We start from the raw sequence: 288,358 nt of genomic DNA, 5'->3' as shown, positions 1-288,358 counted from the left end.
CACCCCCAAAATTTCCCACCGGTGTCAAAGAGGGACCTGGAAATCCTACCCCCGTTGGTTGCCAGGGGTTATCTGGCAACTCTACTTCAAGCACAAAACCATAATTATAGATATCAGATAGGGAACTGATTCTTATGTTATTATTACAGTGAGTTTGTGTGATGTAGTAATTGGAGTGTTAGATTAAGATCTAGGAGATGCCAGTTCAAATCTATACTCTGCCATGACTTGCCTGACCAGGCCTTGGCCCAGCCATACCTTGTCTAAGTTACTCTCTCAGCCAAAGCAACCTCCCAGGGTTCTTGCAAGGATAAAATAGACAAGGGGAACACCATGTACATGGGATAAAAATGTACTAAATACATAAACAAACACTGTATATTCAACGCACATGGTTCCTTTTGGACACAAGTGCTACTAGTACAGCAGGGAACCTCATCATGTGTAAAACAGAACACAATGGTAATGTGACAACCGGGCCATAAATTAGATTCTGAATAAAAGGCAAATACTGTTTACTGAGTCTCCAGTGCTCCAAGGAGGGGAAACTTGATCTAATCTTAAGAAGAGGTATAAATAACAAGTTTCCAGGCTACAGTAGACTACAATTGCAGGACCAGAATAGCAGGCAACCTTAAGCAGAGTCACGCCCTGCTGAGTCCATCGATGTCAGTGGGCTTAGAAAGGGTAACTCTGGTAAAGGTTGCTCTGTAAATGAAGAAGGTCTGCATGCTAAAATTATCTTCTTGCTTTCAATGTGACTTCGAAGGCTGTTCCAGAACCATAAAATAGTAACAGAAAGCCTTCATCTGATTTCCATTCATTTTATTAATGATGATGATACCGCTAGGGGTGTGCATATTGGTATATTTATTAATTTTTTAATAAATTTAAAAAAACAAAAAAGCCTTTTTTTAAAAAACGGTATAAAAATAGGCAGCAATAAAGGGAGCCAAAAAAGCAGATCCTAAATAATGCCATTTTTTTCAGTATTATTAGGACTGTTTGGCCCTACAACTATTTCCCCCCTCCCTCACATCTTGCCTCTCCCCATACTTACCTGCCTCTGACAGAAATCCAGCCTGCGTTGATTCTCCAGACTTCAGAGAAGTGGTGTGAGCTGGATTGCTTTCAGATCCGGACCCCGGAGAAGACTGGTGGGGCGGATCTGAAAGATCCATTTTTTCTGTATTTTTCAGGTTTGGATTGATCAAACTCAATTTAAAAAATACACCAAGTTTTTCAAATTTTTCAAAAATTTCCGAATTTGATAAACCCAAATTTGAAAAATACCGAAAAAATGGTGTACCACTTTACAAAGCACTTCCTATGCATTTTCTTAGTAATATACATATAAAGTATGTAGTAATATATATATATGTAGTAATATATACACATATATATATGTAGTAATACACATATATAGTATACACACACATATATATGTAGTAATATATATACATACACACACACACACACATTCTCTTTGTAATCCATACCATAATTATATGAGAGAAGATAGAGTAGCTTGCTTAAAGCCACCTACTGAGTTCATTGAAAAGTTCTGAAGCCAGAACTGCCTGGTATATAACTCATACTAAACCTTCTCATTCATGATAGCACATATAAGAAGTTATCAATTTTCACATAATGATTATGCACATGTGCACAAAACCTCTTGCAGATCATTAGCATTGATATTCATGAAAGGCTGGGGGGAGAGTAGGGGCCCTGTGTGTCTTATCAGTTGTTAAAGACACCTTCTTTCTAGGAGAGTAAGAAACATCCTGTTTGGGCCATCAGGAGAAATTAGACAGGGTAACTGGCCCAAATGGCTCAAAAGGATGAGACCTTATAGGCAATTCCCAAAATTAGAGGCAGAGTTCAGCATCAGCTGTAAAACTTCCTTGAAATCCATGAACAGTTAAAATTGCATCGATAGAAACTTGACAATGTGCACAGCTTCCTTTGTACAATGACGTTTCAGCCAGTTCTGAAGTGCATTTCTTTCATTTTGTGCTGTGGCCCTGGAAAGGATCTATATTTTTGCCAGAGGCTCCACGATTCTCTTGTTTTATTTATTTATTTTTTACTTCTTCAGAGCTGTATGGTGCCATCTAGTATTCGGGGAGGAGATGAGAGACTAAAAGAATGAATTGATTTGACCCTGGGTTGCAGTTACAATGTGCATTTTCCTCTTTAATAGCCGTGCTTAGTCTCCTTTGGAAAATAAAAGTGCCATCTCTTTCCTCTGCCCTCTTTCCTTCTCTCCTTCACTGAGTCTATAAATGTCCACTGCGGTGACCCTGTTCACCCCTCTACTTCCAGATGCTGTTCAGCTGAATTCAATGGAAGCTGCTTTATGGCTAACCATGGTTTGCTGCCTGTAACTGGAGTAGGGTTGCCAACCTCCAGGTACAAGCTGGCGATCTCCTGCTATTACAACTGATCTCCAGCTGATAGAGATCAGTTCACCTGGAGAAAATGGCTGCTTTGGCAATTGGATTCTATGGCATTGAAGTCCCTCCCCTCCCCAAACCCCACCCTCCTCAGGCTCCGCCCCAAGAACCTCCTGCCGGTGGCGAAGAGGGACCTGGCAACCCTAAACTGGAGTGATGAGATTAACTATTTAGAGACATTTCCTTATATTTTAAAGGTTAGAGGAATTGGTAATTTATGGACTTGCCCTAAGATCACATGACTTTAGGTTGTTCTAGAACTAGGGTCTATTATGCATGACTGTTTCACTCGATGCCACCCCTCCAAAATTTCAGGTCTTTGTGTTGATTATGCATGCTGTTTCTGACTGTCAGAGGTTGTCTCGCTCTCCCCATGATTTTCCCCATGTTTTGCCTGCGTTTTCAGAGACCTGTTTTATCTTGAACTTGAAAATGCAGGCAAAATGCAGGGAAACACAGGGGGAGAGTATGGTCAGAAATGGCATGCATAATCCAAACAAAGACTCAAAATCATCAGAGGGGTGACAGCGAGTGAAACAGCCATGCATAAAAGACCTAGGTTTACAGACTGCTGAACAAGATGTTTGAGTTGCTCTTTCTATAGATTAAAGCTCTTTAAGACCATTCCTCATCATGATTATCAGTCTGTTAACCCAGAGATGTTACAGTAGCCTTCATACAAGAGCTGTTTGATATTAATCACAAACACTTATTTAGATATTTCTTTTGGGACAGGAGAGCTGTAGCTCATTTAAAGTTATGGTTCTGTACTGCCAATGACAAGAAGTCCCTTTTCCTGCCTAAAAAAATGTAAAGGTAGTCCCCTGTGCAAGCACCGGGTCATTATTGACTCATGGGGTGACCTCACATCACAACGTTTACTAGACAGGCTATGTTTACGGGGTGGTTTGCCATTGCCTTCCCCAGTCTTCTACACTTTACCCCCAACAAGCTGGGTACTCATTTTACTGACTTTGGAAGGATGGAAGGCTGAGTCAACCTTGAGCAGGCTACCTGAAACCGACTTCCACTGGATTGAACTCAGGTCTGTGGGCAGAGCTTTTGACTGCAGAACTGCAGCTTACCACTCTGTGCCATGGGGCTCCTCTCTTCCTGCCTACTGGTTGCAAAAGGCGCTTCCTATAACCCTGTAGGGAGGGCAAGCAGCAATGCTCTATGTTGAATTAAACGGATCCCCCAGTGGGCAAACTCTCATGTTGATTGGAAGGGTGTATAAGCCATGGCAGGTTGTATGTCCCAATAACCACTAGTTGAATGTCCACCATTTGACATGGCTTATGCTGGCTGCTTCCAGTGGGCAGGGGCGAGCGGGTCCAGTGGGAATATGTTTTGCCTCTACAGGTGTTACTGTGTACCCACTGCTCCAGATTCCAATAAAAGATTAGGGTTTCTTTTTTCCTCCAGCCAATTCCATTCCACCCTGCCTTCCTCAGTAAGTTCTTTATGTGAGTGGAGGGCATTGGTGTTAGTTGTTTGTCATGGGCACTATTGGTGTAATGGTTAAGAGTAGTGGTTAAGAGAGCCAGCATGGTGTAGTGGTTAAGAGTGGCTGGCACTCATCTGAAGAACTGGGTTTGATTCCCCACTCCTCCACATGAGCGGCAGACTCTATTATGGAGAACTGGATTCGATTCTCCACTCCTCCACAAGAAGCCTGCTAGGTGACCTTAGGCTAGTTGCAGTTCTCTGAACTCTCTCTGTCCCACCAACCTCACAAGGTATCTATTGTGGGGAGAGGAAGAGAAGGAGATTGTAAGATTGGTTTGATTCTCCTTAAAAGGTGGAGAAAGTCGGAATATAAAAACCAACTCTTCTTTTTCTTAAAGCTAGGGTTACTAACTCTGGGTTGGAAAATTCCTAGAGATTTAGGTGGGATAGTGTTTGGGGGATGGGATGGAGCTCAGCCATAGTGATGCTATGTGATGTCTTGGATCCTTCCCTCCAAAGCTTCCATTTCCTCCAGGGTAAATGATCTGTGTAATCTGGAGATCAGTTGAAATTCTGGGAGAATAACAAGCCCCCACCTGGAAGTTGGTAACTCTAGTTGCAATAGTCAACTGGTAGAAGAACAGCAGGTCAAATTAAATGGCTGTATTACAGCTTCAGGATCAGAGCTTTCTTTGTAAGGACAACACGAGAGCAGTGGACTCTCATAAACCATGGGACTTAAGGAACACTTACCCTGGCTGTTGTCTGTGGTGGAGGGGTTGAGTTCTTGCATTCTCACCTTGTCACCAGGCCAGTGGGAACCATAATGGGGAGAGAGCTCCTCATAGAAGAGATTTCATAGTGACTACCTCCAAAGTTGTCATTTCCTCCAGGGGAACTGATCTCTGTAGACTAGAGATTAGTTCTATTTCTAGGAGAACTCCAGGCCCCACCTGGAAGATGGCAGCCATAGTATATACTGCAAAATATCCACAGTATTTACTGTCAGCATAGGATAAGATGGTGGGGGGGATGAAAGTGTAGTAGTGTGCTGGTGCTTCAAATCAGGATGGAAATATTTAAATTTATTTATGCTAAGCGATAGCCCAGGGCTAGCCCAAACTTGTCTGATCTCAGAAGCTAAGCAAGGTCAGCCCTGGATAGTATTTGAATGGGAGACCACCAAGGAAATCTAGGGTCACAACATAGAGGCAGACAATGGCAAACCACCTCTGAACATCTCTTGCTTTGAAAACCCTACAGGGTTACCATAAGTTGGCTGCAACTTGACGGCACTTTCCTCCACCACCAGTGTCAAGTTATATCCACACCCACATTCCAAAATCTAGTTTTTAAGCATAAAGGTGACTTCACTCGTTTAAAGGCACATTCCAAGAGCAACAGGTTCAGAAAAATATGCCGTATAACACAAAGTCTGTTCAATGTTTTAGAGCAGTAGTCCCCAACATGGCATCCCTGGGTAGCATGGTGTCCGCTGATGTGTCTCCTATTACCCTAAACTCTTCTTCCTCAATTAAAGAGCCGATCTTGGCTTTCTTCCCTCTCATTGTAGTAAGAGGTTCTTCAGAAGTCCCCAGAAAGCATGACTTTTGGTTCTGTAAGGAACACTCATTTGGAAATAGCTGCTCTCATCAGAGGAGGACTTGGAACTGGCCAAAATTTTGTAATTGTCCCCCATGGAAGCTCTACTGTGGTGGTGGCAGCTCTGCTTTCTTAAAATTCCAGAAGTGCCAACAGGTTCAACCAACCTTGAGACCCTTGTTTTAGAAACAGGTGGGTATGCAATCACCTCTGCATTATCACCACCACCACCATCATCATTGCAATCTTCACAATCAGGTACAACCATGGCAGCTTGGGGGTACCCAGGTACACCAAGAGAGACATGCGTATGCATTGCAGGTGGGCAAGGTGAACAAGAAGGAAAGGGAACCATTATTATCATTTTACAGTGATATAAAGCATTATAAAGCCAGAGTCCCTGCTGTTGCTTGGCTTGGTTGCCAATGGCATCCCAATCTATCCCTGCACACATTTCAGATATGTATGTTTGGCCTATCAGTGCCAGTCACCTCTGGCCATTCATATTGACATTGCAACAAATGGAAAAAAGCTAGTGATTCGTCATGTCTCCAAAAAGGGAGTTCAAAATAAGTTCACATGTAGCTCTGCCCATAAACATCTGGGAGGTTTATGTCCATATAACTACTAAACCAGGACCTCTGGGGTTTCTCGTACATTTTTTACCTTCTTGAATTGCAAATGAAATTGCTGGGTGTGAATTGATTCTAGTTTCCGTAACCATATACTGATAGTTGGAGAATGTATGACTTATCGTCAACTTGACGTTTTCTTCAAATGGCGCATTACGCTAATAGTTCCAAAGGATAAAAATGGAAGCACTCAATCTGCACGACTGGGCGGAAATGTGTTGCCTCCTGGGTCTACTCAGAAAAGAAGATTCATAAACATTCTTGCTGAGATCTAAAACTCTGTTTCAGTTTTTAATAGACTTTCTAAGAGGGTAAGAAAGAATAGGCAATAAGAGGATATCCCTGGCTATCTATCCAAATGTGTCACACTTGTGTTTCCTACCTCCTGGAAGTACTTCTCTATTCAACAAGTAACTAATTTATGGAATGCACTGCTAGATGAAGTAGTGACAGCCACCAGAAAGGATGGCTTTAAAGAAGCATTAGATGGATTTATGGAAGAGCAGTCCATCAATGGCTACTACCGGTGGTGACTGTGGGGAACTGCCATATTTGGAGACAGTAAGCCTCTGAGTACTGGTAGTAAGTGGTAACATCAGGAAAGGTTATAAGAACATAAGAAAGGCCATGCTGGATCAGACCAAGGTCCATCAAGGCCAGCAGTCTGTTCACACAGTGGCCAGGTGCCTCTACAAAGCCCACAAACAAGACGATTGTGGCACCATTATCCTGCCTGTGTTCCACAGCACCTCATATAATAGGCATGCTCCTCTGATCCTGGAGAGAATAGGTATACATCATGACTAGTATCCATTTTGATTAGTAGCCATGGATAGCCCTGTCCTCCATGAACACGTCCACTCCCCTCTTCAAGCCTTCCAAGTTGGCAGCCATCATCACCACATCCTGTGGAAGAGAGTTCCACAATTTAACTAATTTTTTAAAACTTCTGTGCCCTGTTTACCAAACCTCCAGGGCCTGCGGCCGGATGCCGGTGGGAGGCTGTGGCAGCATCCGGGCCCAGCGCTGCTGTGGCGGTGGCCGGAGACCGGCAGCCGGGCCTGCACGCCGGCACTGGGGCCACTAACGCCAGCGTGCGCTTTCCGGGCGCCGGCGGTGTGGGCCCTTGTGCCGGCGGAGGCCTTTGTCGGCCTCCTAAGGCCTTTGGGTTGGGCTGCCGGCATATTTGAGGAATGGGCTGTAACACTGCTAGTCCAGGTGCCCCAATTTGGATGTCTTTCCTAACTGGAGATAGTTGAAGAGTTCTGCCTTCAGTCTTGTGCATTGTGTTAAGTCTTCCCATCGTCTCTGAATATGACCGTAATCTTAGAACTAAGAACAGATGCTGGTAACGCTGAACTAAGTTTGAGTGACCACAAAAATAAACTTTGCATAAGCAAAATTCATAGTGAATTTCAAAGTTCCTCCTGAGGAGAAATATGTGAGTTCAAAAGAAAGAAAGAAAGAAAGAAAGAAAGAAAGAAAGAAAGAAAGAAAGAAAGAAAGAAAGAAAGAAAGAAAGAAAGAAAGAAAGAAAGAGTAAGACCAGTAATTATTGGAAGAGGAAGAAGCGGGGATTGTCATGGTTTATGCATTCCTTGATGAAAATGTCCCAATGTTCCTTCTTACAGAAGAGAAGTTGAATCTACTTTGGGCTGAGGTAAAGTTCTTGATGGTGCGCTTAAGTTGGAAACATTTTTTTGTAAGGGAATTTATGCTTTAGATTGTACAAATATTTTTGTTTGTTCTTTGGAACTCTCCCTCGAGACTCCAACACTTGTGAATAATGAAGTGATACCTTGCAACTGTTTTTTTTTTTGTAAATGAAAGGAAAATGAGGGATGTTAATTGAATTCATTGTGTGACGTTCCCTGAGAGACCTGTTGTAGATCTTGAATAGATAACAAGGGGGCGGATTGCTCCCTAGTCCAGCCAACCTGTCACCATTCACAAGTAATTAACTTCTAGCCAATTTTTCTTTAAAAGAAATCATCTCCTCTGGGGAAACTGATGTAAAAGAAAGTGGCATTTTTCTTTTCCTTGACAGGATTCTCATTAATTGCTGAAGAAGCATATAAAAAGATTGAGGGGTGGGGGGAGAGAGAGAGAGAGAGAACTGTCCAGCACCAGTATTTTATGGTGAAGAACTGGTGTAGTATAGGCTGACAATGAGCTCTGAAATTTTGACTTGCTAATGGCAGGATCTTATTGCAGGTACTCCAAACTCTGTTCACCGGTGTATTCATGTACAATAAGTACAGTGTATACTTGATTTCTTTGTATATGTGCTGGGTAATTTTCATGTTATGTTGGATACACATACAGCTGACACACAAGCCATTGCTTGAAATTACACTTCTTTTGTGATACGCAGGCACTTCTAAATTAGACCTTGTGTCAAGTGGCAGCTGACTTATGGTGACCCCAGCAAAGGGCTTGCAAGGCAAATGAGAAGCAGAGGTAGTTTGCCATTACCTTCTGCAGAGTTTTCCTTTGCGGTCTGACTTCCGTGTACTGACCCTGCTAAACTTCTGAGATCTGACGACATCAAGCTATACCATGCTGCCTTCCCTCCCAAACCAGATCGTAGGTGGTTTTATAAAAAGGATTAAGCAATGGCATTAATCAAAGAACAGCTATTAGTTCTGATAGTTAAATAAGCCTCCAGGTTCATTCAGATGCTCAAGGGATGTCAGTTGTCTTCACACACTGTTTTTGTGCTTTCCCAGAAGCATCTGGTTGGGAGATGCTAGAAAAAGATTCCTGGACTATGTGAATATTTGGTTAGATCCAGCAGGGCTGACCCAATGTTCTCTTTTCTGCAATGAAGACTGGCCACATTCAAATTCCTGAAACAGCATGTGGACAGGACTTCAAAGAAACAGCTTGCCATGTGTCATGGTATGAAAGAAAGTTTGCATGGCTGGATTGTAGAAGCATCTCATGCAAGGCATGATGGGTAGAGTACCAGGGTTAAAAGTGTACACATGAACACACATGAACACATGAAGCTGCCATATACTGAATCAGACCGTTGGTCCATCAAAGTCAGTATTGTCTACTCAGACCGGCAGCAGCTCTCCAGGGTCTGAGGCTGAGGTCTTTCACATCACCTACTTGCCTGGTCCCTTTTTAACTGGAGATGCCGGGGATTGAACCTGGGACCTTCTGCATGCCAAGCAGATGCTCTACCATGGAGCCACAGCCAAAGGGGCCAGCTAAAGGCTCATTGGTGTCACCTCAAAGGTGACCTTATCAGCTGCCTGAACAGAACTTTCTCTTACCAAATCTGCATCCCTATGGTGGTGAACCTTCAAAGACTTCTATGATGCACCCCCTTTCACCCTCTTTAGGACCCACTCTCTCAGCCTGTCTGCGTATGCTGAGGGGAAGTGTTAGCCTGAGTGTACTTGTGAGGAGATTATTTTTCTCCTCCTCCAGTCCCACACCAGTATTTACCTCAGAGAGAAATTTGACAAAGAGGCTTCTTAACGTTAACAAACAGAACAGGGAACTTTATTGAACAGGATGGAATTTTAAGAAAAAGGCAGAATTGGAGGGAAAACTCAAAATCACACACACACACACACAAATATACACAAGATTCCTTTAGAGAGATAGCATAGCTTAGGTGTTACTCAAGTTGTCTTTAGCTTAGATGTTCCACAAATTGTGGTCCTTCAGTTCTTAGTTACAAGCTTAGTTCTGTCCCTCTGAACGCTCACAGACTCAGTTCCACAGACTCTGTTCCCAGCCTAGCTCACAGGAGTGAAGGGACTTTGAATCCCTTTCTCCTCAGAGAACTTCCAGCAGTATGGGGAAATATCCAAAATCCCTCTTCCAGTTCTCACTGACTACCCCACTCCAGTGGCTGTAATCCTCCACACTACCCTGCATCCGGAATAGCTCTGCCCCAGAGACTAATTCCCCTTTGTGACCCGAGAAAGGCCCCTCTTTCACCCAGTTCTCAATCCTGTCACTCCACAGGTTGTGTGTTCTACTATTTTAGGCTTTACAGAAACCCTTCGGTTCACAGAGTACAGTCATGCTTCTTCTCAGTCTCCCTCTCAGAGTGCAGAGTGTCAGCTTTCTGGCTCTGTCCACTCTTGGTTTCTGTGAGCCATTCCTGCAGATTAACCCCTTGTCCATCACAACTTCCTCCCCCCCTTTTTTTAAATGATTTTATTCATTTTTGAAGGGTTCCCTTTTGATCCAAAGATCCGGAAAAGCAAGCAGTCACTTCCTTTGATCTCTCTGAGATCTCCCCCCTGCCATAACATCTCATGTCACCTCCGTGATCCTCTTAGGGTATAAGAACAGGCCCCTTGGCCCTGTGCATGTGTGGGTGTGGGTGTGCGCGAGCATCCTGGATCCACTCACTCACCCCCACATGCTCGTGGGTTAGCTTTTGTTGTCCAAAATGCTGGTCGTTTCCCTCTTCCTTTCCTTTCCTTTCCTTTTATCCCTTAGAAGCTCCTTGATCCATTGATCTTGAGCAGCATATATCTAGTGTTTGAGGGATATAAGGACTGAAATAAATCTTGCCACTGACAATGTAGCCTTGGGGTCCCTGTCGCTTAGTAAAAAAGGCATTATGTCAGGCACAGAGGCGTTGGATTTCGTTTCCCTCTTCAGCACTGCTCCCGTTTATGTCCCCCTTCAAGACTGGTAATTATCATCCATCCCTACACTCTACCCCATCTCCCACTTTTGTCTAGTTAGCAATTGCATGCTGAGAGTGTGTATTTCACTAGATTTCAAATACTATTTCCCCGTTATTTTCCTTTTTATTTTTATCCCTTTATTTTAATTTTTATCCTTTTCCAATAAAATTTGATTCAATTTCCAACAAAGGCCTGCTTATTTGAGAGTGCCCACTTGGGACAATCCTGCCAGCATGGGGTAGTGGTTAAGTGCGGTGTTTTGGAGTGGTGTGCTCTAATCTGGAGAACTGGGTTTGATTCCCCACTCCTCCACATGAGTGGCGGAGGCTAATCTGGTGAACCAGGTTGGTTTCCTCACTCCTATATATGAAGCCAAGGTGACCTTGGGCTACTCACACACTCTCAGCCCCACCTACCTCACAGGGTGTCTGTTGTGGGGAGGGGAAGGTGATTGTAAGCTGTTTTGATTCTCCCTTAAGTGGTAGAGAAAGTCGGCATATAAAACCCTCCTCCTCCTCCTCCTCTTCCTCTTCCTCTTCCGGTATATACTGTTTATTTGATCCCAGTTTCTCCCCTCCCTTGCCCTGCCTGTCTACAGTTAATTCCCCCAAGTGGAGACTGCCTACTCAGGGTAACAGATTAATGGTGGATCACATGGGCAGAACCCTGTATGTCCAAATACTGTGAGTCAGTGCACATCTTTTCAGAGTAAGGAGACTTCCTCTCTAGGTTTGTATATGTGTGTGTGCACACGATTCTATGTGTTTGACGGCTATTGGGGTTGGGAATCTTTACTCCCCTTTTCACCTCTTGTTTAGGTCCACAGTTAGGGGTTAAGCCAGCAAGATGTAGTGGTTAAGAGCGGCGGACTCTAATCTACCGAACCAGGTTTGATTCTCCACTCCTCCACATGAGCGGCAGACTCTAATCTGGTAAACTCTTACACATGAAGCCTTCTGGGTGACCTTGAGCCAGCCATAGTTCTCTCTCAGCCCCACCTACCTCACAAGGTGTCTGTTGTGGGAGACAAAGAACATGAGAATATAAGAAATGCCATGCTGGATCTGACCCAGGTCCATCAAGTCCAGCAGTCTGTTCACACAATGGCCAACCAGGTGCCTCTAGGAATCATGTGTAGGACTGGGGAAACCAACCTGGTTAATCAGATTAATGTCCACCACTCATGTGGAGGAAAGAGGAATCAAAGCCGGTTCTCCAGATTAGAGTCCACCGCTCCAAGCCACCACTCTTAACCACTACACCATAGAATCAAGCATGGTGACCCATGCTGTCAACACACTGGATAGGCTCCTATGAATGAGGGAATTTTTATTGTTACTATGTCCTGGCCAAGCAGTAGACATGCTATATGTTATGGAGCACCAGGCGGCAGGAGAAAATCCTGAAACATACATTGCCTGCAAAAATCTCCTCACCATCCTAGCTGATAAGCTTCAATGCAATCAAGGCATTTATTATTTTGAAGAGGTAGAGTTCAAACGCCTGCTCTATGCTGCCCTTAATTATCAAATGAAGTTGGCTTTAGGACCCTTCGATCCTGCCCAACTCATATGAGTTGAAATAATAATAATAAGAGTTGGTTTTTATATGCCGACTTTCTCTCCCACTTAAGGGAGAATCAAACCAGCTTACAATCACCTTCCCTTCCCCTCCCCACAACAGACACCCTGTGAGGTAGGTGGGACTGAGAGAGTGTGACTAGCCCAAGGTCACCCAGCTGGCTTCATGTGTAGGAGTGGGGAAACAAAACCAGTTCACAAGGTTACCATCTGCCACTCATGTGGAGGAATGGGGAATCAAACCCGATTCTCCAGATCAGAGTCCACTGCTCCAAAACACTGCTCTTAACCACTACATCATCCTGGCTCTCAAGGGAGCACATTTGACAGGTAGCAGGCCTCTTCCGGGAATCAGGCACCCTTAAGGCACCCGTGAAAAACTCCCCTAAGAACCTAGAGCCCATCCGAACTGTCACCTATGTCAACAACGAGCCCCATTCCCAATGCAGGAATGGAAGGGCAATCACTCATATCAGCCCCATGCAGGTTGGGGAGGGTACAGGGATAGAGATTGTGTTGGTGGCAGCAGCAACTGAAATTGGAAATACCAGCACATTTGTATACCCATCCCTACTGTTTGCAAGGATATTTCTTTTCCTAATTCCTTGCAGGAGCCCCAAAGACCTTACATTCACTGTTTTGGAACAAAGCAGCATGCTACCACGTCCCCACAACAGCTAATCCCAGACAGCTAACAATAGCAGACTGAAATCAAATGATAATGTGGTGTGTCTGCAGCATGGAGGGCAGTCTTTTAACTTTCTTTGTTCTAACTGAGAGAAATTGAGAGAATTTGTACATCTGCTTTCACCCTTTTAAATTTAATGTCTTAATGTTCCGCACAAAGATCGAACCTACAGTATCAGGGGCAGTGGTCAGTGGAATAATACTGTCTAATGAAAAGCTAAAAACAGGCTCCCTGTGCTTAGCTGCACTTGAGAAAAAACACATTTTCCCAAGGCAAATCTATCCAGCTTCAGACATCAAAGTGGAAGTTTAAGTCACCAGATGAGTCAGTCATGCATAACAATAGCTTTGGTACTGTAAGGTGTGAAAGGCAATTGCTGTGTAGCTTCCTTCACAAGGAATGTTCTCACTTAGCCCCATCTTATAAAAACCATGGAAAAGGCAAAGGAAATTTTTTTTTTGTATTAGTTTGTTCAGTCAGGCAGGATGAAGAAAACAAGTCTGTTCAAAAACATATGTAGCTCATGGTAAAAAGTTAGAAGTAGCCATGTGTCACAAAAAATTACAGTAAAGAGCCTCCCCAGCCAGAAGCAGTATATCTGGAAAAACCTTTTTCATCCATAAAATTATATGGAATTAGAGGTGTGACTGTTTTTATGTTTTATACAGGGTTCAACAAAGATGAGATTCAGACAGCCTGAGCCATCCAGGTTATGGCAAATTCTAGCTTACTCTTCAGATATTTGAAGAAGGTAGACATGTCTCCCCTTAGTCTTCTCTTCCTCAGGTAAAATATACCTAGTTCCTTCAACCTTTCCTCAAGGAACGTGTCTTGCGGTGGATGGAATGAAGCTTCCTCACCAAAACAGTGCTTTGTGCTTGCTAAACCGATGTTCACTGATGTGAAGTTCTCTTAGAAATAGTCCAGGAAGGAACGGTCTTGTCCTTTTTCTTTGACAAAAGAGAGGCTGTATGCTCACTCCTACTCTGCTGATTGAAAGACCTGGGCCTGTTCTTCCTTCTACCAAAACATAGGTCTTCATAGGGGTATGATGATGATGATAAAGTTTATTGTTTGTGGCCAAAGGCCATCACAATCTATCATACAAATAATTAAAATAACATTAAATAACATTGAAATAACTGTAAAACAGTCTGACCCCCAAGAAACTAGTAATTAAATATGTTAAATTCCTTGATTAAAAACAGCTTTAGCTCGGATTTTCTTGGGTGCTAAAGCAAAGAATGAAACTTTGTACAAAACATCAGGACTGGCGTCTGATAGGAGAAAGAGCAGCTTCTCTGGATCTGGAAAATGATTTAGGCCCTTTAGGAATGCTCCGAGAAATGTAGATCTGGGCTCTGTGTAATAGGGCGTAATGAATTAGGTCCTCTGGAGCGGCTCCACAAATACATAGGCGAGAGGCCCATGGTGTTCGGGAGTAACTTCCAACTATCCAAGCCGTTGGCATGGTTTGAAACCGGAGGGAGGTAAAAGCTATTCTGAGGTTATGGAAGGGGACACTGACCAGGTCTGAAGCTCTGACATGATCCCTTTTAAACTGCTTAAACCATGGTGAGAATTTGGACTGGGAGATTGATTGCCTGTCTGATGCAGCATCACATTTGAACACCCAATCCCGAATGTTGGTACCTGCTATGGGGCAGCCTGGGTGTCATATGATATGGAGTAGCAATGCAGGATGTTGTTATAGCAGGCTAGCTTGTCGGCATCATATTGCACCATCAGTTTAAAACACTGCCTGCAATGTAAGTTGGTGGTATGCATATAGGTATCCCGAATTTAAAAAAAAACACACACCTGGAAAATACCTTTTCAATATTTTCCAGGGTTTTTTAAAAATGATTTGAAAGGGCAGCAATATAAAGAGCTGGAAAAAAATAACAGATCTTGAATAATGCCAAATTTGGGGGACATTATTTGGGCCACTTTGGCCCTACCACCATTTACCCTTTCCCTCCCCTCATCTTCCCTCCTCCCTTAATTACCCGCCTCTGACAATAATCCAGCCCACCACGCTTCTCCAGAGTCCAGAGAAGTGGTGCATGCTGGATTGGTGTTAGATCCGCCCCACTCCTGGCTTCTCCATACCCCGGATAAGCCTGGAGGAATGGATCTGACTGAAATACAGCTCGTTCTGCTTCTCCAGACTCCAGAGGAGTGACCGATTGCTTTCAGATCCCCCCCCCCCCTCGCCGGGCTTCTCCAGATCCCACAGAAGGCCGGCAGAGCAGATCTGAAAGATGCAGGTTTTTTTTTTTTTTTTGGTATTTCAAGTTTATTAACCTAAAAATTTTCTGGATTTTATAAGCTCGAAGCCGAAAAATACTGGGGGCGGGGGGAAGGAGGGTGCACACCCCAAGTTCTTTAAAGTGATGGCATTTAGCTCACAGGATTTTACAGACCGCTAATTGTTGCCTCTAGATCTAGAAGGTCCATCTGGCCATTATAGTTGCCTGAAGGTTGGCAAATATTTGCAGGTGTACCACCCTATAGCATATTACACAGTCAGGAGGCCTATAGGTTAGTTGGCCCAAGGAGATGCCTCCTGTTTCTCTTCATTAATTGTCCTGCAGCAAATTGAAATGATGTACCCATCTGTAAGAATCTGGGATTCTTAGCTAAAGCCTGTGCCTAAAGCACTGCATTTTGTGCCTCCAGGGTAAGAGTCTGGTGTGTCTGTGTATCGGGGGGGGGGGATAATAAAACAAATTACTGTACAAAATGACCTGCCATACGGTAATTATAATGGAATGAGCTCGTGTTTGTGGATGGGAAATAATAAGTTGTCATGCAATCATCCAAATGTCAGCAGTAAAATAATAAGCTATGCTTCAGCACTAGAACATCAGATATTTGAACTAAGGGGACAACAACATTTTCAGCATGTTCATGTGTGTGTTTATTCTTTCATGGCTTTTTTGGCTAATGCTCTTAGAAATTTTTGCAGAAACTCTTTTCTAAAATTGAAAATAGTTATTATATAACATTTGTGTAATGGGAGACAAATACACGGTTTGAATCTTTATGGCTATACACCTTCATTCATAAGCCTTTTGCTTGGAACGCAGATTCCATGTTGAGCTGCTGCAGTGATCCAGCAGGACTGAAAGAGCACCATACAGTAATTCCAAACACACTTTCTTTCTGATTATAACCCATTTCATTTGAGGGCAAAACAGTCATCAGGGGCTTGATGTACTAGCTGGGATTCTAATAATGGGGATAAGCAAAAGATAGCACTAACAGTTGACTGCACATCCCAATAGAAGTACTTGACAATGTCCACAGTTGGATGTGCATCTATGTATACCTATAGTTCCTAAAAGCAAACTCACATGCACATGAAGCTGCCTTCTGCTGAATCAGACCCTTGGTCCATCAAAGTCAGTATTGTCTACTCAGACTGGCAGCGGCTCTCCAGGGTCTCAGGTAGAGGTCTTTCACATCCCCTACTTGCCTAGTCTCTTTAGCTGTAGGTGTCGGGGAGTGAACCTGGGACCTTCTGTATGTCAAGCAGAAGCTCTACCACTGAGCCACAGCCCCTCCCTAACTAATCCAAGGATCTCTTTGCAAATATCTAGGGTTGTCAGCTCTGGGTTGGGAGATACCTGGAGATTTTGGGGGTGGAGCCTGGGAAGGACATGGTTTGAGGAGGGGAGGGACCTCAGCAGGGTACAATGCCATAGAGCCCGCCATCTGAAGCAACCATTTTCTCCAAGGGAACTGATCTTGGTCATGTAGAGATCAATTGTAATAGCTGGGGATCTCCAGGTGCCACCTGGAGGTTGGTGACCCTACAACATCTGAGACCATGGGGTGGAGAAACAGGAAACTCCATATAAATAAAGTGGTATATGTTGGTCTGATCTCGTCAGATCTCAGAAGCTAAGCAGGGTCAGCCCTGGTTAGTATTTGGATGGGAGACCACCAAGGAATACCAGGGTTGCTGTGCAGAGGAAGGTGCTGGCAAACCACCTCTGTTAGTCTCTTGCCATGAAAACCTCAAAAGGGGTGGCCATAAGTCGGCTGCGACTTGACGGCACTTTACACACACACACACACATGTTGGTCAGTCTCAAGTTCAAGTGATATGTAAGAGATTTTTTGCTAGGCCACATGTGACCTTTGTGGTGGGCCAGGAGAGATCTCTGAATCGAGACTCCTAAGGGTGTGTAACCTATGCAAATCATGTCAGAGCACCACATTACCCAATCAAAGATCCATATTAATGGCATGTGGGACATAGCTCTAAATTGGTGTCAGTTCCTAGGAGCTACTGACTTCTGGGAAGCATGTACGGGTGTAATTTTCCAGGAGGTTTGCTCAGTCCTGATCCAACACTAACATCTAGTCCAGCAAATCTTCATGTTAAGAGCAGGGTGAAAAGGTGCAGATGGAAGGTCCTTTCCCTACACTGGTTCTCCAAAGCTATTCTGTGAATTTGGGCTCTATTCAAGGAGAAGGGCCAAGTTTTCATAGACACCTGTTTAAAGAACATTGGTGTCTGATCCCATAACACAAGAGACACATCCCATTATGATTAGGGTTGTGCAAAAAAACCAAAAAACAACCTGGTAAATTTCGGATTTGGGTTTATTGGGCCCAATTTCCCCCCCCCCCCCCAGAAAGCCTGGAAAAAGATGAATACCCTTACCAGTAGAGGGGTATTCAACTTTATTTCCAGGTTTACTGGGGGGGGGGGGGAAATCAGGTCCATTTTAGTCTATGGGGATTTTTTTCCCAAAGCTTTTTTGGGGGCATTTTGTGCAGGCTCATTGCAAGCATTCATGGGAAAATGAGTTTTCCCACAAGTCTTTGGTGAGGAAGTGGCCATTACAGACTATGCAAGTAAAATTCTTTTAAAATTCTCCCGGGGGTGGTCATTTTTCGAGGTAGAGTCACCAAATTCACAGTGTTGCTGCAAGGGACTCTCCTTGCATGAACTCCAAAGTTTGGTAAAGATTGGGTCAGGAGGTCCAATTTTATGGGGTCCCAAAGGGGTTGACCCCCTCCTCCTGATAAAAGCATTGTAAACTTTATCATGCTCTTCTATGGAGGAGGGGGTCGACCCCTTCGAGACCCCATAAAATTGGACCCACTGACCCAATCTTCACCAAACTTTGGGGTTCATGCAAGGAGAGTCCCTTGAAGCTATCCTGAAAATTTGGGAACTCTAAATTCAAAAATGTCTCTCCCAGAGCTCATTAAAAAAATTCCATAGGGAAAAGCCTGGGGAAAGCCAAAGCCCAAAAAAGCCAAATGCATATTTGGCTGATTCAGCGATCAGCTATCCGGCTTCAGCTTTATTCCCAGCTTTAATATTTGGGTTAAATTAAAGAAGCCAAAAAGGCCTTTTTTGGGTTTATTTTCTGTTTGGGTACAATAACACATATGATACTTATTCAGCGTACTATAAGTATCTTGATACAGCAAGGATATTTTATATTTGGGCTGGCAATTAGAGACAGGAGATAGCAAGAAGATTCAGAAAGAAAGATAATTTGTTTCTGTTCTTTCAGTTTATCACAGAGGGGTCAAATATAAGGCCCCTTGCGTGCTCTCATCTGGCTTGCGAGCCAACCGAGGCAGCCACCCCCACTCTCGATCTGGGCTGGTGAGGCATGGCCCAGCCCGACCAGGTGACATTTTTGCCATAACCAGCCCTCATAACAACTGAGATAGGCACCCCTAGTTTATCATCTGCATGTAGGCATTGCATTATGAAGAAGTAGTATGGGTAATTGTTCCTTTCCTTTAAATGAGAAAAGCTCACAAGTATATATTTCATAAAAGAAAACTGAATGGGGAAGCAAACAGAATAATGGAATTGATCGTATGCCGAGGGAGCTAATTTCTTCTAGCTACCCCACCCCATCCCCCGCCACCAAAAAAGAGCTAGGAAAGCTTTTTCTAATGTTCTTCATAATGCACCTTACCATAGATGAATAAAGTTTTAGTACAATATGGGCATTGTGTCAATCACATATGCTTAATGCTCTGATGTGGCGACAGTACTATATATTTTTATACTTCTGTTTCTGTCTGGCTCCTAAGTGGTCTTTTTATCATAGATGTAGAATGCTAATGAACATTTAACATTATTATACATTCCCCCCTCCTGTGCTTTTTAAACGATTTCACTCATAAAAGCAAAAGCCAATTGGACAAAAGTACTCCAGGCATTCCTGTCGTCCACTATTGCAGCATGTATTTGCTAAGCTATCGCAGAGGCCCCATTCTCACTTGTGTGACGCAGTGGTCACACTGGACAACCTAAAAGATCAACGTTTACCAGACTGTTCAAGAACTGGGGACTGTATTCATAGTTGTCACCAGCGTGATGTACATGAGCAGTGGACTCTTATCTGGTGGGGGGTGGGGTTGGTTCCGCACTCCTACACATGGAAGGTGCCTGTTGTGGGGAGAGGAAGGGAAAGCAATAATAAGCTGGTTTGAGACTCCATAAAGGTAGAGAAAATTGGGGTATAAAACCAATTCTTCTCCTCCTACTTCTGTCTTTTATGCATGGCTGTTTCACTCACCGTCAACCCTCCGACGACTTTGGGTCTTTGTTTGGATTATGCATGCCGTTTCCGACCATCATCTCCTCTTCCTCCTGCTCCTCCTCGTCCGGGAAGGTGATAGTTAAGCTTCTGAAAAGGTTAGGTGGGGCCCATCTTAATTTCTGTGTATGTGATTTGAGAATGCATTATAATGGGTGGCATTTGCTCCCGTGCTGTATAAAGGCGGTGTTGTGCTTTGGAGCAAGAGAGATGGCAGCTCTGTGGAGGTCAGGGTATGTATAGGCATGGGAAGAAGTTGCCTGGCATATAGGGTTGGCAACCTCCATGTGGTGGCTGGAGATCTCCCACTATTATCACTGATCTCCTGGCAACAGCAATCAGTTCCCTTGATAAAATGGCTGGTTTGGAAGGGAGCCTCTATGCCCTTGGCTGGAAAGGATGAGATAGAAATTTAAATAAATAAATAAATAAATAAATAAATAAATAATACCCATTGGTCCTCCGTCCCCAATCCCCACCCTCATCAGGCTCCACCTCTTAATTCTCCAGGTATTTCCCAACCCACAGCTGGCAACCCTACTTACATAGCAGTTCTTTCCCCCCACTCAAATATTAATGGTGTGTGGGGGGTCCATTTGGGATTGAACTCCATTCACCAGCTGTTTACATTCAAACCCCCCTACATCCTTTGATTAGCCTATGTGAGCCAATTCAGATTGGGCGAGGGTTGCCAGGTCCCCCCCCCCAGCCACTGGCATGGTATCAGGGGTAGGGTTGCCAGATCCAGGTTGGGAAACTCCTAGAGATCTGGGGTTGGAGCCTGGGGAGGACAGAGTACTAGCTGGTACTCCAGGTACTAGCTGGAGATCTCCTTCTATTACAACTGACCTCCAGCTGATAGAGATCAGTTCGCCTAGAGAAAATGGCCACTTTGGCAATTGGACTCTATGGCACTGAAGTCCCTCCCCTCCCCAAACCCACTACACAGTATCCACCCCAAAAACCTTCCACTGGTGGTGAACAGGGACCTGGCAACCCTAGCCATTTCCCACACTATGTATTTATTTATTTACTGTCAGCTTTTCTCCCTGAAACTCAAGACATATTACTAAATTAGAAATCAAGGGCATAAAACTACTACAAATCTATTGCAGTGAAGAAGGTAAGAATTCAAATGGAGAAAATAAGGATAAGAACCAGTTGGTCCTCAGATGATCTATGAGCAACAGGTATATTGTGTTCTCTTTTTCTGTTCTTCTACATCAAACTAGACCTTTGGACACCCCCTCCCTCTTTTTTCTTTTGCTACTCTAGGAATACTCCAGTTTCTCCTTGAACTGCATACATCTGCACAGAAATGGTACCTTTTCTTTTAGAATTGATTTCACCATCATGCAGCCAATCCTGACAATGATGTGAAGCATTTTCCCTCCCAATAAGCCAGAGATACTCTGCATTACAGAAAAAATCAGGGCTAAGTTTCATCACATGTAGGAAATTGTGAAAACATCTTTTGATGACCCTTATGAGATCATTACATATCCAGAAACAATGGATTTAGGCTTAAGTGACTGAACATCTTTACCATCATATGTCAAGAAGAAGAAGAAGAAGAGTTGGTTTTTATACCCCACTTTTTCTCCACCTTTAAGGAGTCTCAAACCGGCTTACAATTGCCTTCCTCTCCCCACAATATACACCTGGTGAGGCAGGTGCGGCTCAGAGAGTTCAGAGAGAACTGTGACTAGCCCAAGGTCACCCAGCTGGCTTCATGTGTAGGAGTGGGGAAACCAACCCAGTTCACCAGATTAGAGTCTCCCGTTCATGTGGAGGAGTGGGGAATCAAAACCCGGTTCTCCAGATTAGAGTCCACTGCTCTTAACCACTACACCATACTGGCTCTATATACAATTCTGCATGCAGATCAGGTCAACTAAGTTGTACTACTCATACTGTTCTGTCCTTGCTGAGTTTGAGCCACCTGGAATTTGTATTCAATACTCAGCCTGGAAGCACAGTATGCCAGTTCTTAAGGTACCACCACCATCTAGCATATCGGCAAGAACTACTGCATGACAATGAGAGAGTCAGAGTTTGGCAGAAGTTGAAAACACAGAAATAGAGAACTTGGTTAGGGACTCAACTGGCATTAATGAGCAAAACCCACAGAGAGTCTAGTGTGAAAAAAGACAAAGCCTCATAGGAGATATGCATGATGCCATCTCAGACTGTGTCAGGCCATTGGTCCATTCTGTCTATTGTGGAGGGCATCAGCTTGACCAAATCTTGAGAAGTGGACTTTAAAACTTTGCTGTCTGAGATCAAGATCACCAGTGAGTCACCAGGGATTATACTGGTGGTCCTACATACAAAACTCATGTACACTCCATAACAGAGTTATGGTCTATTTGGAGAGACATGTAAGAGATGTAGTGAAAGAAATACCAGCATTATGAAGTAATCTAATACAATCAGGATCTTGTATGCAAACTAGGATTGCCAACCTCCAGGTGGTTGCTGGAGAACTCTTAGGGGTATTCTTCACGGTGGATTTTGCTTCGGTTTCGAACCGGAGCAAATAATAAACTGATTTAAATAGCTTCTTCATGGGGTATTCTTCACGGTGGATTTTGCTTCGGTTTCGAACCGGAGCAAATAATAAACTGATTTAAATAGCTTCTTCATGGCAGTGCAGATTCTCCCCCCATCCCAATTTTTCACGGGAGAAACAGCGCACTTCTCTGCGCTGCTTACGTCTGCTGCCGCTCATGACTCACCGCTCCAAATCCGCCTAATCCCGCCCACTCTTCCCATGATCCTGTGTGTGTGTGTTGGGCGGGGGGGCATCCCAAGAGCAGCAAATCCAAGCCAAAACTCCCGTCACCCTTCTGAAGAGAGGCAGCCAGTCTGCTCTGGGTCTCCCTCCAGCCGGTGTGATCCTATGTGTGTGTGTGGGGGGGGACCATGAGAGCAGCAAATCCAAGCCAAAACTCCCGTCACCCTTCTGAAGAGAGGCAGCCAGTCTGCTCTGGGTCTCCCTCCAGCCGGTGTGATCCTATGTGTGTGTGTGTGGGGGGGGGGGACCATGAGAGCAGCAAATCCAAGCCAAAACTCCCATCACCCTTCTGAAGAGAGGCAGCCAGTCTGCTTTGGGTCTCCCTCCTGCCGGTGTGATCCTATGTGTGTGTGTGTGGGGGGGGGGACCATGAGAGCAGCAAATCCAAGCCAAAACTCCCATCACCCTTCTGAAGAGAGGCAGCCAGTCTGCTTTGGGTCTCCCTCCTGCCGGTGTGATCCTATGTGTGTGTGTGTGGGGGGGGGGGACCATGAGAGCAGCAAATCCAAGCCAAAACTCCCATCACCCTTCTGAAGAGAGGCAGCCAGTCTGCTTTGGGTCTCCCTCCTGCCGGTGTGATCCTATGTGTGTGTGTGTGGGGGGGGGGACCATGAGAGCAGCAAATCCAAGCCAAAACTCCCATCACCCTTCTGAAGAGAGGCAGCCAGTCTGCTTTGGGTCTCCCTCCTGCCGGTGTGATCCTATGTGTGTGTGTGTGGGGGGGGGGACCATGAGAGCAGCAAATCCAAGCCAAAACTCCCATCACCCTTCTGAAGAGAGGCAGCCAGTCTGCTTTGGGTCTCCCTCCTGCCGGTGTGATCCTATGTGTGTGTGTGTGTTTGGGGGGGGGGACCATGAGAGCGGCAAACCCAAGCCAAAACTCCCGTCACCCTTCTGAAGAGGGGCAGCCAGTCTGCTTTGGGTCTCCCTCCTGCCGGTGCGATCCTATGTGTGTGTGTGTTGGGGAGGGGAATCCTGAGAGCGGCAAAACCCCCATCACCCTTCTGAAGAGGGGCAGCCAGTCTGCTCTGGGTCTCCCTCCTGCCGGTGCGATGCTGTTAGAGTGGCAACTCCCCCAGCCAATCACCGTTCTTGGGGGAGGAGAAAGGAGACGTCCCGGGGAGCGAAGCAAACATTTCTTCATGGGCATCCGAGCAAAAAAACGCTCTTTTACTGGAAAGTACGGCTCAGAAGTGGTTTGGATTGCCTCTCTTTTAAACCGGCTTATTTTGCTCAGTGGGTGAAAACACGGCTCTGCAGTGAATAACCAAAATTTGCCTCCGACGCAAAACAGCGTCGAAGCAGCAGCAAATATCCATGAAGAATACCCCCCACTATTACAACTGATCTCCTGCTCAAGGAGATCAGTTCACGTGGAGAAAATGGCTGCTTTGAAAGGTAGACTCTATGGCATTATACCCCACTGAAGTTCTTCCACTCCCCAAACCCCACCGTCCTCAGGCTCCACCCCCAAAATCTCCAGGGATTTCCCAAACTTGAAGCTGGCAACCCTAGCACAAAGAGACTTTCTCAACGTTTCATTGCAAGTGATATTGACAATTTCCCATATTCTGTTCCTTTATTGTTTCAAAATATCTGCCTGCATTGCATTCATTCTTCCTCCGTTTCAAAATGTAAATATGAGGATTTCTAAATACTAATTCCCCGATTTGATCATGTACAATTTGGATCAACTTTCAGTCCCATCAGTGCCTTTGCATTGTTCTCCCCTTTGCATTACTGATGCAATGTGTATACAATCTTTTCGAGGTGGGTTGTGATTTGCTGATTTGCAACAATGTCCTCAGCATTAGTAAAAAAAAAAAAATCCCAACACAGATTTTAAAAAATCTTGATACAAATGGATGCACAGCCATGTTAAAAAATAACAACAGTGTTTTATCAAGTATGTGCAAATTGGTAAAACAGAGGGAAGAAAGATGCACATATCTTGAAAGCTGTTTTAAAACTGTAGGTGCACAATATTCTGTGTAAATGTTGGAAATTTTAAAAAGAACAGTGGAGGATTACTGATTCACTGGTTCCATTTGGGGGGAAAGACCAGGAAATTCTGAGCCTGTGATACTTTGTTCATGGATCTGTGACCAAGTCCCATCAACCAGGTGTGTGCTGGAAATTCTCAGGTGAAGTGCAATCAGGTGTGTGGGACCCCAATTTAGACTGAGACCACGGTGCGTGGGAAGAGGGAACTTATGGCTCCCACCTCTGCCATTTTCCTGACCTGACATTTATCCAGGGAGCCTTGCCCTGTTGTGGGTGACATGTGCAAAGGGCTGTGTATAAGTTTAACCAGCAGGGCATATAGCAGCTCTCCGGGGCCATTTCTGATCAGGAAAATGGTACAGGGGAAAGGCTTAATCCTCCCTGGCCCCTGGCACCATGGTCCTGATCTGAACTGGGCCTGGGTGAACATTGGAATCAAGTTTCACGTAGGAATATACAACACATGCCTGCTTGATAGGACATGGGGTGGGCATAAGGATGCACCTGGGAACTGGGTAGCTAAGCAAACCCAACTCCAGGAAGAATTTAGGGATGTAAAGTCCTGATTACTTATAGCAGTCAATCAAGTAATTCAAGACAGGTTAACAATTAAGCAGGTCTTTTATTGATCAATAAGAGAGCAGATATAGCACGTGGAAGAACTCTTTCTCAAAGTCAGAGCTCTTCCCCGAACAAAAGAAGACAACATGTTTTATAGGTCATTGACAGACAGCACTAATGATAATTACGTAGAAGACTTTAGCCACTGATTACCTGGAACGTATAAACAGATATTTACATATCCTATAGAAATCTTCGGAAGGTTTGACTATAGCTAATGATGAAGAAAAGAGAGTTAACATTCCATCATGACATTTCTTGCTCTTAAATCAAAGTTTTAGCCCCAATTAAGAAGCCTGCTTGTACCAAGCGAGAATGATCTCACATTCAGCTGACTGCAAACAGGTCATCCTGACCCAGGCTCCTCAGCATTAAAAGTTACTTGACCAAAGAATACAGGTTACCCATAATGCAAAGTGTTTCTAGACTTGTGTATGACAATATATATATATATGTGTGTGTCTTATGCTATCTGAATATACATATGTGTGTAGAATATATGTGTGTGATGCTTAGGCTCTTATATCTGAGCATGGCATCTTATATTAACTTGTGAATGTGCATATATATATGAGAGAGTATATGCTTTTCCCATAAATGAAGTTAATACGGCATTTCAGGGAGAGGAGAATTTTGGAAGCATTCCTAATGTGGATGGCCTGACTTGGATGGTTCCGATTAGTCTGATGTCATTAGAACTCAGAAGTTAAGCAGGGTTGGCCCAGGGTAGAATGTGGATGGGAGACCACCAAGGAAGTCCAAGGTTGCTACGCAGAGGCAGGGAATGGCAAACCACTTCTGAACAGCTCTTCTTCTTCCTCTTTTATTATTTTATTAAATTTATATCTCACCTTCCCCAGCAACGCCAAGCTCAGGGCAGCACGCAACATATTTAATATATTATTTTAAAATTAAAACATTCTTAAATAACAATTCTTAATTTTTTTAAAAAAAGACCATAAGAACTCATTTCGGCACACTTTGTGGCACAGACTACAGCAGATAATCAGTGAACACTCCCCACAACAATGATCTACAGAAAAAACGGAGGGGGTGGGTTTGGGGGGCCAGCGATTGATGGAAAACCGTAGCTGACCTCAACCATAGGCCTGGTGGAATAGCTCAGTCTTGCAGGCCCTGCGAAATTCCCTAAATTCCCACAGGGCCCTGGTCTCATTAGAAAGGCTATTCCACCAGGCAGGGGTCAAGGCCAGCTGGAGCCAGTGTGGTGTAGTGGTTAAGAGCGGTGGTTTGGAGTGGTGTCTGGGTGTATCTTCTTGGGAGGGATTCTACAGAGGCTGTTCAGGAGTGTGGTTTTAACAAAAGTACTTCAACTGAATGGCGTTGAATGATAAACCAAAAAAGCAGTTCAGCACAGACTGTTTACCATCATGAATTTTGCAACTTGAATCTTTATTTGCAGCAAATAATTTCTGTGACGCCACTCTGAATGCACCTGTGTGTTGTTCTGTTTGTGTCTGTTTCTCAGGAGGAAGGGAAAAAATTGCTTGGGCTAGAGAGATGTGTGTTTGAAAAGCCTTATTGTATGCAAAATGTACTTCATTGAAATGCTAGTTTGGAATGGGAGCAGCGACAGATTGCTTGGTGAATAATTAACAAGAGATACGTAGCAAGATAGCGAGTCTGTGTAGTCTCCAATTAAAAGCATTTTGCACAAACAAATTCCATTTCTTCTTGATGAACTTACGTGAGAAGCAAACGTATTGTAGCTACCTTTAATTCATCATCTTAATTCATCATTGCTGGAGTGCCACAAAAACACAAGCCTTTCATTCTAAGTAACTGTAAGATATACCCACATGCAAAACTTAGTTACCTTTCTGAAGTAAAACAGATAATGCACAACAAAATGCTGTATGCAAAAAAAAAAAAAGTCGCTGCTGTCCAGTAGCACAACTCCTCACTAATGCAACTGCCCGATCCAAATTCTAAATGCTAAGCGTTCATGTAGGAAGAAACCACATCACGGATCCTACCCATAGGGTTCCAGTAGGCACATGATACAAGAGTCCAATTGAAAAGATGAGGAAAATAATGAATAAAATAGCATAAAACCCTCCAGTGCTTCTAATGGGACATTAATGCATATTGTTTTTACTGGCCTTAACTTAGACCTCTAAAAACATATTTTCTTGTTTCTAGTTCACTGGAAAGGAAGAAGTAATTATTTAATCCAATATCCAGTTGTTCTCATATATCTCTGTCATTGTGTTCTAATTTAAGTCCCTTGAACTTTGCCTCTCTCTCTCTCTCTCTCCCCCCCCCATTCCAGAGCACAGGAAGATGTTCGGAATCTTGCCTTTGCAATATCTCTGTCTTGCAAATTAATAACTGGGAATTTAATCAATGCAAAATAAAATGTATTCTTTTAGATATTTCACTGAACAGAATATTTTATAAAGTTAAAGGGGTGAACCAATTTCCTCTACGCCATGATCCACAGATTTTTATTTCTGTTTTATAATAAATTTCTTGGGTTGCCAGGTCCCTCTTCGCCACTGGCAGGAGGATTTGGGGCGGAGCCTGAGGAGGGTGGGGTTTGGGGAGAGGAGGGACTTCAATGCCATAGAGGCTGATTGTCAAAGTTTTTTTCTCCCGGTGAACTGATCTCTATCAGCTGATCAGTTGTAATAGCAGGAGATATCCAGCTAGTACCTGGAAGTTGGCAACCCTATAAATTTCCCATCAGGAAAGTAGCTTGCGTGAAGCACCAGCTTCCATTAAAGGTCTATTTCTAAAAAGATAAGGAGAAAACTCTCACTATGAAAAAGATGAATAACTATGAGTAGTGAGTGTACAAAGGACAGACTTCCTCATTTGTGTAAGGATTTTGTAGTCAAATATGAGTTAGGGTCTCATATTTCACAATGCTTCTGAATACAGACCACTCATGAAAGATCTTAAATTCACAATAGTCCTTTCCAGATGATACAATAGTGTGCACCAGGAGCCTGTCAAACATGCACATCAAGAGTGCATGCTACCTGTGATCTTCCCAATATGTGTGGTGGTCACTATGTTGACTAAAAATGGCAACACAGAGATTTTATGTGTGAGTAAAGTCTCTGTCCCCCCCCCCCACCAGGGTTCTGGTTTGCATGTAATGAAGCTGAAAATCTGTGTGTTGTTTCATAGAATCATAGCGTTGGAAGGGACCACCAGGGCCATCAAGTCCAACTCCCTACATAATGCAGGAAATTCACAACTACCTCCCCCCTCCACACCCCTAGTGACCAGAAGATGGCCAAGATGCCCTCCCTCTCATCATCTGCCTAAAGTAACAAAATCAGCATTGCTGATAAATGGCCATCTAACCTCTTCTTAAATCTCAAGGGAAGGACAGCTTACAACCTCCCGAGAAAGACTGTTCCACTCAGGAACCGCTCTAACCGTTGGGAAATTCTTCCTAATGTCTAGACGGAAACTCTTTTGATATAATTTCAGCCCGTTGGTTCTGGTCCGACCTTCTTGAGCAACAGAAAACAACTCGGCACCCTCCTCTATATGACAGCCCTTCAAGTACTTGAACATGGTTATCATATCCCCTCTCAGTCTTCTCCTCTTCAGGCTAAACATACCCAGCTCCTTCAACCTTTCCTCATAGGACTTGGTCTCCAGACCCCTCACCATCTTTGTTGCCCTTTTCTGGACACGTTCCAGCTTGTCTACATCTTTCTTAAATTGTGGTGCCCAAAACTGAACACAGTACTCTAGTTGAGGCCTAACCAGAGCAGAGCAAAGCGATACCATCACTTTGCGTGATCTAGACACTATACTTCTGTTGATGCAGCCCAAGACTGCATTTGCCTGTTTAGTTACAGCACCACACTGCTGACTCATGTTCAGTGTTTGGTCTACTAAGACCCCAAGATCCTTTTCACACACACTACTGTGCAAACAAGTCTCCCCCATCCTATAATTATGCATTTGATTTTTCCTACCTAAATGCAGAACTTTACATTTGTCTTTGTTGAAGTGCATTTTATTAGTTCTAGCCCATTTCTCCAGCCTGTCAAGATCATCCTGCATCTTGGCTCTGTCTTCTACTGTATTTGCTACTCCTCTCAATTTAGTATCATCTGCAAATTTAATAAGTATCCCCTCTATTCCTTCATCCAAATCATTTATAAAGATGTTGAACAACACAGGGCCCAGCACAGATCCCTGAGGAACTCCACTAGTCACTTCTCTCCAAGTGGACGAGGAACCATTAACTAGCACTCTTTGGGTACGATCTGTCAACCAGTTGCAGATCCATCTAACAATAATAGGATCTAACCCACATTTTCCCAATTTGTCAACTAGAATACTATGTGGAACCTTATCAAAAGCCTTACTGAAATCTAGATAAACTATGTCTACAGCATTCCTGTGATCCAGCAAGGTAGTAACTTTCTCAAAAAAAGGAGATAAGATTAGTCTGACATGACTTATTCTTGAGAAACCCATGCTGGCTTAGGGCTGTTGAAAAAAAAAATTCGGTAAAGTTCGGCTTCGGCAAAATTCGGCCCTTTTTAATTCGGGACGTGCCGAAGTCCGAACTCCCCCGCTTTGGATCCACGAAATTTGGTGCGAGATCCGGAGTTCGGGGGGAAATTCGGCCAGGCGGCACCCACCACTTCAAACCGAGAGTCGGGAAGGGGGCGGGGGTCTTTAAAGAGCCCCCCCATGGGCCTTCACGGGGCTTCCCTGAAGGCACGCGGGGGGCTCTTTAAACAGATCTGTGCCTTCCAGCTGGAATCGCCCCCCGCACGCCTTCAGGGAAGCCCCGTGAAGGCGTGCGGGGGTGGGGAACAGATCTGTGCCTCCCAGCTGGAAGGCGCAGATCTGTTTAAAATGCCCCCCACGCGCCTTCAAGGAAGCCCTGTGAAGGCGCGTGGGGGGGGACAGATCTGCACCTCCCAGCTGCAAGGCGCAGATCTGTTTAAAGCGCCCCCGCACACCTTCAGGGAAGCCCCGTGAAGGCGCGCGCGGGGGGGGGGACAGATCTGCACCTCCCAGCTGGAAGGTGCAGATCTGTTTAAAGCGCCTTGCTGGAAGGCAAGAGTCCCTGGAGCCTAAGTGGGGAGTTTAAAGACCCCCCGCCTGGTTTCCCGGGAGTCCCGGGAAAGTGGGTGGTGGGTCTTTAAAAACGGGAAAAGGCAGGTTCGGGAATGCTTAACCTGCCGAATTTATTCGGCGATCTCCCAGAATTTGCTGAATTCGGGGCGTCGTTTTCCTGCCTTTTTTTAGTTCGGTTCCATCCAAACTGAAAACCCCCGAATTGTGGAAAATTCAGCTGTTTTTTCTGTTCAGACGAACCGAATCGACAGCCCTATGCTGGCTCTAAGTGATCAGATCCATCCTTTCTAAATACTCAAGGACAGACTGTTTGATGATTTGTTCAAACACTTTTCCTAGTATAGAAGTCAAGCTGATGGGTCGGTAGTTACCCGGATCCTCCTTTTTCCCCTTCTTGAAGATGGGGACAACATTTGCCCGCCTCCAATCTTCTGGCACCTCACCTGTTTGCCAAGACTTTTCAAAAATAACGGACAGAGATTTCGAAATTATATCTGCCAGTTCTTTGAGTACCCTAGGGTGCAATTCATCTGGCCCAGAGGATTTTGTTTCATTTAAAGAAACCAGGTGTTTGTGCACTACCCCAACGCCAATTCTAGGCTGCAAGTCCCTTCCCTCATCACATGTTCTGTTCATGCCATGTTGAGCACCACTTCCCTCACGAGAAAAAACTGAGGAAAAGTAGGAATTGAGGAGTTCTGCCCTCTCTTCATCTCCTGTTACAATTTCACTTTCCGGTCCATGCAATGGGCTTATCTTGTCCTTGTTCTTACTCTTACTCTGTACATAGGAAAAGAACCCTTTTTTGTTGCGTTTAGCATCTCTCACTAGCCTAAGTTCATACTGAGCTTTAGCTTTCCTAACACTCTCCCTACAAGCACTAGTTATTTGCTTATATTCCTCTTTGGTTATAAGGCCCTCCTTCCACTTCCTAAATGAGTCTTTTTTATTTCTCAACTCTTTAAAAAGCTGTTTATGGAGCCACCCTGGCCTCTTTAGGCTCCTCCCATTTTTCCTTCTCATAGGAATGCTTTGGGATTGCGCCTTCAGTATTTTATTTTTAAGAAATGCCCACCCTTCTTGAACTCCCTTCTCCTTAAGTATTTCTGACCATGGGATTCTACCTAGCATAAGTTATTTTCAAACAACAGGGAGGATCTATGCACAGTTGGCAGCTTCCTGGTACACATGGACTGTAAAGTCTGAAAAGGCTTATCTAACCACTGATTTGTGATTGTGGTACAGACCATGCATTGTTAATATCAAAATTAGTTTATAGTTTCTAGCTCAACCTTTGAAGCTCCCTGGGGACCCGCGTGGTGTGGTGGTGAACAGCGGTGGTTTGGAGTGGTGGACTCTGATCTGGAGAACTAGGTTTGATTCCCCACTCATCCACATGAGTGGCAGAGGCTAATCTGGATTTGTTTCCCAAAACAAATCTGAACTGGATTTGTTTCCCAACTCCTACACATGAAGGCAGCTGGGTGACCTTTGGCTAGTCACACTCTCTCAGCCTCACCTACCTCACAGGGTGTCTGTTGTGGGGAAGGGAAGGTGATTGTAAGCTGGTTTGATTCTTCCTTAAGTGGCAGTGAAAGTCGGCATATAAAAACCAAACATCAGAGGTCACCTAACCCTGCCTGCGCATTTCCTCACATTTTCTGGACGCTGCCTAACACTAATCCAGAAAACATGGGCAAAATGCATGGAAGTGAATGGAGAGAGCGAGGTGACCTCTGACGGTTGGGAAATGCAAGCATAATCAAAGCAAAGCCCCGAAGTAGTTGGTGGAGTGACTGCGAGGAAACAGCCATACATCAATGGCCTACACCGGGTGTGTGTGTGTGTGTGTGTGGATTCCACAGTACTTCAAATGGAGTACTTAATGAAAAGTTGTGCTGTACACAGTTCATTTGCTGGTCCACAGTATTTGAAACCACAGATTTAGTCTCAAACTCTTTTACACCACCATCAGTTAAAATGTAAACAATTCTATATACCACTTCATTTACTTTAAAAACAATAAACATGAGGAGGAAAAATACTGCCTTTTTGGTCCTCCCCTTGTGTCTACCAGTGCATGATCTACAAGCTTTCAAAATAACATTAGGGTCTCCCCACATCCATTTCAAGAAACAATTAAGAGCCTTTCTCCATTCCTTATTTCCCAGTGGTCTAGTTGAGTACAAGCAACACACTAAATAGCCATTCTTTGTTGCCACTCATTTAACACCGATGTGAAATATATTTTAAAGGTCTCTATCAGGCCTGCACAAGTTGTCTTTCAGGCAGCCAAATGCAGCTTGTCGGTCAAGGCTTGATCATTCCAGTCTTGCTACCAGCTTGGGACCACAAAAACAAGCAGTGGTAAGCCAATATGTGCAGCTATGTGCTATGCCAACATTACACAGTTTCTGTATCTGATATGCCTCTGCAATCAAGCAGAATATAGAAGAAGAAGAAGAAGAAGAAGAAGAAGAAGAAGAGGAAGAAGAAGAAGAAGAAGAAGAAGAAGAAGAAGAAGAAGAAGAAGAAGAAGAAGAAGAAGAAAGAAGAGTTGGCTTTTATATTCCAATTTTCTCTACCTTTTAAGGAGAATCAAGCCGGCTTACAATCTCCTTCCCTTTTTCTCCCCACAACAGATACCTTGTGAGGTAGGTGAGGCTGAGAAAGCTCTAAGAAAACTGTGACTAGCCCAAGGTCACCCCACTGGCTTCCCATGGAGGAGCTAACCCAGTTCACCAGGTTTGAGTCTGCTGCTCATGTGGAGGAATGGGGAATTAAACCCAGTTCTCCAGATCAGAGTTCACCGCTACACCATGCTGGCTCTCCCATATAAACTGGAGATTGTAAGGCAGAATGTTGATAGAATTCTTGAATTCGTTGGGGATGTTCATCACTGTTTTGACCCCATTACCAAGTTCTCAATATTTTCCACACCAGGTGTCTAAGGTGCTTTATCTATAAAGATAACTCAAATCCACTCTCACCACAGCAGTTGACATATCATGTTCCATAGCCCTGGTGTATCAATGTTTTTGGGTTTTTTTATGCTGTTGGTTGAATGCAGATCACATGACCAGCCTGATTCGGCTGAATTATCTGAACTTGTGAGTTAAGATTTGCCAGAAATGGGTAATTCTAATGATAATGTTTTGATAGAACAACAGCTGATGGCAGATCCTGCACTGAGCAAAGACTCCTTTTCTTTAATTGCAAGTATATCGAGATAAAATGAGACTGTAGGCATTGTGGCATTGTAAAATAAATACTGTAGATAGTCCTGATAAAAGTATCTACTGCATTTAACAAGGCAGAGAAAAGTGTAGTAAAAGGAATGAGGATAAACAGATGGGTTATGATCCATACTCTCTGGCATTTGTGTGTATTTGTGGGTGAAGCAGATTGGTTTACAGCTCATCTTCCTGACCGGGCTAGCCTTTACACATATGCATTTTTAAAATAACTATCACATTCATGGCTAAAAACACAAACAATATTACAAAAGAACTTTGCAAATGGCCAGCTGAGAGTTCAAAGACCAACTTCTGTTTATAACTACAAAGACCAAAAAGGCTATGTTTTTAATTAGGGCATAATAAATATAAAACCTACAAAAACAGGATTACTATTGTATAGCAAATACTGAAGTGGCTAGCTCATTTAGACCTAGGGATGCCAGCCTCTAGGTGGGACCTAGAGATCATCTGGAATTACAGCTCCTCTCCAGACTACAAAGACCAGTTTCCCTGGAGGAAAGTGATGCTTTGGAGGGTGGACTCTAAGGCATTATACCCCACTGAGGGTCCCCTTCCTCCTCAGGCTCAATCTGCAAAACTCCAGGAGTTTCCCAACCTGGATCTAGCTAACCTAATTTCCCATGCCCCGCCAGTGGCCAGAAGGGACCTGGCAACCCTGTTTGGACCACAGAAGCAACAAAACCAGGCTAACCCATGGCAGGGAGCGACATAATTAGGGGACTTAGCAAATTAACCAAAAGAAAATGAAAAAGAATCCCCAAATAGTTTGGTAAGGACTGTGCATGCTTCAGGAGGCACATAATGTCAAGAGACAGGAGGAGGGAGTAGTGTTGCGAATTGTCAGCTTGCACCCAGTGGGAGACTAGGGGGCAGGGACATGCAAAAGGTGTTGTCAGAGCAATGGTGTGACATCACTTTTGGAAAGAACCCAAAAGGGACATCTTTGCCATAGAGTTGGTTTTGCCATAGAGTTGGCCTTGCCATAGAATTTCCAATTGATCCTAGAGTGTTTCATTGATGCAATGATGTCACTTCCAATTTCAACCTGGAAGTGACATCATACCATTGCTCCAGTGGCAATTTTGGGCATATTGTTTCCCCTGCTGCCATATTGAGTGGTGACTGGGATGGAGGTTGTCAGAAGGTTTCCAGCTCTAGTGGGAGACCTGTCAGCCCTGGGAGGGACCTCTGGGATAATTGTTCTCTCTCTCAACATAACCTACCTCACAATGTTGCTGAGGCGATACAATGTTGGAGGGAAGAGCTATGTAGGCTACTGTGAGCTCCCTGAAGGAAAGATGGGATAAAAATATGATAGATAAACAGATTAAAACCTCACACTCTGCTCCATGACAGTAGCTTGTTTGCCTAGAGTCTAATGAGGACAGAGAAATGGAGTTAGCCCTGATTGTGGAGATTTCAGTTACCATGGCTAATAGTAACTGATGGGTCTGTGCTCTGAAAACAAGACCTTCAATGCTTGCCATTAGAGTTGTGCATATCGATATACCCGAACTGAAAATAAACCTGAAATTAGCCATTTTGGCAATATTCTGGTTTTGGTTTTACTGAATACCAAAACCTGGGAATCTGCCCAAAGCTGAATAGGCAAATTTGGTGACTCTACTTCCCAAAATACCCCTTCGAGCTTCGAAAAAATCCCCATAAACTATAATGGACCTGAATTTTTTTAGTAAACCCAGAAATAAAGTCAAAATGCCCCTTTACCCGTATGGGTATTCAGCTTATTCTGGGTTTACAGAAAAAGTTGGGCCCAATAAACCTAAACCTGAAATTGACTGATTTTTTTTGTACAACCCTACTTTCCATGGCTCAGTGGTAGAGCATCTGTTTCAATTACAGAAGATTCCAGATTCAATTCCCAACCTCTCCTGTTAGAAGAAGAAGAGTTGGTTTTTATAGCCCGCTTTTCTCCACCATAAGAAGACTCAAAGCAACTTGCAATCACCTTCCCTCTCTCCCTGCCCCACAACAGGCAACTTGTGAGGTAGCTGAGGCTGAGAGAGTTCAGAGAGTACCGTGACTAGCCCAAGGTCACCCAGCCGGCTTCCTGTGGAGGAGTGGGGAATCACACCCGATTCTCCAAATTAGAATCCACTGCTCTTAGCAACTACACCGTGCTGGCTTAGGTTGTAGATGATGGGGAAGACCTCTACCTGAGACCCTAGAGAGCCGCTGCTAGTCTGAATAGGCAATACTGACCTTGATAGACTCTGACTCTGTGTAAGACAGCTTGATGTGTTTAAAAGAAATGGTCTGGATACTGGGAAAGTGGTGATGCAGCATTTAACAGTAAAAGAATACAGACTTGGGAAGAGAATACTGAGGATGCTGTAGTGGGAAATTAATTGCTATTATGCCTCTGATACCTTTCAACAAGGTGCCCTTTTGCTGATTTCGTAAATCCGTGCTTCAACTTTATTATTGCATTTGGTACTTATCTGGAAGATAGTGTTTGCAATTAAGAACCTCCCTGTAGCTGTAAGATATATGGAGAATGAGGTAAAGCCAAGGATCCAGGCATTAACTTTTAGAAACACAGCCAGGGACCCACAAACAGGTGAAAAGGGGTGAGAAACAGCCTTCCTCTCCCTAATCTTCCCATTGGTCTCCTCTGGCTCCCCCGAAAAATAAGATCGAAATGTTCAGTGGTATCCCAGAGCACGTTCAAATGTGTTCTCGAGATGGGAGGCTATTTTTCAGGAGAACAATGCTATCCGGGAGGAATAACAATAAAAAAAAAATAGCCAACTCGGCAATAAACTCTTAGCAGTTACCTGTAAAGGATGTGCTCCTGACGATGGCAGGATGTCTGCAGGGGTTTCTTTTCCAGGAGCATTCATTCAAACTGAATGGAAATCTATATTATGAAGCTCGGCTTGTTTGCTGTTCTTACCTGTAATCATCTGTTTTGTGCAGAATATTACCTGGGCTTGAGAGCCTAGAGCTTATGCATTCTGCACCTGCCTCTCTCTGTACTCATAAATAACCATTTACCAGAGAAAGAAATTGTATTTCCTAATGTCCACGTGCAAGCATCGTTATATGTGCTTGGGAAGCAGTGGCAATAGAGATGTTGGAATCGGCTCATGCAAAAACCAGTTGTCGATATTCTGTCACACTGCAGTGGTGACCAAGAAATGGAACCCAGGATGAAGCTATGCAGATGACAAATTGGGTCCATGCAGATGAGAGCAGGCTCGGGGGCGGGGGGGGGGGTCAACAGGGTCGGGGGGCAGTTTAGCTGCCTAGCTTAATAACATTCTTGATTGGTCCTTTCTCCCTTTTTCTATGTAAGTGAATGGTCATTCTGGTGTGCCTGAGGATGCTGTTGAAAAGAAAGTACAAAATATGCCTGGCCCTCGCTAGCAGAAATCCAGCATAGTGGCAAAGGCTACAGAGTTTATATATGTATGCATTTGTGTATTTCTGCATCTAATTTTTATTGATTTCATTTACAGCCCACCATTCTCGCTGAAACTCAAAGTGGATTAAGGTGTTGTTGTTTTAAAAAAGGATTCAGTCAGACAGTAAGCACTTCCAATAAACAATGCAGTAGGACTCAAACCACCACCACCACCACCAAAACACAAATGAAATACTGTCTAAGGTATGACAATGTCTAATGCAAAAAGTGGATTGCAAAGGGAGAAGACGATGCACTAAAAGAAAGGTGATACATTCAATAAACATTGCAATAAACTACAATTATTTCATTTATACCCCACCTTTCTTCCCAGCGGGGACCCAAAGCATCTTATATTGTTCTCCTCTCTTCCATTTTATCCTCACAGCAAGCCTGCGAAGTTAGACTGAGAATGTGTGACTGGCCCAAGGTAACCCAGCAAGCTTCCACAGCAGAATGGAGATTCCAACCAGGGCCTCCCAGATCCTTGTCTGACCACTACAACGTACTGGTTAGAGTTGCCAGGTCCCCCCAGCCACTTGTTGGGGATGGGGGGTAGGGTTGCCAGATTCCGGTTGGGAAACTTCTGCAGATGTGGGGGTGGAGCCTGGGGAAGGCAGGGACCTCTGTGGGGTACAATGCCATGGAGTCCACTTTCCAAAGCATCCATTTTCTCTAGGGGAACTGATTGCTGTAGTCTGGAGATCTACTTTGGTCTTTTATGTATGGGAGTTATTCCTTGGGTTCAAGGCTCTCTTGACCCACACGTTTGTGTTCCAAATGTTAAAAATGCTATGCATGTTGTTGTTTTCCCTGGTGAAAGTCCTGGGGTTTCCAAAGTGCTGTAGAATCACCAGCAAAAATCTGAAAGCATCTGAGTCCCTGTCCCTTGAAAACACTGTGAGAAAAAATATCATACACCCCCCCCCCAGCTCCCCTCTCTAATGTTTTGGCTTATGCATGGAAATGGGGATGATTTGACTGCAGGGGAGATTGAAGAATTGCGTTACAACAGGAAGACCCAGACATTGCACAGGCTGGGTGCGAGGTAATCTCTAAGGGATGGAAAACTCATGCGTAACCATAACGAAAAACCAAACCATGCTGGAAGAGATAGTAAGTTAAAAGACTTTAAGACTTTGCATAAAAGACCAGTAATTCCAGGGGATCCCTAGGTCACACCTGGAGGCTGGCAACCCTAATACTGGCTGTCAGTGTTGCAGTATGTTCTTGTATGAAGGCTGGTCAGAGCAGCATGCCTTCTCACCCAATACTGTAATTTGCCATCTCTTTTTAAACATCAGGATTCTCCAAACTTGTTGAGCCTTCAGTCACTATAGGGATTTTGAGAAAGGGTAGTGGGTGCTGTTAAAAAACATGGCAGCTATATGGGCGGGTTCAGTCATGAAGAACCTACTGATTGCAAGCTGTTGAGGTAAAGGCAGTCCCCTGTGCAAGCATCAGGTCATTACTGACCCATGGGGTAACGTCACATCTCAATGTTTACTAGGCAGACTGTTTATGCGGTGGTTTGCCATTGCCTTCCCCAGTCATCTATACTTTACCCCAGCAAGCTGTGTACTCATTTTACCGACCTTGAAAGGATGGGAGGCTGAGTCAACATTGAGCCGGCTACCTGAAACCGCCAACCTCCAGGTAGTAGCTGGAGATCTCCTGCTATCACAACTGATCTCCAGCCGATAGAGATCAGTTCCCCTGGAGAAAATGGATGCTTTGGCAATTGGACTCTATGGCATTGAAGCCCCTCCCCTCCCCAAAACCCACTCTTTTCAGGCTCCACCCCAAAAACCTCCCACCGGTGGTGAAGAGAGACCTGGCATCCCTACACAGGGCTCTTCTAAGCTGTTGTGAGGTCCTATAAAAATGGGATGTTGTAACTGGTTTGTAAAGCATCTTGAGCCACAAAGAAAGGCAGGAGTCACATCAATGGAGAGATTAAGTAGGGAGAGTCCAATTCAAGAGTCCTATGATGGAGGCAGCTGCTTCTGAATGAGTGTTCTCTACAGATCCAAATGTGATGCCTCCTGGACGCTGCTGAAAGATTGACTGCACCATGGAGGTGAAGCAACTCTAAGAATGGGACTTTGCTTTATGGAAGAGATGTTGTGTGGGAGAGGCTTTGCTCCTTGAATGACTATAGGACAAGGTTTCCAAGTCTCAATATGTAAGAAAATCTGTATCTATGCTGCATGAACATGCCTGACTGCAATGCACACACCCAGGACGAGACCAGTTTTTTGCTAGCTAGGACCTAACTATATATTATGCTGTTTGTGGGTATGTTCTATGTCTGTCCATTCCTAGTCCTGTCAAGCAGAGGTGCACTGTTGAAATGTAGATTCTTAGGTGCACGTGAACCCAATTTAGATCAGAACCATGGCACATGGAGAGAGAAGGCTTAAACTTTCCTGTTATACCATTTTTTTCTAAACCGAAGTGATCCAAGGAGGTGCTATTTCCCTAGGGTTTCCAGCCTCCAGTTGGTGACTGGAGATCTCCAGGTGACAGAGATCAGTTCCCCTGGAGAAAACAGCCACTTCAGAGTCTATGGCATTATACTCCATTGAGGTCCCTCTCCTCCCCAAACCCCATCCTCCTCAGGCTCCACCCCCAAAATATTCATGTATTTCCGAATCCAGAGCTAGCAACCCTATATTTCCCCCATTGTGGAAACTGACTGGCTGTACTTCGTTACATTGTATAGTCCATCAGTACACTCAGGTTTCTCCAGGAGGGCAAGGAACTTCTCCCCAGAGCTGTTTCACGTCAGGAAACAGAATACTAATCATGATGCATACCTGTTCTCTCCAGGATCAGAGGAGCATGCCTATTATATTAGGTGCTATGGAACACAGGCAGGATAAATGCTGCTGCAGTCGTCTTTTGTGAGCTTCCTAGAGGTACCTGGTTGGCCACTGTGTGGACACACTGCTGGACTTGATGGGCTTGGTCTGATCCAGCATGGCTTATGTTCTTATGAAAGGGCAGACTTTTTTACTTTTAATTTGGGAGCTCTGTTTCTTTTTTCATAGCACTAGAGCTTACCTGCCCTCTTCAGTTGTTGGACTCCTTGGTACATATTATTTTGCATTGTCCTTACGCTTACCAACTTAGGCTAAAATGGATTAGACCATGTTTTAACAAATGGTCGGCGTTTTCTCAAGCAACTTTGGATCAAAAGGTTCAGTTCCTCTAAGAGGATTCTGACCCTCAGCCTACATATTTTGTTGCTCGTTTTTTGGAGGCTGCAGAGAAGAATCGAAGGGAGGTGTTTTTAGAGATGGGTCTTATTGAAGTTTTATGGTTTTATTGTTCAAGAGCTCGGTCTAAGAATAGGGGGAAAGAAAGAAAGAAGAAAAGCACTAGAGCTTTCAGTCTCCCTGTGACATTGATTGGCAGTAACTTCAGCAGTGTCAAAAAGAAGAACTTAAATAAGTAACGAAAATTATGATGTGAAATTCCCTGCCCAAAATGTAGCAAGGACCACTAGTTTAGATAGTTTTTTAAAAAGGATTAGGCAGATTCTGAGCAGATACATCTGTCAATGGGTATTAATCATGCTACTGAAATAGAAACAGGGGCAGCATACCACAGAATATCAGATAATGTAATGTGTCTTGTTGACTCATAAACGACTCATGGCAACTTTTTAAAGGTCTCCATCTTGGAGTTTTCAAGACAAGAGTTAAGCAGAGGTGGTTTGCCATTGCCTTCCTCTGCATAGCAGCCCCAGTCTTCCTTAGTGGCCTCCCATCCATGTACCACTCACGTACTGAATACCAGATGCTAGGGTTCAAACAATGAAGAGAGAGCTGCTGTTGGTGAGATTTTAAACAAACTGGGTTTTTAAGCAAGAGTTTAATACAGGTATAGAGCACCCATTTGTGAAGGGAAAATTAACTCTGGTTAACCCATACAATTTAATAGGTATGTCACCTTAGGCTTGCATTTTCTGTAGGGTTGCCAGGTTCCCCCTGGACACTGATGGGGGATGGGGGGTAGGGCTGCCAGATCCAGGTTGGGAAACTCCTGCAAATTTGGGGATGGAGCCTGGAGAGGACAGGGACCTCAGTGGGGTACAATGCCATAGTGTCTACCCTCCAAAGCATTCATTTTCTCGAGTCCAGGGAACAGATATCTATAGTTTGTAAATGAGCTGTAATTCTGGGAGATTCCCAGGTCTCATCTGGAGTCTGGCTTCCCTAGTTCCCTAGTTTCAAGGAATGCATGAAAGTTCAGCAACAAGATAGATTTGCCCACATGTCGAGTTTAATATGATCTCTGCGTGTTGCATATGTGTTTTTTTGTACCTCTGAAACAGAAGCTCTGCTCACACGTTACAGTGAACGTGCATACAATCCATGTACAAAGTATACTTTGTTCTTCTTTATGTGTGTATGGAGTCATTCTCATGTTATGGTCAATGCATGTATGGTTCAACGTAGGATTTAAATCCTACACTGACCAGGTACTGATCCCCAGTTTTATTTGTAAAGTGAATGTGCTTTGGCTCTTTCTTATAAACAGGGCATACACGATGTTGTGCAGTTTTTATGTGCATTCACTGTAAACACATGAACAGGGATCGAAATAAACCTGTGTGAAGAAGTGCTCCATGCTGTGTTCTTCTGAATTATCTGGCATGGTTAGGGTTGCCAGTTCCAGTTTGGGAAATACCTGGAGGTTTTGGGGTAGAGTCTGAGGAGGCAGGATTTGAAGAGAGGGGAGGGACTTCAATGCCAAAGTGGCCATTTTCTCCAGGTGAACTGATCTCTATTGGCTGGAGATCAGTTGTAATAGCAGGAGATCTCCAGCTAGAACCTGGAGATTGGCGACCCTAGCCCCGTGGTGCAGAATGGTAAGCTGCAGTACTGCAGTACAGCAGTCAAAAGGGATCTCTCTAGCCACCACCTGGAGGTTGGCAACCCCAGGCATGGACTCTCCGCCTGGCCAGGGCTAGTCACTTCTTGCTGTGCCTCAGAGTTCCTCGCCTGCAAATTGAACCAGATACTTTCTATAAAGTCCTGTGTAAGAGACAAAGAGATGTAATTTCTTATCAATAATGTGTGTGGAAAATGTCCTCACTGTATTAAGGCTTGTGGCACGTATATAATCTGGATTGTGTTGGTCCCCCTCCCCAGATGCTCCACAGGGGGCCAAAATTGACTCCTGGCTCCAGTCAGGTACTCAGCAACAGGAGCGTTTGTCTTCCTCTTTGAAATGTTGGAAGGGATGGTTCTTCCGCAGATGCAGTCAGAAGTCCTACCATCCCTAAGGAAATCAGGCACACAGCATGCACTGAAATTGCGAGATAAATTGCTTCCAGAGTCACATGGCTAGCTCTTGTGAAGCAGTCTGGAAGGCCTGCATAGGGCCTCCAGTGTTGTGTGTGTGTGTGTGTGTGTGTGTGAGAGAGAGAGAGAGAGAGAGAGAGAGAGAGAGAGAACTAAATAGGGACATGGTGATGGTCTCCATGCAGTCCAGCATGCCAAGAACCACACACGCAAAATCAGGTGTTCGTATCCCTGCAGAACCAGAGTGGGGTGAGCTCAAGACCCAATCAAGTTCTGCAGAGGATCATAACCAGGTGCTGTAAATTATGCTGAGTCAGTGGTCTAAACGCTGCCCCTTTGGTTGCGAAGAATGGCGGCTGTCCATCCATCTCACCCCCAATCTCCAAAGTGACAGGTGCAACTCCTTAATGGGCAGAGTTATTTCCCCAGCCACTCTCTGACCTTTGCAAGAGGAAGGTGGATGACTGGAGATTACCACAGCTGGATGTTATCTGTGAGGTGTGAAACCATTCCCAGGAACTTGCATACCACCCCTTGCATACCAAACAGCCCTGAATTGTAAAGCAGGCAGCCCAGGCCCAAGCCTGAGCCAAAGATTATCAGGTCAAGGAATTGTGGGGAATCTCAGTTCCTTGACAATTACAATTGATCTCCAGGCGACATAGATCTTTTCACCTGGAAAAAAAATTGCTGCTTTGGACGGTGGACTCTATGGCATTATACCCCATTGAAGTCCCTCCCCAAACCCCACCATCCTCAGGCTCCACCCCCAAAATCTCCAGGTATTTCCCAATCCTGAGTTGGTAACCCTAATGGGGGGAGATATGAACGCTTCACCTAGGGTTGTGCATATCAATATACCCAATCCGAAAATAAACACGAAATTAACCGTTTCATCAATATTCAGGTTTTAGGTCAACCAAATACCAAAACCTGGGAATCTGCCCAAAGCTGAATAGGCAATTCCCGAAAAAGCTGACTATGTATTCAGCTTTTTTGGGTTTCAGCTATTCGCCTTTGCTCAGATGCACAGCTCTTTGCTTTCTCCCATTTTTGTATCTTTGACTGGTTTTGTTAGGACCCATAGTTGGGGCCCTTTTGAGGTAGGAGTCATGTAATCACAGCCAACTGGGTCTGACCAAACTATCCATCACCATTCAGTGGGTTGATCTGGATCAGGATAGTCTGGTGGCAGAAGGGTCATTTAAAAGACAGGGCTCTCCCAGTCCTGTCTGGAGGGATATGCCTACCTGCATAGACCCCATTAGCAGCCTAATGTCAGACTCAGGTGTCCATCCCTAGCATCCCATAAACAGAAATGCTCAGGCAGGTGATCCTAAGAAATGCTAATTTATTAGGAGCAAAAAGACAGATTAAAGAAGCTGACTGCCTCACACGCAGGAGAGGCTGCTAGTGGGGTCTATGCAGGTAGGTTACACCATAAAAGCATTCTAGGCAAAAAAAGTAAAACAAAGTGAAACCACAGTGCAGTAACTACGAGATAATGTTTCCCAGAGAATCACAGACATAACTCGGGCGCATCTGTGATAAACAGGAGAATCGAAACAGTACACAGGATTTGCAGCATGAGAACAAAACCTTGACTAGCAGCCAGAACCTGGCCTTGACAGGAAGCCAGCCTCTGGCCAAACTCCTACTCCAAAGGTAGCAACGACCTGACACCCAGATACAAAGGGAGTCCCCAGACTTTGAGGCACCAGCCTGCCAATTGACTCATTCCTCCAGTCCTCAGCAACGCTGAACTTCAGAACGTGAAAACCAATGGACAGCTTGGTTTGCAAATGCCTAGAGGAAGGGGGTGACCCCTTTGCTGGCCCATAAAATTGGACCACCTTTCCCAACATTCACCAAACATCAGTGTCTGTCTAAGGAGAGTCCCTTGCAGCCATGCTGCAAAGTTGGTGATTCTACCTCCAAAAGTGCCCCCACAGGAGCTTCATAAAAAAACCCATAGACTATAATGGACCCAATTTTTTCCCAGTAAACACAAAAATAAAGCTGAAATACCACTTAACTGGTATGGGTATTTGGCCTAATAAACCCAAAATTTACTGATTTTTTTTTTTTTTTTTGCATGACCCTACCCTGTGGTCACTGGCAGTATCAGACCGTGGTGATTTTAAAAGTAAACAGACATGCGCTAAAATGATGCAGTGTCTCTACAGTGGAGATGCATTATCATCTAGTTTTAAAGTTGCCAGCCCAGAGTTGGGAAATACCTGGAGATTTTGGGGGTGGAGCCTGAGTAGGATGAGGTTTGGGGAAGGGAGGATCTTCAATAGCATGTAATGCCATAGAGTCCACCTTCCAAAGTGGCTGTTTTCTGCAGGGGAACTGATCTCTGTCACCTGGAGATAAGTTGCAATAGTGGGAGACCTCCAGCTACCACCTGGAGGTTGGCCACCTTATCTAGTTTGGCCTTACAACTATTGCTAACCCCTGTTGTTTTACTGCCAAAACTAAGCCAGTCTGTTGCAGCAACAAAAAGGTACAATAAGTAAGGTTTTTAATGTTTTTATTTACATTATTTAAAGCCCGCCTTTCTCACAGGGATCCAAGGCGAATTACACAGAGTGAGTCAGTACAATCAACAAAATGGGACATTTAATAACCACTGCATTAGGAGATTAGAAGCCTGGAATCACTGAAAAGAAACAGAATCTCCCAACACTGTGTCTTCTGAAACTTCTTTCTAATGTCTTCCCAGGTCTGCCCAGTATACCATAGATGCAACATTCTCCTATTTTCTGCCTGCTCTGGATCCAACTACCCATGATGCTTCATCGCCTCCATTAGATGGCCTAAATAGGTGGTGGGATCTTCTTCCCTCCCCTGCTTTATTCTGAATACTTTATTCAGATTAACCATCTGGGGAACTGCTACCTTCACCCCAGCCCAGGGGTCTGCAAACTGCGGCTCCCGAGCCGCATGCGGCTCTTTGGCCCGTTGAGTGCGGCTCTCCAAACTTGGTTCGGAGCCCCTGCTCTCGCGCCCGCTCACACCGGCAGCCGGGCTGCGGAGCCGGTGCGCCTGAGAGAGCGAGAGAGAGCGAGTGTGAGAGAGCAGGCGAGCGGGCGCGCTGTCTCTCCCTCCCCCCGCCGTGGAGAATGGCCGGGTCCCCCTTTCCCTTGCCCTCCATGGTTGGGAGGCTAAAGCCTTCCCTCCCCTCTAGCCACACGATTGCTGGGCGGGCGGCTCGGCGGTTCCTGCCCCCCCGCCTATCAGCTGTTGGGCGGGGTGGGCTTCCTTTGGTAGACCTGGCCTCCAGCTGAGTCCCATTGGGAGGCCATGTCTACCCACTGGCTTTCTTGGCGGTAGACCTCAACTCCAAGGAGGGGGAAAAGTCCCCCTTCAGAGGCCAGGTCTACCAATTGGCTTCTATGGGCCTCTGGAGGCCAGGTCTACTGCCAAGAAAGTCAATGGGTAGACCTGGCCTCCCAATGGGACTCAGCCGGAGGCCAGTCTACCAATAGGCTTTTATGGCGGTAGACCAGGCCTCCAGACGAGGACTCCGGACGGGGAAGGGGAAATGGCAGGGACTTACAATTTAATTTTTATCAATACATAAGATCACTATTAAGTATGATATCAAGTTTTATTCAGTGTACCTATAGTTTAATTAAGACTTAAAACTTTAATTAAAGTTTATAAAGTTAATAAACAGTGTACCTACCTATATAATTTAAGTTTAAGAAATTTGGCTCTCAAAAGAAATCTCAATCGTTGTACTGTTGATATTTGGCTCTTTTGACTAATGCGTTTGCCGACCCCTGCCCCAGCCATAAGACATGCTCTGCAGTCCGCACGTTGCTTATGCAGTGGCTCTGTGCCATGTCCCAGTTACGATCTGAAGTTGGGACCGCTGCATTAATGGTGGCCTCCATAGGCTCCATAGGCTGGGCTGCACCCTGCTGCCCATCCCTCCAAACCTGTCTAGCTTTGTCAACCACTAATTTTTTCTCCTCAGGCATAAAGACTGTATCCATGACAATCTGGCAATCTTGCCAAGTAGGTCTATATGTTTGAAAAATACAAGTGAACTCCCTTACCACCCCATCCAGGTTTTCTCGGAGGGGGGAGATGGTCCATTTCCAATTACAAAGGTCCGCTGTGGTAAAGGGGACATAGATGAATGTGACACCCACGCCCTAAGGGTTTGGAGCTCCCAGAGAGGGAATTCCAGAGCTTTTCCCTTGGGGGTTAGTGAACTCATCAGGGAACCCAGTGGGGAAAACTCACTACTGTGGGGTGGTGCTTTTATTTCTAGGACGTACAGAGGAGGTGCAGGAGTTCTGGCCGATGACATGGCCGACCCAGAGGGCAGAGGGAAACCTCCCGGTGGCACTGAGGCAAGTGCCGTGACAGTGGTCCCCACCCTGGCCACCGCCATTGCCTGCCATGCCTGCTCCTATACTTGTTCCATGAGCTCACAGACCCTTTCCCGAGCTCTTGTCCTGTTAACAACCCTGTCCAGAGACACTAGAGAGAACATATTCTCTTCCAGGGGATCTGGGCAAGGACATGCCTAACTTGTGGCCTTGGATGGGGGTTTCTGTGGCAGGCGGACCTGATCTCGGCCTACCATGATGCTGACTTGATAGGTTTGGGGCCACAATTGCTCTGCGTCCTGGCAGTGGTCATGGCGTACCACCAAAGGGCTAAATAATCATGTTTCTCTGCCTTTCCCTTGTCTCGCAAATATGAAAACAGATCCATAATGATGGGAATATCAAATGTTCCCTCCCTGGTCTGGCCATTTTTCACCATTGTAAAGGGGATATTCCAGCCAATCCAAAGTGCAATAATAGATCAATTTAGACACCGGGTAGTCCTCCAGTGCCCCTCCTGCCATTCTACCCCAGTTCTTTACAACACAGTAAAAAGTGGCATCCCACTGATGGTTTCCTTAGAGCTCTTTCCCCCCATCTCTGGTGTACATGCATGCAAGTTGCCACAAAAGTGGGCTTACCCCTTGACTCACAGCAGTCTGCCCCTTACCTCATCCCATAAATGTCTGGTCCCATGTCTGTTGACCTGTGCTGAGCCGATTTCCAAAGGCTTATCATGGCCAGCTGGCATGCCCTTCGGTTGGTTCTAGGCTAAGCCCACTCTGCTCATCCACCTTCCATGTACTGTGGCTTGCCAGGAGATCTCTTGTTTCTTCTGCATGGTTAAAACCGTGTGTGTGTGTGTGTGTGTGTGGTGGTGGTGGTGGCAGGAAGGCCTGGCAAATCAAAGTACATGAAATAACTGGGGTGGGGGGTGGGGGGGAGCTACGTGTTTGCCTCGAAGACCCACAAGTTTGGCAATTGGTTTTATAATCATGGGAATCAAGAGAAGGAGAAGGGGGTGGGTTAAGGTTGCCAACCTCCAGGTACTAGGAGAAAAAGACACCACTGTACTACTATCAGGAGATTAGGAAATCAGTACAGGGGCGACAAAATTGTACAATAACAATTACTGTTAAGTGCAACCAATATTTATCCTATGGTGTCTAAATACAACTATACATATAAACATACAGTGTTATGTACAAGCATACAAAAATAACAAGCACAACCAAACAAGTCCACATGGATGGTGACACAGACACTAACAAAATTCACAAAAATGCAAGGTCTTTGGCAAGGTGCTGCATTCTTCTATAAGTCCCATGCAGTTAAGTGTGCAATTCTAGCAGAAATACCAATTTTAGAGGAGTAACTTGATGGAGGATACGGCCGTTTCAAATTCTTATGGGTAGAATTCTTCATCAGTCCTTCATATAGATTCCTCTAATATTGCACATCTTAAAGATTAAATTTCAAAATACTGGATGCATGTTAGTTCCCACGAAGGGTAGTTATCCTTAAGGCAGCCAGAATTTCCCCTGATTCGGTGATTTTCTGTTCGGACGGATCCGAACTCAAAACTGGCGGGCAACCGGGGGGGCCGAATTCAGCGAGTTCGGGAGTTCGCGAATAAATCCGGCAAATTCGGCCCCCCTTCAGGGGAGCCCGCTGAAAGGCGCGGGCTGCCCTTTAAACTGATCTGAGCCTCCCAGCTGGGAGGCACAGGTCAGTATAAAGGGCAGCCCGCACCTTTCAGCGGGCTCCGCTGGAGAGGCGTGGGCTGCCCTTTAAACTGACCTGCGCCTCCCAGCTGGGAGGCGCAGATCAGTTTAAAGGACAGCCCGCCCCCCTTCAGCGGGCTCCGCTGGAGAGGCTCGGGCTGTCATTTTAAAGGGCAGCCCGCTGAAGGGGGGCGGGCTGCCCTTTAAACTGATCTGCGCCTCCCGGCCGGGAGGCACAGATCAGTTTAAATGACAGCCCGAGCCTCTCCAGCGGAGCCCGCTGAAGGGGGGCGGGCTGTCCTTTAAACTGATCTGTGCCTCCCAGCTGGGAGGCTCAGATCAGTTTAAAGGGCCCCCGCACGCCTTCAGGGAATCCCTCTGAAGGCGCGCTGGGGCCGAATTTTCCCCCGAACTCCGGATCTCCCCGAATTACCGGGGATCCGAAGCGGGGGAGTTCGGACTTCGGCACGTACCGAACCCACAAGGGTCAAATTCGTCCGAATCCGAACTGTACCGAATTTTTTTTTTTTGACAGCCCTACCTCCAGGTACTAGCTGGAGATCTCCTGCTATTACAACTGATCTCCAGCCGATAGAGATCAGTTCACCTGGAGAAAATGGCCGCTCTATGGCAATTGGACTCTATGGCATTGAAGTCTCCCTCAGAAAGAAAACCCAAAGAAACACGAATACTTTTTATTGGGCTGCTGACTAAGACCCCCCCCCCCCAAAAAAAGGTATAAAGTCTCTGGTGAAGACAGCTGACAACATTGAAAAGAGAGCAAGGATAGCCAGCAGCTTTCTAGAAAAAAAGTAAGGGGGGGGGGGACAGATTTTGCTGTGCTCAAATCTGAAATGTCACCCGGATCTGACACCGACCGGTCTACCGATCATTCCCTTGGCAAATCTTTGGCTGTTTTGATCCTCCAGCGTTTCCCCTTAAACGGAGGTTCAATAAGTCAGCCATGCAAAAGGATCAATAACAGCAAAGTCAGGACAGCATTTGATTAAGCAAATTCCTTCCCGGCTTATCATTAAAAAATGGCTGGATTCTCATTTCTAGAACTTAATTAATTCCTGTCTTTCTAATTTGATAACACTTGCAGATTGGGCTTGCATTTTAATTGCCAGCAGCCACTCTTTTCCCCACCTCCCACCTCAAGAGTTTTCGTTTTGTCAGGACGGGCTTCTTAACCCCCCTTGATGCTTTCCTTAATAAAGTTCTGTTAAACTTCCTATTTTTATAGTTAAATTGATTTTGTATGGCTGAAGGCCCATTCCCTTTTCCATTTTGTTTCTAGTAATCAGAGCCACCCCATGGAAAAAAACCCTGTAATTTTATGAGAGGGGCCTGAGGAGACATGCTTATTTTATTACTGGCAAAATGCCTATCGTTTTGGCAGGCTGGATTTGTATGGGCAGAGGGGCTGTATATTGTAGAGACCTTTAGAAGAGCAACCTTGAACATGCTCCCATCAGGTTATCTGTCAGTGGATACCAGCCTATCTACTGACGTGTACACTGAGCACATTTTGTCCTGGTATGTCATTTTGTGCCAGGCTGAGGAGGACCGGATTCACATCCTCACTTGACCAAGAAGGAGGATTGCCAGACAGTGTCTGGCAGCTGGAAGGAGGGCTGTGTGCAGGGATAAGGAGGGTGGGGTGGAAGTGACAGAGGTAGCTCTAGGAATTGTTGAAAACTCTTTGGAAAACCATAGAGTTTTGCCAATTTCTAGAGCTACCCTATGTCACATCTGGTTTTTTAAAAAAACCAGAAGTGATGTGTCACCATAGCTGGTGTTTAGCTGCTTTTCTTAATTTTTCTCTTGCCTGCCACCACTCAGAGCAGCAACAGGAATGGGGGACAGGGATTTTTTTCTTCGGCCAGTCACTGCTTCTTAACCTAATGTACTTCAGGAAGTTGTTGGTAGGAAAAGAGCTGTGTGCACTGTCCTGATGAAAGATAGGGAAAGAGAACCGTATACAATGTCCTGAGCTCCCTGGGGGAAATGTAGGCTAAAATGTAATAGAATAAATAGCATTTCCACCCAGTGAATGGCAACCCTTCACTTATAGGACTCGTATGAAGAGCAGAATTGCCAGCTCCAGGTTGGGAAATACCTGGGGATATTTGGGGGCGGGGGAGCCTGAGGAAGGTGGAGTTTGGAGAGGGGAGGGACTTCAATGCCATAGAGCAGGGATGGGGAACGTCCGGCCCCCAGGCCGTTTACGGCCCCCGAGGCCATTTTCGGTGGCCCTCGGGAGCTCCAGGGCCCTGCCAGAGAAACACAGCGCAGCACGGCCCTCCCTGAAGCCGCAGCGTGCAGGAACGCTGCAGCCCCTTTAAACCCCCTCTTGCCGACTGTCAGCTGCTAATCAGCGAGAGGAGGGGGAGGGAGGAAGACGATTCCCCCAAGCCGGGAAGGCAAAGCGTTCCTGCACACCGCGGCACAACAGTTGAAACCTCTCTCGCCGCTGAGGGAGGGGGGAAGAAGAGGAAAAAGCCAGCCGCATGTGGGAGCCGATCAGGTGGAGGACTTTTGTGGAGGGGGGGGAGGGGGGAAGGCCGAAGCCCGGTTGCATGGAGCCAGCTGTGTGTGTGTGTGTGTGTGTGTGTGTAGGCTTTTCTCTCTTTTCTTCCTTTTTCTGTCACTCTCTCTCCTATTCTTTCTCTCCTCTTTTTCTGTCTCTTTTTTTCTCCCCCTCTCTTTCTCTATTTTTTCTCTCCTTCCCTTTTTTCTTTCTTTTCTTCCTTCTTTCTTTCCTTCTTTCCCTGCTTCCTTCCTTCTTTCCTTCCTTCTTTCCTTTTCTTCTTTCTTTCCTTGCTTCTTTCCTTCCTTCCTTCCTTCCTTCTTTCCTTCCTTCTTCCCTTCCTTCCTACCTTCCTTCTTTCCTTTCCTTCCTTCCTTCTTTCCTTCCCTGCAGATCAACCACAGGCTGCAAGCTGCGCCCCCCTGGCACCTCGGTTGCCTGGGCCCACTGCTGACTGCCCTCCCACCTGGGAGGAGAGGGAAGACCTGGGGGAGCAGAGGCACCCTCCAAGCCTTCTCTGCATAGCCTCCCCTAGGGTTGCCAACCTCCAGGTGGTGGCTGGAGTTCTCCTGCTATTACAACTGATCTCCAGCCAATAGAGATCAGTTCCCCTGGAGAAAATGGCCACTTTGGCCATTGGGCTCTATGGTTATGCAGTCTTCCTCCCCAAACACCGCCCTCCTCAGGCTCCAGCCCCAAAACCTCCCGCCAGTGGTGAAGAGGACCTGGCAAACCTAGCTTCTGCCCCCCCAGGAGATCTACACCTGGTATGGCCCCCAAACGATGTTATAAATATGCAAATGGCCCTTGGCAGAAAAAGGGTTCCCCACCCCTGCCATAGAGTCCAAAGCTGCCATTTTCTCTAGGGGAACTGATCTTTGTCACCCAGAGATCAATTGTAATAGTGGGAGATCTCCAGCCACCACCTGGAGGTTAGCAACCCTAATCAAGAGTCAGCATCCTTAGGCAGCTATTGGGCCCTGTGCCCTTGGACACACTGCAAGTAGCCTTTATCACTTTCTTGCCCTAGAATTGGGTGGCATTGCTTGCCCTCTCCCATTGGACAATAGCAAGGACTGCGCCACTTTGGAAACATATTGCAACTATAGTCAGTGTTCTCTCCTCTTCCCCACCCACCACAGGCAGAGAGGGGAGGACTGAGCTACTGTTTCCCATCTTTGTCTGCCCTTTTGCTTACTCATAAGCAGCATCTCCTCCTAGTCCAGGATGGCTGTTGCCATGGACACCTGTTCCCTGCCATTACTCACTGCCTGAGCTGCAGTTCCTCTCTCCACTCAAGGTGGCCATCAGAGCTGACTTCTCTTCTCCACTGCCACTGACCATTGTGTGCGAAAGGGTTCATCCATTCCTCCTCACTGTTTCCTCATGTCATGCCCATAGAGGTTGGACGTGTATAAGTAGTGGTTAGTGTGGTATAGCAGTAGGACTAAGATAGGGTTGCCAACCTTCAGGTAGTAGTTGGAGATCTCCTGCTATTTCAACTGATCACCTGGAGAAAATGGCTGCTTTGTCAATTGGAATCTATGACATTGAAGTCCCTCCCCAAACCTTGCCCTCCTCAGGCTCCGCCCCAAAAACCTCTTGCTGGTGGTGAAGAGGGACATGGCAACCCTAGACTAGGATCTGGAAGGCTCAGCTTGCCTTGGGCCAGTCACTCTCTCTTGGCCTAGCTTATCTCACAGGTTAGGTTGCCAACATATTGGGAAATACCTGGAGATTTTGGGGGTTGAGCCTGAGGAGGGCAGGGTGTGGGGAAGGGAGGGACCTCATTGGGTATAATGCCATCGAGTCCACCTTCCAAAGCAGACATTTTCTGCAGGTGAGCTGATCTCCTTTTCCTGGAGATCAGTTGTAATAGCGGGAGATCTCCAGCCACCACCTGGACATTGGCAAACCTACTTACAGGGAGGTTGTATGGATAACATAGAGGAAAGGAGAATGATGTTGTAAACTGCTTTGGGTCCCCATTGAGGAGAAAAGTGGGGTCTAAATATCTAAATTAGTGACTAGTACTCAAATCTAAAGCAAATATACCCTATTATTGCTTAGCTAATTTAAATCGGAACATGAATAGCTTTTAGACATAAGGGACAATAGCATGTATGCTGGTGCTGTTCTACAACTTTTTCAGTTCAGTGAATGCTGTGGAGGCAGAGGCAGTGAGTCAGGAAGTGATGGGGAAAATGATACAATGAACAACCAGCATTGGTTTCCAACAAGCATTGAACTTGATGGGATGAGCATTTAGGATCCCATTTACTGAGCACAGATCTATCAAGTCATGTATCAAGTACTGTCTTACTGAGAGACTGAACTTTTTATGGTCTGTATTGCTTGCTTTTCATTGCCAAATCTCTCCATTAGAAAGTACAAAATGAACCACTAATACACACAAATAAAAGCTTGGTGTATATGATGCCATTTTTCTCATTTGGGTAAGGATGACAGCCTCCAGGTAGGACCTGGGGATCCCCCAGAATTACAGCTCATCTCCAGACTACAGAGATCAGTTCCCCTGGAGAAACTGTTGGTGTCTTCCTGGCTTAGAAGAAGAAGAAGAGTTGGTTTTTACATGCCAACTTTCTCTACCACTTAAGGAAGAACCAATCCGGCTTACAGTCACCTTCCCCTCCCCACAACAGACACCCTGTGAGGTAGGTGAGGCTGAGAGTGTGTGACTAGCCCAAGGTCACCCAGCTGGCTTCATGTGTAGGAGTGGGGAAACAAATCCAGTTCACCAAATTAGAGTCCACCACTCATGTGGAGGAGTGGAGAATCAAACACAGTTCTCCAGATCGGAGTCTACAGCTCCAAACCACTGCTCTTAACCACTTCACCATGCTGGCTTAGGCCGGTTGGGTCATGGAAGTGACTGGCCTTCTGACTGACTCCTTAGCCAACCTCCTTGGCAAGGACATATCAAAGGAGCTGGTCAGTGAGACAGGGCCCCATCTTTGTAAAATTGGGGTTTTATTTTTTATATGTTTTAAATTATGTCATATTTATGTGGATCATGCTTATTGCATTATCTGTTGGAAGCCGCCCTGAGCCCAGCCATGCCAGGAACTGGAAGGGCAGGGTATAAATTTAATTTAAAATATATAAAAATTGCTGCTTTGGAGGGTGGACTCTATGGCACTGTACCCCACTGATGGCCCTGTCCTCCCCAGGCTCCATCCCCAAATCTCCAGGAGATTCCCAACCTGTATCTGGCAAGCCTACTGCCAGTGGCTGGGAGGATCTAGCAACCCTGCATTTGGGTGGGGGGGAATAGCACCTTCAAAGGGCACCCAGAAAAGGGTACAAGGGAAATGGCATAACTAACTCTAACTTAACATCACAGTTCCAATCCAAATCCTGCCCTTCTTCCCATTGCTGTTATCCAATAAAGTTTAAAGAGACAAGATAACTGATCTTGAATCTCAAACATCTTATTCTGTTTTGTCCTTAATCTATGGACAGGGAAAGAACGAAAACATTGCACAATACAGGACACTTAAGAAAAATGCATGCTGAGCTGAAGAGCACTTTTTGGGATTCCTAATGTCAGGTAAACTATTCCCTGATATGTGTGCTGTTACGAGCGGTTAACATTAACAACTAGAGGAAGAGTTATGGCTGTGCTTGGCGTTGAAATCCTCCTATTGAGCCAAACACTGCCTGTGGCCGTTCCCACTGACTTCAATATCAATTGAGCTCATGTAAATAAAAACAAAGTTTGACTAATAATCAGTTTTTCTTTAAACATTGCTTTGAATGGATTGGAGCCCCCCACAATGCTTCTCCCTGGTTTTAAGGAAAATGACCATTCCATGACCACTCTACCATGACCATTCCATTGAGTTAGCTGGGGCTAACACAAGTGTGGTTGTTTCTCTGAAGGTGGAGTTATACATCATGGACTACTATTGTTGGAAGTTTGAAATGTACAAGGTGAAGATGTCAGGACAGGGGTTAGCATTGCTACATGTTATGAAGGAGGAGCTTTCCAGATGAGCATGCTGGTTTGGGTGGCCGATCAGTATAGTTAATACCATGTTGTTCCTAAAATACCATGTTGTTCTTAAAATGTAATCTTTGGAGTGGCCTGCCGTGGGAATTTTATGTATACAATTAGTGGCCAACTTGTGCCCTAGGGGCAACAAGTAGGGTTGCCAGCTCTGGGCTGGAAAATACCTGGAGATTTTGGGGGTGGAAGCCTGGGAAGGGCAGGGTTTGGGGAGTGGAGGAACCTCAGCAGGGTAGAATGCCATAGAGTCCACTCTCCAAAGCAGCTGTTTTCTCCAGGGGAACTGATCTTGGGAATCTGGAGATCAACTGTAATAGTGGGTGATAGCCAGGTGTCACCTGGAGATTGTCAACCCTAGCCATGAGTGACACAGGCATCAGGAGTTTGTGGTATGCCTAGGACACTTTGAGAAAGGCATTTGGGGTCAGTCTGTGGCATAAACAGGCATATGCCCGTTCAGTGCATCCATGTAGAAGCAAACTATCCTCATAGAGGGTTGGGGGAGGGGCATATGTTCTGTGCACTATTTCCTGCATATTTATTTGATCATTCCTTTGTTAAAAGATTTTTTATTCCCACCTTTCTAATGATACTCAAGGTAGCTGACACCATTGGGAAACCAAACAATAGCCCTCCCACAGGTTGTTAAAACATAATAAAACACATTATAGATTGAAGGAACCTGAGCAAAAAGAGAAGAACTGGGAATATATTACTTAGCAGAAGCTAGAGAAGTAAGTTTCCGAATGTCTTCTCAAACAAGCTGTTTCACCGCTTACTCAAAAGCTGCCTTGGTTGCCTTGATGAGGGTGGAAAGGTGAGGTATACATTTTGTAAATATATAAAATAAATAAAATAAAAACAAAGCCAAAAGTGATGGGGACAAAAAGAGTACCAAAGTCTGGGGGCAATTGCTGGAAAGGCCCTGCCCCTTATACTTCAGATGGTGGAGAAATACGAAGCAGGACCTCAGGTAATGATCTCAGTAACAAATGGGCGAAGTTCATTTTGGAGGTCCGGTAGAGATTCTGGTTCAAGCCTGGGTTGTCAGTTCCTTCCTTTTTGGAGCAAAGCTGAGGCAGGGATTACGTGCGTGTGGCCGTGCCGACGTGATCACGTCACTTCCAGTTTATACCCAGAAGTGCCACATCACAATGGGAATTTGAGTGGTAAAAAGCCCGTTGTGATGCGGCGCTTCCGGGTGTAAACTGGAAGTGATGTGATCACATCGGTGCGGCCATGCGCACAAGTGATCCCCGCTTCCAAGCTGGGCAATGGATTGGTGGGCCATTGCCCGGCAATTTGAGTGACTTGGCAAACCTATTCAAGCCATATTAGGACATTATTGATCAACTCTAGCACTCTGAGTTTAGTCTGGAAATTATAAAGGAGGCAATGAAGTTGGTAGAGTCTTGGATATGCGTGGTCCAAGCAAAGCGTCCTTTATAAAACTCTTGCATTTGTATTTTATATCCCCGAGGATTCACTTAGGATTCATTTACAGCACAAAGAGGCTGTTCTGGAAGACAGTTTTGGTTTATCCAGATGCTGGCATCAGGGGTTACCTTCTTTGGGCAGCTGCTGGTAAGAACCGAAAGCTGTCTCCCCGTAAACCTTCTGTACTACTTTCTAGTCCCATGAGGGTGGGGAGTGCTAAGGGCCTCTTGTTCTCTCATGTGGGTTGGGGCCCCTTGGATGCCTTGGGCCTGTCAAAGCCACATCCATCCATCCATCCATCCATTCGCCAACTTTCTTTCTTGCAGCTTACAGTATAAATGTGTGTGTAAAGTGTCATGGCAACCCCAGCAAGGAGCTTTCAAGGCAAGTGAAAAGCAGAGGTTATTTGCCATTCCCTGCTTCCTCTGCAGAGTTTTCCTCGGTGGTCTCCCTTCCAAGTACCAACCCTGGGCTATATCATGCTGCCTTCCTTCCAGCTTGGTGTAGTGGTTAAGAGTGGTGGACTCTAATCTGGAGAACCGGGTTTGATCCCCCACTCCTCCACATGAGCAGCAGACTCCAATCTGGTGAACCGGGTTGGTTTCCCCACTCCTGCACCTGAAGCCTGCTGGAGGATCTTGGGGTAGTCACAGTTCCCTCAGAACTCTCTCAGCCTCACCTATCTCACAAAGTTTCTGTTGTGGGGAGAGGAAGGGAAGTGTAAGCTGAGTGTAAGCTGGTTTGAGACTCCTTAAAGGTACAGAAAATCAGGGTATAAAAACCAACTCTTCTTCTTCTTCCCTAGAGTATAAATAAAACATTACAAATAACCACAATAAAAGCAAAAATGATAAAACCCATAAAGATTCACAGTCTAAAAATTCCAACTATGGGAGAAAGCACAGAGCCATGCATCTGAGCAAAAGTGTACCTGAACCTGAAAAAGCCGAATAATTATCTGGCTTTTTGGGGAATTGCCTATCAATCTTTGGGCAGATTCCCAGGTTTTGGTATTCTGTCAACCCAAAACCTGAATATTGCCGGAATAGCTAATTTCAGGTTTATTTTCGGTTCAGGTATATCCATATGCACAACTCAAGTCTTCATTTCCCTCCTGAAGATCAACATGCCCCAGACATGGTAGAAACTCCTCCTCTTCCTTATCCCTGCTGCCCAGATGGAGTGAGCAGGTATTAACTGCAGTTCCCTCCCACAACTATTTGCCATCAAACTAGCCGCTCTTTCTTCCAATCGGGAGCCAATGCCCACTCTCTACTGCCACTGGCTGCTGGATCACTCATCCTCCTGAGGAGGTGACAATAGCCAGGAGCAGCAGTGCCAGTTGCCTCTTCCTGCTTTCCCTGCCCTCTCCCCTTGGAATTGGCCATCGCTTCCTACACATTCATTAAAGAAAGAGGTCAACTGAGTGGAGAGGAGCAGTTAATGGTGCCATCACTTGCCCTGGACATTGGATGTAGGAAGGGCTTGGTGAGCAGCTGACAATTGGTGGTGGTGGGCAATGGAGCCAACTGTACTGCAGATGAATACGTTGAGGAGGCATAGTTAGGCCAAATTCAGACATCAAAAGTTCTCTCTTTGTGTGTGAAGAGCACAAATACAGCTTAATTTTATGTGCTTGTGTATCTTTCTTCTCCCCATTTCTGTTGAATAAATGAATGAATGATGTGCAGAGCATGAGGGAAGTCTTACTGTGTTGTGTGGGGGTTGGACTAGATGACCCTTGAGGGTACCCTTACAATGCTAAGTTTCTGTGTTTCTGAATAAATCCAATCACTCAAAGCATCAGCCTTCCCAGTCAGCATCGCCTTGGCCTTGTCTGCCAGGCAGATTGCAATATTCTATTAATTAATTTATTTAGATATTTATACCACACTTTTCACCTCAGTGGGGCCCCAAAACAGCCCATGAGGTCAGTGAGGCTGAAAGAAAGTGATTGACCAAAGGTCACCCAGCGAGCTTCCATGGCAGAGTGGAGGATTGAAACCTGATCCTCCCAGATCTTACTCCACCACTCTACCCACAACACCATGCAGGTCCTCTTCCTGCCCTTTCCCGCTCTAATTAATGATATAGTAGTTAAGAGCAGTGGTTAGGAGTGGTGGACTCTAATCTGATGAACGGGGTTGGTTTCCTCACTCCTCCACATGAAGCCTGCTGGGTGACCTTGGGCTTGTTACAGTTCTCTCTGAACTCTCTCAGCCCCACCTACCTTACAGGGTGTTTGTTGGTGGAGGGGAAGGTGATTGTAAATCAGTTTGATTCTTCTTTAAGTGGTAGAGAAAGTCGGCATATAAAAACCCACTCTTCTTCTTCTCCTTTCCCCCCCGATTTTTGCATTATGATCTGAGTGACTGACAGGAGAAGGGAGAAAGTTCATTAAGCAGAAGTGTATGTGGAGAGTGGGGGGATATCCCTAGGATTTGGCTGCTTGGAATCCCTTTCAGGGTTAGCTGCCTGGCACAATGTCCCATTTGTCAATGGGCAGGCAGGTTCTTAATCCAATCCATAGCTGGCTAAGTGGAAACAGTGTGATTTTAAATTGATGCAGTCGACTGTAATAGGACTGTCTGCTTAAATAGATGTTGTTTTGGTTTAACTGGATTTTTAAAGGTTTCGCAAGTGTCGACAGAGCTTCATATATCCCCGATATCCTCTCTCCATGGAAAATAAGCCACCTCATTTCCTAAATGAACTTGGATTTCAGTTTCTTTGGTCACTGGATCTTCTATTTTCAATGTGAACTAGTCAAGTAATCCCAGAGTACAAGGCTTTAGTCTGTGTGTTTTCAAACTGCCCTTTAGGCATAGAAGTATGGGTAATAGTATGTGACAAATGAGTTGTAAAAAGATTCACAAATCCAGCAGCAATCTAGCACATTTTATGGGTGCAAAAATAGTAAGTTCACCAATCAAGCATCAATATTACAATAATTATCAAAAACTAAGGTCAACATGACATTTTTTTAACTACCACGGTTTGAAAGGACAGCAGAGCATCTCATTGAATGCCAACTTTATTAAATGCAGAAAAAAATAAACCCATTGCTTGTATTTGTAATTTGTCAGGCCTGTAATGTTGATTCAGTAACAACAGGTTCCCTAAATAGCATTGGAAATCTGCTCATATATTGCAATATTGAAGTGTGGCCCAGTCTGTGGGTATATAAATCTGTAGATTGAGGCCACACTGATGGTAAACAAATTGCAAACTGGGGGACTTCACAGGTTTGCAGAAAAATCTGAAAAGGTTCTAAAATACATTGGGGGTTAAATCCCACCCCCAAAACAAAAGCGTTGTCTTACACATACACAGATAATAATCCTGCCTCCTCTGTCAGACAGCATTGGTGATGTCATTGACCCAGGCGGGGGCGGGGAGTAGAAACTTTGGTGGGCTGGGTGACTGGGAACTGCACAGGCATTGCTGCCACCATCCTTGTTGATGGGGGGAAAGCCTCACTGGGCTGGGCACTGGGGAGCCATGTCGGGCTCTCCAGCTTTGTTATTGGTGGGAGAAGAAACCTTGGTGGGTCCAGCAGCTGGGAGCTCCTTGGGGCTTTCTGTCATTTTTGATAGTGAGTTGGGGAAGCCTTGGCAGCTTCACAGCCAGGAACCATGTGGGGCTCACCACCATTGATTGTGGAGGGGAGAAGTCTTGGTGGGCCTGATAGCTGGGAGCTGCACAGTGCTTGCCGCCATTGATGGTGGTGGGAGCCTCGGTGGGCCCAGCAGCTGGGAGTTGTGTGGGGCCCACCAGTGTCAGGCAGGAGAAGCCCCAGTGAGTTCAGCGGTGGAGGTATGTGCTTGAAACATTTTTTGGTAAGTTAAGGGAATTTTTGTTCTTGGTGTTGGCAAATTTGTAGAAAAAGGGCAACAAGGAATTGCCTTTAAAGAGATGGGAAATTTCTCAGTCAATAAGAAAAGTGGCAGCTTAGATTTTGCCAGGGAAGCTTTGTTTGCTCTATTTATACAGGGGCTCCGAAATGTACTCTGAATGAGGGCTACTCACTGACAATGCATCTCGCTTCCCTTTTCTCTCTGTTTCTCTCACACAATTGCCATATCTAAGAATGGCTCACCTCGGATTGAAAGACTCTTCCACTGGAAGGGTGAGCAGGTGTGTTTAGCTAATGGCTTATGGTGCGGGTTACATTGGTCAGTTTTGTATGTGTTCCTGATTAGTGCATTTATATAGAAAACCTGTTCTGATGACCTTAACATATGTCTGGAGAGAAACCTTGTTCCTGAAATAGAATAACATTTTCCTCAAGCAAAAACTGTTGACACAGTTGGACAGCTCGCCTTCAGAAACCCTTCAAAGCGTTGAACTCAGCTGAATGATGAAATGCACAAATGTGTGTGAGTGTGTGTGTGTGTGTGAGAGCGAGAGCGAGAGAGAGCCCTTTTTTTTAAAGGAAGATTAGAGTTTTTCACTTGGGTTGTCAACCACAGAGGTGGGAAGGCATCTTAAATTTGCATACAAGTTACAGCTATGTACAGTAATAAAAACCATTTTGTGTATAATATACAGGGGGATTATCTTACATTTTCTTTCTGTTGGGTAAATTCAGACTGGGACCATGACTTCCCACTCTGCTGTAGAAACTCACTGGGTGACCTTTGGCCAGTTCCACATTCTCAGCCTCATTTCCCTCCCAGGCAGGGGTGGGGAGAAGGCAGAACCTGGCCGAGCCCCACACAAGGCGAAGCAAAGCAAGGCAAGGCAGAAGCTGGCTGACAGGACCTGGCTGACCCCCTTATGAGACGAGACGAGGCAAGGCAAGGCACAGGGGAGCACCTTGTACAACTGAGCAAAGTGAGTCAAACAGTGGTGCCTGGCCTGGCTGAGCCCCATGCAAGGGCCATAGTTTTCCTGATTAGAGGGTGCCAGGGGTCAGGAAGGGTGGAAAAAAGAAAATAGGGAGGAGATAAAGGTGGGTTGGTTGGTGGATGGGAATGAGAGAAGGAGGCAAAAGATGGGGAGAGGCTCTGGGGGTGTCAGGAGGTCGGCCTTATCTCTGGCTTATGCTGGTTCTTGAGTCCTTGCAGCTGGCTTTGACTCTCTCTCAGGGGGAGTTGGCGCCGCGCCACGGCCTTGGCTCTCATGCTTTCGCTCCTGTGCACAGCTTCACTTCTATCGGTTGTTATGACTCCTTTCCCTCCCTTCCCTGAGAACCTCTTGCTAGAGATGACTTCACTGTTTAGCCTTTTCTGCCTTAGTGAGCTATGTACCTGTAACCGCTGTTTTGAAATCAACTAGCAACTTTGCCTGCGTGAAATGCAGTCAGCTTCTGTGAACTGTCTTGTGCTCTAAATAAAGTAGCATTGCTTAGGATGCCTGCCTGAGCGTATTTGCTTATAGGATACAGAGGATGGACTTCTGAGCCTGACAGGGGGCTTACAAGGAAGGGAAAGAGTAATAGAGGGGGAGAGGGAAATAAGATTTACCTGCATTCCCTTGCAGGTTCCCACTTGTGGAAGTTGTGTAAAGTAATACTTCCTCTGCTGGCAGATGTGCGGGAAAGAGGGTCCCCATATTTCAAACAGAAGGAAACTGTTGTTTCTTCTGCCATTGTACTTTGTGACTATTTGGCTTTTTGGGTTTCGGCTATTTGCTTTTGCTCAGATGCACAGGAGAAGGCAGCCTTGTCCCATTTTTCTATCTTTGACTGGTTTTGTTAGGACCCCCATAGCTGGGGCCCTTTTGAGGTTGGAGTTGAGTAATTGGAGCCAACTTGGTCAGACCTTGAACCTTCCCCCCCCCCCCAAGTCTTAAAAATAAATTCAATAGACTATAATAGACCTGATTTTTTTTTGGGGGGGGGGCATGGAATTAAGGCCAAATACCCATTTACCGGTATGGGTACTGGGCTTATTCCAGATTTACCCAAAAAATTGGGCCCAATAAACGTGAACCTGAAATTCACTGATTTTTTTTTTTTTTTTTTTGCACACCCCTAATGGTGACAGAATTCCTCATGGCAGCTGGAAGGAGCTCTCTCAGCTTTACAATCATTTTACAATTTTCTGAGTCACCAACATGTGCACGGCTTTCACCTGGTAGGTGCTTCTGCTCCGCTTAGGTAACAAACATAGGACGAAGCCGATCCAACAGATAGGCTGGGAACAAGAGGAATCATCTGCATTTTGTTGGCACAGTCTAAGTTTTGCCCTGGAACTCCCAGCGAGGTTTGTAGAAAACAGTTCCTCATTAAGGATAGAAGTATCTTATTTTGATTGTGCTGGGCTCACAATACAATATTACTTTGATAATGATTTTTTTTTCCTGCTGTAGAGACATCCCCAGAATTCTGAGAAGAACCTTTTGAGGCAAGACTGTGCTTTTGAATGAAAGGAAAGGTTGGGTTCCCCCCCACCCCCACCCCATGTGCTGTTGCTGCAGCTAAAATGGCTGCATTGGGCCACATGGAACACTTTAACTGCATGTTGTCCAATATCTTGGGACTTTTATACTGAATGGCTATCTGATTACATGCCACCCAACAAAATCGAAAGTCCAGCATGAAAGGGTGAATTCTCCTGAGGCGTCATCGTCGTCGTCGTCATCGTCATCGTCGTCATCATCATCATCATCATCATCATCATCATCTCTGTTTCCTTCCTGCATTGGCTTTACAAAGATATCTGTAATGTGATTTGAGGATAAGGGGTTTTGGAAAGAAAAAAAAAATGTAACCAAAAAACCACCCCCAAACTCTAAACATGCTCAAGATCTTGGCCCCACTTAAAGAAAATGCCAATTAATGTGATTTTATTTTTATTTACTTTCAGGCTTGCCTGGGATTGGCTGAGCTACTGCAATGTCACAGAGGAGCTTGTTAACCTGAATTAGAGTGTCTCCGCTTTGGTTGGGGGAATTAGCATGGAGACAGAGCTTTGTGAGAGTTGGGTAACCAAGATCTTTGCAGGCAGTATATACAGAAATAAGCCCTTATGGAAAACTCCCAATAAAGAGGCAGTTTTGTTCCAAATGAAATGGAGTTTTATTACAAAAGGATTTCAAGGCCTTAAAAGCACACATGCACCATTCATACAAGAGCTCAGAAACAAAACGGTGGAAGGGTGGGATTCTAGAGTTACTATTCAGGTGATAATTACCAATCTTGAAGAATGACAGCCAATGAAAGCAGCACTGTAGAGGGGGAAAACAAACCAGCATTTCCAGGAAGGAAAGCCAGAGACCTTACACACAGGTAAGGGGTGAGTGTTCAGATCCAAAGACACACAACAATATGAATGCCACAAGGGCTAATGTGTATACCCAGGAATGGGTCCTGGGGCAATATGAAGTGACTGGCAATGAAAACATTACCAGAGACAAATAACTTGATTGCTCCTGTGGTAGTCCAAACAAAAAGAGAGATAGAAGATTGATGTGTGTCATTCAAGTGAAGGTCTGAGTGACTGGATTGATTAATCGCTGGCGATTGCTCTATATAGATATTAGAATGTGGACAAATGTCAGAGGGGTTTTCCCAGGAAGGGTGTGAGTCAGACCGGAGATGTTTTGCTCAATCTAATCTGAATGCTTGATGAGACTTGAGGAGCATCAAATATGTAGAGGCTTTTCCTGAGTAGCCTTGATTACCTGTTGATGAGAATCAAAGTTCCCAGTGTTGTCCAGGTGGCTGCTAGGCGTGCATAATTTAATATGCAAGGGGAAGGTTAGTCATGCCCATTGTCTGTTAGCCTTTTACGCCCCGGGCCAGGAGAAAATGCAAAGTGACCAGCTCACTTCCAACTCCAAATTGTAGCACATACGCCAAATTGTAGCACATACGCCAAGATGGATTCCAGGTCCCTGGAAGATTGTTTCACCTCAGTGGAGCAGTGCCCTGCTCTCGTGCCAGCCTTTGTTCCTATATGCATGTTATGGCACTTCAGGTAGCTGGAGCAGTCCAGACACTAACAAGCTGGGGAGGCTGAAGGGTTCCTGGCTGCCTTTTGGGAAGGTGTTTAGTTCCCATCCAGAGATAGGCAGGTAGGCTTTTTAAAATGGCAAGTGCTGTGGTATCCAGCAGGAAAGGGCCCCTTGGCTTTTTTAAAAGTAAAAAAAAAAAAAAAGGGGCCACGTTTCCCGGGCAGACCCAGGGACACAGCATCTTTTAGTTTGGCCCTGAGGCTTGAGAAGGATGCAAGCCTAGGAAAGGAGGGTTGGAAGAAGGAGAGATCCAAATGAATTGAGGGAAGAGTAAACGGACAGCTAGGATAGACATGACTAGGAGATGCTGAGGTGAGGAAAGTCTGCCACATTTGATTTGAAATAATCTGCCTGTAGCAGTATTCTAATGTTGAATTATCATATTGAAAAATGACAGCCAGGGCACCTATAGGCTATATTTCAGCAAAGGTTTCTAGTTTCAGAATCACATGAACACATGAAGCTGCCTTCTACTGAATCAGACCCTCGGTCCATCAAAGTCAGTATTGTCTACTCTGACTGGCAGTGGCTCTCCAGGGTCTTAGGCAGGGGTCTTTCACACCACCTACTTGTCTGGTCCCTTTAACTGGAGATGCTGGGGATTGAACCTGGGACTTTCTGCATGCCAAGGAGATGCTTTACAAACTGAGCCACAGCCCCTCCCCAAAGGAAGGCAAGGGCAAACCAGAGAGGAATCAATATCGGCTGCCATAGAGAAGGAACACTCTGGAAAAGCCCAAATTTTGGAGTTGTGTTAAGCTTATTTAACAAAAGTGTATTGGGGTGGGGGGGACACACTTCAACGGAGATCAAGATAACTCTTTGAAGTTTCGTGCTGCATTGACCTTTTTTTCCCTTTCCAAGGCTGGGACAGAAATGGGAAGCTCTATTTAAAGCACAATCGCAACCATTTCCTTTATGATATTGCAGGGTGCTTTCTCCTAATACACTCCTTTGCTAACAGTAATATGGAGAGTAATTTCTGCATTAAATTAGAACTGTAGCTGCTGTCTTTCGTTCTTCGAGCTGGAATGTTTCAACTTCCATTTTCCCCCCAAAGGTTATATATATATATTTAAAAACCACAAACCTCCAGCAGTTTGTTCATCTTGGGGTACCAGAAGAGCCTAACTCTCTCAGCTGTTCGCTTTTACCAATAACATTTCACAGTATGTGTTAATGAAGTAATATTTCCTCTCATTGAATCTGGGAATGTTAATATACTTGAAGGCCATCCGTACAGAACAAGATATTGCTGGCCGTGATTTTCTCCAACTGCAGCAGTGCCCAGCTGTTTCTGGGGGACTGTGGGAGTTATCCGTACTCAGCACCGGTAGATATTTTCGCACCTGAAGCAACTGTGACATTCTCTTGCTCTGAAATGCAGCTTTTTAAAAAAAGATACAGGTAGAGAATAAAAGTAGAAAATATTGGGATGCACAAATATGTCCTGGGATAAATCCCACAAATCCATTCTACTAGCAGAGGCACTTGCCTCCGGTAGAAGAAGAAGAAAAAGAAGAGTTGGTTTTTATACCCCGATTTTCTCTACCAAAAAGAGTCTCAGACCAACCTACTATCACCTTCCCTTCCAGCATGGTGTAGTGGTTAAGAGCAGTGGTTTGGACTCTGATCTGAAGAACCGGGTTTGATTACCCACTCCTCCACATGAGTGGCGGACGCTAATCTGGTAAACTGGATTTGTTTCCCCACTCCTCCACATGAAGTCTGCTGGGTGACCTTGGGCTAGTCACAGCTCTTAGAGCTTCCTCAGCCCCTTCTACCTCACAGGGTGTCTGTTGTGGGGAGGGGAGGTGATTGTTAGCTAGTTTGATTCTTCCTTAAGTGGTAGAGAAAGTTGGCTTATAAAAACCAACTCTTCTTCTTCCTCTCCCCACAACAGACTCCTTGTGAGGTAGTTGGGGCTGGGAGAGTTCTGAGAGAACTGTGACTAGCCCAAGGTCACCCAGCAGGTTTCATGTGGAGGAGTGGGGAATCAAACCTGGTTCGCCAGAATTACAGTCCACAGTTCCTAACCGCCAGACCATGCTGGCTCTCTAGAAGTGTAGGCTTGAGCTAATTTTGCATCCAACAGAAGGAGCCTTGCTCTGATGCAGGCACCATGGAATGTCTTTGCAGGACTGAACCCTGTTTTGTTTCTCTTTGGTTTTATATTTTGTGCTTGTGAGTCTGTTTGCTGGTGCTCCTGACTTTCATAGAATGCCATTTATACACACTTCCTTAGGCACTTCTTCCAGCTCTCTGGGCCTCTGCCTTCAGAAGTAAGGTGCAAGCTGACCAGAGACTAGGCCTTTTCAGCATGAGTATCTCACCTGTGGAATGCCTTTCCCCTTGAAGTGAGGGTTGCTAGTTGCCTGCCCTCTGTTGCCTGTCCGTGCTCGGCTGAGCAGCAAGAGGGAAATTGGAGGGGGGGGATATCAATGTTGATATTTCCAGTTGGAGAGCTGGAAGGGATGTCACTGGCCCTCCCTTAGGGTTGCCAGCTCTGGGCTGGGAAATACCTGGACATTTGGGGGGTGTAGCCTGAGGACGTTGGGGTTTGGGGAAGGGAAGGACTTCAGTAGGGTATAACGCCATATAATCCACCTTTCAAAGCAGCCATTTTCTCCAGGTGAACTGATTTTTGTCACCTGAAGATCAGTTGTAACTGCGAGAGATCTCCAGCCAGAACCTGGAGGTTGGCAACCTTCCCCTCCACCAAGTTCTAGGAACTAACCTGTTGGAAAATCTGCCCTTCCTAATGGTGTCACTTGCCTACACATTAAGAGGGGGGACCGACCACAGAGAGTCAGATAGATAGACAGGACTCGGGAGGTATCTGTAGTTACACCTCACCCTAATTTCCTGTCCCCTTTGATGTTTAGAGATGTATTGTCAGGGAAACTTTCCCCCCTCTCTCTTTCCCTTTGCCCATCATCCAAGCAAGACCTAGAGCCGGGCGAATCCAAGCAAGACCTAGAGCGTGTCCAGGCCTTCCCACCCCAAGATGGAGTGGAAGGCAAATACCCTTTTATACCTAGAGAATTAGCAAGGTAGATCAGGATAGGGGACCCTTGTTTGTCCTTTTCACACACGCACACATGGGTATGCTTCTGCTGAATGCTAAGCTTGAAGCACTCTGCTAAATACAGGAATATCTCTACGACAGATCTTCCAACAGGAGATTGGCAACCTTCCCCTCCACCAAGTTCTAGGAACTAACCACACCTCTTTGTTATTTAGCATAGAGTTTTGGCCCTGACCCCAAACAGTTTCTGGGAAACACTGGCCTATCATCCCTACTTGAAGCTTACCTGGCATTATCCCTTCTCTCTTTTAGGTGCCAGGCCAAAACATTTCTTTTTTACTGAGGCTTGTAATTAAGGGATTGATCTGTAACATTATTTTCATAGTCTACTCTTAGCCTTAGGCCTGTTTTATGAGACTCTTTTTGAGGTGCTGCTGTTTTATGCTGTTTTTATGACCTCTTTGGGATTTTAATAAACAGTTTTTATTGTGCTTTGTTTTTTGTCTTTTATTTTGTAAGCCATCTCAAGCAGGTTCTCTGGTTCACCCAAAGGAACAGCAAAAACAAAATGGGGATTTTCAAGTGGAATAAGGACTGATAAATTTAGTAGTATTTTGAGAAAAATGTCACCTAGAGCCTGCATAAGCTATCACTGCCGCACTGCAATGTTATATTGATATTTTAGGGCCCTTTAAAAATTGAAATTACATGTCGGGGGGAGGGATTGGTTTAACGATGATGACAGTCCAATCATTGAAAAGTGGGTTGGAGGTGGGCAGGACAAAGATAACTGCTGGAAACATTATTCACTAGGAAAAAGCTGACTCAAAATCGGCTTCCAGAAAAACATAGGGGTAAAAGTGGTCTCAAAAGAGCTGGGGGCGGGGAGGAGAAAAAACTGAAGTGAAAATTGAAGGCACAAAAATCATGCAGAAATCAGCAAATAAACTGAAGCAGTATGGGGGCCAGAGCTGACCCCCCCCCCAAAAAAAAAACTAACCCATGCCGAAAAGCCCTCTCTCTCGAATTTGCTGGACACGGCAGCAAAGTGGGGGTGGGAAATTAAATTCCTTTGCAATTCCTTTTCTCTTGTTGTATACTAAAATGAGTTGCTCTGAGGGATGTTGCAGATATGTGTCATTCCTGCAACCTCTTCGATGGCTGCATATTGTTGAGGACACGTGTCCAGATCCATGAACAATGGTGGTGGCTGGATTTGCAATAAGATGCACAGTTAAGCCCGTTGTGCGTGGGATACACAACAGGGATTTAGTTCTGAATTATGCTGTTTTCTCTGATTCATTAGAGTGGGAAACATGATTGCTTCCAGATAACCACACACACATGAATGATGATCACAATGATTTGAATTGGCAATGAGGAAAATGCACATATGCTTTTGTGATTGAAGGGGTCTTGAACAGACCCTTTTGAGGCAGACCTATCCCTAATTAGCATGCATTTTAAAATAGCAGAAGTGAGCAGCGATTGATGAGTACAGAATATTAGTTGACTTCGATAGATTTGCCACAAAATATTGTATCCATGTAAATCACTCAGCTTACCTCATGAGAACTCCTATTGTGTCCCTCCAATTTACCTTGGTTCCCATTTGTGTTGGTTTTTCCTGTGCTCTTTAAATAGCATGTACTACAGTGATGTTCCCTTAACAAAACAAGCCTTCATTCAAACCCTGGAGGGACAGACATAGTTTGCTGTGTTGTCCAACGAGCCAATAAGTTGAGTGGCATTTGAGAGATTTCCCTTTTATCCCCTGAGGAAAAAGAAGAGGGAGTTGACTAAAGGTTAAGGAAACTTCCCGAGGAATTTTGTTGTTAATTTGTTTCCCTCTCGCCTGCTTCAGGAATTTCACTGCTTGTTTGCTCTCTGACAGCCATGGGAAATCCTGTCTTGCCATTAACGTTCCTCTGGATTCCATTGCATTTCAGTTATTGTATCCAGCCCTTTAAAAAATGCTCTGAATGTTCCTGAGAATGCATTTGTTGCTCCTTGGTGCACAGGTGTGCAGGAGCTATGGTCCAAACTCTGGCATCTGCAGTTAAAGAATCAGGTAGTAGGTGATGTGAAAGCCCTCTGTCTGAGACCCAGGAGAGCTGCTGCCAGTCAGAGTAGACAATACTGACCTGGATAGACCAATGGTCTGATACAGTATGAGGCGGCTAGAAGGAGGAGGAGGAGGAGGAGGAGGCTTACAATCACCTTCCCTTCCTCTCCCCACAACAGACACCCTGTGAGGTAGGTAGGGCTGAGAGAGCTCTAAGAGAGCTGTGACTAGCCCAAGGTCACCCAGCTGGCTCCATGTGTAGGAGTGGGGAAACCAACCTGGTTCACCAGATTAGCATCTCCGCCGCTCATGTGGAGGAGTGGGGAATCAAACCCGTTTTTCCAGATTAGAGTCCACCACTCCAAACCACCACTCTTAACCATTACACCATGCTGACTCATTATAGAATGAACTGTGATAAAACAGAATTTAAAAAAAGCATTGGTTTACTATTATAAATCAAAACATTAATTTCTAAAAGTATTTCTTGAATATTTAAAATTAAGTTAATATATTATTATCATCCATTCATATTTAGATGTTTTTCCTTTTAACACTTTTTTGATACAATATAACAAAAGGATTATTAGTAATTCATATATATCATTTCAACAACCTCCTCCTCTACTCCCCATTTCTTAAAAGAATAATATAAGTAGTATGCTTTCCATTGGTCTTGAAATTCACATAGGTCAATAATTTTGTCATTACTGTGTATTTGGCAACTTTACTTTCCCAGACCTCCCGGCGTGGACCCTCTTCTGCTTTTCACTTGGTTGCAAATATAACTGTAGCTGCTGTTATCATATATCTAAACAATTCTTCCAAGATTTTGGGAATATTTTTTTGGCAAAATGCCCAATAGCATGCTTTAGAGCCAGTGTAGTGTAGTGGTTAAGAGCAGTGGACTCTAATCTGGAGAACAAGCTTGGTTTCCCCACTCCTCCACATGAAGCCTGCTGGGTAATTTTGGGCTAGTCATAGTTCTCTCAGAGCTCTCTCAGCCCCATCTAGCTCACAGGGTACCTGTTGCGGGAAGGGGAAGGAAAGGTTATTATAATCCACTTTGGGACTCTTTATGGTAGAATAAAGCAAAGTATAAAAACCAACTCTTCCTCTTCTCCTAGCTTCCATAGCAAATTTAATTTTTAAGATGTTCTAGATTTCAAAATGCATTTCTTTAATGTTCAAAGTATTGAGTGGAGAATTATTTTTCTTTCTCAGCCATCATTTCCTGGAAGATTTTCAGCTTGGTCATTCCCTAACTCCAGTTTCTCTAAACTTAAGTGTTGGTACTTACTGTGGCCTCGGAAGGCAGTAAGGAACTAGCAGACTGTTACCAAGTCAACCTTCCAATGCTAGATTGTCCTTCATCTTAAACTTCTACCCAAGGTTAACTGGTATGGGGATGTGCAGAACTTCATTGTGAAATTTAATGATGAACACTATTTTTTATCATCCCTTAAAATGCCTAAGTTTGTATTTCTAAGAAGGATCCTACAGCTTCAATTCGAATTTCATTTTAGGAGGGAAAGAACAGGGGGAAATTCCAATACATTCTACAAGGCTATGGTAAGTAGGCAAGTCCTCCCCCAATTTTTATCTCCAACTGAAATTCCACATGGAAACAAGCTTTACTAGAAATGAAGCACTCTGAAGGCAGGAATTATGTGTGTGTGGAGGTGGGGAAGAGCTCATAGCTGGAAGAAGGGCTCTACAAACCCCCTCTCTCCCAGTTCTTCTTGGCTTAAAGGTGAGCTGGCATCCACATCCAAAATTTAGGGTTCCCAAGTTTGGCAACATAGATAATTGTTTTGCCTTTACAGCTGTTTATTCATGATCTGTTTTTGAGGACATGACTCTTCTGCTGTCATATCTATTTCTGTCTTGAGCTTTTCCTTTCCTAATCAAATTCCTAGACAGTGAAGAAGATCTCAAGTAAGCTGTGCAGGGTTGCTGTGCAGAGGAAGGCACTGGCAAGTCACCTCTGTTAGTCTCTTGCCTTGAAAACCCCATAAGGGGTCACCGCAAATTGGTGGTGACTTGACTGCACTTTACACACACATGCACAGGGATAGTGAGCCTTTGAATGAGCCTCAGAAAGGCAAGCTGGAGTAACCTGAGCAACTGGATCTGAATCCTCCACTATTTCATTCAGCTGTCCATTTAGCAAAGAATAGTTTGGCATATTGGGGAGTTTTACTCTGCCAGCAGTAAGGGGTTCATATCATTGACTGTATCATCAACCACACCATCACACTATCACAAAGCCTTAACACAGCAATCAAATGCACTCATCCAAATATTTACAAATGAAGATGTTAATGTCTAATAATTTGTGGGTCTGGAATGAGTGGAGAAAAGTTAATCAAGTGGCATAGAGCACTTTAATTTCCCTCGTTTTGTAGATGAACACTTCAGTGGAAAATAAAACTGGAGCATCGACCCTGCATTTCTTTATTACTTTTGCAAGCCAATGTTTAAGCAATTGCTTGAGAAAATGCTGTCTCCCTCCATGTGTTAGTACGTATGTGTGTGTGCAGCTTCAATTCCTGGAAAATGTATATTTGTGCTGGGACATAAAATTGGTTTTGTAGAATATTGAACTGCAGCTTCAGCTGATCTGAGATATAAAAAAAGGCATTTTTGCTGACTTTTAACAAAAGAATAGACTAGCTTGGTTTATCTTTTTCTTAGCCATTACATTTTCCTAAGCATATAAAGCATTCTGTACAGTGAACACTATAGTCAAACACAGCCTTACACTCATTCTGAAAGAAACGAATGACAAGCCAAGGATATATACATACATAGATATAGATATATAGATATAGCTCCTTGGCTTGTCATTTGTTTCTGTTAGAGTGAGTGTAAGGTTGTGTTTGACTATTTCCACATGCGTTGAAGCATCTGGTGTGGTCAGTACTAGAAAAAAATTGCCCTAGATAAATTATTAGTTTAGGTTACAGGACTGTACAGTTGTGTGCACTTGGGATTAAGCCCATTGAATCAGTGGGGTTTAATCAAAGGTGAACCCCACTGACTCAATGGGCTTAATCCCAAATACACACAAGAGTACAGTCCTGTAACCTAAACTAATAATTTATCAATGTTTAATCAAACATCCATAAAGGTAGTCTGTATATTACGCTGAGGTTCTTATTTCACAGAGTTATGAGCTACATAGCTTGCGTGTTTAAAATATATTGACTGTTTACATTTTTAGTGCTATTACATATGGACCTTTTAATATGATAATGTATTTTGCATTACTTCAGTGAATATATTAAAAACTACAAAATGGCAAATTGGTTGAAAGTTGTACCAGATTTTAGGAATGTCTTTATGACTTAAAAGATCATGAGCCATCAGTAGCTCTTTCTTTAATCTTGAGCTGTTTGCAAGAACTGGATTTTAGAAGCACTATGATAAGAGCACATAGGGTGTGTTCACCTTCATACCTAGGTTTAATGCTGCCACAATCTCTTCCAACATACTTTGACTTCCCGACAGTCCCACGCTACAGATGATTATTTATGTTGGCTAGATTGAATGCCATTCCATCAGGGGAGCTAGTGGGTCGTTTAAATAAGGTGCCCCATATATATGTGTGTGTGTGTGTGTGTGTGTGTGTATGTGTGTGTATATATATATATATATATATATATATATATATATATATATATACACACATATATATATACACATACATATATATATATACACATACATATACATATATATATATATATATATATATATATATATATATATATATATATATATATATATATATATATATATTTCCTTTAGTCTTTGGCTTCAATCCTGGGGGGGGGGGTCTCCTTAGGAGCCGACATGACCCTGTGCCGGCATAGGTGCCATATTATCATGGGATAAAGTGGCACCCACACTAGGACAGGGACAAACACTCCAGCAACCGGGAGTCATGGAGTTCCACCAGCCCCCGCCGCCAGCGCAGCCACTCCAGGAACTAAATCCCAGAAGAGTACAGCCACGGCGGCATGGGGGGGATGCGTTCCCGGGATGTTCCCGTGGGTGGGGCTGCCTTTAGCCAGCTTCCACAGCCCTTTCAGCCTGGGAACGCCCCCTTGAATGGCAGCGGGGCTGCACCACCTTTTTTGGTGGTGCAGCCTCACTGTTTTCAATGGGGCCTTCCCTCCCTTTTGATTTTTAAAAACTTGTTTTTTCTCTCCATGGTGGCTGGGCAGTCTCTGAGGAGGCAGTGCAGCTCCAATGCTCCCAGCTGCTGCAGATCTAACCCCCCTTTAGGAATGGGCTGCCTGTGTGACACTATTCAGAGCCAAATTGGCTGTATGAGCATTATATTTAAAGTAAGTAAAAGCTACAGTATGCCTGAGTCGTGAGATATGTTAATTTTGCTGATTTGTGGAACATTTCTCATCCTTGGGTACCTTCCCATCCCTTTAGGGGGGGGGGGTTTGTCTCTGTTAGGCCATGACTAGGGTTGCCAACCTCCAGGTACTAGCTGGAGATCTCCTGCTATTACAACTGATCTCCAGCCAATAGAGATCAGTTTACCTGGAGAAAATGACCACTTTGGCAATTGGAGTCTATGGCATTGAAGTCCCTCCCTGTCAGAGACTGCCCTGCAACAGATTCATAGAGGGACGAAGACCAGAGCCCGAGTCAGATTCCGCCTACCCCACCTGCACTGCCGATGGTGATTCATTGCGAAGCCAGATTTTAAAGGCACCGGCTGATGAGCAGCCTAAGGAAGACCAGACACCGCCCGACCCTGGAACATCCAGAAAGGTGCCAATGGAGCTGGGAGACAGTGTGGAACAGATGTCTCCTGTGTCTCGTCAGTAGGGTTGCCAACTGCCAGGTAGTAGCAGGAGATCAGATCACCTGGAGAAAAATGGCCGCTTTGGCAATTGAACTCTATGGCATTGAAGTCCCTCCCCTCCCCAAACCCCACCCTCTTCAGGCCCCGCCCCCAAAATCTCCTGCCAGTTGAAAAGAGGGACCCGGCAACCCTACTCATCAGAGAAAAATGGGCCGGATCCTGCTAGAACAACGCCGGCGTTCGGCAAGGCTGCAACAACAAAGAAGGAGCCTGGCTAAAGTCGGAGACAGCTGCAAGTATGTAAGGAGGGCTGAGTCAGTAGGAGGCTGTGGAAGCAACGCATTGCAAACCTGCTACGCTCCACTCTGGCCACTGTATACTGACCCGGACTATTCCTCGACCTTGAAAGCTTCTGGATTCCTTGCCTGTCCTTGGACCAGTTTGACCTTGCCTCTGTCATTTGCCTTGATTGACTGCCTTTCTCCCTGACTGACCTTTGGACTGTTGACTGGACTGCGCTGACCCCACCCGTTCCAAGTTAGTTCAGCTGCCAGCTGTAGAAGCCTCGGCTTCAGAGACCCCGGCCTGCGGCCACGCCTGCTGCAGACCTCTTCCCAGCCCCGCGCTGCTACAGCAGCAACCCCGCCCTGGTTGGCCAGCACACACCCCTACCCAAACCTCGCCCTCCTCAGGCTCTGTCCCTGAAACCTCCCGCCGGTGGCAGAGAGGGACCTGGCAACCCTAGCCATGACTATCCTTTCTCTACTCAAATGCCTGTTGTTATGATAAGGATGGGTGGGAAACTGAGTGCTACAGGTCCCTGAAGGTCCCTGGGTAATATCTTTTTTTTTTTGCCATCAAGTCACATCTGACTTCTGCCGACCCCTGGTGGGGTTTTCAAGGCAAGAGACGTTCAGAGGTAATTTGCCATTGCCTGCTTCCGCATCACAACCCTGGTATTCCTTGAAAATGCTAGCATGTTATGGTGAAAGTTAAATGGAATTTTACTCTTTGACCTTTAATATCTATCTATCTATCTATCTATCTATCTATCTATCTATCTATCTATCTATCTATCTATCTATCTATCTATCTATCTATCTATCATCTATCTATCTATCTATCTATCTATCATCTATCTATCTATCTATCTATCTATCTATCTATCTATCTATCTATCTATCTATCTATCTATCTAATCTCCCACCCTCCCCAGTGGAGCCAGGCTCAGGGCAGCTTACATAACATTAATTTCAGCACCAACAAATATTAAAATTATAATAAAATCATGTTAAAAATGCTATAAATAAATAAGAAAACATGCCCCAATGTAGTCCCTAAAAACATCCATAAAATGTATAAGATGAAGATGATGATGAAGAAGAGTTGGTTTTTATACGCCGACTTTCTCTACCACTTACATTCCTAAGGAGAGTTACTCCAGTCTAAGCCCATTCATTTCAATGGGCTTAGACTGGAGTAACTCTCCTTAGGAATGCACCTTTAAGGGAGAATCAAACCTGCTTACAATCACCTTCCCTTCCCCTCCCTACAACAGACACCCTGTGAGGAAGGTGGAGTTGAGAGTTTGTGACTAGCCCAAGGTCACCCAGCTGGCTTCATGTGTAGGAGTGGGGAAACCAACCCGGTTCACCAGATTAATGTCCATCACTAAAAAGGGGAAGAAATGGATTGTTGGATTTCAGGGAGAAATTGGGTAAAGAGGAATTAAGAAAATTTATCTTAATAACTCAATTTGGGACACAGTATAAAGAAGTTGATTACAATGTTGCAATGGAAGATAGACTTGCTAACCAATGCACAGTGCACAGGTTATCACATGCACGCACAGGGTGGTGATGGTAGAAAGTGCCGTCCAGTTTTAGCCAACTTATGGCAACCCTGTGGGGTTTTCAAGGCAGGAGACTAACAGAGGCAGTTTGCTATTGCCTGCCTCTGCAGAGTGACCCTGCTTAACTTCTGACGAGATTGGGTTAGCTTGGGCTATCCAGGTCAGTGTACACACACACACACATATATATTCTCATAATCATAAACTATTTTTGTCCTTATTATTTACTTGTTACATTGGAGGGTGAACTGAACAAGCAATGTAGAATATATTTGATGGGAAAGTGTAAGTGTACACATTATGTGTAACTGATGGATTCAAGAAAGGCTAGATAGAATCATAGAGTTGGAAGGGACCACTAGGGTCATCTAGTCCAACCCCCTGCACAATGCAGGTAAAGATGTTTTATACAGTTCTCACAGACAGTTGAGGGACTTGAAAAGTGAAACAAATGGAAAGAAAGATGTGACCTCATAATTCTGTAGGCCATTTATGCAGGGCTGTTTCCCCACGGTCACCCCCACCAACTGCTTTTGGACTTCCCTTTGATTATGCATGCCTTCCTCAACTGTCAGAGGTCGCCTCATGCTCCCCGTGCATGTCTGAACATTTTGCCTGTGTTTTCTGGATTCTGGCTAAAACAGCATCTGGAAAACTCGGGCAAAATACGCGGAAATGCGTGGGAAGAGCGAGGGGACCTCTGACAGTCAGGAAAGGTATGCATAATCAAAAGGAAGCCACGAAGCAGTCGACTCCTCTTCTCCTATATAGATATTGCTTTAAGTAGGATGATTGCCACATATGAAGCAGATCTTGTGGCTTTGAAATACTGGAAGAGAAATTATACATAAACCATTAGAGGTGTTTGCATTAAAAGCTGCGGCCGGTTGGATAAAACGCCATACTATTTATCTTCTCCCTGCCGCCGGGGCAAAATCATTTGTAGTACTATGGGAATAACCTTTAACAGATGTTGTTGCAGTGTGAAAAAAAAACATGTTGGCATCTTGTACAATTTCCACCCACTTCTGGAATGACATGACTCCCCAGTGAAGCTAAATGCCCGAGAGCGTGCTAATGGCTGGAACGACAATTTCAGTGGAATTCTAGAAAACTTCATATTAATGTGAGAACCAGTGACCTGTCTGAATGATTGGGAACATATCAGGAGAATGGATAGGGTTCATTCAAGCTCCTAGCAAACACCTGGTACCCACTTTATTAACTCGACGCCTGGTATTACGTCACTAGGACGATTAGCTTCTTATAGCTGTACATAGTATTTTCAAAGCTATATTTCTCTTTTACAGATTACATGAGAGCTAGCATGGTGTAGTGGTTAAGAGTGGTGGACTCTAATCTGGTGAACCAGGTTGGTTTCCCTATTTCTGCTTGGTGACCTTGGGCTAGTCCCAGTTATGTTCAAACTCTCTCAGCCTTGCCTATCTCACAAAGTGTCTGTTGTGGGGAGGGGAAGGGAAGGAGATTGTAAACCGGCTTGATTCTCCTTAAAAGGTAAAGAAAGTCTGCATATAAAAACCCAACTCCAACTCCTCTTCCTCCTCCTCCTCCTCCTCCTCCTCCTCCTCTTCTTCTTCTATCTGTGGACTATACAGATTAATGAAAGGGGGAATATACTTTGGTGGGGACAGCTTGGCCATAGGATAGAAAAAAAATCTACCATGAACAAAAATAAAGTCCAAGAGATGTTAACTTAGTTGCATAATTATAAGTAGGGTTTTAAATAAAATGAGCTTGAAATGTTTGGTGTAATAGGTGGCCTTGCATTTCTTTTCTCAGATTCATTTTAAAAGAACTCTGTGAACATGTGTGTGTGTGGGGGGGGTTGTGTGTGTGAAAGAGATTCACTGCTGTATTCCAGTTTTTGCTCCCTCAACACTACCATTATAGAGATAAGAGTTCCTTTTTAATGAGGGCCCAGGTACATTCCTCCATATGAAGCCTATGGGGTGACCTTGGGCCAGTCACAGTTCTCTCAGAACTCTCTCAGCCCACATGGAGGCAGGCAATGGCAAACTGCCTCCGAACGTCTCTTGCCTTGTCAGCTGTGACTTGGCAGCACTTTCTACCACAAGGACACAGCTCTGCATTGTGCAGATATTGTGTGGTCATTAGTTGCATACCCTTAGGTGTCTCCAGTATGACCTTCACTTTTTTATCACCACAATTTGAGACATGATAAAGTAGGGTTATATCAGTAAGTATCCCCATTTCGGTCCTAGCTGGCTAATGGTAGCTACTTGTGAAAAAACAATGGAGTTTATGGTTTGCTGCAGAAAACAATGTTGGAAACTATTATGTATTCTGCCTAGTGCTTGACAATGTAAGTTATATCACCAGCATGCATGTCTTCAGAAAACTGCATTAAATGGAGTATGGTTTACTTCTCTTTCTCTCTCTGAACCATACATTTATGTTTTATTCCCATTCCTACTATGGATAAATGCTATCCCTTCTCCACTCCCCCTTCTCTCTCCAGGTGTCCAGGTAATGTAATTTGTGCTACTTGTTTTCTCTGAATACACACAATCTTTCCAAACTTTTTTAGATAAATTGTGTTGTTCCATATCACGTAGAGTCCATTTGCTCTAAAAATAATATATCCATATTGGTGATTTGTACTTTGGACATGGCTACTATCAGCACAACAGGGTTTTTTTTTTTGGGGGGGGGGTTGTGTGTGTTTCTGCTAAGATAAGATTCTAATAACTGCTGATGTGACAAAATTGTGGAAAATTAATTTACACTGTAAAGTTGCCTTCATATCAATTTTTTAAATGAATATTCTGAGGGATTATTGAACTGTATGAAGAAATGTGGAATGCACTATGATCAGCAGGTTTCATGTGAATAGGTTTTTACCTTTGGAACACTTTTGAGTGTTTTGCTCCATTAAATATGGTGGCACTGGGACTTCCATAAACCAACAACAACAACAACAAAACCTACAACTGGTCTGCTTCTTTCCAGAATCAGTGGGTACAGCTTTAAATGTCACGGAGGTAAACACCGGTACCTGCTCATTTCTGCAGCTGAAACTTATTTTAACAAGACAACTTGTCAAAAAGCTGACAGGAGGGTAGGTGGCATGGTATAGCCTGATGTCCTCAGATCTCAGGAGCTAAGCAGAATAGGTACTTGGATGGGAGACCACCAAGGAAGACTCTGCAGAAGAAAGCAATGGCAAACCATCTCTGCTTAATCACTTGCCTTGCAAGCCCCTTGATGGGGTTGCCATAAGAGGGCTGCAACTTGAGGGCACTACACACACACACACACACACACACACACACAAAGCTGACAGTTGTGGGTGACATAAGCATTGGATTGTACAAGTATGGCTGTAGGGAGTGACATTCTTTCCTCACCAAAGGAATCTCTAGTTTAGTTCTCATTGATGTGGCAAACTCCTGAGTTGTTCCAGTCAAATTAAATGTCCTTCCATTAAAAAAATGTAGCTGGGCCAACAAGTTCTGTTCTGTTAATCACGAAACCTTCCTCTCATGCAAGTGTGAAGAAAAGGTGCTTTGGCTCTACCTTCCTACTTGACTTGGACCTGGAAGGCCACCCCACATGGCATCAGAAGAAAAGGGGAAGGGGTTTGAGAGCACACTCCCCTGTTCAGCCAGGAATAGTTAGGTGGGGAACTCCTCGCAGGCTTCCACCCAAGCTCTTTTGAATACACTAATTCAACTTGCACATGAATTTTTTAGATGTAAAAGCCATTGGCTATTCACCTACCATTTCACACTTTAAAAGGGGGTGGGGAGTTGAACATTATTTTTTTCTTGATGCTAAAGAGAGAAAAGTTACCACATCCCACACAATTCACTGATCTACTTGACAGAAGATAATGCAGTATCTGCTTCTCAGAAAGTGTCTTTAGCTGTTTTATCCAGGGAGTAATATATTCATTTCATGCAGAATATTTTTGTTAACATGCTAAACCAATGTGGGCTGGGGAGTCTACTTGATCTGGACAAAATGGGCATTTGCTTTCTTCTGCAATAATATTATTGTATCTCACCTGTGTCTTGGCTGAGTCTACCTCTTACAAGGAGAATACTTCTCATGAGAGGTGGCAGCTACTTTCCTGCTGGGCATATCTGAGAACCTGCCCCCCACACACACACGTAGGGGTGCCAGACTCCAAATGGAACCTGGGGATCCCCCAGAATTACAGCTCATCTCCAGACTACAGTTTTTCTGGAGAAAATGGATGCTTTGGAAGGTGGTCTCTATGGCATTGTACCCCGCTGAGGTCCCTGTCCTCCCCAAGCTCCATCCCCAAATCTCCAGGAGTTCCCCTAACTGTATTTGGCAACTTTAAACCCCTGGCAACCCTACACACAAGACAGGTGTGGAGATTCCTCTCATCATTGTAGCATGTGGTGGGTTCTTAAAGAGGTAGTCCCCATAAGAAACTTTCCCTTGCTCTATGCGGATTCCCAATCAGAGGTGAAGTGGACTATTTCACTATGTTTCCTCTATTGGATGAAAGCTCTACCATTGGAATGCAACCTTTGGATAGAACCCATCAATGAGGCTGTCTCCATGTTGAAAACTAGCATATCACAATTCAAAGTGCTGATTCTTACCTATGAAGCCTCAAATGACTTAGAACCAGGGCCCTTGAAGGTCTGGCACCACCCATATTGCCCACTCACTGAAGCTCTGATCTCTCACATTCAGAAGTGGGTGGTGACCAGAGACAGGGGGGCATTTTTCACGGTAGATTTTGCTTCTGTTTTGCCACGGACTGAAAAAAACACGATTTAAATGTTTTTTTCATGGCCGCGATTTGTCCCTGTCAATCTCGATATAGTTTTGGTTTTTCATGGGAACAAAGCACGCTGTATTTGACAACGGTTTGGTCTGTCCCTTTTGCAGGAGGCCTCCCCTTCCAACAGGCTCATTGTTTATGCCTGCCCCCAGCTCCGCCCCAACTCCGCCCAGCAGATTGCCTCGGGCGGGTCACCAGCCCCAGCGCAAAAAACAAGCACCAGTCCCTCTGGTCTCCTCCATTTTTCTTCCACCCTCGCTCTGTTCTGCTTTTGGAACAGTCAGATTCCAAATTGGGTGGGGGGGCAAGGCAGCGCTTTCCTCAAAGCTTCCCTCTATTTTCTATAGGTGTGGAACCCATTGCCCTTTAATGATAGACAGGATTGGGGGGGGGGGCAGGAATTGCATCCATGTGCCCAGAGAAGTGTTTAGCTGAAAGTGGGAATGGCTTGAGCGCCAGCCATGATCCAGCCACAGTGCATTGAGAGAGAGAGAGAGGAGGGAGATAAGAGCAGGCTGGCCGCCCCTCTTCAGAAGAGTGAAGGGAGGGAGTTTTGCCTTGGGTTTTCCGCTCTCAGGATGCACATTTTTCCTATCCGATTTCTCAAAAATCCCCCCTCCCCTCTGGGGTAGAGTGGCCAACAGCCCCTTCCCTTGAACATCCCCCCCATGGTTCCAGCTGCCCTAGACTGAGCTGCCACCACCACCACCCTCAGCGCACGAGGAGCACATGGCATGGCCCCGCCGGTCTCCCCCTGGAGCCGTCCGTCCGATGTCCCCCTGGGCTTGGAGGTGTGGGCCCAGCTCCAAGGCCCATCCCAGGTGAGGGGAAGGGAAGGCATGCCGCCTGCCCACCCGCCAGCCTCCGGGACAGAGGGAGAGAAGTGCCAGGATTCTAGGCAGGCAGGCAGGCAGCAAAAGGGGTGGTATTCTTGTCCGAGTGCGAAACTCCCCCGGCCAATCACCGTTCTTGGGGGAGGAGAAAGGAGACATCCCGGGGAGCGAAGCAAACATTTTTTCATGGGCATCCGAGCAACAAAACACGCGTCCACAGGAAAGATAGTCTCAAAAGTGGTTTGGATTGCCTCTCTTTTAACGCGGCTTATTTTGCTCAGTGGGGGAAAAGCCGGATCTGCAGTGAATAACCAAAATTTGACTCTGACGCAAATCAGCGTCGAAACAGCAGCAAATCTCCGTGAAAAATACCCCAGGGTCTGCAGCACAGGGGTGGAGATGTTTCTCTTGTTGAAACTGCCTTCATTCTGCCCTTGGACTGTTTTTACAAACCTAAAGGATGTACACTTCTATGCCTTTCAGGAAGTGAGTGAAGACTCATGAAAGTGCATGCTGCCTGAAATACATTTGATTAATCTTTCAGGCGCAGCTGGACCCCCATGAAATTTGGTACAACAAACTAACCATCTATCTGGAATTATTTCCATCATGTCTAGTTAAGGCCCTAAGAGTTAATCTGCCCTATTGATGGGGTTATAATGTTTTTTTTTAACTGTAGATCAGAATTAACTCTGGTTCTTGCTTTCACACAGCAGAGACTGGTGTGCTCAAACTAACATCTGTTTATTAACAAGGAGATGCAAGGATGAAAGAAACTGGTTCAGAACAAGGGGGGGGTCATTCAATTATTCTTCTAGCTAACAAACAGAACTAACTAAGGAGGGACTCCACCCCATCAGATTAAATCTACTCACACAAATATTGGGAGGGGGGAGCAGGCCATTGCAATATATATGATAAAAATACCAAGGGTAGGGTTGTCATCTTTGGGTTGGGAAATACCTGGAGATTTGGGAAGTGGAGTATGAAGAGGGCATAGTTTGGGAAGGGGAGGGGCATCAATGGGGTGTAATGCCATAGAGTCCACCTTCCAAAGTGGCCATTGTCTCCAGGTGAACTGTCACCTGGCAATCAGTTGTAATAACGGGAGATCTCCAGCCCCCACCCAGAAATTGTCAACCCTGACTAAAAGGAATGAAAGTGTTTACCTTTGACTGGATCATGGTCATGGAATTTTAATCCATGTTCACATCCACAAACCTTTCCTCTCTTCCCCCTCCCAGCGTTCCTTTCTTACTGACAGTGAGTCTATGAGAAGTGATATGGATACGTTCAATTAGTTAGATGAAAGCAGAATAATCGAAATGAGAAGTTCAGTGTGGGTGTGGAGAGTAACACCAGCCTGAATGCTAAATTGACCTTGATTAAATATAAAATAGTGCTGTAACTTATTAATAAAAATTCTGTGATTTGTCGTATTATAAGGTAACATAAAACGATCCCTTTGCAAATTCACTGTGGGCTTAATTATCTAGTGGAGAAAAGACAGGCAATAGCGAAGAAGAGCTGTGAACTGTCATCACTTCTCCAAGGCTGAGAGCATAGAGAGTACAGGGCGTACAAGTCTACGCTAACTTTCCAATAGCTGCTTGGTTTTTGTTTGTTTTTTTTGCTCTCCTAACTGGAGCAAGATTCTTTTTAAATCTAAATTATTCACTTCCAATTTTTTCTCATGATTACTATTCCGTTTCATTCTTACGCTAGCCCAGATGGATCACTTCCACAAATCACAGCCTGTTTATATGGGAATGAATGATGTCAGACGATAGACTCTTTTAGAAATTGTGGCTCTTCTTTAGGGTTGCTGGATCCAAATTGGGAAGCTTCTTGATATTTGGGGATGGAATCTGGGGAGGACAGAGACTTCAGTGGGGTACAATGCTATAGGGCCCACTCTCCAAATTTGTCATTTACTCTGGGGGAACTGCTCTCTGTATCCTGGAGATGAACTGTAATTCCAGGGGATCTCCAGGTTCCACCTGAAGGCTGGCATCCCTACTCTTCCTCTGCAACTTGCAATATTACCCTGTCCCCAACTTGACTGGAATGAGGTCTAAAAACCAGTTCTGTGGTAAAGGGACTTTTATGCAGGTCCAGCATGCAGTGATGAAAAAGCTGGTTGTTAAACAGATACCCACTCTGTCGTATGGCCACTAGACCTCTACCTTGCTGGTGATGCAATCTGAAACTGGGGAAACAAAATCCCAGTTCTCGGGATATGATTCCTGCCCTTGGCCACTGCTTTCTCTCAGAGGGTCTTTATTCTCACAAAGAGGTGGAATGGTCTCTCTGAAGCAGGTGATGGTTTCTTTGACAGGGGAGTTCCTGCAAGAACAGACAACAGGAAAAATGCTGGTTTGGTGACCTGTTTAACACCAAGGCCATTTATGTGGGGTAAATTTGTACAAAGTTTGCCATTCTGCAGATGCACAGTTTTTATTTATTTTGTTATTTTATTCAATTTGTATTCTGCCCTTTCCCAACCCAAGTTGGGTTCAGGGTGGTTTTCAGCATTATATAAATACATGAACAACATCATGCAGTTACAATTCAGATTTAAATCTGAATTCTCAAAACTGTATACATGGAGTCCTTTTGACCTGAAGGTAATTTTTAAGTGGTATTTTAGCAAATAAAATAAATAAATAAATAAATAAAAACCTGCTAAAATAGTTAACGGATATGAACGGGGGGGGGGGGGGGAACAGTGAGCTCCGTTCCTGAGATCTTTACACTCACTGCCAAAACTGACTAAAGAGATAAGAGAGGACACCTATGAGGTGCACCGGGGTGGGGGGACAGCCAGCTCCATTTCTCGAGATCTTTACACTCAGTGCCAAAACTGACCAAAATGGCTTCTCTGGGAGGGGTTGGGTGAGGGAGGGACAAGGGAGAATGGGCAGGGGAAGAGAAATCCAAAGTTAAGACTATTCACAGAAATTGCCTCGATTAGCTTTGCTTTGGGATCAAGGCAAAAATTAAAATTGTGGTAAAACAGGTTCCTGAAAACATGGGACAAGTGCGCAGCAGCTGCAAAGTGACTTCTAAAGGTTGGGAAAATCATAAATAATCCAGAAGAAGCCCTGAAGCAGTCCTGGGGGATCACAAGGCTAAGTAACCAAGTATAAATGGCCCAAGAGACACTCACAGACTTTGATGTGGGAAATGCTCCTCTAAACACCTCCTTAACCTAAACAGAACAAGCCATTGGGAATCAATTGCTGTGCTTGAGGAATGCTGCAGTCCTTTTCGTGCTTATATTAATCTCAGCAGCCAAAGAATTGGTATTTCCCCCCTCTATCTCTCTTTTTTAACACATTGTGTATATTATGTAAGGAGAAACAGAAACGTGCTGCATTCTCATGGACATAGGAAATAACACACAGTAAGATAATAGAGGTCATTCAATATGGGCTAAGTATGCCCAAATGGCATGTCTGTCTATGATTTTTTTTTAAGTACATCTAGGCATCCAGGATAACTGGCTGATAGCTTTGGGAGAGTTTGAAATGGGTAATTAAAAATGGGTCTTAAATCTGCTTTGCATACACTGTGTTGCGTTTGTTTCCCTGTGGTTTCATGACATGGGGGTTTGGGATACATGCCGGCCTTTCACACTTTATTAGTGGAATGTGCCATCAAGTCACAGCTGACTTATGGTGACAGTAAATATTGGTGTAACCCCACTAGCATAGCAGCAAATACTGCCTCTGCATGAAGCGTGAAGTACTTTTCAGTCAGGGCTGTGATCCTTTTGGAGCATAGCAAAAGCTGAGAATGTGATGTTGGGCCCACAATTCAGCTTCTGGAGAATGTTGAAACTTCTCCCTTCCTCAAAAGCAAGTTTCTACCCTGTATGGCTGCTTGAAGATATGCTTATAAGTGTGGCAAACCTCAGAAAGATGACTGAATCACCGTTGCCTTTTTTCTTGTATGCCTTTTTGTCCCTTTCCATTTATTCACAAAAAATAAAAATAAATCATGGAAATAATATATATGCACACTGGCTTAATTTGTATGATTTATCCCAAGTAATAAAATTGATCTCTTATTGGCATGTAGGGTTGCCAAGCTCCAGTTGTTGGAAGATCTCCTGCTACTACAACTGATCTCCAGGCGACAGAGATCAGTTCCCCTGGAGAAAATGGCCACTTTGGAAGGTGGACTCTATGGCATTATACCCCATTGAACTCCTTCCCCCAAAGTATTTGAAGGACTGTCATAGAGAGGATGGAGCAGAGTCATTTTCTGTTGCCCCAGAAGGTTGGACCAGAACCAGGTTGAAATTAAATCAAAAGAGTTTCCGGCTAAACATTAGGAAGAACTTTCTAACAGAGTGGTTCCTCGGTGGAACAGGCTTCTTCGGGAGGTGGTGGGCTCTCCTTCACTGGAGGTTTTTAAGCAGAGGCTAGATGGCCATCTGTCAGCAATGCTGATTCTATGACCTTAGGCAGATCATGAGAGGGAGGGCAGGAAGGTTTGCACCATTGTTTGGCTCTCAGGACCCTTTCTTGTGTGTCCAGGGTAGTGCCAATCACCACTTTAGGGTCAGGAAGCAATTTTTCTCCAGGTCAGATTGGCCTGAGATCCTGGAGTGTTGTTTGTTTGTTTTTTGCCATCTTCTGGGTATGGGGTAGGGGTCATTGGGGTGTGGGGGGAGGTAGTTGTGAATTTCCTGCATTGTTCAGGGGGTTGGCTAGATGACCCTGGTGGTCCCTTCCAACTCTATGAGTCTATGATCCTGCCCTCCTTAGGCTCTGCCTGCAAAACTTCCAGGATTTTCCCAACCTGGAGCTGGCAACCCTTTGGCACATCATTTTTATTTTCAGTCCAGAGGCCTGGTTTCATGGACCCTGCTGTATTAGTTTGTTTCTCCCTGAGTAATGTTACACAAGTTGTTTTCTTCATGACAGAACTAGAGATGGGTTAGAGTTACTAGCCGCCAGTAAGCTGGACCATTTTGTCTGCAATAATTATGCTTTTCCTAGTAGAAGCTTAGTTATTGATTTAATTTTAAAATGTCTGGGAGTACCGGATGATTTGTGTTCAATTGCTTAGATTAAACCTGATCCATTTGGAGTCCTGCGTATGATTTAGATGAAGATATTTGCCAAATCTGGCTTAATGTGTCAAGGTTGTTCCTTTCGCATTATTAAGGAGGCTGTTTACGCTAATGCAGCTTCCTTCTGAAATTTCTTCTCAGGTGAATATAAATCCTGCTCAAATTTTGTAAATCTGACACCTGGTGGGGTCCCTACAGGGGTTTATTACTACATTGAGCGGATCTGTTTATACCGAACGTTAAGTGGATAATGTAATAACATTTCAGTCTGCAGCTAATTTTGTGAAGGATTGAGATTGTGCAGGGCTTGTGTCTCATCTGTAAAGGAGCAGCTTAAACAGGGAAACTTCAGAAAGATGAAACGCTAAGCTCCGATCAATGCATTTTCAGATCATGAAAATATATGCAAGGTAGATTACTGGGACAATTAGGCACAGTTTCATTTCCCAGCATGTCGTGAATATCTCCTCCCCTCTCCTTTCCTGCCATTCTCTCAATTGCATCTTTTTCTCAAGATGGGAAGAGGGGTTCTTTTTTTTCTTTCTTTTTTAATGGAGAAGAAAGTGATACAGTGATCGGCAGAGAAGAAAACTAAATATAGGTGCTTAGTTTTCAAGGGGTTCTCAGCAAGTATGAGATATACAGGCCTTCTGACATACTTTGAGCCCTAATGAAGTCTATATTCATGGACCCCCTGCCATCTTTATATCCTGTGATTCCTCCCTCTCATTCCTGAAGCCTTCTACAGCCCCTCAACTAATCTTTTGTCTAAGCATTTCAGTAATTTCCGGTCAGCTTTCCATTCCCCCAGAGACAATCCAGCAGGTAGGAAGTGGTTGCCTACTTTGCTGTCACCCTCCTGTATTTCTTACAAGGTTGCCAACCTCCAGGTGGCAGCTGGAGATCTCCCACTATTGCAACTGATCTCCAAGCAACCGAGATTAGTTCACCTGGAGAAAATGGCAACTTTGTAGGGTTGCCAACCTTCAGGTACTAGCTGGAGATCTCCTGCTATTACAACTGATCTCCAGCCGATAGAGATCAGTTCTCCTGGAGAAAATAGCCGCTTTGGCAATTGGACTCTATGGCATTGAAGCCCCTCCCCTTCCCAAACCCTCCCCTCCTCAGGCTCTGCCCCAAAAGCCTCCCATCGGCGGTGAAGAAGGACCTGACGACCCTACTGCTTTGGAAGGTGGACTCTATGGCATTATACCCCAATGAAGTTCCTCCCCTCCCCAAACCCTGCTCTCCTCGGGCTCTGCCCCCAAAATTTCCAGGTATGTTGTACTGTCATATTGACTACCATTAACAATTAAGAAATCTCCCTTTAAAATGGGCAAATTGCATCTGGAAAATAACATATTAGGTTCTCAGTATGTTTCTGCATGGTGAGATCTCTTTTCTGGCTTCTGCTTGAGAGAGAAAAACTTTTTGTGCCTGTGACTCCTAAACGGGGGGAAAGTGCGCACTAAACTGAAAATGATTCTGTTACTCTGCCTTATACAGCATACTGCTTGTTCAGTAACATCTCTTTTAATTGCTGGTTCTACTTATAGGTTAGTGACTAAAATAAATATTTTAAAAAAGCCATTTGTTACTCCCCAAAAAACTGTGCTAATAGTCTCCCGTAGGCCATCATTATACCTCATACATTGCTTTACAGCATAATATGAAGTTAACTGGAAAATGTCAGTATTCCTAATTCCTTGAATACTAGCCTTATTTGAAAAGGGGGGAGGGAAGTATACTAAATGCCCTAACAAGAGCCTAAAACCAAGCCCCCTGGCTGCTGTCCAGTTTCCAGAAGAGTTTCTAAAGGCTTTTGAACATCGGGGAGGGGGAAGTCGTCATTGTTTAATTTCCTTTTTCTCCCCCTCCAACGCTACTGACCTGAGGCAAAAACATTATGGTCTCTTAGAAGTCTTTATGCAAAATTCATTTCATGCTACTTGATGGCATTTTTGAGAGATGAGAGAGAGCAATAAATGGCCGACTTCAGCGACTGCCATGTGAATTACCATCAAGGCGAGCTTTCTCATTCCTCTCCCCACTCCCAATAGTTTTCTTACAGAATTTCCATAGAGGCAATATTGCAGTAAAACCAGGTGACGAAACTTGAAGGCAGAGTTCTTTCTTGGCAGGCTCCAAGGATCCCTTAAAGACTCAAGAAGGAAGAGAAATGCTGTCAGAAGGAGTAAAACAGGTGGAAGTGTATTTACCGGCTGTTTTCCATTAGACACAATGGAATTTATTTATAAAACGGTGACTAATGGACAGAAATGGTGCAGCAGCCGTATGGAATTGTTTAAATTGCAGCCACAAAATTCTGATTATCTGATGATTTGGAATAATATCAAAGGAGAAACACACACACACACACCCAGTTCCAAGTATGAGAAACAGGATACGGAGCTGTTATCAAGACATCGGGTAGAAAACAAAAATTGAGCACTTTTATCTTTGCTCATGCTCCTAAGCATAAGCGACATTCTGTGAAGAACCAGGAGCATCGTATGCATGCATCACATTGTGCATTACAGGCTTAGAAGCTTGTCAATGTTACTTATTATTCAGGCTGTTATATTGCTGAGCACAGCCTCTCAGAGTCCAAAAGGATGGCAAAAGCCAATGGGGACAACTACGCTGGACTTGGGGTAGCTGTGACTAAACTCATTTTGCCTCCTCAGTCAATATGCAATCACTTAGAAACTATTGACACAATTCCCAGAACGGCATGACAGTACCATCGAAGGATTCCATATTTGAATGGTCCTTGGGTGAAAAAAACATAACAACCCTTATCACAAAACCCAAAGCTTCTTAATATACACAATTAGGAGCTTAACAGCGCATTCCTGAGGAAGGGGCCCGAATCCCCTTAGGAGGTGGCGTAACCTCACCACCAGTGTAAGTGCATCTAAACACAGATTAAGATGCACTTACACTGCCAGCGAGGGCAGTTCCGCCGGCGCCTGAGCGCTGCAGAGCCGTGCCGCGCCCCTCCACCGGTGCAGCCTCTCTGTGGTACAGGCCATGGCGTAGAATGGCCACGCTGGTGCAGGGGGGCATTCCCGGGGTGGGGGGAGGAGCTCCCAGTTAGGCAGCTTCCTATCCCCATTTGGCCTATTATACCGGTGCAGGTGCAGCCTCGCTGTTTTCAATGGGGCTTTTAGCTCCATTGAAAACAAAAAAAAAAGCCTTTTCAAGGTTTTTCAAGGCTTTTTTCGTTCTCACAGCATGCACGAAATGGCTTAGGAGGAGGCACAGCTGCACCTCTTCCCTGCCGTCGCCGCACGCCGCCAGCTCAGAAATGGGCTGTAAAGAGATATGCCAAATTGGCAACTGCCTGCAATTGAAATGGTAGAGGGTAAGACACCCCTTTTCCCAAAAACCACACCCACAATTCTGCGCTACACAATAATAGTGACCTACTTCTCCGAGCCCTTGTGAAGATAAATAAGTGTTAGAAAGCACTTCACACACGATGCTATGGAGTGATGAATAGCCAGTCCATTCTCCTACCTTCCCCTCACACTTAGGAACTGTGTCTCATTCTCAAGCTTTCAGTTCTCTAAATGCTTGATAAGTGTTATGGTCATGATACAGACCTTGATCACAAACATCTACGAATGGGGAAAATGGCATCGGGAAGGGGGGGGGGGTTCAGCACCGTGCTGAAAAGGATGGTGGGTTAAAAAGTAATTTTGCGTTGCAAATGAGGGTTATTTTTGCTGTTCCCACTTCAGACCCCCATTGCTTCCCCACAATGCAGGGGTATTTAGCTTGTGATCCCTGCTGGACTGCTTCAAGGCTTCCTTTGCATTATTCATGATTTTACCAACCTTTATAAGTCACTTCACTCCCGCCTCGTTCTTTCCCCGCAGTTCTAGGATGTTGTTTTATAATGAATTTAAATTCTGCTTCACGGCAAGAGTGAGGTAAATCCCTGCCATTTACATATAACTCCTAACTTTGGGTTTCTCTCTCCATGCCCATTCTGGCTTCTCCCTCTCACATGTCTGTCCTTCCCATCCAACTCCTTCCCTCAGAGCGAAGCACAAAAGAGGGAGTGAAAGCTTCATGAAATGTGCAGGAAGACACCAACTGAAGAGAGGCTGGAAGGAAGCTCCTGGCAGGGAGCTATTGAAGAAAGGAGGGGAGGAATACCCAGCTTTGCAAAAGCACACACATAGACAGGGAGCAGTCCCTTGAAGAGCTGACCAGCCCCCTCCAAGTAAACTGCAATAAGGCTGCATTTTCAGGAGGAGGGACTCAGAAGCCCAGTGATTCACTAGGGATGCATAATTAATCACAAGGTACTCCTGGAGTTTTGGTGTGGGGGAAGCCCTCATGCATATGATGTTTGAGAATTCGGATCAGAATACTGTGCAGCAAACCAAACACAAACTTCCCCTGCATAAATGATCAGTACGTGAAGGTCCCTTGTTCACCAAAAATATCATTTTGAGATATTCAATGAACTCAGGGGAAGGAGGAAAATTCAATTAAACAGTGCCTTCCCTTGGTAGAAAATTGGATCCAACTCCATATCTTTCCAATGTGTTTTGAGTTGTACCCTCTCTGTCTCACCCTCCCGCTCTCTTTCTCTCTCTCTCTCTTTAAAAAGATTGTGTTAATTGTTCTCTCAAGATGGGTCTCAGCAGATTCCACATTTCTTGTACTGAAACATAAAGGGATCAATCTGCCTTCATGAACTTTAGGCTATTTTGGCCATCATCAGTGGGTAGGGTTGCCAGCTCTGGGTTGGAAAATACCTGGAGATTTTGAGGCAGAGCCTGAGGAGGGCGGGGTTTGGGGAGGGGAGGGACTTCAATGCCATACAGTTCAATTGCCAAAGCGGCCATTTTCTCCAGCTGAACAGATCTCTATCGGCTGGAGATCGGTTGTAATAGCAGGAGATCTCCAGCTAGTACCTGGAGGCTGGGAACCCTATCAATGAGTATTACAGATAGTTCAGGATTGAATCATAAACTTTGCATTACTTGAAAAAGCATAAACCTTTAAAAACATAGACAGTAAAGGACAATTGTGCATGAGCAATTTTCACAACAATTTGCTCCCTCTAACTTTCTGGATAAATATTCCCCAGCCAGGAGAAGGGATGACTGATTATGTGACTCCATCTCTGATTTAGGAGACATTGTAAAAAATGCTCCCATGCTCCCTCAGTTTAGGATGGGCATACCACATGAAGAAAAAAAAATCCTGTTGTGCCTTGTTTTGCCTGAGGCATCATGGAAGCGATTACAGCATATAGCATGCTTACAATATCAACTACAGGTGTACAACTGTAGCCACATTTCCTGTCAGTTCAGATGTGGAATGTTAGCATGGCAATGGTTGTGGTTTGGACATGCAGCCTCACTTATAGGCTCTGTGTTCAGTTTTTGTTTTGCTTAAGCTGCAGTCGATCCCCTGCAACACAGAAAACGTCTTTGGCCCTGTGTGTGTGTGTGTCGAGGGGGAGGGGGTGGAATGGAAGCTAAGCATCCGTTGCAGAGGATACATCGTATTGATGGAGCTGCCAGCATTTCTCCTCCAGTTGTTTTTCTTAGAATACCACCACTCTCCTTGGCACTTGATTTTCATTGCGTGCAACCTAAATGGTTCCTTACTGTTGCCTCATTGCATTTGCGTGATTGGAATATGGCCTTCTTAGCTGAGGGCCAGCGGGCAAAAGACAGCCAGGGGGAGGGGGAGGCATTCAACATGCATGTGCGCGACCCATGCAATGCACTGGTGTCTCTTCCATGTTTACCGGAAGCTCTGCAGATGCTCTAGCAACCTCCACAGAAACTCTGTGAAAACCATAGAGTTTTGGCAGAGATTGCTAGAGCACTCGCATCACTTCCAGGTAAACCCAAAGTGACATCAGCACATTGTGCATGTCATGCACCCCTAGCCACGCCCCCACAAAGCTCCTGCCAGTGGAGCACCTATTAGCATTTAGGGAATGTTCATACGGCCCAATGTTTCTATTGAAAATCCTTGTCACATAGAATCTTTTTTGGTCTGCACTATTTCCCATCCTGAATTTTGTTCCAATGTGGATTTGTAAAAACTAATCTCTCCACAAATACTAACAGTTTTAGGAACCCTTCTTAGAGTAGAGGTGAGCATCCTCAGTGCCAGATTTCTGATTAGGTAGGAAAGCATGGTAAAAGTCTATCCAGGGTTTGGGTAACTAATACAGGCAAGCAGTTTAACAAATGATGACATGATTAAGATGTTGTACATTGAAATGTTGCAGTTGAAATTTGAACTTAGTCCTAAGAATATGCTGCTGGGAATACTACCTCCTCAACTAAATGTGGCCTATTCAGAACTTTTTCAATTTGCAGCCACCGCCACTGGAATTATATATGCAAGATACTGGAAAGATGTAATGATATCAGATGTGGCTGAGTGGATGAACAAACTATTTGATTTTGCTTTGATGTCAAAATTGACATGTTTGGTGAGAAGGAACTCAATCGATGAATACAAGTTGAGATGGCAGCCCTTATATGGAAGATATTCATCAGATCTTAATTTTTTGGTCTTTTAGAGGAAAGAGACTTAAGTTGACAAATTAAAAATCATAATGTTTAGAATTGAATATAGATAGAAGAAATACTCAGAGTATGTAAAGTACGATAGTATAATGACTAATAGAGGATGTGATAGAGAACTTAAAAAATGATAAAATAATGTCTTCTTGGGGCAGATGTAGGATGCCTGAAAGTAATGTTTTAAACCACTAGGACACACATATCAGATGCTATTATTATTTCCCCTCCTTTTCCCAAATTTTCATTCTGTACCTTTATAAGAAAAATAAAATAATTACCAAAAAAATGATGTTGTACATTACCTTTATCAAGGGTTATCTGTATTCACATAGTTTAAACCAGACCGAAGACAGGCAGATAGATATAATAGACCTAAGAGGCACCAAAGATCATATTGCAAATTGATATTGGTTACTGGAGCATACAAGAGAATTTCAGAAGAAATTCAGCTTGTGCTTCGTGGATTACAGCAAAGCTTTTGATTGTGTGGATCAGGAAAAGCTATGGTTGGTTTTAAAAGAAATGGGTGTGCCACAACATCTGATTGTTTTGATGAGCAACCTATACTCTGGACAAGAGGCTACTGTTAGGACAAAATATGGAGAAACTGAATGGATTCCAAATAGTAAAGGGGTCAGGCAAGGATGTATTTTATCTCCCTGTCACTTCAATCTATATGAAGAACGTAAGGAAAATTGGAATAAATTAAAGTGAAGGTGGAGTGGAAATTGGTGGAGGAACATTAACAACTTGAGATATGCAGATACCACATTACTGGCACAAAATAGTGAAGACTTGATTAAAGCAGAAAGTGCCAAAGAAGGACCACAGCTGAACATCATGAATTATACAACTTTAAGGTTGACTAAGGAGAAATTGAAATAGTTCAATATTTTCTATTCCTTGGCTCAATCATCAAGAGCCAGCATGGTGTAGTGGTTAGGAGCGGTGGACTAGGTTTGATACCCCAGTCCTCCACATGAGCAGCGGAGTCTAATCTGATGAACAGGGTTGGTTTTCCTACTCCTGTACATGAAGCCTGCTGGGTGACCTTGGGCTAGTCACAGTTCTCTTTGAAATCTCTCAACCTCACCTACCTCACAAGGTGTCTGTTGTGGGAAGAGCAAGGGAAGGAGATCGTAAGCCAGTTTGATTCTCCCTAAAGGTAGAGAAAATTGGCATATAAAAACCAACACTTCTTGTTCTTCTTCAACCAGAAGGGAGACTGCAACCAAGAAAACAGAAGGAGATTGAGACTGGGAAGGGCAGCTAAGAAGGAGCTAGGAAAATCCTTAAGTGTAAGAATGTGTTGCTGGCAACCAAGATCAAGCTCATTCATACTATAGTATTCCCTATTGCTATGTATGGGTGTGAAAGTTGGACAGTGAAGAAAGCTGACAGGTAGAAAGCTGATCCTTTTGAAATGTGGTGTTGGAGGAGAGTTTTATGAACACCGTGGACCACCAAAAAGACAAGTGGGTTCTAGATCCAATCAAGCCTGAACTCTTCCTAAAATGACTGAACACAAGCTATCATACTTATACTTCAGTCACATTATGAGAAGATAAGAGTCACTTTAAAATAAAACAAACCAGTAATGCCAGGAAAAGTTGAAGGCAGCAGGAAATGAGGAAGACCCAACATGAGGTGGATGGACTCAATCAGGGAAGCCAAGGCCCTCACTTTGCAAAACTTGAGCAAGGCTTTCAATGATAGGACATTTGGGGGGTCATTAATTCACAGGGTTGGCAGCAACTTTATGGCATTTAACTAACACACACAAGGTGACCAACAGTGCTATATTAAGCACAGTTATGCCCTTCCAAACCAATCTACTTCAATTGACTGAGGTGTGTAACTCTGCTAGGGTTGCCAACCTCCAGGTACTAGCTAGAGATTTCCTGCTATTACAACTGATCTCCAACCGATAGAGATCAGTTCACCTGGAGAAAATGGCTGCTTTGGTAGTTGGACTCTATGGTATTGAAGTCCCTCCCCTCCTCAAACCCCACCCTCCTCAGGCACCACCCCCAAATCACCCACTTGTTGTGAAGAGAGACCTGGCAACCCTAAACTCTGCACAGGATGACACTGTAATTCCGGAAAGATGTCAGCCTAAAAAAAAGAAACTTGTGAATGCAAGATGACAGAATATGAAAGAGTGGAAAGGAATAGAGTAGGAATACCATACAGGATGCCTCATTAACTTGATGTGATGGTCCTTCAAATAATAATGCTTAGAAAGATTAATGGTAATTCTGGGGCTGCACACAGAGAAGGTTGGGACAGCCTGGCTGGCTCCATAGTCTGGGATGTGACCCAACAATTGCTGAGGGCAGTTGCCCCGAAACTATTAAGAAGTCCCTCAGTGATGGGAGACCAAATAACATGTGGTTTCATGAGCATCTAGAGGACTAATCACTAGGGATGCCAACCTCCGTGGTGGTTGGAGATCTCCCGCTGTTACAACTGATCTCCAAGCAGCAGCGATCAGTTCCCCTGGAGAAAATGGTCGCTTTGGAAGGTGGACTCTATAGCATTATATCTCATTGAAGTCCCTCCCCTCTCCAAACCCTACCTTCCTCAAGCTTCACCCCCAAAATCTCCAGGTATTTGCCGATCTGGATCTGGCAACCCAACTGACCCCCCTTCACCTGTTCAGCACATACTGTACTCTATCAGAACTGTCAGCTGTTCTCTGGATTACTAAAAAAGCTGTATTTTGAAGTTACTTAAAGAGTGATTAGAACAGTGACCCACAACACGATGCCCATGGGCACTATGAAGACTGCCAGTGTTTTCTAGTGCTTCTTCCCCAAAGCATCTCTTCTTCAAAGCAAACAGCCAAACTTGGCTTCCCTCCACTTCATTGGAATAAGAAGTGATTCAGAAGAGCCCAAAAGCCTGTTTATGTCTTCACATGAAGCTGCTTTCTACTGAATCAGACCATTGGTCTATCAAAGTCAGTATTGTCTACTCAGACTGCCAGCGGCTCTCCAGGGTCTCAGGCAGAGGTCTTTCACATCATCTACTTGCCTAGTCCCTTTAACTGAAGATGCCGGGGATTGAATCTGGGACCTTCTGCATGCCAAGCAGATGCTCCACCACTGAGCCACGGCCCCTCCCCTAAATGCTTAGGAAGATCAAAGAACATCTATTTGGAATGAGCTGTCTGCATCATAGGATGACTGACATCGAACCTCCAAACATTTTGTGGAACCTTCCAACATGCGGTGACTGGACCAAGTCCCCACGGCAGCCGTTTTGTGATTGGTCCTCCTGAAGTGGCCATTTTGTTACAGCACCCACTCGACCTGTTCTTGGAATTCCAAAGAACCTACAAGACTGGCAGCACCTGGATTAGAGGAAGGTTCTTTCTCTTACACTTTTTGAAATACAAAGTTGTAACCAGGAGCCAACTTGAGTTCTAGGGATGCTATAGCATATAAATAAATGTGAAGTGTCATTGTATGGGAAAGACTCTGCTTTATAGCAGGATATATTCTTTTGGGAGAGATTTCTTCTTTAGATGCGTGGAGATTTTCAACCATAGACTTACCACAGCAACCTTTCTCAAAGTGTTTCAACTCGTTGTCAGCTTTTCTTTTGCTATCTTGTCAGGAGATGGGCTGCGGCTCAGTGGTAGAGCTTCTGTTTGGCATGCAGAAGGTAACAGGCTCAAACCCTGGCATCTCCCGTCAAAGGGGCTAGGCAAGTAGGTGATGTGAAAGACCTTTACCTGAGATCCTGGAGAGCTGCTGCTGGTCTGAGTAGGCAATCCTGACTTTGATGGACCAAGGGTCTGAGTCAGTATAAGGCAGCTTCATATGATCATGTGTTCATCCCTGGAATGGCCAACTGTGCTAAGCATTTTGCTTGCTCTTTCAGATGTTTCCTTCCTCTTATATGGAAATCGTAAGGAGTGAACATAAGGAAATTGACATTGTGGGAAGAACAACAGACTCGAAAACCCTATTTGAAATGACTTGCTCATTGGCAAGCGATACAGCTTGAAGTGGTCAGACTTGAGAGTGGTGTTGAGAATGTATTAGTTGATTGTGATGTCTCAAAGAATGGATTATGAGCCTAGTCCAATTCCTGTTAATCCATTCAGAACTCTATTGACTGCAGGAGCTTTGGTCAATTTTCCTTTATACCTGTCCTTGCCATGAGCAGTTGCTGGTTTTCAATCTGACTGTACATAATGTTGAAAAGAACTTCTTTTCGTGCAGCATGTTTCCACCAGCATATATATTTTCTATCATGGGCTTTTATTCTGTAGAAAGCATCGACATCTAGTACTTTGTCCGCACTGCAGACTCCATGTTTTAAAAACACCTGTTTGAATTATTTTTTTTAAACAATACAGCATAGAAATATAAGGCTGGACACAGCCATCATTTCAGTTGCTGAAAAAGGAGTAAGGTGACCCCCTTTGACCAATCAAAAAGGCTATACAAGGGATCATGGGATTTGCACACACAGAAGTCATGTGGGATGGGAGTGGACATTTTTAATGGATGATAGGGCTATCCATAGCTACTAGTAAAAATGGATACTAGTCATGATGCATCACTATTCTCTCCAGGATCAGAGGAGCATGTCTATTATATTAGGTGCTATGGAACACAGGCAGGATAACGCTGCTGCAGTCGTCTTGTTTGTGGGCTTCCTAGAGGCACTTGGTTGGCCACTGTGTGAACAGACTGCAGGACTTGATGGGCCTTGGTCTGATCCAGCATGACTTTTCTTATGTTCTTGTGATGCATATCTATTCTCCCCAGGATCAGAGGAACATGCCCATTATATTAGATGGTGTGGAACACAGGCAGGATAATGCTGCTGCAGTCGTCTTGTTTGTGGGCTTCCTAGAGGCACCTGGTTGGCCACTGTGTGAACAGATTGCAAGACTTGATAGGCCTTGCTCTGATCCAGCAGGACTTTTATGTTCTTATGGGAGCTGTAATAAGGAGGGGAATTGAGCAGGAGACTGAGTGAAAGTGTGCCAATGATTCTGACTAGCTCGGTCTTGTCAGAGCTTGGAAGCTAAGCACAGTTGGGCAGTACTTGTATGGGATACCACCAAGGAAGACTGGGGTTGAGAAGAAGACGAAGACGACGAAGAAGAAGAGTTGGTTTTTATATGCCTACTTTCTCTACCACTGAAGGAAGAATCAAATTGGCTTACAATCACCTTCCCTTCCCCTCCCCACAACAGACACCCTGTGTGGTAGGTGGGGCTGAGAGAGTGTGACTAGCCCAAGGTCACCAAGCTGGCTTCATGTATAGGAGTGGGGAAACAAAAGCAGTTCACCAGATTAGCCTCTGCTGCTCATGCGGAGGAGTGTGGAATCAAACTTGGTTCTCCAGATCAGAGTCCCTCGCTCCAAACCACCGCTCTTAACCACTACACCATGCTGGCTCTCAGAGCAAGGCAATGGCAAACCGCCTCTGTTCATCTTTTGCCTGGTTCTGGGCTTTCCATGAGTTGGTTGTGACTTGATGGCACACAATAATTATTTCAAATCATAGTTCTGGCAATTACCTAATTCTTCTCTGCTGTCGGGCCCTGATCTGGCTAGGAGTATATGAATGCAGAAGCAACCTTTCATGCATGTGTTCCTATCTAAATGACATAATACATGCACAGTGCCTTCCTAATTCAGCTGCCAGGATTAGGTTCCTGTAGCCCTGTCAGAAAATAAGTGATGGAGGAATGGAAGATTTACCCTGCTCCCCCACCCCTCCTACCAAACAGCTGATTTGGATCATTGCCAACTATTGGACAGGTAAAATATTGGCAGGAATGTAAAACAAATTTAAAGGAGTTTAATAAGATTAGCAAAATTTCTCAGGGGACTTCTGCACATTAAGACAAAGTGGTTTCCTGATTCACTAAGTAAAAAGTACTGGAAAATAGCCTGTAATCTCCTTTCTTCACTTCTGGTCCTATATATTTAATTTCTACTGGTATGCAGAAAGTTTCTGATGAAATTGTGTTGAACCTGTCAAAATTCTTTGACCATCTTTCAAACTTCCTCCTTGAGAGTCAGTGTGGTCCAGTGGTTAGGAGCGGCAGATTCTAATCTGGAGAACCGGGTTTGTTTCCCTGTTCTTCCACATGAGTGGCGGACTCTAATCTGGTGAACCTGGTTGGTTTCCCCACTCCTATACATGAAGACTGCTGGGTGACCTTGGGCTAGTCACAGTTCTTTTTGAACTCTCTCAGGCCCACCTACCTCACAAGGTGTCTGTTGTGTCAGAATTCCAGAAGCCGTTGTACTGCTACAGTGTTAAGGACTTTCAGCTCTGGAGACTGCAGTTCTAGCATTTGCTAGTTTGGGATTTTTTTACAGCATTAAATCCCCACTGTTTTTGGAAAATTTGCCCAGTTCTTGCAGTGCAATCCTTCTAAGCCCATTGACTTCAATGGATTTTGAAGGTTGTACCTCTGCATAGGATTGCACTATGAGATTTTAAATTAAAATCAATATATATTAATTGTTCATATGTATGTACCCTGATACTTGTAAGATTTTCAGGGTTTAAAAATTATACCATAAATCTAGTTTGATAGTGTAGTCCTAAAAACACTTTTCTGGGAGTAAGCTCCATTGAATAGACCCGAGTAGAATTCTGACTAGATTTGCTCAGTATTTCTCTCTAGATAATACACTGACCACAGTGAGATTTTCATGTTCACATGACATTCTCCTTTGTTTGGAAGAGTTACTCCATGCATTTAGCATTTTGAGTTGTTAGCTTGCTATCTCAAGAATCCACCTCAAGCATTCTGTGATGATTGTATGTGATATTATGAATGTTCCATGGCATTCTGAACATTTAAATTGTGCTCACTGGGAACAAGGCTTTTCGAATCTTCCAATGTGAAATTCAAATTCCAAACCATCAGGGAGAATGAAGATGATTTAGCCATCTGTGTCTATGGTTCTCTGTTTAAAATACTGCTTCTACAACTTCCTTTAGAAATCTAACAATGGGATGCCTTCTGAGCTCCCATTCATACCTATGTCTTGCATACATTGGGCTGTACCTTAACACTCCACTAAGCAAAGTTTGAAGGCCCCCTCTAGCTTAAGGAGGCATCTTCCAATTTAAAACTATTCCTCCAATGGAAGTTGAAGGAAGACTCCTTAAACTGGATTCTAATGTTATGTTATGTTATGTTATGTTATGTTATGTTATGTTATGTTCCTCTTTGCTCCGCTTGAAGAATCCCTGCAGAACAAAGCACCACTAACACCCAAAGTAGAAACATGGTTGTTTTAATATATTTTTCATCTTCCCGCTGGGAAGCAATTATAATCCTGAAAAATGTTCAAATGCTGTGTAACATCCTACACAACCATTTCTTGTTTCCATAGTATGGTCGTTGTACCCATGCTCTATTTTTTCACACTGTGCAAAAATTCATTCATGATGTTGTTTTGACAATAAATGCACCCCCTTGACAAACTTCGCTTCTTTGTCTTCTTGAGAGATGTGATTGAAACTGGTTAAGCGTCATTTTTGCTATCGTTTAAGCCATCACGTTTTTGGCAAGTGCAAAGTTTAACCAATGTATCTGGAAAAACACAGATTAACCTTATCAAAGAAGGAGGGCTTGCTCGTTTGTTCGTTTCCATGCAATTGCATATGCACACACATGCTCATTTCAGCATAATAGGATGGCAATGTACTACCTGTCATCTCTTCAAGAACAGATGCATTCACAACACTGCAGAAGCAATGTGCTAAAATTTACAACCTTGCCAACTAAAATACTCTTTTGATTAAATCTTCCCTGTGAAAAATGCTATGCTGACACTTGGAATGGGGGTAATTTATTTATGTTAGGGGGTTGAATAACTGGTTGCACAAACTGGCTTTGCTATTTCAAATGTCACTGTGATTGCCAGAGCTAAGGAAAGGATTAAAACCTGAAGGAAAACAAAAATGGTGAGTTCTTTACATTCCGACTGCTGGGACTTACTTTACCAGGCCAAGAAGCTTTTGTCTTTTACCCTTGTAATAAAATGAAAATAAAGTGTAAAAATGAACAAGAAAATGTGTACATAAGAGGAACAGACAAGTGAAACTTATCAAAAGTGCATCTGTTTTAAACCTGGGAGACTTTTTGGTAGACTGTGACTTCATTGGTTAAACCTTCTGTCTCTTGTCTTCTGAAGTTTCTCCCCTCAAACCATGGATGTAGGGTATATGTTCAGGATGCACTACAAAACTGTGGTTAAAAAGATATATACACAGTGTCCCCCCCCCAATTAGAGTTATACCCTTTGATTTGCAGCTTATTTGGCTATTGCTATAATAATAAAATCATTCATTCATACCCTTTGGTGTGTGTGTTAAGTTCTGTTAAGTTGTTTCTGACTTATGGTGACCCTCTGAATCAATGACCTACAAAACATTCCATCATTAATAGCCTTGCTCAGGTCTTGCAGACTGAGGGCAGTGCCTTCCTTGATTGAGTCAATCCAACTCATGTGGGGTCTTCCTGGACTTACAATGTAATAACCCTGCGTAGGAAGGTGCTCACAGTTTTTCAGAAGAGGGTACTAGTGTCCACAGCTACTGACTTGGCTAGAACCAACAAAAGATGGGGTTGAGGCCTGAGGCAGAGTTTGGATTCAGAGGTGTGCACCCAATCATCTGCAACAAAAAGGGCATATATGCTGGGTAGTATCAGTCAAGATTGGTGGTGCATACTGTAAACGTGGTAATGAGAAGGCACTGCTCTGCACTAGTAATTCTACATCTATCTCAAGGAGCCAGTGTGGTGTAGTGGATAAGAGTGGTGGACTCTAATCTGGAGAACCAGGTTAGTTTTCCCACTCCTACACATGAAACCAGCTGGGTGACCTTGGGCTAGTCACATTCTCTCAGCCTCACCTACCTCACAAGGTGTCTGTTGTGGGGAGGGGAAGGTAAGGTAAGCCACTTTAAAACTCCTTAAAGGTACAGAAAATCAGAGTATAAAACCCAGCTCTCCTTCTCCTTTTCCTTCTTCTTCTGTCTTTTATGCATGGCTGTTTCACTCGCCATCACCCCTTCGACAACTTTGGGTTCATGTTTGGATTATGCATGGTGTTTCCTACCATCAGAGTAGGAAAATGTGGGCAAAATGCAGGGAAATACAGGGGGATAGCAAGGCAACCTCAATGAGGTACTTCCACCTTCTGAAGTGGCCATTTTCTCCAGGTAAACTGATCTCTGTTGGCTGGAGATCAGTTGTAATTCCAGGAGATTTCCAGCTACCACCTGGAGGTTAGCAAGAAAAAACAGCACAAGGCTCTATATATATTTCAAATTGCAAAAGTTATATTGATAAATTAATACTAAATAACAAACAATGTGACATATGTGAATTACCACCCAAAGTGAAACAAAACATATAATACAGACAATACAGATGAAAAGTTCTCTCAATATACAAAAAGGTTTTTTTGATTGCACATATCAAATGTTTCACAATTTTCACATAGTGCTTCAAGTATAGTTACATTCTTTATGCCCAAAGGGCTAAAAAAGAATTGAATATTGCTTCTGGAGAAGACATCTCAGCCAGAAAGGAAAATGGAACGCCTTCCGGATTGTTGTGCACGTTTTCGCCACTAGTGGCTTCGTCAGCGTATCAGCAGCACAAACGGCTCCTAGACGCCCCATAGGGCTTGTTGTTTAACCTCTACTTCTCGGGGCTGGTTCAGCTCGCAAATCAAAGAGTGTAGTGCCTTCCTAACCTGGAGGTTGGCAACCCTATCAACAAGGAACCACATAATATGACACAAAGGCAATATAGGGAAAGAGAGAGATGGCATGGGAGAGAAGGAGAGAACTCAAAACGGGGATGCATTTTCAGAGATGACCTCCATGGCAGGCAGATTCCCTCTCCACTAGTGATGACTGTGGATGCATGAACCAGCACACATTCTCATTATAAGCTCAGTGTGGTCTTCAAATCACACGGTTAAATGTTGTCAGTATTAATGCCAGTATGCATCACAGGCTGTATATGCAAATACCAAGAAGGTGAAAACAATTTGGAGATCAAGAGCTGTGCATAATGTCTGTTGGTGGTGGAGGGGGGAAATCTAAGAGACACTTGTATTTTTCTCCTTTTGTCCTCAATTTGTTCCCCTACGAACACCAGGGTTAACCAGCACATAGGGCTACCCTCATGTCCTGTGATACAGAGAAGATTCTTAAAGCTGTAGGGCGTCTGTGCCTCTGACACTTTGATGCTTTCTCTTTTGGACTGCATATTTGTGACTGAATGTATCTCTGTCTGTCCCTGAGGTGAACAATACAAGCTATTTATTCTTCAGACATTCTAAATGAAGTCAGGATATTATTGTATAGCTGAGATAACCCTCGGTTTTCGTGAAAACATCACTCGAAAAGTATGGACACCTTCTTACTATTCTCTTTTAAGGCTGTGTCTTAAGAATTGTGCCTGTTCTCCTACTTGATGTGAGCTATGTCTCACTGGGATTTAACTCTAGATCCAACTTTTAGTGCCAAGGGTCAAATTTGAAATGATGTCCAAGAAAACAGTGTCTTTGAACATGTTCAGAGTGCTTCTCTGGTCACCAATTCCTACTTTCAACTGTGGATTAGGAAAAAAACATTCTTCCAGGGCAAACATTTGGGCATTCTTGAGCACCAGCGTCACTCTCTTTAGAAATGAAACACTATATTTAGAAAGTGATGACTCCGCTAGGCAAGAAGGGTGTGTGTGTGTGTGTGTGTGTGAACATTCACACCCATTGTGAAGAGTGCTTACTCCTGGTGACATTTTGAAAGGAATCCCTGAAGACAGCCAAAATTGTTTACAATACTGAGCTCTCTCAGCCCCACCTACCTCACAGGGTGTCTGTTGTGGGGAGGGGAAGGGGATTGTAAGCTGGTTTGATTCTTCCTTAAGTGGTAGAGAAAGTTGGCACATAAAAACCAATCTCCTCCTCCTCTTCTTCTTCTTTTACGGGGCGTTAACATTGCTGATGCAGCCAGGACAACTAGGGTTGCCAGGTCCCCTCTGGCTGCTGGCAGGGGTTGCAGGGGGCTGGGTTGCCAGATCCAGGTTGAGAAACTCCTGGAGATTTAGGGATGGAGCCTGGGGAGGACAGGGATCTCAGTGGGCTACAATGCCATAAACTCCACCCTCCAAAGCATCCATTTTCTCCAAAGGAACTGATTTCTTTAGTTTGGAGATAAGCTGTAATTTCAAAGGATCCCCACATTCACCTGGAGGATGGCATCCACAATACATCAATGAATGTGCTTCCTTCCTACCTAGGGTTGCCAACCTCCAAGAACTAGCTGGAGATCTCCTGCTATTACAACTAATCTCCACCTGATGGAGATCAGTTCCCCTGGAGAAAATGGCCGCTTTGGCAATTGGACTCTATGGCATTGAAGTCCCTCCCCTCCCCAAACCCTGCCCTCCTCAGGCTCCACCCCAAAAACCTCCCACCAATGGCAGAGGGACCTGGCAACCCTATTCCTACCCTAGCTTTTGCCATTTGCACTGAGCTGGCCATCACTCTCAGGGGACTGGATTTGGCCCAGGTACTATCAGTTGCTGATCCCTGCTGTCTCGCACTTAGTGGTGGAAAGTACCATTAAGCTCTTCTGACTTATGGCGACCCCATAGGGTTTCCAAGGCAAGAGATGTTTGCCATTGCCTACCTCTGCATGGGCTGAGAGAGTTCTGAGAGAACTGTGCCTGGCCCAAGGTCACCCAGCAGGCTTCACGTGGAGGAGTGGGGAATCAAGCCTGGTTCTCCAGATTAGAGTCTGCCACTCTTAACCACTATACCAAGCTGGCTCTCTCACACTTGCTTCTCTTCAGAACAAAGTATTCATTAACTCTGGTAGCCTCAAATCCTGACTGGTTCTTTATTAGTGTTGCCAACCTACAGCTGGTTGCTGGATATCTCCCACTATTAAAACTGATCTCCAGGCAACAGAGGTCAGTTTACCTGGAAAAAAATTGCTGCTTTGAAAGGTGGACACTATGGCATTATATCTCATTGAAGTCCCTCCCCTCTCTAAATGCCACCGTTCTCAGACTCCACCCCCAAAATCTCCAGGTATTTCCCAACACAGAGCCTGCAACCCTGTTCTTTATGGCAACAACTGCAGGGCGGCTACAGAAGAAGAAGAGGAGGAGGAGCAGCTGGTTTTTATATGCTGACTTTCTCTACCACTTAAAGAAGAGTCAAACAGGCTTACAATCACCTTCCCTTCCCCTCCCCACAATAGACACCCTGTGAGGTAGGTGGGGCGGAGAGAGTTTGGAAAGAGCTGTGACTAGCCCAAGGTCACCCAGCTGGCTTCATGTGCAGGAGTGGGGAAACCAAGCTGGTTCTCCAGATCAGAGTCCACTGCTCCAAACCACTGCTCTTAAATACTACTGCTCTTAAATACCACTGCTCTTAAATACTACACTATGCTTCAGAGGTTGTTTCCAGCCTCATACTCTTCAGAGAAAGTGTGCAAGTCTGTCACAGTTATGAGTCAGAGGCAGAACGGGGTTTGCAGTACATGCCTGTTGTTTGTGGAGGAGTTTGCATGGCTACCTTGCTCTGTGGAGAATTTACAAAAACAGAACAGCTGATAAATTCTCAGCTGCAGGTAAATTGACGGTTCGGGCATGTTTGTGCCTGACTCATACGATGACACAGAGACATAAGTCTGGAGGGAATGGCCATTGTTTTTGAGGCAAAGTGCCTACAAGTTGTACCCTGTCAAAAACCAGGGCAAGATCTTGACATGTGTATTGTAGGGTGGGGATGGGAGGTATGGTGGCTAGATCCATGTTGGGAAACTCCCAGGGGTGGACCCTGTGGAGGACAGGGACCTCAGTGGGGTACAATGCCACAGAGTCCACCCTCCCAAACATCCATCTCCGTAGTCTGGAGATGAGCTGTTATCCCAGAGGATCTCCAGGTCCCACCTGGAGGCTGGCATCTCTAGCTGGAGAGAATGTCCAACACAGTAAGGAGGAGCTGAGTTGTGATGTGTGTTCTCACATTCAGAGTATGTCCTTACAATTCCCACAGTCAGTTCTCAATCAGCTGAATTTTCTAACCCATCACATTTTTTATTATATAATTCCTATATGTGCATCTTTCTCTCTTTCTGATGGTCAATAACTTAGCAGAGAAGGAGTGTTTGATTATATTTCTTGATCATATTACTTTTTATATCCATGTATCCTTTTTTTGGGGGGGAGAGTTTGAGATACTAGTGAAAAAACATTTGTGTATTTAACATTTATGTATTAAGTGTTTATTTCCAGCTCTATACCATGGCCAGTGTTCTTCAGGACATTGAGGAGTTTCCTGCTTTTTCTCACAGCAACTCTGTGAGGTAGGTTGGTCAGAGAGAGAGAGAGAGAGAGAGAGAGAGAGAGAGAGAGAGAGAGAGAGAGAGAGATTTGACTGAGACCAGTTTTGAGGCCAAGTGGAGATTTTACTGAAGTCTTCCAAGTAGATGTCCCACACAATTTATTTACTACAGCATATTAAAAGTGTTTTTATGCCACCTTTCCCACCCTAAACAAAACCTAACTAAAACATACAAGTAAATAAAATTAAAATATTGTCGAAGGCTTTCACAGTCAGAGTTCATTGGTTCTTGTAGGTTATCCGGGCTGTGTGACCGTGGTCTTGGTACTTTCTTTCCTGACGTTTTGCCAGCAGCTGTGGCAGGCATCTTCAGAGGAGTAACACTGAAGGACAGTGTCTCTCAGTGTCAAGTGTGTAGGAAGAGTAATATATAGTCAGAAAGGGGTTGGGTTTGAGCTGAATCATTGTCGTGCAAAAAGTATCACAGGTAATGTGCTAATCATTGTCCTGTAAGTATCAAGATCATGTGCTAATGAGGGGGTGGTATGTTAATATGGAACCATTGTATCCTGAAATGATCTGTTAATGTATCCTGAAGTGATTTCACACATTAACAGATCACTTCAGGATACAATGGTTCCATATTAACATACCACCCCCTCATTAGCACATGATCTTGATACTTACAGGACAATGATTAGCACATTTCCTTTGATACTTTTTGCAGGACAATGATTCAGCTCAAACCCAACCCCTTTCTGACTATATATTGCTCTTCCTACACACTTGACACTGAGAGACGCTGTCCTTCAGTGTTACTCCTCTGAAGATGCCGGCCACAGCTGCTGGCAAAACGTCAGGAAAGAAAGTACCAAGACCACGGTCACACAGCCCTGATAACCTACAAGAACCAAATAAAATTAAAGTTAAAATTATAAGATAGTTAAATTAAAACACAGAAACAACACTAGAAGGAGGACCACTAACCACTATTGGGGTATGGGGGGAAGGCCTTAACCTGATGGTGAAAGACACCAATAGAGGGAGACAGATGAATGTGCCTGGGGAAGGAGTTCCAAAGATTTGGTGCCACAACCAAGAAGGCTCTTTCTCGGGTTGCTACCCATCTAGCTTCAGATGGTGGGGGCAATTGAAACAGGGCCTCCCAAGATGACCGGAGTGTATGGGTAGGTTCGTATGAAAGGAGGAGGTCCTTAAGGTATGTTGGTCCCAGATCAAACAGGGCTTTGGGTTATCCAACAGAGTTAAGTACCCAAAGGTCAAGAAAAAATAAACATCCAAGGTCAAAAGTTATGCAATCTAAAAGTTATGTCTGTACAAAAATATGTATGTATTTACAACAGGCTAACATCTAATAACGCATTTAAAACTTATAAGGCCCTGCAAAAGCCTGCCAAATAAATGTGCTCATGTAACACAGTTAGACAGAAATAATAATAATAACAGTTAGACTCAGACCATACACATTCCGGCTGTACAGCCTTCATCAGTAGTCTAAACAATCACCATTCCAGACTACAAATTACATACATACATTTCTAAAATTTTCTGTGACTATATATGCATTGTGTTTGCAGGATAATATATAACTACAAAACGTCTTCCTCTGTTTTAGGCTTCCATACAGATGGGAAACTAATCCCTGTGTGTGTTTCCCTCTTAAATGAGGGGATGCTGCAGTAGTGGAAGGTGACACTGGTGGAGGATCTTTTGTAGACAATGGCAGTGCCATTACAGCTAACCCTGGTTAGCACTGCACAGAAGAAGGCACTGGTAAACCACTTCTGATTAACCCTAACCTTGAAAGCCCTATGATGAGACTTGGAAGGGAGACCACCAAAGAAGACTCTGCAGAGGAAGGCAATGGCAAACCATCTCTACTTCTCACTTGCCTTGAAAGGCCCTTGCTGGGGTCACCAAAAGTCAGGTGCAACTTGACAACACTTATGTACATATGGGTGGAACATTATGGGACAGAACATTTGCCTACTGTTCCACTGTCCATAACAGCTGGAGAGGTAGGGTTGCCAGCTCCAGGTTCGGAAATACCTGGAGAGTTTGGAGGTGGAGCCTGAGAAAGGTGGGGTTTGGAGAGGGGAGGGACTTCAATGCATAGAGTCCAATAGCCACATAGCCATTTTCTCCAGGGGAACTGATCTCCGTCATGTGGAGATAAGTGGTAATAGCGAGAGATATCCAGCCACCACCTGGAGGTTGGCAACCCTGAGGAGGGGTTATTTGAGAAGGAGATGGGAGCAGGTTAGGGATCCAAGATATCAAAAGTCTACCACTCGCATGGAGGAGTGGAGAATCCAACCCGGCTCTCCAGATTAGAGTCCACCACTCTTAACTACTATCCCACACTGGCTCTCAGTGGCCAGCCTTAACTCTCAGATTTGGCCCAGCAGCCATCTTTTGTTGACCTCTACTGTAGGTCCTTGGGAGGTTCTTTCAATCCCCACAATGTGTGTGTTAGGTGCTGTCAAGTCACTTCTGACTCATGGCAACCGCATAAATCAGTGTCCTCCAAAACGTCCTCTCCTTAACAGCCTTGCTCAGGTCTTGCAAATTGAGGGCTGTGGCATCCTTTATAGAGTCAATCTATCTCCTGTTTGGTCTCCCTCTTTTCCTGCTGCCTTCAACTTTTCCTAGCCAATGGCCCTTATGCTATTTTCAGTCATTTTGTTGCACCTGGTCCCTGAAGAGGCTTCTTACTTTTGGGACAGTTGCAGAATCCTTTTTCAATTTGTTTTTTAATTTCAGAAGATCACTGGGGCCGAGAGACAGATCTGCTTTTTATAACTTTTGTTTAATTCCATCAACTCTTTGATGTGTGCCATTCAGTAGCTATGTTTTAAAAATGTGTTTCCTTTTGTTTATGTAGATTTTATTGTGAGGTGATTCAGGGCCTGCTCGGGCCATACAGGGCAGCACGTAAAATCCGGGGAAAGAATAAACTTTAAAGAAAATCTGCACTCCGCCAATCTATTGTTGCCACGAAGAGATGACGATGCATAAGAGCCCTGCTATGATGCTTGCAAAATGCCCTCCCTTATAAGTGGACACTTGAACCAATTCTCATTATTTAAAGAGGGTATTTGTTTTTAAACAAAAGCATCGACCCAAAATCTATTTCAGCACAGAGTGGATGGAGCAATACTGACATCCTTTGGCTTACTCTTGGGGAAGTGTTTGCAGCATGTGTCCCCCCCCCCCCCAAGTGTTAAGGATTCCTCACCACCCTTTCCCCCCTCGCTCACAGGAGAGGGCTGGGTTCAATTTAATCGGAGAGGGGATTGCACCGAGTCCAATTTGTTGTGTTAGGAAGCGTCGGCTGTTATAGATTTAATCTGTGCAAAGGATTACGTCGGCAGGATGGAAAGCTCCAGGGCAGTGATCCCAGTAGTGTTAGGAGCGGGTGTGATGCCAGAGATCAGGTGGAGCAAAAAATGGCAGGGCTCAAAAAATGTCTGAGCGCTAATTCAGGGGTCTTCCCTCCCCCCCACACCCCAGAGGTCGCCAGACAGGAATTCAATCAGTACCTCGCAATGGATTTTGCTTCACCCCTGTTAAGGGGAGGATGAGCCAAAGATGGCCCCTCTCTCTAGTGGACTGGGCAGCTCAGGTGTATGTGTGTGTGTGTGTGTGTGTGCGGAGGGGGTCAGAAATCTCTTTGGCATCCCCTCTCTGAGAGGGCTGTCATTTGTCACCCCAGCCATAGATTGTGGGTGGAGGGGGCGGATTCCTGTGACAAGCGCTGCAGGCTCTCCACAGAGGAGGGCAATTGCAAACCTTCAGGGGGGAAAAGGGGGAAACAAAGAATAGCTAGGCGAGTGCATTTTTTTTAACCAGGAGTCTGTCGGTGGTGTGACTGTGCATCATTTCAGAGGAGATGAGCCTGATTACCTTGGGCTTGAAACAGAGAGAGCTATTCTGTCAGGAGCAGGGGGAGGGAGCATCGCGCAGAACGCCCTCCTTCCTTGGCGCCCCCTCCCACCACATTCACTTGCAAATCTCTGAGAGAGCCTGGAAAAGCCTTTGCTCCCCCCCCCCACCCCCAGTCTGTGCAACCTTCCCAGGGAAAGTGCTGCGGCTCCATCGGCAGAACCTCTCCTTTCTCTCTCTCCCTCTCTTCCTGTGCGGTGGCTTCTTCTTTTTTTTAATCAGGCAATCTGAATGAAAGCCAGTCAAAGACACAGAGAGAGCAAAAGCTCCCCCACCCCATCTCTCTGTTTCCTTCTCCCCCATCACTGCCTCCCCACTGTCCAGAGTTAAGTGATGCTGGGAGAATCAGCCTGAATTGGATGCGAGTGGGACCAGTCTTGGGGAGGGAGAAACACTCCTAGCAGCAGAGAAGTGCTGAAGCCCCAAAGGAAGGAAGGAAGGAAGACTGAGAATCCTACAGTGTTGTTTGGGTTGGACACTACATCGACAAGAAAAAGAGGATTTAAGGTAGGATAGCTGCATTTGGTTTTATTACTGGGGTTGTGTGTGTGTGTGTGTGGGGGGGGATTGTTGGCAATAATATCTTTCCTGATGTCGTTCGCGGAGATCTAAAAACGTACAACTTTTGCTTACCGCCGCACAATGCGCACAGCGGGGAAGGAGAAGTTGTGTGCATGCACTGTTTTCTAGCCAAGCTGCGTTTCTCCCTCCTGGAGAACAACAGACCTTGGCAATTTGCAAAGCCCATTTATTAACTGCCAAGCTGGATTCGCAGGGAGTGTATAGATCCGTCACAGCCTGAGGAAAACAAAACAAAGGATAAAACAACAACCCCATTTATATATCTATATAGATATATTGCTTTTGAGATCAGATGAAAAAGGACAGGAAGGAAATGTGGTGTGTACTTGGGAAGCTTACTCTGTGACATGGTAATGACCCATGATTATAGCATGAATGACCAACATATATGCTGGAGTCGCACAGCATCCTCCCGGCAGGCTGGTTTACAGTCTTTGCTGCTGCTTCTGAACAAAGATCTCGTTACAGAATTGCATATGTTCAATGAAAAGACCACTTCAGAGCCAGGAGGAAGGGATGGATGTGTACGGGTTAAACTTAGGCACCGGTATGGATAGCTCGAAAGATACCCACAGAATTCTAAGCATGTCCCCCATCCCACTTTGTAACGAGGGAGTTACAAAGAGTCAGAGAAAGAAAGAGATCGCCCGAGAGCAGGTGTGTGCAGTTACAACTCTGGCTGTGTGAGCCTTGACTGCACTAAAATCCATATTTGATGTGGTGTTAAATTAATGCAGCAGGCGGCAAGTCCCCCCCCCATCCCCCGGTCCAGGTTGGTGGCACTGCCAGGCAGCTGTGCCCGCTGCTCCACCAAATTAGCAGCTGGCGACCATCCAACGCGATGCCAGCTGCAGGCCCCCCAAAACCGAACAGGGCTTGGGGCAGAGAGGACGCCGGTGACCACGGCACGTGCGGTGGGCTACAGAGAGTGGCCAAGGTCTGGCAACCTGGCCTGCCGTCTCGGTTTGCTTCCACACACCTGGAGAAACTGCTTAGCCTCTGGTGATGAAACAGAAAAGAAAGAGAAGGGGGGGGTCTGTGTGACTCAGAGCGCACATCTGTTACTTTCAGGGTGCACTGAGAGAGAGAGAGAGAGAGAGAACCATTTACTTGATTTTTAAATGGCAGTCACGTACTTCTGTGGCCCCATTTTGGCTTGCTACTCATTTGAGAAGGTCCAAGTCCCGTCTTTCAAAATCACCGACTGTATTTTTTTTATGGGGGGGGGGGGATATTCCAAAAGGAAATAATGAGGGAGAAAGAAAAAGGTAGAAGTGCAGCTGGGCAAGAGGGAAGAATGATCAAGATAAGTTCTTCTTCTTCCTGAGAAGCAGAAGAAAGAATGAGCCTAGCTTCGGAGAATCCCCGGGGTTTGCTGTGGGGGGGGGGGAGAGAGATTGTGAGTTTTGGAGCCTGATCAGATTATTTTCACCAAGCTTTGAAAACTCCTCACTTTTTCACACCTGCCCTGATAGATGAAACTGATCACTGTGCCGTGTTCGGATGAGTGTGGGAGACGATTCCTAGTGCAATGTCTGTCTTCGCTGGCTTTAACGGGTTTGGAATATCAGTGTGACATTTAAAAAAAAACCCACGGGTTTAATTTGGTTAGAGAGAAGCTTCGTGTCAAAACAAATTACGTTCCTGAACACTGTTTCCATTTTGCGTTTGCAATACCATTGCGACGGCATAAGGGAAAGGCTCTTCTTTCTAGCTTTGTGTTCCTTTGAGAGTGGGGCTTCTGTCTCCAGTGCTGGCAGCGATGAGTATAAAGACATAGATTTTTTTTTACATACAGACCTGTTATGTAGGCTGTTGTGTGTGGGTATACTTAGGCAGTGTTTGGCAGTACGCCTGTTTTACTTTGGAGTGGCTGTTTGCTATTTTAGAGGCACGTAAGAGTCTTCCCAGTACAGTAATCCATCCTTTTAAAAAGCATCAAGGGTTGAAGAGAAGTGTAATTTTTTAAAGTGCTATATTATTGAAAGAGCCACAGTCCCCAGGTACACAGAGAACATTGTCGGTCTTGTATTATCAGCCAAAGTAATTTATTGCTAAAGTTAAAACAATCCAGGGACTGAACACTGGCTGTTTAACAAAGACTCCATTGCTTCGTCTTTCTCATTAGAGGACTCAGTGCAGAAGACAGAGAAGGTTAATTTAAAAATGATAACCACCTCTGGCTCTCGTAAAGCCATTTCCTGATCGTGACACGATATCCCAAGGCTCACTCTCTTGCACTTATCTGTGCTGATTCCTGCTCTAATAACTTGTTTCCAAGGTCTTTATAATTGCATACCCCTGAATGCCGCTAGGCTGCAGCAACAGCACACAGGGTCAGCCAAGGGTTGGCAGATTGCTGTTCCAAGCAACAAAAAGGGGTGTGTCTTCATATTCAATCACTGTTCATCCCACCCCCAGTTCATTGCTTATCAATGGCTGAAGCATGCCGCAAGAGCTGCCCATGTTCTATGCATGTGTACCCTGACCTGGATAGTCCAGGCTAGCCAGTTCTCGTCAGATCTCAGAAGCTAAGAAGGGTTGGGCCATGGCTAGTATTTGGATGGGAGACCTCCAAGGAACACCAGGGTCATGACACGGAGGCAAGCAATGGCAAACCACCTCTGAATGTTTCTGCTTTGAAATCCCTACAGGGTCACCGTAAGTCAGCTGTGACTTGACGGCACCTTCCGCCACCAATGGAATTAAGTCCAGTTTGATTTGGGGTGAGGACCAACAAAAGGGAAAAGCAAAGAGGGGGAAAGACTGATCATTCAGAAACGAGGGTAACTCAACAGAATGATTTTCTCACTATGGATGTACTACATGCATTTCATTGATGGATGGTAGGCTATTTATGATGCAGAAGGCTACTTTTGGAATCAAAGACCATCAGCATGCTTCCATGTAACTGGTGGCACTAACGTTTTTATGACGTTTTTGGCAAGTCAAGGTCTGCAACTCTAGATTTTGACTCAAAGCTTTCAGACCAACTTAAAAATAGTCAAGGCCCTTCACTGGATGGTCTGATTCAAACAGTAGTCTTCTACAGCATAAATCAAGGGCTAATGACTTACTATGAACTGTGAAGTTGAAGGAATGAAGTTCAAATGAGTCATGCTCTAATATGATTCCATGCTGTTGGGGTAATGGGCCAAAGGAGAGTTACCCCCCCCCCCCTCAAGGTGTCCTTGAATGTGTTCAAGTAACTTTTCATTGAGAAGACCCCCGGGTCAGGAGACCCTCCTCTGTCAAGAGATTTTTGGTGCAGGGATTGCATTCACGCGGCCACAAGCAATACGATCACATCACTTCTGGTTTACTTCCAGAAATGCCGCAGTGCAACAGGACGACTTATCACTCAACCCCCTATTTGAGTGTTAAATCGCCTGTTCATGCTGCGGCACTTCTGGAAGTAAACCGGAAGTGACGGGATCACGTTGTTCGTGCCACACATGCGTGATCCTTCCTGTGAGTTGGCCAATGGATTGGTGGGCAATTGCCTGGCATTCCAAGCCACCTGGCAACCCTACCCCCCTCAACAGTTCTTCCCAGAAGAAAGAAAGCACAATTCACTTTGTATTCCTGCTTTGGCTATTGCTCATGTGGCTTAAACACCCACAATAATAAGGTACAACTGAACAGGCAAATTGGTTGATTGTAGGGTCTCCATTTAAAACCCATTCTAAATCACCTTGAATTCTTGGAACCACCAGTAAAGATTGATCTCAAAGCTCCACTTTTGACTGGTTTATCATGAATTAACTCACATACCACATTTCTACATCTATTGGCTTTTTAAAAAACCCACTTCGAACCACTGAAAATTCCTCCTGTTCATCTTGTACTTGGATTTCCAATTAGGAATGAGGTATGTGCTCAAACAAACCAACCCTGTGGGAGGAAAACACAATATAAATCCTTAAAAAAATTAAAGGAAGTAGGCTTCAACATAGGTCATATCAAAGCTGATGTCGTCACGACTTACGATGATGTACCCTTTGAGCAGTCAACTTTTGTGTAGTCTGCAGGATTTGTTTAGAATATGGAAATTCCTTTTCTAAAAATTCTGTTCCTCTTATTTTGAACATACGGCCATAACATTGTACAATGTGCTACCAATGTGCGCACGACAAGCATGAAGAGATTTTAAATAGAGACCAAACAACCCAAATGCCAGGGAACTGTGAATTTATTAAGCAGGCCGGTGAAATAACGGTGAGGTAAAGGCTGGGCTCTCTCCAAAACGCGTGGGGTGCAAAAACAACAACAACTTTGTGACAGTGTCAAATTTCTTTCGCCGCATTATTGGCGGCTGACTGCGTGGGTGGGGATGAGTGAGCGTGGAAAGAGAATGAAGCTGCAGAGAAGTGGAACCTAGACTTATTGCAGAGATTTTCAGCAATAGCCATTCTTTGGTATCTAGCTCGGCCCTTGAACTTTATAATCCAATGCTTTATCGGTAGCATTTTTTTTCTCTCCCTTGCCCCATTCATGCAACATTTTGAACTCTCCATTTGATTTTTCATGGCTTTCCGGTATTAGATGATTCTGCTCTGCAAGAAACTTTCTCCCGTAACCATAAATGCCAAGTGGGTTGATGGAGGCTATAGACACACATCCCACACTAAATTGTTAACTTGTTGTCATCCCAATGTTCTTAAAGATAAAAGGCATATCCCTGCCAAAGTTAAGCACTTTTACATATCTTTAATTTAGCATATGCTTACATTCCCATTAAGTAAGTTAAACATACTTAAACTATTGGAGCAAGCCCATAGCAATCAAATTTGCTTGTGTGCAATTTTAAATGTATCTAGAATCTGACCAGAGAGCCAGAATGGTGTAGTGGTTAAGAGAAGTGGACTCTAACCTGGAGACCCAGGTTCGGTTCCCCACTCCTCCATACAAAGCCAGTCTTTGGTGCTTTTGGGCCAGTCATAGTTCTCTCAGAACTCTCAGCCCATGTGGAGGTAGGCAGTGGCAAACCACCTCCTTATGTCTCTTGTCTTGAAAACCCCACAGGGTCACCTTAAGTGAGCTGTGACTTGACGACACTTTCCACCACCACCAGCATCTACACATCACTGGCTCCGGACTCTAGGGCTGCCACCTTCCTAGAGTTGCCAGGTCCCTCTTTGTCACCGGTGGAAGGTTTTGGGGGTGGAGCTTGAGAAGGGCAGGGTTTGGGGAGGGGAGGGACTTCAATGCCATAGAGTCCAATTGCCAAAGAGGCCATTTTCTCCAGGGGAACTGATCTCTATCAGCTGGAGATCAGTTGAAATATCAGAAGATCTCCAGCTAGTACCTGGATGTTGGCAACACTACACCTTCCCTATGCAACCACTGCCTTTGGGTTGCCAGCCTCCCGGTATTAGCTGGAGATCTCCTGCTATTACAACTGATCTCCAGCCAATAAGAGATCAGTTCACCTGGAGAAAAATGGCCACTTTGGCAATTGGCCTTTATGGCATTGAAGTCCCTCCCCTCCCCAAACCCCGCCCTCCTCAAGGACCAATCCACCCCCAAAATCTCCAGGTATTTCCCAACCCGGAGCTGTCAACCCTATGAAGCTGAGGGTTGAATAACACATCTGCCAGCAAGTGTTTTTTTTTCTGTAGTTGTTAAAGAGGCTTGCCTTGGCTGAGTATTTGAGTATGGTTTATTTTAGTTTTCATCTCCCCAAAAAGGTGCCACATGTACACATGCCCCGAATCACATGCCTTTCCTTTCTATTGGTAAATCCAGCCCTGATTTAGGCTGACCTTCTGTTTCTTATCCTTTGGCCCGTTTGCTGATCCACGAAAGGCCATGTTATGTTATCTCCTAAGCCCAAGTAAGATTAACACCTGAGTCCTGAACACTATTAGGATTAATTCATTCATTGCAGGGGATGCTGTGGAAAGCAGCTTTTGTTGAGCAGTCTTTCAAAAGCAAAGTCTGATGGATAGTACTGTAGACAACTTGAACTAGTTTTTAAATCAGGGGTAGATGAGCTTAGCTTTCATAGTCCTGACCCAGGAATTGTAGTATTGCTATCCCAGGGCTAGTTAGGGTTGTTGTCATCGGGTGGCACAAACCCTAAATGAACTCACATAAGTAATTGCATTAACACACACAAATATAACACAACACTGAAAATTGGGGGAAAAATGGCCACAACTATTTAATTGGCAAACAGCTCGAAAATGAATTGGCGAAGCATGAGGGATGGATTGGGGCATCAGCTGGCCCCATGCGAACTGATGTGAGCATCCATATTCCAGCGAGCTCGCTGGGAGTAGCAAGGGACTGCAGTGCCGGGAAGTCACCTGGGCATGAGTCACTTGGTGGTTACCCCACCACTTGAGTAGAGGCCAACCATATCACCCCTGAGCCAGGCGTATAGCAACCCATGGCCTCACCCCAAACCCCTTATTGGTGTCCTTCACAGGGAGGAAAGGGGCATGCAGGCCACTTTCCCCCAACAAACCAATCCAGCCCCATGCTTAACCTGCTCAAGTTGTGACAGTATAACCAGCACAAACAGCTAAAGAAGAGGGCGAGTGGGCGGGACAAAGCTGGAGACGGTCCTCTCCTGCTCTGCTTCGACTACCCAGTCTCAGCAGACCCCAACCTGCTCCTGATAGACTCGTTTGAGCCTCTTGCTGGAGCTTGATTGGCTGGGTGCCGTGCAGGTTCCCGAGCCAAAGTGGGAGAGGCGAGGCGACATGTGCTGGACCACCTGAGCAGCCTCTGTTCCCGCAACACCCCGCCGCCTCCCACCTCAGCCCGGGACACCAAATCTGGCTCCAGGTAAGTCCCGGAACCCTTGCTTGTCACGCTGGGAAGGTTTGCTCTCAGTATATTCATAAAATTGTTATTCCTGAGAATTTTTGGAGGAAATCCCACTTAGGGGAGTTCAGCTGGTTTCGAACCAATGATTTCCATATTACTTAAACCAGTTTCAGAACTGTTTAAGTAGGCACAGCTCTCACCCAAGGTACCTAAAAGCTGGAGTTCACCAAATAAAACTACACTTCCCAGGGTGCTATTAGGAATTCATGAACAGCTGCATTGGTTCTAATTAGGTTTGCCAATCACCAGGTGGAGTAGGGTTGCCAACTTTCGGGTAGGAGCTGGAGATCTCCTGCTACTACAACTGATATCCAGCCAACAGAGATCAATTAACCTGGAGAAAATGGCTGCTTTGGCAAATGGACTCTATGGCATTGAAGTCCCTCCCCTCCCCAAACCCTGCCCTTCTCAGGCTCCACCCCAAAAACCTCCCCCTGATGGTGAAGAGGGACATGGCAACCCTAGGTTGGGCCTAGAGACCTCCAACTATTACAATTGATTTCCAGACAACGGAGATCTGTTCTCCTAGAAAAAAAGGGCTACTTTGGAGGGAGCCTGATTGGCTGGGATTGTCTATGGGATTGTACCCTGCTGAGGTCCATCCCCTCCCCAGACTCCACCCCCAAAATCTCCAGGTATTTCCCCACCCAGAGCTGGCAACCCTAGATCTAATGCAGTTCAATTTTGTATGGAAGATGTGTCTTTCAAGCACATGACCATCTGCTTACTGTCACAAGTCAAGCAAGTTCTTACTGCTAAAAGAACACAGATAACGTTTTCCTTACATAGCATATAGGAGTATGCATAGGGGAAAAAAACCTGAATTACATATTCAAAAAACTATCAGATATAGCTAGACTTGCCAAATGCCCGCCAATCGACCGGGCTGCCTGTCGACCCTCAGCTGGTTGACAGGCAGAAGAGGGCCAGCTGAAGGAGGGGGGGGGGAAGTGAACATCACTTCTGGGTAAACCCAGAAGTGATGCAGATGCTCTATCCATCTCTTTTGAAAACTCAGTGTGAGAGGCTGAATCCTAGCCCACTCTGTCTCTCTCTGGTGAGCTTCCTTTCTGTTAGCAAACAGTATTTCTCCTCTCAAGCATGTGAAAGCATTTAAAAAACAACCTATTCTGAATATTTACATGGACTATATTGGTTAAAACCTACGAGTAGGGTTGCCAGGTCCCTCTTTGCCACCGGCAGGAGGTTTTTGTGGCAGAGCCTGAGGAGAGCAGGGTTTGGGGAAAGGAGGGACTTCAATGCCATAAAGTCCAATTACCAAAGCGGCCATTTTCTCCAGGTGAGCTGATCTCTGTTATCTGGAGATCAGTTGTAATAACTGGAGATCTCCAGATAGTACCTGGAGGTTGGCAACCCTACCTATGAGTGTAGTTTTGCCAGCTCCAGGTTGGGAAATACCTGGAGATTGTTGGGGCAGAGCCTGAGGAGGGCAGGGTTTGGGGATGGGAGGGACTTCAATTCCATACAGTCCAATTGCCAAAGTGCCCATTTTCTCCAGGGGAAGTGATCTCCGCAGCCTGGAGATCAGTTTTAATAGTGGGAGAGCTCCAGCCACCCCCTGGAGGCTGGCAACTCTATATGAGTGTGGCATAGTTACCTGTCCCCGTGGCTCAATCAGTAGCGATGTAGGAAAGGAGAAATGATTTGAGAGAAACAGCAGGAATCAGGAGAGCAGAACCAAGGGAATGTTGCCTGTCCCTCCTAGTGCCACTTCCATGGTCTGTGACACAAAGTCATCCCTCATCCATAGTTTGTACATTCTAGCGTTTCCAGACAGGCATCAGTGGCTGCCCTGGAGAAGCTCCCACAACCCAAGAATCGATCCTCAAGTCTGCCGCCAAGCATGAGCAAATTACATCCCCTTAATTTATAATCAACATCCCTTTCTGGTATGGCTGCATGCAATGCTGCCATTTTTCTTCCATGCCTCCAGCCTGGGAGCCAGCGTGGTGTAGTAATTCAGAGCGGCGGTTTGGAGTGTTGTACTCTGATCTGGAGAACCGGGTTTGATCCCCCACTCCTCCACGTGAAAGGCGGATGCTAACCAGATGAACTGGATTTGTTTCCCAGCTCCTACACATGAAGCCAGCTGGGTGACCTTGGGCTAGTCACACACTCTCAGCCTCGCCTACCTCACCAGGTGTCTGTTGCGGGGAGGGAGAAGGAAGATGGTTGTAAGCCGGTTTGATCCTTCCTTAAGTGGGAGAGAAAATCAGGGTATAAAAACCAACTCTTCTTCTTCCCAGGATTGCATGTGGGAATAAATTCCTGTGCGCTCAGTTGATAGCGAAGAATTGTGTGCTGCAGGTAGCAGCGCTGGATGTATCTTCTGAGAGAGATTGCTTAACTCGCTCTATCAGGGCAGATAAGATTGGAGAAGCGGCTTCCGAACGCAAGCCTGCGAGTTGGCAGGGGGTAATATTTTCTCAGCACCGGCAGCTTGAGTCAAGGGAATATAAAACCTTACGAATATTTTGGTGGTGTGTGTGTGTGTGCGCGCGCCTGCATAGGTTTCCCTCCCAGCAACATCTAGGCCTTTTAATTTTTCCGTATTTTACGCTGTGTCTTTCGTTGACTTCCCACATCAATCCCAATCAGATTTAATGCGAGGATATGAAGAGAAGAAAAAAAGAAAGAAAAAAAGGTGATAGTGTCAAAGTAGCTCTTAATGGAAAATCTATCAGGAAAAAAAATGAAATGGCCCTACATCTTTCCTCTTCTGCTAGTACACAAAAGATAAAACTCTTTTCAGTGTCTGCTGTATGGAATGCCATGAGATTCCTTGCATGTAATATTTGCTGTGCATCTTAATATTACTATATATGCAAAATATACACATAGATTTTGGCATTACGAGTCATCACAAGCATTTCTTTCTGTGCTATGCTGCAGGGTGAATAGATGGTGTTAGCCTGCCCTGGGGTTTTGCCTCACCTCATAAACAATGCAACTTAGCTTGTTTTAGAACAGCCTTCGCAGATATTTTCACACTTGAGCTTTTAAGGCAGTAAGCGCTTGGTAGAGAGGCAGTTCTCTGCGCTTGGGAGCAGACGGACTCCAAATACATTTGAGAACACAATACTGCTTTCAGATTAACTTAATATAAAATGCATACCCAAATGTGTTGGTTTTATCCTTGAGGCAGCTCAGAGCATCAGCAAAGTAGATGTGTGTCTCTGCTAGGGTTGCCAACCTCCAGGTACTAGCTGGAGATCTGCTATTACAAGTGATCTTCAGCCGAGAGAGATCAGTTCCCCTGGAGAAAATGGCTGTTTTGGCAATTGGCCTCCATGACATTGAAATTCCTCCCCTCCCCAAAACCCACCCTCCAGAATGGTGTAGTGGTTAAGAGAGCCAGCACTGTGTAGTGGTTAAGAGCGGTAGTTTGTGGTGGTGCACACTGATCTGGGGAACCAAGTTTGTTTCCTTACTCCTCCATATGAGTGGCGGACGCTGATCTGGTGAACTGGGTTGGCTTCCCCACTCCTCCACATGAAGCCACCTGGGTGACCTAGGGCTAGTCACAGCTCTCTTAGAGCTCTCTCAGCCCCAGCTACCTCACAGGGTGTCTGTTGTAGGGAGGGAAAGGGAAGATGATTGTAAGCTGGTTTGAGTGTTCCTTAAGTGGTAGAGAAAGTCGGCATATAAAAACCAACTTTTCTTATTCTTCTTCTTCCTCCTCCTCCTCCTTCTCAGGCTCCACCCCCAAAATCTTCCTCAGACTCCACCCCTAAAATCCCAATCTGGGGCTGGCAACCCTAGTCTCTGCTAATTGGATATTTGAATAATTGTGACCCAATCCTAATTCCAAACATGAATACCTGGTATCATCTGGATTATATCTGAATTATTCACACACACGCTCACACACACACCCAAAGAAATCACAGTGCCTCACTGCAAAATATATAGGTTCATGAAAACATAGACTTGAATTAGCCCTGGAAATGGAGAATGCACAAACGGCTGAAATTATTTAGCCTAGGTGGGCCTGCCATATCTCCAGGTGGGGCTTCTTGACCCCTCAATAATTTCTAAAACCATGCCTCCAAGCCCAAATTCCTACGTATAGTTTAGCATCTGTGAATTGTTAGCATCTGAAATATATTATGTGTGTTAAGAACAGGTATTTTAAAGTCAAGAAGCTTGTTCCTACTGATAAGAAACAGCTCTCTTAAATAACTTCCTTCCCCACTTTAACAGTTGTATTAATTAAAGGACAGACATGTGAAAATGGTTTCCAGATCCAGGCTGGGAAAGTCTTGGAGATTTAGGGATGGAGCCTGTGGAGGACAGAGACCTCAGTGGGGTACAATGCCATACAGTCAACCCTCCAAAGCATCGATTTTTTCAAAGGGAACTGATCTCTGGTCTGGAGATGAGCTGTAATTCCAGGGGATCCTCAGGTCCCAGATGCAGGCTGACATACTTATTTCACTTCCTGGGGCCACCATGAGCATGCAAATATGAACCAGCCTATTGTTAGTTAAACGTCTTTTGAATTCTCTAGTTTTCTACTGGATGCGTGTGAGATGGTTACTGCACAATGTGTGGCTCTGTGGCTACTGCACAATGCTGTCTTCCCCCTGTCCCAAGTGACCTTACTTTGTATACAGGCTATTCCCAATATATTGACTTGTCTTCAATGGGGGAGGGGCTGTGGCTCAGTGGTAGAGCATCTGCTTGGGATGCAGAAGGTCCCAGGATCAATCCCCGGCATCTCCAGTTAAAGGGTTGATGTGAAAGACCTTAGCCTGAGACCCCGGAAGCTGCCAGTCTGAGTAGACAATACTGACCTTGACGGACCTTGATGGTCTGATTCAGTATAAGGCAGCTTCATGTGTTCATATCCCCTAGCAGAGGGCTGCAAACTGTGTGACCTGCCCACCTGAATTCCTGTGTCCTCCCTTCCATTGCACCTTACCTGAAGCATAACAACACCATCGGTAGAGTTGCCAGCTCTGGGTTGTGAAATACCTGGAGATTTTTGGGGTGGAGCCTGAGGAGGGCGGGGAGGGATGTCAATACCATAGAGTCCAGTTGCCAAAGTGGCCCTTTTCTCCAGGGGAACTGATCTCTATCAGCTGGAGTCAGTTGTAATAGCAGGAGATCTCCAGCTAGTACCTGGAGGTTGGCAACCCTAACCATAGGGTTTCCAACTCTGGGTAGGGAAATTCCTGAAGATTTGGGGGTGAGACCTGAGGAGGGTGGAATTTGTTAAGGGGAGGGGCCTCAGTGGGGTTATAATGCCACAGAGTCCACGCTCCAAAGCAACCATTTTCTCCAGGGGAACTGAACTTGGTTGTCTGGAGATCTACTGTAATAGTGGGAGATCTCCAGGTGCCACCTGGAGGTTGGCAGTCCTACAGTAACATTTTTTTTTCCAGGTCCAGGCACGTGTAATGCTGCCATATGTGGATTGTGCATTGAGTTCTTCTTGATGTTGTTCTATGAGACAAGCAGTTTCTTCTGCTTAGGGAAGCGGGTGTGTATTCATTGCTCTGTACAGGATTTTTGCCCAAATATTAACGTGTATGCACTAATTTGTGTGTGAACTGGGGCCTTGCATAAGTTTGTGAAATGGCCTGCAAATTGGATTCTATAAGGTTGGGTGAAGCCTAATTAGAATGTTTAATTTGCTGAGATAAGCAGCGTAATATATATACTGCATCTGTTGGCTGCAATGATTTAGTTGATCATTTTACTATTAATCGGATTAATTTTGGAATGTGTGCTCTTACTAAAAGAAATTGAAGTGCACACGTAGAATGGATGAAAAACAGGAAGGATTTTTCCTCCCTAGAATTACACTTTTGTGATCTGTTAGATGATGTGATTTAGCACCAGTGTGCCTTGGTTTCAAAGGCTTTTCTTGTGCTGCAGCAGGCCACTTAGGGTTTTGGAAACTGGGCCAAAAACTGAAGGAGAGCGAGAGCGAGAGAGCAAGAGAGAAAAAAAGAGATTTTTCAGGGAGCTCCAGGGATGCATCTACTGATGTGAAGGGTCTTCCTCATAACATCCTTTTAATATTGCTAGAAGCTTGCTTCTGCAATTGAAAACATAGCAAGCTTAAGCAGGTCTACTCAGAAGAAGATCCCATTTTATTTAATGGGGCCTCCTTCCAGGAAAGTGTTCTTAGGACTGCACCAATAGAGTACCAGCCCATATGTTTACTCATTCTCACAGTGTAGAATTGAGTGTGTTTACCCCTTTTCGCATTGCACTCCATAGAATCCAACGTTTTTTAAAGGAGAAGAATTGCATGGATCAGGCCTCTGCATGCATTAGTCTTCACGTGAAGCATCTCTATTTGATGTTGAAGTAGACTCTGCATTTTTTTTTTGTCCTGTCTCTCTGATGTTGTCACACTGAGTGCTCTACCTGAAATCACTTAGCTGGAGTTGCAAAGTATCATAGAACCACAGAGTTGGAAGGGGCTAGGCAGGCCATCTACTCCACCCCCATCCCCCGGCTTAATGCAGGATCATCCTAGAGCAGTGGTTCCCAACCTTTTTTTGACCAGGGACCACTAGGACTTTTTTGTTTGGTGCAGGGACCCCAAGGTTCAAAATAAAAATTCTGGGAATTTGAAAATAAACTTTAATCATAACTGTTAGTTAAACATTAAACTTAGAATTATATTTGAATATATATATTTTATAATAGAGAACTTTTAATTGAAAATATTAATTTATTATGGGTTTATAACTTTGTTTCACGGACCTTAGTTTAGTTCTCGCGGACTCCTGGGGGTCCATGGACCCCTGGTTGGGAACCAGTGTCCTAGAGAATCCTTGACAAGTGCTTGTTCAGCCTCTGCTTAAAGACTGCCAGTGAGGGGGAGCCTCACCACCTCCCTAGGTAGCCGATTCCACTGTCAAACAACTCTTACTGTAAAAAATATTTTCCTTTCTGCCCGAAATTTAAACCCATTATTGCGAGTCCTATCCTCTGCTGTCAACAAGAACAGCTCCCTGCTCTCCTCTAAGTGACCACCCTTCAAATATTTCAAGAGAGCAATCATGTTCCCCCTCAACCTCCTCCTCTCCAGACTCACCATTCCCAGATCCCTCAGCCTTTCCTCATAGGGCTTGGTCTCCAGGCCCCTCATCATCCTCATCGTTCTCCTCCGCACCCGCTCCATTCTGTCCACATCCTTTTTGAAGTGAGGCTGCCAGAACTGCACACAATACTCCAGGTGTGGCCTGACCAATACAGTGTAAAGCAGAACCATGACATCTTGGATGTCATGCCTCTCGATGTTATGCCTCTGTTGATGTGCCCCAAGATCCCATTAGCCCTTTTTGTCGCTGCATCACACTAACTTAAAGTCCACCTGTACCCCAAGATCTTGTTCACACACATTACCGCCCAGAAGTGAATCCAAAATTTGGGCCACATAAGATTTTTTTAAAAACATATCACCAAATGGAAGTCTCTGTCAAATGTGTTATCTTTAGTATCCCACATCCCTCAATAACATACCCAAGAACTTCAATCAGCAGCTTTCATTGTGGTAAGAAGGGGGGGGGGATCCCAGCCAACCCATTGCAGTCATCAAATGTAGGAACACGACAGTAGGTTCCCCACCTCCGTTTGTGTGCCGCATTTTATAAAACAACTGGTTCAAAGAAGAATGTGATCGATGTATGGAAGGAAATCTCTCATCTCCAAACACACACACATATAGGGTTGCCAGCTCTGGGTTGGGAAATACCTGGAGGTTTTGGGGGTGGAACTTAAGGAAGGCAGGGTTTGGGGAGGGGAGGGAATTTAATAGCATATAATGCCATAGACTCCACCTACCAAAGTGACCATTTTTCTGCAGGGGAACTGATCTCTATCAGCTGGAGATCAGTTGTAATAGCCAGAGATCTCCACCCACCACCCGGAGGTTGGCTACCCTAGCTGGGAATTAAGAAGATCAGTGAGCTCGAGTAGTGTTGGTGGGATATTTAAAATGAGATTGAGAGGGAGGGGAAGAACATGAAACATGAAGCCTGTAGGGAAAAAATGACAACATTATTTATTTCAATCATGGCTTTTGGTTAGATCTGCTAAGCCTGTGGTCTAGCCATCCATCTGTTGTTAGATGCTTGACAACCCTTCCATGTTTGCAGTTCTGGTAAGACAGTTAAAACAAGAAGTCTAGCTAGTTCCTAGTGGGTGGCCATGTATGGTTGATTGGCGTAGTTTGCCTTGGTGAAGCAGAACTTTTGCAAACTTGGTCTAGAACAATACAGCTATCAGTCCTTCTTGTATATTCTTCAGGTCGTATCCTGCTTAAATGGACCAGGGAATCCTGTAGTGAGACACCTTCTGCCCCCCCCCCCACCACACACCGTTGCCTGGCACAGTAGTGAGAGAAATGGGGGGGGGCAGGGTGTGCTGTTGCAGTTGTGTAACCAGGTGCCTCTAGGAAGCCCACAAAGAAGATGACTACAACAGCATTGCCCTGCCTAATATAATAGGCATGCTCCTCTGATCCTGGAGAGAATAGGTGTGCATCATGACTAGTATCCATTTTGACTAGTAGCCACGGATAGCCCTCTCCTCCATGAACATGTCCACTCCCCTCTTCAAGCCTTTCAAGTTGGCAGCCATCACCACATCCTGGGGCAGGGAGTTCCACAATTTAGCTATGTTGCCATGCAATACCAGTCCCCAAAATCTTTATGGTTTTACCACAGATATTTTGGGGATTGCTAGAGTGTCACTGTGGTGTTGACATCATGTCCAGTTACATGACCAGAAGTGATGTCACATCACTGGGAGCCCTGCCTCAAATAAAAGACCTCCCCGTCCTAATGCTACTGTTCTGCTCAGTTAAGTTGCATCCTTCAGCCGGCATAAGGAAGGATTCATGCTTAGCTAAGTGAAATGGTAGGACAGAACTCCTTGTTCTCAGTTGCTATAGAGCAGGGGTGTCAAACATAAGGCTCTCGTGCTGGATCCGGCCCCTTAAGAGCGTTTATCTGGCCTGCAAGCCAGCCGAGGCAGCCACCACCACCACCCCACCTCGATCCGGGCTGGCAAAGCATGGCCTAGCCCAACCAAATGACTTTTATCCGGCCCTTGTAACAATTGAGTTCGACACCCCTGCTATAAAGTCTGATGTAACATTTTTACAGATATTTTTTTGCATACATGAAAACACCATGTGGACTGTAGAATTTTTTTTTTTGTAGAATCTGAAAATAGGAGATGTTGCCATAACTGTATTAGGAATCTTGGTTATCCCTTCAAGGTGTTCAAGTGTGACATTTCTATAGATGTCATTGTGTACGCACACTGTGATTTGTTTTTGTGTATAATAGTATGCAGTGCAAACTCGTCTGAGATCAAATTCTTTGTCCCAAGCATGCACAGAATTCACTTACTTTCAAGATGCATTAATGTTACTTTCCTGGCCTACCTTTAAAACACTGTCTAATAGCCCACTGTACCAATTCAAATTCTTCTTTGCAAAAGAGCCTCATTTTGGACACACTGTGTGTGTGTTTTAAAGGCAATGCTGTGCATGTTAAATAAACCTAAATTAGGTATTATCATGACATGTCAAAACAGTCAGGGTTATGTTAATAATGTATTGACCCACCAGAAGGTGAATACTGGTGTTTTTCTGATGAAATTCCCATCAAAGTATTTTCATTGCTTCAGTCTGGAAAGTGAAAAGAGATGATGATTTTAAGCCCTTTGCTGCCATCTTGTGGTGAGTATAACTGTGCTAGGCAGAAAATGATTCCTGGGAGCATTGGTGTATCTAAGACATTTGGGTTCAGCTGTACTAAATAGATTTTATTTGCGGCTAACATGCCAGATAAAACAGGTAAAACAGAAACTGACCATACAGGGGTTCAGCTGTAAGAAAACATAACATACATTTCCCAAATGACCGCAATACTGGATCCAGCCAGCTTTTCTACGATAAAAAAGGGAAGAGGTGTTCCCTTTTCAGTACCAAAAAGGCTGTTTTAAAATATATTTGGTGCATTTTTACCCCGCCCAAGCTCAAAGAAGCATCAATACTTCTGTTTCCCTCCATTTCCCTCCCACAACAATCCTGTGAGATAGGTGAAGCTAAGACAAAATGACTGGCCCCAGACCCAATTCACTTTCTGTCCCCCCGGCCTAGGGTTGCCAACCTCCAGGTACATTCCAAAAGTGTGGAATGTCTGGTTATAAATTTCCTTTCTTTCGATAGCAACACATTTAAATGGCATAAGTGGAAGGATACAACAGTATTAAGAAATCTGAAGTGGAAAATATTGAAAGATGAAAAACCAGGAAACATCGCATAAAGTATGCCAAACTGCAGAAAAATTAGCTGAGCTCATTGGTTCTTATAGGTTATCAGGGCTGTGTGACCGTGGTCTTGGTATTTTCTTTCCTGACGTTTCGCCAGCAGCTGTGGCCGGCATCTGCAGAGGAGTAACACTGAAGGACCACTGTCTCTCAATGTCAAGTGTGTAGGAAGAGTAATATATAGTCAGAAAGGGGTTGGGTTTGAGCTGAATCATCGTCCTGCAAAAAGTATCAAAGGTAATGTGCTAATCATTGTCCTGTAAGTATCAAGATAATGTGCTAATGAGGGTGTGGTATGTTCATATGGAACCATTGTATCCTGAAGTGATCTGTTAATGTGTGAAATCCAAGGCTAATCTGCATGGCTATTGTGGACTGTAGTCTTTGTTAGTCTGGAGGTTTTCAGGACAGGAAGCCAAGCCTTATTCATTCTTAAACTCTCCTCTTTTCTGTTAAAGTTGTGCTGATGTTTATGAATTTCAATGGCTTCTCTGTGCAATCTGACAAAATAGTTGGTAGAATTGTCTAGTCTTTCAGTGTCTTGGAATAAGACCCTGTGTCCTGTTTGTGTCAGTCCATGTTCAGCCACTGCTGATTTCTCAGGTTGGCCCAGTCTGCAGTATCTTTCATGTTCTTTTATCCTTGTTTGTATGCTGCGTTTTGTGGTCCCGATGTAAACTTCTCCACAGCTGCAAGGTATACGATATACTCCTGCAGAGGTGAGGGGGTCTCTTTTGTCTTTTGCTGATCGTAGCATCTGTTGTATTTTCTTGGTGGGTTTAAACACTGTTTGTAGGTTATGTTTTTTCAAAAGTTTCTCCATCCTATCAGTGACTCCTTTAATAAATGGCAAGAATACCTTTCCTATGGGAGGCTGTTTTTCCTAAGTTTTCTGATTTTTGTTTGGTTTAATGGCCCTGCTGATTTCATTTCTGGAATAGCCGTTTGCTAGCAGTGCGTGATTTAGATGATTAATTTCTTCCTTGAGAAACTGTGGTTCACAGATCTGTCTTGCACGGTCCATTAATGTTTTGATTATTCCTCTTTTCTGTCAGGGGTGATGTTTGGAGTTTTTGTGTAAGTAGCGATCTGTGTGAGTTGGTTTCCGGTAGACCTTGTGACCTAACTGAAAGTTTGTTTTACGGATGACAAGGGTATCAAGAAATGGGAGTTTACCCTCAATTTCCTTTTCCATGGTAAACTGAATGTTTGGATGGATATTATTAAGATGGTTTAGAAAGTCCATTAATTTTTCTTCACCATGGCTCCAAATAGTAAATGTGTCATCTACGAACCTGAACCAGACTGTAGGTTTGTAAGGTGCCGATTCTAATGCTGTCTTTTCAAAATATTCCATGTAAAAGTTTGCTATTACTGTACTGAGTGGACTTCCCATAGCTACTCCATCAATCTGTTCATAAAATTCTTTATCCCATAGGAAATAACTTGTTGTCAAACAATGGTAAAATAAGGCTGTTATATCTTCTGGAAAAATCTGGTTAATCAATGAGATTGTGTCTTTTACTGGAACCTTGGTAAAGAGGGATACAACCAGTGCATACAACAGTGTTTCTCAGTGTCAAGTGTGTAGGAAGAGTAAGTGTGTAGGAAGTGTCAAGTGTGTAGGAAGAACACTTGACACTGAGAGACACTGTCCTTCAGTGTTACTCCTCTGAAGATGCCTGCCACAGCTGCTGGCGAAACGTCAGGAAAGAAAATACCAAGACCACGGTCACACAGCCCGGATAACCTACAAGAACCAATGAACTCTGTCCATGAAAGCCTTCGACAATAAATAACTAGTTATTTCTTCCCCTCCCTTCATGAAATCTTACTATCCTTAATAAATATGTACTTAATTGATGTATTTCTGGAAAGAGGCCTTCATCAACCCTGTAATGCAATTCTGTTGCTTTATCACTAATCTGAAACAAAGGAACCAAGTCGAGTTTTTAAAATGTAGGATGAGGAGATCATCTTGGCAGTAATCAGCAGCTGGGAGAGGGGGGAATACAGCCTGGCCCAAACAGTTTGGAGGAAAATATCAGTTGCATTGAAAAATCCAGGAAGCATCCTTCATAGAAGAAGTCTCTGTTTATGGATGTTGATTTTTCATATCACAATTACTGCTGAGTGCTTAGCTAAAGGGTACAAATGCAGATAACATTTTATCCAGATAGAGATAAACCAATATTCACAGACAGATGCTTTCTAGGAAATGTGGTGTGATATATACAGCATCTGTCACTTCACTTTAATATGGGATTTTAAATTTATGGTTCACATTTTCTCACTCCCAACAAAGTTCTCTTTAACAAAGATTGACCGTTATCCCTGTTTATCTTTTAAGCTTTCCTATCTGAGTCTTGGTATGGTAGAACTGAAAACTGCTTTATAGATTATTACAGACTACAAGCCACTGAATCTTGTATTTCTGAAACCATTAATCCTCCTTCCAAGAACAATCCAGAAGAAGCAGCAGAACTCCCACACCCCATGTTTAGCTTTAGTTTGCAGAGCTGGGTTGCCAGGTCCCTCCACTCCCTAACCCCCCTCTTCAGGCTCCACCCCCAAATTCTCCAGGTATTTCCCAACCCGGAGCCTGCAACCCTAAGGTGGACCCTTTCCTCAGGTATAAATCAACCACGTTCCAACATAAGACCTATGTTGGAACCTTAAGTGACCTTTTAAGTGACCTTAAAACTGTGTTGGAAGGGTCATGATGTACTTGTATAACAAAAATACACTGAATCGTTGCCCATTGCCGGGGACACATGCCTTTGACCTGAATCCTGGGGAAAGCTTTAAATCTCTGTCAACTGGACCATGCTGGCACCAAAATCTAGATGTGAATCTTCTAATGTGCTTTGAGACTTCCTTACTACTGTGCATGGTTTAATAATTTTTGGGAGCTAACAACAGAAAGTCTTTTGAAAGAGTTTTTACTTTCATGTGTCAGTGATGAAAACAGAAACCATGAATGAATTCCTATCTAGCCAAGCTTACGTTAGGTCCACCAGTCAACAGATTTCCTTTCTTTCACTTTCATCCCTTTTTAGCTATTTAGCTAGGAGGCTAAGGGAACGTTCTCAGTATGCAGGCGCTATTCAAACGTTGCCAGGTCCCCCCTCTCCACAGGCGGAAGATTTTTGGGGTGGAGCCTGAGGAGGGCAGAGTTTGGGAAGGGGAGGGGCTTCAATGCCATAGAGTCCAATTGCCAAAGTGGCCATTTTCTCCAGGTGAACTGATATCTATCGGCTGGGGATCAGTTGTAATAGCAGGAGACCTGGAGGTTGGCAACCCTACTGTCATAAACCATTCAAATAAGATCAGAAGGAAGGGGAGACTTTTTTCTCTTTTAAAAATATTCTTGGACTTAGGAGACGGTTGCTGCACTAGACAGCCAGTGTGGTGTAGTGGTTAAGAGTGGTGGTTTGGAGCGGTGGACTCTGATCTAGCAAACCGGGTTCAATTCCCCACTCCTCCACATGAGCAGCGGAGGCTAATCTGGTGAACTGGATTTGTTTCCCTACTCCTACACACAAAGCCAGCTGGGTGACCTTGGGCTAGTCACAGCTCTCTCAGCCCCACCAATCTCATAGGGTGTCTGTTGTAGGGAAGGGGAGGGAAGGTGGCTGTAAGCCGGTTTTATTCTGCCTTAAGTGGTAGAGAAAGTCGACATAAAAACCAATTCTTCTTCTTCCTCCTCCTCTTCTTCTTCCCCTTCCCATATTATTCAGGTCCTTCTATGACAAGGGTCCCCAACCTTTTTGAGCCCACGGGCACATCTGGAATTCTGACACAGCATGGTGGGCGCAGGAACAAAATGCCTACCACAAAAAGGCTGCCATGGGAGGCAGAGCCATCCCCAAAATGATTGCCACAGCTTAACTTCAGTAACACCGTGCAGATCCTGTGCTGTGATGGCAGCTGCTGCCTAAGCGACATTTAAAAATATCTCCACAGCCAATCAGCGGCCTCGCTGGGCAAAAGCCCTACCTGGCCCCATTTACTTCCTGATAACGTTTGGTGGGCAGCAGAAAAGTTGTTTTACTCTCTTTTGTAAAGTAAGTTTTATTCACAAAAACGTATTCTGGGATAAATTTTGTTAGTCTTTAGGGTAATTTTCCAACAACCGACTAACATGACTCCCCTCTGGAATGATCAGAATCCCTCTGTGGTTAAGGCCACCAGTCAACTCTGGCCTGGAAACCTTTTGGGGGACCCCCTGCCATGATCCAAACCAACCTAAGGAGCTTCCTAGCTGGCCTGGTTGATTTCTGTACAGCTTCCTCTCTTGGGGGGTGAGTAACACAGAGACTGGCTGCATAACCTTAAGAAGTCTTTCCCAGGAGTAACCTCAACTGAATAAAATGGAAATACCTTCTGAGCAGATCTGCTTAGGATTGTTCTCAAAAATCTCCCATTGACAATGATCAGGTTCAGGACATGCTGCATGGGATAAGTTTTGAAATCTCAAAGGTATCTAGCCTGGAATATCTACTTCAAATGCTAAGAAAACAGAGGTCCAATGCAGGGTTGCCAGCTCTGGGTTGAGAAATATCGGGGGTTGAGGATGGAGTTTGGTGAGGGGAGGGATATAATGCCACAGAATCCGTACTCCAAAGCAGCCATTTTCTCCAGGGGAACTGATCCTGGTTGTCTGGAGATCAATTGTATTAGTGGGAGATCTCCAGGTGCCACCTGGAGGTTGACAACCATAGTCCAGTGGCTCCTTAAAGACTAACAAAAGTTCTTCCAGGACAAGCATTTCTCAGTCAGACCACGCTTCATCAGACTAACAGCCCATTCCTGACCTCCAAGGACAAAAGTCCTTAGGTGGCCAAAAAGAGGCTGTGCGGGTGTTGGTCCTTCCTGTGCCAGCACATGGGTGACTTACATCATTCAGAGTGGCCCCACCGCTGGTGGGGAGGCCCAGACGCCGGTCTCCCGGTGCTGCCATGGCAGCTGGGCATTCCCACCAGCGCAAAGGCCCATGCCGGTGACCCGGGGGGCATTCCCAGGGTGTGCGGGGGGCAGGACAGCTGCCTGTCCCCTTTCAGCCTGGCACCCCAGCAGGAAGAATGGTGTTGCTATGACTGGTTTATTACAGGTGCAACCTCACTGTTCTCAATGGGGCAAAATGCCACATTTAAAATTGAAAAAAGCTGGCACAAGGCTTTTTAGAGCCTTTCAGCAGCCGGGAAACAGGTTTGGAGGCGCGGCTGGGGCGCCTCAGCCACGCTCTCCCTGGCCGCCAAAAGGTGAGGAATGGGCTGTAATGCAACTACTCCTTTGGAATACCTTCCCATGCTGCATCTTTATATTCACAGGACTCTTCGCATCATGTCTTCCTGTGCCCTCGACAGTATGTGCCTTCCTTTAAAAGCCCTGCTCTCAGTGACATTTGGAGATTCCTGTACTCTGAGAGGTGATAAAATTACGTACAACCTTAAGAAAAGAAATCCTGTAAACAAGAGTAGCTTTTCCTTTTTTGGCTTTCTAAAAGATTAGAGTGAAACAGGGTCAGACTGTACAATGGGAGCTTTTCAGGAAAGCCGAACTTCAAAAAACCCCAATGTCATCAAGTAAAAAACTGTCTTTTACCAGTCCTCGTGTACATTTTATTCCCTCCAGGTGATTTCCCATACCAGGTATAGTTGGCTTCTATTTCTGGGTCCCCTGCTTTGAAACATAGGTTTTTCTCAATTATTTTATTACTATTATTCACATGTCTCTCCCTTGCGCATGACACACTGTCAGGCAACCTCTGTGTGGGGTGGAGGTTGGGTGGAAGAGTGTTTCTAGACATCTGCAGGCACTTACCCAAGTCCCTCATTAGAAACGTCCCTCATTTTTGACAGTCCAACACTACTGAAATGTGCTCTGAAACAGTGACGCGACAGACTTCCAGACAATAAAATCAGGAAGACTTGTTCCCAGCTAATTGGTGTGACAGCTGGTACCCCACAGAGAACTTGCTATCAGAATTCTCCAATGGTGTGGTTAGTTAGTCTTTGGGGCCAGAATTGAACAGTCTTTGTCAAACCAGAACAGACTTAAAGAACATTGGTTTAAGCTTTGGATTCCAACTAATTGACTAATAGGGTTTCCTGGTCCCTCTTCACCACCGGCAGGAGGTTTTTGGGGCAGAACCTGAGGATGGTGGGGTTTGGGGAGGGGAGGGACTTCAATGCCATAGAGTCCAATGGCCAAAGTGGCCACTTTCTCCAGGTGAACTGATCTCTATCGGCTGGAAATCAGTTGTAATAGCAGGAGATCTTCAGCCAGTACCTGGAGGTTGGCAACCCTATTGGCTAACACCTGACGTTATTATTGAAGCTGTCATCTTTAACTATTTACATCAGGATTAATTACTAGAGATTCAATGAGGGTATGTTGATACTTTTTTTTCTACTGTCTAGTCACAGCTGTCTTATGGCGACCCTGTAGGGTTTTCAAGGCAAGAGATGTTCAGAGGTGGTTTGCCATTGCCTGCCTCCATGTCACACCCCTGGTATTCCTGGGAGGTCTCCCATCCAAATACTAGCTAGAGTCAAGGCTGAGACTGTGTGACTGGCCCAAGGTCACCCAGCAAGCTTCCATGGCAAGAGTGGGGAATCAAACCTGCGTTTCCCAGGTCCTAGTTCGACACCTTAACCACTACACATGAAAAATTGTGTCCCTTTTGTAGATAAATGTCCTCAATCTTTAGGGAATGATCCAGATTGATGAACAAAGCATTTTCAAGTAATTTTGATTTCTATGGGAAAGGGCTTACTTAGCTCTCTCCCACTGAATCAGTGAGACAGTGTGCTCAACTTTGGTTGCAAGTTCCTTACTTAGGAACTTTGAATTAAATTAGATTTGAAATGTCTGAGTTAAAATCATTGGCTTGGGTACCGTGAAGTGCAAGCAAAAATATAAATGGATTTAGGGCTGTTCCACTTGCTCAATATCTTGTGCAACACTGGTAGGGTTGCCAACTTCCAGGTGAGGCCTGGAGATCTCTCAGAATTACAGCTCATTTCCAGATGAAAGAGAAAATGGCTGGAGAAAAAGGCTACTTTGGAGGGATTATACCCTGCTGAGCTCCTTCCCATCTCCAAAGCCCAACTTTTCCAGGCTCAACCCCCAAATCTCCAGGAATCTCACAACCCAGAATTGGCAACCCTAAGTGCATTGAGACTGGGAAGGGCAGCCATGAAGAGCTAGAAAAGATTCTTAAGCGCAAGGATGTGTCAAGTTAATTCATGCCATCCTATTCCCTATTACAATGTATGGGAGTGAAAGCTGGATAATGAAGAAAGCTGATAGGAAGTAGATTCCTTTGAAATGTGGTGTTGGATATCGTGGCCTGCCAAAACAACAACAACAAATCAGTGGGTCATAGATCGAATCAAGCCTGAACTGACCCTAGAAGCTAAAATGACTAAACTGAGGCTGTTGTACTTTGGTCACATTATGAGAAGTCAAGAGTCACTGGAAAGGACAATCATGCTAGGAAAAGTTGAAGGCAGCAGAAAAAGAGGAAGATCCATCAAGCAATGGATTGACTCTATAAAGGAAGTCATGGCCCTCAGTTTGCAAGATCTGAGCAAGGCTGTTAAAGATAGGACGTTTTGGAGGATACTGATTCATCGGGTCACCATGAGTCGGAAACGACTTGACGGCACTTAACACACACACGCAAGTGAATTCCTCTCTATTGGTTATAGAGCCCAGAAATTGCTCAAGCAGAGACACAAATGGGGATACAGTAAATCTGACTTAGTACAAGGGACTACCATGGGTTTTTTCTTCCACTTCTGGTTTTGCCAGCGGTCTAGTGCATCCAGACATTTAGCACAGGATCCAACCCGTTAACTTAAAGTCACTGCCTCCCTCCCCTAACAGTTGCATCCTGAATAAGTTTATGTAGCGTACTCTTCCTTGTATTTCAGACAGCACCTTTTCCCCTCATTTGGAATAGTTCCATTTTTCTTTCCTTTGGCGTACACAATTTATGTAGCACTACACATTGCACAGTTATGCCCTTGAGCTAGGTTTCTCTTTGCTCGTAATGGTAAAAGGTACTCCACGAAAACGTGTACCTTAAAGTGACAATTTAAAATGCAAGTATAGCAAAGTGAGCTCCCTTTAACCATAATGCGAGTTGATCTTTCAGCATTCAAATTATAGTTAACTCCCGGGGGCATGGGAAAAAAGTAAGTCGGCTGATGTGGAATCTCGGTCAAGAGATCTTTTATCCTCCGGCTTAGTAAATCCCAAATGCTGGGGTGGGGGAGAGAGGGGGAGGTGTTGTACAGACCTCTTTGTTTCCAGTTGTCAAGCTGCATGAAAAGCAACTGCTCCATTACTTTAAAACAGCGAATGCACGTTAATATTGCAGTTACCTGAGGCTTGCTAATAGTTTCCTACACTTCGTGCTATTTGACTGCTAATGGTTCACAAGGCAGATACACAAACATGGAGAGGTACAGACACATGCAAGTACAATACATGCCACTGTTGAGATACAAACTATAGTGAGAGAGAGAGAGAGAGATGGTAGCGCTTGGGGGGGGGACGACGACTCTTAAGTACTCTTGCCCTAAAAAGCATAAAGGCAATTCACTGATTGGTCATTCATCATTGCTGTTTTCAAATAATCCACAGACATGATACATAGAGGTAACGGTGGAGAATTAAGTGTAGTCAAACTCTGGAAGGAAAGGAAGGCCAGTTCTAGGGAGCAGATGTAGGAAGATACCTCTCTGCATTGTTTGTATTTCACTATTAAAGAAGCCACATTCAGTTTCTGGCTGACCATAAAAATTCCTGAGAAGAAAATTGTGACAAAATGTATTTCCCTTATTAATTTTCTTTAGCTATAGTTGTATACTCCCTAAATACTTGTACGTCCTGACTTGGATGGCCCAGGCTAGCCTGATCTCGTCAGATCTCAGAAGCTAAGCAGGGTCAGCCCTGGTTAGTATTTGGATGGGAGACCACCAAGGAAGACCAGGGTTGCTGTGCAGAGGAAGGCACTGGCAAACCACCTCTGTTAGTCTCTTGCCATGAAAACCCCAAAAGGGGTAGCCATAAGTCGGCTGCGACTTGACGGCACTTCACACACACACACACACACACAAATACTTGTATAAAACTGGTTTAAAAGTCTGATGGTAATTAACGTTAAAGGGACATTGTGAGAATTAATTAATTGGCAAATATTCTGTTTGGTCCTTTGATAACATAAAGAGCTACACCAGCACTAAAGTCCCTCGTAATTATTTCTTTCATCCTTTTTTCCCCTGTTTGAAACAGAGCTCCTTCCTCAGTTACTTTTTTGAAAGCAAGTTTTTACAAGCTTCGGATACAAATCTTGACATGCAGTTTGGGTGATAATGGTGACTGATAGCTGAAGATCAGCTACCAAAGTTTAGGTTCGATATGCCCAGAAAATGGCCTCCTAGACTATGTTTCAGCATTCACCTTTGGACACCCACCTAGAGGGTTGCACAAAAACGGGACGTCTCATTTATTTCACTGTTGGTGATGTGCTTTGTGTGCAGTCCTATTGAATAGAAAGGTGGGTCCTGCTCATACAGAACCTCGTGTGTCTCAGAGCTTCTCCCAGCTTGAAATCATGGCTAGGGTTGTGCAAAATAAGAATAAGAATTCGGTAAATTTCGGGGTCCGGTTTATTGGGCCTGATTTTTTCCAGAAAACCTAAAATAAGCCGAATACCCATACTGGTAAAAAAAGTATTTCGGCTTTATTTCCGGGTTTACAAAAAAAAAAAAAAAGTTCATTATAGGGATTATTTTCGAAGCTCCTGTGGGGGCATTTTTGGAGGTAGAATTGCCAAATTTTTAGGGACTCTCCTTGCATGAACCCCAAAGTTTGGTGAAGATTGGGTCAGGGGGGTCTGATTTTATGGGGACCCGAACGGGTTGCTTACCCTTGTCCAAAGAATGTAGGAAAACTCAGTTTCCCATGAGTGCTTGCAATGGGCCCATGCATAGCATTGCAAGCATTCATGGGAAACTGCATTTTCCCATGATTCTTGGTTGAGGAAGAAGGCGGCCATTACAGGCTCTGAAAAGTACTTTTAAAATTCTCCCAGGGGCATATTTCGAGGTAGAGTCACCAAATTCTCAGTGTAGCTGCAAGGGACTCTCCTTACATGAACCCCAAAGTTTGGTAATGTTTGGGAAAGGGGGTGTGATTTTATGGTGTCCTGAAGGGGTCACCCCCCTCCATAAAGAAGCATTGTAAACTAGCCCAATCTTGTCAGATTTCAGGAGCTAAGCAGGGCCGGCCCTGGCTAGTATTTGGATGGGAGACCACCAAGGAATACCAGGGTCATTATGCAAAAGCAGACAATGGCAAAGGCAATGCAAAGGCAGCTTAGAAAGAAGGTGGTTAAGGGGAGATATGATAGAGGTATTCAAATTATGCATGGTATGGTGAGAGTGGACAGGCAGAAGCTTTTCTCCCTCTCTCATAATACCAGAATGTGGAGTCATCTGCTGAAGCTGGAGAGTGAGAGATTCAAAACTGATAAAAGGAACAACACATAGTTAAATTGTGGAACTCCTTTCCCCAGGGTGTGGTGGTGGCTGCCAATGTGGAAGGCTTGCAAAGGGGAGTGGACATGTTCATGGAGGAGAGGGCTTTGTCTTTCCCATATTTTCTTTGTGGAGACTCTTTCTCCATCCAGCCCTGTCAAGTGGGCATGATCATCCCTCAAGTATATCATCTCCCCTCCTTTTCAAATTGGATGGTCCAATAAGAGATCTCCCTAGGCTGTCCGTGTTTGTCAGCTTGCTTGTGCACACCCTGCCCCTATCACTTATTCACTCATCTCACTCAGGCCTTTCTCTTTGAAGTGGTAAACTGATATAAAACATACATTTTCTGATTTCTGGTGGGAATTCACAATCCAGACAAACATTCCCTGAAGATAGAAATTCAGCACATCAGGCAGAAGGTCGGGGTAGAATAATTCTCTCTAACATGATTTTTCATTTATGAGTGCCATCTATTACTTTACCTATTGGTGTTTCATAGGACTTTGTATAGTTTTATGGTTTTATCTATGATGATTTTATTGTATGGAATGTGTGTAGGCCGTGGAGTGAGGACGGGTACAAAACTAAATAAATAAATAAAATGTATGCATTTGCTTATTTATTTATTTATTTAATTTCTATCCTACCCCTCCCCAGCCAGGGTTGACCTCAGAGCCTCAGAACATAATGGAAGTATAGTACATGTAACATTCCTATGGGTAATACTTAATTTACATGCTGATAAATTGATTTAGTTCAGTCTACATGTAGACCTTCCTGGAATTTCAGATTTAGACACAAGCTGGGCCTATGATGATTTTTGTTTAGACCTCTTATACTTGATCATCATTGCCCCTTACCCAGGATCACTTTTAAAATATTGCTCTTGAGAAATATATGACTTTTTAATAAAAAAATACACACACATATAAATTGCTTTAAATGTTGTACAGTGGAGGTTCCCAGCATGGTGCCTGTGGGTGCCATAGTGCCTTTTGTGGTGCCCGCCAAGTGTTTTTTAGAAAGCGGGCAGGGCCAAGTGGGGCATCTGTCCAGCAAGGTTTCTCATGGGCCACTGGAGAATTGACTGGCTGTGCATATTTAAAGAAACAAAAACAAAAAACATTGCTTTGGCAGTTCACTGTGTGACTGTAAGCTATGGCAGCTATTTTCTGGCTGGTTCCGTCTCCTACAAAAACCATTTTGGGGATCCCTGCTATACAGCAATATCTAATGAGGTGCTGTGGAACCCAGGAAGGACGGTGCTGCTGCAGTCGTCTTCCTTGTGGGCTTCCTAGAGGCACCTGGTTGGCCGCTGTGTGAACAGACTGCTGGACTTCATGGGCCTGGGTCTCATCCAGCAGGGCAGTTCTTAGGTTCTTATTAGATAGTTAACCCATGAATGTTTTCAATTAACTTCATACGACTTTGCGACCAGAACGAATATTCTGTAACAACACTTTGGTTATGCAGACAAATAATCTATATAGGCTTCAGAAGACATCTTTTGTGAGTCTGATTTCTAGTTTATAGCTCTTCTTTTTGTTACAAATTACTCATGTGGAGAATGCAATCTTTCTTTGTAAAGCTCCTTAAGAGATCATTTCTTACTGGAATTCATGCAGATATAAGTATTTCTAATCTCTCTCTCTCTCTCTCTCTCTCTCTCTCTCACACACACACACTTTAATGAGACATACAACTGATTGATGTGAGGAACAAAATCAGAAACTATCTCCCATTAAATGCTTCAAGTTACTTCCATGTGATTTCTGAGTTAATTGTGGTGTAGTGAGCCAGTGTGATGTAGTGGTAAAGAGCAGTGGTTTGGAGCAGTAGTCTCTAATCTGGAGAACCAGATTTGATTCCCCATTCATCCCCATGAGCGGCAGATGCTAATCTGGTGAACTGGGTTGGTTTTCCCACTCCTACACATGAAGCCAGCAGGGTGACCTTGGGCTAGTCACACCTCTCTTAGAGCTGTCTCAGCCCCACCTACCTCACAAGGTGTCTGTTGTGGGGAGCTAAATCAGTGACTCTCTTTTGCTATGCGAGGACTCTTTCTCTGGAGTAGAACTCCTCACTTAGCAGAAGTAAGCCAATGGATCCAGAGTAGGGTTGCCAGGTCCCTCTTTGCCACCTGCGGGTTTTTTTTTTTGGGGGTGGAGCCTGAGGAGGGCGGGGTTTGGGGAGGGGAGGGACTTCAATGCCATAGAGTCCAATTGCCAATGCCATAGAGTCCAATTGCCAGTGGCTGTGAAGACTTCGGCGTGAAGCCATGTTTATTTAATGCAAGCTGCTAGGCACTAAGAAGAGATTGCTTTTTGATGCACTACTCATTGATGAACTTTGAGTTTCATTTTATAATCCTGCAAAGCATCTTGAGAACTCTGTTTCCAATTTTGCAAACACAGTATGTGCTATAGAAAATTGGACATATGTAAATGTTGTTATGTATGTTATGTGTAATTGTGTGTTTGTTTAACACTTGGTAACAGGTGGTGAGCACTTAGCTATTAAGTTGTAAATTGTATATTGCATTTTGTAGAATATAGAATAGTATTTTTAATCGAGTTGAGTCCTTGCTGTTTAATTTTGCTAGCCACACAGCTTACAGAAAAAGTGTTCTTTCCTGCCAGTACCTGGAGGCTGGCAACCCTAATCCAGTCTTGCGCATTCCCAACTGTTAATGCACCTGCATTAAAATAAAAATGTTTTCCCGATCCATTTTTGGTTGCTACTGTATTAGTTTTAGAAGATTGTTTGTTTGGAGTAGCGCCTGTTTAGGGAGAAGCAACTTTCTCCCTCCCACTCTTCGGAAATTTGACTAAACGCTTTTGGCCTCTCTTGCACTCCCTTTGTATTCTCCCTGAATTTTTAATGAGAAGAAATCTATATATACTTATGTGAATCTAAACAGAAATTCCACTTGCTTGAGCATTTTTATTTTTCTTGTTTCTCTCAAAATATCCTCCAATATTTTGCCTGAAGGAAAAACCTCAAAAACTCAAATTTCTTTGTAGGCTTTAGCAGAAATGATTATTTTTGTGCTAGATTAATGCAGTTTTGGAACTATAATATGTTGTGCAAGGAAAAAAAATACACGTGCCTCCCAAAAATATAGGCTGTATGATCCTTTTGGATAAGACCTGGTTTCATTTGGTTTGCTTCCTGATTGTGGATAGTCACCCCATAGAACCACAATGCACTCTGATCTTGCTTACAGGGATATTTTGCTGATTTATCTTATGTTTTGCTGATTTATCAGTTTTGCTGATTTATCTTATGTAACCCATTGCTATCAATACCATTATTAGGCTGTTTGTCATCCTTCTTTGGGTACCTGGTTTTTCTGGGTTGAGGTTTTTCTTCTCCTTTCTGTTTTGGCTTCTTCTTCTTCTTTTTTCATTTGGGATGTGTCAGGTGTTGAACTGAAAGACAGAAGAAGAGGCTCAAGGGTTTGGAAATTCTCCTTTTGGTAATGTTTCCTAGGTCTGATGACCAGCCAAGAATGTTGCCTTTGGTATCCTAGAGCAGAACTCCATCAGGAACTCAACTTGGAGGTTGACAGGAGGTGATATTCAGCTGGGAAGCATTCTGGCTTCCTGTAACCACAGTAGTTATTTCCTAGCATTCTGCACCCGACACTTGTCTGTAGGGTTGCCAACCTCCAGGTGGGGGCTGGAGATCTCTTGCTATACAGCTGATCTATAGGCAGCAGAAACCAGTTCCCCTGGAGAAAATGGCTGCTTTGGCAATTGAACAGTATGGCATTGAAGCCCCTCCCCTCTGAAAATCCTGCCCTCCTCAGGCTCCACCCCCAAAATCTCCAAGTATTTTCCAGCCTGGAGCTGGCAACCCTACTTGTCTGGGAGCTGCACGTAGCAGAGGTTGCACACTTCCCAAAGAACCTGGAATCCGAGGAGGATTTGGACAAATGTGATGAGCATTTGAGTTTAGGAACACAAAAACAAGGAAACTGAATACATATTGCAGTATTGGACAGCTCAGATTACTGTAGATACTTAGTAAAATAAGGATGTGAACAGTGGTTCCAAGAAATTCCGCAGGTCATATCAGAACTGATTTGGTTCCTTTCAGAATTCCTCTAATGTTTCACCTGGGGAAAAACTCCCAGAGTCCCGTCTAGTTTCACTTTGGTGGCAACCTACTAAAGCTGCCAACCTCCAGGTGGTGAAGGAGGAAAAAACACACCTCTGTACAATTATCTGGAAGATAAGGAACTCAGTACAGGAGCGAATATGTTAGAAAATAGCAAAATGTACTGAGTTCCTTAACCTCCAGGTGGTGGCTGGAGATCTCCCGCTATTACAACTGGTGTCCAGGCGACCAAGATCAGTTCATCTGAAGAAAATGGCTGCTTTGGAAGGTGGACTCTATGGCATTATACCCCACTGAAGTCCCTCCCCTCCCCAAACTCTGCCCTCCTCAGGCTCTACCCCCAAAATCTCCAGGTGTTTTCCAATCCGGAGATGGCAACCCTACAACCTAGAGTTGTGCAGAACTCTTTGGAAATGTCAACTTTGTTGTCTGCTGTGTGCTGTGAAGCAGCCCCATACAAAACTCTTAAATAAATACATTTCCCAGTCTTGGTGAAACTCTTTTGCTTTCCCTTGAACGTCGTCTGATGTTTCCGAAGAGTGCATTCTGAAGGTGCTCTGGATTTTTCCTTTAAGCAACTTGTGGTAAATATGGGCTCTTGGTACTAGTACCAACTACCAACCGATATGATAATTTACACAGGAAGCACTCCGCTTTTCATGTCCTTGCTTCTGCTTATCTTGGAGTCGATTATTTTCAAGAGGAGAGATGCTTGACAAAACTTGCCGGTTGACACCTGCCTGTCTGTGGGAGGGAACTGAGCCACGCTGCCACCGTCTAATTAGCAGTAATGGTATTCTCCATGCTTTCTGCTTGGGCTATAACACAAGCCTGCGTAGACAGCAGTGAACGCGTTATTAAATTACACAGTCCCCTAAGCATGCACCGTTCCTCAGCGCCCCGGTTCTTCATGCTTTGGTGAACCAATTCTGCTCTCTGACTCTGCCCACTCTTGATGAGCTGATGGCGGGGATTTAGGCACTTGCCAAGTTTTTCCGCTGTTTCTGTGTCCCTGATCAACTCGGTGGCTGGCTGGCTGGATGAAAGCACTGAAAAGGAAAGGCCCATCAAATTTGACTTGCCCTGCAGGGAGAAAAGGCCTTTTTATAGACGTTCAGCATCGTTCAGTGGAATTCACACTTCAGGGCAGGAATTTACCTGCAGGACATGAGAAATGTTAAGGCACCCTGTTCACGCAACATTAATCTAGAGACTGTTGACAACATAGTAGTGTTTTGTGTTCTGCCAGCCTTGAGACCACCATATAAATATCTTCCAAAGCTGCCTGCTGAACTGAATAAATATTAAATATTTTTATTTCAACGGTGCAGTTCTACAATTATTGGCTCCTATGATTAATGACAGTTTCCTCTGAATTTTTACACGGAACAACTTTTTCCATCAGGGCAGTCGCTTTCCAAGAATAACCGGAGGTACTTCTCGTGTTCTGATTTACCAAGAATCGCACAGTTAACACTTGTTTTAATTAACCAGTTGATTTCTGAACTCCCTTCCATTGTCTCAGTGAATTTAAGAAGCCACCTTGGGGACTGTCTACTTTTATGCATCGTGAGGTTCAGAATGTCAGGTTCGCTCAACAAAATCATCAATCAAAATTTCTGGATTCATGTACGAAAACTTCTCTGCCAAACAGAGATGGCAGCTTATAACCACAATTGCAGCAAGCACATGTGGCTTTCTTTCGTCATCCCATTTTCAAGGTACTCTTTGTAATTATACATGCAGTATTGGAAATGTAAGGAATAACATAAGTTAAGGATGTTGTAAAATATGCTGGGACCATACAAAAGCAGTCTAGAGCTGGGTGTCAAACTCAGTTGTTACGAGGGCCAGATATGACATAAATGTCACTTGGTTGGACTCTAAGAGAACTGTGACTAGCCCAAGGTCACCCAGCAGGCTGCATGTGGAGGAGTGGGGAAACCAACCCGGTTCACCTGATTAGTGTCTGCTGGCCATGTGGAGAAATGGGGAATCAAACCCGGTTCTCCAGATTAGAGTCCACCACTCCAAACCATCGCTCTTAACCACTACACTATGTTGGCTCTCTTCCATTTAAAAAATTGAAATAATTCTATCAGAAGCCAAACTTTACAAGCAATCTGCCCCCCCCCCTTTTCTGAAACTGTGGCAGATAATATGGGAAGGAGCACAGCAATAACAGGCATTCCACCCCACCCCCACCCATTTCTCTCAAGGTTTTTAAAATGAATGAATATTTATTAATAGTTGTTGCTGTTATGTGGCTCTGGGCTGTGTGTGGATAATGATAATTGTCATGTAAACCTCTATACTGCTATTTTGGTTTCACTAAGGACTGCCAGCATGATGAAGTATCAAGCCTTTTTCTTTTCCCAACTTCACCTAAGGTGTTGTGGGGCTTACTTCTGAATCGGGATTATACTATTAAGAAGATCACACTTATATAAATGCAGTAGAAAGAGAGAGAAAATGAAGAAAGAGAGAGTGTACGGACAATTAGTGTTACAAGAATTAAATACTGAGGTGTTTGAGTACTGGTGTTAAGGTACTTGCTGTTAATTGTGAAACTGATTCAAGCTTGCTTCTTGAGTCTTGAGGGTAAAATCCAAACTTAGAAGTGCTTTGAACAGAATGCGACAGCACAACAAAAAAAGACAAGGTACATTTGAATGCTCCAGATGACCAAGATCTAAGGTGGCCGAGTCCTCTGGTGGGAAAGATTTAGGGTGGGGATTGCATGCGCATGTCTGTGAGCAATGCGATCCCATTGCTTTTGGTTTACTTCCAGAAGCACTGCAACACAACATGATGATTTAATCCCCCCCTTATTTGAGTGGTAAATCATCCCATCATGCTGTGGGACTTCCGGAAATAAACTGGAAATGATGGGATCACACAGCTCACAGCTGCACGTGCAATCCTTGCTGTGAGCTGACCGATGGATTGGCAGATGATTGCCCACCATCCCAAGCCACCTGGGAACCCTACCAAGATCAGTTCCCCTACAGAAAATGGCTGCTTTGGAAGGGGGAGTGTATGGTGAACTGAGATCTTTCACCTGGAGATCAGTTGTAATAGCGGGAGATCTCGAGCCACCACCCGGAGGTTAAGCAAAGTGAAATAAGCACTGATGGCAAAAACGAAATCAAATATTTTAATTCAGAAAATCATCTCAAAGACACTATATATCAATAGAATACAATATATAAATGCAAAATGGAAATCCCAACAAAATGTGAACAAGGCCACATATAATTCCTAGCCTATGACATAGGAATCCTGAGCCGCGTGAAGTTGTAATCCCGGCGAAAGTCCACGCTCCCAGCGGATGCTTGCGAGGCGTGTCTTGCAAAGTCCCAGAAGTGCATTCCGCAGCTGCTAGAAGAGCACAATCTTCAACCGGGAGCAAACAAGGTTCACAGAAGGAAAGTGAACCTGCTAAATCCCAAGATGGGGATCCGGTGTAACACCCATTTTGCCATAGCTTTTTCCATAGGGAAATTTTTTTTTAGTGGCATAAGATGAATGTCTATCTCTAAATGAAATTAAATGAACGGGACTAATATTAATCCATATTGCTAATGTCTGAAAATTATATGAGAAATGTATACAAAATATACAAAATGAGGAATAGTTATTTTATACATACCACATTGCCAAAAGTACGTGACTGTGTAAGATCAGCTAATAGCTATCCGTTTGAGCCGCAAACCTTGCCTTCCTCAGGCTCCACCCCCAAAACCTTCCACTGATGGCAGAGAGGGACCTGGGAACCCTAGGTTAATACCAGGCCCTAAGCCATGCCCATGTTCTCCATGTTCTGCAGGAAGATGTTGTTTTAAGAGGGTAGGACATTGTTTGATGGTCTCCCCAGTGTCAAGTCAAGTGAGTCTATTTATATAGCCATAGGCAGTTACAAAGTATCCTAAAATATTTACAAAATTTAAGAAAACTAATTAAAAATTAGTTACAGGATAAAAAGTAAAACAATAGTTATCACACAATCACAAATTGCCGTGTCCCAGGACCAGAGAAGCAGGGTCAAGAGTGGTCCAAGGTCCAAGCCGTTTTATCTGTAGAGTTTCATTCTAAGTAGTATAAACGCAGTCCAAGAGAATAGTGAGGAGTCAATCCAGAGTCATAGGCAAACAGAGTTCCAAGGTAAAGTCACAAGGTGGTAGCACAAGTTGTTTCCATGTCCATCTGGATGCAAGCCTCTGCTTGACTCAGCACTCATTGCCAGAGGAGATTCATTATTTTCACTGTTGTCAGCTGGCAGTGCTCTTAGTTGTGCTTGCAACCTAGCACTTCTCCTATGCTTGAGTAGGACTGATCTACTCTTCCTGCATCGCTGCTCCAGAGGCTGTGGAGGGCTGCTGTCCGACGCAGGTGAGACCCCTGCCCTGGTTGGTTGTAGGCCCCGGGGGAACATTCATCGCTTTGTGCCTGCTCTGCCTGCAATGGTTCTTCCCTTTCACTGTCTGCTGCTTCCAGGTCTTCTTCCTCAGAGGAAGCCTCAGAAGTCTGACTCATGACACTGTCTGTTTATCTGTGTGTGTGTGTGTGAGCAAGAGGGAAAGGAAGGAGTGTGCATGTGTGGGGTCTTCCTGTGCTCCAGCACAACAGCTTCACTCATCCGAGCCAGGCCTTCTGAAGGTCCCAACCTGCCAATGGGCAAAATCAGCAACTTCCTACACCCATGTCCTCTCTAGGGTTGTGTAAGCCCTTGGCCCAATCTGAACCAAAAACCACATCAGAGACAGTCAGGTCCAAAGAAGTTGGTTTTTACTGGTCAAATAGGTTAACAGAGCATAAAGAAAAGGTGACAGCAATGGAGCTTGCTGGCTTGCACTTGGTAATATAAAAGCATGAAGAAAAGCAAGAGATTACAAAACACAAACAGCGCTGTGGTTCTCACAGCTTCAAAAGAGTTTAGGTATGCATAACAGTCCTTGAAGGCTGGTCAGTGGGAAAATGAAACAAACTGAGACACAGGCCTGACAGGTTGCCAACCTCCAGGTAATGGCTGGAGATCTCCTGCTATTACAACTGATCTCCAGCCGACAGAAATCAATTCCCCTGGAGAAAATGGCCTCTTTGGCAATCGGGCTCTATGGCATTGAAGTCCCTCCCCTCCCCAAACCCCGCCCTCCTTAGGCTCCGCCCCAAAAACCTCCCTCTGGTGGCGAAGAGGGACCTGGCAACCTACGTCTTTTCCGTTACAAAAGGCTTCGCAAAATTACTTGGATGAATTATTGGGGACTGTGGTCTGTACTACTGTGTATAGTTTGCTATGGGTTGGCTCCCATTGTGTAATTTTGCATCATTTAATGTGTCATGTTAATACTTATGCTTTGTTTTAGTTCTGCTTTTTAAACTTCTGGTTGGATCTACAATCCAAATCCTATTGTATTTTTTATTGGATGTTCCACCTTATCAATTGTATTGACTCATATTAAGCTACTTTGATTTAAATCAGTCCGCCCTGCTTTACTTTATTCTCATATATTTTCATCGTCTCCCAAAACAAACATTTTCCTGCATTCCTTATTTAAGGACTCTTCTGGTACTAGTTATTAGGAATTTTTCATGCAAAAAAGATAACTGTTGGTTTCGGCGATGCAGTCGACGTCCTGGCACTTAAGGTAGCAAACTGAACTCAAGCGGGGATCTGAGAAGGAGGGGAGGGATAGGAGAAGAGCGGGGAAGCGTGCCTGTTCACGCAATCCATTAAACAGCCTCGCCTGCCAAGTCAGTGTACATTAGCTAGTTTTGTAACTTCAACAAATTCCATCCAATCTTTCATTCCACTGACCTAATTTAACAAGAAGGAAATTCAATAACAACCGCTAACGTCAAAGAATTATTTCCCCAGAGAAATTTAACAACACTTTGACATCGAATTTGAATGTGCAAAGAGCAGAGTATACATGCCTATGTGACCAGGAGTGTGTGAGTGTGTGTGTGGTGGGGAGGAAGATTTGTGTAAAGACTATCTCTCAAACACAGGTATCCAAAAGTCTTCCAGCTGGTAAAAAAAATGGGGGGGGGGAAATCTATGGAGAATGCTGTGAATTGTACTTTTATTGCTTCATATCCTACTTTGATATAATTGAAGGTTTGCTGGGCTGAAATAGGTGACCAATGGAATTGGATACTTTCCCCTATATGCACATTAACAAATGCACATATATTGATAAATCATCTGCAAGGGGAATATTTGCCATAAGAAGAAGAGTTGGTTTTATATCAAACTGGCTTACAATCACCTTATCTTCCCCTCCCCACAAAAGGCACCCTGTGAGGTAGGTGAGACTGAGAGAGCTCTAAGAGAGTTTTGACTGGCTTAAGGTAACCCAGCTGGCTTCATGTGGAGGAGTGGGGAAACCAGCCCAGTTCACCAGATTAGCATCTGCTGCTCATGTGGAGGAGTGGGGAATCAAACCTGGTTCTACAGAATAGAGTCCACTGCTCCAAACATAAACATAATCTATGTCCCAACATTCATGAGTGTGAAAAAGGCCATCAAATCACAGCTGACTTAAGGCAACCCAGTAGGGTTTTCAAGGCAAGGGACCTCAGAGGTGGTTTGCCATTGTCTCCTAGGCATAGCAATCCTGGTATTCTTTGGTGGTTTCCCATCCAAGTACTAGCCCGGACTGACCCTGCTTAGCTTCTGAGATCTTCTGAGATCAGGCTAGCCTGGGACATCTAGGTCAGGGCCCTGACGTTCATACGCTTACCAAAAGAGCCTTGTGTGCAGCAGTGCGTTGAAGCACACAAGCATCTGTCCCACTGAACAGATGGTTACCACAGTAATGTTTTGTAGCTGTAGACAAATGAAGGGTGTGTCTGCCTGGAATCAGTTCCATCTCAAAGAAGAACTGGTTTTTTTATGCCAACTTTCTCTACCACTTAAGGGAGAATCAAACTGGCTTCCAACCACCTTCCCTTCCCCACAACAGACACTCTGTGTGGTAGGTGGGACTGAGAGAGCTCTAAGAGAACTGTGACTAGCCCAAGATCACCCAGATGTCTTCATGTGTAGGAGTGGGGAAACTAATCCAGTTCACCAGATTAGTGTCCACCACTCATGTGGAGGAGCAGGGAATCAAACCCGTGTCTCCAGATCAGAGTCCACCACTCCAAACCACCGTTCTTAACCACTACACCATGCTGGCTCCTAGAGCTGAGGGCAGAGATAATTTATTCAGTAACGTTCACATAGGGTTTGATCCAGCCACTTTTTTGGCTCAGTCTTGGGTGTAATTCTCCTCCTTATTACATCCCCCATGCCACATATTCATGCAGGTCCCATGATTCCAAGAATGCCTTTTTGAGGGGTCAAAGGGGTTCCCTCCTTTTTTTTCTTCAAAAGTGTGTGTGTGTATGCATGTATGTATGTGGAGATTTTGGGATGGAGACCTTGGTGGGTACAATGCCATAGAGTCCACCACTCAAAGTATCAGTTTTCTCCAGGGGAACTGAACTCTGTAGCCTGGAGATGAGCTGTAATTCTGGGGGGTCCCCAGGTCCCGCTTAGAGGCCAGCATCCTTAATCTAAATTCAAGGATAGTTTGGGAAGGCAATGGCAAACCACCTAGTAAACATAGTCTGCCTAGTAAACATTGTGATGTGACGTCACTCCATGGGTCAGTAATGACCCATTGCTTGCACAGGGGACTACATTTATTTTTACCTTTACCTTTATAGTTTCTTTTCCAGTCTGTAAATCCTTTGGTACAGAACATGGCAGGTCAATTTGGCAGATCTGTCCATTCTCCAATGCTTAGGAGATGTAGGTATTTTGGTTGAAAGCTTATGAATGGCATTGATAGCCATCTGCAGGTATTTTGTGGAGCACATATACTACAGTGTGGTGTAGTGGTGAGAGCCAGCATGGTATAGTAGTTAGGAGCAGCGGACTCTAATCTGGAGAATTTGGTTTGGCTCCCCACTCCTCCACATGAGCAGCGAACTGTAATCTGGTGAACAGGGTTGGTTTCCCCACTCCGACACATGAAGCCTGCTGGGTACCTTGGGCCAGTCACAGTTCTCTCTGAACCCTCTCAGCCCCACCTACCTCACAAAGTGTGGGGAGAGGAAGGGAAAGCAATTGTAAGCTGCTTTGAGACTCCTTAAAGGAAGACAAAATTGGGGTATAAAAACCAACCTCCTCCTCCTCTTGTCAGCCCAGTGAATGGAGAATTACACCCTTCTAACGCCCTTGAAGTCAGTGGGTATATAGAATTGCAATAAGTGGTAATTGTCACAGTGACTGGGGGGTTGCCATAACAATGGGTCACATTTTAATCACTAATACATCAAAGGTTCCTCGATGTCAATTCATACACAGTTAAGGCTTATTATAGCTAAGATATTATTTGGATGAGATAGTGCCTGAGTTGTAACCACGGGCTTCTTTTTCATCTACATGTACATAGATAAAGCTGATTTCCCTGGTTTCTTATAAAGTAACCAACTTCAGCAGAAACAAAACAACTCATAATTGGCATGTTATCTTGGATTCCAATCTTTGTCATTCAAGCTGTTACCTTCACTATATACACTGTACCCAAATGTGCTGTGAAGGAAGATAATCAATTGCCTTAAAATTAAAATTTCACAGAGTGATAAATAATTTACCATTTGCTGTAAAGCGTAATGACTCATTTATAAGTTCAGATCTACGCAAACATGCATGCTTCTTTCACCTGTTTTAGCATGAATATACTTTTAGGTGATGCAATTCAGATGAGTTATTTAGACAATATAAGAGTAAAGCAAGAAGTAAATGAAATGGTAACCATTATTTGAAAAAATAATAATATATACCCTACTTTTTTTCCCAATCATTGGGACTGAAAGTGCCTTACATAATTAAGAGCTGCTGTAATCTCAATCTCCAAAAATGCAATATGAATAGCAAGAGAGCAAGCCATTTACTACACATCACAGCAAAATAATAAAAAATACTTAGCATTTTTATAGTTCTATAGACTGTTCCAAACATTTACTGTATCAGTGATCAGTACAACAGTCTTGCAGGGTAGATCATATAAAAGCCAACTCTTCTTCTTCATCATCGGACTGTGTTATCTGACATGAAGTAGGGAACCCAGTTCTGACTTATGTGTTCCGTAAAGTATGAGTGGGATTTTCAAACGTTGAACCTTCTCCATGCAGAGTATATGTTTGACTACCAGCATTTTCTGTAGTGGTAATTTACACAATTGAAAGCGGTGAATGTGTTCTCATTCTAAACCAGCTTTGATTAATGCTGTCTTAGTTACAAATGCAGAAGAGGTCTCTCTGTTCTCCCATTTAAGGCTGACTTCCTCAGCTACAGCAGTTCTTGCTGAAGAACTCTGCATCTTAGGAACTTTCTCTATTAGAAAGTTTGCTTCTTGTCATGTTGTATTTCTTCCGATGCATGTGATGTCCTCTTTTGTCATTTAAAGCACCCTAGGGAACTGGGATTCCTCTATTTCTGTGGTTGCGAAAACTGCCTTTGCATTAGCCTTTAAGTGCCCCTTGGTAACAAGATTAATAAAACACTGGGTTACTTGTAAGTCAAATCAGGCAGAAAACATTTCAAGTAAAGACCGTGGTATTTAATATGTAAGTGCTAATGGTATGAATCCACCAGTCTCCTTGATGAATGTTCTCGGAAATCTTATATTCAGAAGTTAAAGGGAGGGGTGATTCTACGGGGAAACGAGCATTTATCTGCACAACTCATATTTTTTTTCCTGGGGATTTCATGTTCCACTAAGCTGCTGAATGCATTTTGTGAACCTCTGATTAGGTGACAGTTACTAGATAACCTTTACAGTTGCTACATCAGCTGTTTGTTTTAAGCTCAGGGGGAAATCACCAATTTGCTGTATGATTTTGCAGTTACACTGCCAACAACAATGTGAAATCTCATGCCGACAAAAGGCAAGTTTCTCCAGGTTGCAGTTATATATATGTACATGTGTACATTTTTCTTTCTTCTTCGCTTTTAAGGTTTCAGCGATGCATAGACGCAAGGCGAGCTGTCACAAAGTGCTTGGATGTGTGTGCGGCTGAAGTGGGAACGAAAACATATTCTACAGCAACGAGCCTTCTCCATCCTGCAGCCAAAGGCATTGGAAAGGACAATCAGAAGTGAAAAACTATGGTGATACAACAGGTCCTGCTGCTGGTGCTGCTCTCTGTGTGCCTGTTGCACCCCTGTTTGACTGCAATGGTGTTCACCAGGACTGCGGACCACCAGCCAAAAAGCTTTGTGACCCGTGGAGCAGGGAATGACGGGAAAGCGTTGCACCGCCAGAAACGAGGCTGGATGTGGAACCAGTTTTTCTTGCTGGAGGAATATACGGGGTCAGATTACCAATATGTGGGCAAGGTAGGTCTTGCAGTATCATGCTGGCTTTTATTCCAATGCCTTGCAATAATTTAATGAGAAGAAATTGTCTTTGGGGGGAAATGTTTGATATGCAGCCTGGGGTGGGGGGAAGTTCTGCCTTGAAACAATCTAAAGGTTTTGAGGGTTAGATTTGCCAGCTCTGGGTTGGGAAATACCTGGAAGTTTTGGGGGTGGAACCTGAGGAGGGAGGGACCAATGGACCATAATGCCATAGAGTCCTCTCTCCAAAGGAGCCATTTTCTTTAGGGAAACTGATCTTGGTCATCTGGAGATCAATTGCAATAGCAGGAGAGCTCCAGGTACCACCTGAAGGTTAGCAACCCTATTGAGGGTAGAAGTTTTTAGTTTAAATGTGAATGGTCAAGGGAGAACCAGATATTTCATGTGTATTTCTGACTTCATGGATGCCAGTGCTGCGTTTCCTTTGAGTTCAGGATAGCAAAGTTCTTCCCCACACCTATTGGGTAAAAACATTTTCTCTCTGTATTGCTTGTATTATTTGTATGCATGACTCTGGAACATAAAATGTCCTCTGCCTTCCAGTCTTGACTCTGTCACCTTGGGAGAGAGTGACCCTCACTAACAAAAGTGGTGGGAAAGGGATTTTAGCAGTAAACATCAGAAGGATTATTAATTTCATGAATGAAAGAGTTTTATGGTCTATAAAAGCTTAGATGAGGAAAGGTCAACCCCTTCTCAAGTCGCTGCACCTGGCTTGGGCCTCTTGAATCCCTATCCTAAGCACATTTACTCCAAAAGCAATCTAGATGGTTTCAGTAGAACTTGCTTCAAAATATGTCTGTATAGGATTGAAGCCTTGGTCTAGTGCAGGTGTCCCCAACCTTTTTGAGCCTCCGGGCACTTTTGGAATTCTGATACAGTGAGTTGGGTGCAGCAACAAAATAGCTACCAGAAAATAGCTGCCACAAGGGGTGGGGGGTGGGGTGGGGGAGCCAGCCACAAAATGGCTGCCACAGTTTACCTCCAGTCACACTGTGAAAATCCTTGCATTGCATCCTTGCATTTAAAAAAAAATCTACACAGCCAATAAATCTCCAATGGCCAATCAGAAGCCTTGCTTGCATTAAAGGAAAGTAGCAGTAAAGCTGAACATCTATGGCCTTACTGAACATGCATTCTAGAACAAGGCAGAGAACTATCTAAAGTGTGTGTGGGTTTGGGGCCAGGTAGGCAGGGGTTCCTCGGCAGATGAGTCAGTATGGAAAGGGTTCCCAGATGGTAGAAAGTATAAAAACCATCAAAGCTGGAGGAATATGCTACAGACAACACTGGCTTTGCATCGAAGTCCTCTCTATGCCTTTTCTTACCCAGAAGATGACATTATGGTGCACGCTAGAAGGCCAGGTTGTCCCCTCTGGTGACATCATTCACTGTGTGGGATTTTTCCAGCCCCCAACATCCAGTGAAGGTGTTTGCACCTTATAAAGAAGCACTCAGACAGAATGTGTGAATTAAACAAGCATCTTCTTCTTCATTTATGGTTAAGGCAGTGATACTATTAGGATTGCCATCTCTGGGTTGGGAAATACCTGGATATTTTTGGTGGTAGAGCCTGAGGAGGGTGGGGTTTGGAGAGGGGAGGGTCTTTGAAGCCATAGAGCCCTATTGCCAAAGTGACTGTTTTCTCCAGGGGAACAGATCTATATTGGCTGGAGATTAGTTGTAATAACAGGAGATCTCCAGGTAGTACCTGAAGGTTGGCAACCCTAATTGTATGGGCTATGAAGGCCAATCCTGTCAATTCTGACTGGCAGCAACTCCCCAAGATGTGAGGTGGTTTTTCACATCATCTATTACCTGATCCTTTGAAAACTGGAGGTGCCAGGTGTACCATTTTTGCTCTTTTTATGAGATTCCTTATATGTAACATCTGTCAAAGCACCTCTCTGTAGTTGACAGGTGTTAAGCTGTCTCCTTGCTTTCCAAAGGCTCTTGCCTTAAAATTCTGAGTTGGACTTCAAGAACAGGATGGCTCGGTTGTATATGGTAGAATGACAGAACGATCAGTGAGTGGGGGCGGCACCGAGGTTAGGTTGCCAGGTCCCTCTTCACCACCAGTGGAAGATTTTTGGGATGGAGCCTGAGGAGGGCAGGGTTTGGGGAGAGGAGGGACTGCAATGCCATAGAGTCCAATTGCCAAAGAGGCCATTTTCTCCAGGTGAACTGATCTCTATCGGCTGGAGATCAGCTGTAATAGCAGATCTCCAGCTACTACCTGGAGGTTGGCAACCCTAACTGAGGTAGATCCTCCACTCTAAACAAAACAGTTGTTTTCATTTAAACAAAAAATGAGTTTCTTTAGAAGTAAAACAGCATAATAGTTTCTGTGTAGTTCATAAGCAGAATGGATTTAGATAGGTACAATTCTTCTTTCTCCAAAGTTCCCTGAACAGAGCTAACCACAAAGGCTTATTTTCTCACTTGTCATCTAGGCTAAACTTCCATAACGCTTAATTTCTTAACGCCGCTTATGCTAATAATGTCCACGAAGAACACAGATTTCTCCCACAGCACTTCACTCTTCACCCACACAACTCTCCCCCACACAAAGCCTCTCAGGACCAACCAGTCAATTCTGCCCCGTCAGGTACAGCTACTATCCCATCATGACACACTTCAATCACCCATCCAGCCCCCTCATTCTTACTCTATAGGTTTGCCTTTATAAACCATAGCAACATACCTATAAAACCCCACATTAAAACAAATAAACATAACACACATACAATATTTACATATGAAAACACCACACCAGGGATTGAACCTGGGACGTTTTGCATTAAATGTAGAGGCTCTACCACTTCTAATGAATAGGGTTGCTAGGTATCTCTTTGCTACTGTCATAGGGTTACTAACCTCCATTTACTAGCTGGAGATCTCCTGATATTACAACTGATCTCCAGCCAATAGAAAGAAGTTCACCTGGGGAAAATGGCCGCTTTGGCAATTGAACTGTATGGCGTTGAAGTCCTTCCCCTCTCCAAACCCCACCCTCCTCAGGCTCTGTCCTCAAAACCTCCCACTGGTAGTGAAGAGGGACTTGACAACCCTATACCATCGGGAGGTTTATGGGGTCAACCCTGAGGAGGGGAGGGTTTGGGGAGGGGAGGGATTGCAATTAGGGTTGCCAACTGCCAGGTAGTAGCAGGAGATCTGCTAATTCAACTGATCTGCAGCCGATAGAGATCAGATCACCTGGAGAAAAATAGCCGCTTTGGCAATTGAACTCTATGGCATTGAAGTCCCTCCCCTCCCCAAACCCCACCCTCTTTTTTACCTGGAGGTTGGCTATCCTACTAATGAAACTGGTAATAAAATTAGGCTCTGTTCTGGAAGTTATTTGTTTATTGATGCCTAGATTTGAGGACATTTTCACTTGTTCGGCCTGGTTGACGCTCCCTTGGAAAAACATTCCGTTGCAATCCATGGGCCACTTCCAAGCATGTGCATTTTGTACTGGGGTGCTAGGTTGTAGAACATCACTAATGCTGGGAACTTATTCAGACAGAGCTATTCCAGAGGGCTGTGCTCAGCACCCTCTGCTCATTTGGAGCCATTCAGAGATAGCCAGAAGGCTTTGTGTTCATGTGCAAATCTCTTAGCAGGGGTTATTCATGCACATTGAAAATCTGGCATTTGAAAGAGAAGATCTCTCCTTCTTTCAGCAGTTCCTTTCCATACTAATTACCACAGTATTTCTGCATCTAGAATTTCTTTTTTTATGCTTTTGAATTCCCTCAGAAGAAGTAAAAAAAAAAAAAAGCGGGGTATTTACTATATGTAGGAGATTCTGGCTCCAAAAACATTTAATTTATGCCACATTACCCTGACTAAATATCCACATCATTTTATGTTGCCTTGCTCAAGAGCAGACTCTCCACTCAAATAACCGTATGTAATGAATGGTTACATGCTAGATTACATATGTTTTATTAATTCAGATAGACCAAATACAATAGAAAAAAAATCATTTTGGCCTTTTCTATGAAGAAAGTTTATGAAAAAATCAATTTATTGAACATTCCAGACCTACATACAAACTTTGACCATTCTGAAGTCAGATTTTTTCCTCTTCATACATGCAGGCTTTATAGACAATGTGAGGGGGGGGAGCTGCACACTTCTCCATAAAGATCTGGATCGATAATTCTTAACCCAGTAAAATGCAAGTTCAGACCACTGCTGCCTTCTTTGACCATGGAATAGAGAAGAGCAAATGTTTTGTGTGTCTAGTTTGCCATCAAGTCACAACTGACTTATGGTGGCCCCATAGGGTTTTCAAGGCATGAGATGTTCAGAGGTGGTTTGCTATTGCCTGCCTCCACTTCATGACCTTGATATTTCTTGGAGGACTCCCATCCCAATACTTGCCAGGGTTGAGGTGAGACTGTGTGACTGGTCCAAGTTCACCCAGCAAGTTTCCATGGCAGAGTGGGGATTCAAACCTGGGTTTACCAGATCCTAGTCTGACACCTTAACCACTACACCATGCTGCCTGACATAAAGGGAAAAAATGAGGTGTTTGGTGGTGCAAGTGCTGTCAAGTCACAGCTGACTTATGGTGACCCCGTAGGGCTTTCAAGGCAAGAGATGTTCAGAGGAGGTTTGTCATTGCCTGCCTCCCTGTCACACCCCTGGTATTCCTTGGAGGTCTCCCATCCAAATACTAGCCAGGGTCGAGGTTGAGAGTGTGTGACTAGCCCAAGATCACCCAGCAAGCTTCCATGGCACGAGTGGAAAATCAAACCTGGTTTTCCAGGTCCAAGATCAACACCTTAACCACTACACATGAAAAGTCACATCCCTTTTGTAGATAAATGTCCTCATCTTTTAGGGAATGATCCAGATGAACAAAGCATTTTCAAGTAATTTTGATTTCTGTGGGAAAGAGCTTACTTAGCTCTCTCCCACTGAATCAGTAAGACAATGTGTTTAACTTTGGTTGCAAGTTCTTTACTTAGTGCCTTACCTAGTGAGGTGTACAGGGCTCAAGTGAACACACAAGGAGAGGGCACTGCTGTGTAGCCAGAAACCAAATGGAGGTTTTCTGGCATCCATCTTTATGATAAACTCCAGAGCCAACTGGGCAAGATCAGGCTTGTCTGCCTGCCTCCCTTTAGGCTTATGCCAAGTACAACCTAGAACAATAAGACAGAAATCCACCTTCTTTAGCATATATTTATCTTACTCCTACAGCTGATAAAGAAACCCCAGTAATCTCCTCAATAATTCAGGGAACCTGGAATCTTTACTCAGCATAGCCTGATGTCCAAACAAACCCATCAAGTCGCCAAACAGCCATGAACCAAGCCCCTCCGAATCCGCCTCTCCTTCCTGAAATACATCTCCCTTCATTTAGAAATCTATAGCAGAACTTAATCAAGAAAACTTAGGTATTGTTCCTATCTCCTGTCTTTTCTCACTCAGCTAATCAAACAGCAATCAAGACTTTGTCCACCAGAAATGTCTGATTACCGGTGACTTCATACTGCCCCAGGATACATTTCAGGTATAAATATCTCCCCTTTGGGCCATGGCAAAGTGTGGCCGTTTTCTTGGATCCACAACATGTGCACCCTGTACTTGCGTGTACAGTTCTTATAGCCTTCCCTATGAAAAGTGCTGGTCATTCCTCGCTCCACACAGCTGCTTCTCTGGGTGTCGCTCCTCTGATCAATAACTATACTTTCCCCTGAGAACCTCACATCCTTGTGTCCACCCCCTCCTACCTTGTATTTCCTACTTCTTGAATGTATCAGGATTTGTGCATTTTGCTACGTGTACACAAATTGATAATTTTTAATAAAACCCTTAAAAATAATAAAAAGCTTGGTTACTGGGAACATTTCACTGATGTGCTCATCCCTGTAAAAATAGGTCTGAAAGATTCCTGATGCCAACCCATTTGCAAAGCTCTACCAGTCTCCTAGCTAATTTCCCCCAATAAAAGGAGACCTCTCTATTTGGCCTAACATCTGCATGGGCTGAGAGAGTTCAGAGAGAACTGTGACTGGCCCAAAGTCACTCACTCAGCAGGCTTCATGTGAAGGAGTGGTGAATCGAACCTGGTTCTCCAGATTAGAGTCTGCCACTCTTAACCACTACACCATGCTGGCTCTCTATTCACAATATACATGGTAAAAAATACATATATTATTTAACACTGTAATTCTAAAAAGACTTTTGGAAGTAAACACCATTGAATAGACCTGCGTAGGATTCTGAGTAGACCTGCTTAGGATTGCTCTATAATAAATGTATAATGCTGATTTACAGATGTATAAAAACACTGAAAAATATGTACATTTTACAGGGAAAAAATAGTGTAAGCAAGAATGAAAACCCTCTGCAGATACTTCATTCCATTCATAGGGTTGCCAACCTCCAGGTGGTGGCTGGAGATCGCCCATTATTACAGCTGATCTCCAGCTGATAGAGATCGGTTTACCTGGAGAAAATGGCTGCTTTGGCAATTGGATTCCATGGCATTGAAGTCCCTCCCCCTCCCCAAACCCTCCTCAGGCTCCACCCCCAAAATCTCCAGGTATTTCCTAAACTAGAGCTGGCAACCCTATCAATTCATGTGAACCAGGAGCCTGCAAATTGTATGGATCGGAAGCATAACCCACTCTGAGCCCGGCTTGGCCAGGAATTGAGGGCAGGCTATAAATATGAAAAAAAAAATACATAAATATGTGAGCTTGTTGATTCGTGTGAACTGGGCAAAATCTACAAGGCGGAGCTTACATGTATCGCACTCCCAATATGTGTGGCTGGTGGGCTCCCAGTTCATGTGAATGGGGTAGAATATCTGCTGAGGGGGGTGTCATGGTACAAATATAAAAGATCGCTGAGTCCTGTAATCTGGGTTCCAGTTTGCACAAGGCAGAAGCAAGCTCACGCAAGCACTTTCAAAATCCAAGCCAGCCTGCACCTCCTTTATAGCTTGAGGCTAGATGGCTTTTGGAAAGGGGGCACAGTAGAAGTTTTTCTGTGGGTACACATTCTGTATGCTATTTAAGTGCTTAGACTCGTTTCCCCTCCATGAAATGTGCCGGAGGGGAAATTATTAAAAGGATTGAGAGATAATGAGGTGCTGGTGCTCAAGGAAGAAAGCAGAGCATTTCTCATTCATTAACACTTAAGAAACATGGCAGTGGGTAGTGGTGAAATTCTCGAGGACAACCGTTATTTGTTGCTAAGTGAAAGCCAGTGTTAATAATTAACAATTCCGATTAACACCTCCAAGCTGAGAGCTAAACTAACTTCTTTAGTCATTGCTCTGGTCCACTCTCAGCTTACTTAAAAATATTTTTTTTAAAAAAAACTCAGATTAAATTGTGAAAGTCAGTGTTAATAATCAACAATTCTGATTAACACCTCCAAGCTGAGAGCTAAACTAACTTCTTTAGTCCTTACTCTGGTCCCACTGGTATATTTTTAAGCTTCCTTAAAAATAAGCTTCCTTAAAAATATACATTTTAAGCTTCCTTAAAAATATACATTTTACAAAAAAAAATCCTCAGATTAAAGTGGGTTTGTTTTGAACAATCATAAGGAACAACAGACACCGTCTTGATGGCTTTGTTTCTTAATAACTCCTTCAATTCCTAGGTTAGTTCATGGCTATTAGTTAAAATGGATACTAGTCATGGTGCATCCCTATTCTCTCCAAGATCAGAGGAGCATGCCTATTATTTTGGGTGCTGTGGAACCCAGGCAGGATGGTGCTGCTGCAGTCTTCATATTTGTGGGCTTCCCAGAGGCACCTGGTTGGTCACTGAGTGAACAGATTGCTGGATTGCACGGGCCTTGGTCTGATCCAGCAGGGCCTTTCTCATGTTCTTATGTAGTTTTCTTTAAGATAAAGGTAAAGGTCCCCTGTGCAAGCACCGGGTCATTCCTGACCCATGGAGTGACGTCACATCCCGACGTTTACTAGGCATACTTTGTTTGCGGGGTGGTTTGCCGGTGCCTTCCCCAGTCATCTTCCCTTTACCCCCAGCAAGCTGGGTACTCATTTTACCCACCTCGGAAGGATGGAAGGCTGAGTCAACCTTGAGCTGGCTACCTAATTTTCTTTAAAAAGGTGAAGGTAAAGGTCCCCCGTGCAAGCACCGGGTCATTCCTGACCCATGGGGTGACGTCACATCCCGACGTTTACTAGGCAGACTCTTCCAAAAGGGGTGGGGGAGTGGAGCAATGCTTGATCTAGCCAAGGCAGTAAATTTCAAACTTTTTGAAGGGGGACCCACTTCTAACCTGACTCAGTGGGCTTTTCTGCATGGGTTTTGTTCGACGGTTCTGGCCCCTTACCACTTCAATTTATCCCCCTGATTTCTGCATTCATTTTTATACCTTTAATTTTCACTTTTTTTGTTTCCCTCTTTCCCCCAGCTGTTCTAAGCTCATTTTTACTCTGATTTTTTTCTAGAAGCAGGTTTTTCGGTCCGCTTTTCCCTAATGCATAATGTTTCTATTGGTTTTATTTGTCCCACCCACCTCCAGGCCACTTTTCAGTCATTGGACAGTTGTCATTGTTAAACAATTCCCCCTCCTCCCCAGCTGAGGTTTTTTTTTTTTTTTTTAAGTAGCTCTAAAATAGTGATATAATGCTATAGTGTTGCAGTCATAGTTTAAGCAAGTTTTTGGAATTCCCAGCAAAAAAAACAAAAACAAAAAACAGCAAGTATCTAGCCCCTTCCCTTGTGGAGATATAAGGGGAAAGGCACATCTCAGCAAGGGCAGTGGCTGGAGTCTTACTTTTTATTAAAATGAAAGCTGTGAATTCAGATAACCTCCTTAAATCTTTACAACACTGCAGCATTATATCAATATTTTAGGGCCATTTTATTTTTAAAAGGTGCTGTTTTTGGTACTATGGCATCACCAATGACAACACCTATGACAACAATCCCCTTCCTGGAAAATCCTCATTATTTAATCCACATGTGGAAGAAAATAAATGGACTCTATAACTGTAGAAATGCACAGGGGGGCAGATTTGGGCCCAAGGGAGATCTTTTTTATCAGATTTTAAATAAATGAAAGTGTAACATTCATCAGGTGATAACTTATATGTAAAGGACCTGAATGTAACAATGCTATAAAATTAAAGATAAGAACAATCTGTTCCTGGGTAGGGTATTGATATCAAAGAGAAAGCTTTTTATTTTAAGAAGGTATTTATTGTTCAACCTCTTATCTAAATTAAACCTTTTAAGGGGTGGTATAATTAAGACATCTCAATGTACAGAAGAACAAACTGATATCCAAGGAAAATATTTTAGACTTATCATCTTCAGGAATAATGCAAGTCAAATTAAAAAGTGTAACATGGTTGAATTATGGTATTCATTGGTTCAGCTGCAAAGTAATTATTTTCTTTTTAAATGAAAATCAATATATAAATATGAGTCACCAGCTAATGAAAACTGTGATGAATATGTAGTGTATATACATGTAGGAGGTCTATTGGATTTTATTATTGGACTATAACTTTTATGGCAATATCTGTCACTGAATGAGGATGAAAAGAAAAGCATTCTGAGAATACTTAAGTGACATAACAGATCTATTCTGTTCATAATCCTGAAACCACTTATCCAGAGATGTCCCGTGATGATGTGAGGCCAGAAGAGGTGACTTGAGGATTGCTATATACAGTGTTAATGTTGTTTTTCTGGCTTAAACAAATAAGGCGCTCTAGGTTTTCCATGTGAAATATGAGACTCGTTTTCCTAGAGGAAAACCATAGGAGGTGGGTCATCCTTTATCATTAGGGTTGCCAGTTCTGGGTTCGGAAATTTTGGGGATGGAGCCTGAGGAGGGTGGGGTTTGGAGAGGGGAGGGGCTTCAATGCCATAGAGTCCAATTGCCAAAGCAGCCATTTTCTCCAGGGGAACCAATCTCTGTTGCCTGGAGATCAGTTGTAATAGCGGGAGCTCTCCAGCCGCCACCTGGAGGCTGGCAACCCTATTTATCATCTGTGAGAATGCTGTGCTTTCACACCAGTCCAACAGTCCAAGCCAATTGGGAGGGGTGGGGCTAAAATGTAGACATTTGGTTATTATTTGGCATTTGATAAGTTTCCCAGCTTGTTTTGGTGTGCATAGTATCTCATCCTTTTTGTTTTCATTATGGCCAGAGGCCTCAAAAGCTGCCACTGGCATTGCAGACCTCTGAGGATTCCTGCCACTGGTAGTTAGAGACTTCTAATGAATTAGCTGATGTCAGGGCTTTTCAAACTATTACCCTGAACAAGAGTAAACCTAAACATTTCCAGCTAAATTTTGACTGAAAATGGAATACCCCAAAAGGGAGGGGGAGTTGGCCCCTTAAGAGTGTTTTGGGGAAACTGGCATAGACTGACTGAGAAAAATGGTTAAAAGCAGCAGCGTCCCACATTCTTCAACATCTGTCACTGACTTTCACTGGTCCTGAATGCATGAGAGCGCTTTTGTGGTGCGAACATAGCAAAACAAGTCTCTAAGGTACCTAAGAGACTCTTTGCCCCTTTTTCTTCTTGCACTTAAAGACATTTTGTGTGATACACTCATGTAAGACATTTATATGCCAGCAAAGTTCTATGGAGTTAGGGAGGCCTTTCAGGAATAGTTACATAAAACGAACTAGTGTTATGCCAGGGCCATTTCGAAATACAACTATGGGCGAAAACGCATGGTCGCTTTATCCTCCTTTAATCCCTGTTTCAGCCAGGATTCAGCCAGGATCGAACGCATGCGTTTCGCCTAATGCGCGTTCGATCCTGGCTAAAACAGGGATTAAAGGAGGATAAAGTGACCATGTGTTTTCGCCCAGTAAGTGGGAGAGACGGAGAAGGTGTAGTGTGCTTCCCTTGTACTTATGAGTTGAGATATGCGTAAAAGCAGAAACAGATTAATGAGGCTTGATTTTTTTATTTTTTTTTAAACACAAACCTTTATATACTGTAGACAAATAGACCTTCCCCCCCCCTTGTAATACAAATAAGCAATTATTTCTTACTAATGGTTATGGACCATTTACCATACATACCCTGTGACATCTGATGTCCTCAGAGGGTAGCTTGTATTCTAGACTTGCATCATTTAATGTGTCATGTGAATACTTATGCTTTGCTTTAGTTCTGATTCTAGACTTGGATATAATTGGCTGGATCAGAAGGACCACAAGCAGAACTCTGCTTTCAGCCCACACAGAAGGGCTTGCAACCCCAAACATGCCCAGACCTTAAGTACCTGCACAGAAAAGCATAGGTTTGCCAACCTCCAGGTACTAGCTGGAGATCTCCTGCTATTACAACTGATATCCAGTCGATAGAGGTCAGTTCACCTGGAGAAAATGGCCGCTTTGGCAATTGGACTCTATGGCATTGAAGTCCCTCCCCTCACCCACCCTCTATAGGCCCCAGCTCAAAAATATCCAGGTATTTCCCAATCCAGAACTGGCAACCCCTGAAGAGCAAGAAATGCTCAGGATGTTTTAAACTGGCAGCCAACTTCCCATAATTCCCCCTCTTCCTGAAGGTATCCTGGTCTCTTAGGTGAGGTTGAGCAGTGGTTTCCAGCCTTTTTGGTATGATGACTGACAAATCCAAATTTACTTGGTATGGTGAACCATCCAGGTCCGGGCCAAGGTTTTTTGTTTGTTTGTTTGTTTGTTTGTTTCGGAACCTCAGATGAACTATGAACTTGGTGCCCATCTAGTCCAGCACTCCATTTCAGAGGCCAAGCTGATGTTTATGAGAAATCAACAAATATCACACAAAGGTCACAGCTGCCCCTAAGCAAAGAGGCCTTCTGAGGTACACAGCCTTTGCATAAGTTATATTCCAGCCTTTGACCACCCAATTCTTCTCCGTTACTTCCTCTAGTCCCCTTTATGATTCTAAGAAACTTGCTGTAGTAACCATTAGGACACAGTTTCCTTGATTCTTTATCAATCGACATGCATATGCGGTACAGAAAAAGAAAAGAAAAGAAAGAAACACCAGTTACTGTATGACATGGAAGATACTGTTTCCAGGGTTATGTCTTGGTTTCCAAAATACAAGTCAAAGCCTTGCCTCAGATTAAGTACTGAAGTTGGTTCTTCTAGGAGCCACAACACATTTACCTACAGTGATTAAGGAGCCCCGTGGCACAGAGTGGTAAGCTGCAGTACTGCAGTCAAAAGCTCTGCTCATGACCTGAGTTCGATCCCAGTGGAATCATTGACTCAGCCTCCCATCTTTCCGAGGTCGGTAAAATGGGTACCCAGTTTGCTTCTGTCTTCTCTCACAGACACCTTGTTATCCTTCTCTTGCTCTCCCTCTCCCATCTTTCTGCCCTTAAAAAATCCTTGACACACCAACAGAAAATGGTAGTGCTACTGGTGCAACCCACCTTGGATCATGGTACAACCCATTTATGGGCACCATCCTGCCAGTTGAGGACCCCTGGAATGGTATACAGACAGGCCAAAGAACTGGCTTTGTTTTGACTCAAAAAGATGACACAGGCTGGACATACACAATGTAGCCCAGACCTTAACAACCTGTGACCTATCAAACTCAAAAGAGCCATGATTGTGGCATTCCAGGTGTTTGACAACGTCCCATCCCAGCCAGATAGCAACAAAAGGAGGCTTACCGTATATACTCGCGTATAAGCCGAGTTTTTCAGCCCAAAAAAAGGGCTGAAAAAGCCGGCCTCGGCTTATATGCGGGTCAATACGGTAGAGGGGGAGGGAGAGGAGGGAGGGGGGAACTTACCGCCGCCACCGCCATCGCCGCTGGGCCCGCGCGGCTTCCCCTGGCCAGGAGTGCCCTGTGAGGGCCTCCTGCGGCCGCGGGAAAGCCGGGCGGCCACCGCTGCCGGGCGCGCCCGGCTCCCTCCACCCAGGACGGGCCTGGGGGAGCCTCCTGCGGCCACCAGAAGGCCGGGCCGCCGCCGCTGCCGGGCGCGCCCGGCTCCCTCTGCCCAGGACCGGCCTGGGGGAGCCTCCTGCGGGGGGCCCGCCACCGCCTTCGCCGGGCCTGAAAGTAAGCCTGCGGGGGAAGGAGGGGTTATAAGCCGACCCTCGGCTTATACGCGGGTGCCTAATTTTCCCCCATTTTTGGGGAGAAATTAGGCACCTCGGCTTATATGCGGGTCGGCTTCTACATGGGTATATACGGTATAAAGTCCTTAAATGGAGGCTATCGTACATTGGTCACATTATGAGGACAAGACTCACCGGAAAGGACAATAATGCTAGGAAAAGTTGAAGGCCACAGGAAAAGACAAAGACCCAACATGAGATGGATTGATTTAATAAATAAAGGAAGCCACAGCCCTAGGGTTGCCAGGTCCCTCTTCAGCACCTCCAGGAGGTTTTGGGGGCAGAGCCTGGAGAGGGCAGGGTTTGGGGAGGGATGGAACTTCAATGCCATAGAGTCCAATTGCCAAAGCAGCCATTTTCTCCAGGTGAACTGGTCTCTATTGGCTGGAGATCAGCCGAAAAACTGATCTCCAGCCGAAAAAAACTGATCTCCAGCTGAAAGAAATAAGTTATAATAGCTGAAGATCTCTAGTTAGTACCTGGAGGTGGGCAACCCTACACAGCCCTCAGTTTGCAAGACCTGAGCAAGGCTGTTAACATTTTGGAGGGCATTGATTCATAGGGACGCCATTAGTCAGAAGCAACTTGATGGCACTTAACACACACACGTAACAAAGGTCCACCAAAGAGGAATGGTAGTCTGTGTTTTGGCTTGGTGAATTATAGGGATTGTAGGTATAACCTGTCTGACCTATGTATGTATCTGCTAAATCAACATAGATGGACTGTGAAGTCTTCCTAGCCTTTGGGCTACAATCACTACAGGCTGCCTCTTTGGGCCCTGTGCAGAAATTGCGAATAAGAATCGAACCACTCATCCCCGTAGCACTCATCTCTCATGGCAAGCTCTTACATCAGAATTAGGCAATTGGCACAGCCTAGTACCAGCAGAAAGAAAAATAAATAAAAAACCACAACAAATTTCATTGATCAACTGACTGAAAGTATGGGGTGTGTGAGTAGTGGGCACTCATCCACTAGACATACAAGAGGATTAATCATTACTGAAATGCAGTTTGTGACAGTCATACCGGGAAGGTCTCTAGCTGGAACTGATGTGAGATGATAAACTCTCTTTTCTTTCAAGAAAACAAAACAGTATGTAAAGCTATACTCATAGTTCAAACCAACGCCCGAGGAAACAAGGGTTGTTTTTTTTTCCCCTTTTAAGTTGATGGCAAAAAAGCTCCCCTCCCCAAAAAGGGATGATTAAATTGGGATGATTTGTATTCACAGAAGTAGCTTGCAGAGGGAAAGAAGGCGAAAGCAACAATCCAATTCATAGCAATATAACTATTCACAGAGGAATTACTGAAGTAATAAATATTAACAGTAATAGCATTCATAATACTACTTCAGAAAGAGTTAGTCTGCATCATGTTTGGAGGCATAAATACGTACAACAGCTGAAAATTCGGCAGTAATTCTCAATCTGATGCTTAAAGGATTTTTTTTTTTTATCTTTTCTCAAATACTCTTGACCTTTTAAATCCCTTTGCTATCTGGGCATTTGGGATGAGTGGGAGAAGTTAGAAGAGAGCGAAAATACACCAGTGAGTAACATCTCCCGTTGTGGGTGTCTCAGTGGATCTGAACACTTAAAGAATGACTGCTTGTTTGTTTTTAAACGTCTTTCTGCTGAAAATCTTGCTTTATATCAATACAGGCAGAAGGTGGGGAGGTGCGAGGATTGCAGTAGGGGACAGCAGTCTGGGAATCTCGGGCCACCCAAACTCTCCCCCTGTAGGATTCCCTAAGCTCTCTGGGAATTTATCAGCTCTCTCCTCTTTTTTTTCCTTTTTGACTGACCCTCAAGGCGTCTCAACATTCCTTCCCTTCTGGAGCATTTTCACTACTCATCAGTCCAACTGTTGAGGTTTTTTCTTCATTTACAGGCATATTTTTTCTGCTTATCTGGGAAGTCCCTGAAATATGTAGAGACCTTGGCAGTGGGTGCTCACTTTATATGGAATTTGACATCCACACAGGGGCTAGCCAGTTCATTGTTAGATTTAGTGGCAAGCTGGGGGACTGGTCAGGAATTGTGGGGGAGCCAACAATTTGGGCCCCTCTCAAAAAAGCTTCCCTTTCCAGGAGTCTCTAATTTCCCAGGGCTTGAGCAGGCTGATTTCTTCTCCCCATTTTTTCTTCTAGCTGATAATATCCCTTATGGAGCCTGTTTAGTCCTCATCAGGAAATTTCTTTTTGTGTGGTATTTAGAAGCCTCTGCATTGCCCATGGGTGGCTTCCCTCTGCAGCTTTCATCATCCAAGCAGGAACCAGCCTATTGATCCTTTTTTTTTTTTATGGGGTTCCTTTGCTCAACTAGTTTGTTTACACAGGATCTTGGTCATCAGGTACTCCAGCATTGCCACCAAGTAGATGGGCAATGCTCGTGGCCCACAGGGAACTGCAGCCCAGTGTGGGAGGAGCGGGTTTTCATGTTGGCCCAGGCTTGCGGGGGGCAGTAGTTGTGAATTTCCTGCATCGTGCAGGGGGCTGGACTAGATGACCCTGGTGGTCTCTTCCAACTCCCTGTCCCATACATACTATCTATCATTAGGATATTTACCAAAGTTGTTGCAAGATGACCAGCCCTACATGGAAAGACCGAGCCCTACGAGAGAAGACTGAGGGACTTGGGAATGTTTATTCTGGAAAAGAGGAAGTTGAGGGGGGACATGACTGCTCTCTTGAAGTGTTTGAAAGACTGTCACTTAGAAAAGTGCAGGGAGCTGTTCCTGTTGGCAATGGGGGATAGGACTCGCAATCAGCTTCCTACAGGGGTTGTGAGCTCCCCATCACTGAAAGTCTTCAAGCAGTGGCTGGACAAATACTCGTCAGGGATGCTCTAGGCCAGGGGTCGGCAAACTCATTAGTCAAAAGAGCCAAATATCAACAGTACAATGATTGAGATTTCTTTTGAGAGCCAAATTTCTTAAACTTAAACTATATAGGTAGGTACACTGTTTATTAACTTAATAAACTTTAATTAAAGTTTTAAGTCTTAATTAAACTATAGGTACACTGAATAAAACTTGATATCATACTTAATAGTGATCTTATTTATTGATAAAATTAAATTGTAAGTCCCTGCCATTTCCCCCTCCCCGTCTGGAGTCCTCGTCTGGAGGCCTGGTCTACTGCCATAAAAGCCTATTGGTAGACCTGGCCTCCGGCTGAGTCCCATTGGGAGGCCAGGTCTACCCATTGGCTTTCTTGGCAGTAGACCTGGCCTCCGGAGGCCCATAGAAGCCAATTGGTAGACCTGGCCTCTGAAGGGGGACTTTTTCCCCTCCTCGGAGTCCAAGTCTACCGCCAAGAAAGCCAGTGGGTAGACATGGCCTCCCAATGGGACTCAGCCGGAGGCCAGGTCTACCAAAGGAAGCCCACCCCGCCCAACAGCTGATAGGCGGGAGGGCAGGAACCGCCAAGCCGCCCGCCCAGCAGTCGCGTGGCTAGAGGGGAGGGGGGGCTTTAGCCTCCCAACCATTGAGGGCAAGGGAAAGGGGGACCCGGCCATTCTCCACGGTGGGGGGGGGGGAGAGACAGCGCGGCCGCTCGCCCACTCTCTCTCTCTCTCAGGCGTGCCGGCTCCACAGCCCAGCTGCCGGCGCGAGCGGGCACAAGAGCAGGGGCTTCGATTCAAGTTCGGAGAGCCGCACTGAACGGGCCAACGAGCCGCATGCGGCTCAGGAGCCGCAGTTTTGAGACCCCTGCTCTAGGCTGATCCTGCATTAAGCAGGGGGTTGGACTAGATTACCCTGGTGTTCCCTTCCAACTCCATGATTCAATGATAAAATGTTGAATTAGTCATTACAGTGGGATTTTGTTTTCTTTTTTCTTTATTTCTCTCTCTCTCCCCCACCCAGAATTGACATGTTTTCCTTTGCAATGCAGGGGACAATTATAGATTGCATTTGTTGTCTCTTCCATATAAAACAACACTGTTTATTTTAGAATCGACACATACCCTTAAAGTTCTGTGCATGTTCACAACAGTAGAGTCACATGTACAAGCACCCCACATGTGGCAAATGGTGGCATAAGGTCCTCTGGCAGTGTTGCTGATATATAGAGAGGGGGGGGACTGTGTCTCAGTGGTAGAGCATCTGCTTGGCATGCAGAAAGTCCCAAGTTCAATCCCTCGGCATCTCCAGTTAAAGGGACCAGGCAGGTAGTGAAGCGGGTCAGTGCCTTTTGAGTGACTATGCTCTTAGAATGGACCCCTTCCTAAGAAGTGGTATGTTATCTTATTCAGATAGTCACCTACTAAGCAGAACTCAACTACTTTACTTACTTAAAAAGTAAGTCTTTTTATTGATGTACTCCAATGTAATTGTGTATATATGTCTATATGCAAGTATTACAAAGTCTTAATATTCAGTAACAATGTATACAGTAAAGCAAGTTCTACATACTATTCAGTTTAAAATCTAACACTTAAAATATAACAGTTAAATAAGTCTGATTTAGTTCAAAGTATCTAATTCACACTCTAGAATAATATATTTTTAAAGCCATACATACCAACTGCCTCTTCTGAGACCCTCTGAGAGAGGTCTGAAATTCTAGCCCTCTCCCTGCCTGTATTTATACTGTTTCAGTCACCTACAATGAGGTTGACTTTAACAAAAGAGCAATTCTCATTTTTACTGCACATGCTCAGTGGCCTCCCATTGTATTGCCAAATAAGGACTTCCTGTTCCAGGAGGCTATTTTGCTAAACTATAAACAATCAGTTTTAAGCTTTATTATCACTCTATATAATCAATTGTAGTATCATTCTCTTCTCCAGGAAAAAAAAGGTTAAGATTGAACCCATTCATTAATTTCTAGCATCTTGTTTTCATGGTTAAATCATAAAATACAATTATTGTTTACATTACATCGTTACAGCATCACATATTCTTGAATATAGTGGGTGGAGAGCATTTCTGCATATGAAGTCATTGGAAGGCAGGAATCTGACACTTAGTTTCTGCATTTCAATAGTTATATAAGGAGTGGCTAACAGTTTCTCATTAGCTAACCGTTTCTCATAAACAAATAGCTGGGAAAGGTCTTAGAAAAAATAAACAGAATGTGTTGCTGGAAAATTACTGAAGCCTTTGACAGAGTAATAGAAGCTGAAGCCTCTGGCAAAGAATATTCTCCTTCATTTTAAAAGGAAATTAAACCTCTGCTACATATCTTTTGCAGTTTGTATGTGTAATTGGGTTTTATATTGAATAATTCTGCACATGTACAACATTGATACCATGTTCATGTGCTCCAATATGTCAAAGCCTGTAACCGTAGGTGATGTGAAAGACCCCTGCCTGAGACCCTGGACAGCCACTGTCGGTCTGAGCAGACAATATGACTTTGATGGGACAAGGGTCTGGTTCAGTATAAGGCAGTTTCATGTGATCATTTATTTATTTGATTTCTAGCCTGCCCTCAAGCCCCAGCCAAAGCCCGGCTCAGGGTGGGTTATCACAGTTTATTACAATAAAACAGTTAAAATGTAATAATAATGTAAATAAAAAATAATGTAATCCAATCTAAATACAAGATTCAAATACAAAATACAAAGATGGTACTCAGTCCACTCCACAGAGATTACAACAATTTAAGAGCCCAACTCATCAGGCCAATTATATTGGGGGGGGGCAGGGGGACGCAGGGAGGCCAACACTGATGACAACAGCGGCTGCCCTCATTCATAGCTCTGGTGGAATAACTCTGTTTTACAGGCCCTGCTGAACTGTTTAAAATCCTGCAGGGCCCTGATGTTATTAGGAAGGGAATTCCACCAGGCCAGGGCCAGGGCTGAAAAGGCCCTGGCCCTTGTCGAGGACAGCCACACACTCTTAGGGTCAGGGACCACCAACGAGTTGGTATTGGTAGAACGTAAAGTTCTTTGGGGAGGTGAAAAAACTAACATGACTCCTTGCTGTCTGCTTCTGCTAAGTGAATGTATTCTTTTCCCTCCCATCTTTTTCATGTGCGCAGGACATAGCACAAAGTATTCTGAAACAATTTCAAAACTAAATTAAATGAAATCATGCGAACCATCTGCTGTGCATTCCATTGATCCATGTGCATATTGTTATTTCATTAACAATTATATCGAAGTGCTTTTTGGTACCACAGCTGTTGCGCCGCCGATTGCACAAGTGGCACTCTGCCAAGGACATCTTCCTTTCTGCTCATGCAGCACTGGATCCAGCCCATGCTGCCATGCTGCGGTTCCTGTTGCTTATTAATAGCGGCTTTAAATTAGGGAGGTTGACTGCATACCGCCATTTATTTACCCTGGCCTTTCAGACAGTGGCATCATAAGAACATAAGAAAGGCCATTCTGGATCCAATCAAGGTCCAGCAAGTCCAGCAGTCTGTTCGTGCAGTGGCCAACCAGGTGCCTCTAGGAAGCCCACAAACAAGACAACCGCAGCAGCATTATCCTGCCTGTGTTCCACAGCACCTCATATAATAGGCATGCTCCTCTGATCCTGGAGAGAATAGGTATGCATCATGACTAGTAGCCATTTTTACTAGCAGCCATGAATAGCCCACTCTTCCATGAACATGTCCACTCCCCTCTTAAAGCCTTCCAAGTTGGCAGCCATCACCACATCCTAAGGCAGGGAATTCTACAGTTTAACTATATGTTGTGTGAGGAAATACCATCGCTATCCAGAACAGAATTTAGGTATGATGTGCTGCAGTGTTTTTGATTGTAAGCATTATATGATTCTGAGGTTGTCCTGAGGTTTCTTGAATGCTGTAGTCATTTTGTTGGATCCAGCCAGCTTTTTACACTCACTCTTGCCTCATCCCCCTCTTTACTACAGTCCCCGTCTCACATGGCTTTCATCCATGCACATCCCATGACTCCAGCATAGCCGTTTTTTGGTGATCAAAGGGGATCCCCTCCTACCTTTTTCACCAGTGGAAAAGCTGGTTGGATCTAGTCCATTGTTCTGTAGGTATGCCTTGTTTTTTACTGCCACTGAGATGCTAAATACATGCAATTCTACTAATGTTATGTATGGAATAAAGTTAAAGGTAAAGGTCTCCTATGCAAGCACTGGGTCATTCCTGACTGATGGGGTGATGTCATATCCAGACGTTTACTAGGTAGACTTTGTTTACGGGGTGGTTTGCCAGTGCCTTCCCCAGCCATCTTCCCTTTACCCCCAGCAAGCTGGGTACTCATTTTACCGACCTCGGAAGGATGGAAGGCTGAGTCAACCTTGAGCCGGCTACCTGAAACCAACTTCCGTCGGGATCGAACTCAGGTCGTGAGCAGAGCTTTTGACTGCAGTACTGCAGCTTACCACTCTGCGCCACGGGGCTTATGTTCACAAAAATGTTCCTTGGGCATCTGTGTTACACAAATAGGGCTGTGTTTGAGAAAAGGATTAAATGGATATAAATCATACATAAAAAATATGCATTCTAAAAAGTATGCAGTGAATATTTTAAGGTCCCTGCTCATTCCATCAAAGAATACAGAGGAGCTATCCTCAAAGAGCTGTATTTGAGTGGACGTATGGATTGTGAGGTAGGAGAACCTACATTTATCCAGAACTGTGACTGTGTCTATCAAGGCTTAAGCAGAGTTTATGGTTTTCTTTCCTTTAATGATACTGACTTGAGCAATGTCACACTAGATACAATACAAAATAAGAATAAAAATGGATAATTTAAATAGTCAACCAGGTACCGCACTTGAGGTCCTTTGAATTTGATTACTTGAGCAAGAATTTGGCTACGGCTAATGTAACGTTTAAATCCATGCCTGCCAAGAGTTTCTCAACCTTATCTGGTTTTGACAGTAGAAGTACGCATCTGATAAACCCAAACAAAAAAAAAAACCCCAGAAAAAAAACCTTTTCAGTATTTGGGTTTTGTTTTTTTTTAATAAAAAATGGGGGCAATAAAAGGGAGCTGAAAAAGCAGACTCCCCCAGCATTACTTGGGGTTGCTTTGGCCCCACCACTATTTTAACCCCCTCTCTCTCCCTCACTTACCTGCTAGCTGTGTCCACCACTGCCGCTGAACTCCATGTGGAGTTTGGAAGTATCAGTGAAGCAAAACGTAAGGCTGGGTTCACTCTGAGCAAGCCCTGCCTTCCGTACTTTGCTGTCACCAAACTCCTTCAACTCTGCACCGCATATTTTTCAGGTGCAGGTTTATTAACCTGATTTTTTTATTATTATTTGGGAAAAGCCAGAATAACTATTCAGCTTTTAAAATATATATATATATTACTGCAAAAAGTACCACATTTGAGTAAGCAATGCTCCAAAGTTTCAACATTATAATTTTCATCTCATAATCTAAGAGCTGAGAGTGATATATTGTTTGTACTTTTGACTTCCACGTGAATATAGTCCTTATTGAGAGTTCCTGCATAAACATCTCACCTACTGATTTCTCCAGCCTGTGGCTAACAGTTTCAACAACAATTGATGATATAAGTAACAACCTAGTTTTCTTCACATTATTTTCTATAAAGATTGAGAACAAAAGCCAGGTACTGCTTTAGAGTTTCCAGCCCTGGGTTAGGAAATTCCTGGGGAGTTTTTTGGGGGGTGGAGTTTGTGGAGGGCAGGTTTTAGGTAGGGGAGAGACCTCATTGGGGTACAATGCCATAGAGTCCACCTTCCAGTGCAGAGCCATTTTCTCCCAGGGAGCTGATCTCTGTCATCTGGAGGTCAGTCGTAATCCTGGGAGATCTCCAGACACTACCTAGAGGTTGGCAACTTTAGACAGCCTTACAAATTTTGTCACCCTAAGTGTTTTTCCTTGGCTTCAAGTCAGGCTTCAGAGGCGCTCTGCAGTCTACCTTGAAGCTAAGAGCAGTGCTATGGACCAGGGAGGTGACAATAGATAACCGCCAAGGCCTATTGCCTTCCGCCCGGTTCCTTCCTCTGTGGAGTTGAAGAAGAAGAGTTGGTTTTTTATACCCTGCTTTTCTCTACCTTTAAGGAGTCTCAAAGCAGCTTACAGTCATCTTCCCTTTCTCTCCCACAACAGATATCTTGTGAGGTAGGTGTGGCTGAGAGAGTTCAGAGAGAACTGTGACTAGCCCAAGGTCACTCAGCAGGCTTCATGTGGAGGAGTGGGGTATTGAACCCAAACTAGTTGCTTGGATGGTTTGAGCAGTGAATTGCCCAGTGTATTTACATAATCAGAACAATCCCCTTTTGGGGTAATTTTGTCCTAGCCAGATTAGGTGTATTCTTTCATGCCCATGGGATCACCACACAAACATTCAATATGGCATTCAGCTTAGAATTTTGCATCTTGAGAATTCTGCCTTATTATAGTTGTTGTAGTTACTAGTAGTACAACTATACCAACTACTACTAGTAGTATCACATTTGCAAATCTAAGCAAAGTTATACTTTTTAAACCTATTAGTCTATTGGTAGTATTGCCATCCTCCAGGCAGCACCTGGAGATCTCCCACTATTACAATTGATCTCCAAACAATTAAGATGAGTTCCCCTGAAGAAAATGGACCCATAGGAGGGTGGACCCTATGGCATTATACCCTGCTGAGGACCCTCCCCTCCTCAAATCCTGCCCTTCATAGGCTCCACCCCCAAAATCTCCAGGTATTTTGCCAGCCAGAGCTTACTGGCTTAGAGAGTTGTAGCTCTACTTAGGATTGTAGTTGTTATTGTTATTATTATTTCCTAGCTCTTATGGCTAGATATAATATTTTAATTTCTCTCTCTCTAGCCACAAGGACTAGAAATTTGTTCTCTCACAAAGCAAAATTAAAATTCTCAGTGTGTGAGATTCCACACCAGATGGTTTTCCTTAGCATCAACTATATGTGCCATAAATTGGAATGGGGGAAGAGGAAATGTGGGATAAAAATTCAGCTACAGTTACGTGATTTTTGAGCTCCCTTGATTTTCGTCGGAGAGAATTCAGCACATGTGCATTGCCACAGATGACAGGAAGAAGCTCAGTCCCCAGAGCTGATTTTATATCTAGATCCAGGATGGGTGAATTGGCCACTTTTAAGATTCAGCGGATTGGATTTTATGGCTTCAGCTTTCCAGACAGTGATATTTTCCCTAAGCAAATAGAGTTTATTCTTGCTAGTTTAATGAGTGCTAAAGTGAGAAAGAGCAAATAAACAAAGTGATGCTGAATGTCAGCAGGGCAACATTTGCCGGAATGAGAAAATGGGCTGGTGAGGCCGAGCAGTAAACAAGCAAACAAATCCCTCGATTCCAAGCCTGCTGACTTGGAAGGGTTACCCATTGATTTGGAAACGGGACAAAGTATTTTGTGATTGACAATTGGTTAGATTGTCATTTGAATGTTGCAAAAAAGCAAAGCAAAGAAAAGTGCATCGCTATCAGCCTGCGGCTTTCTCGTTTTCAAATGAGCAAACAAAGTGTTGGTACTTAAAATACGTGGTACTTATAATATACATCCAATCAAGGAAAATATTCCACTCTTGGCTCTGAGGATGGGATGGAAATAGCCATCTATTCTGCTTAATGAAAGCAAACAAGATCTGTGTTGCCCTGCATGAGTGGCTAAATGGACAGTGATGGATATTAAACAGACTCCATGAAGGGAGAAGGTGTGATGCGACCAGTGGAAAGCTCCTGAGCATTGCCAGGACATGCTGTGCTCAATTAAAATATTTGCAGCCAGGAAGCAATGATGACTATATGAGGAATAGTTTGCAAAATTATGATGACCTTATTGTGAAAAAGAAATATAATGTCAAAATCAAGGAGGGAACAGAAATAGATTAAAGTATGGGCTAGACAGATATATTAAAATAAGCACGTTATGAAATTCAGTTATCCCATCTTGCTGATTCTAAATTTACTGCCTGCTGCCCATCTAGTTCAAACTCCCGTGAGAATTTGAGAAAACCATTTGTCCACCTTTTTGATTACCGGGGCATTTTGGATGCATGTATGGGTGAGCTTATTATTTCTTCAGCATCTTAGTGTGCAACATTGACGTTCAGAGGGCAACTTCAACTTCACACATTATATTTTTAGGTGCATGCCAAAGGCTGGGCAAAGACAATACAACAACATGTATCAGGAACCTATTATCCTCCTGATAACATGGGGCTCACCATGTTGTGTGACTGGGGCTTGGGGTTGCCAGCTCAGGGTTGGGAATACCTGGAGATTTTGGGGGTGGAGCCTGGGAAGGGCAGGGTTTATGGAGAGGAGAGACCTCAGCAGGGTATAATGCCATAGAGTCCACCTTTCAAAGTAACTATTTTCTCCAGGGGAACTGATCTCGGCTGCCGGGAGATCAATTGCAACAGCAGGAGATCTCCAGGTGCTACCTGAAGGTTGACAACCCGACTGGGGCAACATGTCTGTATTTACCACACACCTACAGCCTAGGTATGCACAAAATTAATGACTGGAATTTTTCAGGGTTTGCAATTACACATGCTGAGGTTGTTCATGCATGGTAAACACTCATGTTGCTCATTTGTATAACATACAGACTTCGCATATTAGGATGACTGTGGGTAGCGCACACTTTGGTAACATGTAGTTAGAGCTCCCTGTACACATTACTGTAATGTAATGTGTACCGAAAAGTTAAAGATGGATCCAGTAAATAAGTTCCTAATTAGCACAGCACAAGCTGTAAGCTCTGCAGAGATTTTTTAACAATACCATTGCAAATATCAGAGAAGGATCAGATCACACCATAAGGTGGTTTCACACAATTGTGTGTGTGTGTATTTGTTCTTTGTGGCTGGTTGTTTGCCACCATAGCAAGGCCATTAGATTTGAGAAAAATGTGTTGTAGTTGTTTCTTTTGCTACTAGTACAGGGTCACTTTACGGGGCTCCTGCCCCATTATCACTTCCAGGAAGTGCCACTTGGTGTGTAAAGCAGCTCTGGCAATTATTTATAAATGCAAACGCTGTGTCCTGCCTTGTGTGGCTGGGTTGGAGGAGCTTCTCCCCACTTCCTCTTCACATTTGACTACAGCAAAGAGATTTCAGACTGCAGGGGCATAAATGAGCGAGAACACGCTCAATTAAGGGTGAGACTTTAAATGTCTCATTGAAATACAGCGTAAAATCCTTTGTCACCAAAGAGTTACTTTTATCACTGTTTTCAGAATCAGTTGGAATCAGTGATTCTCGTTACGGAGGAGTGAGACCAGGCTCCAGGCTGATTCACTTTAAAACTCAGAGGTTAGGGAAGGGAGGGAGAGGAGAGATGTCCTGAGAAGCCAGCAAGAAAGACAAAAAAGAACAGGCCTGGTAGCACAGAGGACGTTGGTGCACACCTGAATGAGAAAAAGAGAAAGTTCTGACACCAGCAGGTTGAAGAACCACTTCACATATTATAAAGGATGAATATATCTTTATCTATGTATGCCTATGTGGCTTACGGAATGGCATATCTAAGTATGTATATGTGAACATTAGGCTTGCAAACCAGGTACTAGCTGGAGATCTCCTGCTATTACAACTGATCTCCAGCCGATAGAGATCAGTTCCCCTGGAAAAAATGGCTGCTTTGGCAACTGGACTCTATGGCATTGAAGTCTCTCCTCTATCCAAACCCCACCTCCTCAGGCTCTGCCCCCAAAATCTCCCACCCGTAGTGAAGAGGGACTTGGTGGTTCTACCTTCCATGATGATAAAGGGCATTTACCTGGATGATAAAGGGCATTTACCTGGAGCTCCTTTTGCTGGGCTGGGAGGACAGGGAGCCAGGAGGAAGCCATTGCAGCACATGGGCCATGAGGCAGCGGGGAGAAAAGGCACGCTTTTGCAAGCTGCTCCCTGCCCACCTCTCAGCTGAGAGGCGGAAAAACTGCTGCCCAATGAGGGTTTCCCAGGTAGGCTCAAATGAGCCTATCGGGAGCCTGGGAGGGGGAGGGAAGAGTGAGAGGTCAGACGCTGGAGGGAAGGTTCTCTCTCCGCTCCATCCTCTGGGAATAAAAAAGGCGACGCCGTGCTGAAGTCGGCAGTCACCTTTCCGACTTTGTGGGCTCCGAATGGACGACGAAGGCAAAGGAGGAAAGGAGGCAGCGAGTAGGACCTGCGGTGACCCAGCTCTTAGCCGAGAAGGCAGGCCAGGAGAGGCTGAGGAGAGGAGAGGAGGCACAGAGCAAGAGCTGAAATCACAAGCTGAAATCACGTGCTGAAATGGCTGGCTCTGGTGCTCTCTCCTTTTGAAGCTTTTCTCCTGGGTAGCCTTGGGGGGTTTGATAAGGTCAAGTGGGCATGGCTCCAAAAAAGGCAATGCCTTCACAGGTGGGCCGCTTCCAACATGCATCCCCTCCTCATACCAGGGGGCAAGCAGGGCCCCTGTAGAGGTCATGGCTTGGCCTTGCTTCAGGACAGCGGTGGCCTGATAGGACAGGAGGCAGAACTCCCAGAGGGCCTGCAGATCGGGGTGCTGCTTGCAGTGCCGATGGTAACAAGGTACCAGCTGGTCGAGTAGAAAGATCCATGAGAGCAAGTGCTCAGCGCACGGCTGAAGGCGGGCCTTTGATACTAGGTCTCTCAAGGTTGGTAGAACAACTGAGAGAGTGAACCAGCCGAGTGCTCAGAGATCAGCGGTGGCAGTGGCGGGCACTAGTCAACAACTGCAGGCTGAGTCCCGTGGGCGCACCTCGACCAGAAAGCGCAAGAGAAAAAATTCTTCTCCATCAAGCCCATCCGGTTCCAGTGACAGGTCTCAGCAGAGGAAGAGGCCAGGTCGGAGGCACGGGCATCGGAAGGGTCGCTGGATGGCGGATTCGGACAGTGCAAAGTCGGATGGTGAGAACTCCTCAGCTGAGTCGTTGGACAGGAGTGTTGACTATTGGCTAGCAGCAGCTCAGGTGCCGGACAAAGGAGATGCCCCCAAAGCAATGTGGGACTCAAGAAGAGAGAGCAAAATGTCACGTGTTACTTCTGCATTTGTAGACGGGGTGGACCCACCAGGTATACATCTCCCCAGGAGAATTAGAGAGGCCATCTTAAATGGATATTATGTGGACATGTTTTCCTTACAAAAACTGGAGTTAGAGGAAGGCAGGAGATCAAAATAAGCATCCAAAGATAAGAAAAAGGATAAACCTAGCGAGGGGGTGGGGGAGAGACCGAGAGATGGATGGCAGGTTATGCCATCTTTATGGGGGTGGTCGCATCTGCCTACCCAGAGAGGGGATGGCACTTGGCAAATCACTTGGCAAATGTCTTGAGGGCAAGGGCATTGGTGGGGGATACCCCTGCAATCGAATATGTTGAGGCTTTTAGAAAGAGGGCTCTGCAGAGTGAAAAGTATTGCTGGGACCTCATAAATGACAAATTGTGGCTTGTAAATGTGGCCCCCCAAATAAAAAACACAGCTGAGGTCAATAAGGCTGGCTGTTGGTGGGGGTCTTGAAGGCTGTGCTGGGACTACAATCAGGGTAAATGCCAGAAGGCAAAATGTAGATTCAGGCAAGCTTGCAAGTCATGTTACGGTCTTCACCCCCAACAAAGCTGCACCAGAGGGGGCAGTGGGCAGGCGCCATTTCGAGAGACCAGATCCTCCTTGTCTGCTGGAAGAAAGGACGGGGGATCAGGTAGCACCAATTCAGGGGGGAAACAGTAGACTGGGGGCAGATACATTTGCTGCATCCCCTGTGAAATTGGAAGTGTTGGGTCCGCTATTAGCATGCTATCTTCTTAGAAAGGCTGCGAAATATTTATGGTAGGGGTTTTCCAGGGGTTTCAGGATCCCCTTCTTCGGCCTTAGGGTCCCCATGATGTCAGAAAACCTCAAATCAGCAAAAGATATGCCAGAAGTGCTAGCACCAAAAATTGCAAAAGTGTGTGCGGCTGGCAGAGTCACAGGCCCCTTCAGTTCCCCTCACTTTCCCAATTTGAGAATGTCCCCTTTGGGAGTTGTACCTAAGAAAACATTAGGGGAGTACAGGATGATTCACCATTTATTGTACCCCAAAGGGTCATCGGTGAATGAGGCCTTACAGGCAGAACTGTGCTCTGTCAGGTATGTATCGTTTGACTATGTGGTTAGCATAGTTCGTTCTTGTGGACATGGAGCGTTAATGTCCAAATGTGGCATATAGTAAGCTTTTCACCTGTTGCCCGTGCATCCTTCGGATTTTGGTTAGGTTTTAGTTTTCAGAGTTCCTCTCATTTTGACAAGGTGATGCCCATGGGCTGTTCCATTTCCTGTGCTGCATTTGAGGCATTTAGTTCATTTTTGGAGTGAGCAGTGAAGGAGAGGTCAGGTTTTACCCAGACTACGCATTACTTGGATGATTTCCTTTTTGTTGGGCCTGCAAGCAGTTCCCCTTGCGCTGAATTCCTGGTGGCTTTTGTGGACTTGGCCAGTGAATTGGGGCTCCCCTTAGCGCCTGAGAAGACAGAGGTCCCGACCACCAGGTTGGTGTTTTGGGGGACTGAAATTGAACTTCTAACAAAGATATGTAATATGTCCCTTCGATCAGCCTCTGTACCAGAGGACTGGAGAATGGCCAATGTAACACCCATTTATAAAAAAGGTCCCAGGGGGGACCCAGGAAATTACAGGCCAGTTAGCTTAACGTCTGTTCCGGGTAAATTAGTGGAAAGCATTATTAAAGATAAAATTGTCAAGCATATAGAAGGGCAAGGTCTGCTGGGCAAAACCCAACATGGCTTCTGTAAGGGTAGGTCCTGTCTCACTAACCTATTAGAGTTTTTTGAAAGCATCAGTAAGCATGTGGACAGGAATGAGCCTGTGGATATTGTGTATTTGGATTTCCAAAAAGCTTTTGACGAAGTTCCCCGCCAAAGACTGCTAAGCAAACTTCATAGTCACGGGATAAGAGGACAAGTCCTCTTATGGATTGAGAGTGGCTGAAAAATAGGAAGCAGAGAGTAGGAATCAATGGTCAGTTCTCCCAATGGTGGGATGTGAGCAGTGGGGTGCCCCAGGGATCTGTGTTGGGACCGGAGCTTTTCAACCTGTTCATCAGTGACCTGGAGCTGGGGTTAAACAGCGAAGTAGCCAAGTTTGCAGATGACACCAAATTATTTAGGGTGGTTAAAACAAAATCGGACTGTGAAGAGCTCCAGAAGGATCTCTGCATACTGGAAGAATGGGCATTAAAATGGCAAATGAGATTCAATGTAAGTGTAAAGTGATGCATATTGGGACAAAAAATCCCAACTTCACATAAACACTGATGGGATCTGTGCTGGCAGCAACAGACCAAGAAAGGGATCTTGGGGTGGTAGTAGATAGCTCAATGAAGATGTCAACCCAGTGTGCGGCTGCTGTAAAAAAGGCAAATTCCATGCTGGCCATAATTAGATGAGGAAAAGAGAATAAAACTGCTGATATCATACTGCCCTTGTACAAATCTATGGTGAGACCACACTTGGAATACTGTATGCAGTTCTGGTCACCACACCTAAAAAAGGATATTACAGAGCTTGAGAAGGTGCAGAAAAGAGCAACCAAAATGATTAGGGGACTAGAGCAACTGTCCTATGGGGAGCGGTTAAGACGCTTAGGGCTGTTTAGCTTGGAAAGAAGGCGACTGAGGGGAGACATGATAGAGGTCTATAAAATTATGCATGGTTTGGAGAGAGTGGACAGGGAGAGGTTTTTCTCCCTCTCCCATAATACTAGAACACGGGGTCATCTGCTAAAGCTGGAGGGTGAGAGATTCAAAACAGATAAAAGGAAGTATTTTTTCACACAACGCATAGTTAAATTGTGGAACTCCCTGCCCCAGGATGTGGTGATGGCTGCCAGCTTGGAGGGCTTTAAGAGGGGAGTGGACATATTCATGGAGGAGAGGGGTATTCATGTCTGTTAGTTAAAATGGATACTAGTCATGCTGCATACCTATTCTCTCTAGTATCAGAGGAGAATGCCTATTATTTTGGGTGCGGTGGAAGACAGGCAGGATGGTGCTGCTGCACTCGTCTAGTGGCTTCCTAGAGGCACCTGGTTGGCCACTGTGTGAACAGACTGCTGGACTTGATGGGCCTTGGTCTGATCCAGCAAGGCTGTTTTTATGTTCTTATGACTCTGTGGCTGGCACATCCAACTGCCAGAAAACAAGTTGATGGCCCTTATTGCCTTGATTTCTCTGTTACTCAGTAAAAGCAAATGCACATTAAGGGAATTTCAATCTGTCATAGAGCACCTTAACTTTGCTTGCAGAGTGGTTTCACCTGGCAGGGCTTTCTGTGCGTGCCTGGCCAGGGCCACTTCAGAGGTTAAGGAACCCCATCATTGGATCCATTTGAGCAAAGGCTTGAAGGAGGATTTGAGGACTTGGTTAACCTTTCTGGACAATTTCAATGGTATCGCGATATGGCAGGAGCCATTGGACCTTGGGAAGGACTTGAAGGTGCAATCTGATGCACCCAGTGGTATAGGGTTTGGAATATATTTTGATGAGCGATGGTGTTCAAAACCATGGCCTGGACATTGGAAGGGAACGAGCATTACAAGGGATCTCACATTTTTGGAATTGTTCCCAATTTTGGTTGCAGTGACAATTTGGGCTGATCATTTAAGAAATAGGCTTGTACAGTTTTGGTGCGATAATCAGGCAGTTGACAAGGTCATCAACAGACAGTCATCCAGATCCGAACGGGTCATGCATTTAGTCAGGCATTTTGTGTTGGTCTGCTTGTCGGAAAACATCAATTTTACAGCACACCATGTTCCGGGAGTGGAAAATGTCTCGCCTCCAGGATGACAGATTTCGAGCCTTGGTCCCAAGAATGGATGCCCTCCCAGAACCATTCCCAGAGGATCTATGGGTTCTTGGTGAAACATCGTAACCCAAGGTGTATATGACTCTTTGGCACCAGCAACATTTCATTTCTATTCTGCAGCGGCAGCATGTTTTTTTGAGTTTACAGGGGAGAATGGGGGTGCCAAGGACTGGCCAACATCAGAGGGCATGGTTCTTCATTATTTGGCCCATCTGAAAGAAAAGGGTTGTGCAACCAAAAACTATGAGGGTACACATGGCAGCAGTAGCATTTTTTAGTAAAGCCCTTGGGCATGCTAACCCATGTGCTTCATTTATTGCACAGAAAGTGATTGATGGCTGGCAGCGAATATTGCCTCTGGCGCCAGACACTCATAGGCCTATCTCTATCAGCATTTTGGGACAGCTGATGGGTTGTCTAGAGGAGTATGTTGGTCACCTTTTGAAGCCTCTCTCTTTGAGGCTGCCTTTACTGTGGCCTTTTATGGGGCCTTGAGAATTGGGGAGCTGGTGGCGGGGTTGCAGAGGGACAAGTCTCACCGCACCTTACATCTAGGAAATGTTAGGTTATTAAGGAGGGAGCTCCGAATTATCATGTTCCAAAATGGACCACATGGGGAGGGGCACTTTGCTCTTCTTGCAGGCAGCAAAAAGCAAGGGTCCATGCCTGGTGAGAGCCATGACAACATTCTTGGCGGTCCAACCTGAGCAATACAGCCCTTTGTTTATACATAAGGATGGGTCGTTCCTAACCAGATTTCAATTTATTCTGGTTTTCCGGAAAAGCTTGAAAACAATTGGCTTGTCACCAGCTGAATTCGGGGCCCATTCCTTTAGAATTGGGGCAGTGACAACAGCTGCTAGCCTTGGTTTCCTGGCTCAGAAGATCAGGGCTATCGGCAGGTGGAGATCTGAGGCGTCCAAGGGTTATATTCGCCCTCAGTTCAATACTGTCTAACTTCTTATTTGAGTTTCAGCTTTTCAGTTAAAATGCGTGTGGATATGTGGCCACAGTATTGTTCACTGGGCCAGTCGTTATGCAGCTTCTTCAGGTTGGAGACGGCATCTGGGTATCAAAGGCTCACTTCGGATTTATTGGATGGGAGTCAGGGGCATGCAATGGTCTTCACTGTTGCCAATGTTGATGAGGAAGTATTGTCGAAGGCTTTCACGGTCAGAGTTCATTGGTTCTTGTAGGTTATCCGGCCTGTGTAACCGTGGTCTTGGTATTTTCTTTCCTGACGTTTCGCCAGCAGCTGTGGCTGGCATCTTCAGAGGAGTAACACTGAAGGACAGTGTCTCTCAGTGTTACTCCTCTGAAGATGCCTGCCACAGCTGCTGGCCAAACGTCAGGAAAGAAAATACCAAGACCACGGTTACACAGGCCGGATAACCTACAAGAACCATTGATGAGGAAGGCTCAATGTTATGGGCCCCCCGATGCTCTTGTTATTCAACTCGGAGAGAACAACCTGGGGGAATATACGGGGAGGAGCTTGTCTGATGCAGCTTGCAGGGATTTGAGAGAGGTGGCTTTCCCAGCACAGTTCTGTGTTGGTCGGACATGCTTGAACGATGGTCATGGCATGGATTGTCTCGGCCTGGGAAGCTGGATGTGGCACGGCGTATGTCCACAAACACCATTGGTAAGACAGTGTTGGAGTTAAGAGGCATGATCTTCTGTCAGTGGGAAATTTCCTTCCAGATAGCTGCTATGTTCAGATCCGATGGGGTTCATCTCTCTGAGTGGGGAATGGATGTATGGCTACATAATGTTTGCCAGGGATCATTGAAGGATTGGCTACAGGTATAGCTGCATTGGTGGAAGCAGGTATGGTCTCTGGTGCCCTTTCCTGCTCTTTGGCTGTACACATGGGTCTGGTTGCAGTTTGGGGAAAAGGCGACCTGCGTGCCCCCTTTTCCTGAGTTTCGGGGATCCCATTAAGGGATTTGTGGGGGAGGCTCAGTGGATCACACCCATCTCGGGGTCTGTGCAAGGAGCCTCCTCTCCAGTGGCAGGGGACACCAAATGGCTCATGCCCAGGTATTATCTCAAGAACTGCCATCCCGGGCTACTTCCAGCAGGCTTTAAATTGGATTGTTCTTCCCACGCTCGATGGTGAGTAGCTTTTGCTGAAAGACTCTGTTAAGAGATTTGGGAATCTTGTGGGATCTTGGTCTTGTGTGGGAGAAACAGGTGTACACAGTAGCAAAAAGGGGGGGAACTGCTTCCCTCCCCCCCCCACTACTTCCTAGTTAGGAAGCTGGCTACTGATTTGCAGTTGCCTGATCTGCTGTGAGACTGGATTACTGTAACATGGTCTACATGGGACCGTCCTTGAAGAAGAAGACAAGTTTCAAACTGCAGTGTGTGCAAAATATGGCAGGCCTGTCTGTAACCTGGAGTTAGCCTGTGGGTAGGGTTGCCAGCTCCGGGTTGGGAATTACCTGGAGATTTTCAGAGCGGAGCCTGAACAGGGTGGGTTTGGGGAGAGGAGGGACTTCAATTGGGTATAATGCCATATAATCTACCTTCTGAAGTGGCCATTTCCTCCAGGTGAACTGATCTCTATATAGATCAGTTGTAATAGCAGGATATCTGTAGCTACTACCTGGAGGTTGGCAACCCTATCTGTGGGACCATTTCACTCCTGAGGTCCCTTCACTGGCTGCTGGTTAGTTTCTGAGTCCAGTTTTAGGTGCTGCTGTTTACCTTTAAAGCTCTTCATGACTTGGACCCCACATCATTGAAGGACTGTCTGTTCTTGGATGTTCCTGTGAGGCACTTTTATTTTTCCCATCAGGGTCTTCCGTCAGTAACCCTCTTGTGCAAGGCATGTTTGGCAACAGTCATTTCACTGGCTGCCCCACACCTCTGGGGCAGCCTCCTGGGTAAGGGCAGGGGAAATCTTATCCTCCTGGTTTTCTGATGGGGTTGCAAAAGAGAGCCAGCATGGTTAAGAGTGGTGGTTAGAAGCTGTGGACTCTAATCTGGAGTTTGATTCCCCACTCCTCCATATGAGCAGTGGAGGCTAATCTGGTGGACCGGGTTGGTTTCCCCTCTCCTACACATGAAGCCAGCTGGGTGACCTTGGGCTAGTCACAACTTAGAGCTCTCTCAGCCCCACCTACCTCACAGGGTGTCTGTTATGGGGAGGGGAAGGGAAGGAGATTGTAAACCAATTTGATTCTTCCTTAAGTGGTAGAGCAAGTCAGCATATAAAAAACAACTATTTTTCTTCAAAATAGAGCTGCTTTGGATAGCTTTTGGCAAAGCCTGAGCCCAGACAGAAGGGGAGTAGCTGCGGGTGGGTGGTCGAGGTGATTTTAGACTTGTTTTAATGTTTTCCTATCTGTTCTTTTTAATATTCATGTTATAAAATTGTGTCTTCATTCTTATTACCTACTGTGGGTGCTGAGATGCTCGGCACGAAGGAAGACATATTATTATTTAAAAGAAATTCTGCCACTCCACTCCGTCTTTGGCATTGGAAGGAATTGCTCAGTCAAGTCTGAAGCCTTCCTCTAGCCTTGGGAGCCTTCTTCCAATGAAAGAGGCTGTGCGGTGTGGTATGATTTCACAAGGTAGTGTAGCATCAGAACCAGCCAAGGATGAACAGAAACAACAAATCCCCCGTTAAGCCCTTCTTCCTTTTTGAGGTCCCCTACCCCTTAGCTATTTGTGTGTGTAAAGTGCAGTCCAGTCGCAGGCAACTTATGGCAACCCAGTAGGGTTTTCAAGGCAAGAGACTAACAGAGGGGTGTTGCCATCACCTTCCTCTGCATAGTGATCCTGGTATTCCTTGGATGTCTCCCATCTAAGTACTTCATAGATTCTGAGATCTGATGCAATCAGGCTAGCTTGGGCCATCCGCGTCAGGGACTTAGCTATTTCGCTGGGACCCAAAGTCATCCTCTTCCAAGGCTTTGTGGTTTTGATGAACATGCAAAACTCTTCTGAATCAGATCATTGGCCTATGAAGGTCAGTATATTGCCTTCTATGCCTAGCAGCAACTCACAAGCTAGAGATGTTTTGTATCACCTACTACCTGATCCTTTTAACTGGAGATTGAACCTGGAACTTTTTGTAGATAATGCTGCTGCTCTACCAATGAGTTACAGTCCCTCATGCAGATAGCCCAGGCTAGCCTGATCTCATCAGATCCCAGAAGCTAAGCAGGGTCAACCCTGGCAAGTGTTGGGATGGAAGACCACCAAGATCATGATGCAGAGGCAGGCAATGACAAACCACTTCTGAATGTCTCTTGCCTTGAAAACTCCACCAGGGGTAGCCATATGTCAGTGTGAGATGACAGCCAGAGTCCAGATCACACGGAGTGATGGTATCACTTTACTCTGCTCTGGTGAGACCTCACCTAGAGTATTGTGTTCAGTTTTGGACACCACAATTTAAGAAGGATGTAGACAAGCTGGAACATATCCAGGGGAGGGAAACAAAGATGGTGAGGGGTCTGGAGACCAAGTCCTATGAGGAAAGGCCAAAGGAGCTGGGTATGTTTATCCTGGAGAGGAGATGACTGAGAGGTGATATGATAACCATGTTCAAGTACTTGAAAGGCTGTCATATGGAGGATGGTGCCAAGTTGTTTTCTGTTGTTCCAGAAGATCGGACCAGAACCAACAGGTTGAAATTAGATCAAAAGAGTTTCTGTCTAAACATTAGGAAGAACTTTCTAACAGTTAGATCAGTTCCTCAGTGGAGCAGGCTTCCTTGGGAGGTGGTGAGCTCTCCTTCCCTGGAGTTTTTTAAGCAGAGGCTAGATGGCTATCTGTCAGCAATGCTGCTTTTATGATCTTAGACAGATCATTGGATGGATGGCATCTTGGCCATCTTTTGGGGGTTGGACTAGATGACCCTGGTGGTCCCTTCCAACTCTATGATTCTATGAGAGAGAGAGAGAGAGAGAGAGAGAGAGAGAGAGAGAGAGAGAGAGAGAGAGAGAGAGAGAGAGAGAGGTTTATGATTCGATGGTTTAAATAAAATGTGAACAATGCTTAGAACAACCAGTCCCAAGGGAAGTAAATACTCAGGAAAAGCTAACAAATTAATTTGGAAATCATGTTTTTTTAAAAAACCCTTTGCATTTTCTAGCAGCTATGCAGAAAATGTTGGCTCTCTACTGCACTTATACCCGCTGTCTGCAATTTTATGCAAACTATTTCCTGAGGATGTATAGCATTTATGAGTCATAACACTTAAACATTTTTTAGCTTAACGATGCCGTGTAAGATCGCACCCATTAATACATTCTAAAGGCAGAACAGTATGGTAATACAGAAATGCAGGGCTGGGATGCTGGGTAAATTGCAGCTGCCGTAGGTGAAGTTATGATTAGAAAGCAATGAATGCTAGAATTGAATATGGAGCCTCTTCAGACTCCCGGAGATGATGATCCCATGTTGTCTGCTGAAGAATGAAATGCTACCATAGGGTGGGGTGGGGAGGAATTCATCGAAATAACAGGTTGCGAAATATCAGAGGCAGATATAAAAAAAAAAGCCACATCTTTACAGCTGATCATTTTGGGAAACAAAATTGCTAAGTGAAACAGATGTCTTTCCTTTCTCAGCTTGGCTGACATAAATCGCAGATGCCCATCAGCCAAACACAACATGTGGGGAGTTTACACTTAAATGAGAACTTCACTGTTAGATGTGGGGTTTATTTTTTGTTGTCTTTATTTTTTTTTAGTGAAGTGCTAAGAAAGTAGTTACTTTTTATTTGTGGCAGTTTCTGGAAGTTTTACGGTAGTTTTGCAGTATGAGAGCCAGCGTGGTGTAGTGGTTAAGAGCAGTGGACTCTAATCTGAAGAACTGGGTTTGATTCCGCATCCTCCATATGAATGGCGGACTCTAGTCTGAAGAAACAGGTTTGATTCTGCAGTCCTCCACATGAAGCCTGCTGGGTGATCTTGGGCCCCACCTGCCTCACAAGGTGTCTGTAGTGGGAAAACTAAAGGAAGGTGATTGTAAGCCGCTTTGAGACTTCTTACAGTAGAGAAAAGCAGGGTAAAATACACAACTCTTCCTCTTCCTCCTCCTCCTCCTCTTCTTCTTCTCCTACTACTACCACTACTACTACTACTACCACCACCACCATAATAATCATGGGAATTCACTGTTATCAACAGCCCACTGCTTAACTTCCCAATAGCAAATGTGGGCCAAACAGTACTTCTTTTTTTGCCTATTGGGTCTGGGTTCCTTTAACCCCATTCGCTTTCTTTGCAATTGCACAGCACCTGCAGGGATGCCATTTTAAAGATCAGAGAAAGACCATTTTTGGCTCAGGACAGTGTGGTGGAGCTTCTCTCCCTCCATGGTGTTTTCTGGAGCTGAAACAGCCCTAATAGGGATTCATTTACATAACTTCAGAGAAGTACATGGAGTTTCCAAACACCTGAGACTCCAAAGTTATGTCTTTGAGTCCCTTTTCAATCCAAGCCACAGTTCCAAGCTGAAAACTGTTTCCCCTGATCTTTAACATGGCAGTCCCTGCTGCTGTTGTATGACTGCAGAGTAGGGTTGCCAACTTCCAGGTACTGGAGAGAATAAAGGCTCAGTGCTGTATAGATAATGGAAAAGATCCAAACAGCACTACAAAATAATTTTAATCAGAAATAAGTTTATCTAAGTGCAAAAGTGCAAAAAAGTGAAACTATATACAAAGGAAACACAAACAACAATATCTATACAGTATGCAAAACAGTCCAGCAAAATATGCAATATGACAGAAAAATTTGTTCAATGAGTCACTTAGGAACAATGTCACTGTCCATGGGAGACTTTCCTGTGCTTCAAAGTAGCTGGACACGAGATGTCAAAAAGACCGAAGGAATTTCTATCAAGGTCTCCAAAGCTTTGGAGACCTTGATAGAAATTCCTTTTGGTCCTTTTTGAAATTGATATGATTATTATAAATCTTTCTGATATGCTTAGCTGATGAAGCCACGTGCGAAACGTGTGTAGGATCTAGACGACACGTCCAGACACCTCCACTTGGCACCTCCTTGTTGTGGTCCTCTTTTTGACATCTCGTGTCCAGCTACTTTGAAGCACAGGAAAGTCTCCCATGGACAGTGACATTGTTCCTAAGTGACTCATTGAACAAATTTTTCTGTCATATTGCATATTTTGCTGGACTGTTTTGCATACTGTATAGATATTGTTGTTTGTGTTTCCATTGTATATAGTTTCACTTTTTTGCACTTTTGCACTTAGATAAACTTATTTCTGGTTAAAATTATTTTGTAGTGCTGTTTGGATCTTTTCCAACTTCCAGGTACTAGCTGGAGATCTCCTGCTATTACAACTGATCTTCAGCTGATAAGAGATCAGTTCACCTGAGAAAATGGCCACTTTGACGATTGGACTCTATGATATTAAAGTTCCTCCCCTTTCCAAACCCCGCCCTCCTCAGGCTCTGCCCCAAAAACCTCCAGATATTTCCCAACCTGGAGCTGGCAACAAAGAAAGCAAGTTGGTTGGAGGAACTCAGATCCAGCTTGCTAAAAAATGTACTGTAGTTCGGCCCTTCAGTCTATACCTTTTACTTGTTCTGGCCAAGGCTTGTTTACTTTCTTTTAATGCAGAGCGTGGGCAAAATAAGATGCCAAATGCCAAGATGTCAGGGACAGGCCCCAAAATGATGAAACTCCCTCCACAGTAGGGTTGCCAGCTCTGGGTTGGGAAATACCTGGAGATTTCTGAGGTGGGGCCTATGGAGGGCGGGTTTTGGGGAGGGGAGGGACTTCAATGCCATAAAGTCCAATTACCAAAGCGGCTATTTTCTCCACGTGAACTGATCTCTATCAGCCAGAGATGTAATAGGGGTTCTCCAGCTAGTACCTGGAGGTTGGCAACCCTACTCCGCAGAGATATTTGCTGCCCCTTCTGCCACTCCCTTCCACCAGCCTTTTTTTTTTTAAGTGACTTCTTCCCGCATGGTAGTATGTATGGCAGTATGGTAACAGTTGCTTATGAGACTTGAGACATGATAAACCGGATTTTGAAGTGCCAGGCCATCCGACAGGGCTCTTGAGTATTTGGCTTAGTGGTCGGTGACAAATTGTGTGAGCTTGCTTTCTGTCAAGCTACACTTGTTGTAAGATGGTAGCTAGAAATGGTGGTGTTTAGGTCACTTCTGCTAAGCAAAATTTCTTATTTTAACCTCTTCCCCTTCCAGTTCAGTTTTGCTTTTCATCCAACAATTTGGCTTCATGAAGCTCATTTAATGAAAGATAATGAGTAACTAAGTTATTTGGATCACGTAACCATTTGGCAGGGTAAAATGAATAATTTAACAAGGAACCCTGATGAATTCATATTGGCTAATATTTCTTTAATTGTCCAGAAATGATTCCATGAGAAAGTGTGCAGGGCAGGAAGTTTCCAAAACTTTGGAAACAATTGGCCAAAATCTGGAAGCTCATGTTAAATCAAGAGCTGGATCAAACTTCTTTACTAACAACAAATGTTTTTAATATGGATTTTGATTTGAAACATTTCTTTTGTATATCCTAAATTTATTTCTGACCTTCATAGCCCCAGGCTAGCCTGATCTCATCAGATCTCAGGAGTTAAGCAGGGTTGGCTGTGGTTAGTATTTGGTAGGGGGACCTCCAAGGAATACCACTGTCCTGACACAGAGGCAGGCAGTGGCAGAACACCTCTGAACATCTCTTGCCTTGAAAACCTTACGTGGTCACCATATGTCAGCTGTGTCTGGATGGCAAAAAAAAAAATACCCATTGCTATAATTGGCAACCGGAGTTCTAGTGACATGTAAGGAGAGAGAGAGAGAGAGAAATAGTTTGACTCCATAAAAGCCTCCATAAAATTCCTCTAAAGCCATCTTTTTTTCCTGACCTAGAAAGGTATGAATCTACATATAGCAAAACTTCCTGCGAAACTGTTGCACTTAACATTCTTAATCGTGGGTGTATTTTTTTTTAAAATAAAACTTGATGTAGAGGATAATCTAGTGGCTCTACACCATGATTGGTCCTACCAGAAGTAAATACGGCTAGGCAGAAAATCATGTGACACCCCTGCGGGTATAATGTCCAATTCCTAACCATGTCAGAGATCTATAAAAGACCCCACAGCTGTGGAGAAGCTGTGGGGCTGACAGAGAAGGCATCTACAGTTCTACTAGGAAGAATCCTTGATGATGAAGGACACCCAGAGAGAGGCTTCCTGATATGCACCAGAACAAGAGCCTAACAGAAGCTGGTGGTTGCCACCTCATCTACTTTCCCCCTCATACATTGCTCATATCTAAGAAATGTGATACTGTTACCTGGATTGGGTAAAAATCAATGATTAAAAAAAATATATCATATTTTTTATTCAGATTCTAACTAGAAGATTAGAATTTTTCTAACTAGAAGATTTTTTCATTTAAATTGGATTTTTTAAAAATAAAATGCTTCTTGAGGGAAAACCTATCTAAAGATAGTTTTCTATTTAAGATACATTATAGTCCAAAGGTTTTTCATCATGAAATAAGGATTTGTTTTTAATTATGTAGCATGAGGCTGTATATTCATGCAATTTTTGCATATATATTTTTTGGGGGGATGAATTTCATTAATCCATTTACAATGTCATGCTCTTCCAGAGGTTTCTGTAAGATTATTTTGGGCAATTTTTCTAACTAGAAGATATTAAGTTGAAAGGTTTAATCCTCCAAAATTATAGAAGCAGTGCCTATAGCTTTAAGAAAGTAATGCTCCCAGAGCTAGGCAGCCACAACAGTATTGCTAGCCTTCAAGCCTTGGTTTCTGCAAGTAAAAGGAAGGGAGGGGAGCAGGGTCATTTTCAGGGCTGTTTAAGCCTTTAAGGGAATACTCATTGGGGCCAGGCCCAGCAGCCAGCACTTCCTACTATGCAACTTCTATGACTCACCTAGGGCTGGCTGCTTGCTTCTGTTCAACAGTTGCCATTCTATGAAAGTCAGTGTGATGTAGTGGTTAAATTTTTTGATTAGGATCTGGGAGACCTATGTTTGAATCTCCACTCTAACTTTGAAACTCATAGCAGAGCCATTTCCAGGGATATATTGGCCTCCTAGTTCACTCCTGCTCTCTTCCCTCCTGCCCTGGGGGAAGGACTTATCAGTTCTAGTCCTATCAGCAACCACTAGGCAACTTGTCATCATGCTATTTCCACAACTCATCCAGGGGCGGTGGTGGCTATGACTTGATATCACACAACTTGCCTGGGCCCAGTGGCAGCCTCCATGTAATTTGGCCAGTCCTGGCAGCGGCCACCACAAAACTCAACTGAGTGACTTGCTACCTGATGACTTTTGCAACTGGGCCAGACTTTTCCTAGGGAGAGGCTGCCAGGAGGAGGGAAGGAGAGAAAGCTGAGAGCCAGTGTGATGTCACAGTTAGAATGTTGGATTAGGATCTGAGAGACCCAGGTTCAAATAACCATTCTGTCATGGAAGCTTCCTGGGTGACCTTGGGTAAATTATTCTCGCTCAGCCTAATCCACCTACAAGGTTGTTGTGAGGATAAAATGAAGGAAAGAAGAATGATGTGAGCTCCCATTGGAAGAAAAGTGGGGTATAAATGAAGTAAACAATAAAGCTGATAACTGGGAGGCAGATTAAAATAAAGGTTGCTTGGTGAATTGAAAGGAGAGAGGGATGCAGATAAGGGGGAGAGGATGTGAGGACTTCCAGGAGCACTGAAAAGGGCAATGGTAGGGGGGAGAGGATATGGGGGGAAAGAAGTGAGCCACATAAGTCCTTTTGGGCTGTCTGCTTGTAAGAAAATAATTGAGGTCCTTTCCTTAATGTAACTGAGATGTCACTACATATTCTACTGCTATTCATTTCAAACTAGGGATGTGCGGATATAATTGGTATTTTTCACATATAATTGGCATCTTCAGACATAAATCAGGTCTCCCAAATATAGCCAGGATTTTTCAAGATATGGAGAAATAGGCCCCCCAAAATCCCAGAAATATTTTGGATTAACTGGAAATATCAGGACCCAGCGTTTGCAGAATCCCAGGGCTATTTTTCCTCCCCACCCCATATTTCTGTGTCTCTCAGGGCTTCGTATTGGTTTGCTGGGCGGCTTTAGTAAGAGCCTGTCAGTGTCAATTTTGTTTTTTTTAAAGTATGTTCTTTACTGGAGTTGGTTTGAGTAGAATTCATTTTTTTGGTGGATTCTTATGTTTTACGGTGAGATTCCTGTGTTTTCCATAGTTTTAGTTCCTCAGGTTTACATTGTTTTAGATTCTTGCGTTTTACATTGGTTGGGCTTAGCCATAGTATGCAATGGCCTTCCTCCAGTGAGAGATTCTCAAGTTTTATATGTTTTGCAATTCCCCCCCCCACACACACAACAGAGGACAGCAGGGGTACACTGCTCAGGGGCCCATAGAACTGGACCCCTTGGTCCAATTGACTTGACATTTGGGGGATCTGCACCTTCTCTGCAATTTTTTTGTGCTAGTACTTTTACAAACACCCCCTTCAGCCCCCCAGGGGAAATTTCCTCATAGGGGATAATGGAGTCAAAAAATATCAGAAACCTGGGGGGAAAAACAGATCTGAATACCTTACCAGTGTTTGGAAACTGGGGAACCAGAAATGCCAATATTTTTCTGCTCCAATATATCCAGATTAGAAAATATATACATATATTTTTGCCGCACATCCCTATTTCACCTGCACACCTGCAAATTCTCATATAAAACCTGGTGGGATTGAAACAGGTCAAGTGGACTTGACGCTCCATGTCCAATTCCAATCCATCTATTGCTATGTCTGGTGTACACTTCATTATAGTTATGATGTCGATTCAGTTTGTGTTGTTGTTGAAGCTATTTGCTAGGAATCTGTTCTTGTTGCTATTTTTAACAACCTGCCCATGACCTGAACACAGAGATAAATTTTTAAGAAATGGCATGTCAATTGGGCATAAGTACTAAGAAAAAAACTGGAACAGAGATTCACTTACTACAATAATTTGATGTGTAAAATGAAAATACCATGGTCTAGAAGTCTTGCAATTGAAAGAATGTTAGTGGAGCAAAAATAAATTAGATTTCTAAACCAGACCGCTTTAAGTTATGGTGTGCTTTTTTTGGGGGGGAGGGAATGTGTTATAGTTTTGGATTCAGGGAGGATACCTTTACCAAAACTCCTGATTTTCAGGTAGAACCGTTCCAGTTTAGGATTCAAATGTGTGGGTTTTTTTTCAGGTTGCAGAATTTTTGGAGTGTATAGTGCAGCTGTTTTTAAAGATAGTGGCATCCGATTTGAACAGAACATAGTCCTCCCTCTTATCTAAAGACCCCTATGTTTCATGCAGAGGGAACAAAGGAGTTCAGTTTTACAAACCTTCAAAGTAGGGGTCCCTCAGTGCACTCTCTCCACTGCTTTTAAAATAATTCCTGGCTGCAGCTGGTTTCTTTATGTACTTTAAAAGTGACTGACAATATTTTTTTAAAAAAATCTTTTTTGCCAAAGACTGCATTTGCCATTCTTACTAAAATAGACTTCCTTTGCAGAAAATCACTCTAGAATCCTGTAGAAAGGAGCTCATGCTTTTGTTGCAAATGGCATTTTATTCTGCATATTTTTTCCTGCTAGCCTACATAGTGGTGGTAGGTCTCAGGGGATTGCTCACAGGAGGTCTAAAGTAGGAGCCCTGGGAACCCTATTAAACAATTGGGGCAAAATATAGATGGGGACATTCACAGAACAGTCATTTCAATGGGCCAAGACTGGAATGACCCTTCTTAAGATTGGACTGTCAAGCATGCTGTCTGAGTGGACAATATCTGCACCCAGCAAATTTTTGTCCCACCTTTCCTTTAAGTAGCTTTAGGCTGCATACCTGCTACTGTCTAACCAATCAGTTAAGATCTTCCTCACAAGCCATGTCCCTGTTCCCTCCTCATGCAAAGGTTAGGCACAGTTGGGAACCAGAGACAGGGCTTTTTCAGTGGTGGGACCTCTTCTGTAGAATGCCCTTGCCCTTGAAGCTAGCCTCATGCTCACCCAACTCTATTTTAGTCACCAAGATAAAACTTCTTATTTTTTTGGTCTTTTCTTGTTTTAACCCAAGCTTTTATCTAAGGGCTTTCATCTATTTAAAATTGCTTTCACCATCAGCTTCTAGCCTGAGGACTGTCTTACGAGGATCGTTTTAGACTGCTATATGTTTTAAGCCTTTGTTATGCTCTGGGTGGGTTTTTAACGCTTAGTTGATTTTAAAAGATTTTATGCTTTCTAAAAACAATTTTTATCATGTTTTACTTTGTGAGATGCCTTAGGCAGGTTTCCAGAAAGGTACCATATACATTTTCTAAACAAAAACATAAGATTTTCTGCTCCAGCATGGTGTAGTGGTTAAGAGCAGTGGTTAGGAGTGGTGGACTCTAATCTGGAGAACCGGGTTTGATTCCCCACTCTTCCACATGAACCAGCTGGGTGGCCTTGGGCCAATCACAGTTCTCTTAGGTGTCTGTTGTGGGGAGGGGAAGGGAAGGTGATTGTAAGCCCATTTGATTCTTCCTTAAGTGGTAGAGAAAGTTGGCACATAAAAACCAACTCCTACTCCTCCTACTCCTCCTACTCCTCTTCCTTCTCCTCCTCCTCCTCCTCCTCTTCTTCTTCTTCTTCTTCTTCTATTACTATGAGAGATGGGTTAGACTGAGAGAGAGTGATAATCTAAGGTAGAGGTTAGCCATGGTGACTAAAGGGAATCTCCACATTCAAAAGCAGTCAACCTTTGAATACCAGTCACAATGGGCAACATCAGGGGACAGCTTTGGCTTACATGCCCTCTTGTTGGCCCTCCATAATAACTGGTTGGCCACTTTTTAAGTCAGGATACGGGACTAGATGGCTGGCTGGTCTGAACCAGCAAGGGTCTTCTTATGTTCTTAAGGTTACCCACTGATCCTTCATGGCTGAGTAGAAGTTTGAGCTTTGGTCTTCCAATACATTGGCTCTGGATGTGCCTCCAGATGCAAATGTCCATTAAGGAAGACCATTTGCCTGGGGTGGTGGGTAAACTGCTACCCCTGGCCTCTAAGCTCTTCTAGGTCTCTTCGCTCCAGCGGGAGCAAAAATGGAAGGCAGGTAGTGATGTCAACACATCACTTAGAGTTGCATCTGGAAGTGATGTTGACATGCTCTAGGAATCCCCCAACTCTCATTGGGGTAAGTGAGACAAATAGAATGGGATGAGGAGGTCCTAAAAGAGGGCTCTGCCAGAGGTCCTGTTCTGGTTATAGTTGGGGAGGAGGAGGAGGAAGAGGAAGAAGAAGAATAATTGTTTTTTATATGCTGACTTTCTGTACCTTTTAAGGAGAATCAGACCGGCTTACAGTCTCCTTCCCTTCCTCTCCCAAACAGACACCTTGTGAGGTAGGTGAGGCTGAGAGAGAACTGTGACTAGCCCAAGGTCACCCAGCAGGCTTCATGTGGGGGAACGGGGGAACCAACCTGGTTCACCAGATTAGAGTAGGCCACTCATGTGGAGGAGTGGGGAATCAATCCTGGTTCTCCAGCTTAGAGTCTGCCACTCTTAACCACTACACCACACTGGCTCGTTTTAGCTTACTTGGGAGTTAGTGGAACTGCTGGATGTTGTTAGCCCCTAAAGCTCTTCATGAGCTCAAATATTTTTTTGCTGTCAAGTCACAGCTGATTTATGACAACCCCGTAGGGTTTTCAAGGCAAGAGACATTCAGAGGTGGTTTGCCACTGCCTGCCTCCATGTCACTCGGCTGGTATTCCTTGGAGATCTCCCATCCAAATACTTGCCAGGGTCGAGGCTGAGAATGTGTGACTGGCCCAAGGTCACCCAGTAAGATTCCATGGCAGAGCGGTGATTCAAACCAGGGTTTCCCAGATCCTAGTCCAACACCTTAACCACTACACCAAGCTGGCTCTCTAATTATAAGAGTCGAATATGATACCTGCTGAAAAATGAGCCTCCATATTGTAATGATTAGAGTGTTGGCCTAGGATCTGGGAACCCCAGATTCAAACCCCCCCTCTGCCATAAAGGTCACGGGATGACTTTGGGCAAGTGACTTTGCCTCAGTCTAGCCTACCGCACAGGGTTGTTGCAAGAGTCAGATGGAATTGGGGAGACCAGTGTGTGCTGTCTTGAACTCCTTGAAGGAAATATGAGAAGAAGAAAAACTAAATAAATAGTTTTCATCTAGGATTGTAGTACATGTTGGTATCAGAGCGCAGACAGCAATTGTGCTTTGGAAGATCTATTTTATTAATATATTCTTTGCATTTATGTTACAGTTTTCTTCTTTAAAGAAGAATTTAGAGTTGATAATGATTGATCTCTCTGTTGACTAATATGATTGAAAGGGACTGTAATGTTATCATTATTCATGCAAATGGCTGGTAAAATTTCTACTATTCCATATCTGTTCTTAATTACAGTCAGGAAATATAAACCTCTGAGAAATGTAAAATCTGGTAATGTTATTACTATTATTGTACTGGCTTTGATTTCTTGCTTCATTTAAAACTTTATTACTGGAATTTCTGATATATTTCCTCAATGAAGCTGGTGCATATTTTCCCTGTGTACATTATCCAGGATGCATTTTATAGTATGCAAATGTCAAACAGACTGCTTACACACAAAAAGTTGTTGCTGCTGTTAACATTTAAATATAATAAAATCAATATGCAAATGTGGCCATTAGGAACCTAACCGTATGGCTGCTTATTGGCTGTTTATTTGTACCAGGGAGAAAAAAGCCCAGATTATTTCCACTAACTGATGAACATAAAGTTAAAGTTCTGTGCTTCTTCTGGAAGGAATTTTACCTGAAGCAGAGTCAGTAGTATAACATTGTTTGATTTGATATTGAATCTGTCTCATTATGAGGCTCAAGGTTCCAGTTACAGAAATTAAGACTCCTCTCCTTCTAAAGATTTCAAAACGAAAACATTTAAATTGCAATACAGGTTGAGCATCCCTTATCCAGACTGCTTGGGACCAGAGTGGACAGGTTCATGGAGGAGAGGGCTATTCATGGCTATTAGTAAAAATGAATGCTAGTCATGATGCATACCTATTCTCTCCAGGATCAGAGGAGCATGCCTATCATATTAGGTGCTGTGAAACATAGACGGAATGTAAATTTAAACAATATTTTAAAAATAATTTTGTGTATATTGAACCATCAATGGCACTGCTGAGAGTCTGTAGTGCCTGCATGCCAGCTCAAAAGGTCCAGGTTTTGGATCAGTCCGGATATCAGATGTCCGGATAAGGGATACTCAACCTGTATATAAATGATGGATCCTCACTAAAACAGTACACCCTTGCTCATAAAGTCACTGGAGTCTGGAAGAACTGAGATTGTTAGGCCAGGGGTCCCAAACTTGTTGAGCTTCTGGGCACTTCTGAAATTTTTGGTCAGACAAAAAGGCTGCCATGAGAGTTGGGCTCAATCACAAAATGGATGCCATGGTGGTGGGTGGACAATCACCAGATGTTCGGAGGTTCCAGCAAGCATGCTCTTCTGAAGCAGCTCCTGTTTCAATGAGGAGGAGGAAAGCCAGATTGGCAGTCTTTTGAAGAAAATGAATTTTGAAGGAACACATTAGTGGGTCCCTTGAAGACCATGAGTATCATGATGGAAATCACTGTTGTTAGACCTTGTTGGTGAAAAGTGCTGTCAAGTCATAGCTTCGCCTGTATAAAGTGGTCACATAGCTCAGGACACCATTTTATATTATTAGATTAGGAATTATGGTTTTAAATTATAGGTTTTAATTCTATACTGTATGATTATTTATTGTTGTAAGCTGTCCTGAGCCCTGCTGGGAAAGGGTGGGGTATAAATAAAATCAAATACAAATAAATAAAAAAATTATGGCTACTCCATAGGGTTAGGCAAAGTAGACCTTTTGAGCCGGCATGCAAGCATTACTCAACAAGCCCTCAGCAGTGCCATTGACGGTTCAACGTACACAAAAACAGAGGTGGCTTGTCACTGTCTTCCTCTGTGTAGCAACCCTGAACTTCATTGGTGGTCTTCTATTCAAGTGCTAACCAGGGCCAACCATGTTTAGCTTCTGATATCTGACTAGATTGGGCTAGCCTGGGCTTTTTTCGGGAATCACCTATTTGGCTTTGGGTAGATTCCCAGGTTTTGGTATTCAGTCAACCCGACACGCAAATACTGCCGAAACGGCTAATTTTGGGTTTATTTTTGGTTTGAGTATATCAGTATGCACAACTTTAGTACTGAGCAACATGATTTAGTATGCTGGTGTTTGGCATGTATGTTGTGAATCACCTACCTCGGTTCTGGATACCAAGCCCTACAAGGAAAGGCTGAGGAATTACTTAGTCCATTGTAAAAGGTAATATGCTAGCGTAGAAGGGGTTCATTTTTTGAGCGCATCTATAATCTTCCCCGAATAACAAAAAGAAAGAACTGTAATGTAGTCTGCTTGATTAGTTCTTAAGGTGTTCATGTTTCAGACGGATACCCCCTTATTCTCTTACCCATCCCTTTTTTCCTTTTGTACCTTTATTATATATATATAAAATATTTTTTAAAGAAGGAAAGGCTGAGGGGTTTGGGAATGTTGAGTCTGGAGAAGAGGAGGATGAGGGGGGACATGATCGCTCTCTTTAAGTATTTGAAAGGTTGTCACTTAGAGGAAGGTAGGGAGCTGTTTCTGTTGGCAGCAGAGGAGGGAACTCACAATAATGGGTTTAAATAATGGATGGAAAGGTACCAGCTGGATATTGGGGGGAGGGAATTACAGTATGAGTAGTTCATTAGTGTAAGGTAGTGAGCTCCCTCTCATTGGCAGTCTTCAAGCAGCTGCTGAAGGAACACCTGTCAAGGATGTTTTAGGCTGATCCTGCATTGAGCAGAGGCCTGTATGCCCCTTCCAACTCTGTGATTCTATGGTCTATAATTTGATTTCAGATCTCCAGGTATGGTGTCAGTGATTCATAAATTCCATATATTCACTTTTTAAAAGCAGTATAGTAATGTTAAGTTCACAGTAACCGCACTCCACTATTCCCTCACTTCTTTATTTATATTCACCATGTACCCTTTTTGAAACAAATGCTAAGATTTAAGAAGTAAAAAAAAGAATGCAATGCCTACCACAAGCTATGCTTCTTTCCTTAATTATCATGTTTCCTGCCACGTCCTTTATCTGCTTCGAGAATTTACAATGAACACAGCAGGTTGTGAATGTTTAATAGGTTCTTTTGCAAGGAAAGAAAAGGTCAGCATTAACATAAAATTCTTCTTTAAGATTTGTGACACAAATGTTCCACTGCACAGAACAGGTGTTGATGGGGGGGAAATCCCCTAAAATCTGCCATGGGAGCCTAACTCGTAGGATTATTCTCTGTTTTAAGGGTGTTGAGGAACAAGAACCCTAATGCAACAGACGCGCTATACTGTGTACCGTCAACAAAAATGGAAAGGGACTTGGCTTTGTCAACACGTCATTTGTTTGATGAACTCTGTGTGATTTACTGTCATACAGAGAATTGGCCCTCTTTTATTAAAAGCTACACACTTCTCTTCCTTTTTTCCCTCACCCCCTTCTTTTATCCCCAAGCTTCACTCTGACCAGGACAAAGGAGATGGTTCCCTCAAGTACATTTTGTCAGGAGATGGGGCTGGCACTCTTTTTGTTATTGACGAGAAAACAGGTGACATTCATGCCACAAGAAGAATTGACAGGGAAGAGAAAGCCTTCTACACCCTACGTGCCCAGGCTATTAACAGAAGAACTCTCCGGCCCGTGGAACCTGAATCAGAGTTTGTCATCAAAATCCATGATATCAACGACAACGAACCAATGTTTCCAGAAGAAGTTTATACCGCAAGCGTTCCTGAAATGTCAATGGTTGGTGAGTATTGCCTTTAAATGTGAAACAAATGCTTTTAAATGCAACCATGTCCCACTGTCATGTATACAGGGCAGGACTGTTAAGGGGTCTTTAGTTTCTTTTGGTATTGTGTAGCTTATGGGGTCTATGTATAGTGGCATGTGCTGAACACCTTTGTACTATTTGTTCATTTCCCCACTTGTTTTTGTTTTCCTGTAGCAGGCAGAACTTATGACTACTTATACATTTGTTTCCTCATTTAAACAGGCCTTGAATGCCTGTTTAATATAATTGTTTTTCTGTTGGCAGTTTTTCGTCATGTATTAATGGTTTTTGCAACTATTACTTTTTTGCATTGTAATTATTGTATTTAGATTCTGAGCCTACGTGCTGTTAATTAGGTTCAACCTCCAGGTACTAGCTGGAGATCTCCTGCTATTACAACTGATCTCCAGCTGATAGAGATCAGTTCACCTGGAGAAAATGGTCGCTTTGGCAATGGGACTCTATGGCATTGAAGTCCCTCCCCTCCCCAAACCCTGCCCTCCTCATGGTCCACCCCAAAAACCTCCCTCTGGTGGCGAAGAGGGACCTGGCAACCCTAGGTCTGGCCAGGAGCCTCTTTACCAGTACAGGTCTACACACCTATATTTGTGAGATACCCACGAAGACAGTTTGGACATTGAAGTTGGTGCAAAATGTGGCTCCCAGGGACCATTCTGGGATACACTGTGGATATCATATTGAACTACCTTTGTGCCATCTACACTGGCTTCCAATTTGTGTTCAGGCTAGGGTTGCCAACCTCCAGGTAGTCAGTACAGGGGCGACAGAAATTTACAAGTGCAAAATTATTTAAAGTGCAACCACTATTTATACTGTTGTGTCTGATACCATCTATAAACATAAACACATTATAACATATACAAGCATACATAAATATATCAAGCACAACCAAACAAAGCCACCATAAATGGTGACAATTACAAGAATACAAGGTCTTTTTGTGAAGTGCTGCGTTCTTCTATCAATCCCATGCAGGTAAGTAAGCAGGTCTAGCAGAAAAATAAGTTCTAGAGGAATAACTTCATGGAGGATACGGCCGTTTCAAATTCTTTTGGATAGAATTCTTCATCAGTCCTTCAAATAGGTTCCTCTTATACTACACATCTTAAAGGATAAGTTTCAAAGTGCTGGATGCATATTAGTTCCCACGAAGGGTAATACTCATGAAAGCTGCTGCTGAAGAATTCTATCCAAAAGAATTTGAAACGGCCGTATCCTCCATGAAGTTATTCCTCTAGAACTTATTTTTCTGCTAGACTTGCTTACTTACCTGCATGGGATTGATAGAAGAACGCAGCACTTCGCAAAAAGACCTTGTATTCTTGTAATTGTCACCATTTATGGTGGCTTTGTTTGGATGTGCTTGATATATTTATGTATGCTTGTATATGTTATAGTGTGTTTATGTTTATAGATGGTATCAGACACAACAGTATAAATAGTGGTTGCACTTTAAATAATTTTGCACTTGTAAATTTCTGTCGCCCCTGTACTGAATTTCTGATCCTTTGATAGTAGTACAGTGGTGTCTTGTTTTTCCCTAACCTCCAGGTAGTAGCTGGAGATCTCCTGCTAGTACAACTGATCTCCAGCCAATAGAAATAAGTTCACCTGGAGAAAATGGCCACTTTGGCAATTGGACTCTACGGCATTGAAGTCCTTCCCCTCCCCAAACCATGCCCTCCTCAGGCTCCACCCCAAAAACCTTCCGCTGTTGGTGAAGAGGGACCTGGCAACCCTAGTTCAGGCCCAGTACAAGGTGGTGATTTTGACCTAAATGATTTGGACACAGAGTACACAAAGGATCTATTTTCCAAGGATTCCCCCCCCCCTTTCAAACATCATTTAATTTTAAAGGTTGAGAGTTTGTATCCACTTCATTATGTATGTTGGGTTAAATTATATTGCAAACCACTTTGGGGACTGCAGAGGCAATGAAATAAATAAACTTTGATGCTGGGACATTGACAAACCACACACACTCATACTCCCCTGCAGTCTGAAGCAGTATACTGCAAGAAAAGCCTTTTCCACTTGATTTTAGTCAGCTGTATACACTGATAAAGTGGCCCTGAGACATAACTCAAAACCGAGTGCAAATCCACCATGGCAAAATAAGTCCTAACAGATTAATCCATGTAACAGAATCCTTCTCTACAATCACAGTGTTACACAGCAGGAAGTTGTTTGAAGGCAATCTAGTATAATCCACTGGATTAGGGCTCAGACACATCGAACTGAATTGTCCATTATTATTATTTTTTGACAATTTGCACATAGCCAGAAACTAGTCAAACGAAAGTGGCCAAAACATGTGCCGTGGAAGATGGTACTCCTCCACTCTTCCCTCATCTGATTAGGTGGAGTACTTCTTCCCTATGTGCACGCATTCAAACTAATTACTTCCTGAGCATAAGAGAAGTTGACTGGGGAGGGGGACGGGGGACAGGACAGAAAATGCTATTAGCTGTCTTGGGTAAAAGCTCAACCTGTGCAGTATAAAACATCTTGGCTGCTTCAGAAGATGAATGCTGTTAAATACAATATTCCTCAATCCATGAAAGCATCAGAATTTAAAATCATGCAGCATAGCAGGTGGAAGTAGACTGTGTGCAGATTCCCTTGTTGGAGTCAGAACCAAGCATGTAGATCAGTTGCAGAATCATACACAGATATCTCTCTGCAAACCCAACAGTCTGTCATTCAGTGTGAATATTACCCACAATTCCTATGCATGCTGTGAAGTGTCAGTGATGACTGTCACCCCAGCAGTAAAATTCAGGAAGCGGGGGGGGGGGAGGATTTGGCATCACTTCAACACATGACATCACTTTCAGCACTAAACTGAAAGGGATGTCATTGTGTTGGCACAACACTCGAAACCACAGTGTTTCAGCGAATCCGAAGCATCATGGCAACATGATGATGTCGCTTCCAGTTTTCTGCTGGAAGTTATGTTGTGTGTTGGTGTGATGAGGAATTCCCCTTCCCCCATTTCCCCCCTGCTGTCTGTTGAGTGGCAGCGTGGAATGGGGGCCCCCCCGGGGCTGGAGGTCTCCCACTACTAATAAATCAGTCCATTGTGTTTGGCCAATGGTAGGCCCACCGTTGTAACAAGGACTATGGCAGCTAAACTATGATGACTTCTGATACTGTAGCTCTGTATCTGCATTTGGATTCCCCTTGATACAATTGTAACATGGATTTGTCTTCTTTCACAGGCTAGATTTGGGCCCTTAAACCTCTTATGAGCTGAACTCTCAAATCTTGTTATTAAACTATACTCTTTTTCTCCTTATTTCAATTTGAAATTTACCTCATTTAAAAGTGGATGGCTGAGACAAGATGCCATAATTTCTACAGAAGTCTGAAAGGGGTCTAGGCTTTTTAACATCTCTTCCTTCAAGAGGGGAGGAAGTATAAATCCTAATGTTGGGGTATTTGTTTTGGTTTCGCTGTTGACAGCTTATCTGCTCCATAGAGTAGATTGATAAAAAATATTTCAATAATAATTGGAAACAACAAGCTACATATTCAACATTATGAATATATTGTCCCCCCCAAGGGGGGACAATTCCTTAAGTCCACTCCACCTCCAGCTAAATAAGACCACTTTAAGGAAGAAAAACACCCTTGCACATGGACAAAAACAACCATAAATCAGCACTCAGAGAACATATCTAGACATAAGCTACTGCTATGTTACCTGGAAAAATGGAATATGGAATAAACATATCCTAAGGCTCCTTGACTGTTGAAAAATAAGCATGAGGTATGCATTGTAATAAAGGATAGCACTCCCATCAGAGATCAGATGAAAACTGTTTATGGGATGGAACTCTTTTCACACCATTAAATTAGGTTTGGCTTTGGAGGGAGAAGAATGATCACTAAGAAATGACTAGAAACACTTTGTGAATCCAACATGAAAGTGTTATTTACTGATAATGGTGCTGCTTGGTCTGGCAAATTCCTTCGTCGAAATAGTTCGCCAAGGGAGCAGTCTTGCAAGCAGCGGTAGAGCTGTAGCATGACTGATGCGCTGCAAACATGGAATCCTAATGCTGGCGGAGTGTGCTAGGCAAAGGAGAAGACATACTCAGCCCCACAAATGGGCCATTTATAGGGTTGCCAACCTCCAAGTACTAGCTGGAGATCTCCTGCTATTACAACTGATCTCCAGCAGCGATCAGTTCCCCTGGAGAAAACGGCCGCTTTGGCAATTGGATTTTATGGCATTGAAGTCCCTCCCCCTCCCCAAACCCTGCTCTGCTCCAAAAACCTCCCACTGGTGGTGAAGAGGGACCTGGAAACCTTAGGAATTATCAGGCTTCCAAATAAATTGTGCCAAATCAGAAATAATACTACTGAAGGTAGCACAGAAAACAGAAGATTATAAACAACATCCTAGCCATTTATGCATGCTTGTTTCCTTGTAGTCACCACACTGACTACTTTGGGGCTTTGCTTTGATTATGCATACATTTTCCGATCACCAGAGGTTGCTTTGTTCTCTCTGCACATTTCTGTGTGTTTTGCTCGAGTTTTCTGGATGCTGGCTAAACATGATCCCAGAAAACACAGGCAAAATGTTCAGAAATGCATGGTGACCTCTGACAATCAGAAAATGCATGCATAATCAAAGCAAAGCCCCAAAGTTGTTAGCAGGGTGATTGCGAGGAGACAGCCCTGCACAAATGGCCATGGTGTTGGGGTGTCAGTGGTGGATTTGGATCTGGCTCAAATCTCCACACTGCCCTGGAAGCTTGCTGGGTTGCCAACCTCCAAGTACTAGCTGGAGATCTCCTGCTATTACAGCTGATCTCCAGTTGATAGAGATCAGTTCGCCTGGAGAAAATGGCCACTTTGGCAATTGGACTCTTTGGCATTGAAGTCCCTCTCCTCCACAACCCCCACCCGCCTCAGGCTCTGCCCCCAAAAACCTCCTGCCGGTGGCGAAGAGGAACCTGGCAACCCTATCTCTGGGAGACCTCTCTCCAAACTCACTGGGCAGTTGTGAAGATAAAATGGAGGAGAGGACAATGGAATAAGCAACTTTGGGTCTGCATTGGGTAGAGAAGTGGGGTGTAATGATCTAAATACATAAATGCTGGTGTTTTGTTGTGTAAAAGAAAAACAAAACAGGAATCCTAGATAGCAGGACAGAATCGATTTGGAACGCCAGCACGTTCCTGTGACATTATTGACATCTTGCAGCACCAGCTGTTCAACTCGCTCTCGTTGCATCTCCACACGCAACAAGTAGTGCTTATGTCCTTAATATTAATCCACCGTCTATGAAACAATCAGCAATTATCCTGGGAGTCTCAAGGCTGGATTAAAAGAGCTGGAGGCTCTATTCTAAGCTCCCATTTGAGGATCACCCTCCGCAAGGACAGTCATCTGTCAAATAGCAGCACCCTATTATTTTTGTACCCTTTCTCTCCTTTCATTGCAACTAGCACCCCTGTTCTTCCTCTGTTATCTGGTCGAGTTACCTTTCTTCCCCTTTGTCTATTCCTGCAGGCTCTCTGAGGCCAGGGAAAGGCTTTGTTGCTCGTAAACCTTTCTTAATGATTGGACTCCTCCACTGTTCTTTTACCATGTCCCTTCCATTCCTTCTTTCTAACCTACTTCTAGACCTTGTTTATAATTCTTTTGTCCACCTTTTGCCTACCTTGCATCTTCAGGGGTTAGCGGCTCGTCCTATAAATTACGCAGGCTCCAATTTTCTCGGCTTTGCTGAGGGCTGTCAGCCTTCCTCCCGAGTTGGTCTCCTGGCCTTCTAATCTCTTCCGCCCTCCTATTGGAGGCATATCAATGAGACCTTCACAGGCGGTCTGCAACAGTTACCCTATCGTCCTTTTAAAGCCAATGTTCCTTTTGCCGTTCTCCTCAGAAGTCCAACAAAATCTATTTATAGCAGCTGCCGCTTCCCTGACGCCCCGGGCTTTTTCATTCGCTCCATCATTACCGTACTGTGCCCTCTTTTTCCGATGGCTGGATCCACAAGCATTCCTTTTAATGCCTCCCCGTTCAGACTTCCTTCATTTGTCCAATTGGGCCTTTCAGTAGCATCCCCTTCCCACTCTAAATGTCAATACAACCCTTTTTGCTCAGTGATACAAAAGGTCGCCTCAGAATGATGGGTATTAGCGGCGGAGACAAAAGTGGTGCAAAATAACATTTATATGTTTACTACAGTTTCCGCTCTCACCTGGTAGTTTCCATCCATCCACTCAAGGGGGAGGGGTTGCTGAGACAGCCCAAAGCATTTTGATGTCTGAGGCAAAATAAAATTCAAATGGTAAAATAGTAAATTTAAAATAAGTGACAAATGTCTGTTCTTTTAATGACACCTGAAATCTGCTGCCTTAACCAGATTAATGGTAGAGACTGGGCCGGTCACATCCAACATAATACGTTAGCTCCAAAGTAGCAATTAAAATAAGAAGACCAGTTATAAAGAGAGATTCCAGCTGTTTCCCTTGACATGTTCATTGCCTTGTCTTCTAATTTGCCAGCTGAAAAGAACATCCTATACCCACTTCCTTTTTTTTCTCTCTGTGTGTTCTTTTCCAAATGTACTTTAACATTTTTCTTTAATCCAACTTTTTGGAACTTAATCACCACCTGATTTTCTTCATGATTTTCTGCTTACAAGTGGATTTTCTTAATTCAGATTTTGTGGGCCAAATAAGAATGTAAAAAAAAGCCATGCTGGATCAGGCCAAGGCCCATCAAGTCTAGCAGTCTGTTCACACAGTATAGCCAACCAGGTGCCTCTAGGAAGCCCATGAACAAGACGACTGCAGCAGCATCCTGCCTGTGTTCCACAGCACCTCATATAATAGGCATGCTCCTTTGGTACTGGAGAAAATAGGTTTATATTGAAAGAGACAGTCCATTCAGCTTTGCTGGTGTGAATCTGTACCTTGAATTGAACTAGGAAACAAATAAGCAGCATGTGTATTTTTTTTTTTTTAGAGGTGCAATATATGACTTAAGGATAGTTCCAGATAATAGTTAAGCAGCTGTATTTTACACCAACTGAAGTTTCTGTGTTGTCCTCAATGGCAGTCCCAAGCAAAGCACATGACAGTAGTCTAGCCTCAAAGTGACTGTAACGTGGTTCAGCATGGCTAGATTGGCTAAGTCTGTATTGGCACATGATTGGTCAGTTGACCGTATTAATAAATTTGATTTGATTTAATTGGTTAAGTCTAGATGAAGGGCTAATTTTCATGCTGAAAATTGGGGGGGGGGGGGAAACACCACAAAATGTTTTGCTACCATGTACACTTTCTTTTTTAAACATGAACTGGATCCAACAAGGCACCCAAATTCTTAGCTGGCTCCAACAAGGATATATTGACTCCATCAAGGGTGCATCATAAGAACATAAGAAAGGCCATGCTGGATCATACCAAGGTCCATCAAGTCCAACAGTCTGTTCACACAGGGGCCAAACAGGTGCCTCTATGAAGCCCACAAACAAGACAACTGCAGCAGCATTGTGCTGCTTGTGTTCCACAGCACCTAATATAATAGGCATGCTCCTCTGATCCTGGAGAGAATAGGTATGCATCATGACTAGTAGCCATTTTTACTAGTAGCCATGAATAGCCCTCTCTTCCATGAACATGTTCACTCCCCTCTTAAAGGATTCCAAGTTGGCAGCCATCACCACAACCTGAGGCAGGAAGTTCCACAATTTAACTATGTGTCCTGTGACAAAATACTTCTTTTTATCTGTTTTGAATCTCCCACCCTCCAGCTTCAGCAGATGACTTCATGTTCTGATATTGTGAGAGAGGGAGAAAAGCTTCTCCCTGTCCACTCTCTCCATACCATGCATAATTTTATAGACCTCTATCATGTCTCCCCTTTAAGGATATCAAACTATCAGCCTCATCAACTGGCATCACCTCCATCTTTTCTAGATTGAGTTTCAGCCACTTGACCCTCAGCCCATCTTCGATTTTCCATCCTACCCTACCCCTGGCACCCTCTACCCAGGAACATAATGGACCAGTTGCAAAGTGCTGGTTACCAGGGTGGGCCCAGTTGCACAGAGGGGACCCTACAAGGACATGTAAAGGGCACCCATATTCCCATCTCACCTTCTCCACACTATTTCCTCTTTCTTCCACCTGGCTACCCACATATCATCAACCTTCTCTGCTTCTTACTCTCTTTCCCACCTACCCATCAACCTTTTATCTGCCCCTCCCTCTTCAGCTATATTTACGCTTTTATTTACTTCATTTGTACCCTAACTTTCTTCACAAGGGGGACTCAAAGCACCTTACTTCAGTCTCCTCTCCTCCGTTTAATCCTCAGAACAACCCCCAAAGGAGGGGGAGAGCGAGGAAGACCCTGCTTTGTAGGGTTGCCAGGTCCCTCTTTGCCACCAGCAGGTTTTTGTGGTAGAGCCTGAGGAGGGCAGGGGTTTGGGGAGGGGAGGGACTTCAATGCCATAGAGTCCAATTGCCAAAGTGGCCATTTTCTCTAGGTGAACTGGCTGGAGATCAGTCATAATAGCAGGAGATCTCCAGCTAGTACCTAGAGGTTGGCAACCCTACTGCCCTCCCTCCCAAAGGAGAGATGGGAGGAGGGAGGAGGAGTCAGCCTGCCTAAACAGTTGGCCAGGCTGTTCTTCTGTCATCTCACACACGCTGAGCACTGTCTCAGTAGGGTGGCTCTTTACCTTGTGTGGGGCTCAAAAGGGCTGAATCGGGCACTGCCCTCTGCCTCACCCAACATGGGCCTCTGCCTTGCCTTGCCTGGAGAGTGGCTGGGCATAAAGTTGCCAGGTCGCTCTTCGCCATCAGTGGGGGATTTTGGGAGACGGAGCCTGAGGAAGGTGGAGTTAGGAGAGGGGAGGGACTTCGATGCCATAGAGTCCAATGGCCAAAGAGGCCATTTTCTCTAGGGGAACTGAGCTCTTTTGGCTGGAGATCCATTGTAATATCAGGAGATCTCCAGATAGTACCTGGAGGTTAGCATCCCTACACTACCCATACACCTCATACTCCAGCTTTGCTTTGTGTGGGACTCAGCCGGGTGCCTCCTTATGCCTTGCCTCAGGGCTCAGCCAGGTTGAAAACCACCCTCATTCTGCCACTGTCTTCCTTACCTCAAGCAGGCCTAGCAAGGTGCCTCCAGCTCCCCCATCTCTCCTCTCATGCAGAGATATCCAGTCACTACCTGGAGATTGGCAACCCTAGTGGGAGGTCATTGGCCCACCAGGAGGCATTCAGGTGCTCTTAATGGTCAGTCTTGGCCATGCCTGTGAGCTAGGCTAGGCTAAGAATGCGTAACTGGCCCAAGTTCACCCCATAAGCTTCCACCGCATTATGGAGGTTTGAAGTCCTCTAACTGCTACACCACACTGGCTTTTGTGGGGTGGCTGCTGTTGAACATTAGCAAGCAGCCAAAACTATGTGAGTCATGCAAGCCGTGTGGTATCAAGTCACCTGGCAGTTCCTTCTGGGCTTAACCCCATTGTGTCCTCCCTCAAAGGCCAAAGCAGCCCTGGAAAGGGCTCTCCCCTCCACCTTTTAGTAATAGATACCAAGCCTGTTATAGTTGCCTAGCAACAGTAATTGAGGGCAAGTGCCCCTTTTATCATTTTGGGGATTTTAAAACCCCCAACTTTTTTATTTCAGATTTTTCTGCAAGCCTGGGGCATCTTTCAGGCTTGTAGAATGATCTGTCTTGCCCATAAGTAGGTCCAGTCTCTATTTGTATCCTCAAATTTGGCTGACTTGCCTATTAGAATACAGAATATAAAGGGGGAAAAAATTAAAAGATTGTTGTCTGATGAACCTTAGTAAAATTCTAGCCCATTAATGGAAAAGAAAACTGGGCCGCGCCATTTGTTTGGCTTCCTAAATGCTTCTGATATTCTCCCGTGCACTCTTCAAAAGATTCTATCTACAAACGGTGGTGCACGAGCGCACCATTGAATGGGGATTAAAAATTGGCTGGCAAGAAATAAATGACTTTCTAAAAAGGAAACAGTCTAATATGCAGAGCTGTAGCTCTGCAAGGGTGCATCGGGGCTTGCTTTAATTTTACCTCAGAAGGCTGCCCTGTTTTAAAACTGGCTAAATGTAGAGATGAAACAGAAGAGAAGGCCCTTCGTGCATTCAAATTGATCAGAACGGATTAGTCTGCCAGATGATTAGAGACTCAAGATGGAAGCCGAGGAAGCTACAGGGAAGAACTTCCCATGCTTTTAACACCAGTCAAATTACTAATTATAAAGTGATTGAACAGACTGCGTCCCGTTTCCTAGCTTTTAATTATCAGGCTTTTTAGCTACGTTAGATTAAACTGTGCCCATCCTGTGCCTGAAGCAAATACAGGAAAAGACACGGTCCAGGGCTTCTTCACAGAAGCTGACAAGTTGGAGAATATGAACACCTTACTTGGGGTTAGGGCCGCCAACCTCCAAGTGGTAGCTGGAGATCTACTACTATTACAACTGGTCTCCAGCTGACAGAGATCAGTTCACCTGGAGAAAGTGGCCACGTTGGCAATTGGACTCTATAGCACTGATGTCCCGCCTCTCCCTCCCCAAACCCTGCCCTCCTCAGGCTCCACCCCAAAAACTTCCCGTCATTGCTGAAGAGGGACCTGGCAACCCTATACTAGCTGGAGATCTCCTGCTATTAAAACTAATGTCCAGGTGACAGAGATCAGTTCCCCCTGGAGAAAATGGCCGCTTTGGCAATTGGACTCTATGGCATTGAAGTCCTTCCCCTCCCCAAACCCCGCCCTCTTCAGGCTCCACCCCCAAAGCCTTTCCCAACCCAGAGCTAGCAACCCTACTTGGGATATTTCTTACAATTTGTGATGTCGAAAGGACACTTTGGCACAAGATGTGATGGTGAACAGGCTTGGACATCTTTTTGAAAGAATTAGGCAAGTTCATAGAGGACAGGCTGCCCTCCATGACAGCTTCAAAAAGACCCAGTATTACATAGTGGTTAGAGTGGTTAGATGAGGACTTGGGAGAAGGGGGTTTGAGTCCCCAGTCAACCATCGAAGCTTGCTGCGTTACTCTGAACCTGTCTCATGCTCTTGGCCTAACTCCCATCACAGGACCGTTGTTGTGAGGAAAAAATAGAGGAGAGGAGAATGATGTAAGAAAGGTTTTTGGACCCCCATTGTGGAGAAAAGTGGACTATAGACTTAAAAACACAGTACTGGATGGTGGGGACAACCAGACGTGAAAGACTGATCATGCTTTGCCTGCGATCCCTGTTGTCTGGATTTGCAGGAGACAATGTGGGGTTAGATTCAGAGTTTTGGTCTGCAGACGCCATGCAGTTCTTTCATTTCCTACACATGAATCTGGAGTCTCATACTGTATCTGGAATCTTGTATGGGGAGGGGCCGTGACTCAGTTCTAGGGCATCTGCTTGGCATGCAGAAGGTCCAGGTTAAATCCCCGGCATCTCCAGTTAAAGGGACTAGGCAAGTAGGTGATGTGAAAGACATCAACCTGAAACCCTGGACAGCCACTGCCAGTCTGAGTAGAAAATATTGACTTTGATAAACCAAGAGTCTGATTCAGTATGAGGCAGTTTCATGTGTTCCATGCGTATCGAATTTGCATTACTTGGAAATTTTGCTTTTATCTGCTTTTTTAGAAAGAACTTCATTAACAAAAGCATAGTCTTCAAGGTGGAGATATTCCTTGAATGTTGTTCTGGTAGGGTTGCCAACATCCAGGTACTAGCTGGAGATCTCCTGCTATTACAACTGATCTCCAACCGATAGAGATCAGTTCACCTGGAGAAAATGGCTGCTTTGGCAATTGGACTCTACGGCATTGAAGTCCCTCCCCTCCCCTAACCCCGCCCTCCTCAGGCTCCACCCCAAAAATTTCCAGGTATTTCCCAACCCAGAGCTGGCAAACCTAAGTTCTGGTCATGATTCCGAAGTGGAGCCAATGCTTTGGGACATGGCTCCCCCACCTCACTAAGCCTTTGGGCACTTCTCAAATTTTGAGAAAGAAGATGGGACCAGTCCTGCACACAAGGGAAAGATCGTGGGGATACAGTCACTTTCACTGAGTGGAAGCGGACAGTGAGGGTTAATGTTACCACATTCACTGGCAAAGCAACCAAGGAGTAATCAAGTGGCCATTCCACTCAAAACATTCAAGCTGACTTCTTCAAACAGTGGCTTTGATTCAAACCCTTTGCTTCTGCAGCATCCTCCCTCACAGAGGTGGTTCCCCATTGTGGAAGTGGTGCCCCATTGCAGAGTGCATTCCTCCAGCTCTGGGTGCCTTCTGCTCAGCATCTTACAATGAGCTGGAAGTGCTTCATCCTGGAGGAACACACCCTGCAATAGAGGACAGGTTGTGGAAATGGAGGAAAGGGTTAGGGCCACAGCCATAACACATGGGGAAAAGATCACAATGGGTAGCTGTGTTTGTCAGTAGCAATAGAAAAGAGCAAGAGTCCTGTAGCACCTTAAAGGCTAACAAAACTTCTGGCAGGGTATGAGCTTTTGTAAGTCATGGGTCACTTCTTCAGATACGACTAGAATGTGGGTCCATCTATCCTTAAGTAAAGAAGAGTGAATTAGTCACCCAATGGCAATAGCATGTAAATGTCAGAAGCAAGTAAATGACATTGTGTGTGTGTGTGTATTAAGTGCCGTCAAGTCGCTTCCGACTCATGGCTACCCTATGAATGAAAGTCCTCCAAAATGTCCTATCTTTGACAGCCTTGCTCAGATCTTGCAAACTGAAGGCTGTGGCTTCCTTTATTGAGTCAATCCATCTCTTGTTGGGTCTTCCTCTTTTCCTGCTGCCCTCAACTTTTCCTAGCATCACTGTCTTTTCCAGTGACTCTTGTCGTCTCATGACGTGACCAAAATACGATAGCCTAAGTTTAGTCATTTTAGCTTCTAGGGTCAGTTCAAGCTTGATTTTATCTATAACCCACTGATTTGTTTTTTTGGCAGTCCACGGAATCCGTAACACTCTCCTCCAACACCACATTTCAAAGGAATCTATTTTCTTCCTATCAGTTTTCTTCACTGCCCAGCTTTCACACCCATACATAGTAATAGGGAATACGATGGCATGAATTAATCTAGTCTTGGTGGCCAGTGACACATCCTTACACTTCAAAATATTTTCTAGCTCCTTCATGGCTGCCCTTCCCAGTCTCAATCTTCTTCTGATTGCTTGGCTGCAGTCTCCCTTTTGGTTGATGGTGGAGCCAAGGAATAGAAAGTCTTGAACAATTTCAGTTTCCTCATTGTCAACCTTAAAGTCGTGTAATTCTTCTGTAGTCATTTCTTTTGTTTTCTTGATGTTCAGCTGTAGTCCTGCTTTGGCACTTTCTCTTTTAACTTTCAGCGGTAGTCGTTTCAAATCTTCACTATTTTCTCTCAATAATGTAGTGTCATCAGCATATATCAAATTATTAATGTTCCTCCCTCCAATTTTCATTCCACTTTCATCTAAATCTAATCCATCTTTCCTAATTATATGTTCTGCATATAGATTGAAGAGATAGGGAGATAAAATACATCCTTGTCTGACATCTTTGTCAATTGGAAACCATTCCGTTTCTCCATATTCTGTTCTAAATGTGGCCTCTTGTCCAGAGTACAGGTTGCGCATCAAAACGATCAGATGTAGTGGCACACCCATTTCCTTTAAAACCAGCCAGAGCTTTTCATGATCCACACAGTCAAAAGCTTTGCTGTAATCTATGAAACACAAGCTGATTTTCTTCTGAAATTCTCTCGTATGCTCCAGTAACCAGTGCATATTTGCAAAATGATCTCTAGTGCCTCTTCCTTTTCTGAAACCAGCTTGAACATCAGGCATTTCTCATTCCATATATGGTAACAGCCTTTGCGGTAAGATTTTGAGCATCACTTTACTTGCATGAGAAATTAATGTGATAGTCTGATAGTTGCTGCAATCTTTGATGTCTCCTTTCTTGGGAATTGGAATGTAAATGGATCGTTTCCAGTCTGTGGGCCATTGTTTTGTTTTCCATATCTGTTGGCATATTCTTGTCAAGATTTTGATGGACTCTGTTTCTGTGGCTTGGAATAGCTCTATTGCTATCCTATCTGCTCCTGATGATTTGTTTCTCCCGATTGCTCTCAATGCAGCTTTCACTTCACTTTCTAAAACGGTAGGTTCTTCTTCAAAAGATTCTTCTTGGAAAGAATCTTTTATCCTTTCATCTCTTCTGTATAGTTCTTCAGTGTATTGTTCCCACCTTTTCTTTATTTTGTCCTGTTCAGTTAATGTATTTCCATGCTGATCTTTCAGCATGCCTAACCGTGCTTTAAATTTCCCTTTGATTTCCTGGATCTTGTGGAACAGATCTCTTGTTCTTCCTTTTTTGTTGTTCTCTTCTATTTCTTTACACTGGTTATTATAATAGGTCTCTTTGTCTTTATGTGCGAGTCGCTGGAACATTGCACTTAGACTTTTGATTCTATTTCTATCACCTTCTACTTTTGCTTCTCGTCTATCTCTGGCAATTTAAGAGTTTCCTCAGACATCCATTGAGGTTTTTCTTTTCTTTTGGCTACAGGAATAGTCTTTGCACATTCTTCCTTGATATCTATAGTTTCCATCCATAGTTCTTCAGGTTTACATTCATTTGAACTCAGTAATGCAAATCTGTTCCTTACATGGTCTTTAAACTCTTCCGGAATCTTGCTTAGATTGTATTTTGGTGCTATGAATGGTTTGGTGTTTTTCTTAAGCTTTATCTTGATTTTCGATATTAACAATTCATGACCTGTACCGCAGTCAGCTCTTGGTCTTGTTTTGGCAGAGAGAATAGAGCTTCTCCATCTTCTGCTTCCAATTATATAATCTAATTGATTTCTATACTGGCCGACTGGTGATGTCCATGTATACAATCGTGTATTTGGTTGCCTGAAACATGTTTGCAATGAACAGATTGTTGTCTTCACAGAATATACGAATGAAGTTCTCCTGCTTCATTCCATGCTCCTAGCCCAAATGACATGACATTAGCCGGTGTTTTTGGATTAGGTGTGATGTGCAGAGAGGTAGTAGGCATGAGAAATTAGCACTGCTAATGAGTAGGGCTGTTGGAAAAAAAATTGCTCCGGTTTGGATTCGGCCAAACCCGGCCCGACTTGGGTCCGGTTCGGCCAAATTCCGAACCCCCGTGTTTGGGAATGCCAAATTCGGTGGGAAATTCGGTATTCCCGAACAAATTCGGTGTAAAGACACCCCCCGCCAGTTTCCCGGGAGTCCTGGGAAGCCGGGCGGGGGAGGGGGGTTAAACTGGTCCGCTGCCTGGGTCCCGACACTCAGCTGTTGGGCGGGACCACTTTAAAGCGGGAGCACTTTAAAGACCCACCGCCCCCCTTCCTGGGAGTCCCGGGAAAGCCGGCGGTGGGGGTTTAAACTGCTCCGTGCTGCCTGATCAGTTTAAAGACCCCCCGCCCGGTTTCCTGGGACTCCCAGGAAACCGGGCGGGGCAGTCTTTAAAGGCGGGAAAAGGCAGGTTTGGCAAATGCCAAACCTGCCGAATTTATCCAGTGATTGCCGGAACGCGCCGAATCCAGCGCGTCCTTTTCCCGCTTTTTTTGAGTTCAGTTCCATCCGAACTGAAAACCCCCGAATCGGGGAAAATTTGGCTGTTTGTTCGGTTCAGACAAACCGAATCGACAGCCCTACTAATGAGACAAGAGTCCTAGATCTCTATACAATCCAGGAGAATACATAGTCTCGAGCTTCATTGAGCTTCATACAGGAGATGTTTGTAATACACAGTTAAATTATTTATTTAAAAAAAAAACAATTTAAGACCTAAATTATTTATTTAAAAAACAATTTAAGTACCTAAGTAAAACATCCAAGTTTTCTCAAAAGTCATTTGGGAAATTGTGCTTTCTAAGGTTGCCAGGTCCAACCTGGCCACCAGAGGGAGATGGGGGGGTAGGGTTGCCAGACCCAAATTGAGCAACTTCTGGAGATTTGGGGGTGGAGCCTGGAGAGGGCAGGGGGCTCAGTGGGGTACAATGCCATAGAGTCCACCCTGCAAAGCATCCATTGTCTCCAGGGGAACTGATCTCTGTAGTCTGGAGATGACCTGTAATTCCAAGGGATCCCCAGGTCCCACCAGAGACTGGTATCCCTAGTGCTTTCAAAGAATGCCAGAAGGCCTGTATCAATAGTGATAAATGTACCTCCTGGGGCAGGGAGTCCCACAAATTACCAACAACATTGTCTTGATGATTGTGACAGGACAGCAGGAGACATTTGTTCTCTTCTCAAAGCTAGGATTGTCTGTAACTTCTGGTCAAACGTGAATGTCTTCGCAAATGCCATCTTGCTGTCCTGTAATGTGCTGGAAGGCCATGGCGCATGCAATGTGCAATTCCACTTGCGGGGAGGGGAGTATAATAACTTCACGTTTGTGGCTATTAATTCAATCTGCTCATTAAAATCCCCACCATATAAAGACAAACCAAAGTAGATTGTAACACAGAAGGCGTATCTGGGGAGTTATGCTCCCATTTAAAATTCATTTGCATTAAACTCAAAGGTTTAGTTCAGTTAAGGCTTGAGAAACATGTAGGCACAATCCAGGTTTTTGTTTTTTTTTACAATTTGATAGCAGCCTCAGAAGACTCGGAATCCTTAGATTTTATTTTCCAATGAAACGAGAAGAATGGTTCTGCATCACAATAAGTAACACAAAGAAACAAAGAGAACATCAGGCTGGTACTGGAGTGGGATTTTCTCTGAGTAATTAACTAATTCCCTTAAAGTAGAAATCAAATTGTCATGGAGAAAGGTTTTAATTTAGAAGAAGAAGAGTTGGTTTTTATATGCCGACTTGCTCTACCACTTAAGAAAGAATCAAACCGGCTTACAATCACCTTCCCTTCCCCTCCCCACAACAGACACTTTGTGAAGTAGGTGGGGCTGAGACAGTGTGACTAGCCCAAGGTCACCCAGCTGGCTTCATGAGTACGAGTGGGGAAACAAATCCAGTTCACCAGATTAGTGTCTGCAGCTCATGAGCAGGAGTGAGGAATCAAACCCGGTTCTCCAGATCAGATTCCACCGCTCCAAACCACCGCTGTTAACCACTACACCTCACTGGCTCTCGACCTAGGGCTGCCAACCTTCAGGTGACACCTGGAGATCTGCTGTTATTGCAATTGATACAAATGACCAAGTTCAGTTTCCCTGGAAAAATGACAGTTTTAGAGGATGACACCATACCATGCTGAGGTCCCTCCCCTCCCCAAACCCTTCCTTCCTCAAGCTCCACCCCCCAAATCTCCAGGTATTTTTCAAACAAGAGTTGGCAACCCTAGCCTCAACCTGACATGCTTGTTTTCTGCTAGGAAGGACTTTTGGAGAGAGGGGTCTAGGCCGCTTAAAAGAAGACGAGAAGAAGAGTAGGTTTTTATATGCCAACTTTCTCTACCACTTAAGATAGAATCAAACTGGCTTACAATCATCTTCCCTTCCCCTCCCCATAACAGACACCCTGTGAGGGAGGTGTGGGTGAGAGAGCTCTAAGAGAGCTGTGACTAGCCTAAGGTCACCCAGATGGCTTCATGTGTAGGAGTGGGGAAACAAATCCAGTTCACCAGATTAGCCTCCTCCGCTCATGTGGAGGGGTGGGGAATCAAACTCAGTAAAAGAACTTTATCTCATGGAAAATTACATTGAAATCAAGAAAACATGGAACCCTGTGTTGGGCTGAGGCTTTCCACAAATGCAGCAAGTTTGCAGATGGGGCCTTTCGTTGCCATCTTTCCCCGGGGACCCTGTGCTGCTCTGAGAGTTGGGGACCATTGGGAATAATGTAGGGTGCAGAACTGCTACAATTCACAGGCATTGCAAAAATCATCAAAAGAGTTTTTTTTTCTTTACACTTGTCAAGCATTTAGCCGGGGAGGCAGCAGGGAATAAATTGCTATGTCTAGGAACAGCTGAGGAACACCTCATTGACTTTGTTTTGGTTTCATACTCAAATAGGTACTTAAGTAGGGTTACCAGGTCCCTCTTTGCCATAGGCAGGAGGTTTTTGGGGTTTTGGGGGGAGAGCCTGAGGAGGGTGGGGTTTAGGGAGGGGAGGGACTTCAATGCCATAGAGTCCAATTGCCAGGTGAACTGATCTCTATTGACTGGAGATCAGTTGAAATAGCAGGAGATCTTCAGCTAGTACCTGGAGGTTGGAAACCCTAGACAAAGGCCAAGAACCAAAGAGCTCTTAGGCTAGAGCTTGGAGCAGGGTTGCCAGCCTCCAGGTGGTGAAAATACCTATGCTGAAATAGTTAGACTATGTGAGAGGGCAGCACGAGGCTCAAAAAGAACTTAAATATATATAGAAGACAATGCTAGCTTAGAAGGCCAATAAATTTATATTAGTATGAGTATCCCAAAATAAGCAAAAAAATACACTCACGGGTGTATCGTGTTAATGCACACCTCCATTGCCTCGCAGGGCTTAAACTGAAAAATACCACACTGGGTTAAATACAAACTCAACAATTCAAGTTACAGCTCCAAAGGGCTTGTAATATTAACAATTGTGCAAAAATACACTAATATTCTGAATCATTTTGATTCATTTATTAAAAATAAATTTATTGGCCTTCTAAGCCAGCATTCTATAAATATTTAAGTTCTTTTTGAGCCTCGTGCTGCCCTCTCACATAGCCTCCAGGTGGTGGCTGGAGATCTCCCTCTATTATAGCTGATCTCCACACGACAGAGATCAGTTCATCTGGAGAAAGTGGCCGCTTTGCAAGGTGAACTATTTGCCATTATACCCCATTGAAGTCCCCTCTCTCCCCAAACTCCACCTTCCCCAGGCTCCACCCCCAAAATCTTCAGGTATTTCCCAACTCAGAGCTGGAAACCCTAGCTTGGAGGGAGATCTACTAGGAGAGAGAGAGAGAGAAATACAGTCTTTGGAAGATGCCCCTGCCCCCTTTGTTGTGTTTATTATATTGTAGTTTTCTTTTTGGTATGGTAAGCTGCCTGGGTTCCCTATTGGGGAGAAAAGCAGGATACAAATAAATAAATACCCCCCATACTGACCACTGTTGGCTCCTCTCTGCAATTCCATGTTTTGCGACAGCACAGAGTAGCTTCTGTACTTTGGGCACTATGACTTGGATCAAGACACCCCCAATAGACTGATTCTCACATTTGTATTCAAGTATGCCCAGCTGGGTGGGAGCCAGCATGGTGTAGTGGTTAAAGTATCCACCTAGGATCTGGGAAACCCAGATTCAAATCCCCACTCGGGCCGTGGAAGCTTACTGGGTGACCTTGGGCCAGTCACACACTGTCAGCCTCAACTAGGGTTGGCAGGTCCCTCTTTGCCACCGGTGGAAGGTTTTTGGGATGGAGCCTAAAGAGGGCAGGGTTTCAATTTCAATGCCATAGAGTTCAGTTGCCAAAGTGGCCATGTTCTCCAGGTGAACTGATCTCTATCGGCTGGAGATCATTTGTAATAGTGGGAGATCTCCAACTGGTACCTGGAGGTTGGCAACCCTAGCCTCAACTCTGGCAAGTATTTGGATGGGAGACCTCCGAGGAATACCAAGGTCGTAACAAGGAGGCAGGCAATGGCCAACCACCTATGAACATCACCAGCCTTGAAAACCCCATGGGGTCACTATAAGTCAGCTGTGGCTTGACGGCAAACAAACAAACAAAACAAAAGCCCACCCAGATACCAAATACATGCAGGCAATCCATCCAGTGAGAGAGAACTTGGAGAACTGCCCTTTCTTACCTGCTACTTTTGTTAATTTTGAAATAAATTAATTTGCTGACACCCGTGACTGTAATCAAAGCTCATTTTCCCCTACTAGTAAGGCACATGGGACATACAGGGAACTGACCACTGATGAAATGCAAAAATTGAATGCACCTTAATTTTTGTTAAAAGAGCTATTAACAAAGTGAGTGGAGCCTCTATAGTCTCTATATATATCTTTCATATCTCTAGTACATCCTTCCATTGTGCTCTTAAACCTTAAACATTCATAAGGGTTGACCGTTGAAAAGCCCTTGGTAAAATAAAAGCCACACCAAAAACCCTTTAAAAATGCACAAAACTCATTTTGAAAACAAAAATTGTGTGTTTGGATGAACTGAAATCCCTATGAAAGGAACAGCATGTGGCTGTTGAGAAAAAGGCAAATTCCATGCTGGCCATAATTAGAAAAGGAATAGAGAATAAAACTGTGACTATCATACTGTCCTTGTACAAATCTATGGTGAGACCACACTTGGAATATTGTGTACAGTTCTGGTCACCACACCTAAAAAAGGATATTACAGAGCTTGAGAAGGTGCAAAAAAAGAGCAACCAAAATGATTAGGGGACTAGAGCAACTGTCCTATGGGGAGTGGTTAAGACGCTTAGGGCTGTTTAGCTTGGAAAGAAGGCGGCTAAGGGGAGACATGATAGAGGTCTGCAAAATTATGCATGGTTTGGAGAGAGTGGACAGGGAGATGTTTTTCTCCCTCTCCCATAATACTAGAATGCGAGGTCATCTGTTGAAGCTGGAGGGTGACAGATTTAAAACAGATAAAAGGAAGTATTTCTTCATACATAGTTAAACCGTGGAACTCCCTGCCCTAGGATGTGATGATGGCTGCCAACTTGGAAGGCTTTAAGAGGGGAGTGGACATGTTCATGGAGGAGAGGGGCATTCAAGGCTACTAGTAAAAATGGCTACTAGTCATGATACATACCTGTTCTCTCCAGGATCAGAGGAGCTTGCCTATTATATTGGGTGCTGTGAAACACAGGCAGGACAACAACTGCTGCAGGCATCTTGTTTGTGGGCTACCTAGATGCACCAGGTTGGCTGCTGTGTGAACAGACTGCTGGACTTGATGGGCCTTGGTCTGATCCAGCATGGCTTTTTTAATGTCCTTAATGGAAATGTGAGAAGGTAAAGATGGAAGGAATCTCTGAAGGGTTAAGGTATAGTGCTTTGAGATTTTGTTGCCATGCAAAATTAAATTAAATTCCATTGGAAACCTCTTAGGTACTTCTGTGGTGCAAGTCACAGCCACAGATGCTGATGACCCTTCTTATGGAAACAGTGCCCGAATCATCTACAGCATCCTCCAGGGCCAACCATATTTCTCTGTGGAGCCAGAAACAGGTAAGGGTCACTTTTATTTCTGAACTGCAGGTAGCATTTATGGGTTGTTACAAGCAGATTAACAGAGCAGAATATCACGAGTTCAGCGTGCTTAGTCAGTTGTCCCAAGACACTCCACCAGACGTTGACTACTAGAAAAGTGCTTAGTTTATTTACAGTGCATCAAATCTCCAGCATACACGTTCAATCAGTAACACATTCCAGAAAAGCCTCTGGCTTGGCCCTCATTAACTCCCCAACACAGAGCCCTAGAGGCTACACACTTATATACATAATGCACATCAGATATGCATCAGGCCACCTGCTGCTACACCCACAGCATTGCATCACCTTTCTGGCCATATCTGGTTAAATCCAGTTTACTCTGCTGTTACAAGCCATTACTGCCTCATTGCATCAGCCCAGATCCTCTGGATCTGACAGGTATTGACAGCTCCTTCTGACCAGCTGTCCTGTCACATTATTACAGCATGCTTGTATTTCTGACACTCCTTCTCAAGCATCTATAATATTTTGACCAGTTGCTTTTATCTGTCACTGGTAACAATTTTAGTGAACAGATCTGCCACGTTATTTTCACTCTTGCAACACATAATACATACATTTTTCCTGTTTACAGCATCTACCACATTCCCATATCTGATCCTGATATGTTTGCTTCTATTTTTGAAACATTGCTCGTTTTCCAGCTCCATGGCTGCTGTATTATCTGTATATATTATTACTGGCAGTTTTACATTTACATTCAGTTCAGTTAATAAACATTTAACCATTCTACCTGGTTTACAGTTTCGCTTAACGCACTAAATTCCACCTCACAAGTGCTTAGTGCTACAAAAGACTGTTTCTGTGACCTCCAATGAATAGGAGCTTTGCCCAAATATAGAATAAACCCTGAGGTAGATATGCTTATCAATTACAGCATGCTTGTATTTCTGACACAGAATAGCCATGAAAATTCTCCAGTTGCTGGCCAGTGTTGTGATAGAAATAATATCAAGATAATCCCTTATATTAGTCTAGTGTGTTAGACTAATTAGTCTAGTGTGTTAGACCTTCCCTAAGGCCACATGTTCAAGTAGGCAGTTCAGTTACTTGAGAGTGGGCTTACATAAACCTGTTGGGGTTGCTCCTTAGATTAAAACTGGTTAAACATCTCCTTTTCTTCTGGTGTCTATTTTGGAATCCAAAAACGTTACAGGCGGATTCTGGTCACTCCAAAAGGTTTGATATAAGGTCAATTTCAAAATTCTGCAAGCATGAATTTAAAAAACTTGTAGATGTATTATTTTAGTACTTGGCAAAAGAAATGATTTTTTTTTAAATGCAATTTTAGAACTATTCTTTCCTTTCCTTTTATCCCTTAGAAGCTCCTTGATCAATTGATCTTGAGCAGCATATATCTAGTGTTGAAGGGATATAAGGACTGAAACAAATCTTGCCACTGACAATGTAGCCTTGGGGTCCCTATCAGTAAAAAAGGCATGATGTCAGTCACAGAGGCATTGGATTTGTATATTAAAAGGGGTGAAATATAGTGCCATCGAAGTTCCTCGTAAAAGCGGCATTCCAAAAGGGCATGGGCTAATGAGTCAATAGAGCCAGAAGAGCAAGGGCAGATCCTGTCTGAGTATGGTATATTCAGAAATCTGCCCTGCATTACCATAGAAGGGTTAGCATTCAATCTAGCCAAGCAAAAAGCTCTACAGAGACGAGGAGTTGTTAGATAATATGTATAGGCAGGCAGACCACGTGGAGGGGGTATTCCGAAGAACTGGGATGAACAGACACGATGAGCACGAAAAGTAGTGCTGTTATAATCGAGCTCTTTAATGCGCTTTTTAATTTTGGCAAAAGCTTCAGTTTTCCCAAGATCTGATAACATATCCTGCGAGAAGCCCAACAACGCCAGTTTCTCATCTAAGATTTTTTGCCATGAGTTAGAACTATTCTGTGCATTATGAAAAATGAGGTGGTAGATTTCTCAATGCTACCACTTCACTGTAGGTGGGGAGAGTCAAAATTTTTAATACTCATTGTAAAATGTTCCCTGCCTGTAATAAATGGGCAGCCCATACCTAAAAGGGGTAGATTCATGGCGGCCTGGAGTAGAGCACCTGTGCCGCCTCCTCAGAGGTTTCCTGACTGGCGCGGAGGCAAAAAAAACTATTAAAAAAAATTTAAAAACAGGGAAAAGGGGAAAATTCCCCATTGCGCAAAGCAAGGCTGTACCACAAAAAGAGGGGGCATTCCCAGGGCAAATAGGGTTAGGAAGCTGCCCAAAGGCAACCCTACCCCTGGGAACACCCTCCCCCACACCGGCACAGGCTTTCCCTTCCGGGAAATCCTTGCCTGCGGGGCTGCACTGGCAGCAGGCGCTGGTGGCTCCTGGATGCTGGTGTGTTTGCCCCCACACTGACATAGGTGCCACTTTATTCCATGATAAAGTTACACCAATGCCGGCCCAAGGTCATGCCAGCTTAGGGTTGCCAACCTCCAGGTATTAGCTGGAGATCTCCCGCTATTACACCTGATCTCCAGTCGATAGAGATCAGTTCACCTGGAGAACATGGCCACTTTGGCAACTGGACTCTATGGCATTGAAGTCCCTCCCCTCCCCAAACCCCGCCCTCCTCAGGCTCCACCCCAAAAACCTCCTGCCAATGGTGAAGAGGGATCTGGCAACCATGCGCTGGCTCCTAAAGAGCTTCATCCCCCCCTTCATGAATGGACTCAAACAGTGTAATCCTATGCACTTACCTGGGAGTAAATCCCATGGAATACAGTGAAACGTACTTCTGAGTGAATCTGCATACACACATACCCTTCACATATATACCCTTCAATGATGCCATCCTAAACCGAGTTCTACCATCCAAAGCTTAGGATTGCATTGTTGACTTGTTTATTTATATGTTTCATGTATACCCCTCTCTTCTCCCTAATAGCAAACCAAAGTAGCTTACAGCTTACATTTTATCTTCACAACAACTCTGTGAGGAAGGTTAGCCTGAGATTGTGCGACTGGCACAAGGTACCTGGCAGGCTTCTATGGCAGAATGCGTGAGGGAATAAGCCATATAAATCTTTCTTTCTCAGCTGTATTAACATGCTACATGCAAGATTTAAAAAAAAAAAACATGATTTTTTTTTAAAAAATGACTTTTTGTCCAGTCTGTGCAGTAGTGCAGTTCTAAACACTATCTCCAAATTTTGCTTGATCAGCTCTAAGACAAGTTTACATGAGAGCCAGCATCGTGTAGTGGTTAAGAGCAATGGTTTGGAGCAGTGGACTCTGACCCGGAGAACCGGGTTTGATTCCCCACTCCTCCACATGAGCAGTGGAGGCTAATCTGGTGAACTGGATTTGTTACCCCGCTCCTACACATGAAGCCAGCTGGGTGATTTGGGCTAGTCACAGCTCTTTCAGCCCCACCTACCTCACAGGGTGTCTGTTGTGGAGAGGGGAAGGGAAGATGATTTTAAACCGGTTTGATTCTGTCTTAAGTGGTAGAGAAAGTCGGCATATAAAAACCAACTCCTCCTCTCCTCCTCCTCCTCCTCCTCCTCCTCCTCCTCCTCCTCTTCCTCTTCCTCTTCTTCTTCTTCTTCTTCTTCTTCTTCTTCTTCTTCTTCTTCTTCTTCTTCTTCTTCTTCTTCTGTTTCTCACTGCTGTAACTCATGAATAGTTCCTGGCATGTGGTTGTTCTTTTAAATGGAGATGTAACTGTATAATGGAGTGTATTCTTCCAAATATGTATGGGGTGGTTTTGTTTTCGAAAGACAAGGCAGAATGCAGATGTTGTTGTACCACTCTGAATGCTGGCAATGTAGTCCCGGGTAACACATGTTTCCTTGTTGTCTTGAAAGGTATCATCAGGACTGCTCTACCAAACATGAACAGGGAGAACCGGGAGCAGTACCTAGTCGTCATCCAGGCCAAAGACATGGGAGGCCAGATGGGTGGATTATCGGGGACCACAACCGTCAACATCACCCTGACAGACGTCAACGACAATCCGCCTCGATTCCCCCAGAGTAAGCTGCCCCTTTAATAGCCCTTCTGCACTACAAAAGCTTCTGTATAAAAAAGTTAGGCAACCACCATCTGGTTTAATTTATAGCAAATCTAGATTAGGGGGCGCACATGAACAAAAGGCTTATGCGCTGATTTATTCACAGTTATTAAAAGCAAAAATTAAATGCAGCAGGAATGCCTTTGTTTAAAAACAAAAACAAAAAAAACCCCCCCAGACTCATGGAACAGCTGCGTGAAACGTGTGTTGCTCTCAGTAGGGTTGCAGGGGATAGGGTGGGAGAGGGTGGAGGAGCTCTAAGGAGGAATCTTCCCCTACTGTGACCTGCGGCAAAATGATTTGATCAATGGATTTTGAAGGAGTACGTTTGACTCCCTGATTAAATGTTGTGATGAGAAGTCTCCAGATGCAGGGAAGAAGCCACTTAAACAACATCTGGGGAGATTTGTAGCTGCAAGGCCACAATCCGTTGCACAAGCACAGGTACTGAAATCCCATTGAGGCACAAATAGGGATGCCATCCTCCAGGTGGGACCTGGGGATCCCCAGAATTACAGAAATAAGTTGCCCTGGAGAAAATGGATGCTTTGGAGGGTGGACTCTATGGCATTGTAACCCACTGACGTCCCTCTCCTCCCCAGGTTCAGCCCGCAAATCTCCAGGAGTTTCCCAACCTGGATCTGGCAACCTTATGCCCCCCATCCCCTGCTGGTGGCCAGGGGGAACTGGCAAAAGGGCCTGAATTCTGGGCTGTATTGAGTGCTTTCTTTGCTTGGTGGGTTGGCTGAGTTTCCAGTTCGAGCTGTAAACAAACAAACGGAAAATCAGATGTTTCCTCGTGACCAGTAGAAACGTCTGGAAACCTGCTGCATCAGTGTACATTTTCACACCTACAAATTGTTAGCCTCTGAGATGAATGAACTGAGTATGATTTTTTGAATGTTCCATACCTTTACATCTTTAGAACTTTACTAAATAAATGGGAACATCCTTAAATTATGCCTTAGCTACTTGAAGCACCTTGCTGGAGTATCTTTTTAAATAAAGGAAGGAGTTTCTTTTAACGGTAACTTAAGCATCATATAAGTGCCAGGGGGAAAATACTGGATTGGCAGAGCTGAGCAAGTCAGGTGGCTCAAGTTAGGAGCACTTTTATTTTTTTTGGTGTGTGTGTGTAATTGTCCAGTCATTTTTTGTAACCATAAGAACAACTTAGGTTGTAATGTTATAAATTTAAAAGCCTAATTTTCCAAACACATTAGTTCTTCAGTTTGGGTGGTACATGGTAAAGTAAAAGGTAAAGGTCCCCTGTGCAATCACCAGGTCATTCCTGACCCATGGGGTGACATCACATCCCGACGTTTTCTAGGCAGACTTTATTTACGGGGTGGTTTGCCAGTGCCTACCCCAGTCATCTTCCCTTTACCCCCAGCAAGCTGGGCACTCATTTTACTGCCCTCGGAAGGATGGAAGGCTGAGTCAACCTTGAGCCGGCTACCTGAAACCGACTTCCGTAGGGATCGAACTCAGGTCGTGAGCAGAGCTTTTGACTGCAGTACTGCAGCTTACCACTCTGCTCCATGGGGTACATCGACCAATCACAATCTGGATATGGCCTTGGTCATGTTGTGGTGACAAAGCTACAGAAAGACGTATCGTGGCACACTGCCCAAAGTGAAATACTTCTGTGGCATTCACAGACTCAATAGACATTACCCTTTGATGAGGAGGGATCAGTGTTCAAATTTTACTGTGAGGTTTTGGATGTGTAGTAGTGATGAAAAGGATGAGAAAAAATGTAAAGTGATAACCTTAGACTTCTAGATCATGATGGGCAGCTGTGTTAGTTGTCTCTAGCAGAAGAAAAGAGCAAAAGTCCAGTAGCCCCTTAAAGCCCCTTAAAGATTTCTGGCAGGGTGTAAGATTTTGAGAGTCACAGCTGAAGAAGTGAGCTGTGTCTCACAAAAGCTCATACCCTGCCAGAAATCTTCTTAGTCTTTAAGGGGCTACTGGGCTCAGAGTGGTCTTAGAGGAAATCTAGTCCTGTTAGGGTTGTCAACCTCCAGGTACTAGCTGGAGATGTTCTGCTTTTACAACTGATCTCCAGCTGATAGAGATCAGTTCACCTGGAGAAAATGTCCGCCTTTGCAAGTGTACTCTATGGCATTGAAGTCCCTCCCCTCCCCAAACCCTGCCCTCCTCAGTCTTCAGGTGGGTTCTCAGATGGATCACAAACTCCCACCTGTTCGGTCCCAAAGCCCTTTTGGGGCAACGTGCTGTTTGTGTGCATGCATAGAAAGCATGGGTGCTGCCTTTCTTTGTATACCCACTCAGAGGAGGAGGATGGTATTTCTAGCAAGGGAGGAAGCAGGAAAGATACCTCAAGCTCTAGCAGCTGCTTAATACTGTGTGAGCTAAGCTTATTTTCTTCTCTGGCTGCACGTACTTAAGCCTCAGTGTGTCCAAAGGCATGACTCTAGGATTTCCATCCCTCGGAGGTGGGGGTGGAGATTTACCAAAATAGCATCCCATGATGCCACATCCGGCTGTGTGTCACTGAACACTCTAGGATTTCCCCAAAATGTGATGGGAAAAACCATAGAGTTTCAGGGAAATCCTAGAGCATCCCACAATGCAGTGGTGTTGCTATTAGTTATGTAGGGGGCAGTGATATTGCAGTGTTGCCATTTCAGCTACCCCATTTTTCCAGCTGCATCCTATCAAGCAACAGCAGGGACCCAAGGCAGAAGGTGGGAGATTCCCCCCAAAGTGGGCAACCTTGCAACCCTACACAAAGCCCTAGGTTATTGGCTCTAAGCCCATGGCTGGGATCCCCTGCAACCTGCATTAGCCAATGAATCAAGCCAGACGAGGACATATGTGTGTGTTTTTAATTTAAATTACGTGGTTTAAATTGGATAGCGTGGACATTAGTGTAAGGTGCTTTGGTTTCCTTTGAGGAGAAAAGCAGCATAGAAATGCCGTAGTCAATAAATAAATCCATAAAAGGTGAGATCATGTAGCATTCACATAAATTGATTGGGAAAGGCTTAATTCTGCTCAGGATTGCTATTTGGTATTTGGTGCCCCATCAACAATTCCAAGTAGGGGCATGAATTGTTTCCACCTCCCCCAGCCCAGCCCTCTTTCCTGGGTTGCAAATGAAAATGGAAGAAGGTAAATTAATGTTTTCTGTACTTTTTCTTGGTGCTCTCTTCCCCCTCTGTCAGGTTTTATGTAATTTGTGTTATGCATTTCTCTCCCACAACTCAAAATTATGTAAAACAAAGATGAATGTCCTCCTCCAAAGAGCCCCAGATTAAGATTTGGATGTTTGTGCTTGAATTTTGCTGTCTTCTCTCAAAAATCTAACCAGGAAATCCAAGTCAATTCATTTTTTTCCTGCATCCATTTCGACTGCAAGAGAGAGTCCATTTTGTCCTCTTGCGCAAACTTAAGCATTAATAAATAATAATTTGTTTCAAAAAGTGGTATTATAAAGCATCCCAGGATATTTCAAGGCTTTTCCCTGTGTGCAGCACTGATTTGAACTTGGCATTCATGTGTCACTTTCTGTTGGACTTTCACCGTCCAGATTAATTCTTTTGACTTGTTAACTTTAGAGATGGACAATTCTTATTCATGCACACACATCCAGAACTGCATGTAGGATCATAGCGCCCCCAGCTGCCCTTTGGTTGTAAATTCTGTACCTTGTTGCTGTCTGCAGCCTTATGAACTGCTGCGGAAGGTTATGGTGAAGTGTGCTTGAACTTGTAGGATAGCCGCCTTACTGATTGATTGCAGCATTTGCGTGTATAATAATAAAATTGCAAAACAGCTGTTAGAGATGCACAAAAGATTGATTGAACCCCCACTCAAAATATTCATAAGCTGATCTTGTTTGGAGCTGTTCTTTGGGGAAACGTCTTTTTTAAAACCCTCATTAAAACCAGCGCATTGGAACAACCACTCACACATTTTGAAATCACGGTATTACTGAGTCTTGCACACACTTCTGTTTCCTGAAGGACCAAAAAATGTTCCCCGCAAGAGCACTTTAAAATGCTTAAATTGCTAATCTGTGTAACACTAAGAAAGCACAAGGCTGGCCAAAGAGACATGTTTCTTAATTTTGAATCCACTGTCACCCACCAAGTATGTTAGATTATCATCAAGCATCCCCTGAAGCCACATGGGCTAAAAATAGAACATAAAAAACAGCCTCCCAGGCAAGCCAATTTTATTTTGGTAGTTATATTCATGCATATGAGTATGATACACAGATCTCAAGCATACATTCAATGAGACCCTGTGTCCAAAGGCCATCAGCCAACTCCTTAAAGTTAGGTGTGATTCCTTTTCATTGTTTTCCACTTTTAAAGCCACTGGGGGGGGGGGGAATCTAGGATTTGAGATTTTATACTAACTTTCCTGCACTGGTCTTCAGAACCTACTGGAAGTGAGAAGTAGCTACTTAAAATCTCCAGTGCTCCCAAATTTCTGAATGCCCCCAAGATTTCCTTGTGTGTGTAAAGGGCTGTCAAGTCTTAGCCGACTTATGGCAACCCAGTAAGGTTTTCAAGGCAAGCGACGAACAGAGGTGGGTTGCCATTGCCTGTCTCCGTGTCACAACCCTGGTATTGCTTGGTGGTAGGGTTGCCAACCTACAGGTATTAGCTGGAGATCTCCTGCTATTACAATTAATCTCCAATCAATAGAGATCAGTTCATCTGGAGGAAATAGCCACTTTGGCCATTGGACTCTATGGCATTGAAGTCCCTCTCCTCCCCAAACCCCACCCTCCTCAGCCTCCACCCCAAAAACCTCCTTCTGGTGACAGAGAGGGACCTGGCAACCCTACTTGGTGGTCTCCCATCCAAGAACTAACCAGGGCTGATTCTGCTTACTTCCTGAGATCTGACGAGATCATGCTAGACTGAGCTATCCAGGTCAAGCCAAGATTTGTAGTTGTCCTCTGTTATGTATCACTGCTGCAGGGAGTATGTAATCTCTCTAAGGTGCTAACATGAATCCTACCTCTCTGCTCAGCAAAGGGTGAAACCTTCCTTCAGCCTCAAGAGTAGGGTTGTGCAAAAAAAAAAAAAGTAAATTTTGGGTTTAGATTTTTCAGCCTGATTTTTTTGGTAGACCTGAAATAAACCGAATACCCATACCGGTAAATATGGGTATTCAACTTATTTTCGGGTTTTCCAAAAAATGTGGGCCCTTGATAGTCAATGGGCCCTGACCTGGATGGCCCAGGCTAGCCTGATCTCGTCAGATCTCAGAAGCTAAGCAGGGTCAGCCCTGGTTAGTATTTGGATGGGAGACCACCAAAGAATACCAGGGTTGCTGTGCAGAGGAAGGCACTGGCAAACCACCTATGTTAGTCTCTTGCCATGAAAAACCCAAAAAGGGGTCGCCATAAGTCAGCGGCGACTTGACAGCACTTCACACACACGCATAGTCAATGGGGATTTTTTTGAAGCTCCTGGGGGGTGTTTTTTGGGAGGCAGAGTCCCCAAATTTGCAGTGTGGCTGCAAAGGACCCTCCTTCGATGATCACCAAAATTTGGTGAACTTTGGGACAGGGGGTCCAATTTTATGGGCCTCCTAAGGGGTCGCCCCCATCCCCCAGGCATTTGAGAGCTGAGCTGTTCATCAGGTTCAAAAGTTCAGCATTGCCGAGGACTGGCTGGTGCCTCAAAGTCTGGGATCTGCCTTCGCTTCTGGGTCACTTTGCATGATGATTCACCATGTAAATGAGCTTCCAAACGGAGGGAAAAGGCTTAAACACAAGAGAAATAAGGCATGGAAAATGTTCCTTTTGGTGGTAAATGACATCCTGTGAGCAGTCCTTTATTGTGGTCATGAAAAATCTGATTCAGAGAGATGGTCACAGTGCAGGGAAATGAAGCCTCTACTTGGGGGACCTTCAGTTTGAGAGCAAATTTTCAGGGGTGGTGGTGAGATTGGAGCCAGCTGAAGTCTCAACCACAGGGCTTTCTGAAGGAGATTGCTCATCCACGTGGATGAAAAAATATCCTTTGGAAGCCTGGTGGTGTCAGCAGCTGTTGAAGCTGGCTCTTGTTATTTGGAGGGTGTATCCCTCCAGATGGGACTGGGTGAGCCCCATCTTTTCATGACTCTTCTGCTTGCAGACTAGTCTTCTGTTGGGTGATATACCTAGAAAATTGGTCAGACCAGTTGGCTCCAATTACATGATATCCATCTCAAATGGGGCCCCAATCATGGGGCCCTAACAACACCAGTCAAAAAAAGGGGGGGAACCACAAATGCAAATAGCCAAACCCAAAACGCCAAATATTATTCGGCTTTTTTGGGAATCAGTATTCGGCTTTGGCTTTATCATCAGGTTTTGGAGTTTGGTAAACCCAAATACTGAAATTTACCGAAACGGCTAATTTCCGGCTTATTTTTGGTTTGGGTTTATCGATATTCACAACCGTACTCAGGAGCCTTCCTGATGGAAGTAACTCTTTGTCTGGCTGAAATTGAAGGAAGGCTTGAAACAAGGGTTGGCAGCCAACAAGAGAGTCTGGGGGCAGGAACACATAATCGGCATCAGATCGCTATTACATCATCATGTCCAGACAATGCTCTAGGAAGCCACTGAAAATAGAGTTTGCACTGGAAGGGACGAAACGGCATTGGCACAATGCCAATTTCCCCTATATTTTTCTCCTCCTGCATTACCAGGAAGGGGTTAGGGGTCAGGGGCTGCCAGCAATAGCCCTACTTTTAACTTTGCTCAGCAGAGTAAAAAGGTTTGTGTCATTCTTGATAAAGAAAGAAAAACTCTCTAGTAAAATCTCAGCTGGCAAACTGGTGCTTGACAGTCTTTTTAAAGGCTTACTGTGAATGCTTCCTAGAAGCTCTTTGCATTTCACAAGGTAGCCTTTTAAAGCATTTCACAAGGTAGCCTTTTTATAGAATCATGGAATCATAGAATCATGGAATCATAGAATCATAGAGCTGGATGGCCATACAGGCCATCTAGTCCTACCCCCTGCTTAATGCAGGATCAGTCTAGAGCATCCCTGGCAATTATTTGTCCAGCCTCTGTTTAAAGACTGCCAGTGAGGGGAGCTCACCACTTCCCTAGGTAGCTGATTCCACTGTTGAACAACTCTTTTCTCCAGGGGAACTGATCTCTATCGGCTGGAGATCAGTTGTAATAGCAGGAGATCTCTAGCTACTGCGTGGAGGTTGGCAACCTTAGGCATGGTGGACTGGGAGAAAGCTTCCCAAGGGCAGTAATTTATTAAATGGGCTCTGGATTCACCGCTGTCTGTCCCATGGAAGTCATCAAACGTCTGCCTATGTATGAGCCAAATATCCACCTCCATTGTCTTCAGTGACAAGAGCTAGATGGTTATGGCTTTTCTTTCCCTTGGCATATTTTCCTCAGCTGTTCCAGTGCCCATAGACACAGATGAATATGACACTAATTATTTCACATAATCACACATAGAAGCAAGGTGCAAACCTCTGATAGCTCCTGAGGTGCCTCAACTAAAAAACAACATTGAAAGCCTGTGTCGAGAAAGCAAGGGATGTTTTCTCTGGTTCATAACTCCAGTTGAATTCACGTTTACAGGAAAGCTTTTGGGACCTGCAGGATGAAAGAGGCAGAAGGAACCCAGATGCTTTTATGGTGGCAGTATCCATTATCAAAAGGTCCCATTTCACCTACTCCTACATTAGTTTTCTCAGGCAGCAAAATTCAAGGTTTTTGCTCTGCATGTGACAGTGAGAACTCTGGTTTCCCACCTTCCTTTGCTCTCTCATGGGTTGATTGCTCAGGGCTGGAGCACCCCTTCAGGTTACCATAAAGGGATCATAAAGATGATTCCTAGTGGTGAGTAGCATGATCGCATCACATTGGCAAGTTGTCGCTGGGTGACTTGACCCAATTTCACACCGTCTGCTAATGAAGCTGTGGAAATGAGCAACCTGATGAGAGTTGGTTCATTAGGTGAGTACTTGGGAAATGCTATGGCTGGGATTAGTATTATTAAATTATAACAGTTTAATTGTCAATCTGTCCGAGGTTTTAAGGTTACCCAGAGTGTAGGAGCTACAAATCATCTTATTTCCCTTTTGTAAGCTGCTGTGAGAACTTTTAAAGTAAGGGGGGCAGAAGATTAATCAAAGTATTTAATAAATAAACCAGGAACACTCCCCACAAGACCATTTTTGCAACCATAATGTGTGCTTCATTTTTAACATCTAATTTATCAGTTTATAATAAGATGGTTTGTATAAAGAGCTTATTTGATTGGTTTTCCACATACTCAAATCCAAGTTTGCTGTCTCTCTCTCTCAAAAAAAAAAAAGGTTTTGAAAGGGAATGAGATCTGTTTGAGGTTAAAATGTGGTCAGACAGTGAAAAAAAATCAAGGTTTAGGCATGTGCTGAATACAGCTTTAATGAATTTTAGACAGTGAACTGAAAGGAGCTGATGCCTTTAGGGAATGCAAAATGTCCCCTGAAAAATCTCCAAACAGATTTTTTTTTTAAAAAAAAAATGCAGAGTGAAGCTGCTCATTTCCTTGATTTGCTGTTTTCTAGAGTCAGTTTCTACTGCTTTTTTGTATGATCCCAGTGTAACCCAAATCAGACAGTCTCCATTTAAGTTGGGGGGATTAGCAAAGGAGATACAGCAAGCAAGAGGGGGATAACTGGGATCTGTAACCTATGTATACCAGGATCAATCCTGGGGGAAACTCTCCTGAAATGAACAGGCAGCTGTGCAATTAAAGGTGTTTTATTAAAGAAAAATAATAAAGAATACACCTTTCAAATAATGGGCAAACACACACAATTCATCCAAGAGCTAAGGAAACAAGGGTGGAAAATTGGATAGCTTTTAGGGATGTGCAATATTTACAGTTCCAGATGAGATGTCCAAAGAAAGCAGCACTGAGGGAAATGGCCGACGTTTCCAGAAGCAAAAAAAAGGGTGGGTGTATGCATGAATCCAAGACACATACACACACTTTGAATGGCTAAAGGACCAATATTTACACCCTAAAATGGGTCCTAAATTGGTATGAGGCAAGCTGGCAGGAAAACCGACCAGAAACAAAGAAGTGATTGCTTTTCTAGATTCCGAACAGAAAGACAGGAGAGACTTGATGAGTCGTCAGGATCCAAGGGAAGGCCTAGGCTAGTCTCCTGAATACTGATTGATTTCTGCAGATAATTAATGGTCTACTCAGAATGCTGATTGAATCTCCTTAGGGCGAAGCAATGAGATTAGCTAGCCCCATTGTCCAGCCAAGCACACCTTGGCCCAACCGTCTTCCTGCCCAAGTCAGAGACACAGGATGGATCCTGGACTATTCTGAGAGGCCTCCATTTTGTGTGGAACAGTGTCTTGTTCTATGCCAGTCTTTGGCCCCATGCCCTCTTGGCACCCTTTAGTGGGAGGAGGGGTCCGGCTGCTTACACCAGCCAGATAGTGAGACGCTCTCCCAATGCTAGTTATTTTGCACAATCATGGAGGGAAAATGAAGCAGCATTGGCTTAACTCAGGGGAGGGAATACAGCCTCATGTTTCTGAGATGACTGGACAACGTTCTCTATCTTGCTTCCTGGCTGGTTGTTTTGGTGGTAGAGGAAGGCATTCTATGCCTTGTCACCCTGTTTTGCTGTCATTAATATCTATGTGAAGCCACTGGGAGAGGTCATCAGAAAATATGAGCTGTGGTGTCACAATATGTGAATGATACCCACCTCTGCCTTTCTTTCCCCGCCTTATTCTGAGGATGCTATTAATGTTCTGAGCCAGAGTCAGTAATGGGCTGGATGAGAGTGAAAAAGATGAAACTTAATCCTGACAAGACAGAGGTTCTCTGGGCTAGTAGAAAGGTAGACCAGGGACTTGGGATCTGCCTGTCTTGGAAGGGGTTACACTTCCCTTGAAAAGTCAGGTTCACAACATGTGAGTTCTGCTTGACACAGTGGCCACCTTAGAAAACCAGGTGGCTGTAGTGGCTCGGAGTGCTTTCGCCCAGCTTTGGCTGTTCCTGGGTCAGTCAGATCTAGCCACAGTGATCCATGCCTTAGTTACATCTAGACTGGACTATTATAATCTCCTCTGCTTGGGGCTACCCATGAAGAGTGTTCAGAAGCTGCAGCTAGACTGCAGAATTCTGCAGGTAGACTGCTGGTCAGGTCCAGATACTGGGAAAATGTGACCCTGATACAACAGCAATTACACTGGCTACCGATCTGCTTCTGGGCCTAATTCAAGGTGTTGGTTATGTCTTTTAAAGCCCTGCATGTCATGGGACCCAGCTATCTGAAGGACCATCTTTTCCCATAGTTCCTGCTCAGAAATTAAGATCACAGGGAGAAGCCCTCCTGACTGTCCCAGCAATCAAAGAAGCTTGTGTGGTGAGCACACACGAGAGGCCTTTTCAGTGGCAGCCCGACGATTATGGAACAACCTCCCTAGGGAGGTGCATCAGGCTCCCTCACTTTTGAGGGGCTGTGGCTCAGTGGTAGAGCATCTGCTTGGCATGCAGAAGGTCCCAGGTTCAACCCCCAGCATCTCCAGTTAAAGGTAGGTGATGTGAAAGATCCCTGCCTGGGATCCTGGAGAGCCACTGCCGGTCTGAATAGACAATACTGACTTTGATGGACTGAGGGTCTGATTCAGTATAAGACAGCTTCATGTGTTCATATGATCTTAAACAGGTATCTGAAGACAATTTTATTTAGGACTGCATTTGACTCACTTAGTTTTTATTTATTGGCAGTCCTTATTGTGATTTTGGAAGGGAAGGTGGCATGGTATTGCCTGATCTCATCAGATCTTGTCAGGAAGACTCTGCAGAGGAAGGCAATGGCAAACCATCTCTGCTTAGTCACTTGCCTTGAAAGCCCCTTGCTGGGGCCACCATACGTTAGCTGTGACTGGGCGGCACTTCACACCCACACAACTGAAATTTTGAACAATCATCTTCTATGCGTTTTGTAACATTCGTTTTATTGATATTGTAAGCCAGCTTGAGTGCTACAAGGTAGAAATGTGGCTAATAAATGTTTTAAATAATAAATGCATGCATGCATGCATGCATGCATACATGCATACGTACATACATACATACATACAGAAATTGTGGGAAGTTAGGGAGTGTTGCCTACTAGCCTGGCAATGTAAGAACTCATTCTGCTGTGAGGATGGGCAATGGACATCTCTGCAGCACAGCCCAAGCAGGCAACATTACATCTAGACAGGTCTATAGCATCTGATAGAAAAATATAGTTCCAGCGGACCTTCCTCTCTGTTTGCTGCATTCATTTACTTAAAATCAGCATTTGACTCTATATCTCGTCCCAAATTGTGGGAAAAATTAGAAAAAAACCTTGCATTGATAGAATGCTCTACCTCCTTATCCATGCCCTTCATGAAGGCACATCCCTCAGAGTCTGATGGAACAGAAAGGGACAAGTAACTGAAGCTATCAGTACATCCAGGGGTGTCAGGCAGGGCTGTTTATTAGCTCCAATGTTATTTATATTTTACATCAGTGATATGGTCAACAAGCTAAAGGAGCCAAATTTCCATCCACCTAAATTTGCCCATTGCCAGGTTTCAATATTACTGTACGCAGACAATGCCAGTATTCTTTCAAGAACACTGGTGGGACTTAGGAGGGCATTGGCCAAATTTGCAGTTTACTGTAAGAATCAGGAGCTAAATGTAAATTATCAGAAAACCAAAATAATGGCTTTTGGCAGAGGTCATAAGCTCAGGAACTGGTGTATTAATGGACATAAGGTGGAGCAGGTTAGTAATTTCAAGTACCTAGGAATGGTACTCCAATCAAATGGCATCAAAAACACGCATAGCAATTATGTGGCTGAGCTAGGTAACAGATCTGCATACAGCATTCTGAAGTTTTATCGCACCAAAGGTGGATTTACTGTTCCAGTGGCACTCAAACTGTACCATGCAAAAACTCTGGCACAGCTATTATATGGCTCTTTTTTAGGACCAGCTTCTTGTTTCATTCCCCTAGAATGAATTCAAACAAAATTCTTAAGAGCATTGCTACAGGTGCCTAACCGTGTTTCTAACTCCATGGTGAGACTGGAGACTGGCCAAATAAGAGTAGAGGCCAGGGTCATTTTACTGTCGATCTACTTATGGCTAAAATTGAACTTTAGACCCTGTGGACTTCTGCCATTGATTCTAGAGGATAACTACCTATCAAGCTGGCTTAAGGCCGTTAGAAACAAAATAGAACATCTTGGTTTTCCCCCAGAGAATCTGAGGGCTTTAGGTTATGATAGAGCAAGACAAGCAGTAAAACAAAGAATAAAAGACACCGAAAGGCAATTTGATCTAGCTAGAGCGCCTCTATTTAGGGCATCTGCCAAAACCAAGTACATCCTATGCCCAGTGACATACCTTTCGGTGTAGGAAAGAAATACTACTAGGAGAGCATTTACTCTGGCTCGATGTTCGGCTATGCCCTCTGCAGTATTAGAAGGAAAATTCAAAAAGACTTCCTTCTCATAAAGGCTTTGTCCCTGCAACAGTGGTGAACCAGAAACACTGGGACATGTCCTTCTTAGGTGCGGTTACTATAGGGAGGACAGGGATTCTTGGCCCTCTTTTAAGAAAGAGCACTGGTTATCCTGAATTAGTTAGAGTTAACATCCTTCTTAAGGATGAATTTTCTCAGGTAACAAAAGTTAGTGGCCAAGTTTTGTAGATTAGTTTCTAATTATAGGTAATCTAAATAGAAATGAAAAGTTGTAGAATGGATTGATTGTTTAATTTTATATTGCTGACCAGTTTTTAAAGAGACCAATATTGTGTGTAGTGTTTTAATCAAAAGGTGTTGTTTTATACTGCTGGTTTGGGTAAGGCAATGTACCTGCAAACATTTTATGTTTGGTATAAGGACCGTAAAATTGAATAAACAATAGAAACAATTGAATAAACAATAGACTGGACTACTGCAATCTACTCTACTTGGGGCTGCCCTTGAAGAGTGTTCAGAAGCTGCAGGTAGCGCAGAATGGTGCAGCTAGACCGATCTGCTTCTGGGCCCAATTCAAGGTGTTGGTTTTGTCTTTTAAAGCCCTGCATGGCTTGAGACCTGGTTCATGCATCCATCTCTATACAATGGACACACTTCTCCTATTCACATGCCCCCCCCCAAAAAAAAAAAAACTGCTGAAAGGGGGGCACTTTTTACAGGGGTGAAAAGTTTTGCAAACAGCGCTGTCTTGTATATTCGCTCCTCTCTCTTTTTTTGCAACCCATAAGTGCATCCTTGAATCTGCACAAACTGCATGGTGCAGTTCATATAGAATGTCCATGTAGAATGTAAGCAGCCAGTATTCAGATTCTGATACCAGATTCCAAATTAGGGATGCCAGCCTCCAGGTGGGACCTGGGGATCTCCTGGAATTACAGCCCATCTCCAGACTCCAGAAATCAGTTCCCCTGGAGAAAGTGAATGATTTGGAGGGTGGACTCAGGCATTGTACCCTAGTGAGGTCCCTGCCCTCCCCAGGCTGCACCCCCAAATCTCCAGTAGTCTCTCAATCTGGATCTGGTAACCCTACCCCACCACCCCCTGCTGATGGTTGGGGGGACTGGGCAACTCTATTCCAAGTACATACAGAATTAGAAAGCAAAGGTTTCATTGTGATGCAGTTTTCAAATCCGATCACAACCAAGTGCTTTCATGTCTTCAAAGACAATTAACTGTAATCAATAAAGTGACAATGAGAAGACCTTTTGCTCACAAAAAGACTTATCTTCAAAGTGATATAGTATATGCTGTTTTCAGTGTGGAGTGTGCCTCCCTTCTGGTCAAATGATGCTATGTCTGCTTAACTGAGGAAGTAAACTGAGTTTCCCTTTACCTATACTTTTGTTTGCAAGCCAGCGCTGTGATTCGCACAATCAGTGCATTCGTGACTTCTGAGGATGAAAGTCCTCAGGAGGCCAGGAAGGGACTGTGCCAGTGATGGGGCCCCCCGCGCCTGGGCTACTTACGCTGTCGTGAGTGGCCCCAACACTGTCAGGGAGGCCTGGACGCTGGCCACCCTGGAACACCAATTGGGCCTTTCGCCAGTGTCCCACCAGCTTTAAGGCCCGCTCCAGCATTCAGGAGGTGTGTCGGCATCCCAGGGGTATTCCTGTTCACTTTCAGCACCCAACGCCGGCACAGAGAATGGCGGGGCTGTGTCTGCTATTTTGCAGGCGCAGCCCCATTATTTTCTATGGGGCATTTTGCCCCATTTAAACTTCTAAAAGCCAGCAAACGGCTTTTTAAAGGCTTTTGGCGGCCAGGAAATGGGTTAGGAGGTACCGCCGTGGCAATAATCTTAATCTCAAATTTCATCTCAACAAACACTTTCCTTGGGTCCCATGAAAGCCTATTTTTGTTTAACATTTTCCCCCAGCCTCCTTATTAATGAACCTCATGTCATGTCCATGGAAATGGAATGAAAAGGGCTCACGAAATGGACCAAAGATGGTATGACTCATAGAAGGGCTGAAGGCCCTTTTTTAAAGAAATTGAAATCAATAAAATTCATTCCGGTGCAAAATTGCATACTAAACTGATCTGATGTGACTTGCGGAGTTGTCCGTAGATCAAGACTGCCTCACTCCATTATTATAAAAATCCTCCACGGCAGGGACATTCACGAACTTGGGCAGCCTGCTGAACACTTGTGGATGATTAGATAAACGCCAGCTTTCCAACATCAGTTCCGATCATAATTGGGGGAGCTTTTATTGGAAAGATTTTCTGCCTTCTGTATATAAGGCCAACCTTTACATGCAGCCAAGGAGCTGTTCAGCACTGTTCAGCTCGTCCATTCTCTTTTGTTCAAGGGCTGTGACAGCAACAATTGGAAGTGAGCTTCAAATTAGACATGCTTGTGGGATTAAAGACACCACTTTTCAGATTCAGTCAACTTCAAAATGATAAAGGCTCGCATATGCTGGAGAGTTTAGAAGTGGGAAACAAACCCCCTCATTTTCCCTTGTTAAGACTGGCTCCAATCAGTAGCTAAGGAAAGGTGTGGGGATTGTTGATGTGATGGTACAGTTTCATAAACCAGGGTTGTATACTTGCAGGCTTCTTCAACAATACTGACAGTTATCCCAGCACAGTGGTTTGCAGTGGAATCCTAGTTACGCCACTTTAAGCCTTTGAGGGACTAAGAAGGATGTAACTCTGTGATGATGATGATGGTGGTGGAGGTGGTGGTGGTGGTGAAGAAGGAGGAGGAGGAAGAGGAGAAGAAGAGTTTATTTTTATATGCCAACCATCCCTACCACTTAAGAAAGAATCAAACCGGTTTACAATCACCTTCCCTTCCCCTCCCCACAACAGACACCCTATGAGGTAGGTGGGGCTGAGAGAGAACTGTGACTAGGCCAAGGTCACCCAGCTGGCTTCATGTGTAGGAGTGAGGAAACAAACCTGGTTCTCCAGATTAGAGTCTGCCGCTCATGTGGAGGAGTGGGGAATCAAACCCCGTTCTCCAGATCAGAGTTGACAGCTCCAAACCACTGCTCTTAACCACTACACCACTCTTAGTTTGCTAAGGACTTTGCAGATAAGATCTCTTGCATCTGTTCCAATGTGGACTCTACATTAGCAGCAATAGGATTGGATGGTCGTGGGGTGTCAATTTGTCTGGTCAATTGGGATACCTGTCCATATCCCACATTTGGGATGTGGACAGGATTATTGGAAGTTTGAAACCTACCACCTGCTTGAGACATTAAGAAGAGCCATGCTGGACCAGACAAAGGCCCATCAAGTCCAGAGGACTGTTCACACAGTGGCCAACCAGGTGCCTCTAGGAAGCCCACAAATAAGACAACTGCAGCAGCATTATCCTGCCTGTGGTCCACAGCACCTAATATATTTGGCATGCTCCTCTGATCCTGGAGAGAATAGGTATGCATCATGACTAGCATCCATTTTGTCTAATAGCCATGGATAGCCCTATCCTCCATGACAATGTCCACTCCCCTCTTAAAGCTTTATCCATAAGTTGTGACTGTCCCAACCTGGACCATTGGAGAAACAACAACAGCAGCAACAATAATAAATTTTATTTATACCCCAATCTGACTCCCCTAATGGGAATCAAAAGCAACTTACATTATTCTCCTCTCCTCCATTTTATCCTCACAACCATCCTATGAGGTAGATTAGGCTGAGTGTGTGTAACTGGCCCAAGGTGCCCCAGCAAGCTTCCATGGCATGAGTGGGGATTCAAACCTGGGTCTCCCAGATGCTAGTTGTGGAACAGAGGCAGCATGTTGCTGCAGTCGTCTTGTTTGTGGGCTTCCTAGGGGCACCTGGATGTCCACTGTGTGAACAGAATGCTGGACTTCATGGGCCTTGGTCTGATTGGAACAATCACACAAAAGATGATAAAACATCTAGCAAGCCACAATATCATAATATCACCCCATAACGTTGTGTAGGGGACACAGTGTGTGTGTGGGGTCATCTGGTAGGAGCGTCTTCTGTTGTAAAAATCAATTTCGACAAGCGTTAGACAAACTGCCCCCTCCAAATGGAAGCTTTTCCTCAATATGGAGTGGTGCTTTTCAAGTGTTTCAAGTGTGGTCAGATGTTCTTCGTGGAATGCACGACAATTGTTTGCAGCCTCAGCAGAAGTCACAGTTTCTGATGGCAGATGATACAGAGTCAGGGTCTGAAATCCATTTTGTTCCAAGATGGAAGCTGTAACTGGGTCAATTCATGGTCAGATTAACAACATCAAGTCTTGAAATGGCTTTGGAGAGGCCTGTACAACTTCTGACCCACTATTAGGACTGCCAGCGCTGGGTCGGAAAATACCTGGAGATTTTTGGGGCAGAGCATAAGGAGTGAGCTGATCTCTATTGGCTGGAGATCAGTTGAAATAGCGGGAGATCTCCAGCTACTACCTGGAGGTTGGCAACCCTATCCACTATGGTGAAGACTGCCTTGCTTGGTAATTGACCATGCACCACCATTCATGCAATCCCAGGAAAGCAGCAAAGCTAGGAGATTTCTCATGCTCATGAGGGGCTCCCGTTGGTCTGTGTTTGGTTTGGTAGGCCAAACGTTGTGCAGAACTTACTTTGGAGAGGCCAGATGGGAAGTTGTTCAGGTATCATTAGGTAGAAAGTTGGTCCTCCTTGGGATTGCATTCATTGCCTACACCTTCGCCCCTTTATGATTCGCCATTCAGTTTCATCAATGAAAGTCTGAAGCTGAGGTGCTGGGGTATAAATCATGTATGACTGTGACTTAGGCATTCTTTTTGTATCTTTGACTCTGGGTATTATTATTTTTTGTTTGTTTTTTTACAGGCACAGTTCACCTTCGCATTCCAGAATCTTCTCCAGTTGGCACTGCCATCGGAAGTGTGAAAGCCACCGACGCAGACATTGGGAGAAATGCAGAACTGAAGTACCAAATCATTGATGGCAATGACATGCATTTGTTTAGTATCGTGACCCAGAATGGCACGCAGGAAGGCATTATTATTGTGCAAAAGGTGCTTACTTTGACTATCGATCACTGCATGCTTAAAAAATGAAACAATTTTGATATTTTTTGTAGAATTAATTCATGCCATTGTGTTTCCTATTACTATGTATGGGACTGAGAGCTGGACAATGAAGAAAGCTGATAGGAAGAAAGTAGATTCCTTTGAAATGTGGTGTTGGAGGAGAGTGTTACGGATACTGTGGACTGCCAAAAAAAAAAAAAAAAATCAGTGAGTTATAGATCAAATCAAGCCTGAACTGACCCTAGAAGCTAAAATGACTAAACTGAGGCTGTTGTACTTTGGTCATGTTATGAGAAGACAAGAGTCACTGGAAAAGACAATCATGCTAGGAACAGTTGAAGGCAGCAGGAAAAGAGAAAGACCCACCAAGAGAAGGATTGACTCTATAAAGGAAGCCACGGCCCTCAGTTTGCAAGACCTGAGCAAAGCTGTTAAGGATAGGACATTTTGGAGAACATTGATTCATAGGGTCGCCATGAGTCAGAAGCAACTTGATGGCACTTAAGGCACACACACACATTTTGTAGAAATGGTGCCATTAAAAATTCAGGGCTTGCCAAGTAATATCTTGTAGGTCTATTTTATAAACCACCATTATTTCCTTTACACAGAAGAACTGGCACAAAAAAAGTGACTCAGAGGTACCCCCAGGAATATAATGTGATATAAATAGCAACAGCCAAACTGTTTTCCATTGTTTGTTATATGGAAGGGAGGGGAGATTTCTTTTTCTTAAAAGATTCTTTTCATATTTTGCATCCCGTAAGGACAAAAGCATCAATACTTTGAAAAGGTTTATGCACCATTTTCTTTTGTTTGCTAAAAAGAACTTTACTTGACAAGCACATTCCTTACATCTCCAGAGAGGTCGTTCCACCTTCCAAACACTATTTAGTTACATTACAAAGTTTTCTGAAGGACTGTGAAGTTGATGCAAACATATATTAACTCTTATCCCAGCAAAAGGTGTTACACCCCAGATTAATAAAGTCAAATAGACCTCAAAATAAGTCATAGAAAGAAAGGGGGGGAAATCTGAGGGTTGTGTTAAGCAGCTGCCAAGAAAGAAATTCAACCCTGCATTAAGTGTTTCCCTTCGGCAGTCAAAGAGCAGAACAGCAGCAAAAACATGATGGAGAAAATATAATTGCAAAATTATAATTACGTCCGTGCTAATTCCGGTTTCCCTTTCAATGCAATGGGGTAACAAATGACCCCAGCTCTGACAGGCTATAGCCTGCAATTTACCACCCCCAAAAAAATTACAAGGGGGGTGGGAACCACATGAATCATTAGAGGGCAATTAAACATTATTAAAGAATATGAAGCTAGAGAAGAAAACAAATGTTACCCATGCTTTTCCTATTTTTCTGGGATAGTTTGACCCTTTTAAAAATCTAGAGCTAAGCTATCTGATTCTTCATAATTTTTTTTGACCTTGATCCCTAGTCAATTTAGGACTGTGCTCTGCTGGCTATTCATGTGTTTTGATTTGGGGGCTAAAAGTAGCAATTTCAGTTGGGTAAAAGTTTCTGTTTCCCCAAAACACTGCATGAATGTTTTCACAATGTTTGTTTTCCCCAGTTACTACTTCTTCAATGCCCTTATTACGTCTGGTTGCTGCAGCTGCTTCCTTCTTCAATAAGTCACACGCAACATCTAACGGGATTATATCAGCCAATCACATTTGACTGTCACTCAAGTAAATGAGGGCACCTAAGTGTGCGGGCAAGTGAGGGAAACTTAATTGAATGAGGGAAACGTTATTACAAATAGTGTCAACAGTCATCAAAAAAAGAAAAGCCCTTTTGACATGGTCAAAAATGTGTATGAAAAACATTGAACATTTTTGTGTCAACCCTGGTCTATTTATGAGACTTCTGATCCCCTCATTAACATGAGTGTGTGGGTATCTTGGAGCATTAACTGATGATAGATAGATAGATAGATAGATAGATAGATAGATAGATAGATAGATAGATAGATAGATATTGTGTTAGTTTTCATCAGTGGAATTAGGCAGTCAAACATGTAATGCTCCTAAAAAGTAGTTCTGCCAGTGCAGGTATACAACACCTATGGCAAGGCAAATCTATGATGCCACATTGCTCACCATTGGCAATGACATTATGAACAGATGTTTTCAGAATATATCAGACATGCAGATTTGCACTCATATAATGAGCTGTGTGTTCTGACCTGGATGCCCCTATTTCATCATATCTTGGAAGCTAAGCAACCCCATACTCTGGACAAGAGACTCCTTTAAGGACAGAATACAGAGAAACAGAATGGTTTCCAATTGGCAAAGGTGTCAGACAAGGATGTGTTTTATCCTCTATCTGTTAAAATTAGTATGCAGAACGTATCATAAGGAAAGCTGGATTAGATTCAGATGAAAGAGGAGTGAAAAATTGTGGAAGGAACATTATCAATTTCAGATATGCAGATGATGCCAAATTACTGGCAGAAAATAGTGAAGACTTGAAATGACTACTGATGAAGGTTAAAACAGAAAGTGCCAAAGCAGGATTACATTTGAACATGAAGAAGATGAAAGTAATGAGTACAAGGGAATTACACAACTTTAAGGATGATGATGAAGAAATTGAAATTGCTCACGGTTTTCTATTCCTTGGCTCTATTGTCAACCAAAAGGGAGACTACGACCAAGAAATCAGAAGGAGATTGAGACTGGGAAGGGCAGCCATGAAGGAGCTAGAAAAGATTCTTAAGTGTAAAGGATGTGTCACTGGCGACCAAGATCAAGTCAATTCATGCCATAGTATTCCTCATTACTATGTATACGTGTAAAAATTGGACATTGAAGAAAGCTGACAGGAAGAAACTTGATTGATTTGAAACTTGGTGTTGGAGGAGAGTTTTCCAGATACTGGAGACTGCCAAAAAGACAAATCAGTGGGTTCTAGCCTGAACTTTCCCTAGAAGCTAAAATGTCTAAACTGAGGCTATCGTACTTTGGTCACATTATGGGGAAACAAAAGTCAATGGAAAATACAACAATACTAGGAAAAGTTGAAGGCAGCAGGAAAAGAGGAAAACCCCACATGAGTTGGATTGACTCGATCAAGGAAGCCATGACCTTCCGTATGCAAGACCTGAACAAGGCTGTTTAAAATAGGACATTTTGGAGGACATTAGTTCATATGGTCATCATGAGTCAGAAGTGATTTAACCACAGTTAACACACACACAAGCAGGGTTGGCCCTGGTTATTATTTGGATGGGAGACCACCAAGGAAGTCCAAGGTTACTACACAGAAGCAGACACTGGTAAACCACCTCTGTTGGTCTCTTGCCTTGAAAACCCATGAGGGGTCGCCATAAATAGGCTGCAGCTTGGCAGCACTTTACGCATATACATTATTGGTTGACTGACACTGAGATTTTGCTTCGTGGACCTGGATAAGGGAAGAAATACTTTGAGGAGGAATTGTTGCTGTAGAGTTTAATTGCTTTATTGCCTCTGCTTTTGTGGCCCCTGGCTAGGGTTGCCAGGTCTGGGTTGGGAAATACCTGGAGATTTTTGGGGCAGAGCCTGAGGAGTGTGGGGTTTGGGGAGGGGAGAGACTGCCATGCCATAGAGTTCAATTGCCAAAGTGGCCATTTTCTCCAGGGGAACTGATCTCTATCAGCTGGAGATCAGTTGTAACCACAGGAGATCTCCAGCTAGTACTTGGAGGTTAGAAATCAAACAATTATTGAGTTCTCAATATTTAGTTATACAATCACAATAGCACTACTGGCAATAAACTCCCAACACTCATGCAATATATGCCAAGTGAGTATATTTCAATGGTAACAACAAAAGCATTCCATTAGTTGTCACACAAGTGCAAATTACAATATATTATGACAAAGTCAGTTCCTATGTATCATTTGATAGCAAAACGTGCAAAGTTCATAGTTGCCAATGTATGACAAAGTCAGTTCCTACGTATCATTCATGACAAAGTCAGTTCCTATGTATCATTGGCAACTATGAACTTTGCACGTTTTGCTATCAAATGATACATAGGAACTGACTTTTTCATGATATATTGTAATTTGCACTTGTGTGACAACTAATGGAATGCTTTTGTTGTTACCATTGAAATATACTCACTTGGCATATATTGCATGAGTGTTGGGAGTTTATTGCCAGTAGTGCTATTGTGATTGTATAACTAAGTACTTGGAGGTTGGCAACCCTACCCCTGGCCCAATGCAACTTGAAAACATAATCTTTGCTGCTTCCCAGAATATCCACCATTTCATGGCCACGAGGAGGGGTTTACATCAAAATCTCAGAAATAGGGTTAAAATCTGCTTTCCCCCTATTTTTTATTTTATAACATCTGGCCTGATGAAGAATTCTGAGGAACTAGAGAGCTTGCGTATCACAGTATATCTTTTGGTTGATCCTAATAACAGGTGTTTTATTTGTGGTTGTCTAGATTGTCCTATTAAGTGCATATCATCAAAATGTGTACTCAGTCAAACTTTACAGTTGGTTTAGGAGTCTCCTGGAAAGTATTAAGGATCATTATGGGCATTGTTTTAGTGTAGACCTGAGGCCCTTTGGTAGTAGTCATCACAGCTGTTCAAAGATATGGCCTATTTGGGCAAAATGCTTATTGTAGGCAAATGTTTCAACAATGATGCACTCAGAGTTTGAGGACAGGTGTGTGAACATTCCCTTTTTCATTTATTTTTATATCACAGTCAACTGTTTTGGTTCTCCCTTTTTCCTTTTTTCCTTTTTGGTATTGTACATTTGTTCACATTGTGTGGTTTTTATATGCCATTTGTGCAGTATATATAATGTACATAATGTATGTGTGTGTGAAATGCTGATTTACTGACACATAAATAACAACAAAAAGTGTATGTTTGTTTTTTAATCCAGTGTCAGGAAACAGAAAATCACACCAAAGTAAAGAATTATGGGTTTGCGGTGAGGAAGCAAAATTTAAATGGGGATTTTCAGGTCAAAAGATCAGGGATGAGACATTTGGATTCATCCCTAAGTTAAGAGATTGGTCTTGAGTACAAAATTATTTCACCTTCCTATAAGTCAATAGATTCAGGACAGAGAAAAGGTAATACATCTTCACTCAATGAGAAATTAAATTGTGGAATTCACTGCCAGTTGACCTAGTGATGACCAGGAATGTAGATATGACTTTAAAAGGGGATTAGACAGATTCATTTAGACAGTCCCCATTTACCATGATGACAGAAACAAATCTCCATATTCATCTTCTGAACACCAGTGCTAGGAGGCAACAGCAGAGAAGGCTTTAGTCTATGTGCACAGTCAGTTGGCTCTCCATAGCAACTGGCTGGCTACTGTGAAGGAGGATATTGGCTTAGATAGGCCACTGGCCTGATCCAACAGAGCCCTTGTTAAAAGACAAAATCTGCTTCCATTTTAGGTTTCAGCCAGCACTGTAGAATCTTGCCAAAGCAAAATGTAAAGCAAATGCAGGAGTGAGGCTCCTGCATCAGGATCCTGTACATATCTGTGGGATTTGGAGAGGTGCCAAAGAGTTTCAATTAGACTAACAAAATGCCTGAAGAAAGTTCTGCACATTCTGAGGTGAACACTAAATAAATATATGAAGTGAGTTTGAATGTTCCTCCTTAGCCAAAACATCCAGAGAATCTGAAGGAAGCCAGTCAAGTACTGATGTCTCATGAAACTTCTCAGGATGGAGAATGTTTGTTTAGCATAGTGTGACTTCAGAGTAAATAGAAGATTTGCACCAAGATAGTTCTACATCTTTCAAGAGCATTCATTCAACTTTAAAGGTTTTAGGAAAAATAAATTCAAAAGTGTCCCCAGAATTAATTTTGCATCCATTCTTCTCATCTCTCTGTTATATCATGCGTGCTAATGAAGATCTCCTCCAGTGTAAGGCAAGCTGCACATTCTCTCGTTCTGTTCAATCTTTAGCAATCATTAATTAGCTAGCACTTTTCATCTGAAGCCACAGAGAAATTGAGGAAGGGAATCTCTTGTGTGTGTGTGTGTGTGTGTGTGTGTGTGTGTGTATATATATATATATATATGTGTGTGTGTGTGTGTGTGTGTGTGTGTGTATGTGTGTGTGTATATATATTTATATATATACACACACACACACATATGTGTGTGTATCAATCATTCTAATTATAACCCCCAAAAGTTTCCCCTCTCTTCATTTTTAAAAGAAATTGCTGACAAAATGTCAACTGTATTTTGTGAAAATTTCTCTGATGTCAGATTCATGAAATTCAATGTAAATGAACCAATATTAAGCACAGATTTTTTCCACAGTGAAGTTTAAATTCTCATATATTTTTCAAAGTCTTTGGATTCTTGATTAAAGAAATCATGTAATGACACTGGGTGGATCTTGAAGCCTGTAAAAAACTGAAAGTTAAGCCATGGTATGTGGGACAGAGGGGGCTATCTGTGAGTGATCTGGATTCCCCCAAGAATATAACTTTCCCCGGAACCATCAAAAGGGTCAGAATTTCAAGACTGGTGATTTCTCAGTGAAACTCAGAAACAAGAAAATAGATACCAAGTCATTCATCTGCTTTGACATTAGTTGCATCCTGTCCTTCATCCAGGAGTAGTGGTGGGAGAATAAAAAAAAAAAAGTTGTCAGACCAACAGCATGACATCAGCTCTAGGGAAAACCCAGAAGTGATATCAGTGCCCTCTAGGAAGCACTGGTGATTCCTAGAGAGGCATGGCATCACTTCTGGGTTTTCCTGGAAGGGGCATCATGCTGTCGCCAGTGCTCCCCCATGCCCCCACCCACCCCCAGTCTCCTGCTGGTTGCCAGGCCATGCCTGTCAACTTTACCTTCATCCAAGGCTCTCATCCAAGGCCAGTGTGGTGTAGTGGTTAAGATCGACAGACTCTAATCTGGAGAACTGGGTTTGAGTCCCCACTCCTACACATGAGCAGCAGATGCTAATCTGGTGAACCGGGTTGGTTTCCCCACTCCTACAGATAAAGCCTGCTGGGTGACTATGGGCCAGTTACAGTTCTCTCAGAACTCTCTCAGCCTTACTTACCTCACAAGGTATCTGTTGTGGGGAAGGGAAGGCGATTGTAAGCTTGTTTGATTCTCCTTAAAAGGTAGATAAAATCGGTATATAAAAACCAGCTCTTCTTCTTGTTCATATGTAGCGTTGTCCACTTTTGTTGTCACATTTGGTCCTGAAGTAGGTAATGCTGACCAAGAGTGACTCAAAGGTAACCACTTCCATGTCAGTTTATAAACAACAGATAAATAAACTGTTCCTGGGCAATCCTGTATCAAAACCTTGGGAACAACAAAATAGAATGATTTCTCAAAGAGAAAAAAGTATCTATATATTCCAAGCTAGCACATCATATGGCAAGACAAGCCAGAACCATTCACACTGGTGTCTCGATTTTTTATGTACAGTGTTTTTCATCATTGGGAATCATCATGTGATTCCCCTGTCTGTATTCTGAAATGGGCCAGAAGTGTCCCTGGTGGGGATTAAGACCAAGTAAAATATGGGCTCAGTTCTCTTTAGCCTCAATCTAGTGCTGGAGGGGAGGGGTAACCATGTTGTAATTAAGTACATATTGAACAAGGCTGATAAGGATTATGTTTTGAACACCAGTTAGGATGTGCATCCTCATCTAGCGTTTTTATAATCACCTGGTTGATTGCGACCAAAGTTGCACAATACTCTTTCCATTGCATTATACTACAAGCTATCTCAAACCACATGTTTTCTTTATTCTGTACTATACCTGACAAGTGCTGTTTATGAAATATTCCTCATCTGAATTGCTCCCAAGTTTCTGAAGTTCCAAATTACCCAGTCTTCTTTCCAACTTTAAATTTATGCATCAGGAATTATTTATTCTTCCTTAAAAAAAAAAAAAGATAATCTGACTTTTGTACAGATCATTGTGCATACAAAGTGTAACCTCAGTTCCTTTAGTTCATTTGCAGATTTTGCCACTCTTCATTGCTGATGTTCACACACACATTGATTAAGCATTGCAAATGAAAATAAATATTGATATGATTATATGGCCATTTATGCATGGCTGTTGCCTCGCAATCACCCATTTCCACATGTTTCCTCGCGGTCACGCATTTCCTCGCGGTCACGCATTTCCACATGTTTTGCTTGCATTTTCTGGATTCGTGTTTAGCCAGTATCCAGAAAACATGGGGGAAATACGCGGAAATGCATGGGGAGAGCAAGACAACCTCTGATGGTTGGAAAATGCAAGCATAATAAAAGCAAAGCCCTGACGTAGTCAGTGGGGTGACTGTGAAGAAACAGCCATGCATAAATGGCCTATGTGTGTTTGTATCAACGAATTACTGATGTTATCGATGTGCACATGTAAAACATCATACAATATGAATACCAATGCAACAGTATGTGTGATCATGTCAAAAGTGCTTTTTTGCAGTGGTTTATCAACGTGCATGTGTGCATCAATAATGTAATTAATGGAGAAAATATTCAAATGAATAATAGGAACAGAATACTTTGAATAATAATAATAATAATAATAATAATAATAATAAATGTTTAAATGGCTTTATACCCCACCTTTCTGCCCTTACAAGGGCTGCCAAAGCATCTCACAATTTAAAACATACACGATATAATTACATTATAAAACCATTAAAACCAACTCGCTTCCCACACATAGATCATTAAAAACAATTTTTAAAAGAATTTAAAATCAGACTTAAAATACTTGCAAAAATTTGAAAACTTTGGTTGGGAAGTAGGGATCTTTGAGGGAATGTCAAATGAAACAAAAAATGTCTTCAGGCACTGGTGGAAGATGGCAACTGAAGGAGAGAGATGAATCTCCCTGGGGAGAGAGCTCCAGGGCTTTGGTGCCATGATCAAGAAGGCTGTCTCTCGAGTTGCCACCCTCCTGAAGACAGAGTCAGTCAAAGCATGGTTGAAGCACTATGCTTGCTCCATTTCTAAAATAAATTTTAGACTTCTCCAAGTAAAAATTGAATTAAGGAGAAGAGGAATTCAGCACAAAGTAAAACTCCAGAACAATAAAGGAATTGGATGGGGTGGGGGGGGGGCAGGCAGCAAAATGATTCAATTTGATTAAATATTAAATTGTGCTAGGTGTGTTATCTTACATTTTAACATTTAACATTCTGATATCTGTCATTATATAATTAATTTTGTTTTATCACTGCATTTTCTTATAGCCACTGGACTATGAGGCTCGAGGGCTGTATACATTGAAAATTGAGGCAGAGAATCTGTACGTCGATCGGCAGTTTTATTATCTCGGGCCTTTTAAAGATACAACGACTGTGAAAATTTCTGTAGAAGATGTGGATGAGCCGCCTTTGTTCAGCAGATCCTCGTACCTTTTTGAGATACATGAAGATATTGAGGTTGGCACAATCATAGGAACTGTGATGGCCCGAGATCCAGATTCTGCTTCAAGCCCTATCAGGTAAAGGCCAGAATTTACAAACATGGGGTTAGATCTAATCAGCTTGTCTAGTGGTGAAAAAGGCAGGGTGAGGTCCCCTTTGAAAATCAAAAAATATATTGTAATGTAGGGATCATGGGGCTAACATGGAAAAAAGCTGTATGGGATGGAGGGTGTAGGAAAGAGGGGAATTGGGCAACATCTAGTGATAAAACTGGCTGGATCCAACCTTTGATCAGTAACACCAAGTTAATTATTTATCTAATAATGCCTGTTGAATGTTTTGCCATGATAAATGAGCAAAAAAGGTTTGTTTGAGATACTGAGAAAGAAGGGCTTCCTACCATTGTTTCCCCCCCCCCACCTGCAATTGATATCTATATTTTCTTGTTGTTGAAGAAGAAGAGTTTGTTTTTATATGCTGACTTTTTCTACCACTTAAGGAAGAATCAAACCGGCTTACAATCACCTTCCATTCCCCTCCCCACAACAGACACCCTGTGAGGTAGGTGGGGCTGAGAGAGCTCTAAGAGAACTGTGACTATCCCAAGGTCACCCCGCTGGCTTCATGTGGAGGAGTTGGGAAACCAACCCGGTTCACCAGATTAGCGTCAGCCACTCATGTGGAGGAGTGGGGAATCAAACCCAGTTCTCCAGATTAGAGTCCCCTGCTCCAAACCACTGCTCTTAACCACTACTCCACATTGGCTTTCATGTTCTGATTGTTATTTTTTGGTGGCTAGATACAACGATTTACTAATTGCAGAAATATTTATAAGATTCTCTAATTGCCATGTGGTCAGAGATTCTGGCTCTCTGGTCTTTGGATTTTTGAAACTGTCCAACATGTCAATTTCTTCTCCAAGCTGCTCTAGTGACTATCCTTAATCTCCTTCCTAGGAATGATAGAGACATTCATATTGTTTTTCATATTGTCATATTGTTAACAGCTTTGCTCGGGTCTTGCAGACTGAGAACTGTGCCTTCCTTTATACAGTCAATCCATCTCACTGGCACTTGCCAAATATATACCCGTGGCTCTGAGACTCTGTAATACTTATTTAAGTACAAGTTGATCACCATCCTGTAATTTTATCTAATTTTCTTTGATTGTTCTCTTTTAACTCATTTGAGTTTGTTCTATTCACTTGAATCTGCTGTTGATTTTGTTAGTTTTAAATTGTTTAGATCAGGGATTTTGATTCTATTGTTCTTTATTTTAAAAACTTGGTGTAAAATTTTGTACCATAAACTGTATAGAGACACTTGTTAATAAATGGAAGATGCATCACATCAAAGTTGAATTTGAACAAGGACTAACCAGACCAGGTCCTGGAAAATCATATCTGAGTGAAGAGTGAGATCCTGAAACATGTAAAATGATATTCTAGAAGACAGGATTTGTGAGCACATGCAGTGCCTTTTTCTGAGGGTATGACCCCAAGGAACACTCAAGTCCTAAGTTCATTTGAGTAATTAAATGCAACTTTTCTCTTTGCGATATTCATGATATTCACAGGTGAAACAGATCCATAAGAGCAGTAAAAGCTCTGTTAACTGGCACCCAGTTAACCAGGAAACCTAAGGGTTGAGCTGGAAAATAAACATTCTTATAAAGTAATATATTTATTAGGTGTACACAATAAAATGGATTAAAACACTGGGCCTGAAATATAGGCTGCATATAAAACCACCAGTATGAACTGTTATAAAATTAATCAACACCATTGATGATATGCATATAAAAACGACCAATAGACCATACACATTTCAGCCTCTTAGGCCTTCCTCAGTTGTCAAATTATACAAAGCATGATAATTAAAAACACATCTGGAAGTGCACTTTACTAGGTATTATATTGGAAATATATAAACCTTATATCCTGTGTGGCTAGATGTAAATTAATAACCACAGTCATGGGTCTTTTAGCATTGTAATTTGCTCACATAAGTACCTGGTGCAGATTTTGTGGGTATGTTTCCAGATGTGCCATCACATCAACATGAGCCCAAAATATATTAACCCCGGTTAACCAGCACATTCAGTTATCTGCAATACTGGCTGCCCCTGTCTACTCTCAACAGAGATCGCCAGTGGAGTACTGCTGGATACTATCCTATATTGTATGCCAGAGCTCATTATCTATTAAATAATGTCAACTGTTAGCAAATATCAATAATTGAAATTAAAATTCAAAGTCTAATATCAAACACAATCGAATATCAAATGTAGATCTGTTGTGATGGTAGAGGTGCTTGCCGCTGGTGAAAAGTACCTTCCACTCAAAGGAAGCGCCTCACTCGCAGAACAAACCCACTGGATCCAACCCCATTAATATTTGGAGACTGAGCAGTAAAAGTGAGTTACCAATGTATCTGGTGAGTTACCAATGATTCAGGGTCATTGCTTTCATCAGACAACTTGTTGTGTTCCTTTTCCTTCATACAGCTGAATCGGTGAATTTTGGCAGTAATCAAACTATGGATGTTTATGTATGAGTACTTTCACTCACATTCACCCCCCGTCTGTCTCAGTTGTTCTTGGAGTTATGCATGAGCTTTCCATCCATTAGAGGTGACCTCACTGCCAGCCCTCGCAAATCCCCGACTTCCCATTCCTCTATTAACCAGATTCTTCCCTCTCCCCTGAGCTCAGTCCAAGTGAAATCCCCATGCATAAGGCAAAGTGCGGGACATGGAAGTTTAGTTTCTCTCACAGCCAATTACAAAGCAGTGTGTAAAGAGGCGGGGATTCAAATGCTTCCTGCTTCCTCTGAGCTCTTTCTGAGCAGAAGAAAGGCTTTTTAAAACTGAGGCTTCAATTTCTGCCCCTCCCCTTTTCAGATAACCCCGTTTTTTGTTTTTGTTCTTAAAATGCTTTTTTATGCAGCAATTGGGTTGGGGGGAATTTTCTCTCACAGTAAGCTCTACAAAGTAAGCCAATAAGAAAGCAGCATTTAAAGGGGAGGGGACTTGATTTGAGCTTGGAGACTGCTGGTGCATAGATTCCCAACAGGAAAGTGTGGGTCCATTGAGCAACGAACCTCAGGTAAAACTCCCATGCATAAACAACCTATGTTGTAAAAATGAAGACTTGAGCATTTGTAATGCTCCTCTTTCATTATGTTCTATTGTTTGCATTGTATGATCAAGAGTAGTTGTCTGTCCAGGCAGTTTAGATCTTCCACAGAATGACATCAAATAATTCAGCAATAATAAATAACCTATGTTAATTCATTGCTGAAAAGTAAGATGAAATGGTTCTGCCAACAGAACTAAATAGACAATATTAGATTGCCTGCCCATCCCTGAAGCAAAGACCCCATACATTCAAAGCTGTTTTAAACTGGCTTTATTAACTAACAGCTCATTTGTGTGCATATTAAGCCACCTACCCTTTAGTGCAGGTTACCATATCTACTGGGCTGCCATAAAGGTATGCCCAACATAATTAGGCTTGTCAACCTCCAGGTAGCACCTGGAGATCTCCCACTATTACAGCAGATCTCCAGATGACCAAGAGCAGTTACCCTGGAGAAAATGGCTGCTTTGGAGGGTGGACTCTATGGCATTATAGAATAATAGAGTTGGAAGGGGCCACACAGGCAATCTAGTCCAACCCCCTGCTTAATACATGGGGTTGCCAACTGCCAGGTAGTAGCAGGAGATCTCCTGATAATTCAGCTGATCTCCAGCTGATAGAGATCAGTTCACCTGGAGAAAAATGGCCACTTTGGCAATTGAACTCTATGGCATTGAAGTCCCTCCCCTCCCCAAACCCCGCCCCCAAAATCTCCCGCCGGTTGAGAAGAGGGACCTGGCAACCCTATTAATGCAGGATCAGCCTAGAGCATACCTGACAACTGTTTGTCCAGCCTTTGCTTAAAGACTGCCAGTGAGGGGGAGCTCACCACCTCTCTAGGTAGCTGATTCCACTGTTGAACAACTCTTACTGTAAAAAAATTTCCCCCCAATATTCAGCTAGTACCTCTCTCAGCCCCACCAACCTCACAAGGTGTCTTTTTTGGGGAGAGGAAGGGAAGGCGATTGTAAGCCGCTTTGAGGCTCCTTAAAGGTATAGATAAAGCTGGGTATAAAAACCAGTGCTTCTTCTTCTAATGGGTTTTTTTTGCTTCCAGTTTCTTCACAGTGGAGAAGGAGATATAAGCCTGAATTAAACAAGTCTGACACTCCCTACATTTTTCATCTGTCTGAATTAGGATAACCATAAGAGTACTATTTCATAGCGTGTAAAAAGAAAATGAACATTTTGCCACCATTAAAAAAAAGCCAACTATTTCTGTTTGTTCAATTTTTTTTTAGGTATTCCTTGGATCGCCACACTGATCTTGACAGAATTTTCAACATCCATTCTGGAAATGGGTCTATTTATACTTCCAAGATGCTTGACAGAGAAATATCCCAGTGGCACAATCTTAGTGTAATAGCAGCGGAGATCAGTAAGTTTATTTGTATGGCAAACATAAATTCTTTGGAGGTTTTTAAACAGAGGCTAAATGGCCATCTGTCAGCAATGCTGGTTCTGTGAAGGTAGGCAGATCATGAGAGGGAGGTCAGAAAGGATTGTGTCAGTGTTTGGCTCTCGTGGTCCTTTCTTACATGCCCAGGGTAATGCAGATCACCATATTGGGGTCAGGAAGCAATAGTCCTCCAGGCCAGATTGGCCAGGGATCCTAGAGACTTTTGGGCATGGAATAGGGGTCAGTGGGGGTGTGGAAGGGGAGGTAGTTGTGAATTTCCTGCATTGTGCAGAGGGTTGGACTAGATTACCCTGGTGGTGCCTTCCAACTCTATGATTAGGGTTGCCAAGTCCCCCCTCTCGATCGGTGGGAGGTATCAGGGGGCAGGGCTGGGGCAATCTTGTGTGCACACACATGGGGCTGCGTAAATGCAATGACATCACTTCTGGGTTTACCCCTGGAAGCTCTGCATTGCTGCAGCCACTTTAACACTCAAACCTCCAAAGGTTTGAGTGCTAAAGCAGCTGCGGCAATCTAGTGCTTCCAGGGGTAAACCCAGAAGTGAGGTAATCACATGCACATGGTCGTGTGCCGAGGTGATTGCCACTCTGGAGCAGCCAGATACCACCCACGCACATGAACACATGAAGCTGCCTTATACTGAACCAGATCCTTGGTCCATCGAAGTCAGTATTGTCTACTCAGACCGGCAGCGGCTCTCCAGGGTCTCAAGGTAGAGGTCTTGCACATCACCTACCTTGCCTAGTCCCTTTAACTGGAGATGCTGGGGATTGAACCTGGGACATTCTGCATGCCAAGCAGATGCTCTACTGCTGAGCCACAGCCACTCCCCACCTGGCAACCTTATCTATGATTCTATGAAATTGTAGAATGGAATGGCCCTGTTCCAAGTAGCCCCCTTCTAAGCTTGTTGATTTCAATAAACTTAGTGGGGTTTAACTCTGCGCTGTGAAATTCTTTGACTCTTTGTCTCCCTCATCCAGCAAGGGCCTGCTGGTCAGGGACACAAGCTTCAGTTTACAGGTGCCTAGGACAACTGGGCAGGGATTGCATTTGGTATCAGGCAAGTAGTTCCTCAGTCCAGTCCAGCAGCTGGGACTGCAGTGTGTTTAGCCCTTAACTAGGCAATCAGGGCACTAAACTGCAGGCAGCTCATGATGGGAATCTGGAGTCCACTGGCTTCTCCCCATCAAATAGCTAATTGCTGCAATGACCAATTCTCTGACACAGGACAGCTCATATACAGCTGGATTAAGGCCCATCTGCTTTATAAAGAAACATTTCAGCTGAGGGCCTAACAACACTTGTCTGGGAGTAAGGCATGCTGAACAAAATGGGCCTTACATTTGAGTAGACCTGCTTAGAATTGCTCCCTTCAAGTCCAAGCCTAGCTCTTTTTGTAGGCAGTTTGTTCAACTTTTTAAAAAAACTGTCTCAGGCAAGAATCACTTTCTTCATTTCAAGTGTACCTGATACCTTGTTTATCTTCATTCTTACAAAAGGAATACACAAAACAGCAGGGCTATAAATCAAATGGAGAGTAATTTTCTGTGGAGGAGTGGCAAAGGACTGGTGAAAAGCCAGCATGACGTAAGGGTTAGAGATTTGGACTAGAACCTAGTAGAGCCAAGCTCAAATCCCTACTTCACCATGGAAACTTGGTGGGTGACTTTGGGACAGTCACATTTTCTTAGCCTAACCAACCTACTTCCTAGGTTAGCTGGAGATCTCCTGCTATTACAACTGATCTCCAGCCAATAGACATCAGTTCACCAAGAGAAAATGGCCGCTTTGGCAATTGGACTCTATGGCATTTAAGTCCCTCCCCTTCTCAAACCTTGCCCTCCTCATGCTCCACCCCAAAAACCTCCTGCCGGTGGCAAAGAGGGACCTGGAAACCCTACTCATAGGGTTTAGGGTTGCAAGCAGGCTTGGAGAAATATGTCCTGCCCCTTTAATAGAAGTGTAATATATGGAAATGGAGGTGTGATGTGTGGAAATGGAGAGCCAGCATGGTTTAGTGGTTAAAAGCGGAGGACTCCAATCTGGAGAAATGGGTTCGATTCCCCACTCCTCCACATGAAGCCTGCTGGGTGACCTTGGTCCAGTCACAGTCCTCTCAGAACTCAGCCCAGTTGCTAGAGTTGCCAACCTACAGCTACTAGCTGGAGATCTCCTACTGTTACAACTGATCTCCAGCTGACAGAAATAAGTTCACCTGGAGAAAATGGCCACTTTGACAATTGGACTCTGTGGAATTGAATTCTTTCCCCTTCCTAAACCCTGCCCTCCTCAGGCTCCACCCTTCGCCAGTGGCGAAAAGGGACTTAGCAACCCTACCAATTGATGTGGAAAGATTCAGCAAAAAGAACTCTGATCCCATTGATGAAGCCTAAATAGCAAAACAAATAGGGGCTGTACATGAGAAATAAATCTGCCACCAGTCACCTTACACCCCCCCCCCATTTTTTTTGCTGCCATATCACATAAACAGGGGCAATTCATGTGCTTACAGTGATGTGTGAACTGACCACTGGACTTTCCAGCTACCATGTCCATGCATACTGAGGTAGTACATGCATGGTAAATGAGCCTTTTACCCCTATTTGCACAACATGGCAACCATGCAAATTGAGAGAATCACAGGTAGCTTCTGCTATCATGATGCCCAGCTGGTAGGTCTCCTGCTTGGTATGACAGTGACATCTGACAAAGACTTTACTCTGCAAAGGTTCTTAATAAGAGACCATGCCATGTTAATCTGACCTGGACAGCCCCAGGGTAGTCTGATCTCATCAGATCTCAGAAGCTAAGCAGGGTCGACCCTGGCAAATATTTGGATGGGATTCCACCAAGGAATACCAGAGTCATGATGCAGAGGTAAGCAATGGCAAACAACCTCTGAACATCTCTTGCCTTGAAAACCCCAGCAGGGGTCAACCTAAGTCAGCTGTGACATAACAGCAAAAAAACCCACAGTGTTATTCTCCTGTAGTTGTATGTGGTGAACCTGTGGCATTTGACATTTCCTTGGCCAGTAGAAATTTGCAAAATGAATTTTTTTAACACAAATGTGCAAACGCTTGTGGTTAAGTACGGACAGAAAAGAGACTGCTTTCTTCCTCCTCCTTTTGACAGACAACCCCAAAGAGATGACGCGTGTTTCTGTCTACGTTCGAATCTTGGATGTGAATGACAATGCACCACAATTTGCCGTGTTCTATGATACTTTTGTGTGCGAAAATGCCAGAGCAGGCCAAGTAAGTCATTTCTGTAAATGGTTCAAGTTCTCTAGATTTGTTTTGGGAACAGGTTCAGGTTCAGTTTGCACGTGGGCAAAGGCAGTTACAAGAGTATGTGTGTGTGTGTGTATGTATGTATATGTATGTATATGTGTGTGTGTGTGTGTGTGTATAAATAAATAAATAAATACACACACACACATATAATGCAGTACTGCAGTCCAAAGCTCTGCTCATGACCTGATTCGATCCCGACCGAAATCGGTTTCAGGTAGCCGGCTTAAGGTTGACTCAGCCTTCCATCCTTCCGAGGTCAGTCAAATGAGTACCCAGCTTGCTGGGGTTAAAATGTAGATGACTGTGGAAGGCAATGGCAAACCACTCCATAAACACAGTCTGCCTAGTAAATGTCAGGATGTGACATCACCCCATGATTCAATAATAACCTGGTGCTTGCACAGGGGACTATCTTTACACACACACACACACACACACACAATCATTGATAAAAGTTAGAGTTATGTTTTACTCTAACCCAGTGGTTCCCAAACTGGTGCTCCATGAAACATTTCCTAGTGCTCCTTGAAGTGATTGGAAAGAAAAATACTACTCTCATTTGGTTTAGTATATAGGTGTTAGGTGAAAATTAGTGCTCCGTGATGAATTTCTCTCCTGAAAAGTGCTCCATGACTCAAAACGTTTGGGAACCACTGCAGTCTATCCCACTGGAACGTATCTTAAAACTGAACAAAGAACATTGTTAAAAGTTTGACATTCAAGAATCTAGAATTTCAATAACAAAATAAACTCCATAACCACTCAGAACTTGATGCCACAGCTATGAAATAAAAGAAACCCTAATTCTAAAATCTCAAGCCTGTTACAATTTTGGTCCCAATTTTTAAGCGTTTGCCTACATAAGGTTCACCTTTGTGGACAGGAGATCCCACTTCACATCAAGCTCTTGTGAACAGAATTTTGGGAGCAGGCGCTGAGTCTCTTGTCTTTACTCCTTAAGACTGAAAGATGGCTTTTGAGAGCAGCTTAGGAAAGAGGGGAAATGACTGGCAGGGAATCAGATTCCAGCCTTGCCGGGTACCACTTCCAAAACACATCAACATGCAAATTACCAAATGACTTTTCTTGTCTTTCCTCAGAAAAGCTTTTGTGCTCTTCAAACTTCAAGGCGTTTCATTTTTTGTTTTTTCTCCAGTGTTTGTTTGGCTGTTTTTCAGATTTGTCTTAAAAGACAATCTCTTAATTGCATTCCACGCTGCTGTGGTGGAGGAAAGCACGATATGTTACCACCAGTAATTTGTAATCAAATTTGATTTATTTTTTTTAAAGAGCATCCTTTGCTACAGACGTTGATTGTGCTTTGACTTGACATGCATGGTGTTCCGAAACACCACTGCCGGCATTCTATTTTTATGCAAATGGAGGTTTATCTCAAAACTGCCTTCTGAAGGCAAATCACAGAAAAGCATAAAAAGCAGTTCCTATCAGAAGGGCAAGCATTTATTTTGCTTTGCCTCTTTGCGGCATGCTTTCAGCTGCTCTTTGATCAATGGGAAATGACTTTGCCATTAGGGACTGTTGCAACTCACAATTTGGCATCTGAAAACAAAAGCAGTGTTAGAGGTGGCAGGAAAGAGTGGAAGAGCAGTTGTGGGAAAGGGCGAACATAAGAAAGAACCTGCATTTGAACAGGCAGCAAGATTTTCTGCTTGCGAATGAAGGAAATTGTTTATCTACACAGACAGACAGAACAAACAGTATCAGAGACTCTGAAACTGAGTAACTAATTTGGAACAAAACATTATTTAGCCATGATTTGTGAAAAAAGCCCATCTCCTGAACAATGTGAAAGGGAGGGGTCAGGCTGAGACCCCTTTCTCACCGTTTAGCCTACAAAAGAAGTCAAACTTGACCAGCTCTTTGTCATTCTGGGGAAAGAGATCAGGCTTTCCACTTGTGGTTGCCATCTTCGTCTTTCTTTGGAATGACCCAGAGCGGCTCTGTTGTTTGTTTCTCTGTCAAATTGAGTGTGGGGTTTTGTTAAATCTGTCAAGTATTATTCTTCTCTTTGCCTTTATTTGTAAGTTCAAATAAATCTATCTGCTTTACTGTTATATGCTTGTGTGTGGATTGGTCCTAAGTCTATGGTCTGTGTTTCTATCACATTCTCTGGGCTTTGCTTTGGTAAGTTGCAGGCAGAGAGATTCCAATGTAAAAGAACCAAGGGAAGGGAAAAGGGAAATTCTCCCCACACTCATATAATAGGCCTGCTCCTCTGATATTGGAGAGAATAGGTATGCATCATGACTAGTATCCATTTTTACTAGTAGCCATGGATAGCCCTCTCCTCCATGAACATGCCCACTCCCCTCTTAAAGCCTTCCAAGTTGGCAGCCATCCCCACATCCTGGGGTAGGGAGTTCCACAATTTAACTATGCTGTTGTTTTAACTTGGTGTGAGTTTTCCTGCTCACATTCGCCCCACCTTCCAAGCTGAATTTCCACCCAGAAGTGTGTGGATTCTAAAGGTGATTACACACCAAAAAGCTTTCTGCTGCATTGTGAGACTATGGCTCAGTGGTAAAGCGGCTTCTTTGAATGCAAAATATCTCAAGTTCAGTCCTTGGCAATAAAAGGATCAGATAGCAGGTGCTGGGAACAGGGCTGCCAACCTTCAGGTGGTGCCTGGAGATCTCCTGGGATTCCAACTGATCTCTAGATGATCAGTTCACCTGGAGAAAAAAAGCCACTTCAGGAGGTGGACAGTGTTGCTGGTGACACATCACCATCACTTCCGGTGCTCAGCATAAGTGATGATGTCCTGTTGCCAGTGGCACATAAAAACTCTGGTATTTGAGCAAAACCTCTATGGTAAAAATGACTTCTACCATAGAGGTTTTGCCCAAATACCAGGAGTCTGATGACAGTACCCAGGTACAGATGAAAGCCCCAAGCATTCACTGAATATGAGGGTAGGGAAAGCCAGCACAAGGACAAGCACATGAGCGACCCCTCCCTGTGATCAGTGGCACTTAGGGTTGCCAGGTCCTTCTTCACCACTGGCAGGAGATTTTTGGGGCCAGATGAGAGTGGAGTTTGGGGAGGGGAGTGACTTCAAGGCCATAGAGTCCAATTGCCAAAGCAGCCATTTTCTCCAGGGGAACTGATCTCTATCCGCTGGAGATCAGTTGTAACAGCAGGGGATCTCCAGCCGGTACCTGTAGGTTGGCAACTCTAGGGGCATTGCTTTCCAGACATTGCTGATCACCAGGGGTGGGGGAGCCCCTGTTTTGGGGCTTCTCCCGCCCCCAAGCTGTTCATCTGGCTGGTGGGGTGACTTACCTAGGCCACTGTTGCTGGTGACACATCACCATCACTTCCGGTGCTCAGCATAAGTGATGATGTCCCGTTGCCAGTGACACTGGTATTTGGGCAAAACCTCTATGGTAAAAATGACTTCTACCATAGAGGTTTTGCCCAAATACCAGAGCTTCCCTAATGCCTGGAGATTTTTGGGGTGGAGCCTGAGGAGGGCAAGGTTTGGGGAGGGGAGGGACTTCAATGCCATAGAGTCCAATTGGCAAAGTGGTGAACTGATCTCTATCAGCTGGAGATCAGTTGTAATGGCAGGAGATGTCCCGCTAGTTCCTGGAGGTTGGTAACCCTAGGTAACTGGCAACCCTCCTTGAAGGTCAGGTAGGATAAAAATGAACTTGTGGCCAGAAATTGTGCCTTTGGGTTGTATACCTAATACATAGGGTTGCCAACCTCCAGGTAGTATCTGGAATCTGCTATTACAACTGATCTCCAGCCGATAGAGATCAGATCACCTGGAAAAAATGGCCGCTTTGGCAATTGGACTCTATGGCATTGAAGTCCCTCCCCTCCCCAAACCCCGCTTTCCTCAGGCTCCACCCCAAAAACCTCCCACTGGTGGCAAAGTGGGACTTGGCAACCCTACTAGTACATAGGGCAATTCAGGGGTATACAACAATAGTCATTCAATGTAGAAATAAGTGCTCAGCCTAAGTGCTCTGAAACACAGGGGAGGGATGCTTCCTCCTTCTTTAATTGTCTGTAACTGTGCCATACCAGTCAAATGACCTAATCTGGGTAGCAAAGATTAGTACGGCAATTTCTACACAAATATTAAGGAAGGATAGGTGGAAATATTCAGCACAGGAAATGACATTTCTACTTAAATGTCATTTTAAAGTATATGCTGGAGGGGGGAGGATAAAGATGGAGATAATGTCAGCGTTTTTACTCTTTAAACAGTTGTAATATCTTAAAGGATTACTAACCACCTGAACCTCTGAGCTGCCTTCTATGGTAAAGTGATTCTAAGGTTCAGTTCAGACATAACAGATAAATGATGTGTGTGTCCATCATGGCACAAAGCTGTTTGATTGTCCAGTGACTCCCTCCTGCTTCCCCTCCCGCTTTCTTCACATGGCACTAGGGTTGCCAATCTCCAGGTGGTGGCTGGAGATCTCCTGGTATTACAACTGATCTCAGTTCCCCTGGAGAAAATAGCTGCTTTAGAGGGTGGAGTCTTTGGCATTATACCCTGCCGAGGTCCCTCCCCTATCCAAACCCCACCCTCCCTTGACTCCACTCCCAAAATATCCAGGTATTTCCCAACCCAGAGCAGTCAACCCTACATGGTAAACTGAGACTGAAGCCAGAAGTCTTCAACTCACTCCAGCTTTTCATGACATGGGGTCTCCAGCTCCTGGTTGGGAAATACCTGGAGATTTTGGAGGTGGAGCCTGAGGAGAGGGGGGTATGGAGAGGAGAGGGACTTCAATGCCATAGAGTCCAATTACCAAAGCGGCCATTTTCTCCAGGGGAACTGATTTCTGTCATCTGGAGATCAGTTGTAACAGCAAGAGATCTCCAGCCACCACCTGGTGGTTGGCAACACTACAACCACAGCTAAAACATTTGGTATAGCAGCGGCATCTGTGATCTGATTTGACAGATTGGAGTGAGCAAGGCCAGAAGGGACAGAAACATTGCCTGAGTACTCCAGGATTGCCAGCCTCCAGGAAGGGCCTGGAGATCTTGTGGATTCACAACTGATCTCCAGACTATATAGAGTAATCCCCCTGGAAAAAATGGCTGCTTTGGATGGTGGACTCTATGTCATTGAACACTGCTGAGGTCCCTCCCCTCCCCTCCCCAAACCCTCCCCTCCCCAGGCTCCACTCCATAGTGGCCAACCTCCAGGTGGTGGCTGGAGCTTTCCTGGGATTACAACTGATCTCCAGGTGACAGAGATCAGTTCACGTGGAGAAAATGGCTGCTTTTGAAGGTGAGCTGTATGGTGTTATACCCTGCTGAGGTTCCTCCCCTCCCCAAACCCCACCTTTCACAGGCTCCACCCCCCAAATCTCTAGGTATTTCACAATTCAGAGCTGGCAACACTACTTGACCCCCAAATCTCCACTAATTTCTCAATCCACAGTTGGCAACCCTAGTACTCAGTGACTGACTCCTGCATTATCCAAAATACAGGGAAACACTCCTCTTTCCTAGTGTGAACATATGCTTTGGAGGAGTCCTCCCTTTAAGCCTCTCCTCTGCTATCTACTATTTTCCCAAATCTTGGCTTGCCCACAGTCATGAGCAGTTGCAGTGACAAAACGAAAGCCATTGCAAAAATCTTTCTTGCTAATCACACTGGGTGAAAGGAGATTAAGGAGCCCTTTGAAGTTAATAGGTTTGGAAGAAGGTGGTTAATGCTCCTAACAGTGCTGGGGAGAGGGAGTAGTCCTCAAAATCAAAGGCCAGAAGAAAAGCCTTTGGAATCCATGTTTGGTTCCTGGTCTCTATCACTGTTCTGTGATTGACAGTACAATCTTAAGTAGGGTTGCACATATCAATAAACCTGAACCGAAAATAAACCTGAATTGAGCTGTTTCATACATTTTCGGGTTTCAGTTTTACCGAATGCCAAAACCTGGGGATCTCCCTGAAGCTGAATAGGCAATTCCCAAAAAAGCTGAATAATTATTCAGCTTTTTGGGTTCGACTACTCCCCTTTGCTGAGATGCACTGCTCTGTGCTTTTTCTCATTTTTCTATCTTTTTTTGACTGGTTTTGTTAGGACCTCATATTTGGGGCCCTTTTGAGGTTAGGGTCATGTAATTGGACCCAACTTGGTCTGACCAACCATTCAGTGGGTTGATCTGGATCAAGCATAAGGGTTTTTTAAAAGACGGGGCTCACCAAGTCTTGTCCAGACATCATACATCATCTTGTCCAGACAAATCCCCATACACTATTGTGGACCCAAAATTTCCGATAAACCCGGTAATAAGTCAAATACTGATATTTACCGGTATGGGTATTCGACTTATTCTGGGTTTATTAAAAAAAAAAAAAAAAAAAAAAAACAGGCCCAATAAACCTGAACTTGAAATGTACTGATTTTTTTTTTGCACTACCCTAATCCTAAGTATAGCTGTATCCTTCTTAAGCCCATTGATTTCAGTGGAATTTGTTTGTTTCCCGTCAAGTTTGCAGCCAACTTATGGTGACCCTGTATGGTTTTGATGGTATGAGACATTCAGAGGTGGATTGACATTGCCTGCCTCTGCATTGTGACCTTGGTACTCCTTGGTGGTCTCCTATCCAAATACTCCCATCCAACCTGCTTAGCTTCCGAGCTCTGATGAGATCAGGCTAGCCTGGGCTATTGAGGTCAGTGGACTTAAAAGGGTATAACTCTGTTTAGGATTGCGGTGCTGGTGTGTATCTGATGTACTCTTTCATGTTTAATGAAGATAACGTGTGGCACTGTGAATTAAGGGCTATTTTACATGCAGCATTTGAGACCACTGAGGTTTCTCTCATCAGACAACCATGTGACAAATGTCAGGTGAATTCTTTCTCTCTTTCTCCACAGCTCATACAAACTATAAGTGCGATAGATAAAGATGACCCCCTTGGCGGACAAAAGTTTTTCTTCAGTTTAGCTGCTGTGAATCCCAACTTCACAGTCCAGGATAGTGAAGGTATAATGCATATCTAGATGTGAAGATGTTTAATGGTGGATGTATTTTCCCCTAATATTAGTTATGGGAGTCCCGGGTTGCATCCTGCATTTTGTTTCAGGGAAAGTCTCCTTCCACTGGGATAAAGTTCTTCAAGTGGAATGGATCCACAAGATCCAATTCCCTGGCTGCAAAAAGTTGCAATATATCACATGGAAGGGAGGAGATGGTACTTTCTGGTCCAGTGAATCATGTTGATGAAACCATTTCTTGATCAGCAGTAATTTGTTTGTACTCTGCAGATACTCATTAGCCTATAAGATCTGTCATGCTGAACAACATACGTAGTACAATCCTATGCAGAATCACTCCACTAACTCTTCATAGGATTGTACTCTAAAGGTCCTTTTAGCCAAGCATTGTGGTTTCCACAATGGATAGCCAGTGTTCTGGGAAGCTCAACCGCAGGTCATCGAAATAAACAGCCCTGCCTTTTCATTTGACCCTGTGTGTATCTGATGATCAGAGGTATACCTGGTGGCTCCATTTAGCCATTCTGGATAATAACTAATAAGAGCATGAATTGATATGGATCATAGAATCATAAAAGTTGGAAGGGGCCATACAGGCCATCTAGTCCAACCCCTGCTCAATGCTGGGCACTATCATGAATTAATCTTACAATAATTTTCTAATCCTTCTAGAAAGTTTTCCTTTAAAAAAATCCAGTGGTACTAAGGGCCCAGCTGGACGTAATGGGAGAATATCTAATCTACCCATCATATCTAATTTAGTCCTGAGCTGTCTAAAAGGTTTCAGTGATCAGTGGATACCACTGGGGTTTCAGTACACTAGATGATTGCTGCTTGTCTGTGATTTGGTGGCAACAGTGTCTATCGGATGTTGGCAGATCTAATTAGACTCAAGCCCATTTTAGACATTACGATGAAGCATACTGAGAGTCTGTGAATCATGCATGTTATTCATGTAATGGTAACAATGTGCAGATCATAGAATCATAGAGTTGGAAGGGGCCATACAGGTCATCTAGTCCAACCCCCTGCTTAATGCAGGATCAGCCTAGAGCATCCCTGACGAGTGCCTGCCCAGCCTCTGCTTAAAGACTGCCAGTGAGGGGGAGCTCAACACTTCCATAGGTAGCTGATTCAGTGTCAAACAACTCTTACTGTAAAAACTTTTTCCCTAATATCCAGCCAGTACCTTTCCTCCCGCAATTAAAACACATTATTGTGAGTCCTATCCTCTGCTACCAACAGGAACAGCTCCCTGCCCTCCTCTAAGTGGCAGCCCTTCAAATACCTAAAGGGAGCAATCTTGAGGAGACAGCGATGTGAAACCCTTATTTTTTAAAAGGTTCTGATTCACGTGAACCAAAGCTGAAAATCCATGCTCCACCCCTTTCAGACAACATGGCAATCACATATTTGAAGGCTCTGCACCTGGTACATGTGGACTGTAATGATTGAAAAGAGCTCTTTAAAAAAAAAAGATATGGAACGTGTGAAGGTCCCTAAGAAATTTCACTCCTTTTATTGCCTTCTTTTGGCTCTCTGCACAAGTCCTCAGTATTACCTCTGAGGAGGAATCTCCAGATTTGCACTGAATTTCCTGTACAACAAAAGCCAGTGAATGCTAAGAATGTGCTGAACCTCACCAAGATATTTCAGTATTCTTACTTGAAATTCTTTGGGCTTAAGTTGACCTTTCTGAGGAACCCCCAAGTGGAGGAACCCCCAAGTCCACTCCTGGTTCCAAATCTAGTTCAGTTCTATTGGTATGCTCAGTATGTTATAAGGTATAAAATCTGTAACCTGGTTGTAATATATGCATTCTTTATGATTAATTGGTCTAGATAATACTGCCCGCATTTTGACGAGAAGGAATGGCTTTAGTCGGCATGAAATAAGCACCTACCTCCTGCCAGTGGTGATATCAGACAACGACTACCCCATCCAAAGTAGCACTGGCACACTGACCATCAGAGTGTGTGCCTGTGACAGCCGGGGAAACATGCAGACCTGTAATGCTGAGGCTCTGCTCCTTCCAGCGGGTCTCAGCACCGGAGCTCTCGTCGCCATTCTGCTCTGCATCATTATCCTGCTGGGTAAGTTACAGGGGAAAGCATCATCAACTACATGAAATCTTACCGTAGAGCAAGGGGTCCTCGACATGGTGTCCGCCAACACTTTTTCTGGCCCCCACCAAGTGTTTGTTAGGAAGTGGGTGGGCCCCAGCAGGGGTCTCCAAATTTTTTGAGCCTGTGGAACATTTGGAATTTTGACATTGAATGGTGGGCGCAGCAACAAAATGACTGCCACAACATGGCTTCTACATGAGGCAGAGCCAGCTGCAAAATGATTGCCACAGCTTAACTTCAGTAACAGGTGCAGATCCTTGTGCTGTGCTGGCAACTGTGGCCAAAGCAACATTTAAAAAAATCTGCACAGCCAATCAAATCTCCCATAGTCAACCAGAGGCCTTACTGGGCAAAAGCCCTACCTGGCCCCACTCACTTCTTAAAAACACTTAGTGGACACCATTTGGGGACCCTGCATTCGGAGGTAACCTGCACTAAATTAGGGAGGACAGTCTTGATAATTGTTTTCTGATCAGCCATTCCTAAAACCTCACTTAATCCATATCTGGTGTCTTGTGTCTTCATTCAGGAGTTGGGTGGGAATTGCAAACTGCAGTCCTCAGTGAAAACCTGTTCTTTCTTTTTTTTCCAAGTTATAGTGGTGTTGTTTGCTGCTCTGAAGAGGCAGCGAAAGAAAGAGCCTCTGATCTTGTCCAAGGAGGACATCAGAGACAACATTGTGAGTTACAACGATGAAGGCGGTGGTGAAGAGGACACACAAGCTTTTGATATTGGCACGTTGAGAAACCCTGCTGCTATTGAAGATAAGAAGCTCCGTCGAGACATTATACCAGAAACCTTATTTATACCACGGAGGACTCCTTCCGCTCCAGACAATACGGATGTCCGAGATTTCATTAACCAAAGGCTAAAAGAGCATGATAATGACCCTTCCGCCCCCCCGTATGACTCCCTGGCAACCTACGCCTATGAAGGAAATGATTCTATAGCTGAATCCTTGAGTTCTTTAGAGTCTGGCACTACCGAGGGAGACCAAAACTATGATTACCTCAAGGAATGGGGGCCTCGGTTTAATAAGCTTGCGGAGATGTATGGTGGAGGTGAAAGCGATAAGGACACTTCGTAACTACAGTAGGATATACAGTTGTGGGGTTTTTTTTGTCCATTTGAGAGGAAGTAACTTTACAGACACCTTCTCCACATTGACAATATTTGATGTTCAGGAACCTTCTCCTGCCACGCAGCACAATGGTTTCTCTTTCTCATTTTGTTTCGAATTTTGCTCATTCATGTCCTTTATTCTTTCTTGTAGGATGTCACATGGAATATATGCAGCATTTTATTTAACCCCCCCCCCCTTCCAAAAGCCAAAGCTACTGAAATTCAGTACCATCCATTTTATTAAGGAAAAGATACAATATGCTTGAGCAGGATTGCAGTCTCTCGAGCAACCTTAGGTACAAATTTCTACACTTTCGAGTTCAGCTTTTTAAAAGCCCCAACCACGATCCACAAAGGGTTATGCATGCATCTTTCACATGCACCATATCTTTTGTAGAATTGTTTTAAAAAAATAGGAACTGCCTACATGAGTTACCTAGACTACTCTGAAATATTTGCATAGAGAGCCCTTCCACTAGACTCTGCAAGCCTTGAAAATAGACTGTTCTCTTTAAATACAAAATGACTCTTCTTAATAAGAATGCCCACCAGATTTTTAAGTATTGACTGGCACCATTTGGAGTTGTTATTTTTTCCCTGTTTTGTTGTTTTCTTGAAATTCTTCCAAGTTTAAAAAAATAACTGTTTTCAGATTTTGATGAGAGTGCTTTTAAAGTAGAAATGCCAGTGGCACATCCTTTTTACTTTCTCATTTTAAATTATTATCCCACATAAAATTCCTAGATTGCTCTTCAAACCCCCAGAGCATAAAAATCAGTCTGGGATACTGATACACATCTCCTTCCCCAGATATATCACTAGTCTTAGCAAAATTCCAGTGGCTTAGTTTGGATTTCTCATCGAAGAAGGGTGATCTAAATTTGTTTACATTTCACTTTAAGGGAGGGGCTGCTTGGCATGCAGAAGGTCCCAGGTTCAGTCCCTGGCGTCTTTAGTTAAAGGGACTAGGCAAGTAGGTAATGTGAAAGACCTGAACCTGAGACCCTGGAGAGCCGCTGCCAGTCGGAGTAGACAATATTGACTTTGATGGACCAAGGGTCTGATTCAGTAGAAGGCAGCTTCATGTGTTCATGTGTGTTAGATGATACCTGTTGATATAAACTGGGAGTCTAAAGCAAGTATGTTAGTCTTATCACACTGTTTTGCCTTCCTTTTGTCCAAGATGGGAACCCTACTCCCAACACTCAAATTTCAATTTAGGTTATATTTTCATGACAAGTCTAAGATGTGGATCCCTGCTTGTGCAGTTTCTGAAAAAGGAAGTCTAAAGATTTTTTCAAGTGCATGCACAGAATGTCTTGCACTTCTTTTTGGATCGTGGCCCAAGAAGGGGGGGGGAGATAACCGTATGCCCCTATTCTGTACATTATAAATTTCCCCAAAACGTACACGTGGTGTTAATGTGATATGCAGCTGGTTTAAAAAAATAAACACTTTTTGCAACTTCATTTCATCAGATTCTATCTGCCAATGTTTTATATTTATATTTTTGTATTTATTTTTAAGAAATAAACCAGTTTTATAACTATATTCTTGCCTGCCTGATAAGTTTACCTTTACCTTTAAAAAAAATGTGCCCCTCAGCTATTATTAGTGTTGAGAGAGCACAGTTGAAGAAGAAGAGATGATTTTTATACCCCACTTTTCTCTACCTTTAAGGAGTCTCAAAGTGGCTTCCAATCACCTATCCTCCCCCTCCTCACAACAAACACCTTTTGAGGTAGGTGAAGCTGAGAGAGTTCTGAGAGAACTGTGACTAGCCTAAGGTCAACCAGCAGGCTTCATGTGGAGGAGTGGGGAATAGAACCCCGGTCTCCAAATTAGAGTCTACCACTCTTAACCACTACACCATGCTGGCTCTCTTGCTGAGCCGTTATTAGATGGCATTACTGGTGCTAGAGGACACACACAGTTCTGGATTGGGGAGAGGAACCAAACAAAGCATCAATTTGAACCCATTTTTGTAGTCCCCACAAAGCAGCAAAAAAGAAAAAAGAAAAGAAAAAAGCAGGATCTTTAGCAAACCCCATGTGGAATGCCCTGCTTGACTGGTTGTATTTGGCATGATAAACTGAAAGACTGTAGGTAAGACACAAACCTGACATTATTCCATTCCATACAGTGGAAAATGCTGAGTTTTGTGTCATTCAAATAATTCAGTGGAAATTCCTGTGAACTTCATTTTGTATGGATGCACACATAAAGCACTTTTGGATATGTATTTTAGATATCAATCAATCAATACCTTTATTCACATATGGTTACCATAGCAATCGTATAAAAGGATATCCAATAGTAAAATATACAACAAAAAAATACAATTTTATTCATGGTAGCCATAAGGAAAGGTATTCTTAATTCCTCTAATTCTCATGACAGCTAGAAGAAACTTTGCTACCTTCTCTGAGGTACAAGAGTGCTGGTCAGCCAAAAGGAAAGCCACTTTGTCTTTTGCAGAGAGATATGAAATATCTTTTATCAGCGGTTCAATATGAACTTCCCGTAAAGACTCATAATAGACACAATGGAGCAGCACATGAGTCATTGTCTCTGGTAAGCTCTGCGAACATGGGCAAGTCTGATTTCAGACTGGGATGTTCTTGAATCTGCCCCAAAGGATTTCAGGTGGAAAGATGTTTAGGTGTGCTAACATGAAGGCCCGTCACAGTTGTGGGGAAGTTAAGCAGGAAAAGTAGGTCGGTAGAGCTCCGAGTGTTGGATAAATACCAAGCTCTAATCGGGAGCAGACCCTGCGTGCTGATGAGGACAAGGTTTGCCACTCAATGTCTAGAATCCTTTGTTTCAGTAGTCTGAAAGCTTGCTGCTCATCAAACATGTAGAAAGACTCCAACAGGATTCCCATTTTCTTGAGTTTAAGGGTGATTAATTCAAGCCATTTAGATTGATAGTAATTTTAGATATATTGGATGTGTGTGTGTGTAAAGTGCCATCAAATCACAGCTGACTTATGGTGACCCCAAAAAGGGGCATTCAAGGCAAGGGAGGTGGTTTGCCATCGCCTTCCTTTGCAGAGTCTTCCTTGGTGGTCTCCCAAGTATCAATACAGCTTAGCTTCTAAGATCTGATGAAACTGAGCTATACCATGCCACCTTTCCTCCCATATGTATGGGATACTTGTTAACAAACCATGTTTCCATAGTATTTCCATGATGATATTGTGTATCCATTGCATACCTCCTTCCAAAAATATTCTGCACATACCAATAGAAAATGGGAGAAAAATACACACATGCAGTTGCATTCCATGACATCTCAGCTTGGAACAACTTATTCTGGGGAGAATTCTTAGGGGGGAGAATTTGGGAGTCTCCCTGCTATCTATACAAGGGCAGAAGAACCCCTTCCAACCAATTTCTGTGTATATATCATCTCTCCCTCTACCTAGTGACTCTTATGGGTAGTTGGAGCACAGGATACTGTAAGGGCAGAATGTAAATTTGAAGCACATTGCAAAAAGCTAATGTGATCTTGGGGTGCATCAACAGAGCATAACATCCAAATTGCAAGATGTCGTAGTTCCGTTCTACACTACATTGCTCAGGTCACACCTGGAGTATTGTGTGCACTTCTGGAGGCCTCACTTCAAAAAGGATGTGGACCGAATTGAGTGGGTGCAGTGGAGAGCGATGAGGATGATCAGGGGCCTGGAGACAAAGCCCTATGAGGAAAGGTTGGGAATGTTTAGTCTGGAGCAGAAGAGGTTGAGGGGGGACATGATTGCTTTCTTTAAGTAATTGAAGGTAGTCATTTAGAGGAGGGCAGGGAGCTCTTCCTGTTGGCAGCAGAGGATAGGACTCGCAATAATGTGTTTAAATTGCGGGCGGAAAGGTACCAGCTGGATATTAGAAAAAAAATGTTTTACAGTAAGAGTTGTTTGACAGTGGAATCAGCTACCTAGGGAGATGGTGAGCTCCCCTTCACTGGCAGTCTTTAAACAGAGGCTGGACAAGCACTTGTCAGGGATGCTCTAGGCTGATCCTGCATTAAGCAGGGGGTTGGACTAGATGGCCTGTATGGCTCCTTCCATGATTCTAAGAAGTTGGAAGAAGAAGGCAAAGTACAGTAGTGGTTCATACAGTGGTTCATTGGAGGTGGTTCATTGGGATAGGGCAGCTTTAATAAAAGACATCTGGAGGTGACAGAGGAGGCACTGCCAGCCATTCAGCCACTATGCCTCAGTGCTGTGATAGCAGCCCCAATCCCTCCCTTCAATGCCACCTCCTGAAGTCCTTGGTTAAAGGCTCCCATGCTCCCTTTCCTCAAAGGGACCATGGGTCAGGGATGGAGCATGTGCTTTGCATACAGAAAATCGCAGGTTCAGTCCAGCTTGTTTGTTTCTTTTTTAAAAAATCTGGTAGCAGTTGAAGAAGAAGAGTTGATTTTTATATCCCAACTTTCTCTACCTTTTAAGGAGAATTAAACCAGCATACAATCTCCTTCCCATCCTCTCCCCACAACAGACACCTTGTGAGGTAGTGGCTGAGAGAGTTCAGAGAGAACTGTGATTAGCCCAAGGTCACCCAGCTGGCTTCATGTGGAGGAGTGGCTTTAATGTGGAGGAAACTCAGTTCTCCAGATTAGAGTCCACTGCTCTTAACCACTACACTATGCTGGCTCTCAGGTGATGTGAAGGACCTCTGCCTGAAACCCTGGAGAGCCACTGCCAATCTGAGTAGACAATAGTGACCTTCATAGACCAAAAGTGTGACTCACTATAAGGCAACTTCAGGTTTTTGCCTTCACTAGTGCTTAACAGCAGAAGCTGGTAGACCTCAGGTAAACTACTGCAGAAGCCATCTCAGGCAAGAAATAGTGCTGTAATACTTTCCTGTGGGATCTAGTTCCATGGTTTGGAGCAGACCACCCCAGTTGACTATTACCATCTTAAAAAATGAGGAAGGAGCTGTGAATGGCAGTCAAGGGATTATCTACGCCTGTGCCAATTGTGATGGAAATTGCCCTCAAGTTGCAGCTGATTTATCGCAACCCCGGAGGGTTTTGAAGACAAGAGACGTTCAGAGGTGGTTTGCTATTTCCTGCCTCCGCATGGGCTGAGAGAGTTCTGAGAAAACTGTGACTGGCCCAAGGTCACCCAGCAGGCTTCATGTGGAGGAGTGAGGAATCAAACCTGGTTCTCCAGATTAGAGTCCTCCACTCTTAGCCACCCCACCATGCTGGCTCTCCTGTACCAATTACATTAAGTAATTTAGTCTAAGCATGTTTGACAAACTCAATATATATGCCTTTTTAAACATTTGCAAGCTACAGTACTTCCCCAAAGCGTTATATAAACAGTCTAGTAATAAAGCTTTAACATTTACTTTAGAGGTGAGGGGAACAAATCTTCTTACCTTTTGTAAAACGGAACCTCTGTTATAGAGTAACTTTCAGAAGTGTCAGAATTAAACAGCAGTCAAACAAATATTACAGCTTAGCATAATGTCACATACTTTCTCAAGCACATATATGGTTTCTACAGTAATGCCTAAGACCACTGTGCTTAAGGAAACTCAGGTAGGGAAATGAAATATGCTTCTTGAGTGCAGAGGGTCTAAGTTGGCATTCTGAATGTCTCGCATCTTCCCATTTGTACAAATGTCCATTATCATTTTATTGAAAAGGCAGACCTATAGGGAATGCTAACTAAATAGCACAGGACAAATTAATTTTAGAACCTACTTATCCGTTTGCATGGTTGAATTTGGGGGTTCATTGTGAAATTTATTAGAAGGCAAATTTACAGCATGTTGCTCCTCACCCCTTCTTTCAGTTCCTTCTGCGTTCTTGCTGCTACCTAGGCCTAGTGCTGGCTCAGCTCGCACCCTGTTCACCATTTGGAAACAAGATACTGATTTGCGGGTGAGAGCCAGTGTAGTGTAGTGATTAAGAGCAGTGAGCTCTAATCTGGAGAACCGGGTTGGTTTTGTCAGGTCCGTGCTACCTACTGGAATACAGGCTCAAGACATATGCAGGCCAGGGGCTGGCTTCTGTTCAAGGCCAGAGCCGGGCTGCTTCTCAAGGTCTGATTCCCATGCTCTGATTCTCATCCTGTGTGCAGTTTCGGTTCCTCTGATTATCTCAGACGTTTGTTGTTATGGCTTCTCTCCCTGGGAATCGCTATCTCGAAATAACTTCACTTTGTTGCTTTCCCTGCCTAGAATGCTTTTAACCTGTACTTCGCATACCGAAAATCATTAGCAGCCTTACCTGCGTGTAAGGCAGTCGGCTTCTTTTAATCTGTCTTTTTGCTCCTAATAAAGTAGCTTTGCTTAGGTAGATCACCTGCCTGAGCGTGTGTGCTTATGGGATGCTAGGGATAGACGCCTGAGTCTGACAGGTTTCCCCACTCCTCCACATGAAGCCAGCTGGGTGACCTTGGGCTAGTCACAGTTGTCTCAACACTTTTTCAGCCCCACTGAGTGACCACACAAGGTGTCTGTTGTGGGGAGAGGAAGGGAAGGAGATTGTAAACTGGCTTGATTCTCCTTAAAAGGCAGGAAAATTGGCATATAAAAATCAACTCCTTCTTCTTCTGATCCGTTTGACTGTTAGTCGACCCCTTTGCGCATGTTCAACAGGCTGCTTCCCTGTATTCCTTCCTAACAGCATAGTACGGTGCTAGTGGCTTTTCCCATGACAGCCATTTTCTCTGCCCTGCTACTGGAAGACTTATGGAGGGTTTTTTTTTAATGGTAATTGCTACTGTACTATTGCTATCTAACATTCATGAAGCATCGGGCATGACCGTTGAAGTTCCAGCTTTAGCAGAGCAAACTCAGGTGAATAAATGTCTGTAAGTTTTGGACTATCAGCACCATGGAGAGAGTCTGTAAGGTAATGCTCCCCATTATACTTGGGATTGTCTTACCCAAAGGTGCCCTTACCATATTTAGATTTTTAAAAACTGTTCCTCAATACAGGAGATCATTTATGCTTGCAAGATTAAACTCTATCTCTTCTCAAGAAATGCAAGGTTAAATACAAAGGACCTCATGTTATGAAAGCCTTTGTGACTGTACTTCTAGACAGAAACTTTGGAACATTGCTTATTGGAATGTGGTACCTTTTCCAGTATTAAGGATTTTGGATCACTCCTCTTCTCAGTAATAATGAGGGTTTAAGAAACTTTTGGCAGGTATTATTTAGGAGTTACATTGGCTGTAGACATTTTTTGTGTGTGCAAGTAATTAAATTTAAAAGACCTCAACCATGGTAACTAGCTGGTTATTTAAATTACTTATTTTTGTTGTTGTATCTAATACTGAGCCCCAATGCACAGAGTGGTAAGCTGCAGTAATGCAGTCAAAACTTCTGCTCACAACCTGAGTTCAATCCTGACGGAAGTTGGTTTCAGGTAGCCAGTTCAAGGTTGACTCAGCCTTCCGTCTTTCCAAGATCGGTAAAATGAGTACCTAGCTTGCTGGGGGTAAAGTGTAGATGACTAGGGGAGGTAATGACAAACCACCCTGTAAATGAACGAAATGAACGAACGTTTGTTCATTTGTCATTAACCCTGTAAACATAGTCTGCCTGGTAAACGTCGAGATGTGACATCACCCCATGGGACATTAATGACCCAGTGCTTGCACAGGGGATTACCTTTACCTTATTGCTCAAGGCCAGTAGCCTAAATGAGCAGTATCACTAAAGAAGCCCTCGCTTTATTTTATTTTTCAAAAGGATATCTCTAGCACTCTTTCTTGTGGAGGTATAACTCCATAACAGAAAGAGATAGAGACTTCAGTAGTTGTGGCAATACAATGTTACATCACAAAAGCACAATAACAATTATGGATTCTTTTTAAAAACCTCAGAAAGCCTTCCGGTGGAACAGCAGGCAAAAAATGCAGGGGAAATTGTGCCTTGCTGTGTGGATGCAGCTATAGCTGGTTAAAACAGTTGAAAATAATAGCTATGTTTTACAAATTTCCTATGCTATGTTGTTCATCGAAATTGTCCATAGTTCTTGGATCCTGCTGAACCAATCAATTTGGATCAGTAGCAACACATGCTCAGTTTTCTAAAAAGGCCATGCAAACCTGTTTGGCAGGGATTTTAGGTGATGGTGCCTGTTGATCAGGCCAAGGTATCTGCTCACATCAGGTCATCTCATTCCAACATGGCATGTTCAACAGTCAAACATGTCTGACTCAACATTCACAGCAGCCTTACCTAGGTCTGGTTTAAACATGTGAGGCAAAAAATACCTGATTATGGGAACAGCTCCTTATGCTGACCAGAAGACTTGCAGAGACAGGTGTTCATTGTTGCAATGACTAGCTGCTTTGCATAGCTGGTAGCCCAGGAGGGGTGTGCATAATGAAATTCCCAAGCCAAAGATATACACACAAATTGATGGCTCATGTTGGTACAGTGAGTTCTCTGGGGTTGTTGGTATAACAAACCCCCTTGCCTGAAACAATCTGTGTGTCCCCCCCCAAAAAAAAAATTGATACGCTTACCAGCAATGCAGCATGCACTCATCTTTTTTCTTTGATTCCACTGATTTCCTGGGCAATGGAATTTCTCCCTTCCAATCAGATCCTTGCAAGGGAGGAGCACAGAGCACGCCCAGCCAATCATTTTTATAGACAAACTGCAGAGAGCTGCCACTTTCCTTCTCTCTCTCATTGATAGACAAGAAATCTATCTAGGGATCCTTTTTGTTTTATTAGGATTTAGAGTAAAGACTGTTCACCTATAAATAATATATTTCTATCTCTCTTTTGAAGCAAATAGCAAAAGATTGCTATTTTTGTGCACTGCTGTTTTCACAGTCCAAACTGGATGTGCCATCTGAGAAGCTAGAACAACAGACAGGTCTGCTGGGCAGCGGGGGGAGGCTAAACAATAAGATCTGGGGCTCATGCCAAGCTACGGCTGGAAAAGATGTCTCATACACAATTCTTGTTGTGTTAGCCAATTTGTAACTGATAAATCAATTAATTAATCACCTTGTCCAGTGGAAAGATTGCTGGAGAAAAGAACCCATAGAAATGGTACCCTTGGTTCAATACTACTAGAAACATGGTGGTCCTGAGTCCTGATTCCCCTGCAATTTTGATGTCAAAATCCTCCACAGGAAATAATAGCAAAACGGCAATCCAGCCTCCCACGCCTTTATAGGGGTGGAAACTTTCCCCCCTCCAAAAATATAAAGCCTGGGGGTGACTTGCTTGACCACCCATACAATTGGAACCCTTGGACCAATTTGCTTTGAACATTGATAGGATTCAGAGGATGGGAAGACCTTCCCCCCCCCCTGCAATTTTACAGTCTTTGGTTGTAAAACAGCCATTCCACCCCCACCCTCCACAACCCCCCTTGGGAAGAACGGAAAAGCTTCTGATCACCTTCCTCACTTTGTGAAACCAACAGACAACAACCAGGGGGCATGGCAAACACAGAGTTTTCAGCAGAAAGGTAAAAACAAACAAAAAAACCCCACATGGATCTGAATCCCAAGTCAGTAATGTTCTACACAAATATATGCAGAAAATAAAAGGGCCAGACTAGTTACCAAGAGATTAAAAAAAAATCAATTTATTCAGTGTAGAATCCACCAGATACAAAACCATTAATTATAACCACTAGAGCTTTTTCTGTCCTTATGATTGAATGAAGGAAAATGAGAGAGGGGGGGAAGGGGGAACCTCCTGGTATATAAGAGAGATTTTTAAAACAATGTTTTATTTATTTACATAATTTTAACTAAATAACCTTTGTTATATAATTAAAACTCAGCATTGTGTTTGTATATTGTATTACAGATTCCCCAAAGAAGCCTGTTGAAACATGTAGGGAATATTTAGCTGAGTAATAAAATAAATGTTTTTACTTTATCTGTACTATCAGTCCTTGGCATTAATTTGTATCTACATGAACATAAGCAATTATGGAAAACCTCCCTGCCCCCGCAAAAAACCCTGGAGATGAAAATATAAGGGATTTTTCTTGGTGCTCACCCCTATAGCCCTTGTTAAATGGGACAGTGTGGCGGTGCAACATCACAGGAGTGAAGGGTTCCCCCCCCCTCTTACCAGCCTATTTTCCTCATGCAAGGAAGTACAGGACTACTTGGAGTACAGGACTACTGAAAAACATTGCAACCCCAAGAGGGCTGTAATGATAACTCATGGCTGAAAGTATTTCTTCAGATAAGTGTAAACCCCCCCTGAGAAATCCCACTAATTGTCTTATGACTCTTTCAGCATCTCTCAAGATTGTACAGATGTTTTGCTTAAGTAGAAACCTCCATGTGAGAATTCTGTGACTGCCCAGGGATGGCAGACACCTTCCAAATACATCTGGCTACACCAAATAGTCTCCCATTTTTATTTTCTATTTTTTTGCAGGGAAGGGGAGAGAAATATCTCTTGAAAAGCATTTAATTGTGATAATATTCACATTAAAATATCGGATTTGCCCTTGTTGTCAGCTAACAATTGGGGATTGCACAATGAATGCTGTGACATCTGAGCTGTAGAGCCAATCCCATTTGGCTCTAATGACCTCACTGAAAAATGTATGGCATCAGTTGAGAGACAGAGAACTATGCTTCCTGAACTACTGAAATGAAATGATCCTTACCAGAATGTCTTTTAAAAAGAGGTTGACGTAACGGTGCTACAGAGCAGGCAGATGGGACAAAGAAAAAGAAAGCCACTTATGAGAGAATGAGAGCCAGCAATGTAACAGAGCAAATGAACAGTTTTGCAGAAGTTCTGACACTTCATCAGAAGAAGGGCTTCTTTTCAACACTATGGCAAATGTTTGCAAAACAGAGGACACCGTTCCTTCTCAAGTTTGTTTATCAACACCCTTTTTGCTTCCATCACATCGCTGTGAATTTAACACCCCCAAAACTTTCTTTTGCCTGAGAAGGAGCTGTGATTTTGAATGTAGCTGACAGCAAGTAACAGTCGTTTCTGTGAAACCACTCTGGGAAACATTGATAGTCTCATTAGGGTTCTCTTGGGTTCCCTTGAAATTCCTTGTATGTTTCGCCGGTGGAGGCAACCCTCCGGTTCACACCAGGTGACGACATAGCTATGCGATGTTGCTGAGCTGTTCAGCTCTTTTGTTCAGCCCTGTAGCAAGACTGTGAATCTGTTCCCCAGGTCTCTTGTATTCTCTTCCTATGGTGGGCTTTTACGTGCCTCATAGTGATAATGGGCAGCTTTAGGCCTTTTATGCAGGGACGTTTCCCTGTGGTCACCCCTGCCAACTGCTTTGGAGCTTCCTTTTGATTACGCGTGCCTTTCCCGCCCATCAGAGGTCTCCCTGTGCATTTTGCCTGGGTTTTCCAGATGCTGTTTTAGCCAGAATCTGGGAAATGCAGCCAAAACACGCAGGGAGAGCGAGGCAACCTCCGACGGGTGGATAAGGCATGTATAATCAAAAGGAAGCCCCAAAGCAGTCGGCAGGGGTGACCACAGAGAAATGTCCCTGCATAAAAGGCCTTTGTCATGGGGCAGCCTGCTGAGGCTTCCTCAGATGAAGAGGATCTTGAAGCATCAGGCAATGGAAGAGAGGAACAGCAGCAAGCTGAGCAGGCAAAGACGGATGAATGTCCCCCGTGCTTACAACCACCCAGGGCAGGACACTTACCTGTGTCCAGCAGCAGCACTGAAGGTGCAGAACACTCCTACTTGAGCATAGGAGTGCTAGATTACAAGCACTATGAAGAGCACTGCCGGCTGACAGCAATGAAAATAATGAGCTCCCTCCAGCAGAGAGTGCTGAGTCAGAGGAACCAGCAACAGCTCGTTCCTCTTAGGCTTATTTAAGCAGACACTGGCATCCAGGCTGAAGTGGGAACAATGTGTTATTACTACCCTGTGTTCTTGTGGCCCTCTGATCATTCATCTTGTGGCCTTGACCTTGGAATGGACTGACTTGGCATTTGGACTTCGCTTTTGATATTGACCCTCGGACTGCTATCTGACTACGCTACCTGCTTCTGGCCCTCAGGTCTGCTGGTATTCAGAACAGCCTTATACTCTGTCCTTCACTTTAGCCCAAACTTTACATTATTTGCTTTACTTCTACATCTGACTCCTCGCCCCCAAACTGATAATAACATTTGCCTCAAGATGGTATAAAATTAAAATATTTGAGTTGGATCTTTGATGCCTTGACTGCAAACACACTGTCATGTTTGTTTTATACATTATTAAATATTCCAACTTGAGAACATTAATTCCCTCCCCAAGTTAATTAACAACAACAACCAAAGAAATCTGTTTTTTGCCATGTAAAATGTCAAGTTCCATTCCAAAGGACCTGATGTTGTAGATATAGCAACAGCAAAGGAACAAGGCATGGTTCATTCATATGTGCAACAGAATATTTTGGAAATGTCATAGTAACCTTTGAAGATGACAGTCACAGCAAAGATGTTGTTTTCTGATCCTTAATTATGTGAAATGGGAAGGAAATTACACTTGAAAGAACAGATCTTTGAATCGAAAGTCTCATTTGGCCCTCTCTCTTTGGGACAGTTGAGAATGCCAATTAGCGTGACAATACTTTTGTTGTGTTCTTCTTGTTAAAGGCCATGATATTCGGCAGTGGCCTATGACTAAACAACTGCAAAGAGGGATGGATTGACTAGGTGTGGAAAAACTGTGTGAGGAGAGTTTTGACAGTACATGCTGTCAACGGCTATCTGGGAGCATGAGGTGAAGAACACAGCTGAGTGAATCTGTTTACGTGAATGGCTACCAGAGAAACAAGGAAAGGATAAAAACACTTTCCCTGTTTCATGCTCATCCTCGTGGTCTCAGTAGAACTGCACAGAGTCTTAGTTCCTCACAGGGCATGCCTCAACAGAGTTACACCCTTGTAAAGCCATTGATGTCCGGGGGCTTAGAAATGTGTAATTCTTTTTAGGACTGCACTGTCAATCAGGTAAGTTTTATATGATTAACCGTACAATCCTAAAGCGAGTTACTCCAGTCTAAGCCCATTCATTTCAATGGCACTGTAAGTGACTGATATCTTACTTTCATTTAGATAAACAAACAGCAGGTACTATTTTAGAAGAGGAATTACCTGCTGTGTGAAAGAAAAGGGATGCATCTTGAAATCTTACAATTGTTGTCAGTACTTTTATTTTTTTTAAGTTTTTAAAAATAAAAAGTCTGCTATTTGATTAATCAGGAGAGCCTTTTAAATTGGCTAAAAAGCATTTTAAAATTCATCTAACTAATTGACCCACTAAATGTGGCAGCCCTGATGGAGACATCTAAAAGAATAATGACAGCTTCAACATAGTCTGATTATTGGGGCTATCTATGCCTACTATGTCTTATTTCAAGAACCATCCTAGGTATTCTGGCTAAAAAGGCATCTGGAAAACATGGGCAAAATGCGTGGGGAGAGTGAGGCAACCTCTGACAGGCAGAAAAGGCATGCATATTCCAAAGGAAGCCCCAAAGCAGTCAGCGGGGAAATGTCCCTGCATAAAAGGCCTATGCAATCTCTGTCCACGCATGATCCAGAAGCATAGGAAGAGGAATTACACATTACCCATAATTCTCCACTGTGAAACTTACAGTTGAACTGTTTCTGTTGTAACCCATGATACTCCACCGTGCACTGAGCACAGTATTGACATGACGAGTCCAAGCAGTGTAACACTATCTGACTACTAAATTCAGCTTCCTATAAATAGCCATTTGAGCTGCTTAGCAGAAACCTTCAAATCTCACCGGGTTCAATTCATTAATTACGATGACCGGAATTGTACATGGGCTACTACTAATGGACAGTATAACGGTCAATGAGAGCAGTGTCAGAATGAGAATATGTGGATGAAGGAGCTTAGAAGTCTCTTTCCAGTCAAAGCCAAAGGTATTCATTATGATCCATGATCAGCAAATACAGCAAAAATATCTGTCTCCATCCTTTGGCTAACAGAGATGAAGAGGAAGAAGAAGAGTTGGTTTTTATATGCAGACTTTCTCCACCATTTAAGGAAGAATCAAACCAGCTAACAATCACCTTCCCCCCCTGCACAACAGACACTCTGTGAGGTAGGTGGGGCTGAGAGAGCTCTAAGAGAGCTGTGACTAGCCCAAGGTCACCCGGCTGGCTTCATGTGTAGGAGTGGGGAAACAAATCCAGTTCACCAGATTAATGTCCACCTCTCATGTGGAGGAGTGGGGAATCAAACCCAGTTCTCCAGATCAGAGACAACCACTCCAAACCACCGCTCTTTAACCCTACACCACGGTGGCTCTCATCTGGTGTGACACTGATGGAAATGTGTGAATCAGTTGGATTGCGTTTCGCACATGACCCCTCTATGTGCCACATTTTCACCCTGTATTTTCAAGCCTCTCTAAACCGATCCTAAAGACCACACAGAAACAAGTGCATAAGGTCTATGTCTCACAGTAGGGCCACCATATGACAGAGGCTCAACATTGGTGGGTAACTTCTCCTCACAAAGAGCTCCTTGTGTGCTACTACTAATGGACAGGCATGGCAGTCGATAAGATTGGATCTGCAGCACAATCCCAAGCAGAGCCATGCCTTTCTCTACACTGAAGTCAAGGCGCTTAGAAGGATGTAATGATGCTTCGGATGGCGTGGTGAGGCACTTAGAGGACAATCAAAACTAGGGTCATTTATGCATGGGAGTTTTACCTGAGGTTTGTTTCTCGTTGGACCCACACTTTCCTGTTGGGAG

General features: G+C 44.0%; 1 protein-coding gene and 1 non-coding gene across 3 annotated transcripts; both read left to right on the top strand.

Moving 5' to 3' along the window:
• Positions 1-122,699: 122,699 nt before the first annotated feature.
• TRNAP-GGG (transfer RNA proline (anticodon GGG)) lies at positions 122,700-122,771 on the top strand. Its single transcript has one exon. It is a non-coding gene; the product is annotated as a tRNA-Pro (tRNA).
• A 30,385-nt stretch (positions 122,772-153,156) lies between these two features.
• On the top strand, positions 153,157-273,806 carry CDH10 (cadherin 10). Of its 2 annotated transcripts, none has more exons than XM_056854105.1 (11): positions 153,157-153,428; positions 202,934-203,228; positions 224,349-224,468; positions 228,339-228,506; positions 245,898-246,085; positions 255,343-255,596; positions 259,899-260,035; positions 263,216-263,337; positions 270,251-270,359; positions 272,212-272,463; positions 273,096-273,806. In XM_056854105.1, exons 1-11 carry the CDS (start codon positions 153,198-153,200, stop codon positions 273,581-273,583), a joined length of 2,364 nt encoding a protein of 787 aa, XP_056710083.1. In that variant the 5' UTR covers positions 153,157-153,197; the 3' UTR covers positions 273,584-273,806. The 2 variants fall into 2 exon arrangements, with proteins under 2 accessions (XP_056710083.1, XP_056710082.1); XM_056854104.1 differs by having other exon boundaries at positions 273,090-273,806.
• The last annotated feature ends 14,552 nt before the right edge of the window (positions 273,807-288,358 follow it).

This window comes from Euleptes europaea, chromosome 8 (genome assembly GCF_029931775.1).
Source record: "Euleptes europaea isolate rEulEur1 chromosome 8, rEulEur1.hap1, whole genome shotgun sequence".
NCBI lineage: Eukaryota > Metazoa > Chordata > Lepidosauria > Squamata > Sphaerodactylidae > Euleptes > Euleptes europaea.
This window is presented reverse-complemented; position numbering and strand designations above follow the sequence as displayed.

Bases quoted from the DNA above. Each gene is read 5' to 3' on its own strand.
- CDH10 (XM_056854104.1), top strand. From the start codon at position 153,198: ATGGTGATACAACAGGTCCTGCTGCTGGTGCTGCTCTCTGTGTGCCTG. The intron at 255,597-259,898 runs GTAAAGGCCAGA...ATTTTTTTTTAG, and splicing joins TCTGCTTCAAGCCCTATCAG to GTATTCCTTGGATCGCCACA. The intron at 260,036-263,215 runs GTAAGTTTATTT...TCCTTTTGACAG, and splicing joins TGTAATAGCAGCGGAGATCA to ACAACCCCAAAGAGATGACG.